Below are 288,358 nucleotides of genomic sequence, written 5' to 3' on the forward strand. Positions count from 1 at the left end.
TACCCAAAGATGCACCATTTGAAGCCAGAAAACTGACAAATAGCCACACCAGAATTAGGATCATGATGTCCTCATTTCTCTTCAATTTGGTACTATCACCTAGACTAGCATTCCAAGACAGATGAAGCTCTTGCCTGCTCTTAGGCTAGAAATGCCAGGCAACAAGGAGCAGAAAAAGTGAGTGGAAAGATGTAGGACAAATGTGTGGCAATGAGAAATAAGGAACTTTATCCATAGATTAATCAGAAAGAGGGGGGGGGAGGATTTCAGATTTAGCTCACCCATTTCAATAGCAGTTCAAAGTGACTTAGGGTACAGTAAGCATTCCCAGAGCCCCAGAAAATTGCACTTGTTACAATGAAAGGCTAAGCGAATTGCCCAAAATCACAAACATAGCAACCAACTCTGTGGGTATTGTAGGTACTTGAGCACCCACAATGTTAAACAAATTCCTTGGCTGTGGCCAGGGAGATTGGTTTAGAACCCCCAATGATTTCAAAAACGTTGGCACCTATGATCACAAATGAGGGGTTACAGTAAGATTTGAACCCTGGCTTCCCTAGTTCTCAACCCACCGATCTACCCATTAGGCTACTCCTCGTCTAAGTACAGTCAGCCAAATGGGATGAGGCCATGACCCAACACTGAAGAGGGGAAGTTGCTCCTAACCCCACCCCTGCCCCTGCGATAAAGTGAGACTAGCGTAGAGAGAGCACAGACCAGACTCCCTCCCTCCCTCCCTAACCAGCCGAAGCAGGCTTATCCGTATGATACGCAATAGCAGCTGGGGAGACATGGCACCTACCATAGCAGCGACAGAGTCCTCTGGTCAGGCCTCTAGGCTGAGCCAGCGCTCGGGCTGAAATCGATCTACAGGAACAGCAGCAGCTCCTTCTTGTCAGACTTTTGGACTCGGGTTAGAGGGAGGCCTGCCAAAAGGAGTAACAGAGACACCAAGTCACAGCATTTGACTGTCTCGCGCACAACCAGGGACCTCCCCCCCTCCCACGTCAGCATATCTCCTCCCCCCCCCCCCCCACATCCTACCTTTAAAAAACGTATTTGAGTCGCCCGCGACCGGCCCCACTCCTTCTCCGGCGCCCCGCCCCTTCTTTTCCTCAGCAGTCTCGCCCTGCCGGAAACAGGAAGCTATATGAAAGGGGGGCGGGACGCCGGCGAGGAAGGCCCGCCCCCTCACAAACTGCGGCTCTGAACAGCACAGGCTTCTCCTTCGGGATTTCCAAGGCCGGGTTCTGCGCTCTCCCCCCCCCCCCCCCCGGAAAACCGCAACGAGGCCAAAGCCGCTCCAAGGTAGCAAGCGCGGTGAGAGCCGAACTGGAAGAAACAACAACTCACGCGCAATCCCCTCCCCCGTCTGGTCAACTCTTGCAATCAACTGCAAGCCTCCCAGCTTCAGCATCGCTCCCTCTCAAACTCCGTGTTTTGAGATCGACGGGCCTCAAACGTCCTTGCAGCTTTTGCTTCTCCGGCGCTCAGCCCCCTCTAACAACCTTTTCGTTTAGTAAAGGGCACCACGGGATTGTAGACTTTTGTATCGCACGTTTAACTTCTGCACACACTCAACTGCTTTTGAAGCTGACCTTTCTTTGCCCTGTGGCTTTCTGTTATAACCACTCTGAATACAATGTTTGCGGCTCGGTGTCTTCCATGCTAGTTCGTCATGCACGCTTGCCTTCCCATTTTTGCCAAATCGTGTATGTTAAACCGTGCTTTGTAATACTGTTTGACGTATGCTCGCCATGCTATGTCTCACCCTACTATGTTTTGGCCTATTATGTTTACCATGCTTTTAACTGTTTTTCCTATCTGTCAGGCAATGATTGCCATACTATCTTCTACCATACTATGTCTGAGAGTGTGGCAAGTTACGTGGTCCCACATTGCCCCAGGTATATTAGATAGATTGTGAGCCTGCCAGGACAGACAGGGAAAAGTGCTTGAGTACTGATTAAATCCATGTACTGTAAACTGGTCTGAGCTCCCCTAAGAAAATGGTATAGAAAATTAAATAAATGTAAAACATTTAAGAGGCATGTTCTACCGTAAATGTGGAAATGGATTTTATAAAATCGTGTGGATGTCTGTGTAAGTACACTGCCACTAGGATTGTGTGTGCTTTTAAAAGTTCTGTCTGTACATGTTTGAGGTCTGCATTTAGATAGAGCTGTTTACTTATTTTATACAAAATAAGCATATACCAGCATTAGAGTACAAACTAGCGAATGACCATACAGTACTACTAATTATTTCTATAGGAACTCAATTTCCCTGTCCTTGCCTCATTTCTTTCTGTAAGCTCTGCCTTAAGGCCCCAATTCTGCAATGTGCGTCCCAATTGTAGACAGCTGTAGGCATCCTACATTTTCTAAAAAAAATGCTCCCCAGGCAGGTTGCTGTAGCCTTAGGCGAACCTAGGCGGCCCTACACATCTCCCTAGTAGAGCGGGAGACACTTACCATGTAGGCCAGCAAAATGCAGGGATCTCCCTGCCATGATTAGTATAGCAGCTGCGGCTACAGCTGCCAGTCTCCCCCCGACGATCGCGGCAGGAGGGTGCCCAACTTCTCCTGCCCACAGGCCCCAACCCCTCGGTCTTACCCGCAAGTTGGCTGGACGGGTCCTCGCACTGTCTGGCCAGCGGGCCCACCCCTCCCCTGCCCAACGGTTATAAAATTGGATTTAGTTTTGGCAGGTTCTGTTCTGATTCTGTATAGGGCGCCGGGTCTAACTGCACAAGCCTCAAACACTTATGATTTTAAAGTGTTGGAGGCTTGTGCAGATGAGGATGGAGCTTAAGAACTCGGGGGATGGGACAGGAAAATGAGTTCCGACGGGGAAAAATTTGTCCCCTTGTCATTCTCTAGCACAAACCAGTCCAGCCAGAACAGTCAACAATCCAACACTGCCACAACAATTCATGGTGCAGCTACTCATAATAGTAAGATCATATAAAGCACAGTTACTAACCATAACGGGTGTTATCCAGGGACAACAGGCAGATATTCTCACATGCATCCATGGAGCCCCGATGTGGGCAGCTGCAAAAGCATTTTTGCTTGAAGAACTATTGTTTTCTGTCTTTCAACCAGTTCTTATTTCATAATAGGACATTACCTCCTATCCTAAGAAGTCTGTTGTGGTTTGATTTGAAATCTGAACAGCTTCCTTGTTCTGTTAATCTGAAATAGAGAGAATCTCTGAAAATTGAATTTTCATACAAGGTACTGAGAATTCTTTTGGATTACTCTCTTACATTTCAAGATCAAATCATTTAATGAAGAAGTGCTTTTTTAGTTTACGAATGCTAAAAAAAAGTTAGGCATTATTTCTTCAACAACATTTCACAGTATTAGTGTAGGCTATTATCCTAGCATAATTGGATTATTGCAATTCTGTTTATGTAAGCCTAAGTAAGGGAAGCTTAAAACGGCAAAACTGATATTCAGAAAGAGAAAATTTGACCATGTATCTCCATTGCTGAGACTTCATTGGCTTCCTGTTTACTTTAGGATACAATTTAAATATGTTTGTATAGTATTCAAAATCTTACATGGTATATTTGCATTCCTATTACCTCTGGCTTTGAATGCACAATGATCTCTTGACTCAAGGAACATTCAAAAATACAAAATTTTTTCCATCTTTTAAGGGAATAAAATCAACTGATAAGATATTCGGTCTTATATATAGAGATTTACAGAGATCTGGAATGAAATTCCATCTTCTATTAGAACTCTTATTTCCCTTCTGAGTTTTCGTAAATCTATGAAAACATTACTATTCTAACAGTATTTAAATAACTGTTTCAGGGAAAACAATTTTGTTCATTAGTCGACAGGGAATCTTATTCAACAGATGACAGGAAATCTTTAATAATTTTAGTTTATTCATTACAAATATCTGTTGTTTGATATTGTTATTTTGTTAACCAAATTGAGCTCCTTTTTAGGAAATAATACAGTATATAAATCTAAGTCTGAGATTAGTTTTCATGAGGTACTTTGTCAAATGCCTTTTAATCCGAATACACAATATCAACTGGCTCACCTTTATCCACATTTTCATTCACCCCTTCAAAGAGATGCAGTAGATTTGTGAGGCAAGATTTCCCCTGATTAAATCCATTATACTTGATAAAAGCAAATCTCTTATTCCTTGGATGAAAATTGGTCATTAGGAGCTGATAGGTGTTCTAGATGTAGAGAGTTGTTTAGAGGCTGAAGAGGAGACAAAACAATTTCCAACCTGGATCTGATTGGATTATTAGATGATTTCTGGTTTCCAAGATACTCCTTTGATTTTGATTTTGTAGGGGGTCTGTCCCAAAGGCTGTGGTAAACAGTTCTGGCTCTAGCTATTATGACTTGAATAAACACAACCTTTATATATCATTCTGGAAGTTTTTTTCCCCCCCAAATCCCAGATTCTGCAAGGGCTGGTTCAATTTATTCAAGAGTAATTGTTCCAAAACAATAAGTACATGTTGCCACAACTACCCACTTATTACATCAGTGAAGTGAGTAAGGGGACTTTCCTGCTGACATTGCAGACCTTGGCAAATACTGTCAAAGTTCATGCGGAATTAAGGCTTCCTCTGAATTATGGCTTGCAAGAGGTATAACAACAAGCTCTGTAAGCTATAGGCAGCAGAACACTTTTTTCTTTTTTATGGGGGGGGGGCAAAAGCGCCATCCCAGAACCCACCCCATAATAGTACTAATTATGCCATTTTTTTCCATTCAATTTTCATGTAGACACACAATATAATATTATTAACAATACATAATGGTTAACCACAAAATAAACTACACTGTATGCTTCTCAACATTCATTCCTACCAGAACACCTGGCCTTGGTCACACATGCAGAACACAGATAACCCCTATGCAAACACGCCGGCTGTGATGGAATTCTATGAGCGTGGGATGTTACCACCACAGCTGGTGCTAAAAAGAGCACTAAGGTTTTGTAAAAAGGGAGGTAAAAGAACCAATATACACAAACGAAACCCTAAGATGCCAGACTCTACATGCATTATAACACCAGAGAAATAGAAAATAATTAATTTCTTCCTGAACAGTGCAAAATATAATTCTCAAAACTGACACATTTCAATCACTAAATTGAAAATAAAATCATATTCCCTACCCTTTTGTTTGGTGATTTTATTATTCTCAGCAAGAAGAGAAGATCCGAGTTTCCACAGGAGAAAAACGCCAATCAAACAAACGAAACTGTGGAAAAATAATGTTCGTAATGCTTCTTTTATTCAGTTAATTCTTTAAAATACAATGTCCACATTTGTTATTGAAGGACCCAACACGGGCCATGTTTCGGCAAAACCCACCTTCCTCAGGGAGCTTCAAAATATTCATATTTCATATCACATTTTCCTGAAATTAATATCACAGGATCCCATGTTGAGTCCTTCAGTGACAAATGTGGACATTGTATTTTAAAGGATTAACTGAAGCATCAAGAACATTGTTTTTCCACAGTTTCATTTGTTTGGATATTATTTTTCTATCATCTTTTCCCAGTCTCTGGTTGCACTTCCTTCTGTCTGTGCTTCCAGTGCCTTATCCAGTTGCGGATTTTCTCTCCTTCACTTTGCCCTACACATCCATCTTTGGCATTAATCTTTAACATTCAACTTTCTTCCATTTTTCTGCTTTCTTCTCAAAATCTACTTTCCTATGTCTTCCCATCTATCCATGTGTACCATCTTCTCTCTCTTTCTTCACTCCCATTCCCATCTATCCATAAAAAGCATTTCTTCTATCTCTTCCGTGCCATGCCCATTACCTGCTTCCTCTCTCCCTTTCCCCTCCATCCCTGTACACCATCTCCTTCCTCTCCTATGGTCTGACATGTCTGTCTTCCCTGCTCCTATGGTTTGGCATCTCTTCTTCCCCCACCCCCCTCTTCCCATGGTCTAACATCCCTTTTCTCTTCCCGCAGTCTGGCATATCTCTCTCCTCTTCCCTCCTTCCTGCAATCTGGCATCTCTCTCCTTCCCCTTCCAGTGGTCTGACAACTCTCTCTCCTTCCATTACCCTTCTCCAGAATCAAACATCTCGCCCTTCTTTAAGTCCTCTCCTCCCTCCCAGTTTAACCATTTCTCCCTCTCCACCACTATCATGTCTGACAAGTCTCCCTCTTTCTTCCTTTCCCCATGTATATATCATCTTTCCCTCCTATTCCATGCACCTATGTCCAACAATTCTTTTTCTCTTCCCTCCCCCACTGGCAGCATCTCTTTCCTTCGCTTCCAAACACCCCATCCATGCAGCATCTGTTCTTTCCAACCCCCCAGCCCATGTACCATCTGTCTTTCCCAACTCCTCCCAGCCCATTCACCATCTGTCCTTCCCTGCCTCCCCCCCAGCCTGTGCAGAATCTGTCCTCCCAATCCCTAGCCTGTGCCATGTAGTGTATGTTCTCCTCCTCTTCCCCCCCTCCCCGCAGGACCCTGCGGCACATCTCGGCTCCCGACTCTTACACAACTCTCCAGTCACTTATTTTAAATTTTCAGGCATCTGCAGCATCAGTGAGTTCAGCCTTCTGCCTGCCCCAGAAGTCTTCATTCAGCAGTGACTTCCTGTTTCCACCTAGGCAGGCTGCTGCTTCCTGTTTCCGGGGCAGGCAGAAGGCTGAACTCATTGACGCTGTGGCTGCCCAAAGATTTAAAATAACAGTGGTGGGGGAGACGAGAGCTGAAGAGAGATGTCATGCCGCAGGGTCCTGCTGGGGGGGAGGGGGAAGGAAAGAGCAACACATCACACCCTGAAAATTTAAAATTAGAGCAGCTAAAAGAGGAGGTAGGTGGGGGAGCAGAACCATCACCAATTTTTGGGGAGGCTATGGCTCCATCCCGACACCTATGGGCAAGGGTCTTGCTGCTATGAGGAAAGGGTCTCTCGGGGTTTGTTTTTGTAGTGGGGGAAGAGGGTTGACTCAGCTATTCTATTCCTTCCCTTAGGAAGGCTCTCAAGGAACACTTTCCACTAGCTGAGGGAAAAAGCTGAGGTACAAACTCAACTGCAAACAGGTGGCAGGGGCCTGGAAACACTGGAGGGTGTGTCCCAGGGCATTGGAAATCAAGAAGTATGTCCTCTTCACTTTCTTTTTTTAGGGGGGAGGGGGGTCAGTCATCCACAAAAAAGGAATTCTCCCTTCTTTTATTCTAATATGGAGCTAAACAAATGGCTGAACAAGCATGTACCTACAATCTGCTGAAGAGTCTGAGAAATACTGGCTGATTTGGGGCTGCATAGCACCTCATAGAGTGACATCACTTAATAGTTTTCAGTATCTGCATCTGCACATAGGAGGGCATATTACCCACTTGTCAGGAATGGTCTGGAGAGAGACAGAAGGAGCAGTATGCCATCCTGCAAACAAATGACTAAGCAAATAGTTGGAGTGAAGGGAATGCTTTCTGTAGGCTAGCACATGTTTCAGGACATAAGCTTTGAGAACTACTAAGAAAACTGGTGCCTGCAGCAAGCCACAGATGGGACTGGGCTTCTGCATGCTTAGTTCATATGTGGGACCTGAGCATTTCAGGGTGTCAGCCTTAGCATCTCAATATTCTACTGCCGAGTACCATGGTATAGTGGATTTCTTCAGTTGGCATGGATTAAGGATTCTTTCCAGCTATGGTATTAATTTAATTTTGGTAGGCATGGTAGAGGGAGGAAGAGGAAATGGGCTGCCTGGTACTCACCCATACTAGTGGCCACTGTTTCCTCTAAGCTGAGCAGGAGTCCTTCAGGTTTATAGCCTCGGAGTGATACTAGATGACCACCTATCCCTCTTGGCCCATATTTCTCAGATGGTCTCCACTTCTTACTACTACCTTCGCCAGCTCCAAAAAATTAAACCCTACCTCTTAAAATCAGATCTAGCCCAGTTCCTCTATGCTTATGTGTTCTCGAGGATGGACTACTGCAACGCTATCTTCAACAGATTCACCACGAAAGACTTAAAATGCCTACAACGCATACAGAACCAACAATCCGCCTCTTGTACAACCTCAACATCTGTGACCCCATCACCCCAGCGCTCCTCAATGCGCACTGGCTACCAGTCAAGAAATGTTGCACCTTCAAAGCCTTAGCAATAGCACATAAAAGATTCCACAACAAAACCCCAACCTACATAGCAACCAAGTTACAACCATACTTTCCCAGTTGCTCCCTCCATTCTGACTCTGAGAGACTCTGCATCCCCTTCAGGAAGATCTCTCAAACGAATCAGCAAGCAAACATTCATATAGCCACTTTATCCCTCGCCTGTGGAACCAACTGCCTACCCAGATCAGGTCACTGGACTTGCTAATGGCCTTTCGGAGAGCAACATAGAGTGGAAGAGCGTCACCAGTGGGGTGCCGCAGGGCTCAGTGCTTGGACCCGTGCTCTTCAACATCTTTATAAACGATCTGGACCTTGGTACGACAAGTGAAGTGATTAAATTTGCTGATGATACCAAGTTATTCAGAGTAGTGAAGACACAGGAGGATTGTGAAGATCTGCAAGGTGACATAATCAAGCTTGAGAAATGGGCATCGACATGGCAAATGAGGTTCAACGTGGATAAGTGTAAAGTGATACATGTCGGGAACAAAAATCTCATGCACGAATACAGGATAACCGGGGTGGTACTTTGAGAGACCTCCCAGGAAAGAGACTTGGGAGTTCTGATCGACAAGTTGATGAAGCCGTCTGCACAATGTGCTGCGGCGGCAAAAAGGGCGAACAGAATGCTAGGAATGATTAAGAAGAGGATCACGAACAGATCGGAGAGGGTCATCATGCCGCTGTACCGGGCCATGATACGCCCTCACCTGGAATACTGTGTCCAGCACTGGTCGCTGTACATGAATAAGGACAAGGTACTACTCGAAAGGGTCCAGAGAAGAGCGACTAAAATGGTTAAGGGGCTGGGGGAGTTGCCGTACAGTGAAAGATTGGAGAAACTGGGCTTCTTCCTTGAAAAGAGGGAACCTGATTGAAACGTTCAAAATACTGAAGGGAATACTTAGTAGAAAAAGACAGACTGTTCACCCTCTCCAAGGTAGGGAGAAAGAGAGGGCACTCTCTAAAGTTGAAAGGGGATAGATTCCGTACAAATGTAAGGAAATTCTTCTTCACCCAGAGAGTGGCTGAAAGCTGGAATGCTCTTCCGGAGTCTGTTATAGGGGAAAACACCCTCCAGGGTTTCAAGACAAAGTTGGACAAGTTCCTGCTAAACTGGAACGTACGCAGGTGAGGCTGGACTCATTTAGAGCAGTAGTCTTTGACCTGAGGGCCGCCGCGTGAGCGGACTGCTGGGCAGGATGGACCACTGGTCTGACCCAGCAGAGGCTTTTCTTATGTTTTTCTTTTTTGCCAGTTACTGAATGAAGTTAAGTTTATTTTCAAGTTTCAAGTTTATTTTGAACTTATTGAATCGCTTAATTTAATTTGCTAAGCGATTTACAGATAAAAAAATAGATATATCAGATTAATTATAAAAGGATGCATAAGTTTGACACATTATCATACAAAATAATAAATAAAGTCATACAAACTAACAGATACACAGGGAAAGAAAGGTTAGAACTACAATCGTATATATAAAAGAAAACATAAATGGTAAAAACAACAGGTAGGGGAGATAACGGGGAAATAAAAAGATAAAAAAGGAAAAATTTGATAATAATCCTTAATTAAGCTTATAAATTAAATGCATCTTTTAAAAGGAAACTCTTTAAACTGCTTTTAAACTGTTTCAGATCATTTTCTTCTCTAAGATACTGGGGCAAGCTGTTCCATAATTGTGGGGCTATTACAGAAAAAATATCAGGGCGACGAGTTCCAATGACTTTTAGTGATGGAACTGTTAGGAGTTTTTGATTGGTGGATCTTAAAGAACGTGACGTACTATGTGGAATAAGTAATCTATTAATAAATTGGGGTTCATTTGTAGTCAATGTTTTAAAAACTAAAAGTAAGATTTTAAAAGTAATACGACGGGCAATAAGAAACTGACCCCTTCGAAAGTTACATTCTTTAACCTCTTGTCCCTATATAGTTAGGAAACTATCCCCTTGTATGCTTCTATCAGTATCCTCTCATCCTTTTTTAGGCTTTTGTCCTTTGTAGTCCCTGTCTTTAGCATCATGTCCTCTCTCTATGCTGTGAATGTCCTTTTGTAACCCGTTCTGAGCTGTTGGGAGGATGGGATAGAAATATAAATAAATGAATACATTCCTGCTAGTGGAGGATGCTGTTTCACCATCACATTTTCAATAGGGAGACAGACAAGTTTTGTAGGACTCCAGGGACCCTGCCTATCCCTAGTGATTGAAAACACAATATTGAAGCACCATCCCCCACTAGTAGCAATGCAGTTGGAGGACTACTACTCAGAACAGTGGTGTTGGCTCCTCCCCCCACAATCAGCTTAAAACAGCATCCTTACTAGAGAATGACACAGTGATAAAATTCATCACCGTTCCCGTCCCCGTGGGAAACCATCTTCATGTCATTCTTTAAGGAGAGAGGAAAGAATCAGAGTATAATTGGGCACAACCACTGACCCGCAAGCTTTGCTTTGAAGAATGCTGGTGTAGAAGGACCGAGGTTGAAATAGACACTAGAAAATGACATGGAATTATTTTCCGCAGTTATCCGCGGGGATGGGGACGGTGATGAATTTTGTCACCGTGTCATTCTCTAATCCTTACTTAGTTGTGTTGTTCCTTTTTATCTAATCAAAGCAGCATTAAACTTTTTTCCCTGTTTTTGTGATATATGTGTGTTAATCTATAAAACTCAGGTCATTTAATTTGCTTAATTCAGCACTGCCACTGATAATCCTTAATTTCTCAACCCATGGAGGCAGCATTCACAACTGTCCCGTGGTGGAGTGGTAAGGCAGATAAGGAAACTGCAACACCCATAGGCCAAGTTCAGCATGCATACACAGTAATCCCTAGAACAGGGGTGAGCAACCTTCATACAAAGACGGCTGCATTTATGTCAGTACTATCGTGGGCAAGCAGCATTATTACATAATAAACCTGTGATAAGTAAGTAAAAAAGGAGGATGGATTGAGATAGCCAGGTTTTTCTTCCATTGAAAGCAATGCTAGTAAAACCAGGATGTTTCACTCCATCCTTTTTCTGGAACCATATGGTAACCCTACTCTGAAAAAATATTTGCAAAATACAGTATTTTATTTGTTTATTGGGATTTATTAACTGCCTTTATGAAGAGATTAAAATCCCCAGAACTCTGGTTAATTATTTTTTCTGTGTATACTTTCCATCTCTCACAGGCCACATAAAATTCAATGGTGGGTTGTATTCAGCCTGTGGGCTGCAGGTTGCCCACCTCTGGTCTAGAATGTGACTATATCTGAAGACTCATGGTGCTGTAACCTCATAAGAGGTAGGTCTAATTAGACTGGAAGCCTCAAAACAGCAGGAAGAAGCTACCAGCTAAAAATGATTGATACATTAAAAACTTAAGTCCTAGTTAAAATTATATAGAAGAAAAAAAAAACCCACATCAGCAGGATCCTTTTATTTTTCCAAGAAAGTTACTTTTCTCCGTTTATACAAAAGCTGATGGCATCCAGGAAGTTACTTTGTCCAGGAGCTATTTAGAACTGCTGCAGGTTTTGGGAACATTTTGTGTGGAGATAAGGTAGCTTCAAACAATCAGTTTGGAAAACGAGCTGGTAGTTTTTCAGAACACCCCTGCCTCACCACACAATCTCCTGATGGTGGTGGGGGAAGGGGAGAGAATGTTAAATCCTGGCTGCTGGGTCTGGGAACAGCTCTTGCAACTAACTGATTGTCAAAGGTTAGGTTAGGTTGGTCAAAGGATTTGTTGGTGCTGCCTCCGGTGCTTCAAAATCTCTGTTGATGTGAATATAAAGTCTTTGTCACAGATGCCACAATAATAAGGCCTTTGCAATGACAATACGGAAGCACTTCTGGTCGTCTGCTCTGCAGGATCTGTCAATAAAGAAGCCAAAACAATGATTTTTAACACTGGTATCAAGACTCATAAAATTGCATGTCTGCCCCTTTCTGATTTCTCCCATTTCGAATACATCATACTGAATGTTTTCAGATCTTTAAACAAAATGTAGTATTAGACAAAGGAAAGCTGAGCAAAAACACAACACTATTTTTACATTATTAAATTATTTAAGGGACAAAGTTATCCAATACTTGTTGTACCACCTTTAGCAGCAATAATTGCAAACAAATGCTTCCTATAATTTAGGGATCTCAAAGTCCCTCCTTGAGGGCCGCAATCCAGTCGGGTTTTCAGGATTTCCCCAATGAATATGCATTGAAAGCAATGCATGCACATAGATCTCATGCATATTCATTGGGGAAATCTTAGATTGCGGCTAGAGAATGACACGGTGACGGTTTACCCGCGGCCACCGCATTTAAGCCGCGGGTCACCGCCGAAAACGGGGAAGAAAACTAGCAGTCGCTGCGGTGACGGGGACAAGGCCATTCACCGACCGCGGAAACGGTGAACAGGTTTGTCCCCGCGGGCCAATGTACCCCCTTCTAGGAACCGCTATTTACCTGTGTTTCACCGTGCTCCTCATTTGTCAGATCAACCCTTCCTGCCAATCGCAGCAGAAGGGTACCCAACCCCTCCTGCCGGTCCTCCCAATGGCCTCCCCTAAGATCGCCGGCAGGAGGGTACCCAACCCCTCCTGCTGGACCCCCCCCCAACGAACCCTCCCACCCCGGAACCCCCTTAGTCTTACTTTCCAAGTTGGACCGGACAGCTCCTCGCTCGTCTGGCCAGCAGGCCTGCCTCCGTCCAAATGAGGCGGGCCCGCCCCTCCCCTCCCCTCCCCTGCCTCCCAATGGCCTCCCCTAAGATCGCCGGCAGGAGGGTACCCAACCCCTCCTGCTGGACCCCCCCCAACGAACCCTCCCACCCCGGAACCCCCTTAGTCTTACTTTCCAAGTTGGACCGGACAGCTCCTCGCTCGTCTGGCCAGCAGGCCTGCCTCCGTCCAAATGAGGCGGGCCCGCCCCTCCCCTCCCCTGCCTAACCCACAGGATCCTAGGGCCTGATTGGCCCAAGCACCTAAGGCCCCTCCTATAGCGGGAGTGGCTTTAGGTGCCTAGACCAATCAGGCCCTAGGATCCTGTGGGTTGGGCAGGGTAGGGGCGGGCCCGCCTCATTTGGACGGAGGCAAGCCTGCTGGCCATACGTGTGAGGAGCCGTCCGGTCCAACTTGGAAAGTAAGACTAAGGGGGTTCCGGGGTGGGAGGGTTCGTTGGGGGGGGGTCCAGCAGGAGGGGTTGGGTACCCTCCTGCCGGCGATCTTAGGGGAGGCCATTGGGAGGACCGGCAGGAGGGGTTGGGTACCCTTCTGCTGCGATTGTCGGGAGGGCCGTTGGGGGGGTCTACAGGAGGGGTTGGGTGCCCTCCTGCCGTGATCGCTGGGGGGAGGGGAGACTTGCAGCCGTAGCCGCGGTCACTATGCTAATCACGGCAGCATTTAAAGTACATGTCGTGTTTGTTTTTGCATTGCTAGCCCCAGGGGTGGTGGAAGATTAGTGATTGAAAAACTGTATGAAAAATAACTATTTTAAATTTAGTGATCAAAATGTGTCAGTTTTGAGAATTTTTATTAATTAATTTTTTCTCTGCGTGTTTTGTTTTTGTATAGTTATTAACTAATATTTAACTAAGTTTTAAAGTTTTAAAGAATGTTTCCTTTATACGTAAATAAAGAAAAGTGAATGGGATTGCAGTGGCGGTGACGGGGCGGTGAATGGGGTGGCAGTGGCGGTGACGGGGCGGTGAAGAGGATGGTGAGACGGGGACGGGGCGGTGACGGGGATGGTGAGACGGGGACGGGGCGGTGACGGGGATGGTGAGACGGGGACGGGGCGGTGACGGGGACCAATTTTTTCACCGTGTCATTCTCTAATTGCGGCCCTAAAGGAAGGACTTTGAGATCCCTGCTATAATTTGATATCAGTCTTTTTCATCAACATTGAGGAATCTTCGCCCACTCTTCTTTGCAGAACTGCTTAAATTCAGACACATTTGTAGATTTTCAATCATGAACAGCTCATTTCAGATCCTGCCACAGCATCTTTAATGGGTTCAAGTCAGGACTGTCTTCTAGGCCAATTCAAAACTTTAATGTTGTTTTGCTTCAACCATTCAGATATAGATTTGCTTTTGTGTTTTGGATCATTGCCTTGTTGCACAACCCAATTGCACTTCAACTTCAGCTCAGACAAATAACCAGACACATCTTAAGAATTTTCTGGTACAGTGAAGAATTCATGGTTCCTTTAATAACGTCAAGTTTTCCAGGTCATGAGGTTGCAAAGCATCTCTACACCGTTACACTATCATTACCTTGTTGGGCTTTTTTAAATTTATGTTATATTTAAAGTATCATAAAGCAATACAACTGTTGAAAAAGATAAACAACCAAAAACCATCTTTGCAGGTGTACAGGTTTCTGCAATGCACCCGCCCACTATAATTTACACACACATAACCGTTAAACCCCAGCTCCCTACAAACTCCACCCCTCCTTGTCCCTTCCAATTCACTGAACCTCCATACAAGAGTCCTTAGGCATCATAATATATCAGTCTTCAAGGGTGATTTTGTGAACAGCTTTGAAAGAGCTACCATCTGCACTCAAACAGTCCCATGTGACGGCGTTGGAAGGCCGCTAATTTATACATCTCATATCAACTGTCCAACTTGGCCACAACCAACTTCCAGTTGGAAGTTGTTGTCTCCATCTAGATGCTAATACTATACAGGGTGCAGTTAAACCCAGCTGACAAAGTCTGTCCCCCAGTTCATCAAGGCCCCCTACAAGTTGATTAAATAGTGCCATGTCCACAAAGGAGTCCAATATTTGGAACACCACACAAAATACTCTATCCCAGAACCCACAAGTTATCCTTCAATCCCACTACATATGAAGGTATGTTCCCCTTTCCCCACTATATCCAGTTGCAATGGGGAGCAGACTCTTATCAAATCGCCTCCCAGCTTGCACTCTCCAGCTGATGCCCTTGGACTATTCAAATGATTATAGATTTGGAAGGTTGCCCCTTTTTACACTGTAGGACCCAACAGTTTTTCAAAAGCAGTATTCCCCCTGGTCACCTCCCCCAACAACCAGAAGCTTTTAATATAGTGCTTGACCGGAAAAAAAACAAACCAAAACTGTTGTAACTTCACTGAAAATGTCCAGTTAGCTCTTTTGTAATCCACCTTGAACTGCAAGGTATAGGCGGAATAGAAGTCCCTAATGTAATGTAATGTAATGTAATTGACCTGCAAATAAGGAAATTGATCCCATCACAACATGGCCACACACACACCAGTATCCTCTGTTCCCGTTTATTGAACACCTCTTAATGGTCAATCTCAGGAATAAACATTGGGGGGTGGTAAACTAGTATTATCCCAGGACAAGCAGGCAGCCTATTCTCACAAATGGATGACATCATCGACGGAGCCCGGATGCGAAGCCTCACAAGCAGACTTGCTTCTAGAAACTAGAAGTTTCGAGTCGACCACACCGCGCATGCATGAGTGCCTTCCTGCCCAGAGTAGGGCGCATCTCCTCAGTTCTCAGTTTTCTGCGGAGCCGAGAAGTCCGTCTTTGACTCTCTGAGTTTAACTTCGTTACTTTGTGCCTTCTCTGAACCGCGGTTTGTATTTTTTTCTTCACGAATCGCTGTTCTTGTTTTATTTATTTTATTTCTAGTTTTAAAAAAATAAATAAATTTCAATCTTCCGTCCGTCTGCCGGAGCAGGCCGCTCAGCCGCAGCCCAAGGGCTTCGATCTTGCGGCGACTATTTTTCCTTCTATGTCCCGGCTTGTCACGGGCTTCTAGAAGTGTAGCCAGTGCCAGCGTGCGATTTCCCTTATGGACCCACACCATCGGTGCCTCAAGTGCATTGGGCCGGAACATCACCCGAAGTCGTGCGAGCGCTGTGCTACTCTTCAACCTTGAGCCCTTAAACGTTATCATCTTTTGGTGGAGAAGCTGTTCAGGATGGATTCTTCCTCCAATTCTTCGACACTGAAGGCGCCCTCGGCCTCACCTTCAACCGAGACTCCTCCTGCTTCTACTGCTTCCACCTCGACCCTCATCAGACCTTCGTCGTTTGCAGCGGCTCTCTCTTCGACGACACCTGCTGTATCTTCCCTTGTTTCCTCAGGTCAGATAGCTCAGCAGAAAGTTCCAGCGGTGATGCTTAAAATGCCTAAGACTTCTAAGTCAAAGCACATTTATACTGCCTCGGTGGAACCTCCAGCCAAAGCAGGTGGTCCAGTTTCAGACGCGAATCCATCCTTGCCGGCTTCTTTCCAGACCATGTTGGAGAAGCAATTCATTCAGTTCCTTACTAATATGGGACCAAAGCTTCTTCCTCTCATCCAGCCTGGGCATTCAGCAAACTCCCGCGAGGTTGAGCCGCTTCCATTGCCTCAGTCTGAGCTTACACACTCTTTGCAGGGAGCAGAGTCTCTGCGAGTGTCTGGTCTGGCATCCAAGCATGTGAAGCAAGGAGCAGAATCTTTGCAAGTGCCTCGGCAGGAATCCTCACACTATACAAGGAGCAGAGTCTTTGGGAGTGCATCGAGGTTCCTCCATCAAACCTCTGGAGCTTCGCTCTACAGCCTCCAGTCCTATCAATTCTTTGGTGGCATCGGCTGCTTCGGTCTCCGAGGCGAAGTCTCCTCGCTCTTCGAGATCTGCTTCCAAGCATCGTTCTCACCGACGATCGAGGCCTACATCGAGGCATACTTCCAGGCATAGTTCTTCTTCTAAAGAATGTCCCTCTTCAACTAAGCCTCCTTACAATCGCCCTCCTCTTAAAAAACAGCAGCCTCAGAAGCAACAAAAACCTCAACCTTCTGCTGCACCTAAGGCTACTTAGCCTTTTTGACTGTTTAAAACAGAGCATAACCTCCACCGTTCTGACTCTGCCTTCTTTTCCCCTTATCCGAGGTCGTCTCCATCTTTTTTACCATCGATGGAGGTCAATTACATCCAAGCTCGGTACTAACCATCATCAGGGAAGGATACTCATTTCACTCAGGTTCCACCAGAGCTTCCTCCAAGAGAGTATCCTTCCCAGACCGCCCTTCTTCTTCAGGAAGCTGAAGCTCTGCTTCATCTCCATGCCATCGAACCAGTTCCTCTGGACCAGTAGAACAGGGGGGTTTTACTCCCATTACTTCCTTGTTCCGAAGAAGACAGGCGATCTATGGCCCATTCTGGATCTCAGGGCTCTCAACAAATTTCGAATGTTGTCCCTGGCATCTCTTTATCCCCTTCTAAAGCAGAACGACTGGTTATGCTCTCTGGATCTCAAGGAGGCCTATACTCGCATTCCCATTCATCCGGCCTCCCATCAATACCTCAGATTTTGGGTGAGGAATCTGCATTATCAATACAGAGTGCTGCCCTTCGGCCTGGCTTCCTCTCCCAGAGTATTCACCAAGTGCCTGATTGTGGTTGTGGTAGCAGCAGCTCTAAGGAACCATGGTCTTCAGATGTTTCCCTACCTCGATGAATGGCTCATCAAAGATTCAACATCCCAGGGGGTTATTGTAGCGACCCAACGGACTGCCTGGTTCCTACAAAGTTTGGGATTCGAAATCAACTTTCCCAAATCCCATCTTCAGCCCTCACAGAATCTACAATTCATCGGAGCTGTTCTGGATACTCAGAGCATTCCTTCCACAACAATGTCTGGAAGGTCTTCTTCAACTCTGTCACACAGTGTCTTCCCGCTCTTCCATCTCAGCGAGACACATGATGGTACTTCTGGGTCACATGGCCTCCACAGTACACGTGACTCCTATTGCCAGACTTCAACTCAGAATTCCTCAGTGGACCCTGGCATCTCAATGGACGAAGGTTTGCAACCCTCTTTCTCGACACATAACAGTCACTCCTTCACTGAAGCAGTCTCTCCGTTGGTGGATGCTCGCTTCCAATCTCTCCAGAGGCTTGCTTTTTCAAACGCCTCCCCATCAGAAGGTCCTCACAACAGATTCTTCGACCTACGCTTGGGGCGCTCATCTCGATGGTCTCTGTACCCAAGGCCACTGGACCAGTACGGATCATCGGTTTCATATCAATCTATTGGAACTCAGAGCGATCCTCAAAGCTCTCAACGCTTTCCAACATCTTCTTCACGACCAGGTAGTCCTCATTCGGACAGTATTATATCAACAAACAGGGAGGGACAGGATCTGCCTCCCTTTGTCAAGAAGCTCTGAAGGTTTGGGACTGGGTAATCTGCCACAACACCTTCCTCAAAGCTGTCTATATCCAAGGGGAACAATTGCTTGGCGGACAACTTGAGTCGTCTTCCGCAACCTCACAAATGGACACTCCATTCCTCCCCTCTTCATCACATTTTTTCACAGTGGGAACACCTCAGATAGACCTCTTTGCAGCTCCCCACAACTACAAACTGCCTCAGTTCTGCTCCAGGATATACTCTCCTCATCGCCTCGAAGCAGATGCTTTTTTTCTGGAATGGACGAATCTCTTCTATGCATTCCCTCCATTCCCTCTCATTCTCAAGAATCTGGTCAAGTTAAATAACTATCATGCCACCATGATTCTGATTGCTCCTCGGTGGCCGAGATAACCTTGGTACTCCCTTCTACTTCAACTCAGCAGCAGGGAGCCATACCTTCTACCAGTTTTTCCATCTCTGCTTACACAGAGTCAGGGATCTCTGCTTCATCCCAACCTGCAATCTCTACACCCGACAGCTTGGTACCTCTCAACATGACTCCTCTGCAGTTTTCTCAACCTGTCAGAGACATTTTAGAGGCTTCTAGGAAACCTACCACTAGACAATGCTATCATCAAAAATGGACTAGATTTTCTACATGGTGTTTTTCTCATGATAAGGAGCCCCAACATTCCTCCTTATCTTCTGTTTTGGATTACCTTTTGCACTTATCGACTTCTGGCCTAAAGTCTACATCGATCCGAGTCCATCTCAGTGCAATTGCTGCATTCCATCAGCCTATCGAAGGGAAACCTCTCTCTGCTCATCCGGTGGTTTCCAGATTCTTGAAAGGACTTTTCAATGTCAAGCCTCCTCTCAAACCGCCTCTTATGATTTGGGACCTCAATGTTGTCCTTGCTCAACTGATGAAGCCTCCATTTGAACCAATTGACAAGGCTCATCTGAAGTATCTCACTTGGAAAGTAGTATTTCTCATCGCCCTCACTTCTGCTCAACGAGTCAGTAAGCTGCAAGCTTTAGTTGCTGATCCACCTTTCACGGTGTTTCATCATGACAAGGTAGTCCTCCGTACTCATCCAAAATTCCTTCCTAAAGTGGTATCGGAATTTCATCTCAATCAATCTATTGTTCTTCCAGTGTTCTTTCCGAAGCCTAATTCTTATCCTGGAGAAGTAGCTCTTCATACTCTGGACTGTAAACGTGCTTTGGCCTTCTATTTGGAACGCACCAAACCACACAGAACTGCTCCTCAACTTTTTGTCTCCTTTGATCCAAACAAGTTGGGGCATCCTATCTCTAAGCATACCATGTCCATTTGGATGGCTGCTTGTATCTCATTCTGCTATGCCCAGGCTAGATTGCACCTCCACAGTAGAGTCACAGCCCATAAAGTCAGAGCAATGGCAGCTTCCGTAGCTTTCCTCAGATCTACTCCCATTGAGGAAATTTGCAAAGCTGCTACTTGGTCCTCGGTTCATACTTTCACATCTCACTATTGTCTGGATACTTTTTCCAGACGGGATGGACAGTTTGGCCAAACAGTATTACAAAATTTATTCTCCTAAATTGCCAACACTCCCACCATCCTATTCTGGTTAGCTTGGAGGTCACCCATATGTGAGATTAGGCTGCCTGCTTGTCCTGGGATAAAGCAGTTACTTACCATAACAGGTGTTATCCAGAGACAGCAGGCAGCTATTCTCACAACCCACCCACTTCCCCTGGTTGGCTTCTCTGCTAGCTATCTGAACTGAGGAGACGCGCCCTACACTGGGCGGGAAGACACTCGCGCATGTGCGGTGCTGTCGACTCGAAACTTCTAGTGTCTATAAGCATGTCTGCTTGCGAGGTTTCGCATCTGGGCTTCGTCGATGACGTCACCCATATGTGAAAATAGCTGCCTGCTGTCCCTGGATAATACCTGTTACGGTAAGTAACTGTGCTGTATCTGCATCTCTCAAGAAACCATGCTATTATATGATTCCATACTTCATGTTTAGACTAAGACAGACGTCCCCACCCCCTCCCCTCTTCCCAGAGAGCTAAGGCAAATGCATCAGGGGGGACACTGAACACCTCCTGTTCAAGATCCACCCATTGTTTACACTCCTGAGTCTGCCATTCCAACAGTGCAAGTAAATGTGCATTACTGTTACACTGCATCCAACTACATGTTACATGTTTATCTTCTTAGTCAGACTGGATAGATCATACAAGCCTTTATCTGCCGTCATCTACTATATATCTCATGCACATTCAGGCCCGGATTCTGTATGGGGGGTGTTAGCTTGGGGGATTCTGGAGTGGGGGCGACCTTCCGGCAGGAGGGGTTGAGCACCCTCCTACCGGCGATCAGGAATGTCGGGGGGGGGGAGGGGGATGGCGTTCCGGCAGGAGGGGTTGGGCATCCTCCTGCGGGCGACCGAACAGGCGGCCACTATTCTTATCGCGGCAGGGAGATCCCTTGCAACGATAAGTATAGTGGCCGCGTCTACTTACAATGTAGGCCAGCATTTTGCTGGCCTACACTGTAAGCGTCTCTTCCTCTACTAGGGAGACGTGTAGGGCCGCCTAGGTTCGCCTAAGGCCCTTAGGTGAGTTTAGGCGGTCTTGCGGGCCTCCCTAGGCTCCCGGAGGCGCCTTCAATATAGGCGGCCTGCCTGGGGAGCATTTTTTTTAAAAAAAACATGCATCCTGATTGGCTGATTAGACAGCTGTAGGACACCTACAGCTGCCTAAAATCGCGACGCACTTTGCAGAATCAGGGCCTCAGTGTGAGTATTCTGAAAAGCTGACTGGCTGGGCATGCCCCTAAGGACTTGGTTGAGAAGCAGTTGTAAAGGACTGCAAATAGAGACAAACTTCCACAAGAAAAAAAACCTCCAAAAAACATTCCCTCAGCAAAATGCATTTTAAATACCGTAGAAAAAGCATCCATTGCACCTCACCAAGCAGGCATGACGGTAAACTTGACAACCATATGCATATTGTCCCTGTCTTTGGGCCCGTGCAAATTTGAGAGGAAGAATTAGAAGGCCTTGAGCATGCGCAGATGCATGCTCAAGGCCCAGCAGAGGCAGGAAGTTCTTCAAGCGTCACCAGCACATCCTGTGGGCTGCGTGCCGGTGCCAAATGGCAGGGGTAAGTTTCAAGTTGTTTGGGGGGGTGCCGGTTCGAGCTGGGGGGGGAGTGATGCCGGTTCTCGGGGGGTGCTCGCAAATCGAGTCAACACTCGGTTTGCGAGACAAGTTTTGCAAGAATGTTTTGCTCGTCTTGCAAAACACTCGCAAACCAGGTTACTCGCAAACCGAGGTTTGACTGTATATGTTTATTGGCAAAACAGAACGCAGTACCATAAGAGCTAGGCCATTTGGTCTTAAACTACCATCATGTTTCTTTGTTTCTATGAACATAAGCACCTATGTTGCCTTTACAAAATATCCATCCAGCGGCACCAAAGTCTGCAGTGACCTGTTCCTGGCCAGATTTAAGGGCCTTCATTTGAACTTTATTCTTCTTGATCTGTCTGCTGCCTTTGATATTGTTGATCACTGCTTATTCCTTGATATGTTGTTCTCACTTGGATTCCGTAAATCTGTCCTCTCCTAGTTTGCCTCCTACCTCTCCCGTAGTATGTGTACTGTATGTGCTAGTGGATCCTTTTCTGTTGCTATCCTGCTAGCAGTTGGCAAACCCCAGGGTTCTGTCTTAGGACCTCTTCTTTTCTCTCTCTACATCTCTTCCCTCGGTGCTCTGATTTCTTCCCATGCTTTTCAGTATCACCTATATGCTGATTCCCAGATCTGCCTCTCTTATGCCTAAAATTTCACCTAAAGTCCATGAAAAAGTATCAACCTATTTGGCTGACATTGCTGGCTGGATGTCTCACCGCCATCAGAAACTAAACAGATCTAAGACTGAGCTGCTCCTCACCCTCCATCTCTGTAAATCAGGAGTACCCACACTTTTTGGGCTTGCGAATTACTTTTAAAATGACCAAGTCAAAATGATCTACCAACAATAAAATTTAAAAAAAACACAAAACACACTGTACGCAGAGAAAATGTTAATTATCATTTATATTCCTGGGTTTTTTCAAAGAGGTCAAGGCAGATGACTCTATGCACTGTCACCTCAGTAACAACCATACAAAAATAGACAAATATACCCCCTCCCTTTTTACTAAACCGCGATAGCAGTTTTTAGCGCTGGGAGCTGCGCTAAATGCCCCACACTGCTCTCAACCCTCATAGATTCCCTGCGCTAAAAACCGCTATTGCGGTTTAGTAAAAGGGGGCCATAGTGCAAAATATAGACAGCAGATATAAATTCTCAAAATGGACACATTTTGATCACTAAATTGAAAATAAAATTATTTTTCCTACCTTTGTTGTTTGGTGATTTCATGAGTCCTGGTTGCACTTTTCTTCTTCTGACTGTGCATCCAATATTTCTTCCCTTCTTTCAGCCTGTATGCTTCCTCTCCTCCGACCTCATTCCCTCCCCCAACTTTTTCTTCCTCTCTCCCTGCCCTTTCTTTCTCCCACCTTCCCTTTCTTTCTTTCTCTCTTCATGCCTCCTTTCCTTCCTACTCAACCCCAAGGCCTGGCATCTCTCTTTTCCTTCTCTTCTATCTCTTCCTCCCCTGCCATGCTCTGGCATCTTTTCTTCTTCCTTTCTCTCTGGTCTGGCATCTGTCTCCTTAATTTCCCTTCCCTCCCCCCATGCCCTGGCATCTTTCTGCTCTCCTTCTCTTCTATCTCTCCCTCCCTCCCTCCATTATCTGGCATTTTCTCTCCTTCCTTGCCCCTGGTCTGGTATCTGTCTCCTTCCCTTCTCTAGGAAGCCCGTGGCATTTACTGCACTTCTGCTGCCATCTCCGTATTTGGTAGCCAGGCTGGAGGTAAAGGGCGGCATCATCCCACACGTTACAAAGTCCAGTTTGGACCTCTCAGACTTGCTGGCTAGTGACCAAGGATAACTTGCCCTGCCTTCTGGAGAAGCCCCAGTGAAGGAACGGGACGCAGCCACTTGCCTTCTCTGGCTCTGGGGATGCTGGAGTGGGAGAGGGTGACAGAAAAGTTGGTGGGGAGAGCAGCACTCACCCATTTATGTTCGGTGGTGCTCTCCTCAGGGGCGGACACGAACGGAAACTTTCCACAGGGAGGGAAGGCGACGCTCAGAGCAGGGCTGCCACGTCCTGCCCCTGCTCCTTCGGCAGTCCAGAGACGTGCCGCTGTGGCCGCGTGGGACACGTCTGCAGCCAGCTACCAAGTGTCACGCCCCGAGGCCGAGCTTGCTAGGTGCGTCATTCCTGTTTCAGAGCACGCAGTGTTAGAGGAACTGAACCCAGGTCGGGAAGGGGGGGGGGCTCTAACACTGCGTGCGCCGGCTTCCGTTCTCTTCTGAAACAGGAATGACATAACTTCCTGTTTTGGAGAAGGGAAGCCAGAGCACGCAGTGTTAGAGCCCCGCAGCCTGAGCTCAGTTCGTTTGTGGGCAAGAAGGCAGTGAGGGAGTGGAAGGGAGGGAAGCTGTCTTCACCAGGCAATCGGGGAGAGGAAGGCTGATCGGCCGGTAGATTGTGAAGGCAATGCGAGTGTATCATGGAGCCCAGGATGGGCTCTGCGATCGACTCACTTTGCCTTGGCGATCTACCGGTCGATCGCGATCGACCTTTTGGGCACCCCTGCTGTAAGTAATATCCTCTGTTCACAACTTTGGAGTCGTCTTCAACTCTTACCTCTCATTTTCTACGCATATCCAACAGACAGCTAAAGCCTGATGCTTTATCTCTGCCAACATCACCAAAATTTGCCCCTTCCTCTCTGGGCACATTACCCCAGACCCTTGTCCACACTCTCGTAACTTCATGTATGTACTACTGCAATTTACTTCAAACAGATCACTCATTGAACCACCTCTTCTTCCCCTTGCAATCAGTGCAAAACTTAGCTGCAAGACTTATCTATATTCACCTTACCCCTTTCCTCAAATCACTTCACTGGTTCTCTATCCACCTCTACATACAGTTCAAACTCCTATTACTAACCTAAAGTGTGTTCAAGCTGCAGCCCCTCAGTATAACTCCTCTCTTATCTCTCCTTATATGCCTCCCTGAGAACTCAGATAAGCTGCTTTTATCTGTACCCTTCTCCTCCACTGCCAATTCCAAACTTCATTCTTTTCATCTAGCTGCCCTGCTGCCTGGAAAAATCTGCCTGAGTTTGTCATTCCTGTTCTGACCCCATGTTATGTGGGCATTTGCTCAGTTTCTTATATAAGAACTAGTTAAATGTTTGTAATAGATTTATAAGTAATGTGCTCTGTGGAATTAAATTCCCAGAGGGCTTTGCTTTCCATATTGCAGAGCACATGCCTAGATGAGAACCTGAGTGTAGTATTGTTATCTCACCAGGTTTTTTCACCCTTTAGTTCTAACAATCTAACACAGCTTAGATTTCTTTCTTTCTTTCTTTCTTTTTTTTTTTAATCCTTTATTTCTAAGTCTGGAGAACGGTGTCCTCTCCAGAAGGTGGACACTTCCAGCTTAACTCTGATATGCTGGTACAGTAAGAAGATATATACAGTCAAACCTTGGTTTGCGAGCATAATTTGTTCCAGATGCATGCTTGTAATCCAAAGCACGCGTATATCAAAGCGAATTTCCCCATAGAAAATAATGGAAACTCAGACGATTCGTTCCACAACCCAAAAACTTTAATACAAAATACTATACGAACTTGTATTGCACAATCTCGCTCATTTAGAACAGTCACTACACTCCTGGAGCGTCAGAGAGAGAAAAACCATCGGCTCAGTTGTGATGATGTGACGCATGTATACCGTACGTACTCGTATTGCAAGACCTCGCTCGTTTAGAACAGTCACTAAACTCCTGCAGCGTCATAGAGAGAAGTACCATCGGCTCAGTTGTGATGATGTGACACATGTATACTGTACGTACTCGTATTGCAAGACCTCGCTCGTTTAGAACAGTCACTAAACTCCTGCAGCGTCATAGAGAGAAGTACCATCGGCTCAGTTGTGATGATGTGACACATGTATACTGTATGTACTCGAATTGCAAGACTTTGCTTGTTTAGAACAGTCACTACACTCCCGCAGCGTCAGAGAGAAGAATCATCGGCTAAGTTGTAATGTGTATATACTGTACGTACTTGTATTGCAAGACATTGCTTGTATATCAAAGTTAAAATTTAATCAAATGTTTTGCTTGTCTTTCAAAACACTTGCAAACCAAGTTACTTACAATCCAAGGTTTTACTGTAACAGGTTTGAACTGCATTGAATCCATCTTACTGTAAGTTTATGTTTAATAATATTTGATATCCCGCTGCAGCATATCACAAGTCTAAGTGGTTTCAGACAAAATTAGGTACTATCTGTCCCGAAGGCTCACAATCCAGTACCTGAGTAACAGAAGGGTACAGTTTATATTATACAAAAGAAAAATTAAAAGAATAAAATTAAAATAAATAAAAAACCTCAAAGTCCCAATACAGAATAGCAGGACAGTTATTTGCTTCATTTATTAAAGAAACGGTTCAATCAATTTAGAGTCTGGCTGGTGACACCAAGATTACAGAATTAGGGGTTGGCTGAATAAGGAACCTCTTACAGTGGCCAATATAACTCAGAGGAGTCCTTGCTTTCAGCACTAAAACCTGAGATAGAGGTATAGTATGATTTGGTCAGCATAGTGAAAAAACCTGTCTTGATGACCCAGAGAAAAAAGACCTGTTGGACTCTTGACTTGGTGGCAGGGAGTGAAGGGACTGCTAGGGGTGTTGCTGCTTGTATTTCAACTGCATTTAAAACTGTCTTATAACTGCTGATAAAGTTATACATCAAACTATAAGCACCAAAGCTAAAGGCTGTATGAATACTTCATAAGGCAAGGAGAGGGTTGCCTACACCTCAGTGAAAAGTATCAAATTGTATCAGGTGGTTGTCATAGAGACTGCCTAGGCTCAAAGGAGCAAAAATAAAAAAGGCACCTTGCAGAACTGTTTGTAAAAGAGGGTTTATCTAAGTATTATGGCAGAAGAAACAACAGAAACCAGCATGACACAAACATACCTTGCAAGGGAAGAAGGCACAGAAACAAGGGTGCATAACAGAAAGGGCTCAGGAGCATTATGCGACAGAAATACCTCAGGTCAATAGAGAGCTTATGGGCCAAAGTCAGACAGAACATAAATGAGAAAAACCCAGTCAGTCAAATAGAAGCTGCCTATCAGAAATATGAAAGCACAGCAGCAGAGTTTTATGCATACCTAGAAAGAAAGCACACTCAAGATAGTATGGCCCAGTCTGAGAGCTAAAGGGCCATGGACCAGGTACAGCAGGCCATAGTAAAGGATGCTCTTAAAAAGGCAGAGCTGCCTACAGAGGCCCCCAGATAATTCACTGAATCCTAATACAGTGGTACCTCGGTTTACGAGTGCACCAGTTTGCGAGTGTTTTGCAAGACGAGCAAAACATTCGCAAAATCGGCGCCTCAGAAACTGAGCGTGCCTCAATTTACGAGCATCCCTCCACCCCTGCGATCCGGCACCCTCTGCTCACGTCGTCTGCCCCCCGGAGAGAATGGGAACCCGAAGGCCTTGAGCATGCGCAGATGCTCAAGGCCCAGCGCGAAGAAGAAGGCATATCTTCGGGCACCGGCATGTCCTGTGCATTGGTGCCGATGCCAAATGGGGGTAAGGAATGTGATCGGATGGGTGGGTGGGTGCCTGGGGCATGCCGGATCTCAGCGGGGAGGGGTGCGAAGCGAGCGGGGGGTGTGTGGATCGTGGGGGGGGCATCACGAGCGGGGGAATGGTGGATCACGTGGGGGGTGTGAAACGAGCGGGGGGGGGCCTTCATGAGCGGGGGGAGCAATGCCAGTTCTTGGGGGGGTAGAGCACGCCACTGGCCTCGGGGGATGGGGGTGGGTGGGAACGAATCAAACGAGTTTCTCTTAGTTCCTATGGGGAAACTCGCTTTGATATATGAGTATTTTGGTTTACGAGCATGCTTCTGGAACAAATTATGCTCGTAAACCAAGGTTCCACTGTACTCAGGCAGTTCTAAACACTCCAGAAAGAGTTCAAGAACCAATAGAACATCTAGAACACACAAACTAGGCCACTCAAGCCACTCCAGTAGATCATCCACCGTCTCCATGTCAATTAAACTGAGAATGGAGGCAGAAGCTGCAAAAACAAAAGCTCTCTATAGCCAGAAAGAAGCATAGAAACACAGAAACTAGAACTAGAAGAACACAAGGAGAGAGTAGAGGCTGAGGCCGCGGCGTCCAGGAAAGCTGAAGAAGCCACCACAGCACGCAGAAAGGTGGAGCTTGATATTGCCTTGAAGGTGCTATAGCAACAGAAGGAAGTGGCTGCCACTGAGGCGCAACTGAAGGTGTTGGAGGAAGCCAGAAGAGCTGACGGCAGGGAGAGTCAGTTGAGCCATATCAAATGGGAAGATCTCACACAGCGTACATTAGAGTACGTCAGAGCAAGAAAGCAAACAATCACAATCTGACTCAGAGGAGTCACTTGGTGAAGGGAAAGCAGCAGCGGAGTCAAGATCACCTGAGAGAAGCAAGCTGAAGGTGGAGCACGCCACGGAGACAAAACGCCATTACAGTGGTCCATATGCAAGCATTCACATGGATGAACTGCCACTGGCTCTCGCTCCAGAAAGGCTCCCCGAGAAGAACGCTTCATCTCAAGTGAAGATTCTGACACCATACAGGAACCTGGCTCCAGTGAAGACTGATCAGCCACATTTCCCTCAGCACATTGTGATTAAGGAAGAGGCACCTGACACGCCTTACTCCATACCTGTTTACAGGCCGCGAGCAGCAAGTAGTCGGCCACAGCTACCCACTGCCAGCTCTATATGGATCTCAGAAAGAGAAGACCTAGCAGCATACATGGTACGCAAGAAAATAGTGAACATGGGACTCATCCAATTTAATGATCGCCCAGAGAGGTACCATGGGTGGAAAGCTGATTTTCAAGATGCCATATCATCTCATAAAGCCAAATCCCAGGCAAGAGATGAATCTGATGATCAGGTGGCTGGGGCCTAAATCATCCGAAGCGATAAGACACCTAAAAGATGCATTCCAATATGATGATGTTCGGGGCCTGAAGGAGATGTGGGAGAAGCTCGAGCAGCAGTACAGCAACCCAGAAGCCATCCAGCAAACATTAATGAGGAGAACAGAGAACTTTCCAAGACTTACTAGCAAAGATCATGACAACCTGCTAGGTTTGGGAGAACTCCTCCAAGAACTGGAAGCACTTACGGCCAATCCAAGTCTTCTAGGCCTGAGCTACCTGGACACATCCTGTGGCATAAAGAAGTTCACATCAAAGCTGCCATATGATGTCAAAGAAAAATGGTCAGCTCTAGGTATGCAATATAAGGAGGAGAATCAAGGGAGGTTCCCCCTATTCACAGTCTTCACAGACTTCATTAGAAAACTGGCAAAAAGAAGGAATGATCCCAGTTTCCAGGATGATATGCCTGATCAGGTGAAGACAGGCTACCTCCAAAATGAGAAGCCAGTCAAGAGGTATGGCAACTCTGCTAGGAAGTCTGTAGCAGTACACAAGACAGACGTGCTACCCGCAACAGCTCAACCAACAGACTGTCCTCCTACTGTAGAAACAATAGAGGACCCAGAAAGATAATGTCCAATACATAAAAAACCACACCTGAAATATTGAGGTTTCAAGAAAAAAACCTTGAGAGAGCGAAAAGAGCTGCTGAAGAAATATCAAATCTGCTATATGCGTTGCTCCTCAACCAAATACATGGCTAAAGACTGTAAAGCAGTCATTAAGTGCACAGTAAGTGATAGTGACCAATACGTCAGTTCCTTAAATCCTGGCATAAGTAGACCAACCTCTCCGAGGACCCCAGCCCCAGAGTCAGGCTAAGACGGGGAGAAGAGGACAGAACAAAAACATCACAGAACATCACTGCAAACTGCACAGAGGTATGCGGAGAAGGCCTTAGTGGCAGGTCATGCACCAAGATATGTGTAGCAAAAAGTATACCCTAAAGAGCAACCAGAAAAGGCAGTGAAGATGTACGTTGTCATTGATCAACAAAGTAACCAGTCCCTGGCAAGAACATATTTCATGTTTATTAAAACTTGATGCAAACGCTTATAATATTAATTTCAAAGCAGATTCCTTATATTAAAAATCAGGGGTAACAAAAAAACATAGAATTATACGTACAAAGACAAATTCTGAGGATAAGCATACAGAAACAGAAGGAAAAAGGGTAGAACAATATTTTAGAAAAGGCGACATTAAAGGGTAACATAATGGGTCGAGGAAGAAAGAAAAGAGTAGAACTTTTAAAATAAATAAATGGAAAGGAGATCTGCAGTAATGTTATCAATTAAAAAAGAATTAATTTTCTTAGGCATCTTTGTAAAGAAAGGTGTTTAATGAACTTTTAAACCTGTCTAGTATAGATTCTTCTCTAATATATCCAGGGAGTAAGTTCCATAACTGTGATGCAACGACCGATAATCTTTAGGGAAGATACAGAAAGAAGATTTTGATCGGATGAACGCAGGGATCTGGAAAGAGTATGTGGTATCAATAGTCTATCTAGGAAAGTGGGAAGATTAGACTGGCAGATCTTGAAAGATAATAATGCAATTTTGTACGATATACAGTGGGATATTGGCAGCTAGTGTGCGTTTTTTTAGAAGCGGTGTTAAATTATCATATTTTTTTGAGTTTGTAATGATTTTTATTGCGGTATTTTGGATTAACTGTAGTCTCTAATTATTTTTGAGCAACGCCCTTTAATAAAGAATTACAGTAATTGAGTTTTGAAATAATGAGGGAGTGAATAAGAATGTTAAGGGCCGGTGGATCCAACACCTTTGCTAACGATCTAATCATGAACAATTTATAGAAGCAGTTTTTTACTATTTGGCTTATATGATCTTGATATGCTAGTTTGTGATCTAGTATTACCGCAGAGTTCTTTGATATGTTTAACATTCAGCAAAACCGCTACCCCTACCACCTTAGAACCTGTTCAGGGAAGACCAGAAAGATGGGGAGAAAAGCAAGTGGTTACACCATAGAAGCACTGGATGGCAGCATCAAGCGAGATTTACCAACTCTAATTGAGTGCAACCAACTACCAAACATTAGGGAAGAAATTCCTACATCTGAAGTTGCACAACAGTACTCTCATCTGCAACCAATAGCAGAACACCTGCAGTCAGTGGATCCAAAAGCCAAGATCCTGCTCTTACTTGGAAGAGACACACCATGCCTGGTCAGAGCTCTCGAGTGGCACCAGCTGATGCTCCATATGCTTATCGACTCGCCCTCGGATGGGTAAAAGTAGGTGATGTCTGCCTCAATGGACTGAGGAAACCAAGAGTAGATGTGTTCAAGACATGTGTCTTGGCCAATGGGCGCACCACCTTCTTCAAGCCTTGTCAGAATCATCTACAAGTAAAAGAAGTCTACAGTTGAAAAGAATTAGAACCTAGTTCAGTCATCTACCAGAAGACTTCACCATCAGACCCAGAAGATCATCTGGGCGATGCAGTGTTCCAGGTCACCAAGGATGATGACAAGCCAACTCTTTCTGTAGAAGACAGAGCTCCTCAAAATCATGGACCAGGAATCCTCTAAAGATGAGTCCAACAGTTGCCTTTCGGACACTCAGAATACAACTTCCAAATAATAGAAAGCAAGCTCAATCTCGACTAACTTCACTGCAGGGAATCTTAAGGATGAAACCAGAGACAAAAAAGTACTTTATAACATTCATGCAGAACATGCTGGACAATGACCATGCAGAAGCAGCTCCACCATTGAAAGAGAATGAGGAGTGCTGGTATTTACCTACCTTTGGCATATACCATCAACAAAAGCCAGGCCAGATCAGGATTGTATATGACTCCAATGCTCAATACCAAGGAGTCTCCCTCAACAATGTGCTGCTTTCTGGGCCTGATATTATCAATAGCTTAATAGGAGTCCTGATTCACTTCAGAAAGGAACCTATCACCATAACAGTAGATATCCAGCAAATATTCTACTGTTTCTTAGTATATCCAGACTATTTAAGATTCCTGTGGTATCGCAATCATGACCTCAATCAGTAGGCTGAAGAATACAGAATGAAAGTGCATGTCTTTGGCAATAGTCCATCACCTGAAGTAGCAACATATGGGCTTAGAAGGGCAGCCCAAGATGGAGAGAAAAAGTATGGCACAGATGTCAGACATTTCATTGTAAATGACTTTTATGTAAATGACGGCTTGAAATCCTTGCCCACAGCCAGAGAGGCAATTGATCTGCTAAAAAGAACACAAACAATGTTAGCAGAAGCTAACTTCAGCCTTCACAAAATCGCTTCTAACAGTCCAGAAGTAATGGCAACATTTCCTCCAGAGAATCATGCCAAATACCTAAAGGATCTAAATCTTAGAGTAGACACCCCAACACTTCAGAGAAGTCTGCATTAGGTCTTAAAAAAGAGATATTTTTACATTTCAAGTGTCTACACAAGAAAGGCCATATACACACAGAGGTATCTTATCTACAGTTAATAGCCTGTATGATCCACTGGGGTTTGTAGCTCCAGTAACCATCCAAGGGAGATCCCTGTTAAGGAAGCTCTCTCAAAGCGCCAATGAGTGGGATGTTCCACTGCCACAAGACATGTGACAAGAGTGGGAAAGATAGAAAGATTCCTTAAAGACTCTTGAACAATTGCAAATCCCACATACTTACATTTCTACAGCTATCAGTACTACCTGTCAAAGAAATGTGCATATTCTCAGACGCTTTGGAAAAGGCCATTGCAGCTGTGGATTACTTGAAAAATACAGATGCAGATGGGATATCCCAAGTGGGGTTCATCTTTGGTAAAGCTAAGTTAGCGCCTCAGCCAAATCACACCATTCCACGCTTAGAGTTGTATGTAGCAGTACTAGCTGTGGAAGTAGCAGAAGTGATACTTAAAGTTAACTAGACATTCAAGTGAATGAAATCAAATTCTACACTGACAGCAAAGTTGTCCTGGGATATATATACAAGCCCAGGAGATTTTACGCGTATATCAGTAACAGAGTTAAAGCGTATAAGGAAGTCAACTCGATCAGATCAGAAGCCTGCAGATTGTGCCACCAGAGCCAAAACAGCATCAAAGCTGATGGAAACAACCTGGCTGACAGGACCAGAATTTCTCCTAGAATCTGGTCACATGCTTCCATCCAAAGAGAATGCCTTTCAGCTCAAAGATCCTGACTCTGACAATGAAATTTGTCCAGAAATGATTGTTCTTGCTACAAAGGTGGTAATGGCCAACACCTTGGGAGTTCATCGCTTCTCTCACTTCTCAAATTGGTCAGCGCTCCGGAGAGCCATAGCGCGCTTGAGCCACATTGCAACTTCATTCCAGCAATCAGCTGATAAAGAATCTGACATTTGTCAGCCATTGGGCCTCATCAACAAAACCTTCCCTAGTGAGGATGGGAAAGTTCATAAGCTAGAAGTTAAGACTGTGAACCAAGGAACAGCGAAGACCTTCATTTGACCAGTCACAGAAATGATCTTCCTGCATCATGAAGGAACCTGAGACGAGGACATCATGGACCGTTGTCCATCCTAGAGAGTGAAAGTCTCTCTCTTTTTCTCTCTTTATGTTGTAAGTCTCTTGTTACAGCTCCTGCAAGATGACCAGAGAGAGTTCATCCACATTGGAGATGACAAGACAAGCCAGAAGTTATCAAGTCAAGCTTCAATGGCTTATGGACTTTGAGAGAACTGTGTGGTATCATTAAGTAAATAGTAATAGTAGTATCTAGGGATACCATACAGGGAGTGTTCTGCCCCCATGTTATGTGGGCATTTTCTCACTTTCTTATATAAGAACTAGTTAAGTGTTTGTAATAGATGTATAAGTAATGTGCTCTGTGGACTTAAATTCCCAGAGGGCTTTGCTTTCCCTGAAATCTGGGCTGTTTCCTCGGAGCATAAGCCCGCCTCCTTCTCCAGTCTGAGAGACAGCAGTAGCCATATTACAGAGTACGTGCCTAGATGAGAACCTGAGTGTAGTATTGTTCTCCCACTAGGTTTTTTTCACCCTTTAGTTCTAATGATCTAACATAGCTTAGATTTATTTCTAAGTCTGGAGAACTGTGTCATCTCTACAAGGTGGACACTCCCAGCTTAACTCCGAGATGCTGGTAGAGTAAGAAGATATGTAACAGGCTTGACGGAATATAAATAAAGCTATTATTATTGAATCCATCTGGCTGAAAGTTGTTTGCTTCATTTGTTAAAGAAATGGTTCAATCAATTCAGAGTCTAGCTGGTGACTCCAAGATCATAGAATTAGGGGTTGGCTGAATAAGGAACCTCTTACGAGTCCTTGCTTTCAGTACTAAAACCTGAGATAGAGACTATGCAGTGAGCTGTAGCTGTATAATATGATTTGGTCAGCAAAATACCCCTTCCCTTCCCTTATTTAAAAGCAGAGTGAAAACCCAGCTTTTTGATATAGCCTTCAATCCATAACCCTACTCCCCACTGCTCATCATCCTATCCAGCAGATTAACCATCCTCCCTAACTGTATCCCCCCCCCCCCAGGCATCCTGTTCGTTTAGATTGTAAGCTCTTTCGAGCGGGGACTGTCTCCTTCGTGACTGTACAGCGCTGTGTACATCTGGTAGCGTTCTAGTAATGTATTATATACCATCCAAACTCAGAAAAAAAAAGAGAGAGATAAGTTAGAATCAAAAATAAACCTTCAGACAAAAAACAAATCACCAAAATGAGGAAGGTGACACTCCTGTTGACTGTTAGAGGGGGGATATTTTTCTAATTCAGATCACAAACCTGGGATGATCAAAGACTTTGTAAAATCCAGAAGTGCTCTTAACATGGACCTAGATTTTCTCACATTTTACCAGCTCTAATCTTCCTGCAGTTGTACATTTAATGTTTATCTCTCACTTCTCTACAAACACATCACCCCTCCTCTTCCTTGTACTTTGCTGCTTTAAAAAACACAGGATGGTAATGCAATATCATCCTTCTGCACTGACCTGATAAAGGAAGTAGAGCTCCCAAATGCTAGTCAACAAGTGGATTCAATACCCCCTCCCCCTTTTTTTATCAAGCTGCATTAGAGGTTTTTAGTGCAGGCCGACGAGGTAAGTGCTCTGATGCTCATAGGAAATCTATCTTTACAATAGCACAACACACACTTTTCACAAGGGATGCATGAGGGTATACCAAGGTAGTAGAAGGTTTGCTATCTTTGGAAGAATAAGTCATAGGAAATCTATGACACATTTCGATCACTAAACTGAAAATAAAATCATTTTTCTACCATTGTTGTCTGGTGATTTCATGAATCTCTGGTTGCACTTCCTTCTGACTGTGTATTCAATATTTGTTTCTTTCTGCCTCTTGCATGCTTCCTCTCCTCTGGACCTCATGCCCTTCCCCAACCAACATCTTTCTCTGTCCCTCCATGAGTCCAACTTTTCTTCCTCTCTCCTCCACCCCACTTGGCAACATGTCTCCCTCTCTCACTGTCCATCTGTCTTGAGAGACCAGGCTTTTCTCCCACACCCTCTTCTGCCACATCCAACATTTCTCCATCTCTAATCCCCCGGATCATGCACATTTTTCACCCCTCTCCAGCACAATGCCACATCTCTCCCCCTATCACTATGTCCAATATTCCTTTCCCTTCCATCTCCTTCAATCTGTCCCCTCTCCATCACCATATCCAACATTCCTCCCTCTCATCCTTCTATTCCCCATGCATCTCTACCTCATTCCTCTCTCTTTGCCCAATTTTCCCTTCATCCTTTCCCCACGTGCACCATCTCTTTCCTTCTTACTCACACACTCATGCCAACAATTCTCCCTTTCTATTCTCTCCTTCCTATAACCCAAATTAGTGCCCCCTTCCTCCCTCCATTCTGTGACCCATGCTCATGCCCTCTGTCTTCCTTCTGTGTTCCGAGTTCATGCCCCCCTTCCCTGTCTTTGTCCCAAAATCATGTTCCTCCAATGTCCCAACGCGCTCCTCCCCCCTCCTCTCTCCCAGATTATGTCCCCTCTCTCCCTTACTTGTTTGAACCAAACTTACTTCTTTTGCCTTCAGCAGCTCTTGTTGCAGGGATGCATAGACAGCGATTCACACGCTGAACATGGCTGACCCACAAAGCCTTCCTTCTGACATCAACTCTAACATTGGAGAGAAGTTTTCCAGGTCAGTTACGTGGAGTGTGTGAACCGCAGCCTGCGCTGCAACGAGACCCGCTGAAGGCAGAAGGAGGTAACTGGGACCCCTTCTAACATCAGATGGAAGCCCTCTAGGTTGGCTTCGGTGGAGGGGTGTGGGCAGGAAGTAGAGATCCCCAGCAGCGGCTTTGACAGAGGGTCGAAGGCAGGAAGGAGGGATCCCTGGTGGTGGTTTCGGCGGGCAGGCAAGAAATATCCTTGGCAGCGGCCAGTGCCACGTACCCCCAACTAGCAGCTCGCACACCGCGTGTTGAGAAACACTGCCATAGACAGGTTGAAGCACATTGGAACCCATGATGCTGCACTAAGGTGGTTCTCCTCCTAAGTGAAAGATCTCAGAAAGTACAATTAGGCCAGACCACATCGCAACCAAAACTACTTAACTAGGGAGTACTACAGGGGGCCTTACTATCTCTGCTATTTTTCAATATATATGTCAGACCAGTAATTTACATTGCAGAAAAACACATTCAAATCCATTCATTCATCAATGATATCCAACTCTACCTCCCCCCGGGCCCAAATCGAAACGAGCAAATCAAGAAACTACAGTGCTGTTTATCCAAAACAAAGGATTGGACGACCATAAACAAACTACAGCTAAATGCATCGAAAACAGAGCTCCTCTGGTTCATAAAGAAAACTGCACGTATCCTCATCCCCACCTTTCTTGGGGAAATAATACCCTCACAATCCCTAGGAGTATTTACTGGGCTCAAATCTATCTCTTACAGACCACATTTCCCAAACAGTGTCAACCTCCTTTTACTATCTTCGCTAGCTGAGGAGCATCTGAACACACTTCTCAGAACCTGAATTTGCCCAGTTACTATACGCTTTCATGCTGTCCCGTATGGACTACTGTAATGCATTACTAGTAGGCCTATCTGTCAAAAACCTATCTTGCCTCCAATGTGTCCAAAATGCTACAGTCTGCCTATTAGAAAACTTGAGCATCCGTGACCATGTCACATTGGCTCTAGCATCAGTTCATTGGCTGCCTATCAAGAAGCGCTGAATCTTCAAAGCCCTAGTCCTGGCATTCAAAACCTTCAAGAAACTGGTACCAAGCTATATAATTCTCAAGCTATCAATCTATAACCCAAGCTAATCGCTTAGATCCCAGAAAGAAAAACAACGATCCATATCCCATGGACGCGCCCTGAAAACTGAATCAGCCCGTAGGCATGCCTACTCGCACTTTATGCCCAAACTATGGGACCTCATTCCCCCATCCATCAGAGAGCTGGACGACCTATGGAAATTTAGGAAGCCCATGAAAACCTTCCTCTTTACAAACTCAGCTCCATGAAAAGACCAAGCCTATATGATCTTGGATAAACTCACCATGAAAAAAAACAAGCCCAAATGATCTCGGATAAACTCATCAACTAGGCCATAGCACTAAGTTCCTCACCAAAGCATGTATAGTTAATTAGAAGTATCTCAGAAGTTTATATCTGTAGCGGCTTAGTGCATCTCAGGTATTATATCTACTATAGCACGTATAGTTAAATAATTGTATCTTGGCTGTTAATTCTACTTTAGCATGTATAGTGTATCTCAGATGTTCTCTATTTACCATAAATTAGTCATTGTACCACTAGCTTTCCAAACATGTCTTGTCTTGACTATGCTGTTTAGGTACTCCTGTAACTTGTTCTGGGCTCTTGTGGGAGGACAGACTATATAAATAAATGAATCAATAAATAAAGGCAGGCACCCTTACCCACTGTTCCTTGATCCACTGCCACTTCCTCTGGTTTACAGCTGGCCTCATGGCTCATACGCTCAATGGGGGTGAAGGGCATATATAAACCACAATGAGGGCAAGTCCAAAAGGTACGTAAGCACTCACTGTAGAAATCCATATTGCTCTATGGGCAGAAAAAAAAATAAAGTCATCAAAATAAGAGAACAAGATTGGTTATTATTTGTATTTGCAATGGTGTGCATATATGGACAGAGTTTGGGAAGGGCTCTAGCTTAAAAAACTGTAGGTTGCATGGGTATCTGCAGCACTTTGTCACTAACACTTAAACCAACTCTATAACTGACTTAAGAGAATGTGATGCAGTGGTTAAAGCTACAACTACCCTGAAGTTGTGGGTTCAAACTCAAGCTGCTCCTTGTGACCCTAGGCAAGTCACTTAATCCTCCCATTGCCCCAGATACATTAGATAGATTGTGCGACCACTAGGAAAGACAGGGAAAAATGCTTGAGCACCTGAATAAATTCATATAAACCATTCTAAGCTCCCCTGGGAGAACTATTTAGAAAATTGAATAAATAAAATAAATATTGAGAAGGCACAAGTGCAAACTGTTCATCAATAATCTAATATTTTTTTGTTTCAATAGTTATGGGAGTGCATTGTTGAGCACTGTTGAAGATAGCTACCTGATTGTTTGACAATCACAGTATTTTCATTTTTTTTTTTTAATTATTATCTTTATTAGCAATTGCAAAGGGCACACACAGCCAGTATTAAAAAAGCGCAGAAGAAATACAACAGCCAGATAAACCCACAAGTGAAAACCATAACAGCAGGTGATTCATAGCACAGAAACTCTATGGCTGGATGTCCAACACAATTGACAATTTTAAGTAGCAAAAACCCCCAAACAAACACACACAACCCCATACATCTGACTCCAAGTCTCAACAGGCATACAACAGGCACCCCCGCATTCATACCCCCAAACAACCTAACACACAAGTGCAACCACACAAGTGCAACCACCCAAGTGCAACCAACCAGGTGGCAAAAAAAAAAACCCTAAAACAATCACAGTCTTTTCAAGACTCTATTAGAGCAGCAACGTGCAAACTTACCGTATTTTCACGCATATAACGCGCGCGTTATACGCGTTTTTACCTACCGCGCATACCCCTCGCGCGTTATATGCGTGAGCGCGGTATACAAAAGTTTTAAAACATAGTTCCCACCCCGCCCGACGCCCGATTCACCCCCCCCAGCAGGACCGCTCGCACCCCCACCCCGAACGACCGCTCGCACGTGCTCCCACCCGCACCCGCATCCACGATCGGAGCAAGAGGGAGCCCAAGCCCTCTTGCCCGGCCGACTCCCCGACGTCCGATACATCCCCCCCCCCCGGCAGGACCACTCGCACCCCCACCCCGAACGACCGCTCGCACGCGCTCCCACCCGCATCCACGATCGGAGCAAGAGGGAGCCCAAGCCCTCTTGCCCGGCCGACTCCCCGACGTCCGATACATCCCCCCCCCCCCCCGGCAGGACCACTCGCACCCCCACCCCGAACGACCGCTCGCACGCGCTCCCACCCGCACCCGCATCCACGATCGGAGCAAGAGGGAGCCCAAGCCCTCTTGCCCGGCCGCCTCCCCGACGTCCGATACACCCCCCCCCCCGGCAGGACCACTCGCACCCCCACCCCGAAGGACCGCCGACTTCCCGACAATATCGGGCCAGAAGGGAGCCCAAACCCTCCTGGCCACGGCAACCCCCTAACCCCACCCCGCACTACATTACGGGCAGGAGGGATCCCAGGCCCTCCTGCCCTCGACGCAAACCCCCCTCCCCCCCAACGACCGCCCCCCCCCAAGAACCTCCGACCGCCCCCCAGCCGACCCGCGATCCCCCTGGCGACCCCCACGACCCCCCCACCCCCCTTCCCCGTACCTTTGGTAGTTGGCCGGACAGACGGGAGCCAAACCCGCCTGTCCGGCAGGCAGCCAACGAAGGAATGAGGCCGGATTGGCCCATCCATCCTAAAGCTCCGCCTACTGGTGGGGCCTAAGGCGCGTGGGCCAATCAGAATAGGCCCCGGAGCCTTAGGTCCCACCTGGGGGCGCGGCCTGAGGCACATGGGCCTCAGGCCGCGCCCCCAGGTGGGACCTAAGGCTCCAGGGCCTATTCTGATTGGCCCATGCGCCTTAGGCCCCACCAGTAGGCGGAGCTTTAGGATGGATGGGCCAATCCGGCCTCATTCCTTCGTTGGCTGCCTGCCGGACAGGCGGGTTTGGCTCCCGTCTGTCCGGCCAACTACCAAAGGTACGGGGAAGGGGGGTGGGGGGGTCGTGGGGGTCGCCAGGGGGGTCGCGGGTCGGCTGGGGGAGCGGTCGGAGGTTCTTGGGGGGGGCGGTCGTTGGGGGGGAGGGGGGTTTGCGTCGAGGGCAGGAGGGCCTGGGATCCCTCCTGCCCGTAATGTAGTGCGGGGTGGGGTTAGGGGGTCGCCGTGGCCAGGAGGGTTTGGGCTCCCTTCTGGCCCAACTACCAAAGGTACGGGGAAGGGGGGTGGGGGGGTCGTGGGGGTCGCCAGGGGGGGTCGCGGGTCGGCTGGGGGGGCGGTCGGAGGTTCTTGGGGGGGGGCAATCGTTGGGGGGAGGGGGGTTTGCGTCGAGGGCAGGAGGGCCTGGGATCCCTCCTGCCCGTAATGTAGTGCGGGGTGGGGTTAGGGGGTCGCCGTGGCCAGGAGGATTTGGGCTCCCTCCTGGCCCGATATTGTTGGGGAGTCGGCGGTCCTTCGGGGGGAGGGATGTATCGGACGTCGGGGGGGGGGCATCAGGCTTTCAGGATGGGGACAGACCTTCAAGGGGGGACAGTGCACGGAAGTCAGGGGGGGTGAACGGAGAGTCGGAAAGTCAGGGCGGGCGAAAGGAGCGTCGGGCAGCATGCGCGGTATACCCGTGAGCGCGGTATACCAAAGTTTTTGTACATATCATCGTGATTTCTGCACGCTATACCCGTGTGCGCGTTTTATACGGGTGCGCGTTATTTGCGTGAAAATACGGTATATCTCCTAGGACATGGCAAATAAATCCAGGAAGTGGATTGGATATAGCAAATGTTGCACACCTGTAACAGGTGTTCTCCATGGATATCAGGATACAAGAGCCACACATATGGGCGATGTCACAGCTGACAGCGCCAAGTGGCCCTTGTCAAATAGCTCAGATTAACCTTTAGAAAGGTTTCTGAGCATGCATAGTAGATTCCCGCCTGAATATATCCATTCAAACTTTCCAACCCTGTCAGTTAATATGTACAGAGCTATAGCCATTGAAAAGTTAACTTCAATCAAGGGATGGGTAGGGCAGGATTGTGTGGCTGTTGTATCCTGCGGTCCATGGAGAACACCTGTTATAAGGGTGCAACATTCGCTTTCTCCATGGACAAGCAGGATAGACAACAGCCACACACATGGAGATTCCAAAGCTGAGGGTTGCTGAATCTTGACTAGGAGCAACCCGATACCTAAGGAGGAGGCAGGTTGAAGTTCTGTAAATTACTTCTTGGGTAGTAACAGTTGATAAAGAATCAGCATGGAACTGTTGATCAACATAATGATACCAGAAAATGTGTGAGGAGAGCTCCAGGTAGCTGCCTTACAAATATTAATGAAAGGTAGAGAATGTAAATATGTAAGAGAAAAGTGAAATACAGGCAGTCCCCAGGTTAAGAATGGGTTCTGTTTTTCAAATCATTTTTTATTTGAATTTGTATGCAACTCGGATCCTGTACAGTACAGTCTATAAAAACATTAAAGAAACAGACTTCTTCCTCCCAGAACTCATGGAAAAGCTACCAGATTGGTTATGGTTGGAATGGCAGCTCATGTTTCCCATTAGGCTTCGTCATCTTCTCAGTATTAAAATGCCTAGGATACGTAAAAGCAATAGAATATTAATGGACACATGGAAAACTTTATGATATATTAATAATTTAACACCTCTTCCAATTCAAAAATCTACATATCAAAATATATGGCTAAACTTGGGGGCGTGGCTTGGAGCGCGCAAGATGGTGGCATAACCGCGGAGCTTCTCAAGCCCAGGCATCTAATTGAAGGAATAGTCTTTTATAATCGTTGCCCCTTGTTAAAAGTGTTTGTAAACCATGTCGGGAATGGCAGCAATGCAGCAGAGAAAGTAGGAGAAGCCGTGCACATCGGGTGTAACAGCGAAAAGATCGAAATTTACCCAGCTGTTGCTGACGAAAGTACCAATCCCGCTGAAAAAGCTAATATTATGGCGGAGTTGTTTAAAATCAAACTAATGTTGCAAGATAATGCAAATAAAATATTGGAGGTAAAGGAGGAAGTAGTGAGCCTAAAGCAGCAGATTCAGATTGAGAGTCAGAGGATGTCGCTGATTGAAGAGAGAGTCGAACGGGTGGAAGTGATCACACAAAAGTGAAGCTGAAATGCAATCTGTGGAGCTGCTAAAGAACCAACTTGTGGATATGGAGAATCGGGAAAAGAGGAAGAATATAAGACTTCTTGGTATGGCTGAAAATCTGGAAGGAGGAGACGCTATACAGTTTTTGGAAAATCTACTGCCCAAGCTGTTACAGTTAAACTCGAAGTGGCTGTTGGAAATAGAACGGGCACACAGAATCCCTTCAAAGCGTTCAGCAAACCAGGTTGGCCCAAGACCCTTGATTTTCAAAGTTTTACGTTTTCAGCAAGCTTTGGAAATTTTAAAATTGGCAAAAGCTAATAAAAATTTAAATTATAAGGGCTCTAAATTGATGCTGGTTCCGGATTTTGCAAAACCAACTGCAAATATAAGAAAACAGTTCCTTATGCTGAGACAGCAGCTGAAAGAGAAGGGATTCACTTATGGCTTATACTATCCATCAACAATGAGAGTGTCTAATGGAAATAAGTCCTTATATTTTCAGGATCCTATAAAACTAAAAGAGTTTCTTTCACAGAAAGAACCAATGTCTACATGAAGGGCTATGTTGGTAGGAAGAAAAGAAGAAAGAGAAAACTCACTTTTTAGATATTATGGAGTGGAGTTTATAAACAAGATTTTGGGAAAATAAATTAATGAATGAATTTCACTTTTGCAAATAGACTATATTAGTAAAAAGGATTTAATTTATTGAGGAAAAGTTTTAGTCTATGAAATTTTTATCTAGCCTTTGTGATCAAAAATGCAGTTTTTCTGTTCAAATCTATATATTTAAAATGTTTTATGGGATTAGTGGTAGTGGGTCATTATATCTTTAATGAATTTTTAAATGTTTTTACAATGTATTTTTCCTGAATTAATGAAATTTTTAGTATATACATTAATATGAAATTTTAAAGGTCATATATTGGATTAATATATAATTATATTGATAGATATGATATTTTTCAGATTAAAAGATATTGATTATTGGGAAATATGGATTATAGTGATGAATTTGGGGAGGAAAGATGTTTTTGGTGATATATTAAAATCTATAGGGGAATTATTTTTTTAGGAGTTTTATTATCATTATACATTTTGCAGATATTAACTGCTATGATTGGTAATAATTATTACATATATAGAATAGTTTTTAATAGGAAAGTCGTATGTTATTTTAATTTTGGATTAAGTGGTGGGATTATGAAATGAAGGGAATTGGGGTATAAGTGGGTATGATGATTAAGGAATGAGATATTTTTGGGGTAAATAATTATTTTTATGAATATATTTATTTGATGGTTTTATTCACAAATATTCTTATATTTACAATACTACCTTGGTTTATGAGTGTTTTGCAAGACAAGCAAAACATTTGCAAAATCGGTGCCTCAGAAACCAAGTGTGGCTCGATTTACGAGCGCCCCCCCGGCGATCCGGCACCCCCCCCCTTCTTACAGTCATCTGGGCACCGGCATGTCCTGTGCTTGGTGCCGGTGCCCGAAGATCGTCCTCCTCCTCTGCTGGGCCTTGAGCATCTGCACATGCTCAAGGCCTGCGAGTTCACGTTCTCGTGGGGGGGGGGGGAATGTATCAAAGTGAGTTTCCATTATTTCCTATGGGGAAACTCGCTTTGATAAACAAGCATTTTGGATTACGAGCATGCTCCTGGAACGGATTATGCTCATAATCCAAGGTACCACTGTATTTGTATTTGGATGATATTTAGGTTAGGAAATAGAAAATGAATATATTAATATTAATATCAATATATATTAATTGAAAGATTTGGATTTATATTATAAATTGAATAAGTAATGATTACTTAGGTATATGAGATGGTATTGAAGAATGATTTCATAACTATTTGATAATTTTTCATGAATTTTTTAGGATATGTTAAAATAATAAAGAGGAATAATAGTTGCCTGGGAGAGGGGGGTTTAGGGTTTGCTATTCCAATGTGTGTTCTGGGCCAGTCATTGTGTGTGGGGGGTTGGGGAGGGAGAGGGGAGGGTGGCATATGTTTGGAGGTGCAAGGGGGAGATAAATATATTGTTTTGAGGGGGGTTGGGTTGGGGGGAAGGGTGGGATTGGGAGGGTTAAAATGGGTTTTTTATTGGGATCATGGGAGTTTTTTAAGGAAAATGGTGTTTACTATGGAATTTTATAATTCTTTTACGTATTTGATTTTGAAGAATATTTTTGGGTTTTATATCTTTTATGATGTCTTTAAAAATTTTTTTACTTAATGCTAATGGCCTTAATCACCAGATCAAAAAGAAGAAAGTGTTGTCCTTTTTGTAAAAAACAGAATGCTGACGTGTATTATATACAAGAGACCCATCTAAACTTTGCGGAATCAAGAAAACTGGAAGGGGGATGGGTGAAGCAATGTTTTTTTGCTCCTGCAGTTGGTAAAAAAGCAGGGGTGGCTATACTTGTTAACAAAAAATGTAATGCCAATTTTCATTTAGTAAGAGCAGATCCTATGGGTAGGTGGTTGCAAGTGGATACGAGTATGGGAAATAATACCCTGACTTTGTTTAATGTGTACGCTCCTAATTCGAATCAGCAGGAATTTTTTTAAAACATTGCAGAAATCATTACTCCCATTGGCTGCTTCTAAATTAGTGGTGGCTGGAGATTTTAACGCTGTTATGGATCCTTTATTGGATAAAAAACCTTGTAAAAATATAAAATCCTTAGGGTTAGATAATTTGGTTAATTCATGTGATTTAAAAGATATTTGGCGTATTCTTCATTTTAATGAACAGGATTTTTCCTTTTGTTCATAGGTTCATAAATCTTTTTCTAGAATAGATTATATTTTTGTTTCAACTCAAATAGTTCATCAAGTGATTAAAGCTTCCATAGATTCAATCATTATATCTGATCATGTGGGTATATGGATTGAATTTCAAATGGATCAACAGGAATATTGTAGACCTGTTTGGAGATTTGCTAATACATTGTTGATGGATACAAAATTTCTTGAGGATTGTAAAACACAAATTAGTGAATTCTTTCACTTTAACTGCTCAGATGATAGTTCTATGGAAAATTTATGGGATGCCTTTAAGGCTACCATGAGAGGTTCTATTATTTCATATTCTGCTTATATTAGAAAACAATTTAAAAAGCAATATTATGAGTTTGGAAAAAGAAATAAAAATATTAGAATCTAAATTGATTAATAAATGGGAGCATAATACTTTAAAGGCTCTTTTAAAAGCAAAAGGTAAATATAATGAACTATCTTCAAAATTAATTAGGAAAGATTTGTTTTCCAAACAAACATTGTATTATGGAAATTCTAATAAGGCGGGAAGATTATTGGCAAATTATCTTAAAGCAAAGAAAAGAAGGAGTAATATTATGGAATTAAAGATGAGAAAGGAATTACACATAATCAGATTGAAAAGATATTAAATCAATTTCTAACTTTCTATAAAGACCTTTATTCTTCTGAGCCTTATTTAGATAGGGAAAAAGATGGTTTAGAATTTTTAAACTTAATTATTGGTCCTAAGGTTCCTGTTCATATAAAAAGAAGTTTAGAAGAACCTATATCTCTAAAAGAATTAGAAACAGCATTGAAGTCTCTTAGAGTTGGATCCGCTCCAGGTGGGGATGGTTTCACAGTAGAGTTTTATAAAGCATTTCAAATTATTATTTTATCTCATTTGTTAAATTTATATCAGTCACAACTTACTAATAATGGCTGTATTACAGGTACTGTGGCTGAATCATTAACTATTGTTTTGCCTAAGCCAAATAGAGATCCTACTTTGTTTTCAAACTACAGGCCTATTTTTTAAATAAACGTGGATGCTAAACTTTTGGCTAAGTTATTGGCTTTGCGCTTAGCTAAGGCTCTCCCTTATATTATTGATATGCACCAAACTGGATTTGTTGCTAAAAGGCATTCATCTAACAATTCTAGATTAGCGTTTCATATGTTAAATTTAACCCAAAAAATGAATGATCCGGCTTTTTCTGTATCTTTGGATGCAGAGAAAGCTTTTGATAGGGTTGAATGGAAATTTATGTATCAAGCATTAGATTAGTTTGGCATAGGGCCTGATTTATACAAATGGTTAAAACGTTGTATAGCTCCCCGTCTGCAAGATTGAATATTAATAATAATTTATCTGAGAGATTTAATTTGCAGAGGGGGGTTAGACAAGGTTGTCCTCTATCTCCTTTGCTGTTTGATGTTGTTTTAGAATCCTTATTATTAGCCATTCAACAAGCAAAGGGGATTCAGGATATTCCTCATTCTGACTGGGAATATAAAGTCTCAGCTTATGCAAATGATATTCTGCTTTATTTAAGAAATCTGGAAACTACCATTCCATGTTTGTTGGAATTGATTGATACTTTTGGAAAATTTTCAGGATACAAAATAAATTGGAGTAAGTCTGAAATTCTTCCTTTGAATGTGCATTGTTCTAAAGGATTGTTTGAACCTTTCCATTCATTTGGAAAGAAGATGGATTAAAATATTTAGGTATTAAGATTAAAAATAATTTGGATGACACAGTTAAAGAGAATGAAAAACTTTTATTAAAAAGAGTTACAGAGTTGTGTGAACAATGGAATCCTTTACACATTTCTTGATGGGGGAGAATTAAACTATTAAAATGATGATATTGCCTGTGGTTTGCTATCAAATGAGTATGATACCAATTTTTTTTCATGGGTCCTTTTATAAAAAGCTTAATGGTATCCTTACGAAATTTATTTGGCTGAGTAAAATGCCTAGAATTGCCTTAGTATCTCTTCAAAGACCAATTGAGGAGGGTGGGGTAAATTTTCCTAATTTTTATAGGTATCATCAAGCCTATATTTTACGTCAGGGTATGTATTGGATCCTCCCAGAACTCAAGGAGAATGCCCCGGATTGGTTATATTTAGAATGGCGTCTCTTGTTTCCATTAAACTTGGTTCATGTTCCTAGTATTACATTGCCTAGAATACATAAGGAAAACAGAATTTTATCAGACACATGGAAAACATTGAGACATATTAATAATTTAACACCTATTCCAATAAGTAAATCTACAAATCAATCTTTATGAATAAACTCCAAGATTCAAATTGGCGGATCTAAAATCTTATGGAAAAACTGGATAATTGCAATCATTCGAACTCTGAAGGATGTTATTTCTGATGGTAAACTGCTTGAATTTTCACAGTTGCAGCATAGATTTGGTCTTAATAAATCACAAAGTTTTAAATGGTTGCAGCTGAAGCAGGCTATTCAGGTGAGGTTCCCTGAATGGAAAAATCTGAATAATCAATATAGTTTGGAGTTCCTTTGCTTTCAAGCAGATTTGCTGGGACATCAAGCCGCAATATGGTATAAATTACTTTCTGGATATGTGAATAAAAAACCAAAAAATGGTCTTAGAGACATTTGGAGCATTGAGATCAAGCAGCAAATTTCTGCATCTCAGTGACCACGAATTTGGTCTTTGAGAATGAGATGTACAGTGTCAGCATCTATGAGACAAACTTGGTTCTTTTTGTTGCATAGAGCGTTTTGGACCCCTGTTCGTTTACAAAAATTAGATAGCTCTAAGTCTAATAAATGCTGGCACTGTAATCTGGAAGCAGGGACATTAGATAATTTGCTTTATTATTGTCCCTGTATTAAAAATTTTTGGAATTCAATTTGGACTCAAGTAAATAGTTTATTAGAAAACCATGTTGCATTATCCTATGATACTATTCTGTTCGGTATGTCTATGAGGAAAAAAGTCAAATTTCATCACATAATAACAAACTTTTATTAATAATGACAGGGGTTGCAATCCAGCATATTACTAATAATTGGAAAAATTATTCTAATCTTAATTATTCTTTTTGGTGGAATTCACTTTGTCATATTTATAAAATGGAAAGAGCAATCGCTTTGCAGAAAGGAAACTATGATAATTTTAAGAAGATTTGGGGGCCATTAGAAAGTTATTGTAATGAGTGAACATCATTTTCCTTTGTTAGGTATATATATTTATTGGGGGGGGGTTTTAGGGAAGAAATATTTTATTTATTTTAATATGATATGTTTCTACTTGAAATATGTTTATTTGTAGTATTTGAGGGTGGTAAAATTTTATATTTTATGATTATATGAGAAAGATTTTCAAGTGTGATATGTTTGTTATGTACTGTTATAATTTTGTACACTTGTTGATAGATTTAAAATGAATAAAGAATTAAAAAAAAATATATATATATGGCTAAACTCCAGGATTCAAATAGGCGGTTTCAAGATTGTCTAGAAGGATTGGATTAAAGTAGGTATAAGAACCTTAGATGATGTTATATCTAATGGTAAACTGATTGATTTTTCACAGTTGCAACATAAATTTGGCCTTAATAAAAAACAGGTTATTCAGGCAGGGTTCCCTGAATGGAAATCTCTTAATAATCAATTTAGTTTAGAATTCTTATGCTTTCAGGCAGACTTCTTGGGGCACCAGGCCGCACAGTGGTATAAATTATTATCTGGCTATTTGAATAAGAAACCAAAAACTGGACTTAGATATTTGGAGCATTGAGATTAAGCATCAAATTAATGCGTCTCAATGGCCACGTATTTGGTCCTGGAGAATGAAGTGTACAATGTCTGCATCTATGAGGCAAACATGGTTTTTCCTGTTGCATAGAGCACTCTGGACCCCTGTTCGTTTACAAAAATTGGATTGCTCTAAGTCTAATAGATGTTGGCATTGTCATCTCGAGGCTGGAACTTTAGATTATTTATTGTTTTATTGTCCATTTTTGGCAGTCGATTTGGGATCAAATAAATTGTATGCTAGAAAATCATGTAGCGTTGTCATATGACACAATTTTATTTGGTATGTCTATGAAAGCTAAAAATCAATTATCCTCTAATAATAATAAACTTTTAATGATTTTAACAGGAGTTGCCATTCAACAAATAACATATAATTGTAAAAATTGTAAAAATTAAATTATTGTTTTTGGTGGAACTCGGTGTGTCACATGTATAAAATGGAAAGAGTGTTAGCAGTTCAAAAAGGATGTTTTAATAAATTTAAGGATGTGTGAGGGCCATTAATAAGTTTGAATAATCAGCATGTTTCCCTACTTACTATATATATTGTTGGAGGGTGGGGGGTGGGTTTTTGAATTTCACTATTAATTTATAGATCAATTGGTATAAGTTATTATATGTATGTGGCATGTATTTGTTGAATACAATTTTGGGGGGTGGGTTGGGGTTATATCTTCATTTTGAGGAAATTGTAGAGTTTCAAGTGAGGTTGTATTTTTCTGTACACTTGTTGTAAAATCTAAAATGAATAAAGATTTATAAAAAAAAAAAAAAAGAAGAAACAGTCTTAAAAATAAAGTACTATAGTTTAAATAGAAAGTAAAGATAGGATGTTTACACTTACTTTCATTCTTCATCCATCCCACTGTTCCCTCTCCACCACCACATCCAACATTTCTCCCTCTCATCTCTTCCCCATGCATCTGTACTTCACGACTCTCTCACCACCATGTCCAATATTTCTCTCTCCTTCCTTATGCCCAACAATTCACCTCTTTCATTTCCCCTTGAGCACCATCTCTCCCTTTTACTGACACCCATGCCCAACAAGTCTCCCTTTCTATTCCCTCAGTTCCTCCATTCTATGAACATAAGAACAAGTTCATGCTCCCTCAATTCTGTGTCCTAAGTTCAAACACCCTCCCTCCTTTCTTCCATCCTTTGTCCGAAGCTGTGCTCCCTCCCTTCCTTCTGTTCCCAACGTGTTGCTGCTCAGAGTGAATGGTGCTTGTGAGAAAGTGCCATTGGTACATAAGGGGAGCCTCTTTCAGCATATCATCATGCCTGCATCTCACGGGGATCATCCTTCTATCATTGTGCCTAGGATCAACCTAAGGTAAATGAAATCCTGGGAATACTGAAAGATAACTAACTGATAGCAATGTAGAGGAAATAGTGTAAAACTTTAATTAGGCTGGTTGTAGTGATAAGTGTCCTCTTATACCTAGGATAGCATAAAAGGTAAAATAAATCTAATTTAATCATATAAGGTATAAATAAAATTTTCATCTAGCTGCCGCCTATGCCTGGAATAAATTACCCTGGAAAAGCGGAGGCTTAGAGGGGACATTATAGAGCCTTACAAGATCACGAAGGGCATAGAGAAAGTGGAAAGGGACAGATTCTTCAAACTTTCAAAAACTAAAAGAATGAGAGGGCATTCAGAAAAATTAAGAGGGGACAGATTCAGAACCAATACTAGGAAGTTCTTCTTCACCCAAAGGGTGGTGAACATCTGGAACGCGCTTCCAGAGGGTGTGATAGGACAGAGTACAGTATTGGGGTTCAAGAAGGGATTGGATGATTTCCTGAAGGAAAAGGGGATAGAAGGGTATAGATAGAGGATTACTATACAGGTCCTGGACCCGATGAGCCACCGCGTGAGCGGACTGTTGGGCATGATGGACCTCTGGTCTGACACAGCAGAGGCACTTCTTATGTTCTTATGACCCTGCTTCCCCCTTCCTATGCCAACACACCCATTCTTCCTCCCTTCCTATCCCAACGTGACCCTCCAACTCCCTTCTGTGTTCCATCTTTCCCTCCCATTCTGCATCCCAAATCCATGCTTCCTTCCCTCCCGTAGGTGTTTACCTCCGCTGGCCAGCTGCCTCCACCCAGCTAAGCCAATATGGCTTTTAAGTACACTTCCACCCAACAAAATAACAATTGGGCCTCCAATTTTAACTGAGCATTCTTGGTACCCCTTTTTCTGTTACATATGCTACCACTGTGGCATTGTCTGAGAAAACCCCAACTGCTTTGCCTTCAGGATTAGCCGAATGGCTCTCAGTTCCAATCTGTTGATGGACCAGTTCTTCTGAAAGGGTAACCAATGGCCCTGAGCTGGGTGCCACTTACAATGACCTCTCCAGCCATACAGACTGGCATCTGTCATTCATATCACCCAAGAGGAAATGTGGAGAGGTAATCTCTTGGATAGCATCTCAGCCCGGAGCCACCAGCACACTTTGACATGCTTCCACAGTCCAGGGCAACTGCATCTGGAGCGGATCTGTTTGCAGAGACTAGCTGGATAGTAGCACACTCTGAAAAGGATGTAGATGAGATTTTGTCCAAGGCACCATGTCTATGATTACAACCATGGACCTAGCAACTGCAAGTAGTGCCAAGGATTGCCTGGCTTTGCCAGGATCTCCAAAATATAGTGTCTTAGCTTCAGTTTGTGAGCTTCTGGAAGGAAACACGGCCAGTCTTTATATCATTGCGAGGGTCATTCAGTACAGGGGCATTCATTGCCCTCACAGAGGGCATGGTCTATCAACAGATAAGAGTTGATAGCCATTTGGTTGGCCCTCCAGTTTCTTCCAGATGAGGCTGAAGGGCAAAGCAGTCAGGGTCTTCTCCGACAATGCCACAGCCGTGGTGTACGTCAGCAGACAAGGGGGAACAAAGATTGTTCCAAGGTGGAAGCCCATTTGCCGTTTCACTGGACGGAGGCCCATTGGCAGGCCTTTAGAGAGGCTCATGGAGCGGGCGTGAACAATGTCCAGGCTGATTATTTTAGACGGGAAATGGTCCTTATCCCAGAGAGCATTTCAATGCATTGAGAATCCTCAGGTACTCCATAGATTGGACCGGGCCCAGGTGACTTCCAGAAACTGATAATCCATTCCAGGTCCTGCACGGAGCTGGACAACATGTGCCACTGCCTGACGACTTTTAGCTTTAGATGGGGCTTTGATCGGCCAATCATCCAAGTATGGATGAACCTGAATCCCTGCTTTGCGCAAGTGTGCTGCAGCTACCACCATCACCTTTGTAAAGGTATGAGGTGCTGTTGCCCAAAAGGGAACATCAAAAACTGGAAATGCCTCTCCAGTACATGGAACCTGAGAATCTTTCTGTGTTCCGGGAATATATAAGTAAGCCTCTCTCAAATCTAGCGTTGCTAGGAATTCCCCCAGTGCCACTGAGGCTATGATCGAACGCACGGTCTCCATTCAGAATTTGGACACCTTCATTGCCGCATTGACAGACTTCAGATCCAGGATGGGCCTCCAATCATCTCTTTCTTGAGCAAGATAAACTATATAGAGTATCTGCCGGCGCCTGATTCCAACACCCAGTACTGACTCCATGGCTTGGATTTCCAGAAGCTGGGTTACTGTCACTCTGACTGCTTTCTCCGGGCTTCCTGTCGCAGAGTCTATAAAAAATTTGAGCTTGTAGTCCTCTGAAAAGATCTTCATCCAGGCCTCCTTGTACTCAGAGTTTTCCTCCTATTTGGAGAAGCTTGGGCTCTTGCCTGGCATCATTGGGATTTTTTTGGTACTAGCTGCAGAGTAGGAGGTGGGGATCTGAGGTCATCAGGAACCCCTGAACTTCTGTCTCTGAGCAGAAGAACTTGTCACTGAATGGCAAGACCGCCTGTAGCCACAAAAGGAATGATTTGACCCCCCCTGGGCACATGGTCTACTTTCTGGCAATGACTTAAGATGATGATCTGCCCCACTGGCCATAAGATCGTCCAACCCTTTGCCAAAGAGCATTTGTCCTTTAAAAGGGAGCCTGCTCAAAGTAGCTTTAGAAGCAGAATCTCCTGCAGAATCTCCCGTCTGATCCAGAGCATTTTTCGGATGGAGATCAAATAGACAGACACCTTACTCATGACCCTAAAAACGTAATATAGGGCATCTGCTACATAATCCATCCCTGACAGGTAACACCTGGAAGCATGCATTCTCCTCCACGGACAGAGTCCAGCGCAGTATCTTATGGCAAGCCTACACCACGAAGGAAGCCATAGCTGCCACTGTCTTTTCAGAACCAAGTTCACCCTGCGATCCTGTGCACCCTTTAAGATCACTCTTCCCTCACTAAGGAGCGAAGAAAGTGTAGTTACCTGTGCTACTAACGAATCCACCTTGGGTGTGGTAAAAAGCTGCTGGAGCTCAGGAGCCATCAGGTACAATTATGTCATAACCTTAGTAATCCTCAGATGGCCCTCTGGCGCATCCCAGTGCTCTGACAGCATCATGGTGATCTCTGGAAGCAAAAGAAAAAATGTGGACTGAGCCTTAGTACTGCTCAACAGTGAAATTTGCACTGTGGAAGTCTGCAGGAGTTCCAGATTTAATTCCCAGAAAGATACTGTAAAGACTTCCATCAAGTCCACTGGTTTGAAAAGTCTGCACACCATCAGGTCCTCTCCCTGGTCCCAGGCTGCCACAGTCTCTGGGCTGTGCTCACCCAACTGAGACCTGGAATCCTCTAAACCTGTGGATTCACTTTGAGGGAGCATAGGCATTGGTCCTGACCCTCCCTCCCTCCAGTCATTCTAAGTTGAAACTCCAGACTGTGCAGATACTTCACATAAGCTTCAAACCTTAAACTGATAAAATCAGAGTCAAATCCCTGCCCTGGATCACCTGAAGATTTATGCAGGGGAACTTCTTGTGCCCTCAAGGATTCAGAGGTGTCTCCCCATTTGCACTTCACTGCTGATGCTGGGTTACTATTTGAGGGCTCCCGCCTCCCCTCTCACATGCCCCACAGCACATGAAGCATGGATGCTCCTCAGCCAACTATCCAGCACAAAGCTGGCATGATATAGGGGTAGAAAGGCCTGGCAGTCCACAGAAATCGATTATTAGCCAAATCAAGACATTTTGAGGCAAGTAGAGGCTTTTAAAATGAAAATTGGGAAATCCAAGATGGCAAATGTGGCACTTATTTAGCACCAAACACGCCCTGGAAGAGTGTAATTAAAGTTCCAAAAATTCAGGGAAGGGATTTTTGGAGGTGGAGGACCATATAGGAAGCCCTAGATACCCTTAAAATTTCAAGACCCTCCTCCGATGTCTCCATAGACAGCAATGCACTGTACTCAAAGATCTGTAAGGTGCTCTGCCTGCATCAGATCTCATTACAGCTGGACTACAGAGACGATTTGTGCCTCAAACAAGCTTGTAGATTTCTCCAGAGGCTTGTCTCTGGACGGTCTTTTAGTCAAATCCTAAGGGACTGAATTCCTTGACTCCGATGGCTCCTTGCGCATCTTTAGGGGGGGGGAGGCGGCACACATAGCCGGCACCCGCTACAGTCCTCTGGACCAATACGGAGCCACTCAGCCTGCGCTCACAGGCGGGCTGAGCTTCCAGGAGAACACTCTGTGAGCTGTGGAAAAGTTAGTGCAAGCCAAGTAGGTTCCTTGTAAAATGGCTGTCCTCCCAAACAGAGACTATCTTTTCCTAGAATCTTGGAACCTTTACAGCACCAGGAAGCCTCAAAAATTGGATAAAACCTCATAAAGAATAAATCAGATGCAGAGCAGAAAAAAAGAACTTTTCTTCTTGCTTTCAAAAGGAAAAATTGAGGAGATGAGGCACTGCTCAGTGACACAAAAAGACGGAGCTGCAGGAGAAAGGAACAAAGCCACATGTCAAGCCTACTATACCCTTTGCACTAGAACAAGTTTTTTGACACAATGATTGGTTTGGTTATAGATTTTAATCTTTCTCATTAGAACGATCATACAGAATTATTAATGTAAGAATGGTGGAGTGGGCAATATCTTATGCAGAACTATGAGGTTGCAGCTGCCTTAAAAAGGAGAAATTTGGCTCCTCTATTGAAAATATGGATACCACTGGACAATTTTTGTAAATACTTGTGATTGTCAATAATACCTGGATATGACTGCATTTATTCTCATATATGATTTACTAGGCTTAGATATACAATAGGCTCAGATATATGATTAATACAATCTTTAATCCTTAGTCAACTATTGCAATGTACTATATACAGAAATCAATTACTGCAATGTACTATATACAGATTGCTCTAAATATTTGGTAAGAAAATTACAGTCCCTATAAAATATGGCTCTGTGGCAAAAAGATTCAATAGAGTTTTGCCTTTATACATGAAGTCTCACTGGTTGTCTCTTCAGGCTAAGATTATTTTTAAAATAAGCACTTTTGTGTTTAAAATTTTAATGGGATCAATTCCTCAATGTGCAATATCACTGATAATGTGTTCTCTTCAGGGCTTTCTACATTCAAAAGATAGATTGCTTTTACATTTTCTTGATATTAAGGGTATAAAAGGATTTGTACCACCAATTTTACTTGTAATGCAGTTAAGATATGGACTGGATAGTATTCAAATTGTAACAGATCACAAATTTTTTAGATGACTTCTGAAAACTTAGTTGTTTAATTTTTTTATTATTATTGTGAATTGTGTTGTAAATTGTGACCTTGAATAATGTAATTATTCTTCTGGGAATTCCTAGATTTTAAGTTTGATTTTATAATTGCAAGCCACATTGAACTATTAGTGGCATTAGTGGGTTACAAGAATATAATTAGTATTAGCCTATTTGCTTTTGTATAATACTCTTATTATATTGTTATGTCTGTTATAACTTTTTTATTTTCAATTAAAAGTCAGAACAGAAAGTGTTGCAATAGTCTTGCTCTAGTACTTACAGTTAGACAGTTATAGGTCAAGAAGCTGGTGACTGCATAGCCTCCCTTGATGTGGTCAGGTTTCATCATGGTGCTGGGAAACACTCCTGGAAGACAGGCATTATCGGGTACAGTTTGTGGTCCTATGTAAAGGTTCTCCATCTCTACTCCAGCCAGCCTGCGAATACTATACTCTGCCTTTTTAAAGAGACAATGGCACACAAGGGTTAATGACATGGACCCTAACCCTTTAACTTATTGAATAACTTCAGTCTAGGATAGGCAGAGCTGAAAACTGGACTCGTGTCTTAGTTTTGGTCAACATAATTACAAAAGAGGCACTATGAGTCTTGCATGTTTAAACAAGGATCAAGTTAGAAAAGGGTAGAATGAATGTTTATCCATAGATATGAGAAAGACTCAGGAGATACCCAACTTAAAATAAATAGAAACAGATTATTACAGAAGCCAGGGACCATTCAGGTCATCTAAATTGCCTAACACAAAACTACAGATCCCAGCTGTTTGCTGGCTTTCTTTCCTCTAAAGCACGTTTGGTTGTTGTGTTTGATTTGCACCTTGGAAGCATTTGAATATTTTTGTAATATTCATCTCTCTCTATCTGCCTTCAGTGAATACATTTTTAGGTTCTTAAGGTATTTATTGTAGACAGGTCATAAAGAAGAAATGCTTCTTCAGCCTTCACATGCTAAGGAAAGTCAGACCCTATTTTCACCAAAAACACTTTGCAGTCTTAGTACAATCCATCATCCTCTCCAGATTGGATTATTGCAATTCTATCTACCTCAGCCTAACCAAGAAAAGCTTCCACAGACTTCAGCGGATTCAGAACGCCGCAGCTAAGCTTGTTTTTGCGAAAAGCAAATTTGATCACGTCTCACCACTCCTGTCTAAGCTCCATTGGCTCCCAGTAATCCCCAGGATCCACTTCAAATGTGCGTGTCTGGCCTACAAGATCCTACATGGCATCCTTCCTGCCGTTATCCCTCTATCCTGGAACTCCCCAACCCCTACTTCCTCCAGATCCTCCCAAATTTTTAAACTATCCTTCCCTTCCATAAAAGGTATTTCCCATGCAGGCAAACTTGGGTCATCCCTCCCCTTTAGAATCACTGAGATCTGGAATAACCTCACCTCCCCACTCCGAACCTCAAGCTCCCTCCAACTCTTCCGCAAACACCTAAAAACCTGGCTATTCTCAAAACTGTAACACTTCCCCCCTCTTAGGCCTCTCACCTTCCCCCTTTACACCTAACTCTTTAATCTCTCCACTGTAGTTCCTCTCTCATCTTTCTTCCTGTAAACCGTGCCGAGCTCCGCATTCGTGGAGATGGTGCGGTATATAAACCCAAGGTTTAGTTTAGATAGTAATTGAGACATCTTGGTCACATGTGCTCAAATCTCCGTTTTTTGTTGTGATTTTTTTTTTTTAAACCAAAGGCTCTGCCTTATGTGAAGCTGCTTGTAAAATATATATATACACCTGTGCAGGTGTATGTGTTTATTTGCTGACATTTTACAAATATGCATATGCATAAAGAGAGCAACATTAACTTTCCTCTTTCTTCATATAACTGCTAACACTTACAGGTGGACGTGATGATTCTTCAACATCCATATGTAAATGCTGGGACAGTATTTATAAATGCTTAGTTTAGCTGGGTTTATTAAAAAAATGGTCTGGACAAGTTCCTGGAGAAAATGTCCAGAGTCTGCTACTGAGACAAAAATAGAGGAAGCCACTGCTTGCCATGGGATCAGTAGCATGGAAATATTGCTACTATTTTGGTTTCTGCTAGATATGTTACCTGTATTGGCCACTGTGAAACAGGATACTGAGCTAGATGGACCACCAGTCTGACCAAGTATACAGAAAAAAAAAAATTGTTGCAAATTAAGCAGTGAAGCTGCAGCTTTTTTGTGGGGAGCTTTCTGTTAGAGGTGGAAATAGCACACTTACCTGTAACGGGTGTTATCCGAGGATAGCAGGTACATTCTCACAAGTGGGTGATATCATCCATGGAGCTTGAAACAGACAGTGCAAAAGTGTACTGTCACATTAAAAGACTGAAAAGTCTCAAGACCACCCATACTGCGCATGTGCTGGTGCCTTCCCACCCGACACTGGCTTGTGAGACCAGTAAAGAAGCTAGGCAGCCAACTAGGGGAGGTGGGAGGGTTGTGCTTTATCCTAGGACAAGCAGGCAGCATATTCTCACATGCGGAACTACCTAGTTGCCAGGATCATGCTTTATTGAAGAATGTATTGGTTTTCTCATGAGCCTGGCAAAACTAAAAGGGATGGTAGGGAAGTTGACGTTTAAATGGAGAACAAATTTTGTAAGAATTAACCGTCCTTTCTGGAGTAATTTTGTAAGCAGTAATAGGATGTAAAGGTATGAATGGAGGACCAGATGGCTGCTTTACAGATCTCCTCAATGGGGGTGCAATGTAGATGAGCTACTAAAGTCGTTATTGCTCGAACATTATGAGCATTGATGCAGCCTTCCAGCGTCAGCCCAATCTGAGCATAGAAAAAGGAGATACAGACAGACTGTCAGCCCTGTAGAGATGATTCTCTTGGTGACAGCAGCTCCAAGTCTGTTTGGATCAAATGACAGGAACAGCCAAGTGGAAGTTCAGTGGGGTTTGGTTTGTTCCAAGTAATAAAGCAAGAAGCCTATGGCCTGGCTGCCTTGGGTAAGCCCAATCTTGCTATCTGGCTAGTACCTGGATGGGTAACCACTGGGAAATGGCAGGTGCTGTTGGGTGCAGGGCCCTATGTTGGGCAGTGACAGCATAGTGGAGCCACACACTGTGCGGAATTCCTCACTGTGCATGCAACCATGGGTCATTGGTTGACTCGAAGGCATACACACAATAAAGCAAGAGCACGTTTACTGTCCAATTTGTGGAGTACAGCCTCACCAGATTGAGAATGTGGTCTTGGAAAGAAGACAGGAAGAACTGTAGATTAGTTCAGATGAAATTCTGAGATGACTTTCAGGAGGAACTTAGGATAGAACCACCCAATCATTGTAGAATGCTGTATAAGGTGGATCTAATAACAGTGCTTGAAATTCATTGACTCGGCATGCAGAAGTGATGGAGATGAGAAATACTACTTTCCAAGTGAGATGACTGTGAGATGCAGACAAGTGGTTCAAAAGGAGGTTTCATCAGTGGAAGCAATTGGAGGAGACTTGATTGGTGGTTTTGTATGAAAAAGGCCCTTTTTAGATCTGGAAACTAGAGGATGTAGTGATAATGGCTTTTTAGCCAAAGGTGTATGAAAGACTGTGATAGCACAGAAGTGAACTCTTACTGACAGTTTTAAGGAAAGAAGATAGACCAGAACCGATGAGAGAGGAAAAGTGATTGGACCCAGCGAGTGAAGGTTACACCAGACTGTGAAGTGAGTCAAGTTTCAAGTTTATTAGCATTTGATGAATCGCTTATATAAAATTTCTAAGCGATGTACAGTTTAAAAGCCACCAGGTGGTGGTCTCACATACAATTTGAACGAATTAATCGTAAGACAAACAACATAAATCAATTGGCATTATAACAATTGAAATAGAGACAAACATGATTAGGTAGGAAAGGAGGGGAAAGTTACAATATCATTGTCTGTTAAAGTTTACATAAAAGGGAAAACACAATAGGGAGCAAAGGGGATTGGTGAGTTTAATGGTCACGACAAAATGTAAAAATTAAGGTGTGCCATGTTACGTATCAAATGCGTCTTGAAATAAAAACGTTTTTAAAATTTTCTTAAAAGATAAAAGATCTTTTTCATTTCTAATATAGTTTGGTAAGGAATTCCATAATGTAGGGGCCATAACGGAAAATATATCATTTCTTCTTGTGCCGATAATTTTCAAGGAGGGAATTGATAGTAAGTTTGAGGAGGATGATCGTAGAGAGCGTGAGGCATTGTATGGAATAATCATTTTTGAAATAAATTGTGGTTCATTGAAGATTAGTGTTTTATATACCAAAAATATAATTTTAAAGGTAATTCGGTGGGAAATGGGAAGCCAATGTGATTTAATCATTAATGGTGTGACGTGATCATATTTTTTCGCTTTATGGATTAATTTTATTGCAGTATTTTGAATTATCTGAAGTCGTCTTTTTTCTTTCTGAGTTATATTGATTAAGAGAGAATTACAATAATCAATTTTGGATATGATCAGAGAGTGGACCAGAATATTGATCGATTTAGAGTCTAGGAAAGTTGAAATTGAACGGATAAGATGTAGTCTATGAAAGCATGATTTAACTATTTCACTAATATGACTGTGGAATGATAAGTCTACGTCAACTATTACTCCAAGGATTTTCAGTTTAGGTACAGATTCTAGGGGGGTGTTGTCTAGAATAAATGGTGAAATTGGTGTTAAGTTTCCTTTCCAGGTAAAAAACATAGTTTTAGATTTTTGAATGTTCAATGCCAGCTTGTTCCCAATATAAACAACTGGGTATAATTCAAAAAGGAATGTTCCTAAAGGGCCTTGACAACAAAGTAACACATAAAGGAACAATGTATACTTCAAACGTCTTTTGTCATACAGTGGTGCTCAGATTCCACGATGGAAGGATAAAGAACTCTAAAAAGGCAGAAGCCTTATAGAGACTTAAATGGTATCGATCATTGCACCGGGTTGTAAAAGATGTTATGAAGTGCTGCTAAATTGGTTTATAAAGTTCAAAAGTCCAAAAAAGGTAAATCCAATTTGTAAGTAACTTTAAATAGTTAAAGCTTCAAAGAAGTAAGCAACTTAGCTGAAATATAGAGAATGCATAGGTGTAACTGGGTCCTGACGCGTTTCGCCTCACCGGCTTCTTCAGAGAACCCACTCGCAGACTGTATATTCACTGCTTGTATTGTATATAAGTCCTGCAACATCAAAGAAACAAAGTGCATGGAAGTATCAGAATTCAGTAATAAGTATCAAAGCCTTAGCCAAAAAACTTTACCAAACTCTTGACGCTGATGGCGGGGCACCTACTGTTGATTCTGTAATCTTTCGGTTTCCTGTGACGTAAGTGCTCAGCTGAGCACCCGACATTTATACATTGAAGAAGATGTCAATCATTTAGTGGAGGAACGCCCACCACTCCACTTCTTTATTCAAACCAGAGGGAGATACCGTCTGCCAGTAGTAAATCCAACTTTGCTCGCGTTTCCATAGCCATGCTTGAGAATTGCCTCCTCTTATACCTCGGGCCACCTCTAATACCACAAATTGTAGATCTTGAAGCTGGTGCGAAGTGGCCTGCCAATGTTGAACTAAGGGGGCATTGATATCCCCCCTTCTGATTTTACTTAAATGTTCTGTGATTCGTGTTTTGATGCTTCTGGTAGTGTGTCCAATATATAACAAACTGCATGGGCACCGGATGAGGTAAACAACCCCTTGGGTATCACAATCCGAGAAATGCTGTAACACATGTTGCTTAGGTAACGTAGGGTGGTGGATTCTAGTAGTCTCTAAGGCATGCATGCATATAGTACAATTGCCACATTTAAAATGTCCTTTAGGCTCGGGTATCAAAATGTCACCTGGTGGACTAACAAAATGAGACGTGGATACATAATCCCGAAGGTTTTTCCCCCTAGAATACGCAAAAAGGGGTTGTTGCCCCAAACATTGATGTACCTGAAGAAGGTGCCAGTGTGTGTTTATGATTTTTTTGATATGGAATGCTTGATATGAGTAGGGCAGTGTACACACCAATCGAGATTCGCATTGATCAGAGGATGGTTGCAATAAGTACTCCCGGTGGGCATATAAAGCCCGTTTGTAAGCTTTTTTGATAATGCTGTGGGGGTACCCACGTTCACTGAAACGTTGCCACATATCTCCTGCCCGGAGCTTGAATTCCTCTCTGGTGCTACACAAGCGCCTTAATCTTAAGAATTGGCCCACTGGTAAATTGTTCCTCAGATGACGAGGGTGATAGCTTTCATAATGCAGCAACGTATTTCTATCAGTGGGCTTGCGATGAATGGTAGTGGAAAAAGCCCCTTGATTGATAGTGATGTGAATGTCCAAAAAAGCTATATGGGTGTATGAAGTACATGCAGTGAATTGCAAATGTGAGTTGCATGTATTAAGCCACTGAAAAAATTGGTGGAATAAATCAATGGTGTTAGTCCAGATCAAAAAAACATCATCTATATATCGTTTCCACGTGTACACTTCTGAAAAATATATAGATGGATACAGGAAGATATCCTCAAAGTCTGTAACATAAAGACATGCCAGAGACGGGGCCATAGTGGCCCCCATTGCAGTTCCCTGTATTTGTTGATAAAAATCAGCATCAAACATAAAGTAGTTCTGTTGAAGAGCGATGCTAGCTATGGAGACTAGAAAATCTACTCTGGCTTTAGATAATTGAAGGGTGTCAAGATATTTACGCACCACCTCAATTGCACTGCGTTGAGGAATATTAGTGTATAAAGCCTGAATGTCAAGCGTGACTAGCAGCGCTCCTGGAGGAATGCAATGTGGCTCCTGGAGCCAAACTAACATGGATGTAGTATCTTTTACATAGGACACATAGTATACATTGTTCCTTTATGTGTTACTTTGTTGTCAATGCCAGCTTGTTACAACTTAACCAGTCTTTTATTAGTTCTAGTTTTTCATTGTTGGCTTTTATTTCTTCATCTTTTTCTGGGTTGAAGGGATGTAAGAGTTGAATATCGTCTGCATAGGAAAAAGATGTAAAGCCTAGTGATTGCGAGATGGTAAGTAGAGGTGATAAAAAAATGTTAAATAAAAGAGGTGACAGTATTGACCCTTGCGGCACCCCGTAGGTTGAGGAGTAATTTGAAGAATAGACGTCATTGAATTTGACTCGGGAAGAATGGTCTGATAGGAAGGAAGTTAACCACTTTAGAACTTGGCCACCTATGCCTAATGATTTCATCCGATTTAATAAGAGTTCGTGGTCAATTGTATCGAATGCGGCAGATAAATCTAATGAGAAAAGGGCTACGGATTTGTGATGGTCAAGGTAGTAATGGATATTTGTTACAAGACCGATCATCGAGTATTCTGTACTGTGATGTTTTCGAAAACCTGTTTGGTTAGGGTGAAGGGCGTTTGAAGATTCAATAAAATCTGAGAGTTGTTCGAAGACTAGTCCACTTGAAACAACAGCAGCGCTGTGTGGAAGGTTCTCTAGAAGCTTCAATGGTGGTTGAGACTAGTGCAGATAGTTGCAAAGTATCTAACTGTTCAGAGAAAGATACCACACTAAGCTAAGCAATGTAGATGGGATGGAGAAGTGAGGCTTCGTTCTGTGTCAGCAACATTAGAAAAATTGGAAGTATTATAGTATCTCGTACACTGAATTGTAGAAGAGGAAACCACAGTTGATGGGGCCCACTGAGGCGCTATGAGAATCAAGATGGTTTGTTCTTGTCAAAGTTTGAACAAAGTCTTTCTGATTAGAGGTAGTGGAGTGAAAGCAAAAAGAAACTTGTCCTGCCAATCAAGGAGGAAAGAATCTGACTCCAGACAACTGGGAGGGTAGATTCTGGAACAAAAGACTGGAAGTTTGTAATTGTGGGGGGAAGCAAAGAGATCCACTTCTGGAGTTCCCCAGTCATTAAATATCTGATGTAATACAGTTGAGTTGAGCAACCACTCATGAGATTGTAGGAGTCTTCATCTGTCCATTAAAATATTCTGTTTCCCTGCAAGATAACCGCTTTGAAAAATATGTTGTGAGGAATCACCCAGGACCAAATTCTTATCACCTCTTGGGTGAAATCCTGTGCCTTCTTGCTTGTTCACGTAGTACATGGCTACTTGGTTGTCTGTTTGAATGAGAACTACCTGATTGAGAAGGTGATCTTGGAATGTGCATAGAGCACTGCAGATTGCTCAGAGTTCAAGGAGATTTATGTGGAGCTTTTTCTCTTGAGGATTCCAGGTGCCTTGAATATGGAAGCCATCAAGATGGACTCCCCAACCAAGTATGGAGGCATCCATTGTTAAAATCTTTTGATGCGGTGAAAGGTGGAAGAGAAGGCCCTTGGACAGATTGGCCAAGGATAGCCAACACTGAAGTGATTGACAAAGTGCTGAGATTACTTGCAATCATTGGGATAGCAGATTGATGGCTTGAGACTATTGGGGAAACAGTGACCACTGAGGTTCTCTGAGATGTAGACAGGCAAATGGAGTTACATGAACTTTAGATGCCACATGACCTAGAAGATGCATCATTTGACATGAAGTGATGGTTTGAAGAGAGTTTCTGGCAGATTTGAATTAGAGAGCTTCTGTTGTGGTAGAAAGGCACAAGTTTGAGTTGAGTCCAGAAGCGCCCCAATGAACTCCAGAGTTTGAGTGATTTATAGATGGGATTTCTGGCAGCTGACTGCAAATCCCAGGAGCTCTAATAGATGGACTGTTACATTTATGACCTGGTGAGCTTGTTGAGTTGTTGGAGCCTTGATCAACCAGTTGAATTGTTCAAGCCAGGCTGTAAGACTTGAACATCAAAGCCAAAAGAATTACCAGAATGGATTCTCTCTCCCACATAGCTGGGTTAGAGACTCCGTTCTGTGAATTCAAATAACAGACGAGGAAAAGCCATATAATAATCAAATAGGTTTTATTGCGAGTGCGCTCATTGTCTGGGAAAAGCAAGCCATCAGAATTTCAGTGCTCTTCAAAGAGAGAAAACAAGGCAAAGATTTATACCCTATGTGACATCATTTGTAATAATTATCATGCTTTATAATACAATGGCACAGTTGATCACATGACTTCCTTTCCAAAAATGCCTTACATCAATGAAATCCTTAATTTTAATATTAAGTTCATTCTGTTAAGTTTTTAAACCCAGCACATGGCAGTGTTTCACTTTTTCTTTCTAAATCACTTTTGATCTCAGACCTTTCCAAATATCAATCATGTCAGTAAAAAGCCCTACTTCCTGCAGATTCATCTTAACTTCTGTATGACCTTCCAATGCTAGAAGCCTGAGAAATAAAATGGGGGAGTTGGAGACACTAGCAAGACGCGAAGAAATAGATATCATTGGCAAAACAGAAACATGGTGGAACGAGGAAAATGAATGGGATACAGTACTGCAGGGATACAAGCTTTACAGAAGAGACAGAACAGGGCAGAAAGGGGAGGCATTGCCCTATATGTCCAGGAAAGAGTAGAATCTACTGGAGTAGGGAAGGCGGAGGAGAAAAAGAAACTGGACTCCCTCTGGGTAAAGATCCCCAGACAGAACAGAGTAGACACAAAAATAGGTCTCTACTATCGACCTCCAGGTCAGACGGAAGAAACAGACTCTGAGATAATAGAAGAAATAAGACATGAATGTAGGACGGGCAATGTAACTATCATGGGAGACTTCAATTTCCCAGGAATAGACTGGAACCTAGTAACCTCAAGCTGCGGCAAAGAAATAAAGTTCCTGGAAATGATGGGTGACTGCTTCCTAGAACAAATGGTAGGAGAACCAATAAGAGGAAACGCCACCTTGGACTTGGTCCTAAATGGCATAACTGGGAAAACAAAAGAAGTAGAAGTCACGGTCCCGCTGGGGACGAGCGATCACAGTATGATCTACTTTAAACTTGACATCGGAAAGGGGAAGCGAACCAAGACTCTAACCACGACCTTTAACTTTAAAAAAGGAAGATACAACATGAGAGCCATGGTAAGAAAATGGATCAAGAAAAGGATAGCTGAAATCGAAACGGTAGAGCAAGCATGGTCCCTACTAAAAAATACTATCACCGAAGCACAGAATCTATACATTCCGCAGATAACCAAAGGAAGGAAAACTAAAGCCAAAAGAGAACCAGCTTGGCTAACCAAAGAGGTGAAGGATGCAGTTAGGGAAAAGAAGGACTCATTTAAAAAATGGAAATGCGAGAATACAACTGAGGCTTGGAACAGTCACAAAGATGACCAGAAAAAGTGTCACAAGGCGGTGAGATAAGCCAAAAGGGCCTATGAGGAAAAGATAGCCCAAGAGGCCAAAAACTTCAAACCCTTTTTTAGACATGTTAAAGGGAAGAAACCTGCAAAGGAGACAGTGGGCCCTCTCGATGACCAAGGAAGAAAAGGATACATCAAAGAAGACAAACAGATTGCAGACAGATTAAATTCCTTCTTTGCTTCTGTCTTTACCAAGGAAGACACCACATCAATACCCGAAACAGTGAAAGTTTTCAAGGGGGAAATAGAGGAGAGCCTCACCACAGTGAAGATGGATCTGGACCAGATATACTATCAGATTGACAAACTAAAAAGTGACAAATCCCCTGGCCCAGATGGAATTCACCTGAAAGTATTAAAGGAACTAAAGGTGGAAATCGGAAAACTACTGCAATCCCTCGCTAACATGTCAATTAGAACCGGACGGATACCAGAAGACTGGAAGATAGCGAACGTCATCTCAATCCATACCTATTGGAGAGGGTGCAGAGGCGAGCGACGAAGCTAGTAAAAGGTATGGAGAACTTTAGCTACAAAGATCGCCTCAGAAAACTGGGATTATTCACCCTTGGGAAGAGAAGACTGAGAGGGGATCTGATAGAGACTTTTAAATTGCTAAAAGGAATCGACAAAATGGAGCAAGCTCACTCACCAGCAGGGGGAAAGGATGGAGAGCAAGAAACAGCGTTATTCACATTGGCGAATGTGACCCAGACTCGGACCAGAGGTCATGACCTGAAGCTGAGAGGGGACACGGCCAGGACAAATGTCAGAAAGTTCTGCTTCACACAGCGAGTGGTGAACGCCTGGAACTCTCTCCCGAAAGAGATGGTGAAGGAAACTATCATTCTAGAATTTAAGGGAAAATTGGGCGCACCTCTTCTTGCAGGACACATTGAGGGACACGAGTGACTAATGTATGCACCAGGGTACGCCTGGCTGAGCCTCCGCGTGTGCGGATCACCGGACTGGATGGACCCCAGGTCTGATCCGGTGCAGGCATTTCTTATGTTCTTATGAAACAGATTCTCTGTAAAACACCAAAATTTCCTGCTCCTCTGAGAACCTTATCCCCATGGATGTATATGAAAAATGGTACATAAATCTATGCCTCTTAAGAGTCACAAAATCAACCTTCTGAACTTACTAGCATTAGCTGAAATGTAGAATCAGCAATTTACACCTTTCACTCTTTGAAAGTGTTCTTCAACCTTTTTACACCTATGGACCGGCGGAAATAAAATAATTATTTCGTGGACCGGCAAACTAATAAGACTGAAATTTTTAAAAACCCCATTGCCACCCCATCCCCGCGAGCTCGGTCCCGTTAACCATCTGTTCCCATCCGCACAAGCCTCAAATAGTTATGATTTTATATTGAACATATTTTATTAAAGTATAAAAAGAAACAATATTCTGTATAATTGTCATTTTATAAATATAAATAATACAGGACAAGGATCAACAAAACCCCCGTCTCCCCTCCCCTTCACATATATCCCCTCTACTCTCAAGAAAATTGAATAAGCCAAATTATTACAGAATGCTACACAAATATCATGCTAACAGAATACCACAGTCACACATGGCAGGAATGGTGTTAGGGGAGTGGAACTAGGGCAACTGCCTCCTGGTCAGAGAGAGCCCTAAGCCAGCTGGAAGCTAAAGACGCACTGCCTGGGCTTTGCACTCCCCAGTTATGTCTAACATCAGCTCTAGCAGGATACATATTTTAAATCTGATATATTCTAATCACAAGATAGAAATAAAATAATTTTTTTCTACCTTTTGTCGTCTCTAGTTTCTGCTTTCATCTTCTTTTCACTCTCTTCCATCCAGCGTCTGCCCTCTGTCTCTTCAATCCAGCATCTGCCTCTTCCATCCACTGTCTGCCCTCTACCCCTCCCCCTTCCATATGGTATCTGCGTTCTTTCTATGCCCCTCTCTCCTACACCAGATCTAGCATCTTTGTCCCTCTTTCCTTATTTTTCATCTGACCCCCCTTCCCAGCATCAATCTCTTTCTACTTTGTCATTCCTCTGTTTCTCCCCTTTCTCTCATCTGATCTCTCCATTCCATTCTGACTCCTTCCCCTCCTCTAATCTCCCTGCCAGCTGTTTCCTTCCAATGTTCCTCCTCCCCTGTCCAGCAGTACCTTCTCCCTTTCTTCCTCCCCTTATCCAACAGTAATTCTCATCCCTTCCCTTTCCCTTCTCCCCTGTCAGCAGTAACCTCTTCCCCTCCCTTGTCCAGGAGTACCCCTTCTCCCTTTCCTCCTCCCCTTATCCAACAGTAATTCTCGTCCCTTCCCTTTCCCTTCTCCCCTATCAGCAGTAGCCCCTTCCCCTCCCTTGTCCAGGAGTACCCCTTCTCCCTTTTCTCCTCCCCTTATCCAACAGTAATTCTCGTCCCTTCCTTTTCCCTTCTCCCCTGTCAGCAGTAGCCCCTTCCCCTCCCTTGTCCAGGAGCACCCCTACTCCCTTCCCTTCTTCCCTCTCCAGCAAATGTTTCCTCTATGTAGGCTAGCAGCAGCTCTGTGTACTTTTAACTTCAGCACACAGCTGCCCCTAAGCTGTATTTTAGCCGCAGTTTCATGAGGCAGCCTTGGGGCCTTTGGTAGGCCGGCCCACATCGCATCATCGAAACGAGCCGGCCTACCAAAGGCCCCGAGGTTGCCTCATGAAACCGCAGCTAAAATACTGCTTAGGGGCAGCTGTGTGCCGAAGTTAAAAGCACACAGAGCTGCCCTTGCTTGTCTGGGGGTGTGGAGACACGCGGCAGGAGTAGGAGGTGGAAGGCAGGAGTGCCGGCATAGCGACGGCAATAGGAAGTTGCACGTCAGCTGACGCCGGCACTTTTTGCTGTGGCGGGGACCCGAATCCTTCGCAGACCGGCAACATTTTTTTGCGGACCGGCACCGGTCCGCAGACTGGCAGTTGAAGAACTGTGGTCTAGAACATCCATTAATTCTGCTCTTGGTTTTGTCTCTGACTCCATTTAATAGGCAGAGCTTTTTCCCATCTGCCTAACAAATTTTGTGAAAGATAACCTTTCAGTTGATGACCGTCTGCGAGGAGGTGGAGGAGACAGGTCCAATAGTATCCCATAAGATTCTTCCACAAAGAGCTCTGGATAGTCAGAATAGGAACGCTGAGTAAAGTCTCAATCATATTGCCTCGGAAATGGAGAACATTGAGTCAGACGTCGAGGTGAAGCTCAAGGAGAGCGTCGAGGTTATCATCGATGGTATTGATGAGTGAGGGGAATGTGATTAATGTTTTGAATGGGATGAAGAACTATGTTCTCTTGGAGATGCAGGTCTTTTTGACATCAAGTGTCAATGGTTTGGCATCTGAGATCGACTCCTGGATGTTACTTTGGGGCAGGTACTTGCACCTTGTGCTTCTGCAGCATCCCAGCCAACTCTCTATTACCAGCTCTCTTAGCTGGTCTTGTAAAGAAAGTGCCATTACCCATGTTGCACATGTTATAGAAGGCACGATTTGAGTCCGGTGTTGAGGCACTGGTGACCTCGATGCCAAGGCACACCTCAGAGGAGACACCAGCTGCAGCAATGATGATCTTGACTCAATGCACTGATGCTTTGAATGCATCGATGGAGTGAATGCTTGAGACGATGCAGATGCATGCCTGGAGGGGGGGAAGTGTGTTCTGTGTTTCTTAGCCTTTTTACATGACCTTCGCTGCTCCCGATGATCCAAAAAGCTCTTCAGATTGTAGCTGTCTGGCCTTGAGCAACCTTTTCTGTAGTTTAGAACAGCAATGGGCAAAAGTTAGGGCAGTGTTTGGGACCGAGGCACTGGACACACCAGTTATGTGGGTCAGTAGCCAAAATGGTTCGGTTACATCAGCCTTGGACATCAAAGGGAACACAGCTGACACAAGGTCAAAGGACTTAATAGTCCGGGGTCGAGTAGATTGTCAGCTAAAAAAAACTCAATGCATCCGGCTTGAAAACAGGTTGGGATGAGCCTGAAGGCCCAAAACAAAAAACTGATTAAAAATCAAAAACATTTAACCAGAAGAAAGATAAAAGAAAATATGAAATTATGAAAAAAATAAATTAAAAAAAAAATGGATGGGAAGGCACTTAAAAATCACAATGTTTTGAACATTTGGAGAGACTTCAAAACCACAGTTTCTCAGCTCCATGGGAAACCGAGAACTGATGGTCCCGTGAACTAATGTCGGGTGGGAAAGCACCGGCGTATGCGCAGTACGGGTGGTCTCGAGACTTTTCAGTCTTTTAAAGTGATAGTACACTTTTTACACAGTTCGTATCAGGCTCCATGGATGGCGTCACCCACACGTGAGAAAATGCTGCCTCCTTAATCCATCATATCAAGCCTGAGTAAAACAAACACGCTTTTAAAATCTCTGCGTGACACTGACTTGGCACAAAACCCAAAAGGGATTTTTTTTTTAAACACAGATATGCACTACTAATGCAAAATGGGGAATACACCGGTAGAGATTTGGCCTATCTCAAGTCTCACTACCCCTTGAAATCTCTGTGTCCTGGTGATCTCAATGTGTAAACAGCTTTATGAAATCACCATTTACATGTACATATGATCTATAAATGTAAATACTGCTATTTACATAGGGAAATGCTTTTAAAATAAAGACCTAAGTCTAATATCATACAGTTTTAGATGTCGAACTTTCACCATTTGAAAATATCTCCAGACCACCCAAACTGAATACATTATTTTAGTTGACAGGTCACTAATGTTCATTAGTATATCTCTTTTCCCTCTGGTTAATTCTCCCTATGCACCCTACCAGTGACGTAGCAAGAGAAGGAGGCGCTCGGGGTGATGGCGCCGTGTAGTGTGTCCTTCCACACTCTTTCCCGCCATGCGTGTCCCCTTCCCCACCTCCACGTACCTCTTGAAATCTTGGCTGGCAGCGAGTAGCAATGACTCCTTGCTACTCGTGCCGGTCTCGGCTTTCTCTCTGATGTCACTTCCTAGTCCCACAACCAAGAAGTGACTTCAGAAGGGCAGAGGCCGGCACAAGCAGCAGAGAGGAAGTGCTTCCTGCAGCCGGAGAAGATTTCAAGAAGTTGGTGGACAGAGAGGTCAAGAGGTGCCGGTGCCCGGAGCTGTCCACTCCCTGCCCCCCTTACTATACTGCTGCACCCTAACATCCTTTTAGTTCTGTAATCACTGCTTATCATAGTATATAGGAACCATCCTGACATCCAGCATCCTACCTCAGACAGTGGCATTTAATAGAACCAGATGGGAATATCAACTCCTTGTTGCTTTGTCCCAGAAATAACAAATGGCAGTCTCCAGATCTACTTGGCTAAAAAATGTTAATGCATCTCTCCTCCAGAATCTTATCAAAACCTTTTTTCAGTGTCTGTTGCCTTGAGGCAATAGATACAAGCAAACTGAATTCTCTCTCCTGGTGGCACACATCAGTTTTTCACTATCATTCCTTCCCACCCTACTATCAACAGTGTACTGCTTCCTTGGATTTTGGTTGCCAAATGCACTGTCCTGCACCAAATCTTAACTGTCATGTACTCAAGCTCTTTAGATTAATTTCCTTCTGTCTACACTCTTGTGCGCGCCAGTTCTGTTGCAACTATTCATGTCATCTCAGAAAGGTGAGGTTTTTCCTTCAGCAGTATCACTCACAAAATTATTGAACTGAACCAGCATTCCACTAATTGCTGCTCTCTCCTTATTTTGGTTTTATAATGGAATAAGCTTTTGTGTTATACTCTTCTTACGCTATAATATATGTTGCTATTCCAAACCAGTCCACCGCTCATGAAATCACAGGAGAATTTGATCACTGTGGACTTAACAGGAGCCTTCACAGTCTTAGAACTGGCTGAACTAGAGCCATAGGGCAGATTTACTTTGAAGTTTCCAAGTTTATTTAATCTTTGATATACCGTTTATCAAAAACATACCTAAACGGTTTATAATTAACAGAAAATTGTTAAACTAAAATGCAAGCTTAAGCGTAAAAAGTGAGGGGGCGACAATACAAATAGACTTACTGGAATAAAAGGAAAAATGGGAAATGTTAAGAGCGTAAATACAATGAAAAAATAAAATCTTAAAAGGGAGGGAAGAAACGGAAGGGCTTTAGCACACTAGGGTAGGGGTCGCTTCAAAAGAAGCGTTTCAGTTTGGTACTGCCGACTACATAGCTGCTGTTAGGGCTTTAAGTGAATGGAATCAAACTGAGAAGGCGTCTTTGAAAAGGAATGTTTTTAATTTACATTTAAATTTTTCAAGAGATGTTTCTTGTCTAAGATCTGACAGAAGGGAGTTCCATAACGTGGGGGCAGTGACTGAGAAAACAGTTTTGCGGGTAGAATCGAGAAATAGTTTCTTGCGTCTATTCTTCAATCATCCAATTTGCATTTTGAAACACTAATGCACGTTGTGGGTATCGGTCAACCAGAATTCAGGATTTCCATTCCTTATATCATTTAGGAAGCATACTCCTCAAACAAAATTCTACACCCCTATCAATGTACCTTGGATTTTATGTAGTCAAGCAGTCTCCAAGCCAGGGCTGAGATTTTCTTCCTTTCTCTCCCCTTCTCTTTGTCCACACTGGATTGCTTTGCTAGCTGCAAGCTGAGTGCTTCTTCCCATGCTGCCCGGAGCTGAACTGCCATAGAGAATAGCTTCAGCGCAGTCTCACTCTCAACAACATGGATCTCTATCCATCCATCCACCACTATGCGGCTGCAATCTGCATTCGTATCCAGGGACCGTGACAGCATCAGTAATGCCTGACAGGATGCAGAAAGCACAAAGTGAGAAGAGAGATTTTACATTATCCATTGCATAACGATTTGAATCATTTCAGATTTTACTGTGAATTTACTATGAACTTAATTAGCCATCCGTTGTGAGACAGACACCTTTAATACACCTCTGTACAGGAAAGATACCCTTGACTCATAGGTGGGAACAACTATAGCTCTTTTCCTGGCCCCCAGAAGCTTTGAATGGAGAAGTGGCTACTTCTCATCCCCTTCCCTCTGATTGTTCTGGGGAAGCAGCAGGAGTTGAGGATGGCCATCATGATACTTGGGAGACCCTACCACAGGTAGGACCCTCCCATTTGCCCAGCATAGTGCATCACTCAGTCTGACACTCAGAAAAACTCTTTTCCCAATGTTGCATAGGCAGACTTAAAACCTCAGATGAACCTAATTAAACAGAAAATAAAACTCAGAATAGCATAACTGTCCATACAGTAGTAGTCAAATTATTGTTTAGGACAGAAGAAAAAAATCAGAGGCTAGGAGTCAAAAACAACATACGTATTTGTTTGAAGACTATATGAGGTCTACCATGGAGGGACAGGTTCACAGTTTGCTTTAGCAAAGAACCATTATATTGCTTTTAATATAAAGGGGGAAAACAAGAACTAACAACACAGGTTCATGAATATCCAACACAAATACTACTACTCATTATTTCTGTAACAGTGTTGTATAAATACATATAGAAACCATCCCTGCTTCATGGAACTTACAATACAACATGGATACACATTGCATTTGGTTTCACAAAGTGGGGAGGCCTACCTGTAAGGCTGGGATCCGGACACAGTTCACTAGGTATGGCTTATTGGTTTCTAGCAAAGACACAAATGCCAGCAGCTGATGGTGACTGCTCACATTTTTCATGGAATCTGCAGAACAAAGCTATATTTTAGAATTAAGAAGAATTTAGAATGCACAAAAATCTAAATGTGTAGCGGTACAACACATATAACACCCCAAATACACACAGAACAAGCAAAGCACAGAAATCAGTGCTGGCTTCCTTCACATACGATGTCTAGGAGGTGACAACTTTAAGGGCTCAATATAAAGAGTAACTTTACAACAGACTAAAGTGCCACAGCCCTTGAGAAGTTTTCTTTGAATCTAGGTGCCAGCCTAAAGCTTTAGTTGCTGGCTGCCCATTCCCCACTAAAAAAATAGTTACACAACAGCTCCTTTAAGGCCTGATCTATTAAGACTGCATTTCCATTGTGTATATGAGAAAACTTTAATGAATCAGGTCCTTAATGTGCCATTGCACATTCCCAACAGGAGATCGTGGTCCCTCTCCCCCTCTTATAACAAGCACACTCTCAGTGGAATATTTGATGAACCCTTCTTGCTGCACCTGAGGCAACTGCTTTTTTTTGCTTCATGTATCACCATGGCATGGTGCTATGTGAAGCAAAAAGTTACTTTTTTTTTCCTCTCTCATATCCCTGCACCCTGCCCTCCCCCGGTCTCTCTCTCATGTCCCCATCTTGCACTCTGCTCGCATTCCCCCAACATCCTGCCCTTCCCGGTCTCTCTCTCATGTCCCCATCTTGCACTCTGCTCGCATTCCCCCAACATCCTGCCCTCACCCAGTCTCTCTCCACAATAGTCCTTACCTCCCTGCCCCCCATCTGTGGGACAGCCATTCTTCATGCCCCACCCCCCAAGGCACGTTCTCAATTGGTCAGCCACCCCTTATCCTCCTTCTCCAAGGCACTTCCTTAGTCATCAGACTCTCAGCCAGATAACAAAATAACAAGTACTTTTCATACTGCTGCCTGCTATTGCCACTGCTTTAACTCTGCATGTGCTGTCCTTATTAGGTTGAAGCCATATGATGCAAAAGGAACATTGATGCAAGTGCTGCAATCTCAAATCTTACAAAATTTGCACTGGAGTTCCTTTTTACACCAGGAAGCTTAAATCTAATAAGAGTCATGTGCTTAGTTACAGCAGTGCTTGTTTCTTTACTCACAGCAGTAGCAGCTGATTCAAGGGCACAGAATCCCAGGCACCCCGTTACACCAGTTTTCAAAGAGACATACTTTTGCTTTGAAAATTACTCCCATGGGAAGTTCATACAGATATTATTTCTTTGGCATGCACAACTACTGTAATGCTGACAGTTACCACCCAAGAGAGTTTAGCTTCCAACTGCAAGGCCACAGCCATAGTTAGATGAATTCAAGATATTCCCCCCACTTTCATAGTGGAAGCATATCTGGCTCCTTTCTTTCACCATCCTACCTTTCCCAGCTCTGTTGCAATCATCCTGGATTTCATCTACTTGTAGCAGCTCAGGGTTGCTAGAGAACACGCTAGTGGGATGAAGAACCACTCCAGCTTTGTTTTTTGTGTGAAAAATCTGCAACATCCGAAAAGGTTTCAAATTTATAAACATTCCAAAAATATTAATAGGCTATCTTCCATTATATGGCATTTTCTCTTTTCTTCACGGATCAATATTCCAAAGCATGCATCCGAGATAGCAGCACCTACTATCCAGATAAGTGATCCTGACCAGAATATTCAGCAGCACTATTCAGACAGTGCCTCTAAATATCCATAATGACCACCTCTGCACTATGCAGACAGTGCCAAGGCAGAGTATGGGTGGAGCCAAGGCATCCCAGAACTTATCCAGATAGTAGCAATATTCAGTCTGCTATCTGGATAACTTAGGGGAGAAAGAAAACTGTCCTAGTTATCCAAATAGCAGACTGAATAATGCCACAGTCTAAGTAAGTTCCAGGGCTGATCCAAATATTCAGCACAGACAGTCTAGATCAGTGGTCTCAAACTCATACCCTTTGTAGGGCGACATTTTGGATTTGTAGGCACTTGGAGGGCTGTAGAAAAAATAGTTAATGTCTTATTAAAGAAATGACAATTTTGCATGAGGTAAAACTCTTTATAATTTATAAATCTTCCCCCTCCCCCCCACTGAAGGCCTGCATGTTCCCCCCTTCTTTGCAGCATCCTCCAGTTTCCCCCTGGCCTCCTGGTCCTAGTTTCAGCTAATTAACGCAGCCTGCAGAGAGGATCGCCGGTGCTGCAGCATTCCTTGCAGGCTGCCATCGGCCTCCGCAGCACGTTCCCTCTGCCGCGGTCCCACCCCTCCTCTGATGTCAGGAGCAGGATCGCAGCAGAGGGAACGTGTTGCTGAGGACAATGGCAGCCTGTAGGATCGCTACAACTCCAGCAATCCTCTCTGCAGGCTGCGGTAATTACCTGAAGGTAACAGTGGGAGGCCGGGGGGGAAGCTGGAGGACACTGCAAAGAGCGGGCAGCACTAGTACAGACCGCGGGCTGCAAAGTAGTACCTGGCAGGCTGCATGTGGCCCCCGGGCCACGAGTTTGAGACCACTGGTCTAGATAGTGGTGCTGAATATCTAAATATTTTTTGACCACAATACCTGATTATTGACCAGAGAATTTTTCTATTCTTTTCTTACTCAGGTCTAAGCCTCGGGGCTGCTGGCACCTCTATTCCTTCTGTTTGTTACCCATTCTTAATGGTTAGCTAATAGGAGCTCACATCTCATCATAGAGCAGGAAGTAAACGGCTACCAGTCAAATCTCTCTCAAGGAGAGAATATAAAAAACAAAACAAAAAAACCCGTACTTTCTCGTCCCGCGAGAACTGACAGGCAGCCATTCAGAGTGCAGCGAGGGACCAAGCAAGCACGCAAAAAGCACGTGCCTGCTTCGTGCACCGCTGTGCCACTGCCACTGCTGGAAGAGAGCAGGGGAACCGAAGCAGGAGCGCGGAAAGCGCGCTGGACCACCGGGAGGGGAAAAAAAAGATACCTGGGGTAGGGGGTGCTGCCTGCCTTTGCCTTAGGGCTGGCTGGCTTGGGGTTGGCTGGCTGACTTGGAACTGGCTGGCTGCCCCTACACATGCCTACCATTAGATGTACCCAACACTAGACGTGCCCTGTACCCTGTCCCAGTCTACCACTAGACCACCAGAGGGAGGGATAGGGTACAGGGCACACCATTTGGTTCAGAATATTTTTTTCTTGGTTTTTCCTCCTCTACAAGTGGGTGCATCTTATAGTCAGGTGCGTCTTATGGAGTGAAAAATAAAGTAACTACAATAAAGACATGGACATAACAGACTTGTACGTGAGGGAAGTGGGGAGTACAATAAGTATAGTAAAGAAAACCTGAAAGGTAAGAACAATGAGACGGTAGGAATTTGAAAAATAAAAATAAATAAGCAAAAAGGAAATTAAAAGTATTTTAATTTCTCAAGTCCTGTAACAAAGAAATCAGAGATTTATGCAATGTGTGAGGTCAAAAGATAATCCGGCGAGGATTATGTCTCAAAGGCATCCTTATACAGCCAGCATTTTAATAGTCCTTTAAATTTACTGCTGCGACTGCTGCGCGGCAACAGCCCTGAAGCCCTTTAAATCTCTATGGGTTTCGAGGCCACTAGCGCAGCTTTCTAAAAGAGGCCCTTAGTGATTTTTCTTCCTTAATAAATAATAGGAATAGCTGGGACATCTGTTTTAAAGAAGGGTATCACCTACAGCAGGGATGGGCAACCTGTGGCTCAAGGGCCAAATGCAGCCTGCCATTGGATTTTATATGGCCTGCAAGACTATGGGAGGTTTACCTAGAGAACGTCATTAATTAGAGTTTTGATGATTTCAAATGCTGTAGTTTTGCAAATTTTTTTCAGATTATCCACTCTAGCAGTTTGTTTTTATCGTTTTCAGTTAAATATTTACTAATTTATCTATCACACAGAAGCCCTATAGAATGCTATGTATTTCTAGTTCTGACATTACAGAACTAGAAATTGCAGCCCACCCAGCCTAGTGCTGACTTTCATGTGGCTGTGTATAAAGGTTGCCCACCCCTGACCTACAGAAATGTGTACAAGGTTGAATGCTACATGTCTGATGCAGACTTCAGAGCATGCAGTATGTGTGATACATGCACAGATTTCTGCAGATATTAGCGAGCATAATTTGAATGCTGTACTATCTTTGAAATTATTAAAGAAAATAGAAGGAAAAATCTGGAAATAAAACAATTTTTTTTTTTTTGCCTCCATAGAGCTTCTCACCTTGCTTTTCTTTCCTGCCGCTGCTCTCAAGAACAACTCACCTGCACTATTGAGGCTCAATATACAGAGAAGAAAGCTATGAATGCTCCCACAAAAAATGCCAGGAAACACCCCAAGCCACTCCAATGGAAATTTGAGAGATTACGATCATGTAAAACTAAGCCACTGCTCCCAAAAGATGAGATACAAAACAGATTCCTCTTTCCCTACCTGATCTGAATCCTTACGGCTGGCGTTAAACTCATCAGGGAGAGCAAGCTGGGGGTACAGCCCCCTGCATACTATCAACTTCAGCAGGGTGATGTGCTGTCCAGATGGGTCCCAGGACTCACTAGATGAGGCCTGTAGTTCTTCCACGTTATGGCGCAGCTTAAACTTTATATCCTGTGGGCAGCGAAGGAAAAAAGAGATGTGGATAGTCGGGCGTTACCATGTGAGAAGGATTTCAGCACCAAAGGAAAACAATGCTTTCATAAATTTGGGGCCGGCCCAAGGATATCTGACCACTTATGTAAACCTTCAGCCACAGATCACCCCAGTCCCAAGGGCAGCTCAGTGTCCCATCTCTCTAGGGCTGCCCTGAACACTAAGTGGACCAAGCATCTCCCTAGGGCAGCACTATTTAAGGGTGGCAATCACATGTTTCCTGGAGTCTCTTTAAAAGAGAGTGATAGACACAATACCTCTTGGGCGGGAGGTAGGGAAAGAGAGCTGCTGGAAACCTCAGAAGAGGGGGAAGGAGAGTTATTGGACACCCTGAGAGAAGGGTAAGTGAGGTCCTTGAATCTTGAGACACCCCTTGGTATGGTAGGGGTATGGCTCAAGGTTTGCCCTTCCCATACATTCTCTCTCACTCTGGGATATTAAGATAAACTCTTTGGAATGGTTTATCCTTAGTTCAAGTATATTACGTAGGAGCCCTAGGCAAATCTTCAGCCTTACGCCCCTCCCAATTAACTTCAAAAACTCCTAGACATCCCCATATACTCGGTAGTCATAACAACATCAGTGTTGTCCCTCCCACAACAATCCTGTAAAAATGCAAAATTGGACATCACACATTTAAATATTAAATTTTACTGTGTACATACTTAATGAGGGCAATTTCCAAAGGCCATTTACCTGGGTAAATGGACTATTTGGAAATTTCCATTTTCCCAGAACATAAAAGTGCAAGCTCAGAATTCTTTTATGTGGCTCTCAAGGCTATTACTTTGGTTTGACTGTAGTTGTTCATTCAATTCAATTTTCTATTCCGTTCTCCCAACGGTATATAGTACTCCCCTGAAATTCACGGGGGTTACGTTCCAGGAACCCCTGCGAATTTCAAAAAACCGTGAATACAGTTTTTAGGCAGGGGAGACAGGAGAGGGCAGCCAGAGTGCCGGCAAGTAAAGGAAATCACTCGCTGTATGATCCAACCGCCTCTTCCTGTACTAAAGTCAGGCCTCACCAATCAAGAGCTGCTTTGACATGCAGCTTCTGATTGGTAAGGCCCGACTTTCATACAGGAAGAGGTGGTCTTTAAAAAATTTTTATTTGTGATGGTAAATTACAAATTTTTCCTGATACGGCACGTTCTACTCAACAGTGCCCCAAGGCTTTTCTTCAATTAAAGTCACATGTTCTTTCAGTAGAGGCTACATTTTTTTGTAAAGTTCCCCTATAAAGGTCTGGTCAATTTTTCTGATAAAAATTATATTTTGTTAGATCAAATTCAATTGGAACAACCTTTGCTGGCGAGGGAAGCAAAGGGATAAGTTATTGTGTCCCTTTTTCCTTTCACTCCTTAACTGGGGAGGAAATTTGGTTTAGAATTTGGCACAGAAATTAGAAATGATATATTATTTCCTTTTATTGCTTGATTTGTTTTCCTAGATTTTCTTCTCTTTCTCCATTGATTTGCACTATGATTTTGCCTGTACTTTTTGAATTTATGATGTACTGAAATAAATAAAAAAAAAAATCTCTAGAACTTCAGCGGCACCCAGAGTAATCCTCTTTATAATCAACCAGGCATTACTATAAGGAGAAATTAGGTTCTTACCTGCTAATTTACTTTCTTTTAGCTTCTCCAGACCAGTAGAGGTTAACTTTACGATTGGGTATATATCTAATCATGACCAGCAGGTGGAGACTGAAAACAAAACTTTGGGACAGTATATCCTAGCCCCTCCTCTCTATTTCCCTCAGTCTGCCGAATAGCCAAGCAGAACCAAGAACTGGAAACAACAGAGAGAAAAAACAATACTCCGAAAGGAGTAACCAATAACATACCCAAAAAATGCTGTTGGAAAATGCAGAGGAGAAATTCCCGAAGGAAGAAGGTCCCCACAGCTCGCCAGCTAAGCCAGCCGAGCCACAGCCGCTGTTCTTCAATTCTCCCCGGCCCTAGAAAAATACTAGAACCCGCAGCAAAAACCAAAAACTGCCCGCGCAACAGCCCCAACAACAACAACAACAGACAGGGTGGGGACCTCTACTGGTCTGGAGAAGCGAAAAGAAAGTAAATTAGCAGGTAAGAACCTAATTTCTCCTTCTTTAGCACTCTCCAGACCAGTAGAGGTTAACTTTACGATTGGGACGTACCAAAGCAGTCCCTCTCACGGGCGGGACCCCCGAAGGGCCGATACCAGAACACGCTCACCGAACACCGCGTCCCGACGCGCCTGAACATCTACCCGATAATGCCGAACAAATGAATGCAAGGAGGACCAAACCGCAGCCTTACAAATATCCACCGGAGGCACGAGCGACGACTCAGCCCAAGAAGCCGCCTGACCCCTAGTGGAATGAGCCTTGAGAAACTCCGGAACCGGCTTCTGACTCAGAAGATAAGCGGAAGCGATCGTCTCCTTGATCCAGCGCGCAATAGTAGCCTTAGAAGCGCCAGCCCCCCGACGAGGACCCGCCAGAAGCACAAAGAGATGATCGGAGCTCCGAAAATCCCGGGTCCGCTGCACATAAGCATGGAGGACCCGACCGACATCCAACTTGCGCAGCTGTCGTTGCTCAGAAGAACCCTCCCGACTACCCAAGACCGGGAGGACCACCGATTGATTGACATGAAAAGGAGAAACTACCTTCGGCAGAAAGGAAGGAACAGGCCGCAAAACAACCCGCTCCTTTGAAAACTCCAGGAAGGGAGCCCTACAAGAGAAAGCCTGTAGCTCCGACACCCGTCTAGCGGAAGTAATGGCCACCAAAAAGACCGACTTCAGCGTAAGGTCCTTCAACGAACAGCCATCCAACGGCTCGAAAGGAGGGCGCACTAGAACAGAGAGAACCAGATTGAGATCCCAAGAGGGAATCGAGGGCCTTATGGGAGGCCTGAGCAACTTGGCCGCCCTAAGAAAGCGAATCACATCAGGAATGGCTGACAAACGCTGACCTGTCACCAGCCCCCGAAAAGCCGACAGGGCCGCCAGATGAACCCGAAGAGAAGACCAGGCCAGGCCCCTATCCAGGCCATCCTGCAAAAACTCTAGAATGTTAGGCAGAGAAGCGCGAAAGGAGACCACTCCCCGCGCTCGGCACCATTCCTCAAACAGACGCCAAACCCGTACATAAGCCCGAGAGGTAGAAAGCCTCCGGGACCCCAAAAGTGTAGAGATCACCTTGTCGGAATATCCCTTCTTACTCAGGCGGCCCCTTTCAAGAGCCAAGCCGTAAGACAAAAGGGAGACGGGTCGAACATGGGAATGGGACCCTGCGTCAGAAGATCGCACTCGAGAGGCAGAGGAAGAGGATCCGCCACCAGATGCCTCACCAGATCCGCATACCACGGACGACGAGGCCAATCCGGAGCCACCAAGACCACCAGCCCCGGATGGCGAACAATGCGAAGCAGTACTCTGCCTACTAATGGCCAAGGAGGGAACACATACAACAGCCCCTCCGTTGGCCACGGTTGGACCAGAGCATCCAGACCCTCGGCCAGACCGTCCCTGCGACGACTGAAGAAGCGGGGTACTTTGGCGTTGCCACTTGTAGCCATCAGATCCATCAGGGGCTGCCCCCAAGCACGCACTAGCAACTGAAACGCCTCGGCGCCGAGACACCACTCTCCCGGATCCAAGAAGTGACGACTGAGGAAGTCCGCCTGAACGTTTTCTACCCCGGCAATGTGAGAGGCCGAGAGGTCCAGAAGATGCGACTCCGCCCAAACCATGAGCCGAGCCGCCTCCTGCGCCACCAGAGTGCTCTTGGTGCCCCCCTGACGATTGACATAAGCCACTGCCGTGGCATTGTCCGACAGGACTCTGACCGACTTGCCCAACAAAAGGGAGTGGAAAGCCAACAGCGCCAGCCGGACCGCCCTGGTCTCCAACACGTTGATCGACCAGGAGGCCTCCTCCGTGGACCAGGTTCCCTGAGCAGAGTGACCCAGACACTGGGCCCCCCAACCCAGGAGACTCGCATCCGTAAGGAGCACCGTCCACTGCGGAAGATCCAGACCCACCCCCTGAACTAGGTGAGGGGTCCGGAGCCACCAACGCAGACTGCAGCGCGCCAAGCCTCGCAGGGGAACCGGAACATCCATCCCGTGCCTCTGGGGAGACCACCTCCGGAGCAGAGCATACTGAAGAGGACGCATGTGGGCCCGCGCCCACCTCACCACGTCCAGGGACGCCGCCATCGACCCCAGGACCTGGAGGAAATCTCGCGCCCGAGGACACCGGGACGCCAAAAGCAGGCGAATCTGAGACTGCAATTTGCTCACCCGGGCCTCTGGGAGGAAGACCTTCCCCAAGGAGGTGTCGAACAGCACCCCGAGGTACTCCAGACGCTGAGCCGGAACCAACCGACTCTTGGAAAGGTTGACCACCCAGCCCAGCGACCGGAGAAACTCCACCACCCGAGCCGTAACCCGGTAGCTTTCCTGCAACGACTTGGCCCGAATTAACCAGTCGTCCAGGTAGGGGTGTACCAGAATGCCCTCCGACCGCAAGGCTGCCGCGACGACCACCATCACCTTGGTGAACGTCCGGGGAGCCGTGGCCAGCCCAAAGGGAAGCGCACAGAACTGATAGTGCCGACCCAAGATCGCAAAGCGCAGGAAACGCTGATGAGAGGTCCGAATAGGAACATGCAAGTAGGCCTCCGTCAGATCGAGAGAAGTGAGAAACTCCCCCGGCTGAACCGCCAGAATGACCGACCGCAGCGTTTCCATACGGAAAGAGGGAACCTTGAGAGCCCTGTTGACCCCTTTCAAATCGAGGATGGGCCGAAAAGTCCCCTCCTTCTTGGGCACCACAAAGTAAATGGAGTACCTGCCCGTGCCCCACTCCGGGGGGGGCACCGGAACTACTGCCCTGAGATCTAGCAAGCGCTGAAGGGTCTGGCGAAAAGCCTGCTTCTTCCCCGGAGTCTGACACGGAGAAGCGAGGAAAAAATCCGGCAGAGAGCGGGCGAACTCCAGGGCATAACCGTCCCGCACCACCTCCAGGACCCACTGATCGGACGTGATCTCGGCCCATTTGGGAAAAAAGTCGCGCAGCCGGGCCCCCACCGGAACCAAGGGGGGCGCCGGCAAGGCGTCATTGTGCAGGACGGGAAGCGGGGGAACCGGCGGAGGGGTTCCCTGCCCCCCGACGGGCCCCCCGAAAGGGCTGCATGCGCTGGAAGAACCGACCCCGGGAAAACCCCGGAGACTGGAAAGAAGCAGCCCCACGCCCAGGGCGATACTTGCGAAATTCCCGCAAACGCCCCCGGGCCGCACCCCCCCGAGACGCCGGGCGGGCACGGTCCTCCGGCAAACGGGGAACTTTCGAGTCCGACAGAGTCTGAATTAACTTATCCAAGTCCTCTCCAAATAAAAACGACCCCCGAAAGGGAAATTTAGTAAGCTTAGCTTTGGACGCAGCATCCGCCGCCCAAGCGCGCAGCCACAACACACGCCTTGCGGCCACGCCAAAAGCCATGGACTTAGCCGAGATCCGCACCAAGTCATACAGAGCATCCGAGAGGAATGAGGCAGCCATCTCAATCTTTGCTACCTCCTGATCCACCAGAGACCAGTCGTCAGACTCTCGATCCAAGACCCGCTCCGCCCACCGAAACACGGCGCGAGCGACCAGTCCCCCACAAATAGCCGCCTGGACCCCAAAAGCAGAGACTTGAAAATTTTGCTTAAGGATGTTCTCCAATTTGCGCTCCTCAGAGTCCCGCAAGGCAGAACCGCCCTCAACAGGCACGGTATGCCGCTTGGAAATAGCCGAGACCACCGCATCCACGACTGGCGAAGCTAACGTAGCCCGATCCCCTTCAGGAATGGGATACAGGCGAGCCATGCTGCGCGCCAGCCGAAACGGCGTCTCCGGCGTTTTCCACTGCTCAAGAATAATATCCCGAATATCCTGATGCATAGGAAAAGAGCGGGAAACGGAACGGATCCCTCGTAACAGAGGGTCCCCCACACGCGGAGTCTCCGGCGGCGCGTCCTCAAAACGCAAAGCCGAAGAAACCTGTTGAATAAGGTCAGGCAGCTCATCTCTCTGAAAAAGGCGCACCACGGACGCCTCGTCACTGGAGAACGGGAAACCCGACAACCCGCCGCCAGCTTCCGTCCCCTCCAGAGGGTCCTGGAATTCCTCAGAAGGGTCCAGGTCCTCCTCCATACCGACACGTTCCTCCGACCACAAATCCTCGTCCCACGACACCCGCGGACGCTTGGACAAGAGAGGCGGCGGAGGGGACGTCACGTCAGACGAGAGAGGCAAAGCCGCAGGGAGCGCGGAGGAAACCCCACCCCCCGAGACCCCCTGGGCGCAACCGGGACCCCCAGCCGCCTGAAAATAGGCTTTGCATAATGAAAAGAAAAAATCAGGGGAAAAACCCCCCGAGGGTCCCAAGGGACTCCCTGCCACAGCAGGGGACCCAGCAGAAACCTGCCCCTGCTTAGACAAAACAGGGGGAAGGTCACCTGAGGTGGAAGACAAAATGGAGGGGCCAGACAGAGAAGATGGCGTCTTTCCCGCCAAAACAGCTCCCTCCACAGCCTGAAGCGGCTGAGAGACCTGAATAGTCTCAGCCGCTAAAACAGGCAAGCCGGCATCAGCTGTCAAAATATCAGCTGAGAGGGAATCCTCTAAAACCCGACCGACGGCGGCTCGGGGAATCCCTCCGTGGGCGGACGGAGAAGACCGGGCTTCTCCACCGTTCCCTGCCGACTCGCGAGGCACCATCGGCGGGGAGCTCTGGGCGCCTGCAGCCGCTGCCGACGGAGCTCCTCCACCGCACCGGCCTGAACACCGCTTGCACAGGCCGGCCGCGAGTGCCTCGCGTCTGGAGCACAATGAGCACTTTTTCCCTTTAGAAGTGCTCATTGCTCCATACGCGACCTAGCTGTAAAAAAGTGCCGGTTAGTTGAAAAAATACAGTAAAATACAGTTTTCTTAAAGGGATACAACCCTCCAGACCAGCACTACCTCAGGATTTTTTTTTTTTTTTTTTTTACAGAACAGACTCCACAGGCTCTCGAAGCAATATGCCTTGCTTGATTTAGGGGGCAAGGCTTACTGCTGAGGCTCCTCTAAAAAAATATGGGGAGGTGGAGGAAGTGGGGGGAGGGACCCTGCTCGTGACCCGCCGGGTTTGACACCCCCGAGGTCGGACGAACCCCCAAACAGAGTCCGTCCAAGCTCCGTCCGGCTAAAAACAGGGACAATAAACCTCTAAACAAATTCCAACAGCCCTACCAAGGGAGATGGGTACAGATCACTCAACACCTGCTGGAGACTGAAAGAAGACTGAGGGAAATAGAGAGGAGGGGCTAGGATATACTGTCCCAAAGTTTTGTTTTCAGTCTCCACCTGCTGGTCATGATTAGATATATACCCAATCGTAAAGTTAACCTCTACTGGTCTGGAGAGTGCTAAAGAAAAGAGGTTTTATTAGACCTGAATGGTACTGGTCTTAGGAACAAGACGGGTAAAGGAGATGGGACTTTGTGTGTGGTTACAATGACAGCGGTTTACATATTTTAGATAGGTATTTATTTTGTACCTGGTGCAAAAGTGTTAAGTAACATTCCCCGGAGTCACAAGAAGCTGAAGTGGGGACTGAACTAACAACCTCAGGGTGCTGAGGCAACTGCTCTAACTACTAGGCCACTTCTCCACTATTCATTATTATGACTTAAGACCTATCTACTGTAGTATAATGATCCCTTCTGTGAAATAAACTCAGTTCTCATTCCCCCAAAATATGAATATGATATATGAAATATGAATATCTTATGGTCATGTGCTCAGTTCTAATCTCTGCGGAATTACAATTCATCTGCACCTGAATATCCACACTGTTGGCTTTTCCCACCCCCGACACCTCAGCAGCTCCTCCTTCGTCACTGGATGAACCCACAGTATCTTCATCCTGCAGCTTCAGGACTTTGCGCTTGCGACCCTTTGTCTCCTCGTGCTGGCGCTTCAGCTGGTACAACTGTTTCCGTTCCCTACGTGCCTTCTGCCGACTATAGCTATCACTGGGACCAGAGACTGGGTCTTCCAGCAGGCCATGGTCTTTCAGTAGCTCCTGCCAAGATAAGATTTTTTATTTGCATGCTACTGTTATCTACGTACACTTTACAGTCATCAGATATACTACTACTAGTACTATTTATTATTTCTATAGCGCTACCAGACACATGCAGCCCTCTATATCAAACACACAAGAGACAAAAATGGACAAAAATTGGACAAAAATGGTGAATTGATATGTGCTGCTCATGTAGGGAGCTATAAAAGCAGAAGAGGTAGAGAGGGAAGGGGCTACAGAGGGAATGACAGATGTGGTGCTTTGCAAATTGGTAGGGTTAAGACCTAAATGCAGTTTCGAAAAAGTGGGCCTTCAGCTTAGATCTGAATACCACCACAGATGGAACCCGACATAACGAGTCAGGCAGGTTGTTCCAGGCATATGGCGCAGCAAGGCAGAAGGATTGGCATCAGGAGTTGGCCATAGAGGAGAAGGGGACATACCTGACGGAGTTCCTGGGGCGGAGTGTAGAGAGAGATAAGAGAGGAGAGAGACTGAGGAGCCGCAGAGTGAATGCACTTGTAGTTCAGTAAGAATAGTTTGAACTGTTTGTGGAAGCGGACAGGGAGCCAAATGAAGCGACCTGAGGAGGGGGGGGGTTAAAGTGAGCATAATGACCTTGCCAGAATACACAACTCTCTCTCTCTACCTGCTGATGTTTCTTGGTACTGAGCATCAAGGTAAACAAGAACCTAAGAAAAGCAATGTTCAGTCACACCATCGAACCCAGCATCCTGCTTCCAACAGTAGCCAGAGCATGTCACAAGCATCCAGCAGACCCCCAAAAGTAGATGCATTTCCTATTGCTCATTTCCAGGGTTAAACAATGGCTTTCCCCAAGTCTAGCTAGATAATGGACTTTTCATTCAGAAACTCATCCAAACTTCTTTTTAACTCCATTATGTTCATCACCTTGATCACATCCTCTAGTAAGAGAACAATGCTATTCAGCTTTATGGAGAAGAAATAACTCAATTATAGATCTGCAAATCAAATAGTATACTGCACATAAAATCAGTGGATATGATTCATTACGCTAACTAGAATCAGTTTTGTGACCAGAACCTATGGAACTAGAGTCTCCTCATCACCATCACATTTTAAAATTTGTTTAGAGGGGACATCTTTTATTCAAAATGGACTAATGTTATTACTTGGAAACTTGGACAAAATTAGAACTAAAACACAGAGAAAGAAAGTGAACCATCTTGGGGTCAGAGACAGAGTGGGTGGCAGGAGCAAGACTAGAACCAAGAGTCGACTTTGAGAAACAATTTACAAAAGACAAGTTATAGTTCAGTGCAGCAAAAGCCTGTGCACTTTTCAATCCCTGCCCACTAACCTTGAATTGGCGCCTCAGATTTGCCATCTCATATAGCCGTTGCTCCTCCAGTCCCCGTCTCCGGCTCCACTTCCTGGAGTTGGCACTCTTGCTGGATTTAATCTGTGACAAAATATAAATGGATCCATAAACTTACTCTCAGAATAGATGAAAATTGACTTGTCCATAGGAGGGCGACGAAAATGATAGGAGGCTTGCGCCAGAAGACGTATGAGGAGAGACTGGAAGCCCTGAATATGTATACCCTAGAGGAAAGGAAAGACAGGGGAGATATGATTCAGACGTTCAAATACTTGAAGGGTATTAACGTAGAACAAAATCTTTTTCAGACAAAGGAAAATGGTAAAACCAGAGGACATAATTTGAGGTTGAGGGATGGTAGATTCAAGAGCAATGTTAGGAAATTCTACTTTACGGAGAGGGTGGTGGATGCCTGGAATGCGCTCCCGAGAGAGGTGGTGGAGAGTAAAACTGTGACTGAGTTCAAAGAAGCGTGGGATGAACACAAAGGGTCTAGAATCAGAAAATAAGATTAAACTAAGGCCAGTACTGGGCAGACTTGCACGGTTTGTGTCTGTATATGGCCGTTTGGTGGAGGATGGGCTGGGGAGGGCTTCAATGGCTGGGAGGGTTTAGATGGGCTGGAGTAAGTCTTAACAGAGATTTCGGCAGTTGGAACCCAAGAAATAGCTAAGAAGAAAAAATTAAAAAATTTAAATTGAATCAGGTAGGGCAGACTGGATGGACCATTCGGGTCTTTATCTGCCGTCATCTACTATGTTACTATATTACATTTTTATTCCATGCAGTCAGTATACACAACCATGAGGGACGGTCCAGGGAAGGATGGAGATGATAAGTATGTAAGGTAGGGTCTCTCACCTGAACCCATTCATTGAAGACATTGAGCAATGTGAAAGGGTCTCCATGCTCACTTTCCAGTGGCTTCCTAGCAGTGCTGCAGTCAGGGTCATTCTGAGCCCTGCGAAGGAATGGTGACTGAACACTCAGACCTGCAGCAATAGTAAGGATCGGCTCCACCAAACCGAAGAGGGATCCAAGTATCAGTATTTTCCCTAGAGAGAGAAAAAGACATGGCAAAAGACAGAGGAAGAGAAACCCTGAATTAACTGTGTAGTAGTGGCTCCCAAATTGGGTTCATCAAGACAGGCCTCATTATTAGGGTATCCAAGAGTCATATTTTCATACAGTTACTGGAAAGGTTAGGCTATATCACTATGGTTGCCCTGAAAAGTAGATCTATTCTGGGAATGCCATAATTCGGCGTCTGGAATCATTGGCCTAGATGAAGTAGCAGCTTAGTTTTGGGAAAATATCTCTTAAATTTGTTTTATTTTTAATTTTTTATCTTCTTTTATTATTCCTATTTTCTATCTCTTTGATTCTGGAAATGTATTATATGTTGTTATTACATATTTTTAGTTTATCAGGTACTTTAGCTAGATTGTGAGCCTTCGGGACAGATAGGGTAGTTTTTCTTAAGTACCTAATTTCATTTTAGTTTGATACATTATAAACCGCTTAGGTCAGTAAAATTCAGGAGCGGTATATCAAATCTTAAATAAACATAAACAAACATCAGAGTCCTAGGACCACTATCTGGAACAGTCTACCTGCATATCTGCAACAACTCCCTACACACTGCCTTTTCAGGAAAAGATTAAAGACATATCTCTTTTCCTAGTAGACTCAACTCTTTCCATCCTCTTCATCCTGTAGACTGCCACCCTAAAACTAACCTGGCAATGTTAAACTCACTTATCTCTAACACTATATCACAAATGTAACTCATCTTGTTGTAAGTCACAATGATTCCCTGTTGAAAATTGTGGGATATAAGAAATTGTATAGTATTGTGTAACCATATTTTCTGAGTACATATGACTGCAGCAAAACCACTCATTTGAAACTTCATCCGAAATCCTTGTTCTCTCACCTATCACAACATCAACTGGGAGTTTCGCCAGCAAGCTTCCGATGGATGTGAGGTGCTCTGCACTATCCAGAGCGCCCTGATCCTTCAAATATAGAATGGCTGTCTCAAGGCTAGATGTCAGGGGACTCTCGATGAAGGGGAAAGTGCGAGGATCTCCCAAATTCATGCTCTTCATCTGACCCCAGGAGAGAGAGAGATAGGAGAAGTACATCACCATATGAGTGATGGAGGTCTTTTGGTTTGCAAACCAAATCTGTAGCCCTACATCAGATCTGACCCTCCAGACCTTGTGTGCTAGCACATACTTTCCCTTCATCTAAATTAAAAATCAGAACCAGCACCTCAACTGCACAGACATTTACAGTATTCCCCCGCAAATTCAAGGTTCATGAATCGCTGACTCACTAATCCGCGGTATTCTTCTGTCTCTTCCTGTACTAAATTCAGGCTACACCAAACAGGAGCTGTGTGTCAAAACAGCTCCTGATTGGTGTAGCCTGACTTTAATAATAGGAAGAGGTGGTTGGAGCATACCACGAGTGATTTTGCATCCGCCGCTGCCCCAGCTGCCCTCTCCTGCTTCAAGCGATTTTGCACCCACCGGCGCCTCAGTGGCCTCTCCTGCCTTTTAACCGTATTTGCGGTTTTTTCAAAATTTGCTGCAAATTTCGGGGGAGTACTGTACTAACATTTCACACATACTAAAAAAACAATCCATTTATTTTATTGAGTAACACATTCAGAGGGAATCCCACACAGGACAATTCTCCTCTAAGATTTAGTTTCTCATGCCTCACCTGCAGCACCAAAGCATCCAAGGCAACCCTCTGAATCTCGGGCACAGGATATGGAGCAAAGGCATCATAGTCAGATTCAGCATATAGCCGATAGCAGACGCCAGGTCCTGTGCGGCCTGCTCGGCCCTTACGCTGTTCTGCACTTGCCCGGCTGATCCAAAACTCCTGAAGGCGCTGCATCTTGGCTTTGGGGTCAAAACTCATTTCTTTCACTTTACCTTACATAAAAAACCCAAATATAATTGCATTACATTATGGTATTTATCAATCTAAGTAATGAGGCCCTCTGGATGGGGTACAACAAACATAATACAATCTTACAAAACATACAAAAAACATCAATAGGATATCACAAATAAAACAATTACAAATGACAATAACGTACCATAAAAATACATGTGCGTTAAAGTTATAGAAAAACAAATAACATTTTACCCATTTAACTCTATGTATGTATGTTCCAGGCTTTCATTTTTGTAAGTTGTGGCACTATTTCTTACATCAATTAACGAATCATCTAAAGATGACAATGCTCATGAATCCCCAGACCGTTACATCTCAGAAATGCATTCACTTGTATTCATAAGCTCATATGCTACGAATGTGTACAGAATCCAGCTTTCATAATCTTAAGTATTTTCGTTTTTGTTCACATTCTTATTTTTTTTTTGTTTTATATACACACACACAGCAGCAGCAGTTTTACTAAAATCCACAAGCTTCCTTCAAATACACATTTACACCAGGTACAGTGCAGCCAGATACTGCAAGCTATTCCTACACACTGCCCCTAATAGAACAAGATCAGTAAAGGCAGTAGGAATACAAGCTTTACACATATACTGCCCAATCACACAATTGTTAAAATTGACCTATCTTTAATTGAAGTCCTCACTCCACCTGTCTTATCACTAACTGGACCACCGCCAGTTAAAAAAGGTACTTGGGGGGTGGGGGAGGGGACGGTGTATTCGCTCCATAAGGTCCCGCGAGTCTCACAAGAACTGGCGGCAGCCATTCTGCTAGTGACGCAGGACCGCACGGGAGCTCAAGAAGCTCGCTTTTGCGTGCCTGTGCGCTGCGAGCCCCGATTGGCGAGTCGAAGGAGTTGCGCAGGGCAGGAGTGCGGTCCTGACCATACACCGCTGGACCACCAGGGATAACTAAAAAATACCGGGGGGGAGGGGAGGGGGTTAGTAGAAAAGGTATGCGGGGGGAGGGGGGTAAAAAAAATGATTTGCATCAGCCGGGCCGGGACAGGAGGGATCTCTCCTATCCCAGCTTATTAGAGGCCTGCATCAAGTTGGGAAGGGGGGTCGGATGATGACCCGAATATAGGACGAGACCCCCCATTTTTGGGCCATTTTTTTGGCCCAAAAATCTCATCCTATATTCGAGTATATATAGTAAATTATGATTTAATAATGTATGCACGTCTGTGCTCCACCCAAACTCTGCCCAGGTGAACAGCCACCTGGAAAGTATATACAATTGCATCTTGGTCCAGACTTACAGACTGGCGTGTAACTGAAAAATGGTCATTTGCATAATTTCTCCCCCCCCCCCCATGTGCTTACCAGAGTCTAGCACGAACCTCACTCCATCTATAGTGACTGAAGTTTCAGCAATGTTTGTGGAAACAATGCATTTTCGAACACCAGGTGGGACCATATCAAATATCTGCAGATCAGAAAGAAAGATGGACATGAAGATCTGAAGAAGCAGAGGGAGAGACTATGCAGAAAATAAAATTGCAAATTCTCTTGTCTCTTGCAGCTTTTAATGAATTCAGTTGCTAGATTGGTAATAGGCATTCCTAGGATTTCCCATATCACTACAGTTCTAAAATCTTTACACTGGCTACCTATTCACCAGCGGATATGTTACAAAGTACTGTCAGTTGTTCACCAAACATTGTATTCCTCTCCTCCCACTTGTTTTCATAACTTGTGGGAAGTTTATCAACCCGCAAGAAGGTTGAAATCTGCTGGAGGAATGTTACTAACTAATTTAAAGGAAGATAGTATTCGTTCTAGGATTCAAGGGCAAGTTGGATGCACACCTTCTTGCAAAACACATTGAGGGATATGGTTAAATAAGGTCTTCAACATGGATTGGCCTCCGCGTGTGCGGACCTGGGGTCTGATCCGGTGAAGGCATTTCTTATGTTCTTATGTTATGTGAAATCTAAAATATCTATCTTTTCCACTGCTGGTAAAAACCTCTGGAATTCCATCCCGGAAACAAAGAGATTATGCAAAGATCATATGTCATTGAAGAAATTACTAAAAGCACAACTATTCGTAGACGCCTTTTTCTAAACTCAGTGGCCTTTGCTTTTTCTAGATTTCAGTAAATTTTGGTATTAAGGGGAAATTGGAACAATTAAGTTGATTCAATTGTACTATTTTATGATGTTTGGTCTGTGTTTATAATTTGTGTATGTATGATCTTTGTACACAGCTTAGATTTAAGCGGTTTATAAATTTTGAAAATAAATAAATAAATTTCAGTCACCATATAGTCGTTCAGGACCAGGACTGCTTCAATACCCCCTCCCACTTCATTAATATACCTTGTCCTTGTTTATTTTTGTTACATAGAGTGTTTTGGACCCCTGTAAGTTTGCAAAAATTAGATAGTTCTAAGTCCAATAGATGCTGGCATTGTAATCTGGAGCCTGGGACATTAGATCATTTACTTTATTATTGTCCCTATATTAAGATATTTTGGAATTCAATATGGCCTCAAATAAACGTATTATTGGAAAATCATGTGGCACTCTCTTATGACACAGTGCTATTTGGCATGATGAGGAGGAAAAAAAAGTCAAATATCATCAGAGAATAATAAGCTTTTATTAGCCATGCAACATATAACCAACAATTGGAAGAATCACAGAAACCTTAGTTATACATTTTGGTGGAATACATTATGTCATATATTTAAAATGGAACGAGCAATTGCAATACAAAGAGGGACTTATACTAAATTTATAAAAATATGGGGGCCATTGGCAAAATATTGTAGTGAATAGTCATCACTTCTTCTCTTCTTCTTTTGGCCCACCAAAGGGGGGAGGGTGTTGGGAACAATCTTACATAATATGTTATAATATGTTCTATAATATGTGTATATTCTGATTGAAAATAAGATGAAGGTTGGGAGGTAGGGGGGGTTAAATGTATCATTAGATTTTTATGTAGTAGATATCAAAGCGCTATTGTGTAATAACTTGTTGAATTATATTATTTTGTGCACTTGTTGCCAAAATTTGAAAATGAATAAAGAATTATTGAAAAAATATATATATACCTTGTCCTGTTCAGCCACAGAAAGTGTGCTATGCAGTGGCAAAGCGATCCACCGCTTGGTGTGAGTAGCATAGGTCTGCGCTGCTTCTAGCACTGCTGTGATTTCTGCCACTCCGCTGAGGAAGATAAGCAGGTCGCCACGCTCCTCCGGTGGGTAACGGTGATCAATGGCTTGCATGACCCGTAGATAAGGCCTTACATCCAGCTTCTCCAACTTCGAATTCATCTCTTCCTGGGGGATCGGCTGAAAAATCACCTAATGATACACAACAACCAAATCACATTCTTCTGTGTGATTTACAGCAAGCCCTCTGTCACTGTATCTAAGTTCAAGTGATTCCGCTCTTAATAGGATAAAATGAAATATATTAAACAAACTGTTCTCTCTCTCCTATTTGGGAGCTTTCATGTGATCCTGCCAGACCATACAGCCTGAGGTGATAGCATATTTCCAGTTAATAACTTTACTTCGTGATTTAACATCGTATATACAAAATATCTGATATAATTAGGACTTCTGATTTTAGAATTTAACTGCTATAAACACCTCTCATTCAAAAAACTAAGAAGTGTAGCCTAATGGTTAGTGCAGTGAGCTTAGATCAATGGTCTCAAACCCGCGGCCCGGGGGCCACATGCGGCCCGCCAGGTACTATTTTGAGGCCCTCGGTATGTTTATCATAATCACAAAAGTAAAATAAAATAGTTTCTTGATCATATGTCTTTTTAGCTATAAATGACAATATTATTATTAAGACTTAGCCAAAAGGAAAGATTTATCAACTATAAAGAGTTTTACCTCATGTAAAATTATCATTTCTTTAATAAGACATTAACTATTTTTTTTTCTGAGGCCCTCCATGGACCTACAAATCCAAAATGTGGCCCTGCAAAGGGTTTGAGTTTGAGACCACTGGCTTAGATCCCGGGGAACTGGGTTCAGATTCCCACTGCAGCTTCTTGTGACCCTGGGCAAGTCACTTCTTAACCCTCCATTTCCCCAGGTAAAAACACCACCTTAGATTGTGAGTCCATTAGGAATAGAGAAAGCACCTGCATATAATGTGTACAACACTGTGTATATCTAGTAGCGCTATAGAATTAATAAGTAGGAGCAAGCTACGATAAAAATAAGCCTTAGCATGCCTTTACCCGGGTCTTTCCAACACACTAAGGTCATTTTTACTGCAACTGTAAAACCCCCAATTTTCTATTTTTATTTCCATAAATGGACGTGTTAATGCTGGAATCAGTGCACAGTGGTGGTAAGGGCTTGTCATGCCACTGAGACTTGCATGCATCTGAGAAACTGAAAGCTATGCCATTGGTAGTTTCTAAGGTCATGCAAAGGGCTCCTTTTACTAAGCCAAGGAATAGCGCGTACTACATTGCTACACGCGCTAGACCTTAACGCCAGCATCGAGCTGGCGTTAGTTCTAGAAGCGTAGCACGCGGTAATTTCCTGCGTGCACTAAAAACACTAGCGCACCTTAGTAAAAGGAGCCAAAAGCACATTTTATAAACTTTGACATATATTCTATTTGTAATTTACTCAATGTATTAATTCATTCGTTAGTAATTCAGTCGTTTGGATTATTGTAATTCTCTTTATCAAGGTATTAAGATTAAGGATTGCAAATGTCAACTTGTTCACAATACTATCAAACTTATTACTGGTCATTATAAATTTGATCATGTAACTCCTTTATTAAAAGCCGCTCACTGATTGCCTGTTTCTCATAGAATAATTTATAAAATTCTACTTTTGGGTTTTAAAATTCGGGCTGCAGAAACTCCTTTATACTTAAGCAGACATCTGACACCTTTATTATCCACCCCGAACCTTAAGATCTATTAATGAAAATCATCTATTTGTTCCTTCTTTCCGACTAATTATATCCGATACTTATCGTTGTTATATTTTCTGTGTACAAGGGCCTGAACTTTGAAACCTTTTGCCAATTCATTTAAGACTTTAAAAATCTCTGTCACATATATACAAAATGGAACTCACAGTCCCTCTGAGAGCCAACCGCCCGACATAGTTTTGTATCATCCGCAAACTTGATTATATTACAAGTTGTTTCCTCTTCCAGGTCATTTATAAAAATATTAAACAAAATGGGACCAAGAACCGAGCCCTGGGGCACGCCGCTGGTCACCATTCCGAGAATTTCCCATTTATGGTTACCGTCTGCGTTCTGTTCTCTAACCAATTTCCGATCCATCCGTGCACTTCTGCTTTTGACAGTAGACCATGAGATTTTATTAAATTGCCTGGATTCAACTGGAATCTCAGGAAACGTGTGGAAATTAATTTTTTTATTTTATTTCTTCCATTTGTGCGTCGCACACCTATACAAGCTCTAGGCGACATTACAGAGGAAAGGGTTAGAAGAGGGTAGGGAGGACTATGGAGGGCAGGAAGGAGTGGAGAGGAGAGAAGCATGTCAAATATTTCATAGAAATTGCTAACTTTACAGATAGGAGTACCATGTATGTAAATGATCTCGAAATGAATTAAAGGAATATGTTAAAAGGAATAGAAGGGAGGAACCATTAAACAATAGAATTCAGTTAATAAAATAAAAACAATAGGGGTAAAACCAATGGAATAAAAATTGAAAACCAAAATCAAATAAGTCTGGCAGAAGTCCAATTTCCTGAAGCAGCTCTGTTGCCTCAGCATATTTTAAATACTCCCAACGGCAAAAGTCCAGACGGGACAGATATCAGCTCGGGCTTTCCAGCTGCTGCAGCCCCGACTCATCGCTTTCAGGCAGAAGATACACAGAGATAGAACAATCCAGTGCCGGGCCGCATTGCTCTCAGTGGGCGGCGGATGCTCATGGGCAGTTTCCAAAGAATACAGCACTCTGCCTCCATCGGACAACCGGGAGGAGGAGTCCACAGCACGGTCCTATGCCACGGATCCGGAGACACCACCAGCTCCTCCCCAATGAGAGAGCAGACACCGCTCAATCCTAGGCAACAACCAGCAGTGATCTACCATGCCTCCACCGGTCCCGCCTCCAGCAACTCCCCGCAGCGATCTCCAGTCACTTGTTCACAATACTATCAAACTTATTACTGGTCATTATAAATTTGATCATGTAACTCCTTTATTAAAAGCCGCTCACTGATTGCCTGTTTCTCATAGAATAATTTATAAAATTCTACTTTTGGGTTTTAAAATTCGGGCTGCAGAAACTCCTTTATACTTAAGCAGACATCTGACACCTTTATTATCCACCCCGAACCTTAAGATCTATTAATGAAAATCATCTATTTGTTCCTTCTTTCCGACTAATTATATCCGATACTTATCGTTGTTATATTTTCTGTGTACAAGGGCCTGAACTTTGAAACCTTTTGCCAATTCATTTAAGACTTTAAAAATCTCTGTCACATATATACAAAATGGAACTCACAATAGCAACGCAAAAAGGTTATATTAGTAAATTTCAGAAAATCTGGGGACCATTAACAGACTTTTGTAATGAATGATTAACTTTTCCCATGATAAGATATTTGATTAGGGGGGAAAAGGGGTGGGTATTACTTGTTGTTATTTATAATACATGAGTATTTGAATAGTTTTCACAGTAAGGATGATTTTATGTATTATTGAATAGGGAGGGAGGGGTGAGGGATTATTATATTCAATAAGAATGATATAAATTTTAGATTTCTTACATAATATTTAAAATTTTATAAAATATTAATTTGTAATGAAATGTTTAACTTTACAAAACTCTCCAACAGAGTAGAAACTGTTGAGGAATGCAAAGAATTACAGAGCGACCTGAACAAACTGTGTGAATGGGCAAAAAGATGGCAGATGAGCTTCAACGTGGAGAAATGTAAGGTTTTGCACATGGGGAAAGGGAACCCCATGTACAGCTATACGATGGGAGGAAGGGTGCTGGGGAAAAGCACCCTAGAAAAAGACCTGGGGGTATTGGTGGATACAACAATGAAGCCAGCGGCGCAATGTACAGCGGCCTCAAAGAAAGCGAACAGAATGCTGGGCATTATCAAAAAAGGTATCACTACCAGAACGAAGGAAGTTATCCTGCCATTGTATCGAGCAATGGTGCGACCACATCTGGAATACTGTGTCCAATACTGGTCACCGTACCTTAAGAAAGACATGGCGATGCTTGAGAGGGTCCAGAGGAGAGCAACTAGGATGATAAAAGGAATGGAGAACCTTTCATATTCCGAAAGGTTAGACAAACTGGGACTCTTTACCCTGGAAAAGCGGAGACTGAGAGGAGACATGATACAGACGTATAAAATCATGAAAGGCATAGAGAAGGTGGAGAGGGGCAGATTCTTCAGACTAGCAGGGACAAGAGGTCATTCAGAAAAACTGAGAGGGGACAGATTCAAAACGAATGCAAGGAAGTTTTTCTTCACTCAGAGGGTGGTGGACACCTGGAACACGCTTCCAAATGAGGTAATAGGACAGAGTACAATACTGGGTTTCAAAATGGGGCTGGATGACTTCCTGGAAGCGAAGGGGATTACAGGGTATAGATAGAAGGTTACTCTACAGGTCATAAGCGAAAAGCATATGACAGTTTTAGGGTATGAGCACTATCAGGTCTTGGACCTGAGGGGCCGACATGTGAGTGGACTGCCGGGCACGATGGTCCTCCGGTCTGACCCGACAGGAGCATTTCTTATGTTCTTATGTTCTTACGCTTATATGAGAGTTAATCAAGTGTGTATCTTTAAGTTCATATGAGATTAATTGATGCACTTGTTGTAACATACAAAAATGAATAAAGAATTTAAAAACAAAAAATCTCTGTCACAATTTACAAAGAATCTTTCACTTTGAAATCCCAATTTTTTTTTAATGGATTGATTCTTTATTGAAAGAAGTGTTTGTTTATGAAGGAAATAGGTCAAATCCTGGTTACTCCTATTGTAAAAAAAATCCTAAAGAGTCCATTACCTGTAATTCAAACTTTAGACCTATTGCCACTATCCCGCTATTTATAAAGCTTATGGAAGGATTACTAAATGTTGAATTAGTAAATTATCTGCCTAAATTTGAAGTCCTCCATAGTTTTCAATCAAGTTTCCATTCAGGATTTAGTACAGAAACTGTATTGGCCTCATTGATTGATCACCTTCATGGCCTATTTAGTTTGGGGACCAGTGCATTGACTCTTTCATTACATTACATTAGTGATTTCTATTCCGCCATTACCTTGCGGTTCAAGGCGGATTACATATTAAGTTATCTGGACATTTCCAGAGGTAATACAGAGTGGAACAGGTTTCTACAGGGGATTGAGATGATTCTTGTAGTGTTAGTATGTCTTTAAGAATTTCTTGAATAACATGGTTTTTATTTCTTTTCTGAAAGTTTTGTAGTCTGGGGTCGTGATCCGTAAATTGGAGAGTTGGTAGTCTAGTTTTGCTGCTTGTGTGGCTAGAAGGCCATCGAACAGTTTTTTTCGTTTGACATCTCTGAAAGGAGGGTGCGTGAATGGTGTGTAGGTTCTCCTATGTCTGGTAGGGGTAGTTTGGATTAGGCGGTTGTTCAAATAGGCTGGGCTGTCTCCATTAATGGTTTTAAATAGTAGATAGTAGAATTTGAATAGTATTCTTGCTTGAATTGGGAGCCAGTGTGATTCGAGGTATGCTGCTGTGATGTGGTCGTGTTTCCTCAGATAGATAAGAACAGAAGAACAGAAGAAATGCCTTCACCGGATCAGACCAAGGTCCATCTAGTCCGGCGATCCGCACACGCGGAGGCCCATTTAGGTGCTCCTTTTTGGAGACCCGGTTTTCCCGTATCCCTCAATATGATCTGCAAGAAGGTGTGCATCCAACTTGCGTTTGAAACCCAGCACAGTATTTTCTGCCACCACCTCCTCCAGGAGAGCATTCCAAGCGCCCACCACTCTTTGTGTGAAACAGAACTTCCTGACATTTGTCCTGAATCTGCTGCCATTCAGTTTTAGGCTATAACATCTTGTCCGCATCACATCTGAAAATGTCAGTAATGCTGCTTCCTGGTCAATTTGATCAAATCCCTTTAATATTTTAAAAGTCTCTATTAGATCCCCACGCAGTCTTCTCTTTTCGAGGGTGAACAGTCCCAGTTTTCCGAGGCGTTCCATGTAGCTTAAATTCTCCATGCCTTTGACTAGTTTCGTGGCTCGCCTCTGTACCCTCTCCAACAGAATTTTATCCTTCTTAAGGTATGGGGACCAGTGTTGGACACAGTATTCTAAGTGTGGTCTGACCATTGTTCTCTAAAGTGGCATTATAACATCTTCCGACCTACTCGTGATCCCCTTCTTAATCATGCCTAACATCCTATTTGCTTTCTTCGCCGCCGCCGCACATTGAGACGATGGTTTTAGGGTTCTGTCTATCAGCACCCCCAAATCCCTTTCTTGTTCGCATTTGGCTAATGTCACCCCCGACATCTTGTATTCATGTTCTTTGTTTTTCTTTCCCAGATGCATGACAGAAGGGCTCCGAGGAAGAATAACATTATTCGCCGATGATGCCAAGCTAAGCAGTGTAGTGAACAAGAGCACAACAGACAATAATTCAATGGCAGATGATATGATGCATGACCTACTTCTACTGGAGCACTGGTCTAGGTCCTGGCAACTCAATTTCAATGCCAAAAAATGCAAAGTCATGCACCTGGGAAGCCGAAATCCATGCAAGATTTATACCCTAAATGGCGAGATCTTGACAAAAACTGAAGCCGAAATCCATGCAAGATTTACACCCTAAATGGCGAGATCTTGACAAAAACTGAAGCAGAAAGAGACTTAGGGGTGATTGTCAGGGAAGACATGAAGTCTGCAAATCAAGTTGAGCAAGCTTCATCCAAAGCAAGGCAAATCATAGGTTGCATACGCAGGAGTTTCGTCAGCCGTAAACCTGAAGTCATTATGCCACTGTATAGATCCATGGTGAGACCGCACCTGGAGTACTGTGTGCAATTTTGGAAGCCGCATTACCGCAAGGATGTGCTGAGACTGGAATCGGTCCAGAGAATGGCCACCAGGATGGTCTCGGGACTCAAGGAGCTCCCATACGAGGAGCGGTTAGGGAAGTTGCAGCTCTACTCACTCGAGGAACGTAGAGAGAGGGGAGATATGATCGAGACATTCAAGTATCTCACAGGTCGCATCGAGGTGGAAGAGGATATCTTCTTTTTCAAGGGTCCCGCGGCAACAAGGGGGCATCAGTGGAAAATCAGGGGCGGGAAACTGCACGGTGACACTAGGAAGTTCTTCTTCACCGAAAGGGTGGTTGATCGCTGGAATAGTCTTCCACTTCAGGTTATTGAGGCCAGAAGCGTGCCAGATTTAAGCGTCCCAGATGCAAGGTCCCCATACCTTGCATTTGTCTATGTTAAAACTCATCTGCCACTTTATCGCCCACATTTCCAGCTGATTTAGATCTTTCTGAAGATCCTCACAGTCCCTCTGAGAGCCAACCGCCCGACATAGTTTTGTATCATCCGCAAACTTGATTATATTACAAGTTGTTTCCTCTTCCAGGTCATTTATAAAAATATTAAACAAAATGGGACCAAGAACCGAGCCCTGGGGCACGCCGCTGGTCACCATTCCGAGAATTTCCCATTTATGGTTACCGTCTGCGTTCTGTTCTCTAACCAATTTCCGATCCATCCGTGCACTTCTGCTTTTGACAGTAGACCATGAGATTTTATTAAATTGCCTGGATTCAACTGGAATCTCAGGAAACGTGTGGAAATTAATTTTTTTATTTTATTTCTTCCATTTGTGCGTCGCACACCTATACAAGCTCTAGGCGACATTACAGAGGAAAGGGTTAGAAGAGGGTAGGGAGGACTATGGAGGGCAGGAAGGAGTGGAGAGGAGAGAAGCATGTCAAATATTTCATAGAAATTGCTAACTTTACAGATAGGAGTACCATGTATGTAAATGATCTCGAAATGAATTAAAGGAATATGTTAAAAGGAATAGAAGGGAGGAACCATTAAACAATAGAATTCAGTTAATAAAATAAAAACAATAGGGGTAAAACCAATGGAATAAAAATTGAAAACCAAAATCAAATAAGTCTGGCAGAAGTCCAATTTCCTGAAGCAGCTCTGTTGCCTCAGCATATTTTAAATACTCCCAACGGCAAAAGTCCAGACGGGACAGATATCAGCTCGGGCTTTCCAGCTGCTGCAGCCCCGACTCATCGCTTTCAGGCAGAAGATACACAGAGATAGAACAATCCAGTGCCGGGCCGCATTGCTCTCAGTGGGCGGCGGATGCTCATGGGCAGTTTCCAAAGAATACAGCACTCTGCCTCCATCGGACAACCGGGAGGAGGAGTCCACAGCACGGTCCTATGCCACGGATCCGGAGACACCACCAGCTCCTCCCCAATGAGAGAGCAGACACCGCTCAATCCTAGGCAACAACCAGCAGTGATCTACCATGCCTCCACCGGTCCCGCCTCCAGCAACTCCCCGCAGCGATCTCCAGTCACCACACGCAGGTAGGAAGGGCCTCTACTGAAAATGAACCGTTCCAGGCCTTTAGGTTAGTAGACAGTTATGCTGGGATTCTATAACTGTCAAACTCCTCCTATCCAAGATGGTTTCTGATTCGCCCGAGTGAAAATTAAAAGAAAAAAGTACAGAACCCTGTAAAACTATGAATAAGGTAGATGAAAGGAACAAAATAAAGTAGAAACCAACTAAATTGCCACACGCGCTAGACCTTAATGCCAGCATTGAGCTGGCATTATTCTAGAAGTGAACAGCGCGGTTTAGCGCTAAAAATGCTAGCGCACCTTAGTAAAAGGAGCCCTAAATAGAACTAAAAACTTAAAAATACAAGAGAGAGACACTGAAACCCATGTCTTACTCAGGCAACATTCCTGAACATGCTGAAATGGTTCCAAGGTTTTTTGAAAAATAGATCTTATCAAGTATTTAGTGCTGGCAAATATTCATCTTTGTGGAGTAACCCGTGTGGTGTTCCACAAGGTTCACCACTTTCGCCAACACTATTTAATATCTATCTAGTGTCATTGGGAAATCTATTACATAGTTTGCAGGTAAAATTTTACATCTATGCCGATATAACTATACTTATTCCTTTCACATCATTTACGACTGAAGTAAAAAAATCAGATCTCATTTATTTTGGCACAAATAGTACAATGGACCATTAAATTTAAACTGAAGCTTAATTCAGAAAAAAACAAAGTTCTTGCTAGTCCTAATGATAAAATCAATGAACATGTACTTCATTTAAACAGTCAAAACTACTCAATAGCCACTACGATCAAAATTTTAGGCATTACGTTAGATCGCTTGTTATCTTTTAACAACCATACTGATCTGCTGATTAAAAAATGCTTTTCAGTACTATGGAAACTTCGTACTATTAAAAAATATTTTGCTTCAATGTCTTTTAGGTTACTGGTTCAGTCATCAATTTTGTCCATATTGGACTACTATAATATTGTTTATCTGGGATCTCATAAAAAAAATTCTTAATAGACTCAGAATAATACAGAATACAGCAGTTAGCCTGATTTGGTCTTATAAAACATGATCATGTAAGCCATGGGTGCCCAAATGGTCGAAAGCGATCGACCAATAGATCGCAAAGGCAACGCAAGTCGATCGCGTTGCCTTTGCGATCTTTTTCTCCCTGCTGCTTCCCCAAGCCAGGCCTGATGCGTACAAGCGCCGGACTTACAAAACTTCAGAATTGACGTCGGAGAGGAAGTTCTGAGCCAGCCAATCGCTGCCTGGCTGGCCTGGAACTTCCTCCTCGACGTTAGAATTGATGTCGGAAGTGAAGTCTTGTGGGCCCGGCGCTTGCACGCGCCAGGCCTAGCTCGGGGAAGCAGCAGGGAGAAATCGCGTTAGTGGCTTGGGGGTGGGGGTAGGGAAAGAATCGGAGAAGTGGAGAAATCGGCACGATGGCTTGGGGAGGGGGCAAGGGGAGAGAGAAAGAAAGGCATAAAGAAAGAAATATTGGCTTTACAGAAGGAAGTGCAACCAGAGACTCATGAAATCACCAGACAAAAAGGTAAGAAAAATGATTTTTTCAATTTAGTGATCAAAATGTGTCCATTTTGAGAATTTATATCTGCTGTCTATACTTTGCACTATGGCCCCCTTTTACTAAACCGCGATAGTGGTTTTTAGCGCAGGGAGCCTATGAGCGTCGGAAGCTGCGAGGGGCATTCTGCGCAGCTCCTTGTGATAAAAACCGCTAGCGCAGTTTAGTAAAAGGGGAGGGGGTATATTTGTCTATTTTTGTATAGTTGTTACTGAGGTGACAGTGCATATTTTAAAGTCATCTGCCTTGACCTCTGATAAAAACCCTGAATACAAATAATAATTAACATTTTCTCTGTGTACAGTGTGCTTTGTGTTTATTAAAATTTTATTGTTGGTAGATCATTTTGCCTTGGTCATTTTAAAAGTAGCTCGCAAGCCAAAAAAGTGTGGACACCCCTGATGTAAGCCCTTATTATTTAAAGCTCCATTGGTTGCCATTTGAGGTTAGTTTTGTTTAAATTTGGCTGTATCTGTTTTAAAGTTTTATTTGGATTGACTCCAACCTACCTCTCTTCCCACTTTGAATTTTTAAATTCAAATAAGAATACACAAAAAACTTAGGGCTCCTTTTATCAAGCCACGCTAGCGGTTTAACGCGCAAAATAGCGCGTACTAAACCACGGGACGCGCTAGTCGCTACCGCCTCCTCTTGAGCAGGCGGTAGTTTTTGGCCAGCGCGGGGGTTAACGTGTGATGAAAAGTCACGCACATTAACTCCACTAGCGCGGCTTGATAAAAGGAGCCCTTACTGGTTTACGTTTCCATCTGTAAAAGCATGTCATTATAAGAGATTCTTAGGAAAAACTCTTGCATTTCAGGCAAGTGCAATGAATTCATGTTGGAATACGCTTATTCCCCAAGCTCAGTCTTATTTATTTAGAAAAATTCTTAAAACTTATGTTTGATAAATATGTGACTTAATTGTCATTTTGTATTTTCTGAGAAATTTTGATACGCTTATATAAGTAATTCACTGTTTGTGTAGTTATTTCTTGAACTAATGGTTTGGTGGTATAGAAGAATAACTTATTATTATTATTAAAACATATCTTTTTGCAGATGCTTTTACATAACTCATTAATTTAGTTATTTGCAGGACACAGCTAAATAGTTTGGATGACAAATACCTCATGTTTTTCCCTTCCCAACTTTACTTTTTAAAATGAAGTTCCTTTCCCCACTTATCACAGTTTTTGTTTTATCTCATTTCTATCTCATTTTTATTTTATTTTTTTTAATTTTTATTTATAAAATTTTCATTCTTACAATAAATGAATAGCATAATATTTATTTTATAATAATTATAGTTGTATGTACAATATCATATCATATATATTGAATCCCTTTCCCCTGTTATTTGTTTTTTCATTTTTCCCCATATTAATTTCTATATTTCCCTCCCTATCCGTATATTATTATTATCAATGTGTTAAGATATCTGATCTTTAGAATATTTTGTCAATGGATCCCATATTTTCTTAAAATTTTTTATATTTCCTTGTTGTAATGCCAATATTTTCTCCATTTTGTAAATGTGACACACCGAGTTCCACCAGAATGTATAATTTAGCTTAGTATAATCCTTCCAATTTTGTGTGATTTGCTGCATGGCAACTCCTGTCAATATTAAAAGCAATTTGTTATTGTTTGCTGATATTGGACTTTGTGTTCTCATTGCAGTACCAAATAATATGGTATCATATGAGAGACCAATATGATTTTCTAGTAATATGTTATTTTGGGGCCAAATTAAATTCCAAAAGGCTTTTATGCAAGGACAAAAAAAAATTAAATGATCTAATGTCCCTACTTCTATTTTACAATGCCAGCATCTATTAGATCTAGTATTATCTATTTTTTGCAAGCGCGTCGGGGTCCATAACACTCTATGTAATAAAAATATCCATGTTTGACTCATAGATGCTGACTTTGTTAATCTTAATCTCCAGGACCAGAATCTTGGCCATTGAGATGCAGAAATTGTCTGTCCAATCTCAATGCTCCAAATATCCCTAAGTCCAGTTTTCTTTTTTTTATTTAGAAATCCATATATTAATTTATACCATTTTGCGGCTTGGTGTCCCAAGAAATCCGCTTGGAAACATAAAGCTTGCAAACTATATTGGGTATTAAGATCTTTCCATTCAGGGAACCCTACCTGAATGGCTTGCTTCAATTGCATCCATTTAAAATATTGTGTTTTATTTAGTCCAAATTTATTTTGCAATTGTGAAAAACTAAGCAAGGAACCTTCTGATATGACATCATTCAATGTTCTTATTCCTGCATTTATCCATTGTTTCCAGACGATTTTAAATCCGCCAATTCTGATCCTGGAGTTTACCCATATTGATTGATTTAGAGATTTAGCTATTGGTTCTGGTGATAGGTTACTTATGTATCTCAATGTTTTCCAAGTATCTAAAAAGATTCTGTTATCTTTATATCTCCTAGGCATTGTTATGGTAATTAGATGTTCTGGATATAAAGGGAACAGGAGCTGCCATTCTAAATACAGCCAATCTGGTACATTTTCCATGAGATCTGGGAGGATCCAATACATACCCTGTCTTAAAATATAGGCTTGATGATACCTATAAAAATTTGGAAAATTTACCCCCCCTTCCACAATTGGTCTTTGTAATGATACTAAAGCGATTCTTGGTCTTTTCCCAAACCAAACAAATTTTGTAAGAATATTGTTAAGTTTTTTATAAAATGACCCCTGAAAAAATATTGGTATCATACTCATTTGATAACAAACCACAGGCAATACCATCATTTTAATTGTTTCAATTCTTCCCCACCAAGAAAGATGTAATGGATTCCATTGCTCACACATTTCTGTTATTTTTTTCAATAAAAGTTTTTCATTCTCTTTGACTGTGTCTTCAATTGTATTTTTGATCATAATTCCTAAGTATTTTATTCCATCTTCTTTCCAAATAAATGAATATGGGTCAAATAGTCCTTTCGTACAATGAACATTAATTGGGAGGACTTCAGATTTGCTCCAATTAATTTTATATCCAGAAAAAGTGCCGAATTTCTCTAATAAATTAAGTATACATGGAATAGTATTATCCGGTTCTCTTAAATATAATAAAATATCATCTGCATATGCAGAAAGTTTAAATTCCCAGTTGGAAAACGTGATTCCCTTTATCTCCTTAGTCTTATTTATTGCAATTAATAAAGGTTCTAGGACAATATCAAAAAGTAATGGAGACAAAGGGCATCCTTGTCTAACTCCCCTATGCAAATTAAATCTAGTTGATAAATTATTATTAATATATAATCTTGCACCAGGAGAGCTATACAATGTCTGGATCATTTTAATAAAACCGGAGCCTATACCAAACCATTGTAAAGCTTGATACATAAAATTCCATTCCACTCTATCAAAAGCTTTTTCTGCATCTAAAGATACTAGAAAAGCTGGATCATTTATATTTTTTGCTAAATTTAATGAGTGGAATGCTAGTCTAGTATTATTTGATGAATGTCTTTTAGCAATAAATCCTGTTTGATGTACATCTATAATGAAAGGAAGAGCTTTTGCCAATCTAAGTGCTAATACTTTAGCCATTAACTTATTATCCACATTTAATAACGAAATAGGCCTGTAATTTGAAACCAGAGTAGGATCTTTGTTTGGTTTTGGTAAGACTATAATTATCGATTCTGCCATAGTACCTGAAATATTTTCATTCTTTATTTGATATTGATATAAATTTAACAGATGTGGTAAAATGATATTTTGAAATGATTTATAAAATTCAACAGTATACCCATCTCCACCTGGAGCGGATCCAACTCTAAGAAACTTCAATGCTGTTTCTATTTCTTTTAAAGATATAGGATCTTCTAAACTTCCTTTTATATGATCCGGAATATTAGGTCCAAGAAAGGAATTTAAGAATGTTAATCCTTCTTGTTCTTTATTTTTATAAGAATTAGAAGTGTATAATTCTTTATAAAAATCAAGAAATTGTGTTATAATATCTTTTGTGCTGGTATGTGTGTTACCTTGTATATCTTTTATTGCAATAATCTTAGATTTTCTTTTCTTTGCTTTAAGAAAATTTGCTAATAATTTTCCCGCTTTATTTGAATTGCCATAATATTGTACTTGTTTATTGAAAATGTCTTTTCTCACATATTGAGAAGAAATCTCATTATATTTAACTTTTACTTTTAACAACTCTTGTAATGTATTGTTTTCCCATTTTTTAATTAATTTATTTTCTAATAATTTAATTTGTTTTTCCATATCTTCATATTGTTTTTTAAGTTGTTTTTTAATAAAAGCTGAATAAGAAATAATATTTCCTCTCATTGTTGCTTTAAAAGCATCCCATAAAATTCCTATATTAATGTCATCTGAAGAATTAAGTTGAAAGAATTCTTGCATTTTTACTTTAAGATCTTCTAAGAATTTCGAATCTGCTAATAAATCATTATTAAATCTCCATATTGAATTAAATTGATCAATATTATAATTCTTAAGGTTAATCCACACACCAGCATGATCTGAAATTATAATTGGATCTATAACTGCTTTTGATACACGCTGCGCTATGTTATTAGTTACAAATATATAATCAATTCTTGAAAAAGATTTATGGACCTGAGAACAAAAAGAATATTCTCGATCATTAAAATGAAGGATACGCCATATATCTATTAAATTACAAGATTGTATTAAATTATCTAGTCCTAAAGATTTTATGATTTTACTTGGTTTCTTGTCCACAATTGGATCCATTACAGCATTGAAATCTCCAGCTACTACTAAGTTAGAAGTAGCCAGTGGTAGTAATATCTGTTGAATTTGATTAAAAAACTCCATTTGGTTCGAATTAGGAGCATAAAGATTAAATAAATCCAGGGTTGTATTTCCCAGATCCATTTTAATATGTATCCATCTTCCTGAAGAGTCAGAATTTATTAATTTAAAATCAGCTTTGCATTTCTTATTTATTATTATCGCTACCCCTGCTTTCTTCCCTATTGCCGGTGAATAAAAACATTTTGATATCCATCCTTCTGTTAGCTTCCTAGATTCAGTGTCCGAAAGGTGTGTCTCTTGTAGGAAATAAATATCTGCGTTTTGCTTATGGAGAAAACCTAATAATTTTTTTCTTTTTATAGGATGATTTAAGCCATTGACATTAATTGAAAAAATTTTAATATCCATTTACTTTTGTAATTAAAATTTGACATGAAATCATATGATTATTATTTTCAGATATCCACACATTGTAATAATATATTTTCCCCATTCTCTTTCTTCCCCTCTTCCCTCCCTCCCCTCCCTTCCCCCCCAATATTAATTGTGTATGCTTGGCAACACGCATCTTAGGTCAGGTATCAAAACACTCCACAAAAGTCCATTTCCTGTTAAGATTCAGATATAAGTCACAAATATATCAAATATTACTAAATAACATTAACAATCCATATAATATTTAAACATTTTGCCTTTTTTTTTTTCCCAATGTTAAATTTAATCTTTTCAAATATTATTTTCTGTATCATTTTCATATTTTATAACTATTAGTATGTCTTATTAATTCAAATAATATGAAAAATATTGTAAATTTTTTTTTTAATTCATATATATCACCTTTATATTTTCTAATTCTATTTCTTTATAATATTTTTAAATAATATATAAGTTTATGAATATATTCTAGATCCTTATATTTCTTTTAAACTTATATATTATTTTAATGAGATGTTTCATTTCTTTGGAAAATAAACAATGTTTCACATATGTGTGCTACTTGTACTATGTGATTTTTTTTTTTTTCCCGTTCCAGAGCTTCCTTCCTTCATTCTATAGAGTCATACCTCATTCATATAACATACTTCCTAGTTTCATTTTTAAGATATATCAAAGTTAAAGATGTGTCATTCCATTATCTTTATTCATCCAAGTAAATATTATTTTTTCTTCCTTTCTTCTTCTTCGTATTTTTTATATCCAGAGTATTATTCATTTCTTTTCAATAGTTTGTTAATTCCAAATAAGTTCCGGTTCCAGCGACGATCTAATTTTAGTTTATTTTGTGATCTTTCATCCGATGTAATCCTTTATCCTTTATTATCAAGTCTAGTAGTTTATTTATTCATATTTGTTCATAGTTCATCCGGTTTTTAGAGTTATTCTTTACATGCATTTCCTTTTGCAAGGACTTCTGGGATTTGTAGTTCCATTGAATCCGAGAAAGGATTTTTAATAGGTTTATTCTTCCTGTATTGTCTTCTGAGAAGTGGGTTATATATACATACATCTTCATTCATTCTTACATACATTCCATAGGAAGAAAGCTCTGGACCATGATTCAATCACATAATAGTATTTAGGATCTGCTCATTACAGCATCTGTTAGTATTAATATCAATAGTTAATTTATTTATTAACTTTCTAAAACCAATTAAGGGCTTATATCTCATTTTTATATTTAAGTTCTTATTTATTATCTAATAAATATTATATTCTTCCTTGTTTAAAAACTATATTACTTTTATCTAAGATCTTGTATACTTATATGTTAATTTATCATTTGAAGAATCATTCCATTCTAGAATATATAATCTATCCATATTTCTAGTAAAAAGATCGTTGAAGGAATTTTTTGAACAGAGTCAAAAACATTCTATACCGTTTTTCATCTGTTAAATACTTATTATATTCAATCAATAATTTCAAAAAATACAAGGTGATATTAGCTCTTCTTAATACAATGAAAAACATATCATTTCCCCTACCTGTTTATATTATAAGACATTCAAACTTGACATTCAAATTTTTTGAATTATAATAAAATAAAGAAAATTAAGATGACATTGGCATTTCCTGGTTTAGTATATATTTTTGTAGCTCTTCAGCATTATCAAAGGTTAAAGTTTTGTTTGCTATGGTTACTTTCATATTTGCTGGGTATACAAGACCAAATTTTGCTCCCAGTTCACGTAGTTGTGGTCTCAAATCCAGCAGTTTCTTTCTTTTAATTGCTGTGCTTTTTGCAAAATCCGGGACAAAGTGAATACGGGCATCTTGATATTGTAAACCTTTATTCTGTTTTGCAAGATGAAAAATTTCCATAACCTGTTGGTGGCGTAGTAGTTTAAATATCAGTGGCCTCGGTCCTTGATGCTTTTCTGACCTCTTTGTTGGCACTCTATGTGCTCTTTCAATCTCTATGGGATATTTAGTTTGTAGAGGAAGTAGTTTTGGTAATAAGTTTTCTATAAAGGTCACCGGATTCCCCTTTTCTGCTCCTTCCGGTAAACCTATCAGACGAACATTGCTTCTTCTCTCACGATTCGAGTAATCCTCCAGTTCTTTAGTAAGTGTTTCAATTTTCTTTTTTTCAGTTTTTGTGTTGAGAATTTCCTCTTCCACAGTTATCATTCTTTCTTCTAAATCGTTAGATTTTAATTCAATTAGATCCATCTTTTTATTTAATGTTGAAACATCATCTGTTAATTCTGTAACTTTTTTTGTGAGAATTGAAAGCATTTGTTTGATTTCTTTAAGTTCTTTCATTACTTCTGGATCTGCGGTTTTGGATCCTGTCTCTTGTTCGGGCTTTGCTCTCTTGCTGCTTCCAGAGACTGCGAAGTCGTTTTTATTTTGCTTTCCTGACACCATCGAGTTTATTTTTATCATAAATTTAATCTTAATTCTTCAAATTTTTGCGACTTTTTTATTCTTTCAAGGACTTTTTATACGGAGCTCTTCTGTTAACCGACCTCCTTCATGCGTGTCCAAGCCACGCCCCCTCTATCTCATTTTTAAATTGTAAGCCGCCTAGACATATTTTGAGAGGCGGGATATCAAAATTGGAATAAACTTGTAAGCTTGTAAACTACCAAGGCGAACAGGTTTCAGCAGAGATGTCAGACTAATGATATACCACCCATCTGGGCACTAGCAGATGGGCAATGTTGGAGGTGGAGAATCATGTCTGATGCGACAACGGCGATATCATCAAATTTATACTGCGAAGAAGAAAGGCCCGGCAATCTACTTCTACATTCTGTCATGAAAACTTGATAATGTTCATCAAGTTGCTAGGACTCAAACACAAGTTATTAAGGGCTCCTGAATTATCTGTATGCTAGCCTGTTAGTACAGTAACAACAAAGAGGCACAACCAGTCACAACAGGGTTTGGATGGGGGACGCCCAGGGAAAGCTACAATCCTAGCCTACAAACTCCACTTGAGAATTAAAGGGCGCTCTCAGTGTGAACCATCAGCAATGGGAGCAGAAGCTCCGATACTTCACTTCTGGGTTGAGGCGGGAAGCCTCCACCACCACACCATCATTGAGCCCCCTATGTGTATATAATGAAAAACACCTGCAATAAGGCCCTAAATAAATAATACAATCTAAGCAACCCCGTGAGCAAATCAAACTCAAACGGTGGGATTATAACCTGAGCGACCCCCACACAAACCCTGCCAGCCGAAGCCCGCCAAGCTAGAAATAAAGCAATAAAGAACAATATCAACAAATGCTCAAATACAATCACAAATAATACTTATCTAAACCAAACTACCACGAATGAAAACGCCAGGAGCCAAAGTTCAACCACGCTGGTTTCGGGGAGGAGCCCTTCTTCAGGAACCTAGCCCCCGACCACAAACCAAAAACAAAGAAAAAATGCAAAAACGCGAAGCGGGACGGCTGGGATAGACACGTGGGATCTATTCACAGAGAAAGGTAGGGGAGGGTCATTAGGGTGGGCAGACTAGATGGACTGTGGCCCTTATCTTCCGTCTATTTCTATGTTTCTATGTTTCTATGGTACTGCAGATAACTAACTGATTAGAGCAGGAATGCCCACTCTCTGTCCCTGACACGCCCCTAAAAATTTTTTTTTTAAATTATTTCATATGCTCACATTCAAAAACTATGTGATGTTGTAATGCTCCATGCAGTAGTCCATATTTTGCTGCATTAGGTGCACATTAGCATTTAGGGCCTGTTTTACAAAGCCGCAGTAACAGCCCCGAAGCCCATAGAGATTTAAAGAGCTTTGGGGCTGTAAAACAGGCCCTTAATGCAGTTTTAGTACAAGAGTCCTAAATTAGATAATTCCCCCAGGATTCTCTCACCTCTCCCCTTGCCTAAATCCTTCATCCAGTTTTTTTTTGCACCAAATGACACAAACATATACCAGAACAGATACCCAGCAATTGTAACTGTGGCACAAAAACCTCCACTGTCTAAAATCTAAAACACTTCGTCCTATGTTTTCTCATACAATGTTCTTCCACACTGTCATACTATTTGCCATCTTTGCCTTACTAAACGTCATATTTACCATGATTTCTCTCCATGTGTATGTGCTCACAATTCAGGTTTAGATGGAAAATAAAATTCTGTACTTGCATTTTATGTATTAAATTAAAAATCTTTGAGCAATCTTTAAATGTGCCAAATTATAAGCCTTTTGGTGAACAGTTACTGTATATACTCAAATATAAGTTGATCCGAATATAAGTTGACACCCCCATTTTTCCCTCCCAAAAAGGAGGAAAAATGGTTGACTCGAATATAAGTCGGAGAATTTAATATTCAAGTGCCCTGCCAAGATCTGCATCCAGCATCCCCTCCCTCCCCTGTCAGGCTCTGCACCCAGCTCCCTTCCCTCCCTCCTCTGTAAGGCTCTGCACCCAGCTCTCTCCTCTGTCAGGCTCTGCACCCCTTTTCTCCCTCCTGTCAGGCTCTGCACCCAGCCACCTTCCCTCCCTCCTGTCAGACTCTGTACCCAGCCCCCTCCCTGCCAGGCACTCCACACAGCCTCCCTCCTTCCCTCCCTGCCTTCTTCTTGTTTCCCTCCCTGCCCATCGTACCTCCTCTGCCACTGGAATTCCTGGTGGTCCAGAGGTGTAGTGGGCAGAACTGAGTTTTCCATGTTCCTGCCCCACTGATAACCTGGTAAGTCACTGCTGTGAGTTCCAGCTTCAGCCGCTGAGCGATACTGAGAGGATCGTGCTTTGGAGCTGCTGCTCAGTGGTAAGCAGCTTCATGAATGGCTCCTGCTCAGTACCACTCAGCGGCTGAAGCTGTAACTCGACCGACTGAGTTAGCAGCGGGGCAGGGAGGGGGGACAGGGTGCAGAGCCTGGTGGCCCGGTTTATATTTGAGTGTGGCCAGACATAGAACAAGCCCCATGAACTTAGTTTTTTTGGACCACCCTAGGGGATATGCTACTTGCTAGGTATGTAACAAGTTGCTAAGTACATAAGGTCAGGGGATTGGGATCCCTACTCCTCTTCTTATTTTATTACAGAACTTCAGCCTAAGAGGCATAAAAGAGAGGATGACTATTAAAAAAGAGTAAGAGATTCTAGTTGAATTGAAGATAGGAGGGGGACTTTCCATAAATTTGAGACTGAAGAAGCAATAAGGTCATGTGGATCTTAAAGAATGGAGAGGAGATGAATGGTCTCTGATCAGTAAGAAAAAACTGAGGCCAAAAGTCTGTTCATTCACAAAGGGAAGAGTAATAAGAAAGGTGATCAGAGTGGGATTCAAAATTAAAATCAAAATTAAAGTTATATTGTGGTTCTAATTACAATAATTATATCTTAAAAAGTATTTGGTATTTAGATAGTTGTTGCACAGCTAACTGACCCCCCCTTTTACAAAACTGTAGTACGTTTTTTAGCGCTGGCCACGGCGATAACAGCTCCAGCGCTCATAGGAATTCTATGAGCATCAGAGTTGTTACCTCCATGGCTGGCGCTAAAAACCGTGCTATAGTTTTGTAAAAGTGGGGGGGGGGGGGGGGGCGAGGTTCAAAGATAATTGATAATGTTTGATAGCACAGTGGTTGAAACTTATGATTAATGCTTGGACTCCACTAAGGATGGTTAATGTGAAATATACTGACATCCTGGAGTTTTGATGTTTCAGTTTAAAAAGCTGTTATATATAGTGGTGCATGGGTCATTAGCAGCCAGCTTTAAGTAAATATTTTCTTTTCTTTTTTTATTGGTCTCGTCAATGTTTACTGTCCTGTTTATATATTTCTGCAAAATTGTTTTAAGCCAAGAAAAAATTTCAATAAAATTTGTAAAAGTATCCAACCATTTAATAGCACTAGTTACCAATACCTTACAGGGCAAAATTTAAAACTCTTAGGGCCCCTTTTACAAAGCCACGATAGCGATTCCCACGCAGCAAATGAGATGAAGCCCATTCAGTTCCTATAGGTTGCATCATATTTGCCACACCAGAACTCACTACCATGGCTTTGTAAAAGGGGCCCTAAGTTTGATTTTCAAGGCCCTCAGACAAAATGGGCCAGAGTATTTAAATAATAAGTTGGCCCTTTACATACCTTTGAGACCTTTAAGGCTCTCTCAAAGAGCATCATTATTTGTACCTTCATCAAAAGGAATTTTATGAAGTGACTGAAGGACATGAAGGCTGCCAATCAAGTGGAGCAAGCTTCTTCCAAGGCAAGACAAATCATAGGTTGCATACGCAGGGGTTTCATCAGCCGTAAGCCTGAAGTCATTATGCCTCTGTATAGATCCGTGGTGATACCCCACCTGGAATACTGTGTGCAATTCTGGAGGCCGCATTACCGTAAGGATGTGCTGAGGCTGGAGTCGGTCCAGAGAATGGCCACCCGGATGGTCTCGGGACTGAAGGATCTCCCGTACGAAGAACGGTTAGATAAATTACAGCTATATCGCTCGAGGAGCGCAGAGAGAGGGGAGACATGATCGAGACGTTCAAGTATCTCACGGGCCGCATCGATGCAGAGGAGGATATCTTCTTTTTCAAGGGTCCCACGGCAACAAGAGGACATCCGTGGAAAATCAGAGGCGGGAAACTGCGTTGTGACACCAGGAAATTCTTTTTCACCGAAAGGGTGGTTGATCGCTGGAATGGTCTTCCACTTCAGGTGATTGAGGCCAGCAGCGTGCCTGATTTTAAGGCCAAATGGGATCGACACATGGGATCTATTCGCAAAGTAAAGGCAGGGGAGGGTCATTAGGGTGGGAAGACTGGATGGACCTTGGCCCTTATCTGCCGTCAATTTCTATGTTTCTATGACTAGTGTTTAAGCCTGTTACATTAACAGGTGCTAGAGTAGAAGTCTGTCTGGGGTTTTTATCTTTGTCTCTCTCTCCTTGGACGCTGTCTGTCTGTCATTCTTTCTGTCTGTGTCTCTTCCTGGCCCCGTCTGTCTGTCTTTCTTTCTGTCTCTCTCTCTCTGGTCCCCTGCCAGCCTGTATTTCTCTGTTGCACCATGTCTGCCTGTCTCTCAGTGGCCCCCTTCCTATGTCCATAATGTCCCATCCTATGTCCTTAGCACCCTCAGTGCCTCCTTCCTATGTCCTTAGTGTCCCCAGTGCCGCCTTCCTATGTCCTTAGTGTCCCATCCTATGTCCTTAGTGCCCTCAGTGCCTCCTTCCTATGTCCTTAGTGCCCTCAGTGCCTCCTATGTCCTTAGTGCCCTTTCCTATGCCCTTAGTGCCTCCTTCCTATGTCCTTAGTGCCCTCAGTGCCTCCTTCCTATGTCCTTAGTGCCCTCAGTGCCTCCTATGTCCTTAGTGCCCTTTCCTGTCCTCAGTGCCTCCTTCCTATGTCCTTAGTTCCCTCAGTGCCTCCTATGTCCTTAGTGCCCTTTCCTATGTCCTCAGTGCCTCCTTCCTATGTCCTTAGTGCCCTCAGTGCCTCCGTCCTGTGTCCTTAGTGCCCCCAGTGCCTCCATCCTGTGTCCTTAGTGCCCCTAGTGCCTCCTTCCCATGTCCTTAGTGCCCCCAGTGCCTCCTTCCTGTGTCCTTAGTGCTCCCAATACCTCCTTCCTATGTTCCCCTCACTGCCTTCCAGACTTTGTCCCACCCCCACCCCCCCCCGAAGCCAGCCTGCCTGCCTGCCTCCCTCCCATCCCCCTGTGCAGTAGAACAGTTGAGCAGCATGTTTCTCTCTCCCCCCCCCTCCCCGCCACTACTGCCGCCGTGCAGCCGACCCTACTGACCCTCCCATCCGACCCTCCCACCGCGAGACGAACTACAAACCTCTCGGCTCCAGCAGCGTCCGCAGCACTCTAAACATGCTGCTTCGCGGCCTTCTACTGCCCTGATTTCCTCTGTCGCATCCCTGATGATATCATCAGAGACAGAGACGCGGCAGAAGAAATCAGGGCAGTAGAAGGCCGCGAAGCAGTGTGTTTAGAGTGCTACAGACGCTGCTGGAGCTGGGAGGTTTGTGGTTGTCTCGCAGTGGGAGGGTCAGATGGGAGGGTCAACGGGGGTTCGGGTGCGCCGGGGGGGGGCAACGACGACGAACTGCCTTACAGTGAGTGAGGTGGAGAGTCGAAGCGCACATGCGCACTCCTACCTGACACGGACATATGAATCACGGAGCACGCAGATAGGAGTGCACGTGTGCACTTAGGGTTTTGTTATTATAGATAACTGCCAGTGAGCCCCTCTCAGGTGTAACTCCTATATTCTGGAATTTACTCCCAGAGGGGCTATATGTCTAACTCGACTACCTCTGCTTCAGCAGGTGAAAGCCTGGCTCTTCTCCCAAGCTTTTAATATATACGATGACTGACTAGGCATCATTCTGCACTTGGACTAGCTTGCTACACACACTAACTTATACCAGTTCCTTATATCTTGTTTAACTATACAAAGAATTTGCCTTGAGTTTAGCCACGCATTTAATTATCCCAACTTAACTCTGTGCCACTCATCTTGTTCTCATCTATTATATCTGCACTTAACCCCTCAACTACATATTGTGTTTCCCTGAAAATAAGACCTAACCTGAAAATAACACCTAGCATGATTTTCGGGATAGGTCTTAATATAAGCCCTACCCCCAAAAATAAGACCTAATCGCCAGAATCAGCAGCAGCGTTCCTCTCCCCACCCGACCCATCTCTCCAGTCATGGTTCCACTGGGAACGAGTGATCACAATGTAATCAACTTTAAACTTGACATCGGGAAAGGGAAACATGCCAAAACCTTAACCACCACCTTGAACTTTAAAAAGGGTAAATACGATCGCATGAGAGCCATGGTAGAAAAACGACTCGAGAAGATGGTGGACAAACTTGAAACGGTAGATCAGGCATGGTCCCTACTGAAAAATACTATCACAGAAGCACAAGATCTCTACATTCCGAGGATTTCCAAAGATCGGAGAACAAAGAGCAAAAGAGAACCGGCATGGCTTACCATACAGGTGAAGGAAGCCATAAAAGAAAAGAAGGACTCTTTCAAAAAATGGAAATGCATAAAGACAACCGAAGCCTAGAACAAACATAAAGATGATCAGAAGAAATGTCACAAGGCGGTGAGGGATGCAAAACAGGAATATGAGGAAAAAATAGCCCAGGAGGCCAAAAACTTCAAGCCCTTCTTTAGATACGTGAAAGGGAAAAAACCTGCAAAAGAGGCAGTGGGACCCCTGGACGACCAGGGAAGAAAAGGGTACATCAAGGAAGATAAACAAATCGCAGAAAAATAAATTCCTTCTTTGCGTTCGTCTTTACGAAGGAGGACACCTCAACAATACCTGAAGCGGAGAAAGTGTTTGCAGGAGAAATAGAAGACAGCCTCACCACAGTTGAAGTGGACTTAGACCAGATATACTATCAGATCGACAAACTTAAAAGTGACAAATCCCCTGGACCGGATGGAATTCACCCGAGAGTCTTAAAGGAATTGAAGGTTGAAATCGGAGAGTTATTGCAAAAACTTGCAAACCTGACAATCAGAACTGGACAGATACCGGATGACTGGAGGATAGCGAACGTCACCCCAATTTTCAAAAAAGGATCAAGAGGGGAACCAGGCAACTATAGACCTGTGAGTCTTACGTCTGTCCCCGGCAAGATGGTTGAAGCACTGATCAAGGATAGCATAGTCCGGCACTTGGACGCACACGACTTGATGAAACCCAGTCAACATGGATTCAGGAAAGGGAAATCATGTTTGACGAATTTACTCCAATTTTTTGAGACCGTGAACGAGCAAATTGATAGTGGGAAGCCGGTGGACATAATATACTTGGACTTCCAGAAAGCGTTCGACAAAGTTCCACACGAAAGACTTCTCAGGAAACTACAAAGCCATGGCATAGAGGGGGATATACAAAGATGGATAGGCAAATGGCTGGAAAACCGAAAGCAGAGAATGGGCATAAATGGGAAGTTCTCCGACTGGGAGAAAGTGACTAGTGGTGTACCCCAGGGCTCGGTACTTGGGCCGATCCTTTTTAATATTTATATCAATGACCTGGAGGAAGGAACATCCAGTGAGATCATCAAGTTTGCAGACGATACAAAACTATGCCGGGCAATCAGATCGCAGGAGGATAGAGAGAAACTCCAGAGCGACTTGTGTCGGTTAGAAACATGGGCGGAGAAATGGCAGATGAAGTTCAATGTGGAGAAATGCAAGGTAATGCATTTAGGCAATAAGAATAAGGAATACGAGTATGTCAGGTGCAACTCTGGGGAAGAGTGAACAAGAAAAGGACCTGGGTGTACTGATAGATAGGAGCCTGAAGCCGTCGGCACAATGCGCGGCAGCGGCAAAGAAGACAAATAGAATGTTGGGCATGATAAAGAAAGGAATCTCGAGTAGATCGGAGAAAGTTATAATGCCGCTTTATAGGGCAATGGTCAGACCACACTTGGAATACTGCGTCCAACATTGGTCTCCCTACCTAAAGAAGGATATAAAACTGCTGGAGAGGGTGCAGAGACGAGCAACAAAACTGGTGAAGGGTATGGAGAAACTGGAATACGAGGACAGACTTATAACACTAGGATTGTTCTCCCTTGAGAAAAGGAGACTGCGTGGGGATATGATCGAGACCTTCAAAATACTGAAAGGAATCGACAAAATAGAGCAGAGAAGATTATTTACATTGTCCAATTTGACACGGACTAGAGGACATGTAATGAAGCTAAGGGGGGATAGGTTCAGGACTAATGTCAGGAAGTTCTGTTTCACTCAGACAGTGGTTGTCACCTGGAATGCCCTCCCAGAGGAGATTATTGCGGAATCGACCGTCCTAGGCTTCAAGAGCAAACTAGATGCATATCTCCTTAAGAGAGGCATATAAGGATATGGTGGACTATAAATTAAGCCAGGTGTACACCTGGCAGGGCCTCCGCGTGTGCGGATCGCCGGACTTGATGAACCGAAGGTCTGATCCGGAGATGGCAGTTCTTATGTTCCCTCCCTTCTGAACCGCGAGACCAAAATAAAAACCTTATAACAATCCGGCAGAAATCTAGACAGGCTGCTTCGCGGCCTTCTATCGCCCGGGCATTCCTCTGCCACGTTGCTGATGCCACTCGTTCAGACACCAACTCATCCCCCCCCCCCACTAAACTAAAGAGACACACTTAACCGTAACTGTTTCAACTAAGTGCCATAAACAAAGATGCCTGAATCTGCAAATGAAAGGAAAAGGAAATGTGTTAGTGTGTCTTGCTGTAAGTAGGCACTTTTCAAATTCTTGGTTTTTGTTTTTGTTCCACAATGTAAACATTTACCTGTATAGGGTAAAGCCGTCCCGGAACCTGTATGACTGGTGCATGGTGAAAATACTCGGAGAAGAGCTTGATATTAATTGTAGCCGACATGAGGATAACCTTCAGGTCACGGCGGAGTGACAAGAGCTGACGGAGTACTCCCAGCAGGAAATCACTGTGGAGATGTCGCTCGTGAACTTCATCCACTATCAGGACCTGGTATTTTGGCAGCTCTGGCTCCTGTTGGATCTGACGAAGCAGCAAGCCTTCAGTGAGAAACACAATCTTTGTGGCAGGAGACCGTGTACTCTCGAAGCGAATTTGGTACCCAACCTAATGTATGAAAAAGGAAGAAAAGAATGGCTTGGTAGGTATAAATACTGCCTCTTCAGCATCCTTGGACAATCCAAAGATCAGAAATCTGGCCAAAAACCAGACAGGTCTACTACATGGCCTTGCTTGCTACCAACCCATCATGCAAGCCGGACTACTATCTTTGTAACACTGTCTGTATAAACATGGCCAGAGGTTATACAAATGGATCTACTACTTGTAAATCATCATTTTTCAGTTTCTATGAATCGTGCTGTCCCCTGAAGGAAGACACGATGCCAGTAAGGGATACAACTAAAATCACAGATGATGGATACTAATTTCTTGGACTCATGGTCTAGAAAATGATTGGTTCATGCTGTATGTGCATTATTTGGGGAACCCATTTAAACGTGGTCACTCCTTTCAGGCTGTAGAGAAATCAACTGAAAAAATGACCTAAAAATAAAATACTTAATATACAATGAATTATTTGCTAAATTCTAAAAATGGACTACAAGCTAAGATAGGATTCCCAGTAATGATTGATTTTCTGGAATCCACATGAACCAGATAATTGGTAATGGTGAAATATAAGCAATATTAGTTTACAATACTATATTATAGGCATTGAGCTACTCTCTCTGTCCCGAACAGGCTCACAGTCCAATTAAGCATACAAGAGAAGACATCGCTAATATTACAGAGATTATATAATAGGACGGAAAAGAAAGTACCCCTGGAAAAGTAAAGAACTTTGAAGGCAAAAAAAAAAAGAAAAGAAAAATAACCCCCTCAAGATCCAAGAAAATGAGTATTGTAGTCACATTATAATCCTCCTGGGTGCTTTTTTTTTATTCTCTTCATAGATCTGTGTGGATATTTTAGTATCATGCATTCCTGAGAATACACTATAATACAAATACCTATGTCAGTGTTGTCCCCAGAAATTTTTTCCAGCCAGGTGGCATGAAAAAGTAGCCGGGTGGGGCGGGGCGGGGCGGGGAAATTTGGTGGTGGGGAAAATTAAGGGCTCCTTTTACTAAGCTGCAATAGCGTTTTTAACGCGTGCAAAATTGCCGCTCTACACGGCTAGAACTAACGCCAGCTCAATGCTGGCATTAGCATCTAGCACGTGCGTCAATTCTGTGCAAGCTAAGCGCGTGGTAAAACCGCTAGCACAGCTTAGTAAAAGGAGCCCTAAATGTGTACTATTTGTATTAGTTAATTATTATTAGTTATTTTCCAATGCTCAATATGGCAGCCTTTCTTAAGGTTTGACAATTGTTCCATAATTTTTTATTAAATTTAAGAAGTATCCAATTCTAGAAGTGAATAATTAGATATTTGCCCTCTTTCAAATGGTATAGAGCAGCGTCTCTCAAACTTTTTTAACTCCAGCACACTAAACGGAGCAAATGTTTTTTGTGGCACACTAAATGCAGCAAATAGTTTTCATGGCTGGAAAAAATTTCTGGGGAGAACACTGTTGCCGTTAGTTTTCAAGGTCCAATCACGTCAAAGACTGATGCTTATCTGGGCAGTTGTATAATAAAAAGAATGGATAAGTTAACATGAGAAGTGAAATTGTCATGAATCAGAGGGATACATACCCTGTAGGTACTAAATTAAGGCTTGTAGATTAGATATAAACTATGAAGGCAGTGGTGTACATAGCATATGTGACACCCGAGGCCCATCATTTTTTTACACATCCCCATCTGTATGAAAAACATGATTTTTACAACAATCCACACAACACAAGAGTGTACCTAAGAAAAGGCAGCATCTTACATACTGCAGTGAGCAGTACAACATCAATACACCCATTGTAAAACTAAACAAGCCAGTCTAGTACAAATCAATCCTACACAGTCAATCCTAACTGAAAACCATGTCTTTCGAACACACAGAAAACACCTTCGCCTAGTATGGAATATGTAATCACAAACTAACCCCTCTCCCTTTTACAAAACTATAATGTGGTTCTTAGCCATGGTGGTAACAGCTCAGACTCTCATAGAATTCTGAGCAATTACCACCATGGCCGGTGCTAAAAAAACGCTCTACAGTTCTGTAAAAGGGGGGATAAAATAGAAAAACGTAGACAAAGGTTAAATTGAACCACCAAGAAGCTGGACTCTGTATACAATGCAACACAACAGAAACAGCGATGCGTCTCCCCTAAAGCAAAAAAATAAATATAATTTTTTTCTACATTGTCTTCTCTGGTTTCTTCTTTCCTCATAGTCTTGTCACTCTCTTCCTTTCATCCACTGTCTATCCTCTCTCTGCCCCTTCTATATGGCATCTTCTCTCCTTGTATTCCCCTTCCATCTCTCCCTTCACACCTATTATTCTGGCATCCATCTTCTTCCCTTCCCTCCTCCAATGGTCTGGCATCTCTCTCTTGTTCTTCCCTTCCCTCTCCCACACGCCCATGGTCTGGCATTTCACTCTCTCCTCTCCCTTCCCCCCACTTCCATCAGCATCTGCCCCCTTTCTTTCCTTCCAACCCAATTCCATCTAATATCCTTCCCCCTTATATCTCTCTCTCCTTTCCCTGCACATCAATTCCATCAACATCTGCCCCCTTTCTCTCCCTCCACCACCATTCCATACCACCCTGACCCCCTTTTTCTCCCTCTACCACCCTTCTATGCTCCTCTCTCCCTCCAAACCAGCAAAGTCCCATGATGACTGCTTCTTTGCCTCTGCCTCTGGAAGATGTAAGTGATGTTGGAGGGTGTGGGCTGGCAGACGCAGGGAGTTGTGGCAAGGTTCCGCAATGACTGCAGCTGCCAGTCCACCCCTTTCAACGCCACTTACGTCTTCCGGAGACAGAGGCGGCAAATGCAGTCATCGCAGGACCTTCCTGCACTTCAGTGTGGCTGCCGACTCTGCTTCGGAATAAGTACGGCAGCCGCGCTGAGGTGCAGGTGTCATTTAGAGCAGCTCGGAAGGTTCTGGATTCAGCCGGCTGTGTACCCCCTAAGGCTGGCACCCGGGGCGGTCTGCCACTGTATGAGGGGACAAAAAACAATAAAAAGAATGGCTAACTTGACCGATTTAGACGTCATACAATTATAACCACAAAAATATGTCATAAAATGTAATTCTAAACTCAAAAGACTCCAGACGAAAAGCAGACTATAGAAAGGAAACCAGAAAAGACCAGGTAGATGAAAAGTGAAACCTGGGTAAGATCTAAATTATTGTTCAAAAGATCTTCTATTAAAACCAAAGAATAAAACCACAACACTTGGGAAAGTAAAAAAGGGAGAGTAAAATGAACTTAACGAAAAGGTCTCTGCACTGATGAGATAAACTCGTACGCAGAATAAATGTAAACACGCGACAGTGGGGCTATGATATTTGATCTGTTGAAAGAGGCGCCAAAAAAGTGTCGGCAGTGGATTGAATGCACACTGATAGGGGAGGGGCATTGGGCTGTTAAAAAAGGCTGCTTTAATAAATAAATGAAAATACTGGTGAAAAACTAAATAAAAAACCAAAACCATGATAAAATGCCAAACCTGACTGCAAGTGGTAGTGAAAGTAGCATAAGGCACCCGTAGTACTGTTAGTGCCAGAGCTGCTTAGAATAAAGAACCGTGCTGTACATGAGGAGAAAAAAAGAAAGAATGAGGTGATAAGATGTAAAGTGCTGGCCCCTCACTACACCACTTGATAAAACTAAGGAGCAATGTTCTAGAGCAGGGGTGCCCACACTTTTTGGGCTTGCGAGCTACTTTTAAAATGACCAAGTCAAAATGATCTACCAACAATAAAATTTAAAAAAAAAAACACAAAGCACACTGTACACATAGAAAATGTTAATTATCATTCCTATTCCAGGGTTTTTCAAAGAGGTCAAAGCAGATGACTATGCACTGTCACCTCAGTAACAACCATACAAAAATAGACAAATATACCCCCCTCCCTTTTTACTAAACCACGATAGCAGTTTTTAGCGCAGGGAGCTGCGCTGAATGCCCAGCGCTGCTCTCGACGCTCATAGGCTCCTTGCACTAAAAACCTCTATTGCGGTTTAGTAAAAGGGGACCTTAGTGTAAAATATAGACAGCAGATATAAATTCAGACACTAAATTGAAAATAAAATCATTTTTCCTACCTTGTCTGGTGATTTCATGAGTCTCTGGTTGCACTTTCTTCTTCTGACTGTGCATCCAATCTTTCTTCCCTTCTTTTAGCCTGTATGCTTCCTCTCCTCCAGACCTCATTCCCTCCCCCAACTTTTTCTTCCTCTCTCCCTGCCCTTTCTTTCTCTCTGCCTCCCTTTCTTTTTTTTCTGTTTCTCTTCTTTCCTTCTGTCTCCCTGCCTGCCCTTTTTCTTTCTTTCTCCCTGCCCTCCCCCAAGCCACTGCCACTGTCATCGGGGAACAGGACTCAAACCGCCACCAATAACAGGCCCCAAACCGCCACCAATAACAGGCCTGAAAGCCAACGCCGCCCCAAGCTCTCCCTGCTTCGGCCGACCAGCATTCCTCTCCCCGACGTCAATTCTGCCGTCAGGGAGAGGAAGGCTGATGGCCCAAGATCGCGATCGACCTATTGGGGGAAATGCTGCCGGGTCCTACCTTCGCGGAAACAGAAAGTAGGCAGGACCCGGCAGCAAGAAGAGCAAATGCTTCACTAACCTGTCTCCCGCCTTAGCCCGTAGCGAACGCTTGCTTCAGGGCTCTCAACATATGCGTGCCGGCTTCCCTTCTCTCCCCCCCCCCCGGAAATAACTTCCGGTTTCGGAGGGAAGAGAAGGGAAGCCGGCACGCACACGTTAGAGCCCCGGAGCATAAGTTCACTACGGGCTGAAATCTCAAAGCTGGGTTTTTTTTCGGGGGGGGGGGGGGGGGTTTAATGTTCAGCAGCGGCGGCAGCAGCAGATGATAGCCAGGCGCTCTTCTAAATTAGCTAGGCGGACCGCCCAGCTAAAAGGCCCTAGGGAGAACACTGTATATCAAGCAGTATATCAAATGCAATAAATCCAATCCAATCCAAGCTAAGGAGTTGTAATAGTCCAGCTCTGAGAATAAGCATTTGGACCAATATGGCAATGTGGCGTTCATAAAACAAGGGCCTGATCAAATGAAGTTGTTTCATGTTATAGATTTTTTTTCTAGAGCTTTGACATTTGTGGAGCGTAAGAAAGAGTAGAGTCCACGACTACTTGAGTATTTTGATGAGTTTTGAACAGTGAGAGGCAGATTCTGTAAAGTGCATCTAACTTTAGGCGTCCATAATGTAGACATCCACCGACTTAGGCATCCAAATAAAGTGGATAATAAGCCCAATTAATGACTTTATCAAGCAATAATTGAAAGTTAGATGTCCAAAGGCTGGACATGATTCACAAAATAGGTGTCCACAATTTCATGGACACCCATTGGAAAAAAGATGCGCCTAATGGGATAGGGGTGGGCTTGGCTTCGATATAGGTATCCATTTACAGAATCATATGACGCTCATCGTCCTAACGCATCTACCTAATGCCTAAAATGTAGGCATTCCAAAAGCAGGTCTACTTTGAGCGTGAGTTGGGCACTAGGTAGGCACGAGTTAGGCATCACTTAGACGTGCTGGAGACATCCATATATAGATGGAGCTTCTATTTTTGGGGGTATAGAGGACTCCTCTTTGATAATAATAGAAAAAGACATTTAATAATGTATTACTCAAGCAAAGCGCAGAGAACATGAAAGCAGATGAAAACAATGAAGGTGACTGATTGGTGTTCAATCTTGTTTATTGAAAAAGACTTGACACAATCGTGTTTCAGCCTCAGACACTGAAAAATTAGGACAATAAAATATGTAGAAGTGGAGATTCAAGAACTGATCCTCCTATTCTGATTTTACCGAGTTTCAACAACAGGTGGATATGGTCCACAGAGTCAAAGACTGCTGAGATGTCGAATTGTAGACGGATTGTTGGCTTTCCTTTGTATAGTGATTGCTTGATATTAGTTATTAATGTGAGAGGTAGTAAATCAGTGCTATATTGGGCTCTGAATCCACATTCAGTTGGGTGTAGGCAGGAGTGTTGTTCAATGTATTTGTTCAGTTGTTTGCAGACTACAGTTTCCAGTAATTTGATTAATTTAAGGATTCCTGTGATTGGTCTGTAGTTGGAAGGAATGGAAATGTCTGCATTCTGGGTTTTGGGGATAGGAGTTAGGGCTATATGGTAGAGAATGACACGGTGACGGTTTACCCGCGGCCACCGCATTTAAGCCGCGGGTCACCGCCGAAAACGGGGAAGAAAACTAGCAGTCGCTGCGGTGACGGGGACAAGGCCATTCACCGACCGCGGAAACGGTGAACAGGTTTGTCCCCGCGGGCCAATGTACCCCCTTCTAGGAACCGCTATTTACCGCCCGATTCACCCCCCCAGCAGGACCGCTCGCACCCCCACCCCGAACGACCGCTCGCACGCGCTCCCACCCGCACCCGCGATCGGAGCAAGAGGGAGCCCAAGCCCTCTTGCCCGGCCGACTCCCCGACGTCCGATACATCCCCCCCCCCGGCAGGACCACTCGCACCCCCACCCCGAAGGACCGCCGACTTCCCGACAATATCGGGCCAGAAGGGAGCCCAAACCCTCCTGGCCACGGCGACCCCCTAACCCCACCCCGCACTACATTACGGGCAGGAGGGATCCCAGGCCCTCCTGCCCTCGACGCAAACCCCCCTCCCCCCCAACGACCGCCCCCCCCCCAAGAACCGCCGACCGCCCCCCCAGCCGACCCGCGACCCCCCTGGCGACCCCCACGACCCCCCCACCCCCCTTCCCCGTACCTTTGGTAGTTGGCCGGACAGACGGGATCCAAACCCGCCTGTCCGGCAGGCAGCCAACGAAGGAATGAGGCCGGATTGGCCCATCCATCCTAAAGCTCCGCCTACTGGTGGGGCCTAAGGCGCGTGGGCCAATCAGAATAGGCCCTGGAGCCTTAGGTCCCACCTGGGGGCGCGGCCTGAGGCACATGGGCCCAACCCGACCATGTGCCTTAGGCCGCGCCCCCAGGTGGGACCTAAGGCTCCAGGGCCTATTCTGATTGGCCCACGCGCCTTAGGCCCCACCAGTAGGCGGAGCTTTAGGATGGATGGGCCAATCCGGCCTCATTCCTTCGTTGGCTGCCTGCCGGACAGGCGGTTTTGGCTCCCGTCTGTCCGGCCAACTACCAAAGGTACGGGGAAGGGGGGTGGGGGGGTCGTGGGGGTCGCCAGGGGGGTCGCGGGTCGGCTGGGGGGGGCGGTCGTTGGGGGGAGGGGGGTTTGCGTCGAGGGCAGGAGGGCTGCAGTGCAGAACATAAGCCTTTCATTAAGACAATCCTGGTTCGCTTTTCCAAGTTAAAACAATTAGAAAAATATTTCTGGAGTGCTTTAATAAATTAAAATTAATAGTGCTCAGAACCCCCAAGGTAACTTCAGGCATCATTTTGAAGCTGGGGGGGGCGGTCGTTGGGGGGAGGGGGGTTTGCGTCGAGGGCAGGAGGGCTGCAGTGCAGAACATAAGCCTTTCATTAAGACAATCCTGGTTCGCTTTTCCAAGTTAAAACAATTAGAAAAATATTTCTGGAGTGCTGTAATAAATTAAAATTAATAGTGCTCAGAACCCCCAAGGTAACTTCAGGCATCATTTTGAAGCTGGGGGGGGCGGTCGTTGGGGGGAGGGGGGTTTGCGTCGAGGGCAGGAGGGCCTGGGATCCCTCCTGCCCGTAATGTAGTGCGGGGTGGGGTTAGGGGGTCGCCGTGGCCAGGAGGATTTGGGCTAACTCCTGGCCCGATATTGTTGGGGAGTCGGCGGTCCTTCGGGGGGAGGGATGTATCGGACGTCGGGGGGGGGGCATCAGGCTTTCAGGATGGGGACAGACCTTCAAGGGGGGACAGTGCAGGGAAGTCAGGGAATTTATATTAATTAATTTTTTCTCTGCGTGTTTTGTTTTTGTATAGTTATTAACTAATATTTAACTAAGTTTTAAAGTTTTAAAGAATGTTTCCTTTATACGTAAATAAAGAAAAGTGAATGGGATTGCAGTGGCGGTGACGGGGCGGTGAATGGGGTGGCAGTGGCGGTGACGGGGCGGTGAAGAGGATGGTGAGACGGGGACGGGGCGGTGACGGGGATGGTGAGACGGGGACGGGGCGGTGACGGGGATGGTGAGACGGGGACGGGGCGGTGACGGGGACCAATTTTTTCACCGTGTCATTCTCTACTATATGGCCCATTTGGTATGATAGGATCCCATTATTTACATGTCCTCCCTGAAACTACTCCAACTATCCCCCCTTGAAACTCTTTACACTTACGCTGATGACATCCTCGTCCTCCTTGAGACCGACTCGAACCTCACTAACCTCTCCACGAACATATCCTCATGCATAAAGAACCTCTAATCCTGGGCATTCACAATGCATATGAAACTAAATGAGTCCAAAACAAAACTCCTTTGGCTCGGCCCAAAATTAGACCATCTACCTTCCTCCATCCCATTGTCCTCCGGCCCCCCATTACAGCTCGAGTTCTCAAGCAAAGTTCTGGGTGTCACCTTAGACTCTTCTCTATCCTTCAACGAACATCTCCAATCCCTGGTGAAGAAATGCTTCTTCAGCCTTCACATGCTAAGGAAAGTCAGACCCTATTTTCACCAAAAACACTTTGCAGTCCTAGTACAATCCATCATCCTCTCCAGATTGGATTATTGCAATTCTATCTACCTCAGCCTAACCAAGAAAAGCCTCCACAGACTTCAGCGGATTCAGAACGCCGCAGCTAAGCTTGTTTTCGCGAAAAGCAAATTTGATCACATCTCACCACTCCTGTCTAAGCTCCATTGGCTCCCAGTAATCCCCAGGATCCACTTCAAATGTGCGTGTCTGGCCTACAAGATCCTACATGGCATCCTTCCTGCCGTTATCCCTCTATCCTGGAACTCCCCAACCCCTACTTCCTCCAGATCCTCCCAAATTTTTAAACTATCCTTCCCTTCCATAAAAGGTATTTCCCATGCAGGCAAACTTGGGTCATCCCTACCCTTTAGAATCACTGAGATCTGGAATAACCTCACCTCCCCACTCCGAACCTCAAGCTCCCTCCAACTCTTCCGCAAACACCTAAAAACCTGGCTATTCTCAAAACTGTAACACTTCCCCCCTCTTAGGCCTCTCACCTTCCCCCTTTACACCTAACTCTTTAATCTCTCCACTGTAGTTCCTCTCTCATCCTTCTTCCTGTAAACCGTGCCGAGCTCTGCATTCGTGGAGATGGTGCGGTATATAAACCCAAGGTTTAGTTTAGTTTAGTTTAGATTATGGAGTAGGGAATTGAGAAATCTGGTTATCCATTGATTATAGCATTTGGTACAGTTACAAATAATTTATTGAGGAATATGACAAGGGTACTGCTGCATGTGGATAGTTTAGCGAGGAGTGTGGTGACTTCATTTATGGTTATAGGGGCAAAGTTGTACCAGATTGTGTCTGCAGGACAGTAATCATCTATAATTGGTTTGTAACGTAAGCACATCATGGAGATGCTGGCCGTCTACTCTATAGCTTCTTGAATTTTCCTTATTTTATCTAAATAATCAGCTAATTATTGAGCATCGGGTTGGGATGTGGTTTTAGACAGGCCTGATGCAGGGGGTGTAGTTAGCATGCGCATTATATGGGAAAAGAGCCTGGGCCAATCAGACCTTAGATTAAGTGGGGATGGGCGGACCCGCTATGCCTAAGGCCTGATTGGTCCAGGCTTCTAGAGCCTGGGCCAATCAGGCCTTAGGCTTCGGAAGGATGGGCCGGGAAGGGACGGGCCCGCCTCATTTCGACGAGACGGACCTGTGGCTGGACGGGCAAGTCCCGTCTGGCCAACAAGGAAAGGTTAGTTTGGTTGGGGGGAGGTTTGAGGGCTGTTAGCGTGGGGAGTGGGTGCGTCTTCCGGCAGGAGGGATTGGGCACCCTCCTGCCAGCGATCGGTAGTGTCGGGGGGGGGGGGTCGGTAGTGTCGGGGGGGGATCTTCTGGCAGGAGGGATTGGGCACCCTCCTGCCAGCGATCGGTAGTGTCGGGGGGGGGCGGTCGGTAGTGTTGGAGGGGGCATCTTCTGGTAGGAGGGATTGGGCACCCTCCTGCCAGCGATCGGTAGTGTCGGGGGGAGCGGTCGGTAGTGTTGGGGGTATCTTCTGGCAGGAGGGTTTGGGCACCCTCCTGCCAGCAATTGGACAGGCGGCCGCGGCCCGCTATACTTATAGCAGCAGAGAGATCCCTTGCCACAATAAGTATAGCGGCCGCGTCTACTTACAATGTAGACCAGCATTTTGTTGGCCTACATTGTAAGCGTCTCTTCCTCTACTAGGGAGACGCGTAGGGCCGCCTAGGTTCGCCTAAGGCCCACAGGCGAGCTTAAGTGTCTTGCGGGCCTCGCCTTCAATATAGGCGGCCTGCCTGGGGAGCATTTGTTTAAAAAACGTGCATCCCGATTGGCTGATTAGACCGCTGCAGGACGCCTACAGCTGCCTAAAATCGGGACGCACTTTGTAGAATCAGGGCCTTTATGTTCTTATTTAGGTCCCATGAATATTATATATTTTTTTAAAAACACAGTTTTTTTCAGACAGCAGATAAATGAATACAACATAATTTTCTCTGCCAGTAACTGAATTCCCCTTTTTTTCAAGGCTGTAAAGCAATCCTTGCAGACCTGAAAGAGCCCAGGGCCTGTAAGTCTAAGAACAGCATTGCATAGTTTCATGACTTGTTTTTCTTTTTTGACCATTGCTGTAGCTGACTCATCGCTCTAGCCAGCTCCAGTTGAGTTTTTATCAGTAATGCCTGCTGAAACCTGGTAGTGTCTGTTGGTTGTTATACAGACAGAACAGATGACTTGGTAGATGACTTGTTTTTGCACGTGTGCTATCTTGTGTGTGTTTGAAAGGTAAAAATTGCATTTGAATACTATAAACGAAGCCCCTCAGCGTTGTTATGCTTGTAGTTCATTTGTGAACACGCGTACTGCCCATGAGAGGTGGAGGATGCAGGCACAGGCACCCATGGTGAAGTATTATTTCTTTTCTTTGTAAATAAATACTATACTCATTCTTAAAAAGGAAGCTAGTGTGTGTTATCTTGTTTTATAATAAAAATTAGTGGGTCAAATTGTTATAGCACTAGCCTGTTATGACAGGTACAGCTAGGCAAAACAAAGACACAGAGTAAATCACAATATATTACATTTATGCCATTACTAGGCTGCTTACCTGAGAGCCATACTGGTTGAGACTTTCAAAACCAACACGCTTTGCTAGAGAGATGCAAGCAATTCTGCGTGGTTGGGTACAGGCAATGCGATTAAATCCTGCAGCCAGCAAATATTGAGGAACTTGGGTGGATTTGCCACAGCCCGTGTCCCCAGCCACTACCACTACATGGTGCTCCCTCACCATTTCCACTATCTTGTCCCGATACTGGGCAATGGGTAGTCCAGATCTTTCCCTTTGCAGTTTGGCCAACTTAGCAAAGCCCTGCTTCTGAGTGAAATCCAAGAAATGTAACATGGCCATTCGAAACTCAGCCACTTTTTCTCCAGGGATACGCTCACTTCCACTACTCTGATGGCTGTGTTTCTGGCGTCCTGTCCTCTTCTGGCCTTGCCCCAAAATGCGCATTTCCATGTCCTTGCTTAGAACTGACATATTGATTCTGTACCTCGGATCATAATCCTTAGGCAGATCTGCCAGTCCAGGATGTGCACCTTTCCCTGTTTTCCTCTCCTTCTCCTCCTCTCTTCGTTCAGTCTTCTGGATGCTTTGAAACCTCTGGAATCGGTCAAAGAAATTCCAGAAGTCCCGGCTTTCCTCAGTGCCACTCTGTATATAATCTTGATCCCTAAAAAAGGCATCCTCCAACTTCTTTCGAGTCTCCAGACAATTCCAGTCCCACTTGTTGCTTACTGTTCTCTTTGTAGAGGACATCTTTGGCAGGTGAATCTTACAACTTTCTTGCCACTGGCTTCACTACAGCCTTAAATGCACCTTGTGCTCTCTGAATTTCACAACTACGGTTTTTCATCTATTTAAACACTTATAATTTAATTTTCCTGGTTCCAAAACTGTCCTGATAGACAACAAAATAAGATAAAATATACAAACTGTAAATAATAATGGAGCAAGTTTTAAAGCAAGAACTGCATTCACTGGCCAATAGATAATATTGGACTGTTTACTAAATGGCCCAATACTATTTATATAAAGAGGGGCAAAATAAGTGGAAAAAATATTCATCTACTATCCAAATAAATTATACAGTGTGTTTAGTTTAGACCTGCTTAATAGTGCCACTATGGAGCAGAGACTAGTTAAAACAGTGGCTAGTGTTTAACCTAATCCTGTCACTCCACTGGCTGAAAATTGATCCCTAAAATTAAATACTATTCACATCCCAACCTCTCCTACCTATTTCCTTAATCATAAAAATACCTGAGAACTGCATAAACCATAAACAAATACCCCTTTCCCAACATCCACTATTTGTTTTATTTTCTTTTGTGAATAAATCCAATTTCCCATCTGACTGGAATCCTTTTCTGTTTCTAAGATTTTAGATTGTTAACTTCTTAAATATGGGGGTCAGACAAAGTGATCTAGAAATTAGAAATATATGAAATAGTTAGGTTTTCAACGTCCTTGGAGATGTTCTATATTCTTGCTCTAGCTTTAACTCCTCTGGACACTAATCACCAAAACCAGAAGTGTAGCCACAACCAACTTTTATTTTGAACGTGGTGTGATTGTGAGGGAATACTAGGGACTCCACTCCTCTGACTCCCCTTTCCCGCCCCCCCTAAGTAAAATCCCAAATACCTTAAATAGAGGGAAGCCCCACCAACTAAAGATATTTTCCGCCCATCCCCCAACTTGACACCTAAAGTGCAGCTGTCAGTGTTGCCAGTTCGGCGGGTTTTCCGCCAAATCGGGCTAGTTTTAGAGTCCGGAGGCAAGAAATTTTTGGCGTTGAAAGGCTGCAAGTTCTGGGGTTATTTTCTTTCAGCGTGTGCGGTTTTGGGGGGCCCAAGAGTGTTCCAAACCTTCACTCTTGCTGCTCCAACTATCTCAGTCTGTGAATTATACGCCTCATTCTGGTGCACCAATATCTTCTCACTTTATTTCAAGCCTCATTCTAAGGCTCCAATGGCATCCCTCATGGTATTTCAAGCCTCATTCTGGGGCTCCAATGGCTTCCCACATGCGTTCCAGGTCTCATTCTAGCGTTGCAATCTACTCCTCATCCCGCAGGGGGATCGCTCTCCGTTGACAATGTGATTGGGCTGCAAAGTGGAATTTGAAAACAAGAGAGCTTTAGAATAAAGCTGGTTGCTCTCTTCTCCTGTTTCCTTCCCCATATTCTCGCTGCTGTTTTTCTCTCTCCATCATCTGCTCCCACATGTACTCTAAACATTTAATCACTGTAAAATGATTTGCCGCTGCTCCTCGCAGCCCTGCCCAAAAAAAAAAAAAAAATCAGAATACTTATGTTCATATTCGGTAGAGATCCCCGAACACGATCCGCAGAGGAATTACATAGCCCACCACTCAGCTCACATAAGAAAATAAGAATTGCCATTCTGGGACAGATCAAAGGTTCATCAAGTCCAGTATCTTGTTTCCAACAGTGGTCAACTCAGGTCCCAAGTACCTAGCTAGATCCCAAGTAGTAAAACAGATTTTATGTTGCTTGTCTTAGGAATAAACAATGGATTTCCCCAAGCCATCTCAATAATGGCCTATGGACTTCTGTTTTAGGGATTTGTCCAAGCCTTTTTAAAACCCCGCTAAGCTAACTGATTTCACCACATTTTACAGCAACACATTCCCAAGTTTAATTACATGTGTGAAGAAATATTTTCTCCGGTTTGTTTTAAATCTACTACTTAGTAGCTTCATCGCATGCCCCTAGTCCTAGTATTTTTGGAAAGAATGAAGAAGTGTTTCACATTTACCCTTTCCATTCCACTCAGTATTTTATAGACCTCTTATCATATCACCTCTTAGCTGTCTCTTCTCCAAGCTGAGAGTCCTAGCCACTTTAGCCTCTCCTCATAGAGAAGTTGTCCCAAACCTTTTATTATTTTCATTGCCCTTCTCTGTACCTTTTCTAATTCTGCTATAACTTTTTTGAGATATGGTGGCTAGAACTGCACACAGTATTCCATTTGCAACCGTAACATAGAGTGATACAAGGGCATTATAACATTTTCACCTTTGTTTTCCATTCTTTTCCTGATAATTCCTAACATTCTTTTGTTTTCTTAGCCACCGCTGCACATTGAGATAAGGATTTTAATGTATCCTTAACAATGGCACCTAGATCCTTTTCCTGAACATAGAACCCAACATCACGATTAAACAACTTTGTGTCATCAGCAAATTTAATTAGCTCGCTAGTTATTCCCATCTCTAAATCACTGATAAATATGTTAAAAAGCAGCAGTTCCAGCACAGACCCCTGGGGAACCCCACTATTTAGCCAAAAAAGCTATGAACCACTGTGAAAATGATGCAGAGAACTTTCATCAAACTACTTATAGGAGGAAATGCATCAGAACCCTGTTAGGGAAGGAATCCTTCTCTAACTAGAGAAGGGAGATGACTTCATCAGCACAAAAACCTCCTTGCAATGCAAGCTGTTGTTAAAATTATTTGAAAACAGTTTTAACAGTCCTACATTTAGTAGCAATTACAAGCCGTTAGTAGTAATTTCAACAGTCTTACAGTTAGTAGCACTTACGAGCCATTAGTAGTATAAACAATGGATTTATCTTCAATGTGTTCAAACACAGGCTCCTGTCCCAGCCTTGACGATGGCCAAGCGTTTCGCCTCTTGTCTACTTCAGGGAGGGTTTTGTAAAAGGGGGAGAAAATGCATTGTTTCTGCAGACTTTTCCTGTACTTCAGAAATAAAAAAACATGCAATGTATGCACACCAAAAAATGTTGTTTGTAAAGGGAATGCAATATGTATTTAATAAAATTAAGATACTTCAACGTGCCATTTGAAGAAACTGATTCAGGTTATTATCTTTTCCCATATTTCTATTGTCAATTAAAATTAACCCCCCCCCCCCTCCTTTTACAAAACCATAGTGCAGTTTTTAGTGCCAGCAGCAGCGGTAACAGCTCTGACACTCATAGAATTCCTATGAGCGTCAGATCTGTTACCGCTGCAGCCGGCGCTAAAAACACACTATGGTATTGTAAAAGGGGGAGGGGGTTACTTAGCTGGAAAACAAATTTTCAATATCTTTGCAAACTATTCCCGTAAGATGGTTATTTTAGTGGAGAAAATAACTGAAGAATTTTGTCAGCACAAAAATTCAAAATGTTTATTTTGCCTTGTGGCCTTGATTAACATATTTACTGCCACAGCTCCATATACCATGGAAACTGGAATTAATTTTCATATAGTTATCAAATTCATTTTAATGAAATTTTCACATTCCAATTCATCTGATCAATATAGAAATCTGATTTCATGTTAAAGATGTTTGAAACTTTCCAAGACCCTCAATTAAAAGATTTTTTTTAAAAAATACAGTCTGGTGCTTAACCTTTACTGCAGTAGTGTATCAAACTTGGCCAAAGGCAGAATCACCAGGGCCCTTGCTAAGACAGTGCCCACAGCAATTGCCCCCCTCCCTTTCTATGCTATTGGGCCCCATCTCTCTTCCCTCTGGGACCTTCTCACCCATTTTTCACAATCCTCTTATAATTTAACAACTTTGTGTCGTAGGCATAGTCGCCTTTACAGTTTAAATGAGATTCCCAAATATAAATAGTTGCAATGATCTAGAGAAGACAAAATCACCATTTGTACCATAAGAATGTTCCTGACTTCTACCCCTCACTCTTCACCCTCCGCTGGAGTAGCTACAATAAATAGCACTATTCAGATGATGAATTACAGGGTCTGCCTGAGAGTCCCTCGCAATTGCGGATGATGGCCTTCGTGGACGACGTGCTTTTGACCCTTGGCGATTCTCAGCATTCTTTATCTAGAACTTTGGAATTACTGGATGGTACTGAACAAACAGAAATCAAAGGTTCTGCCCTTGTCTCCAGATATTCCGGGAACTTGGAGGGGGGATTTTCCCTTAATTTAGGCCCAGGATTCCTTGACTTATTTGGGTATTAAAATTTCTCCAAATCTTACACAGCTCTATACTCTGAATGTTGGGCCACTGTTGACTCTTACTAAACAGAAACTGCAGAATTGGCACGTTTTTCCTTTGTCATTGATGGGGATGATTGCACTGTATAACATGGTATTGGTGCCACAGTGGCTATATGTTTATCAAATGATTCCTGTTTTATTGACAGCTAAGCATGATAGGGAACTTAACAAAAGTTTAAGGCACTATTTGTGGAATGGAAAGAGGGCCAGACTGTCCTTGTCAGCATTGATGCGACCAAAGGATAGGGGTGGCTTGGGACTGCAGAGTTTGAAGTTATTGTCCCAGGCATGTCAAATGAGACATTTAAATGATTAGTTCCAGAATACTAGACACTTCTCAGCCACCCCTCAAGAATTGAATTTGTGTGCTCCTTATCATTTCAATTATTTGCTCCACACTAAACATCTGCCTCTGAAAACTTCATCATTCAGGAACCTTTTGCTCTTGCCTTTGTGTTGGCTGTGGAGGATTTTGTGCAAGAATCTTCATGTTTCTTCTACAGTGCCACCTTTCCTGCCTTTTTTGGGCAATGGAGACTTTGCACTTGGACTGTCTTCTTCCTCTTCCGCAGTTTGGAATGTCCCGAACACACAATATGTCTTTCAGGTGGTTCATTCTACAGGAGTCCTGAAACCCTTGGCTGACCTGGTGGGGGATCTACAGTGGCAAGATCAAGATTGGTTCTCTTATACACAGATAGCTACTTACCTTAGATCTTTACCTCCGGATTGCCTTACCAACCGACGTATGGATCTTATTTCTGAGGCATTATGCCTCTCAGCGCAGGTGCAGATTCCATTGAGATAAGCTCCACAGTCCTAGATTGGTTCTCAAAATTCCTACGCTTCCGCTCCTACACCGTTAACACAAACGGTACCTCTTCCCCCCCCCTGGAAGCCGAAATGTGGAGTCCCGCAAGGCTCACCCCTCTCCCCTATCCTTTTCAACATCTACATGTCCTCTTTGAAACTCCTCCATTCTATCCCCCCTAGAAACTCTCTACTCCTACGCTGATGACATCCTCATCCTCCTCGAGACCGACTCGAACCTCTCTAACCTTGCTGAGAACATATCCACATGTATAACGAATCTCCAAACCTGGGCCCAATCTGTACAAATGAAACTGAATGAGTCCAAAACAAAACTACTTTGGCTCGGCCCAATTTTAGATCATTTACCCACCTCCATCCCACTACCGTCCGGCCCCACTCTTCAGCTTGAGTTTTCAAGCAAAGTCCTAGGCATCGTCATAGACTCCTCTCTCTCCTTCAATGATCACCTCAACTCCTTGGTAAAAAAATGCTTCTTCAGCCTTCATATGCTGAGGAGAGTGAGATCCTGCTTTCATCATTCTCACTTCGCCGTCCTCGTTCAATCTACCATCCTCTCTAGACTGGACTACTGTAACTCCATCTATATAAGCCTAACTAAGAAAAACCTCCATAGACTTCAGCTAATTCAGAACGCCGCGGCCAAGCTTATTTTCGCAAAAGGCAAGTTCGATCACGTCTCCCCACTCCTCTCCAAGCTTCACTGGCTCCCAGTATACTCCAGAGTCCTCTATAAATGTTCCTGCTTAGCCTTCAAGATCCTACATGGCGTCCTTCCTCCCGTTATCCCACTCTTTTGGAACTCCTCAAACCCACACCCCACTAGACCCTCCCAAAAACTGAAACTTTCTTTCCCCTCTATAAAAGGTATATCACGCGCAGGAAAACTTGGAACATCCCTCCCCTTTAGAACCACAGAACTCTGGAACAACCTCTCATCCCCGCTCAGAAATTCAAGCTCCTTCCAATCCTTCCGCAAACACTTGAAAACTTGGCTCTTTTCAAAAATCTAATCACCTCCCTGTTCTCTAGCACCCGGTCCCTCTCTATCTTCTTAGGCCCTCTCCTATATCCCTTCATTGTAGTTCCTTTCCTCTTAACTTCTGTAAACTGTGCCGAGCTCTGCGCTTGCAGAGATGGCGCGGTATACAAACCTATGGTTTAGTTTAGTTTAGTATCACCATCGTCATCTTCAGGAAGGCCTGGGTGAACTGCAGTATGAGCACTACGCAGAGAAATGGACTGCAGATTTACCTTGTGATGTTACTGTCCACATGATCAAAAGAGGGCTGCATCGGATGGCTCAGGTTACTTCAAAAGTTCTCCTGATTGAAATAAATTTTAAGTTCATATTACACCTTTTCAGGTCCCCGTCTTATCAATATAAAGCAAAGATGTGCGCGTCGGATCAGTGTCTTAAGTGTGCATATTCTCCGGCTACCTTGGGACATCAGTTCTGAACCTGTTCTAAGGTGATCATGTTTTGGAGGCAGATGCATCAACACATTGTTGATATGTTGCACTATCCTTTTGTATTTGGAGCGGAACTGTTGTTTACTTTGGATACTTTGCCACGTTTGTCTTCTAAGAATTTTCGAGGCTTTATGGATCATGCGGTCCTGTTGGGAAAGAAAGTGATTCTGCATTGCTGGATTTCTGCAGATGTCCCTACTCTTGCTCATTGGCGCATGCTTTTGATACAGTGAGCATCAATGGAAAGACTGTTGTTGACTTCCTTGGACACTCCGCCTGGACGAAGTCATTTGTTAAATGTCTGATTATTTTGAGTTGTGACACACTGAAGCTAGATTGCATTTTTGGCTCATGATTGTAGGGGGTGGAAGGGGTGCAGGGCGGTGGGGGTGGGGAGGGTGGTGGGATGCGTGTGTGGGTCTGGTGGGATTTGATTGTTGTGGTATAAATTGGCCTTTTTTTCTGTGTGGCGCTTTTTGTATTGTTATTGAAATTTAATAAAACACACTTTGAAAAAAAATAAATAAATAGCACTGTTCAGAGACTTGGATAGTTCCTTCTTCTTGGAGCTAAGAGTCCAGTCAAGACAGTCATACTGTACAACAGAAAGTAAGAGCCCTTGTGGTAAAAGCTGCAAAACCATGAATGAGAAACTTTTTAATAAAGAAGATCTTTATAAGAGGGAATATACTTAAGATTTTAATTCAGGATCCTAAACTATCATATTTAGAGAATTCTGGTCACATGTGATTTAATAATCCATCTTTATAGATAGTCTGCAAGCACTGAGAAGAACTCTCAATCTAGAGTCCAGCTAGCTGAATAGCTCATCAGAACAGAAATAATTAAAATTTGCATATTAAATACATAGGAAATGTTAAGGTGTAACAGTGAAATAAGATGGGTGAATTCAAAGCTGTGGCACAAAAGGATGATGTCGACATCATCGTCATCAAGGAAACATGGTGGACTGATGAAAATGTCTGGGACACGGTGCTACCGGGATACAAACTATACCGCAGAGACAGAGTGGCTCAAAAAGGAGGAGGCACTGCCATATACGTCAAAGAGGCAATTGAAAATTAAGAGGATGATAAACACTATAAAGATGCTGGAACACACTTGGTCTCTTTTTAAGGATACGGTCACTGAAGTGCAAAATCTATATATATCATGTATCAACAAGGGATCAAAGAGGAAAAAGAATAAAGAGCCAGTGTGGCTGAGGTTAAGGAAGCAATTAAAGACAAAAAAACTTTGTTTAAGGAATGGAAAAGATCCAAAACATATGAAGACTGGAATAAACACAAACAACATCAATGCAGGTGCCATAAAGCGGTAAAAGTAGCAAAAAGAGACTACGAGGAAAAAATAGCCAAGGAGGCGAAAAACTTCAAGACGTTCTTTCAATATATTAAAGGGAAACGACCCGCGAAGGAAGCGGTGGGACTGTTGGATGACTAAGGAATAAAGGGAGCGCTAAAGGAGGACAATGCAATCACCAACAGACTGAACACATTTTTTGCATCTGTATTTACCAAAGAGGATATACACAGCATACCGGAACCTATCAGGCTATATGCTGGAAGTGAAAACGGTCTACGGGTCAGTCTAGAAGAGGTATTCAGGCAGATCGATAGGCTTAAGAGCAATAAATCCCCGGGACCGGATGGCATCCATCCGAGGGTCATCAAGGAACTGAAAGGGACCATAGCTGAACTACTTCAGCTAATAGCCAATCTTTCAATCAAAACAGGACAGATTCCGGAGGACTGGAAGGTGGTGAATGTTACACCGATCTTCAAAAAAGGTTTGAGGGAAGACCTGGAAAACTACAGACCGGTGAGTCTGACCTTGGTACCGGGAAAGATGATAGAGGCGCTGATAAAGGACCACATCATTGATCACCTCAACGGACACGGCATGATGAGGACCAGCCAGCATGGTTTCAGCAAAGGCAGATCTTGTTTGTCAAACTTGCTGCACTTCTTTGAGGGAGTATACAAGCAGATACACAAGGGCGGCCCGGTCGACATTGTATATCTGGACTTTCAGAAGGCTTTTGACAAGGTTCTGCATGAATGACTACTTTGGAAAATTGCGAACCATGGAATCGAGGGTGAAATACTCACGTGGATTAAGAATTGGCTAGAGCATAGGAAACAGAGAGTGGGGGTAAATGGGCAATACTTGGACTGGAAGAGCGTCACCAGTGGGGTATCACAGGGCTCGGTGCTTGGACCTGTACTCTTCAACATCTTTATAAATGATCTGGACATAGGTACGATGAGCGAGGTAATTAAATTTGCAGACGACACGAAATTATTCAGAGTAGTGAAGATGCAGGGGGATTGCGAAGATCTACAATGTGACATAATCAGGCTCGAGGAATGGGCATCGACAAGGCAGATGAGGTTCAACGTGGATAAGTGTAAAGTGATGCATGTCAGTATCAAAAATCTCAAGCACGAGTATAGGATGTCCGGGGCAGTACTTGGAGAGACCTCCCAGGAAAGGGACTTGGGAGTTCTGATAGACAAGTCGATGAAGCCATCTACACAATGTGCGGCACCAGCGAAAAGGGCGAACAGAATGCTAGGAATGATAAAGAAGGGGATCACAAACAGATCGGAGAAGGTTATCATGCCGCTGTACCGGGCCATGGTGTGTCCTCACCTGGAGTACTGCGTTCGGCACTGGTCGCCGTATATGAAGAAAGACTCGGTACTACTCGAGAGGGTCCAGAGAAGGGCGACTAAGATGGTTAAGATTTGTATGGAATCTATCCCCTTTTAACTTTAGAGAGTGCCCTCTCGTTCTCCCTACCTTGGAGAGGGTGAACAATCTGTCCTTATCTACTAAGTCTATCCCCTTCAGTACCTTGAATGTTTCGATCATGTCCCCTCTTAATCTCCTCTGTTCGAGGGAAAAGAGGTCCAGTTTCTCTAATCTTTCGCTGTACGGCAGCTCCTCCAACCCCTTAACCATCTTAGTTGCTCTTCTCTGGACCCTTTCAAGTAGTACCATGTCCTTCTTCATGTACGGCGACCAATGCTGTACGCAGTACTCCAGGTGAGGGCGCACCATGGTCCGGTACAGCGGCATGATAACCTTCTCTGATCTGTTCGTGATCCACTTCTTTATCATTCCTAGCATTCTGTTCGCCCTTTTTGCTGCCGCTGCACATTGTGCAGATGGCTTCATCGACTTGTCAATCAGAACTTCCAAGTCCCTTATGTTCTTATGAAGCCGCTTAGGCCTTAAGTGGTGTAGCAATTTTTAAAATAAATAAATGATTGGTAGGAGTTAAGCCAGATGTGGAACATATATTGTTAAGCTCAATGTTGGTTATCCATTAGAAGTTAGAATCTAAGGAAGAGTATAAAGTATTCTGGAAGGATGGGCTGATAGGAAAAGAGCAGTAAATGGCATTGTTGAGGCTCCCAAGCCAAAACTGCCTTCCTCTTTCTCAAAACCAGCTTTCTTACTATGGTGAAGGAATCGCTTATCAGGAAGCGACAATCACATACATACTGCTATTGACCTGAGTATATGACAAAAGCACTCCAACCAAATACCTCCAATATGATGTGAACACTTCTCTATTGGCCCTGATCCAAGAATAAGCCAGTCTTAATCTAATCGAATGCCTCCAAGTCATTGTAAATATTCGCCTATAACTTGTTAAAATCTAAACCCAAAGCCCCCCAGCTTAGAGTGAATATATCTGCTAATCTCATCCCTTCTCCCCAATAGTCAGTGAATATACCCTGATGCTTTGCTCCAATTTACTGTGAATGCTCCTCTATCCCCTTACCTCCCTTCATTATATTGTGAATGTACCCTTATTCCTGTACCTCCAAACACTGTGTATATATTGCTAACCCATTCTGGGCTCCTGGGTAGAACAGGATATAAAACTGAATTAATAAATAAACCAATTAGGAAAAAATACAGAGAACTTTAAAGGAAACAAATGGGCAAACAAATGGCAAATGCGCTTTAACGTGGAAAAATGCAAGGTCATGCATATAGGAAAAAAGAACCCGTTGTTCAACTACAAATTGGGGGGGGCATTGTTGGGAGACAGCAGACTTGAGAGAGACTTGGGTGTGCTGGTGGATGCATCACTGAAGCCATCTGCACAGTGCGCAGCAGCCTCGAAAAAAGCCAACAGGATGCTGGGCATCATAAAGAGGGGCATAACAACCAGGACGCGGGAAGTCATCATGCCATTGTATCGAGCGATGGTGCGTCCACATCTGGAATACTGCGTTCAGTATTGGTCGCCACACCTCAAGAAGGACATGGCGGTACTTGAGAGAGTCCAAAGGAGAGCAACGAAACTGGTAAGAGGGCTGGAACACTGCCCATACGCCGAGAGGTTGGATAGGCTGGGGCTCTTCTCTCTGGAAAAGAGGAGGCTCAGGGGAGATATGATAGAGACCTTCAAGATCATGAGGGGCATAGAGAGGGTGGATAGGGACAGATTCTTCAGACTGAAGGGGACAACAAGTACGAGGGGGCATTCGGAGAAACTGAAGAGAGACAGGTTCAAAACAAATGCAAGGAAGTTTTTTTTCACCCAAAGGGTCGTGGACACTTGGAATGCGCTACCGGAGGAAGTGATCAGGCAGAGTACAGTACAGGGATTCAAACAGGGATTGGACGGATTCCTGAGGGATAAAGGGATCGTGGGATACTGAGAGAGGTGCTGGGATGTAATACAAGTATAGAAAACTAATCAGGTAATAAGTATGGAAACCCAACCAAGTCGTGAATGTGCAAGACCGGAGGATTAGGACTTCGATGGGAAGATAGGACTTCAATGGGAAACCAAGGTGGCAAGGGGGCCCCTTCTGGTTATTCAGACAGGTCGTGACCTGTTTGGGCCGCCGCGAGAGCGGACTGCTGGGCAGGATGGACCTATGGTCTGACCCGGCGGAGGCACTGCTTATGTTCTTATGTTCTTAAGATTAAAACTAGTACAATTTCTGCTCAGCTAGAAAATTCAGTATATGCATGCTTAAGACTCCCAGTGACATGCACCATCTCTGCCTTACCTTCCACTTCAGCTGTTTTTGTCTCCATTTTGAGGGGGGCTGTACATTTGTTTGGGACATGAAGTTCTATTTTTATATATTTATTGCACAAAATTAATTTGAAAAGAGATTGGTAGCACGCAGGGGAACAATAGGCATCAGAAGCTTGCATTATTTGAAATTTTCAGCAGAGGGCAGAAGCAATGTATGATATTCACTTAGGGGGTCTTTTACTAAGGCACGCTAGCTGATGTAGCATGCGCTAAATGCTAACACGCCCATTATATTCTATGAATGCATTAGCAGTTAGCGCACTAAATCGGCTAGCACGTCTTAGTAAAAGACCCCCTTAGTTGTAGTGGCCAGTTTTTGTCAAGTCAAACTGAAAAATACCTTTCTTGAAACAAATATTGAGTGATGGGAAAGATTTTAATGTAGGAAATTTTTTTCAAAAATGTAATTTTGCACAATAATTTTTATAATTCTGTAGACTGTTTAAATAAATACAAATGGTATAATCGCTGAGTAGTAACCTTTTATTTTTTGTATTACATTATATATTACTCAGAGATGCCTAACTTTAATTGTTTGTGCAGAATTTTCCCATTCCTCTGGTTTTCTGTTGCTGTATTCATATACCCCCTCTTTTAAGAACGCAGAGCGGGTTTTAGTGCCAGCAGTGGCGGTAACTGCTCCAACGCTCACTATGAGCGTCAGTATGTATTACAATTGTATTACGCACAATACAATTACAGTCACTGTGTATTATAATTGTATTATGTATTATATTACGCACTATGCTTTTACGAATGCATAGCGTGGGTTTTAGCACTGGCAGCGGCAGTAACTGCTCCGACGCTCATAGTGAGCAGCAAGTTCTTTTCCTGTCCCTGTCCCATTCCTGCAAGCTCTGTCCTCATCTACACAAGCCTCAAACACTTTAAAATCATGTGTCCAAGGCTTCTGTGGTTAAGGCAGAGCTTGCACTGGGACAGGGACAGCGACAAAACTCGTGGGGCCAGGATTGGGAAATTGAGCTCCTGCTGTGCGGGGACATATTTGTCCCCGTGTCATTGTCTAGTCCAAATATCTATTGCCTAAAAATGATACCTGTATTTACACTGTCCTCCAGTTCTTGAATTCCCCAAGAGCTGTTGCCCACCAATTTTGGTTTTCTTCTTTCTCCATACTCATCATCCATCTTCCATCTCTGGACCTTCCCTTCCACTGCCATATCCAACATTTCTGTTTCTTTTCTACTGTCTACCATCTCTCTCTTTCTCTATCCCTGCCTTGTGCCCAGGGTCCAACCTGTCTATTCTCCTCCATGAAGCATCTCTCCCATTATCATGTGCAACATTTCTTTCTCTCTCCCTTTGCACCATCTCTCCATGCCCTCCACCTTATGTCCAACATTTCTCCTTCTCTCTTCTCCATGTATGTCTCCCTGCCCTCCACTATATGCAGTATTTCTCCTTATCACCCCTTTCCACCTCTTTATTACATCTCCCTTCCTCTTCTCCAGCCCATGTCCAGCAATTCTTCTTCTCTCCTCTCTCCCCCCATGTGCAATAGCTCCCTTCTATCCCCCTGTGAAGCACCTACGGAACCCGATCAACACCCCTACCCAATCACACCATGAAATTTTTTATGGCCTGCTCCGCCAGGGTTTCTCTCTGCCGCTTCATCAGTGATGTTATTTGGCAGAAGAAAGGCCCCAGCGGGCCATAAGAAGTGTTCTCTCATTGTCGGCAGCCTTAACTTGTTGCTCTGCCAGAGTCAGGCTTTTCTCCTGCTTCCAGAAAGGCAGCACCTAACAGAGAGGAAGGCCCAACGCTGGCAGAACAGTGATATTCCCAGACTATGATGTCAAACCTGGAAGCACTCCCTTATGGTATGCATCCGGGGCAGACTGTCCCTACCTCCCCCCCCCCCTTGGTATGCCACTGGGTTAATCAAATTATTATCTGTGAAATAAGAAATTTAAGCATTATATTTGCATGACATACAATTTAAGAGAATGAGGGCAAGTTAGCAGCTAAAAGTAGATTTTTATCTGCTTGTTCATTCACATTTGTGCATTTACATCAACCTGGACTCCTGAGGAAGGCGTGTCCACCGAAACACGGACCATGTTGGGTCCTATTACACCGCAACTTATGTGGATTTGTACATTTATTGTCTTGGAATAATACACCAGTAAAGTAGCTTACATAAATATGCCCGGTTAGTTATTTGGGTACTGAACTGAATATTAGCAGTACCCAGGTAACTTTTCAGAGTCACCAAGTGCTGAGATATTTAGTGCTGGAGCCTTGATAGTGGCCTGCTTTCCTTTATGGAATACTAGTGTAACAAGTCAGATGTACACTAGAATTTAGGCATGAGCTATAAAGCTGTGTGTTTGTGTCCATCGATGAGAAATACATGTGTCACTTATATGCCCATCTGTCAAATATGCAACATATACAGAGTAGCGCTGAAGCAGAATTTTGGCATGCACATGTGTATGTGTACACATATGTGAGTATATGCTCTTATTCTAAACATTTATGCATGTAATCAACATGTACACATTAGTGCCTTCTTTACTGATTTCCCTCCTCAACGGGCTAGGGGGACCCGCAAAGAAGGCGGTAGTACTAGCGCCACTAGGAAACAGCGATCACAACATGATCCAGTACAAACTAAAAATAGGAACATCAAAGGTGAAAAGAACCACAACGACAGCACTCAATTTCAGAAAAGGAAATTACGAGGCCATGAGGAAAATGGTGGGAAAGAAGCTCAGCAACAGCTCAGGGAAGATGGAGACCGTAAAGGAAGCCTGGGCCCTACTCAAGGGCACGGTGCACGAAGCACAAAACCTGAACGTCCCCAGGTTTAGGAAAAGGTGCAAAAAGAATCGAACAAAAAACCCGGCATGGATAACAAATGCAGTGAAAAAGGCGATAAGGGACAAGAAAACATTTTTCAGAAAATGGAAAAAGGACCAAACTAAGGACAACCAGAAGGAGCACAAAAGGCACCAAAAAGACTGTCACCGAGTGGTTAGGAAAGCAAAAAGAGAATATGAGGAGAGACTGGCGGGGGAAGCAAGAAACTTCAAACCATTCTTCAGGTATGTGAAGGGGAAACAACCAGCCAGGGAGGAAGTGGGACCATTGGATGATGGAGACAGGAAGGGAGTGGTTAAGGAGGAAAAAGAGATAGCTGACAGGTTACACAAGTTCTTCTCGTCAGTCTTCACGAGAGAGGACACATCCAATATCCCAGAACCCGAGGAGATCGTAAACAGAGACCATGACGAAAAGCTGGTCCAACTAGAGGTAAGCCGAGAGGATGTCATCCGACAGATAGACAGACTGAAGAGCGACAAATCACCAGGACCAGACGGCATCCACCTAAGGGTACTAAAAGAACTGAGAAACGAAATAGCGGAAACACTACACCAAATATGTAATCTATCCTTAAAAACTGGGGAGATCCCAGAGCACTAGAAAATAGCAAATGTCACGCCCATCTTTAAGAAGGGATCAAGGGGTGACCTGGGAAACTACAGGCCGGTGAGCTTGACCTCGGTCCCGGGAAAGATGATGGAAGCACTGGTTAAGGACACAATCTGCAAACACATAGAAAACAATGGACAACTGAAGGCAAGCCAGCACGGCTTCTGCAAGGGAAGGTCGTGCCTCACGAACTTACTGTACTTCTTTGAGGGAATAAGCAGCCAGATGGATAAAGGGGAACCCATAGACATCATTTACCTTGACTTCCAAAAAGCCTTTGAAAAGGTACCTCACGAACGACTACTTAAGAAGCTGTGGAACCACGGGGTGCAAGGGGATGTCCACCGATGGATCAAATACTGGCTGGCAGGCAGGAAACAGAGGGTTGGAGTAAAGGACCATTACTCAGACTGGCAATGGGTCACGAGCGGAGTTCCACAGGGATCGGTGATGGGACCGCTCCTGTTCAATATATTTATTAACGACTTGGAGACGGGGACGAAATGTGAGGTTATTAAATTTGCTGATGACACCAAACTCTACAGCAAGGTTAGAACCACGGAAGACTGTGAAGACCTGCAAAGGGACCTGACGAGACTGGAAGAGTGGGCAAAAAAGTGGCAAATGTGTTTTAACATAGAGAAATGCAAGGTCATGCATGTAGGGAAAAATAACCCGATGTTCAGCTACAAAATGGGGGGATCATTGCTAGGGATGAGCAACCTTGAAAAAGACCTGGGGGTGATGGTGGACACAACATTGAAAGCATCGGCACAGTGTGCGACAGCCTCAAAGAAAGCAAACAGAATGTTGGGCATCATTAAAAAGGGTATCACAACCAGGACGAAGGAAGTCATCATGCCGCTGTATCGTGCAATGGTGCGCCCACACCTGGAGTACTGTGTCCAGTACTGGTCGCCGTACCTCAAGAAATACATGGCAGTACTTGAGGGGTCCAGAGAAGAGTGACTAAACTGATAAAAGGTATGGAAAATTTTTCATACGCTGACAGGTTGAAAATGCTGGGGCTGTTCTCCCTAGAGAAGCGGAGACTTAGAGGAGACATGATAGCCTTCAAAATCCTGAAGGGCATAGAGAAGGTAGATAGGGACAGATTCTTCAGACTGTGGGGAACCACAAATACTAGGGGTCACTTGGAGAAATTGAAAGGGGACAGGTTTAGAACAAATACTAGGAAGTTCTTTTTTACCCAGAGGGTGGTAGACACATGGAACGCGCTTCCGGAGGTTGTGATAGGCCAGAGCACAGTACAGGGGTTCAAGGAAGGTTTAGATAGGTTCCTAAAGGACAAGGGGATTGAGGGGTACAGATAGAAGCAGAGGTAGGTTATAGAAATGGTTAGGAACCACTTCACAGGTCATAGACCTGATGGGCCGCCGCGGGAGCGGACCACTGGGCGCGATGGACCTCTGGTCTGACCCAGTGGAGGCAACTTCTTATGTTCTTATGTTCTCAAACTGGGGTATGTTTGTATTTTATAAATCTTTATTAAGTTTTCAAAAGTACACAACAATATACATACATATATTAATAATCATAATAAGCACTTATAAACAATCAATAGTATTACAGAAAAAATAAAACTGCTCTCCCATCTAACATATTCATCAAGGAATAAAACCAGACAAAAGAAATAACCCCCCCACCACCACTCCCCCACACCTTCCTTGGATGTGTGTATACTAAAACACCGGAAAATAAAAAATACAACTATAACGAAGCCACAAAAGATGTCAATGGACCCCAAACTAATTTAAATAACTTATTATGCCCCAGCATGTCAGCATTCATCTTCTCATACTTGTAACATAAGCATAAGTTCTCCCACCAAAAAGTATAACTAAGGCGATCCCAATTTTTCCAATTATGAGTCACCATTTGCATGGCTATCCCAATCATAATTAGGAAAAGCCGGCCTTTATAGCGGTCCATGGGGGGGTTTAACATGCAGTATTGTTCCACATATGACTACCTCATATGTCAATGGAATTGTTGATTCCAGTATGATATTAATCTGTCCCCATATTGACTTCCAAAAGTTGAGTATCAATGGACAATAGAACAACAGATGATCCAATGTCCCTATGTCCAGATGGCAGTGCCAGCATCTATTAGAATTAGAACAGTTTAATTTGTGTAAACGAGCAGGAGTCCAAAAAGATCTATGTAAAAAAATCCTATGTTTGTCTCATAAATGCTGATGCTGTACATCTCATCCTCCAAGTCCAAATTTGTGGCCATCGAGACGCAGAAATATACTGCTTTACCTCAATGCTCCAAATATCTCTAAGACTATTTTTTTGTTTTTTTATTCAAGAATTCAGGAATTAATTTATACCACCGCCAATCAGGGAACTCACTCTGAATGGCTGCAACCACCTATAATTTTGAGACTTTGAAATGCCAAATGATTGTTGCAGTCGTGAAAAATCAAGCATTTTCCCATTTGATATAACATCATCTAGTGTACGAATGCCTGCCTGCATCCAATGCTTCCAGAAGATCTCAGACTCGCCAATTTGAATCTTGGAGTTTAGCCACAAGGATTGATAAGTACATTTCTCTACTGGAATATCTGTTAATTTATTAATAAATTTCAAGGTTTTCCAAGTGTCAAATATAATACTATTGTCCTTAATATATCTAGGTAACTTGATGCTTAACACATGAAACAACCATAATGGAGACATAATTTGCCACTCTAAGTACAGCCAATCAGGAAGATGTTCTATGAGCTCAGGAAAGATCCAATACATACCCTGACGCAAAATAAATGCTTGATGGTATCTATAAAAGTTTGGAAAATTTACCCTACCCGCTGCATTTGTTTTTTGCAAAGATACTAAAGCAATTCTAGCAGTTTTACCCAGCCAAATAAATTTAGTAAGAATTCCATTTAATTTTTTATAAAAGGAACTTTGAAAATAAACTGGTAACATACTCATTTGATAGCAAACTACAGGCAAAATCATAATTTTGACAGTTTGGACTCTCCCCCACCAAGAAAGATGCAATGGGTTCCAATGCTCACGCATTTCTTTGACTTTCAACAATAAAGATTTTTCATTTACTGTCATTGTATCTTCCAAAGTTATTTGAATTATAATGCCTAAGTATTTTATACCCTCTTCCTTCCAAAGGAAAGGGAATGAATCAAATAATCCTTTTGTACAATACACGTTTAACGGAAGAACCTCCGATTTACTCCAATTTATTATGTATCCCGAGAATTTACCAAAACTATCAATCAATTCCAGTAAATGCGAGTAATATAATGGGTACACCTCATGTCAAAATGATTGACAGCTGTCAGAGATAAGGATTGACCAATCAGCGTTCACTTCTGGGTTAAGCCCCACCCACACCATGCCCCCACCCGCCCATTGCCCTGCCCCGCTCTCCGCCCATGCCCCGCCCCTCCCATAGGAATGAATGTTGGTATGAGCCCATTCAAACTCCAGAGGATACTTTGTGCTAAGAGGCAATATCCTTGGTAAAAATCCTTCCAAAAAGGCAATCAGATCACACCCTTCAATCCCTTCACACAAACCTGAGATTCTCACATTGTTTCTTCTCGCCCTGTTACTACAATCTTCCAAATCCCTAGTCAGGGCTTGAATTGTTTTTCAATCCGACATACACTGAAGTATTTCCACTTCAGTAACTTCTACTCTCTTCTCCAGCTGATCCACCTTGAGGTTAGCCAGTTGCATCTGTTTTGTGAGATTAGCAAGCTCTTCTTTAACCTCCTTCAGCTTTTGAGAGTTATCCAGTAATAACTCTCTTATACTACGAAGTTCAGCCAGCACTTCAATATTCTCCGAGGGATCTTTAGGCAGAGGAATTTTTGAAGTGGTGGGCGAGTCGAGTTTTTATATCTTTTTGCGTTGCCTGTAGCTGTCGCAAAAGCAGAATCAATTCTTGTTTGCCTGCCGGTAGCCATTCTGAAACAGATCCACTTGTTATTGGGAAAAAAAGTTTGCTGAGTAACTGATAATACCAACAATGCCTGTTAGTGAGGAGCTCTACATTCACCCGTCCATTTTGATGCGCTGCCAAGACACGCCTCCCAAACTGGGGTCTTAAAGTATGGTTATATTTTACTTTTCAGAAGAGGTGCAAATCTTGCAGATGAAACCTGCAGATCTGACTTCAGAAGGTACAGTTTTGAAAATTGAACCCTAAAATGAACATAATTTTTTCTATGTTGAGCAATAGGAAAGATTTGACATTACTACATTACGGGTTTTCTGAAGCAGCAGCCGCGAAACGCATCAGAACCTGAAGTTGACATCTTAACAACTCTCAGATAAGTTTTTTTGAACTTTTTTACGTGCTATAGAAAACAAAAAACATGTGCAATGATTGATGAGTAAATTCACAGATGCTTTGAACATTTGGACTTTCACCCGGTATTCACCCACTGCTTTTGAAATGTACCAGATGCTGATTATGTTTATTATAAGAGTTTAAGTGCCACTTCGATTTTTGTGTATTTTATGCTTCAGCTGATTTTTGATGTTGGCAGTTTATTGTAACATTTTCCCTGATTGTGTGGAATTCGAGCAATAAAAGGGAACATCCTAGTTCAGGCTATCAAGCTGTTTCAAAGATACTTTCAACCAATGCAGTGTGGAGTTCTTTCAATTTCTAAATTTATTTTCTTTTATTGCGATCTACCCCCTCCCCAAACAAAATCAGAGATGACACATTCAAACACTGTGAATATAATTTCTGAAACATTTGTATTACGTATGTAAAGAAATATACCAACATACATAATGCAAATGTTTAAGAAATTATGTTCACAGTGTTTGAATGTCATCTCTGATTTTGTTTGGGTAGATCGCAATAAAAAAAAAAAAAAAGAAAGTTAGAAATGAAAAGAACCTTACATTGCATTAGTTGACGGTATCTTTGAAATAGCTTGCTAGTCTTAACTAGGATGTTCCTTCTTACTGTTCAACATACAAAAAAAACTGTTATCACCTCAGAAACAGTGGCATAAACTTCCTCTGTTAGCAGATAATTTGTGAGCTTATCAGCGCAGGCAAAGGTATCAGCACAGACAAGGGTATCACTGATGGTAATCTTGGTGCACTGCTCAATAGTCTAAAATACAGCAAGCGTGGCTACCATCCAAAAATAAACAACTCTTTTCTTATACAGATTTATTGTATAGATGTCCAGTTGGCCACGTTTCTCTTGTGCTTCATCAAAGACTCTTGCATTAAATAATATTATCCTACCAAAGAGTACCGGTAGTTCTTTTTGGCATGCACCTGCACCTGTTGATCTTTTCCTGAGGGAATTTGTACAAAATCACTCAACATACATCAGAGATACCACTCATTTTTTAAACATTCTGCAGGGAGTAGGATGGTGATGTTAGACATATCTTCACTGTACACGTTGTCACAGTGTCACCCCTGTTCCTGTGAAGGAAACCCTGCAGTGCCCAAGAAGCGGGGATGGAGGTATGAACTGTACTGTGAGAGATACAATACCTGTCCCTAGAGTTAGGTCCAGAGCACTCCAGGATCAACAGATTCCTTTACACACCAGTTCTAAAACTGGCAAGTTACTTATAAAGCCTGTTCTAATTTCCCTAAGCAACAAACAACAGGGAAAGGTCAGGATCTACCAGTCCCAGCATACCCCAGGGTGGGAGCAAGGCAAACCAGGGCTGGAGTGGTTAGACCAATTAGCCCAGGTGTAATAAGCAGTAATCAGCTCAGAGCAACCCAGAAGTTAGCTGGCTTGAGACAAAAGAGCTCAGTCACAATGTAACTGAAAAGGGAGTGGCTGGAAAGAGAGAGGAGAAGCTCACACCATCTCCCAACTGCAGATGGACTGAACTGGAATGTAGACTACTCTTGCACAAGGCTGGAAAGCAGCAAGCAGGTAAAGACCTCTAATACTAAACTGAATTCTAGTTATAAGGATATTGTAATGGAGCCAGATGCTTTAGATCAGTGGTCTCAAATTCACAGCCCATGGGCCGCATGCGACCCCCCGGCTGCTATTATGCATACAGCGGTCTAGTACCCGAACTTGCAACTGCCTGCTGCCGTCGCATATGCCAGGATTCCTGCTTTCGCATATCTGCTGGATACGCGAAAGCAGGACTCCCAGCATATGCGACGACAGCAAGCAATTGCAAGTCAGCTGACGCCGGTGCGATCTCAAACACTGGGCAGGAAGAGAAGTGTTGGCGTCGACGTCAACTGACTTGCAGCTTCCGCAGCCATATCATATGTCGGGACTCCTGCCAGGAGTCCCAGCATATGCGACAGCTGCAGGATGTTGCAAGTCAGCTGACGCCAATGCCGGAGCTTCTCTTCCTGCCCAGTGTGCACCAGGTATTGCTGGACAAGGGAAGGAGGGGAAGAAGGAAGGGAGAAAGGATACTGCTGGACAAGGGGAGGAAAGGAAGAAGGAAGGGAGAAGGGGTACTGCTGGACAAGGGGAGGAGGGGAAGAAGGAAGGGAGAAAAGGTACTGCTGGACAAGGGGAGGAGGGGAAGAAGGAAGGGAGAAGGGGTACTACTGGACAAGGGGAGGAGGGGAAGAAGGAAGGGAGAAGGGGTACTGTTGGACAAGGGGGAGGTAAAAGGAAGGGAGAAGAGATGATGCTGGACATAGCAGAAAGGGAGGGAAAGGAAAGGTGCTACACACTGGAGGGGAGGGTGAGATGGTGAATGGGAAGAAAGCATGTTGGGTTAGGGGGTGCGAAGGAGAAATATCACTGAGGGAAGAGGCAAGGACAGAGAGAGAAAGCGATACAAAATATGATCATGTCACTCCTTTTCTGATTAAATCTCATTGGCTCCCAATTAACTATCATATTACTTATAAAATTTTACTCTTAGTATTTAAAACCCTTTCCACTAATGAACCTCAATTCATTAATAAAATACTTATCCCTTATAGCACGTCACGTTCTCTCCGGTCCACTAATCAAAACCTCATAGTAGTCCCCTCTTTGAAAGTTATTGGAACTCACCGACATGATATGTTTTCAGTGATGGCTCCGCAACTTTGGAACACTTTGCCTCAGCATGTAAGAGAGGAAAATGATTTGAGTCATTTTAAAAGTAACTTAAAGAGTTTCCTTTTTAAAGATGCTTTTAATCTTTAAATTATGCTTCAATTTTATATTAGTTTCTTCTTGGTTTCCACTCTTCCCTCCCTAATGTTCTTTCCATTTATGGTTCTCCTCTGTACTTTAAAGCATTGAATTGTAGTTCTGTCCCTTTAACCTTGTGTATTGATTGGTCTGTAAGTCTATTTGTCTAACCCATTATTTTAAATTTTAAATGGTATGTCTAAATATATGTTTATAATATTTATTAATGAATCTCGCTTAGTAAAACTAAATAAGTGATTCATCAAATTAAAATAAAACTTGAAACTTGAAAACTTGACTCATGGAGAAGGCAAGATGGATGGGGGAGACAGAAATGAGGCAAGGAGAAATGTTACACTGGGGAAGGGGGAGAGGGCAGAGAGTGAAAAGTTGGACTCATGGAGGGAGAAAGAGAGAGATGTTGTTTGGTTGATGGAAGGAGGATCAGAGGAGAAGCATGCATAACGTGACCATCCATCCTGTTTTGAATGGGACTGTCCCATTTTTAGATCCCCTGTCCCGTTGTCCCCACGCACAGCTTTGGGACGCCAAAATGTCCCGTTTTAAGGGACAGCGTCCCAAAGATGTGTGTGGGGATAACAGGACAGGCGATTGCTTCCCCTCCCTCCCTGCCGCACCAAAGCTAGCCTTGCCTGCCTCCCTCCCTCCAGCACCGAAGCCTGCCCCTCCCCAGACCGGCCCCCGCTGTTGTTACCAGGACCTCACCAGATGCCAGCCCTATGGGGGTGCACAGCCGGCCGGCTGGGTCTGGAACCTCCCGCGCTGCTGTAATCGGTACCTGCACCTCAGCGCGGCTACCGTACTTTTAACAAAGGAGAATCGGCAGGCACGAAGTGCAGCAAGGTCCTGAGATGACTCTCATCTGTCGCCTCTAATCTGGAAGACGTAAGTGATGTCGGAGGGGTGGACGGACAGCCACAGTCATCACAGGACCTTGCCGCAATTCCCTGCATCTGCCGGCCCACCCCCTCCGACGTCATTTACCTCTTCCAGAGCAGAGGCAACAGAAGCAGTTATCACGGGAACTTGCTGGTTTGTAGGGAGAAAGGAGCAAAGAAGGGTGGTGGAGGGAAAGAAAGAGAGTCAGGGTGGTATGGAAGGGTGGTGGAGAGAGAGAAAGAGGGTCAGGGTGGTGGAAGGAGAGCAAGGGGCAGATGCTTATGGAATTGGTGTGCAGGGAAAGGAGAGAGACATAAAGGGAAAGAATACTGGATGGAATTGGGTTGGAGGGAAAGACAGGGGGCAGATGCTGATGGAAGTGGGAGGAAGGGAGAGCAGAGAGTGAAATGCCAGACCATGGGGGTGTGGGAGAGGGAAGGGAAGAAGAGGAGAAGTGCCAGACCATTGGAGGAGGGAAGGGAAGAAGATGGATGCCAGACCAATCGCTGCCTGGCTGGCCCGGAACTTCCTCTCCGACGTCAGAATTGACGTCGGGAAGAAGGTTTGTAGGCCGGTGCCTGGACCTTCTTTTTCTTTAGTTGCGGTAGGCAGCAGCAGCAGCAGTGGACCGGGGGTGTGTGTGTGTATTGAAGCGGCAGTAGGCCAGGCTTCGGTGAGTAGGTAGCAGCAGCGGGGGGCCGGTCCGGGGGAGGCAGGCTTCGTTGCTGGAGTGAGGGAGGTAGGCAGGCTGGCTTTAGTGCGGTAGGGAGGGAGGGAGGTAGCCTGGCTGGCTTAGGGGGAGGGGGTGGGACAAAGGCTGGAAGGCAGTGAGGGGGACATAGGAAGGAGCACTGGGGGCACTAAGGACATGGGAAGGGGCACTAAGGACATAGGAAGGAGGCACTGGGGGGCACTAAGGACATAGGAGGGAAGTAGGGAGGGAATAGAAAGGGACAATTGTTGGGCCTGAGTAAAGAAAGAAATGAAAGAAAGGATGCACAATCAGAAGGAAATGAAACCAGAGACTCATGAAATCACCAGACAGCAAAGGTAGAAAAAATGATTTTATTTTCAATTTAGTGATCAAAATGTTTCAGTTTTGAGAATTTATATCTGCTCTCTATATGTTGCATTATATTTGTCTATTTTTCTATAGTTACTGAGGTGACATTGCATATTTTAAAGTCATCTGCCTTGACATCTTTGAAAAAAACCCAAATATAAATGATAATTAACATTTTCTCTGCGTATAGTGTGCTTTGTGGGTTTTTTTATTTTATGGTTACCATTATGAATTAATAAGATATGTGTACATGAAAAATGAATGGAAGAAATTGGGGGCGGGATTGGGGCAGGACTAAATATTAATAGATGTCCCGTTTTGATGAAAAAAATAAATGGTCACCTTAAGCATGCAGGAGGAAGAGAGAAAAAAATGTTGGACTAGTGAAAAGGAGGGAGAAATGTTGGACTGAGAGGGGGGGCCAGAAAGTAGGAAGGGAAGGAAGATGGGCTGCAGGGGGCAGAAAGGAGGAAGGGAAAGCGAAATGTTACACTGGGAGGGAAGGAGAGAGATGTCAGACCATGGAAATCGGGAGGGAAGGAGAGAGAGATATGAAGGGAAGGTGAGACATGGAAAGGTGCTTGAATTTTAATCATACACATTGCATGGAGCAAGGATTCTTGCTTCTACTGAAGTGGTAAATGTTATGGCTCTACAAAAGTTGTTTAACAGTAGACCACTTATCTGAAAAGGTCAGTTCACGGCCAGGGCAGGATTAACCAATAGGCCAAGTAGGCACGTGCATAGAGCCCGAAATGGTCAGGGGGGCCCAATGAAGGAGGGCAACAACATTATTTTTTCCAAACGGCTATGGGCCCCTCCAGCATCAATCATCAACATGGGTCCCTCCCCCCCGATCGGCAACGCGCCCCCCCCCCCCATTGACGGAAAGTAAGACAAGCAAGCAACACGGGTAAGAAAGACAATGGGAACTGTAATTGTGCAAGCGGTACTGCTTGCCCAAAGCTTCCCTCTGACGCAGCTTCCTGTTTCCACCTGGGTGCATGGTGGGGTGGGGCGGGGAAGGGGGGCCCAGTGTGCTTGTGTGCCTAGGGGCCCTCGACGAATTAATCCTGCCTTGTTCACGGCTCATGTGAACTGACCTTTTCAGATAAGTGGTCTACTGTTAAACAACTTTTGTAGAGCCATAACATTTGCCACGTCAGTAGAAGCAAGAATCCTTGCTCCATGCAATGTGTTATGATTAAAATTCAAGCACCTTTCCAGCGACATTATACTGCTGCTGTGGCGCCTTGCTGAAGAGCTTATGAGCACATTTTTTTGTGCTATGGGGTTTTTTTGTGTTATGTTTTATTTTGAAAGATGGATGCAAGGCAGAACGTGAAGACAGAGAAAAAAATAGTCAAAGGACAAGAAGGCCCTGGAAACATAGTTAAAAGCACAGAAAAATGAAGTCTCCAGACAACAAAGATAGGGAAAATGATTTTATTTTCAATACAGTGATTGAAATGTGTCAGTTCTGAGAAAAGAAAGATGTTAAACTTTAACTGTGAGGGCCGCAGAAAAAATAGGGTATTTGGAGGCCTGCAGAAAAATAGTTAATGTCGTATTAAAGAAATGACAATTTTGCATGAGGTAAATCTCTTTATAGTTTATAAATCTTTCCTTTAATTGTTAAAGGAAAGATTTATAAACTATATAGAGTTTTCCCTCACGCAAAATTATCATTTCTTTAATACGACATTAACTATTTTTTCTGCGGCCCTCCAAGTACCTATAAATCCAGAATGTGGCCCTGCAAAGGGTTTGAGTTTGAGACCACTGCTTTAGATGAAACAGATACCCGGAGCATGTAAACTGCAGAGTGTGGGGGTGGGGCTGATCCTGAAGTTATGCAGCTGAACTAGAAGCTGCCATACTTTAATTAAGGCTTGCTGATTAAGAAGAATAGTTTTGGGATTGTGAAGATTGTTTCATCTTCTGCTGGAATTGACTGTAAAGACTGAATAAGTCCCAGATATTGTTTTGAACTGTGTTTTCTTTTGCCTGTATGAAACCTGTAAGGCAGCCAGTTTTATTTTTACTGGTGATTTCAGTGGGTGGGGATCCTAGAATTCTGGCTCCTTTATGAGAGGTGAAATCCCAAGCTTGGGGAAGAGTTTTCCTTATTTTCCCCCCAAGCAGTTGCAGGATTAACCAACAGGCCAAGGCCTAGGGCCCGAAATGGTCAGTGGGGGCCCGATGAAGGAGGGCATCAACATTGTTTTTTCCAAACGGCAATGGGCCCCTCCAGCATTGATCGCCAACACGCCCACCCCCTCCCGATTGGCAACACGGGCTCCACCCCGATCGGCAATGCGGGCCCCCCCCCATCGACGGAAAGTAAGACAAGCAAGCAACACGGGTAAGAAAGGCAACGGGAACTGTAACTGTGCAAGCGGTGCTGCTTGTCCAAAGCTTCCCTCTGACGCAGCTTCCTGTTTCCGCCTGGGTGCATGGTGGGGTGGGGCGGGGCAGGGGGGCCCAGTGTACTTGGGTGCCTAGGGGCCCTCGATGAATTAATCCTGCCCTGCCCCCAAGCACTGGCAATTAAACCCTGGGCCCCGAAGTTGAGCTTCAAGCAACTTATGTTTTGTTTTTTTTCTGAATGTTTATGACTTACCTGGTTTACATTATGTGGTAAAGCCAGAAGCAGCAGAAGGAAAAGATGGATTGAACTGTGTCTGATGTGTTTGTTCTTGTTTTGCACCATTATTGAAATCTTGTGAAGCTATGACAAGTGCTGAACTATTTATGCAAATAAAGCACATTTTCTTTTTTCACCTTGTGTGTTGTACTGCCTTTTCCTCTACTCCACACACTCCAAGCCTCGCCTTACCACTCAGCCGCAGCCTGTGCACCAGGCAAGTCCCTAGCTGCGGCCACGCCTGGTCACAACATCCATACCGCAAGATGAAGCATTAGTGGTACTGTATGAATATAGAAGAACACCAGATTCATCTGGTGTGATATAACATTAGCTGAGCTGATGTCACCGGCTGGTAATATTTATTGAATGATGGTGTGGGTAAAATGGGAGGGGGGACAGAGGGAGAGGGGAATATATGAGGTGTTATCAAGGGTCTGTAGAATAAGGATTGACAATTTTATAAGAGGAGGTAAGAAAGGGTTAATAGACAGAGCTTCTAAGAAAGAAAAATGATTAGGGAGGTTTTTTAAGGTGATGGGGTGGAGCAGTCACGTGATTGGTTGGATGTTGTGGCAGTCTGGAGTGAACTCTGTGAGGAAAGGGGAGCAGTAGAGTAGTATCTTTAGGAAAAGATTATCCCTCCCTCCCATTTGTGCTGGTGTTATGTTTTGTGTCAGTGGGGTGGGGTGGGGTGGGGGGTGTACATGTTATATGTCGACTTGGGTGGGTTTGGTGGAGCTTATGGGGTTGGGGGGAGGTGGTCGCACCTTTGGGTGGGGTGGAAAATGGGGTTTGGCCCAGTTGGATCTGGGAGATGAGCAGTTAATAAATAAATAAATGTAACACTCGTATGCGATACCGCTGCGAGGGGAAGCATGACCTTGCGTCACCGTGGATCATGTTTGGGGGAGGGGAAGCATGGCCTTGTGTCACCGTGGGTCATGTTTGGGGGGAGGGGAGGGGAAGCATGGCCTTGCGTCACCGTGGGCCATGTTTGGGGGAATGTTATAAATTTAAAGACTTAACGGGAGCTAGTTTCGACACTGAATAGCTCCCTGGGGGGTGGGTGAAATATGCATTGGGGGTTTGTTGGTTTTTGGACACAGATTGTATTGTAAGTGAAGATAATATTCAGATAGATAATAAAGCTGCGGCCAAATATTTATTCCAATAAAACTGAGTTGTGTGATTATTGATTGATGGTGATTAGCTTTCAGTTGCAGGTGACGGGAATGCGAATGCTGTTATTAGAAGAACGAGTGAGACCACATAGTGCACCAATGGAATTATTATGCACTTGGCCAGATTAGTTATGAAGGAGAATTTTTTTCTTCTTTATAAACAAGCTGTATTTACTAATTTCAGGGAACTCACCATTTAATAAGAAGATTAGAACATTCAGATTCATTGATGATGATTTTATGCTCTGGGACAGAAACATATTTATATTCTATGGGTGCGTTTGCATTTAGCATGCGCTAAAACAGCTAGCACGCCTTAGTAAAAGACCCCTTTAACATCTTGCTTTGGAGCAGGCGCTATTTTTATTTACTATATGTGGAGTAATAATAATAATAATAATAATAATTTTATTTCTTATATACCGCTTTTCCCTTAAGTTCGAAGCGGTTTACAGTGGAGTCGTGTCTAGAGAGAGTACAGTGTTAACAGTAGGATACAGGGTGATACAAAGTGAGCAGGTACTGGGTGATTACAGTAAGGTACGAGATATTAACACGAAAAAACAGTTACAGTATGATTACAATGAGGTACAGGGTACTGGGGTGTTTACAATAAGATACCGGAAGTACCAAGTAAGGTGCGAGATATTAGCACGAGAAAACAGTTACAGTAAGTTTACAATGGGGTAGAGGGTACTGGGGTGTTTACCATAAGGTACAAGATATCAACAAGAGAACAGTTACAGGATGAGTAGTGGCTCATCATTCACAAAGTCAGATAGTGCCTGAGACAGGCAAAAGAGATAGGGTAAAAAATTTTCAAAAAATAGTTAAATAAGGTTGTCATATTATTTAATAGTTATAGAAGAACAATAGAAATAACATATATGAAACATTTTTCTGCTGCACCGACATAGCCAATGTAAATTTATCTGTTTTAATTTGTTGTTTTCTTTACACTTTAGATCAGGGGTGTCCAACCTGCGGCCCCGTGAAGTATTTTGTGCGGCCCCGGTCGAGGGGGATGCAGTGTTTTCCTCTGTTGCCCCCGGGTGTTTACCATCTTGCCAGCTCCCTCCTCTCTCTTGCTGCAGCGTTTGCGCATTTGTGTGGCCCCAGAAACATTTTTTTCATCCAATGCGGCCCAGGGAAGCCAAAAGGTTGGACACCCCTGCTTTAGATCAACACGCTGACTTTTTGAGCAGTCATAGCATTTGGACACTGGTTAAGCACTTCCCCTGATGAAGCCATTTTGAAGTGAAACAGACAGGCCAGGATTCCGTTGGGAACAAGCTAAGTGCTTTTTCTAAATTTATTTTTGATGCTTAAAAGTGGTTGATACTACAAAGCAGTTAGTGAACCCATTATTACAAAACTCCCAGCTATTATCTGCACTAATCAAGTTTATTTTAAAAAAAATTATACCACTCAATCAAACTTCTGAGCGGTGTACAAATAAGTACTAATAAGGAACGGACAATACCAACTTACATAAATGAACCTCATGATAAGTTAACAAGACAAGTAATACATAAACTTTAGACGAACAGGAACAATAGGAAGAAAAGAGGGAGGAACTACAATAGTTAAAGTAAAGTAAAGAACATAAAAGGTAAGGTACGATAGGAAGGAGATTTTAAAAAATAAAACAAAATAAAATTTAGCCCTAATCAGGGCAGTTAGGTGTCAAAAGCATCTTGGAATAAGAATGTTTTTAACTTAATTTTAAATTGCGGAAGAGATACTTCTGAACGGAGATGGTTAGGGGTGGAATTCCAAAGAGAAGGGGCGGTTACCACGAAATGATTGGATCTAATGGTATTGATGTGCTTTAAAGAACGGATCGTTAAGAGATTTTGAGATGTAGAATGAAGGGCTTTAGATGGACAGTAAGGTATGATTACACTGTTGATAAATTCGGGTTGGTTACTTAAACGGGTTTAAAAATTCAATAAAAGAATTTTATAATTTATTCTGTGCTCAACAGGGAGCCAATGAGCTTTTTGAAGAAGGGGTGATATGTGATTGTATTTTTGGCATTGAATATGATTTTTTACAGCAGTGTTTGTATGATTTGTAATCATCTGATGAGTGTTTAGTGTTTGAGGACACATGTATAAATACACGATTGAGTTAAAAATAAAAAATATATAAAGCAATAAAAACAGGGTTTTCTTGACCAATGATGATGTTCATAGCCCTATTTAAAGTATTTGCATTAAGCACTTCAACACTTGGGTGTTCGAGGTCTTTCTCCATATTTTTACATTAAACAGATGTAACTATATCCACCACCTTATTGCCTTGGAGTGGGGAGTGTGTGGTGCAGTGGTTAAAGCTACAGCCTTAGCACCCTGAGGTTGTGGGTTCAAACCCACACTGCTCCTTGTGACCCTGGGCAAGTCACTTAACCCCCCCCCTTGCCCCAGGTACATTAGGTAGATTATGAGCCCGCTGGGACAGACAGGGAAAAATGCTTGAGTACCTGAATAAATTCATGTAAACCGTTCTGAGCTCCCCTGGGAGAACAGTATAGAAAAATTGAATAAATAAATAAATAAAATACAGTAAATTTTCGTTTGTTTATGTTTTCTCTGGTGAAACCTTTCGCCATGTTCGTCGCTGACTGCACTAAGATTTACGGGAAAGATGTCCAAGTGTGAATGTAGAAAGTGCATCTTCAGTGACATGTTGCACTTCATGGGTTTGTTTGTTCTAAGAAATTTGTCAACCAGTTGAATTATCCCCCTCTCCCTTTTACTAAACTTTTAGCGGTTATTTGCGCAGAATGCTCCGCGCTGCTTCCGATGCTCATAGGAACTCTATGAGTGTCGGGAGCAGTGCGGAGCATTCAGCAGGGAAAAGTGTAGAGCCTCGCTGTGGGTATGATAGCATTAATATATTTTGTGAGTGAGCATGGGGACTATGCAGCACATGCATTGGAGAAGCTTAATGGGTACAGTTCGAAAAAGAAACTCAGTCCTAGATTTCTGCAACCTTATCCTGGTACATGATGGGACCTGAATTGCTGATTTCAATTGGTGGTATCAGAGACTATAAATATCACACTGAATTTGGATATAAGTTCAAATACAGTATTGACCAAAAAGTCTCCCTCCTGGAGCTGGGTAACTTGGCAACTCCCCCCTCAAATCAGATCACAGAACACATTGATGACCTTCCGAAGAGCAATGAAGACCTTTCTCTTCAACTAAAGGTCCAACTGCAAACAATTTCCTCTGATCTCTCTCTGCCAACAACCACCAGCTGATGACCCCTTGGTTCAATATTCTGTAATGACCTCCAGAAATTCCATATGAATGTCCTCAAGTTACTATACTGCTCTTTTGTGACTATATTGTATTGTATTGTATTGGCAAATATACTGTCCAATGTAACTTCTGTGAATGTTGGCTTGTAACCCGTTCTGAGCTCCTGGGAAGATGGGATAGAAATCAAATCTAAATAAATAAATCATGTTTCTGTGTTTCTATTAATCTAAGGAAATACCTTTTTACAGAAAGGGTGGTAGATGCTTAAAACAGTCTCTCGATAGAGGTGGTGGAGACAAAGACTGTCTGAATTCAAGAAAGCATGGGACAAGCGCATGGGATCTCTTAGGGAGAAGAAAAGATAATGGATACCATAGATGAGTAGACTAGATGGGCCATTTGGCCTTTATCTGCTGCCATGCTTCTCTGTTTCTCTTAAGTCATTTTCACTCCCCATTGCTTCTGGTACAAGCCAGAGATTCTGAGGATGGAGTACTCAAGAGTGAGATTTAAGGGCAATGTGTACAAGATATACATTTGCACAGTTTTACAAGTAAAAAAAGGTTCACAAATGAAAAAAGCAAAATAAATATTTAGGGGTTTTTTTCTGAAAGGATATAGGTAGAGCGGAAGCAGTATTAGAGCTGTGTTCAAGGAATTTGCCTAGGTAATTTAGTTAAGGAATGGAAAAGGTCAATAAGAGACGAAAACTGGAAAAAGCACAAATAACATTAAAGCAGGTGCCATAAGGCGGTAAGAGGGGCCAAAAGAGTCTATGAAGAAAAAATAGGCAAGGAGGCAAAAAAGTTCAAGCTGTTCTTTCGATATATTAAGGGGAAACGACCTGCGAAGAAAATGGTGGGGCCGTTGGATGACCATGGAATAAAGGGAGTGCTAAAGGAGGACAAAGCCATCGCCGACAAACTGGACACATTTTTTGCATCTGTATTTACCAAAGAGGATATATGCAACATACCAGAAGCCGACAGGCTATACGGAGGAAACAAAGAAGGGAAACTGTGACAGGGTTGATGGTCAGTCTAGTAGAGGTATGCAGGTAGATTGATAGGCTTAAAATCGATAAATTCTTGAGACCGGATGGCATCCATCCGAGGGTAATCAAGGAACTGAAAGGGGCTATAGCTGAACTGCTCCAACTAATAGCCAATCTGTCGATCAAATCGGGAAGGATTCTGGAAGCCTGGAAAGTGGTAAATGTTACGCAGATCTTCAAGAAATGTTCGAGGGGAGAACCGGGAAACTACAGACTGGTAAGTCTGACCTTGGTACTGGGAAAGATGGTAGAGGCACTGATAAAGTACAGCATCATTGATCACCTTAATGGATATAATCTGATGAGGACCAGTCAGCACGGCTTCAGCAAAGGAAGATCTTGCTTGACAAACTTGCTGCACTTCTTTGAGGGAGTAAAGAGGCAGATAGACAAGGGTGACCCGGTCGACATTGTATATCTGGATTTTCAAAAGGCATTCGACAAGTTCCCGCATGAACAACTACTTCGAAAAATTGCGAGCCATGGAATCGAGGGTGAAATACTCACGTGGATTAAAAATTGGCTGGTGGATAGGAAACAGAGAATGGGGGGTAAATGGACAATACTCGAACTGGAAAAGCGTCACAAGTGGAGTGCCACAGGGTTCGGTGCTTGGATCCATGCTTTTCAACATATTTATAAACGGCCTGGAAATTGGTATGACAAACGAGGTGATTAAATTTGCAGACGATACGAAGTTATTCAGAATAGTGAAGACACAGAAGGATTGCAAAGACCTGCAACATGACATAAACACGCTCGAGAAATGAACTGCGACATGGCAAATGAGGTTTAATGTGGATAAGTGTAAGGTGATGCATGTCGGTAACAAAAATCTTATAAACGAATACAGGATGTCCGGTGCAGTACTCGGAGAGACCCCCCAAGAAAGAGACTTGGGAGTACTGGTCGACAAGTTAATGAAGCCATCCACGCAATGCATGGTGGTGGTGAAAAGGGCAAACAGAATGCTAGGAATGATTAAGAAGGGGATCACGAACAGATCGGAGAAGGTTATCATGCAGCTGTTCCGGGCCACTACCTGGAATACTGCATCCAGCACTGGTCGCCATACATGAAGAAGGACACAGTACTACTCGAAAGGGTCCAGGAGTTGAGCCAGCGGCAGAGAGCAGTGTGAGTGAAGGAGAAGCAAGGGGGAGCGAAGGAGAAGCGAGAAAGAGAGAAGGAGAGGAAGGGGAGAGCCAAGGAGAGCAGAAGGAAGCAGGAGTAGGTGAAAATACTATCGGGGCAGCGGCGAGAGTGGCTCCGCCCACCCCCACCGCGTCATCGAAGATCGACCGGGCTCCTCCATAACAGGAGTCGAGCCAATGGTGCACAGCCGTTCGGCGTGCCTTTGCAAAGGGCCTCAAGAAGGGCCAAGTCTTTCACACAAGGTTACTGAGGAGGCGTCAAGCAGGCAGAGAGAGAGAGAGGGGACTCCAGCAGCAGGCAGAGAGAGTTAGAGAGGACACCAGCAGCAGGCAGAGAGAGTAAGAGAGGACACCAGCAGCAGGCAGAGAGAGCGAGAGAAGACACCAGCAGCAAGCAGAGAGATAGAGAGACAGAGGACACCAGCAGCAGGCAGAGAGAGAGAGAGGACCCCAGCAGCAGGTAGAGAGAGAGAGGACACCAATGGAAACAGAGGGAAACCAGAAGATGAGCTTTCCAGTGTTCTGCACGGACTGTCATATGTATGACTACCTCCCCTCGGGGAGACAGTCATATGTATGCGGTCGGTGTCAGGAGCTGAAAAGCTTGAAGAAGGAAGTCAAGCGACTAGAGGACAAGATACAGGAGCTAGAAGGACTTTACACCACGGAGGACCCAATCAAGACAGCTGAAGTCTTCATGAGAGAGAGACACATTGAGGAGGAAGTCAGGGAACTCGAGAAAATCATTGAGGAAGCATACAGGAAGAGGGTGGAAGAGAACGAACTTCGTATGAAAGAAGAAGTTACCCCGACACCAACATGGAAGGGAGAACAAGAAGCAGATGACCTCAAAGAAGACATCCACAGAGGGATACCGCATGAAGGGGAGAAATTGGCTAGTCGAGGCCCAGAAGAAGAAAGAGCGAAGCACACCAAGGACATCGACCTGAGACCGAAGCGAAAATTGAAGAAGGGAAAATCAGCGATCCTAGTGGGAGACTCGATCCTGAGGCATGTGGACAGCCACATAGCAGGAGGGAGAGAGGATCGACTGGTGACCTGCCTCCCAGGAGCAAGAACCAAGGACATCGTGGACAACATTGGAAAGATCCTGGACGGAGAGGAGACGGAAGAGACCACAGTAATGATCCACATCGGGATGAACAATGTCAGCAAGAGAGACTACAGAAGAAGCACGCTGATAGAACAGTTCAAGATTCTGGGAAGGAAGCTGAAGATGAGGACCCAGAAGATATTATTTTCAGAGATCCTACCAGTACCGAGGGCAGATGTGAAAAGGCAGGGAGAACTACAATCAATGAAGTATTCCACTTCGTGAGGAACTGGACAACGTTCTGGGGCAAGAGCAAGCTCTACAGGAGAGATGGACTGCACCTGAGCATGGCAGGAACTAGACTTCTAGCAAACAACGTCAGGAGAGGAATAGAACAGGCTTTAACCTAACAAGAAGGGGAAAGCCGACAGTCGACCAAGCGTCGACGATTCGGAAGAAGGTATCCCGTGAAGATACTGAGGGGAAAAAAGGCCGGGAAGAAGCAAGGGACAAATTGCAAGAGTCGACTAACCCAGAAGAGGAGGTTAGAAAGATTGTAGCAAAAGAGAAGAAAATAAAGACCGAAGCACAGGGAATGGAAATGAAGACAACAAAATACCAGGATCTAAATTGCATATATACCAATGCAAGGAGCCTGAGAAACAAAATGGGGGAACTAGAAGCCATGGCCAATGCAGAAGACATAGACATCATTGGAATCTCTGAAACATGGTAGAATGAGGAAAACAAATGGGATACAGCACTGTCAGGGTACAAACTCTATCGCCAGGACAGATCAGGACAGAAGGGAGGTGGAGTAGCCCTATACATAAAAGAAAGCATACGATCGACAAAAATGGACACAGCAGAGACGGCCAACAAGCTAGAATCGCTATGGGTTAAAATACCAGGAAGGAAAGGGCCTGAAATAAAGATAGGCCTATACTATCGTCCACCTGGACAAACCGGAGATATTGATGAAGAAATGGAAACCGAGATGAAGCGAGAATGCAAAAGCGGTAACACAGTTATTATGGGAGACTTCAACTACCCTGGGATAGACTGGAGTCTTGGAAACTCAAAATGCGCTAGAGAGACAGAATTCCTGGAAGCTACACAGGATTGCTTCATGGAGCAGCTTGTTAGAGAACCGACAAGAGGAAATGCCACTCTGGATCTAATCCTAAATGGGTTAAGGGGATCTGCAAAGGAAGTAGAAGTAGTGGGACCGTTGGGAAACAGTGATCATAATATGATCAAGTTCAAGGTTGAGGTAGGAATATCGAAAGGGAAGAGAACCATAGCGACAACTTTTAACTTCAGGAAAGGAAACTACGAGGCAATGAGGGATATGGTAAGGAAGAAACTTAGGAACACTTCCAAAAAATAGCAAACGGTACAACATGCCTGGTCTTTTTTCAAGGGCATGGTGAGCGAGGCGCAAAATATATATATCCCCAGGTTCAGAAAGGGGTGCACAAAGAGTCGAACAAAAGACCCGGCGTGGATAACCAAAATAGTGAAGGAAGCAATAGGGAATAAGAAAAATTCATTCAGGAAGTGAAAAAAGGACAAAACTGAGGAGAACTGGAAAGAGCACAGGAAAAATCAAAAAGAATGTCACCGTGTGGTTCGAAAAGCCAAAAGAGAGTACGAAGAGAGGCACCTGGAATGCGCTTCCAGAGGACGTAATAGGGCAGAGTACGGTAATGGGGTTTAAGAAAGGATGGACAATTACCTACTGGAAAAGGGGATAGAGGGGTATAGATAGAGGATTACTGCACAGGTCCTGGACCTGTTGAGCCGCCACGAGAGCAGACTGCTGGGCACGATGGACCTCAGGTCTGACCCAGCAGAGGCATTGCTTATGTTCTTATGTTCTTATGTCCAGAGAAGAGCGACTAAAATGGTCAAGGGGCTGGAGGAGTTGCTGTACAGTGAAAGATTAGAGAAACTGGGCCTCTTCTCCCTTGAAAAGAGGAGACTGAGAGAGGACATGATCAAAATATTCAAGATAATGAAGGGAATAGACTTAGTAGATAAAGACAGGTTGTTCACCCTCTCCAAAATAGAGGGAACGAGAGGGCACTCTCTAAAGTTAAAAGAGGATAGATTTCGTACAAATGTAAGGAAGTTCTTCTTCACCCAGAGAGTGATAGAAAACTGGAACACTCTTCCGGAGGCTGTTATAGGGGGAAACACCCTCCAGGGATTCAAGACAAAGTTAGACAAGTTCCTGCTGAACCAGAACGTACGCAGATAAGGCTAGTCTCAGTTAAGGCACTGGTCTTTGACCTAAGGGCCACCACGGGAGTGGACTTCTGGGCGTGATGGGCCACTGGTCTGACCCAGAAGCGGCAGTTCTTGTGTTCTTCCCTCCACTTAGTATATGCAGTGCTGTAGCCTTCATGGACTTCCCCATTTCTCTGTCAGGAGGAAAGAAAGGAGCCAGCATTCTTAATGGGTTTTTTTTGGTGCAAATCAGCAATAAAAACACTGGTGTTCCACCCCCACAAAGCGTCTTCTATGTGTGATGTCATCCGCACATATTCAGAGGCCCTCCAGATACAGCTAGAGATTGTTAGCGCTTTCCAAAACCTGGAAAAATGCTGGGTTTCAGAAAGTCCATCCAGGAGTCCAGACAGTCCTCTAAAAAGAGGATATGTCCAGGTTTTCCCGGAAGTCTGGTAATCCTAGGTGGGGGAGAATTTATTTATTTATTTAAAAAGCTTATTTCCTGCTTAAACCTCAGTGGGTTATAAATATACATAAACATTTATAACATAAAAATCATTCAAAATTCTAAAATAATACAGTCCTTCAAATACTATACTGGAGGAAGCACTGTGTCAAAACCATTGCCTCCATCAGGAAGGTGCTGGAATTTGCTACCGGTAGATAAATCAAGATCAGCAGGTGCAATGCTGAAGATTGATTAGGGTGCTCAGAACCCTCTCACCAACCCTGCCTCAATTTGGAGAAGAGAAGGATAAAATCTGGGACAAAGCACACACTGAATCCTTGCTGGTGAGAAATGAGGGGTAGAGTCTGAGCTGATATAGAGACTCCTCCATGGTAGGGGAGCTGAAAGAGATAAATGATAAACAAACTGCAGGTTGTGCAAAATGCAGTTGTATGGGGATACGTTTGCAGAGGCATCAAGTCCTTATCCTTAGGAAACCACACTACTTGCTGATTAAATCATGTATGAAGTTCAAGATTACTCATATCACTAGGGTCTTGAAAGAGAAGGGTCTGGGCTAGCTTAACCATTAAGCAAGACTACGTGGTTATTAGCAACTCAAAATAGATTCAGGTCATAGAATATATAACTTATAACATCCAACTTCTCATGTTTCTATTAGAGAGATGAGGAGATAGTGGATTCTGCAGATGGGCAGACTGGATGGGTCATTTGGCCTTTATCATGTTTCTATATGACATATTTTTTTGTGTTCAGATGGTGCAGTGTGCCTTAAAACCACAAATGTCAATGTGGGTGGTAACGTTTTCATTCATTGCACACAGTAAGGAAAGAATGTTTATCAATGTTCTGATTTAAATAATCAAATATGTTCATTAATGTTCTGATTAAATATTTGATTCTCCCGACATTCATTGAACTGTTGAAGACTAGGTGGTTACTCAGGGCGACACCATCCAAGGGGCAGCAAAGAGCAGATTTAGCCAGGGCCAAGCAATAAGTTTCAAGTTTTATTAAAATCTGATATACCGCCTAGTCGGGCTTCAAGGTGGTTTACAAAGATAAAATAGGGGAACATAAAATAATGCATAAACAAAAGGACAAGAGATGAGTAATAATAGACTACAACAAATCACAGACAGAACTGAAACGGTAGGATAAAAGGAAGAACTACAATATTTATAAAAAGGGGAGAATCAGGGTAGAATGAAAGGGAGGGAAAATAAAACGTAATGCAAGATTTAAATGCATCTAAAACACCTACAGAAACTCAAAAAAGCCATAATACATTCTTTTATCTGCAGAGAGAGTGGGTGACTTTCAAATAGCCCATTTACAAATATAGACTCGACCTTTGCTAATCCAATTATCCAGCATATCTGACAGATCCCATCCCCAGTTGACATCATCACATTACCGTTAAGTGTGAGTTCTCTTTTTGCTTTCCAATTTCAGATGCTGCAAGGAAGCCATGGTGGGAGGGGGTGGGTTTGGCTGAGATCATGCTTTTCTAGTAAATGCAGCAATTTTTGAATCTGGGGTGGGGCTGAGGGTGTAGTGGGGGGGGTTGGGCTGGGGGGGTGGAACGGGGCAATCACGTGTACTCTTTTTTACAAAAAACATTTGGTAACCCTACTGTTACCGACAGCCTGCCCCGGAAGTCACCTCTCTGCAGCAACTTCCTGTTCCCATGTAGGCGGGGCATGCAGAGAAGCGGCTTTTTTAAAGTGTTTGAGGCTTGTGTAAATGAGGCCAGAGCTTGCAGGGATGGGGCAAGGAAAGGGACAGAACTCACAGGGACGGTAATGAAGATAGATCCCATGGGGATAGGGACAAATTTGTCCCTGTGTCATTCTCTATTTTGCAGCAAGGGTACCATGTAACATCATATATTCACTTATATCCTCTCATTTTTTATTCTTAAAGTACTACTTCTGAAAGGTCACTTGGACACACAAAGTCAGAGGCGTGAAGAAAGTACAAGAGGTTTATTTACAGCATACCGGACTCTAGTGCAGTTAATAGCCTGCCTACTAGAATGTCAGAAACAGGAAATACACGGACTTTTATGCCCTTTTCGCAAACTAATATATGCAAAAACTAGAATTTTCATTTGTTACTTCTATAACTTTTCTACAATTATTATTGGTCCTAAGCTCACACTAGCAGGTCACTTAACTAACTCTTACAGTTCTAAATGTTAAATGTACAGAAGGGCAGGGTACATCATGGCTCAAACTCTTATCTATTTAGCTTACAATGTGGTAAGGTGGGGACATACATTTCAGGCAGATGAGGTCAATAGATTGTACACTGTTTTCAGCTATGTAGTCCAGAGCAATATTTTAAACAACAGTTAACCATTTCATGACCCTACACTTCATCTTTTTTATTCCTTTTAAAGCTTTTTATCTTTTTATTTTTAATCTTATCCACGACTCACTACTATACCGTCACCCTGAAATATCACACAAACTGTTTTACACATTAAGATAAGTGTGAATAAAGCATGTGATATGTGTAAAAATTTAAAAAATAACTATGAAATATCAAATAGGGGAGAGGTTTTTTCTAGGATCAGTGACAGAAACGTGGAACCGTGTCAGTCTAGGGGGCGAAGGTTCGTTCCTATTAACCAAGCAGGTTTCTGAGATCCTTTTCCTCTCTGAATCACGCTTTGTATATTTTTTGGCACAGTAGTTAAAGCTACAGCCTCAGCACCCTGGGGTTGTGGGTTCAAACTCACGCTGCTCCTTGTGACCCTGGGCAAATCACTTAATCCCCCCCATTGCCCCAGGTACATTAGATAGATTCTGAGCCCGCTGAGACAGACAGGGAAAAATGCTTGAGTACCTGAATAAACTCATGTAAACTGTTCTCAGCTCTCCTGGGAGAACGGTATAGAAAATTGAATAAGTAAATAAAATCATCTTAACTCTTTGCCCAACCCGGCACCACTGCCATGGACTATGCTGAGAGGCTGGATAAACTGGGGCTGTTCTCTCTGGAAAAGAGGAGGCTCAGGGGGGATATGATAGAGACCTCAAAATACTTAGGGGCATAGAGAGGGTGGACAGGGACAGGTTCTTCAGACTAAAAGGGACGACAGGTACGAGGGGGCACTCAGAGAAACTGAAGGGAGATAGGTTCAAATCAAATGCAAGGAAGTTTTTCTTCACCCAAAGGGTCGTGGACAAATGGAATGCGCTCCCGGAGGAAGTGATCCGGCAGAGTACAGTACAGGGATTCAAACAGGGATTGGACAGATTCCTGAGGGAAAAGGGGATCGTGGGGTACTGAGGGAGGTGCTGGGGTGTTGCATAAGTATAGACAGCTCACCAGGTCGTGCAGGTGCAAGGCCGGAGGGTTAGGACATTGATGGGAGGATGGGACTTCGATGAGAAACCTAGGGGGCAAAGGGGCCCCTTCTGGTGATTAAGGCAGGTCATGACCTGTTGGGCCGCCGCGGGGGCGGACTGCTGGGCGGGATGGACCTCTGGTCTGACCCGGCAGAGGCACTGCTTATGTTCTTATGTTTATGTTAATGTTCCCTAAGAGCAAAGGCAAGATGCCTCTCTATTTCTCTATTTCTCAGATTTTCTTTCCTTCCTCATTTCCAAGCATTAGTTCACTGCCTCTTCTACTCCTTCCTTCACCCAGCAACCACTGTTACCTCTTCCCCATCTTTCCTCAAGATCTGCTTCAGCTGGTTCATAGACAAGTCGGCGAAAGACAAAGGCGCGCGCCAACAACTGAGCGCAAGATGGAGGCGCGCGCCGAAGAAAATTACAGTTTTCAGGGGCTCTGATGGGGGTTTTTGTTGGGGAGCCCCCCCCCCCATTTTACTTAATGGAGATCGTGCCGGCGTTGTGGGGGGGGTTTGGGGGGTTATAACCCTCCACATTTTACTGTAAACTTAACTTTTTCCCTAAAAACAGGGAAAAAGTGAAGTTTTCAGTAAAATGTGGGGGGTTACAACCCCCACACCCCCCACAACGCCCCCACAATGCGGCACGATCTCCATTAAGTAAACTGGGGGGTTCCCCCCCACGCCCCCCCGTCGGAGCCGTAAAAACAGTAATTTTGTGCGGCGCGCGCCTCCGCACTGCGCTCAATTGTCTGAGCGCACCTTTGTCCCGGCGCGCTTTTAATCTGACACTGCTTCAGCCCCATCGCCCTAACATCCACCTATTGCCTTTCCTCACATCCTCTCTTCTTTTGGGGATCCCTATCAGCCATGCTGCATTACTCACTGGCACCGCTGTTTTCCTCCCAAATGTTGGCACTCTAGTCAACTGGATAGTTTGCCTAGTCCTATTTCAATGCATTGAATAGATTGTAAGCTCTTCATAGCAAGAACTTTCTTATATGTACAGCACTGCAAGCCAAACCAACAAAATATTAAATTTGAGTTATTTATTTAAGTTCCTTAAATTATATATGAGTAATTGTAACAATGGTGAAACTAAAGTAGATAGAATAGAATTGCTAATCAATGCAATGGGTGTGCTTGTTTTTGAGTGCAAATTAACTCAAAGCACAGCTCAATAGTCAACAAGCAAACATGCATTTCATTATCCACCATCTGCAGTTGTTCTCTTTTTTCAATTTAATTTTTGTCAGAGCTGAAAGTCCAAGTTTGCAAAGATAAGAAGATCCAAACGATAAAGCCTCGATTGCTTTGTTCAATAAAACCAAAATTACTTGTCTTTAGTTTTCAAGGATCAATCAGGTTAAAGAATGATGCTTGTCTAGGCGGTTGTATCCTTACACAAACACACACTCATAACATTGATAGACTCTTGCGTATGTGACATACGTCTCATCTATTCCTCTTCGGAGCACACCACTGTGCCTTGGCACACTGTTTGAGAGACACTGCTCTTGCATTTTGTTCTAGAAATCCTCCATCACATCTGCCAACATCTGCCAATCTGACCAGTTCCAGAAAAGAAAATGTAGGTTAGTCTATCATTTCTGACAACCTCATCCTGATAGGACCTACAGTACCTAAATTGCACTGGCAGAATCAGAGACTACAAATATTTTGGTATGTTCTTTTTTTTGCACATCTGTAAATTTTGCGATAAAAAAGCTGAAATTTAAACCAGATGTTCTAAATTCCCCTTCTTTAATCCTGCATCTCTTCTACCAACCCATAAAGCTGTGCCCCCTATCTAAGCAAACCTGCATTAAGTCATTGCAAGCTGATCTGCATCTCATCAGAACAGCATACATGAGAACGATTTGAATACTGCTTCCACTGTATGCAAAATCTTTGCCAATTAATTGTGGATATCCTGAAAACTCAATCAGCTGGGTGTATTTTGAGGAGTGAAGTTAAGAATCCTCGAGAAAGACCACGCATCAGAACAAAGGTAAGGAATTTCTCTTGTTAAGAAGAAGAACAAATTTTAGATTAATTTGAAAAGTATTTAGAGTACAGATACAAGCCATAGGGTTGAATTTAAAATCCCATAAATGTATACTTCAGATTCCAAAGGGACAGGACTTGTTTGATCAGTGGGAAGGTGTTTTTACTGAGGGATTGTTCTTAGAAACGGGAGGAATTCTTATTTCATTACCACGAGTGTACTTTCAAATTTAGAAAAAACATATGTTGATTGCTTCCTTAAGGATGGAATTGGGCAGGACAAAAACAGTAACAGAATTTGGATTTAAGATGCTATACACAGATATAATGTGTGCATGGTTGTACCATACCAGTGTTTCTTTACTAAGATGTGCTAACTGCAAAATGAATGTGTTTGTTTTTTGGCAGATTTAATGCATTAATACAAGGGGCCACTGAAAAGTTCTCAGCCCAACCAACAAAGTCGGTTAATGATATTTTCTCTCTAGACTTCTCACCAGTGGTATATCAAGGGGTATATCTAGTCCAGCGATTTTCCACTTTTTTCATTCCATATTTTTCTGATGGAATGAAAAAAGTGGAAAGTCAACGGACTTAATGCATGGCCTTTGATGAAGACTGCCCCAATTTTGTAGGTTGGGCTGAGAACTTTTCAGCGGCCCCTCGTAATGCCTGCAAGATCCTAAAAAGGAAAGCCCTTAAAAACAAATGTAATTAACATGTCTTAGAACAATAAGGGCTCCTTTTACTAAGCTGCGATAGCGTTTTTAGTACACGCAGAATTGTAGCGCGTACTAAACCCGTGCTACGCGGCTAGAACTAACGCCAGCTCAATGCTCAACACGCGCTAAAACCGCTATCACAGCTTAGTAAAAGGAGCCCTAAATATAGGCTTTCTATACCAGCTTATTTTTACACAGACATTAAAGTTGTGTACATTTTATTTTATATGACAGGCTGTTGAAAAGTTCTCAGCCCAACCAACAAAGCTGGGGCAGTCTCCATCGAGAGCTATACACTTAGTCCAGTGATTTTCCACTTTTTTCATTCCATCGGAAAAATATGGAACTAAAAAAGCCCTCGATGGAGACTGCCCCAACTTTGTTGGTTGGGCTGAGAACTTTTTAGTGGCCGCTCATACACATGTCAACAAACAATGGAAAAATAATAACAATAAGAATAATAACAATTTATTTATATACCGCAAAACCGTGAAGTTCTATGCGGTTTACAGCATTTATAAAGGCATCGTTTAAAATACGATAGAATTGAAGAGAATTAAAAAGTTAAAACCAATGAGTAAAAAACCCTAAAAGATCTGATTATTACATAATAAAAATTTTACAAATTAACTACCTAAATATTTTTAAAACAGATGTGTTTTTAAATGTTTTCTAAATTCCCCATAAATTTCAGTAAGCATAAGCAGTTGATCTAACTCTTTACCCCATGCTGCTGCCTGGTATGAAAGAAGATGCTGATGTTTTGTAAGTTTACATCCTTTAACAAGCAGGGGAACAAAATTCACATGTGAGATTCTTTTATGTCTATAGTTGTAAAAGAAAAAAGCTCATTTATATATTTAGGAATCAAACCAAATAGAGCCTTAAAACAAAAGCAACCGAGTTTGAATTTCACACGTGCCTCCACTAGTAATCAATGCAACACCTGGTAAAGGGGTGTCATGTGGTCATTTTTCTGTAACCCCACAATCAGCTTGACCGCTGTATTTTGCACCATCAGCAATCGTTGCATGTTCTTCTGAGAAATTGTTGAGTAGGCAACATTGCAGTAGTCAAGTTGGCTTAATATAAGATATTGCACCAAAACTCTAAATGATGAAACATCAAAATACGCCTTAATGGACCGGAGCTTCCAGAGAGTAAAAAAACCTTTTTTTAACCAAAGAATCCACTTGGTCCTTCATTGTCAGTCCCTGGTCCAATATTATTCCCAAAATTTTAATAGTGGATTGAATAGGATGGCTAAATGTATTGATAATCCAACTGAGAATTGGCTAACACTCTTAATCCCTTGGGGGAAATCTTTGAAAAACAAAATTACTTTAAATAAAGGACATCAGTATGAGCCCTTCAAGTACAAACGAGTGATTTGGGTTCGGGCAGTAACTCATAGGTGACCAGCACCAGACATAAGTCAAATAAGAACTGCCCCATACATAATTTAGTCCTGTTTTATATATGTATAAGTTAAATAATGTTCAAACATTCACACCAGGGAAAAAGGAAAAATGAAAAAATAACAAAGATGTGTATGATAAAAATAAGTGAACTCCCAAAACGTCACAGTGTTTAAAGTTCTTAAAGTGCAAAGGCAAATGCTGACAAAAAAATTCATGCTATGATAATTCTATAAGACCATAACATTCTTCCCTGTATTTCAGTGAAATTTCATAATAGTTCATAGTATACTACGTGCATAAAAATACATAAAAATATTTAATAAAAATTCATGCAAAAATTCATATTGAAAAGTTGATACCAAAAATCCAATTTCATGTCCATGTACTCAATGAATAAATATGCAGTTCATACATTTAATCGTAGACAATATTTATCCTATGCAAAGTTCATATTCCCTTATGGCAGTTCGTATCGCCAGTCAGTTTATAAAAAAACTTCATCTGGGACTATTGTGCACAAAGGAAAACTTGATTGAATCCTATAAGAAATAAATACTGTATGTGGAAATTTGATATCATCATGTAAAGTTCATATTCCCTTGTGGTAATTCGTAACATCACTTAATGTCTGAAAAAATTCATCCAGGACTATTATACAGGAAGAAATACTTAGCTGAATCCTGAAAGAAAGAAATACTGCCTGTAGAAATAGATATCACCACTCGACAAAGCTCCGTTTGGCCACCTTCATCAGGAGCGGAGATCGCTAAAGAATACAATGCTTTAGAAAGGCGATAGGATCTAATCAAATCCGTCAGCACGGTCCACTCCAGCGGGAAAATAATCCAAAAATCGCTTAAGAGGATTGAAATAATAATGGTGTCTAGGGAGTTTAAGAACGCCAAGTAGAACCCACATGAACAGCGCACATGACCTGACAAAATGACGTCAGAAAAGTGTAAAGACGCAAAACGTCTGAAAATAAATCAGAATGCCTGAAAAAAATATATGTAAAAAAACAAAAAAGAAAATCTGAGAACTAAAAACTAAGAGCTAAATGCCAAGTATCACAAATAGGCTTTTCAAAAAATGGGATGAAATCCTAAACATATTAAATGAAAAAAGTAATAATGACTAGTAGATAAAGCATCTGTCTACATTTTCATTGAGTCCCATAGGGGGATATGATTTCAAATGGAAAATCCAAAAGTTCTCTCATTTGAGGAGATAAGTGTTTCTGTCACCATTACAATTCATGTGGATTTGTTCCAAAACACACCATTTAAGCTGGGAAAAATCATGATGGTAAGTATTATTGTGAGTCACCATGGGAGCAGCAAGTTTCCTCGTTCTCAAACAACTCCTATATCCATTGATAACACTCCAATTGAATCAGTCAGTATGGTCAAAATCCTGGGCGATATCATTGATAGTAAATTAAATTATTGTTCACAAATTGGCACAGTAGTTAAAAGTTGTTTCTATAAACTCAGAATGATTAGGTCTTTAGCAAGCATCTTGGATCCTCAATCTCTAAACATATTGATTCACTCTCTCATTATATCAAAAATTGATTACTGCAACTCATTATACAATTTATGTCAGAAAGAAATTAGACACCTCCAGGTAATTCAAAACACAGCCATTAAAATCATCACTAAGTCGGTCGACACTTCTGGTTACCTTTGTTTTTCACCAGGACAAAAAGTCACTCCTTAGGCTCTTTTTTTTGGCTGGAGGAAAACGGTTTTTAGAAATGAGACAATTTGTGATTGCTTTGGAAGCTAAATTTCAATTAAGAAACCCATGTAAATGTATGATCTATTTTGATCAAACATCTTATATTTTTTATGAACCCTCCCAATCGAGATATTTTCTTGAAGGAAAAGGAGTAGTAATGTCCGCCCCTTCTGACGAATAGCTAAAATGATTAACTCTGAGTATAAGGTTGTTGAATTAATGGAAGATGTAACACTACAATATATTATGTATTTTTTTTTCTCTTTGTTTTCAAAGTAGTTCACTCTCTCTGATATGTGAATTGTCTCTTCCTCATGAGGACTGTTATGAGTCAGTACATTGTTTAAATTTTGAATAGTATCTTTCTTTTTGTTATAAAATTTGTGGTAAAGACTCTGATTATACATATATAAATTTCTTTGAGATGTATCTAATATAATAAAATGGTAAGCCGCGCATGCGCACTTCCTAAGTGTGTGCCGGTTTTCCGTGAGCTGTAACGACACATAGGAAGTACGCATGCGTGGCTTACGATTCTTTGAAAGACGCGGTGGTGGCTACTCTCACGAACCCCGCCTGCGTCGGACTTCCGACACAGGTGGGGATCATGAGAGGAGCCACCACCGCGTCTTTCAACTAAAAAAAAAAACAAACCAAGGCAGATGTTGGCCCGATGGCTGGAGTTCACTGCTGAGTCCGGTGAGGAGTGCTTCCCTCAACAGGAACCATCGAGTCTAATTCAAATACTCCCGGCAGGTCGGGAGGGGGTGGAGCAGGCTCGCACGCCTGGCAGGGACCGGACAGGAATTAGACTCCCTGCAGGAGCCAGCCTGATGGCTGGAGATCACCGGACTGGACAGGGGGAGAAGGTAAGGGGGTGCTGCAGTACAGGAGGAGCAAGGAAGAGGTGATTCTGGACAGGGGGGGAGGTAACAGGAAGGGAGGCCTACTGCTGGATAGGGGAAGCAGGGAAGAGGTGCTGCTAGATGGGGGGGGGGAGGTAAATGGAAGGGAGAAAGGCTCCTGCAAAGGAGAAGAGCTACTGCTGGATATGGGGAGCTGGAAATGGGGTGATGCTGAACAAGGGGAGATAAAAGGAGAAGGGCTACTGCTATATAGGGGGAGCAGGGAATGGGTGGGGGTGCTGCTGGACAGGGAGGAGGTAAAAGTAAGGGAGAAGGGCTGCTAGCACCCGTTAATGTAATGGGCTAAACAACTAGTATATATATATATATATAAATGATATAAATAAATAAAAAAATCATCACTAACTGTAAGAAATATGATTATGTTACTCCTCTTTTAAAGAAGGCTCATTGGCTTCCGATACCACACAGAATAACTTATAAAATCGTCATGCTAATATTCAAAACTCAAACATCCAAGAAACCTGCCTATATTGATAGATTTCTTATCCCATACGATCCTCCCAGAACCCTTAGATCTACCACCCAACATCTATTCCATGTTCCCTCATTAAAGATTATTAGCCTTCGTTGGGCTACAACTTTCTCGGTAACTGCCCCCATGATCTGGAACTCATTGCCAACTAATATTAGAGAAGAGCAAAATCTAGATAAATTCAAAGGTAGATTAAAATGTTTCCTTTTTAAAGATGCCTTCGAATATTGACCTTTTCTTTTCAGATTTTGTTTTTTCCTTCATTGTGAGCTTTACTATAACTTATTGTAGTTCTCCCCTCTTTCCTCTCATTTAATTATACGTCAGTATTATATCTTGATTTTATTAGTGCACTGTTTTAATTTTGTCCCCCCTTTTTATTATTGTAAAATTCCTAGCATTTTGGATGGTGTTCACTCAAATTTTAAATAAACTTGTAATATATATTCTATGTCTCATTAAGAACATAAGAACATAAGAAGTTGCCTCCGCTGAGGCAGACCAGAGGTCCATCTCGCCCAGCGGTCCGCTCCCGCGGCGGCCCATCAGGCCCATTGCCTGAGCAATGGTCCCAGACTATCCCTATAACCTACCGCTACTCTTATCTGTACCCTTCAATTCCTTTATCCTCTAGGAACCTATCCAAACCTTCTTTGAAGCCTTGTAACGTGCTCCGGCCTATCACAGCCTCCGGAAGCGCGTTCCATGTGTCCACCACCCTCTGGGTGAAAAAGAACTTTCTGGCATTTGTTTTAAACCTGTCTCCTTTTAATTTTTCCGAGTGCCCCCTTGTACTTGTGGTTCCCCGTAATCTGAAAAATCTGTCCCTGTCTACTTTTTCTATACCCTTCAGGATCTTGAAGGTTTCTATCATGTCTCCTCTAAGTCTCCGCTTTTCCAGGGAGAACAGCCCCAGCTTTTTCAGTCTGTCAGTATATGAGAGGTTTTCCATACCTCTTATCAGTTTAGTTGCTCTTCTCTGGACTCCCTCAAGTACCGCCATGTCCTTTTTGAGGTACGGCGACCAATATTGGACACAGTACTCCAGATGCGGTCGCACCATTGCACGATACAGTGGCAGGATGACCTCCTTTGTCCTGGTCGTGATACCCTTCTCAATGATACCCAACATTTTGTTTGCTTTTCTTGAGGCTGTGGCGCACTGTGCCGACGCCTTTAAAGACTTGTCCACCATCACTCCCAGGTCTCTTTCAAGGTTACTTACCCCTAGCAGTGATCCTCCCATTTTGTAGCTGAACATCGGGTTCTTTTTCCCTACATGCATGACCTTGCATTTCCCTACATTAAAGTTCATTTGCCATTTTTTGGCCCATTTTTCTAGCGTCGTTAGGTCCCTTTGCAGATCTTCGCAGTCTTCCATGGTTTCAACCCTGCGGTAGAGTTTGGTGTCATCCGCAAATTTAATAACTTCGCAATTTGTTCCCGCCTCCAGGTCATTAATAAATATATTGAACAGGAGCGGTCCCAGCACCGACCCCTGCGGAACTCCGCTCGTGACCCCATGCCAGTCTGAGTAATGGCCCTTCACTCCAACCCTCTGTTTCCTGTCTGCCAGCCAGTTTTTGATCCATCGGTGGACCTCCCCTTGCACCCCGTGTCTCCACAGCTTTTTAAGCAGTCTTTCGTGCGGTACCTTGTCAAAGGCTTTTTGAAAGTCAAGGTAAATGATGTCAATGGATTCCCCTTTATCCACCTGTCTGTTTACCCCCTCAAAGAAGTACAATAAGTTTGTGAGGCATGACCTACCCTTGCAGAAGCCGTGCTGGCTCGACTTTAGCTGTCCATTGTTTTCTATGTGTTCACAGATACTGTCCTTAATCAGTGCTTCCATCATTTTTCCCGGGACCGAGGTCAAGCTCACCGGCCTGTAGTTCCCTGGGTCCCCCCTTGAACCCTTCTTGAAGATGGGTGTGACATTTGCAATTTTCCAATCCTCCGGGATCTCTCCAGTTTTTAAGGATAGGTTACATATTTGGCGAAGTGGCTCTGCTATTACGTTCCTTAGTTCCTTGAGTACCCTTGGGTGAATGCCGTCCGGACCTGGCGATTTGTCGCTCTTTAGTCTGTCTATCTGCCTGAGGACATCCTCTTGGCTTACCTCTAGTTGGACCAGCTTTTCATCCCGATCCCCATTTACGATGTCCTCCGGTTCCGGAATATTGGATGTATCCTCCCTCGTGAAGACTGACGTGAAGAACTTATTTAACCTGTCTGCTATCTCTTTTTCCTCTTTTACCACTCCTTTTTTGTCTCCATCATCCAATGGCCCCACTTCTTCCCTTGCCGGTTGCTTCCCCTTCACATATCTGAAGAACGATTTGAAGTTTGTTGCTTCCCCTGCCAGTCTCTCCTCATATTCCCTTTTAGCTTTTTTAACCACACGGTGACACTCCCTTTGGTGTTCTTTGTGTTCCTTTTGGTTGTCCTTTGTTTGGTCCTTTTTCCATTTTTTGAACGATGCTTTCTTGTCACTTATCGCCTTTTTCACTGCAGTTGTTATCCACGCTGGGTTTTTTGTTCGGTTTTTTTTGCACCCCTTCCTGAATCTGGGGATGCACAGGTTCTGTGCCTCTTGCACTGTGCCCTTGAGTAGGGACCAGGCTTTTTCTACAGACTCCATCTTCCTTTCGCTACCATTGAGTTTCTTTCCCACCAGTTTCCTCATGCCATCATAATTCCCTTTTTTGTAGTTGAGTGCTGTCGCTGTGGATCTTTTCACCTTTGATGGTCCAATTTCCAGCTTGCACTGGATTATGTTGTGATCGCTGTTTCCTAGGGGTTCTAGCACCGCCACCTCCTTTGCAGGTCCCCCTAGCCCATTGAGGATTAGGTCGAGAGTTGCATCCCCCCGTGTTGGTTCCGTGACCAGCTGTTCCATGAAACAGTCCCTCGTGGTTTCCAGGAATTTGGTCTCCCTTGTGCAGTTTGAGTGTCCAATACTCCAGTCTATCCCAGGGTAGTTGAAGACTCCCATCACCATCACGCTTCCGCTTTTGCATATCTGCCTCAGCTCAGCCTCCAGGTCCTGGTCGAGTGCTTCCGTTTGTCCAGGTGGGCGATAGTACAGGCCCAATTTTATGTCTGCTCCAGCTCCTCCAGGTAGCTTAATCCATAGTGATTCCAAGTCGTCCGCCCTTACTGTTGTTTCTATCCTGGTTGAAGGTATGGAGTCCTTTATATAAAGCGCTATTCCTCCACCCTTCTTGTGTGTCCTGTCCCTCCTGTAGAGTTTGTACCCTGGTATGGCCACATCCCATTTGTTGTCGTCAGTCCACCACGTTTCTGTGACTCCTATTATGTCCAGGTCCTTTGTACTGGCTATGACTTCTAGTTCTCCCATTTTGGCTCTTAGGCTCCTAGCATTAGTGTATAGGCAATTTAAGTCCTGGTTGTTTGCCTTCTCCGCTGGTTTTCCTCGTGGTTTGGCGCCCCTGCCAACCTCCTCATTGGTTGCCAGCCCCGGAGCTTTGTTGTGTTCATCCCCATCCTGCGGTGTGTCTATGTTGTCCTCAGCCTGCTCCCCCATGTTTGGATGACCCTCTGGCTCCTGTTGCTCTCTCTTAATTCTGCTTGTTAGGTTCGTTTGTGCATTGGCTCCCTGCATTGCGTCCTTGTGTCCTTTTCCCAAAAGTTCCCTCTCAGTCCCGAGCCCTCTTTTACAAATTTCTGGTTCAGTATCCTTGTTTGATACTTTGGTCCGATGTGTCGAGGTCAGGTCGACTGTCGGCTTTCCCCTTCTCCTCAGTTTAAAGCCAAGTCTATGCTGCTCTGGACGTTGCGTGCCAGCAACCTCGTCCCAGCCGTGCTCAGGTGCAGTCCGTCCCTCCTGTAGAGCTTGTTCTTCCCCCAAAAAGTTGTCCAGTTCCGTACAAAGTGGAAACCCTCCTCTTCGCACCATCTCCTCAGCCAACCGTTTACTGCTTGCAGCTCGGTCTGTCTCTTAGCATCTGCCCTCGGTACTGGCAGGATCTCCGAGAAGGCTATCCTCCCTGTCCTCAGCTTCAGTTTCCTCCCCAGGATCCTGAACTGCTCAGTTAGTGTAGTCCTGTTGTAGCTCCTCCTGCTGATGTCGTTGGTTCCAACGTGGATTATCACCGCTGTCTCCTCTGTTTCAGCTCCGTCCAGGATTCTCTCTATTCTGTCAATGACGTCCTTCGTTCTCGCCCCCGGGAGACATGTCACTAGTCGGTCCTCTCTCCCTCCTGCTATGTGACTGTCCACTTCTCTCAGGATTGAGTCTCCCACTACAATTGCAGACTTCCCCTTCCTTGGTTGTCTCTCTGGTCTCAGGTCCGTGTCGCGATCCGTTAGAATTTCCTCTGGGTTCGGTTGGGTCACTATCTCCTCTGTCTGTCCAGCTCCTCCGCAAGGTCCTACTCTCATGGCGTCTGGTGATTGTATTCAATAAACTCGCTTTTATCTAAGGTTGATGTGTACATTAGATGATTACATGTGTACATTAGATGATTGTATTCAATAAACTCGCTTTTATCTAAGGTTGATGTGTACAAACCTTTCCCCCACTTTTTTTCTTTGCTATATTTATCATGGGATGATTGCCTTGTTTTTTGGATTACATTACATTACATTACATTAGTGATTTCTATTCCGCCATAACCTTGCGGTTCAAGGCGGATTACATCCAAACTAAAACAAGAATTACATTCAAAATTTGAAGGAATAGAATAAGCGATGACATAAAATTTTTAAGGTAATAAAACGTTGGGTAAAGAGTTACCAATGGAAAGTAGAGGTCTTTAGGAGATAATAATAGGGTGAATTATGGGGTTTTAGATAACGTTTGGTAGATAGAAGAATATTAGAGAGTACTAAGGGTATAGAGAATGTTGGATGTTAGGTTGGGATTGGTCGTGCTGGATAGGCTTTATGTGTTTTTTGAAGAATATGGTTTTAATATCTCTCTTGAAGGTTTTGTAGTTTGTAGTTGAAGATAACAGAGTGGTGATTTGTCTGTCCAGTTTAGCTGCTTTGGAGGCTATTAGATTGTCATAAAGTTTTTTTCGTTTGACATTTTTGGATGATGGGTGAGAGAATAGTGAGTGGGTTCTTCTGTGTCTGGTTGAGGAGGATTGATTTAGTCAGTTATTCCAGTAGGTTGGACTTTCTCCATTGACAGCCTTGTAAAGTAAGCAGTAGAATTTGAAGTGCACTCTCGCTTCTATTGGAAGCCAGTGCGAGTCATGGTATGCCTCTGTGATATGGTCATATTTTTTTAGTGAATAGACAAGTCTTAGGGCTGTATTCTGCATTGTCTGCAATTGCTTCATCATAGTCGCGGGACATGGTAGGTATAGTATGTTGCAGTAGTCTATCATCCCAAGGATAAGAGATTGTACCAATAGTAGGAATTGCTTCTTTTCGAAGAATGTTCGTATTTTTCTTAGATTTCTCATGGTCATGTACGATGCCTTTATTATTTTGTTAATTTGGGGTTGCATGGTGCAGCCTCTGTCAATTGTGACTCCTAACAATTTTAGTGTAGGTTGTATTGGGTATGAGAACGAATTTATTACAAGATTAGTTAATGTTGGAGTTTTGTTGTTTTCTAGTAGGATGAAATTTGTTTTGTCAGGGTTAAGTTTTAATTTGTGCTCAGTCATCCAAATTGCAACTGATTCGAGGGTTTTGTGTATTGTGCTTGTCATGATGGGTTCTGGTTGGTCGAAGGGTAGGAGAATAGTGATGTCATCTGCGTAGCTGTATGAAATTATGCCAAGATTATCTAGGTAGTAGCTGAGGGAGGCTATGTATATATTGAATAGTGTAGGTGATAGGGGTGATCCTTGGGGAACTCCGTAGGGGTTGGACCATGGTTCTGATTTTTCTTGCATTGGATTGCGATTATACATGCATAACTGCCATTATTCTAAACATGTACACATGAAATAAGCACTTATTTAATAGAATTACCCCCATATTTTGCAGCTCTGCTATTGCTTCTCCTAGAACACAACTCTGCAATGCCCTCTCATGGTACAGGTAAAATTAGGCATGCTCTTGTCAACAAATGTTCTTGTATTCATCCATGCAATTTTACATGCAAGAAATGCTTTATAAAATTACCCTCTCTGTGGCTATCCCACATATGCTTAAATTCTGATACTAATAGAGGCATTTTTGAAACATTAAGACATCTAAAAAACAGCATAAATTGGCACTTGGACGTCCTAATTGCCAGGGCGTCCAAGTGTCGATTTTAAAAACTGTCTTTCTGGATGTCTTATGAGGCATTCTAGCCGCTTGTTTCCAAAACTAAAGGGGGGCATGTTGGACGCGTGTTCTGGGCTGGCTTTGGCTGTGCTTAGACTTGGATGTCTTGTGACAATAATTAATCAAACTTTTCCCTAGGTGTCCTGGGCGGGAACTTAGATGTTCTGAGATAGACCTGTTTTAAAAGAATCTAAGTGCCAAAAAGGTACCCAAACTGGCCAGATGACCACTAGAGGGATTAAGTAATGGCCCTTCTACACTCACCCAGTGGTCACTTACCCCTTCCAACCCCCAAAAATCTGAATGAAACAGTACATACCTGTCTCTAGAATAGCAGCACCTGGTATGGGAAAACTTAGTAGAACATCACACAGGTGTTTTAAGAGGCCTGGTAGGTGGGCTAGTGAGCCGTAGAGAGGAGGTCCCAGGCCCCATAAGCATTCTAGCCACTACATTTATGGTGGAAAGTGTTAGGTCACCAAAATCCTACTATACTGCCATATAGGTGCCACCTGTAGCCATAAGGACTATTGGGGTGGAAGACGGGTAGGAATAGTATGTTTTGGAGGGCATACCATATCTTATAAGGGGGTTCTGATGAGATGTACACCTGGCACCCTTTATGTAAAGTTCACAGCAGTGCCCTCTAAGGTGACCCACTGCTCTGTTAGAATATCTGTGTGCCAGTCCATTGAAATGCTGGCCCTTTCCACATCTAAATGGTCTGGATTTGGTCGTTTTGAGCTTGGACATTTCTGTGGTCGAAAATAGCAAACAAAGAGGTCTAGGATTGGGGGGAGGGGAGAAATTTGGATGTCTAGCAGTTTTGAAAATTGATGTTTCACCACCTCAACTTTTAAACATCCTGTGAGAAACGTCCAAAGTTGGATTTAGACATTCTATCGAAAATGGCCCTACATATGAGATGTACGGCGTCAGCATCTATGAGACAAACTTGGGTTTTTTTGTTGCATAGAAGTTTTTGGACCCCTGTTAGATTACAAAAGTTAGATAGGTCAAAATCTAATAGATGCTGGCACTGTCATCTTGATATAGGGACACTGGATCATCTGCTGTTCTTTTGTCCTTTGATACTCAACTTTTGGAAGTCAATATGGGGACAGATTAATACCATACTGGAGTCATTGATTCCATTGACATATGATGTTGTCATATATGGGATGATATTGCATTTTAAACCCTCATTGGACAGATATAAATGTCAACTTTTCCTTATTATGACCGGGATAGCCATGCAAATGATTACTCGTAATTGGAAAAATTGGGATCACCTTAGTTTTACTTTTTGGTGTTTGTATTTATACTTAAGTTATAAGTATGAGAAAATGAATGCTGATATGCTAGGGTATGCTAAGGGGTCCTTTTATCAAGCTGCGGTAGGGGTTTAATGCGCGTAATACTGTGCGTTAAACCGCCTGCCACGCTAGCCGCTAACGCCTGCATTGAGCAGGCGTTAGTTTTGTAGCCGGCCGCAGGGGTTAGCACCTGATGAAATGTCCGACGCACTAACCCCACTAGTGCAGCTTGACAAAAGGACCCCCTAAGATATTCAAATTAGTTTGAGGTTCATTGACGTCTTTTGTGGATTCGTTATAGTTGTCTTTTATCTTTATTTTCCATTGTTTTAGCGCCCACACATCCAGGGGAGGGTGAGAGTGTGGGTATATCTTTTGTTTGGTATTATTCCCTGATGAAAAATGTTGGATGGGAGAGGGTTTTTTATTTTTTTTGTATTGATACTGACTTATTATAAGTGCTTATTATGATTATTAATATCTGTATGTATATTGTTTTGCACTTTTTGTTAGCTTTGAAAACTTAATAAAGATTAAAAAAAGATAATGGCCCTACATGTTCTTAATTCCTGTGGTGGAACTCTGTCCCAGGGCTTACCACCTTATTAGTAAAAATGTATTGTCTTAAATTCTTGCACTTCCTTTCAGATATGATGGCCCCCCTTGTCTTTGAGCTTCTCAAGCCATTGAAAATTCTACTTTCTTTGTTGAAGCTGGCAAAATGTCCATGGAACTTCAGTTTTATATTGGGGATGACAATTTGTTTAATTTCTTCCTTCTAGGTAACTTCACAAACTGGCCAAAAAATGAATATGGATGATGAAGAATATAATAGTATGTATACTTTTGATGAGAATGATACCTCTTCCTTCACCATTGCATCTGCCTCATCCTATGCTATCAACTTACCTCTACAGATATTGGCAAGTCTCGTTCTCTACACTTTAGTTTTTCTTCTTGGAGTTCCTGGAAATCTGCTAGTCATTTGGATAACAGGCTTTGAAATGAAGAAGACTGTGAACACCACCTGGTTTCTGCATCTCTCCATCGCCGACCTGCTTTGCTGCCTGTCCTTGCCCTTCCTGGCCATGCAGGTGATTCTGGACCAACACTGGCCACTAGGCATTCTCGCTTGCAAGATGATCCCCCCCTTGACCCTGCTCAATATGTACATGAGCGTTCTCCTCCTGGCCGCCATTAGCGCTGATCGCTGTGCCCTAGTCATGATGCCTGTTTGGTGTCAGAACAACAGAACTGTTCTTAAGGCTACGACTGTGTGCATCAGCCTGTGGTTCCTGGCTCTCCTGATGACTACACCTTCTTTCTTTTTCCAAAGTGTTTACAGTCCTCCACTAACAGACAAAAAGATGTGTATCGTGGATTATACCAAGCTAAACCATCACCAAAGTACAGTGAAAATCTCTGTAGTCACCCACAGATTTGTGCTGGGTTTCATTGTGCCATTCTTTACGATCACAATTTGCTATGGACTACTGATCTTCAAGATCAAGAGCAGTCGTTTCTCACAGTCCAACAAGACCTTAAAGATTATTCTGATAGTCATCATTGGTTTCTTTGTGTGTTGGTTCCCCTATCATGTGACTGCAATAATACTAGCCACCCAGCCACCTACTTCAAGCCTTTTGGAGTCAACCCGTCGAGCAAACCCCATAGTGGTCAGCTTGGCTTACATCAACAGCTGCATCAATCCCATTATTTATGTTTTCATGGGAAAGGATTTCAAACAGAAATCCAAGAAGAACATCAAAAGCATCCTGAAGAACATGCTGATGGAAGACACAAGCCAATTCACCAGTGAAAGCAAAAAGACACATTCAATGCTGGTGGAAAGGCACACAGAAACAAGCATCTAAGAGGCACTCAAGATCCAAAGCTTCCTCACTGAACGTGCCCAGCTGTTACAGTGGGATAGTTTTCAATATTTTCTGCAAGACATTTGCAGCCAAAATCTCTCTTTTTTTTAATAGTGATATTGAAATCTATTGTTTCCCATAAACAGAGAAAATAAACAGAAATACACCATGTTTTCTGGTTTACAAGAATATAGGAAAATTACAGTGAAGAAATTAAAAACATCTCCTTAAGCCCACATCAAAGAGGAGAAAAGGACAATGAAAGTTTTTTTTAATGTTTTTTAAGCCTCCGAAACAATACTACAGTACTATAACAAACAAATAAGATAATAACAATTGTGATAATTACTGGGCTTTAACAAACTAATTCCTTAGCCAAAATACCACAGCCTATTTAAAAAAATATATTTTGCTTCCCTTGATTTGTGACCAAGCACTTACAAGGAAAGCACAAAAAAATAGCACCTTTAGTTATCACTCGGCTGTTTAAGGCCAAAAAGCCTTTTGTTTACAACTGAGTAGCATGTGAGACATCTGGCAAAGATGTGAATCTTCTTACCACAAAATAATTTTCATTTCTTCTTGAAATATAATCTTAAAATTACTGGTTTGTCTGCTTCATTAAGGAAAGTGGGCAGTAGGATAGATCTAGTTAAGATGGTATCATTTGAGTCTTCCAGGAAGGCTGTTAAATCAACATTATCTGAATGACCTTCTTTGTTCAATCCATTCCACTGGTCACCCACCAAAGTAAGTTTCTTTGATATATATAATTTCTTCAGAATTTGATAAATGAAGAACTTCCTTAAAATATTTGCTAATCAAAATCTCTGCAAATGGGAAACGAGTCACAGGAAAATTTAGGAGCCTAAGGTTCCTATTTCTTAATACATTTTCTAGATCCTCTCTTTTCTGATGTAAATAGAGGCTCTTTAATTGCAGAGAAATTAGTATTTTGAAGAGAGGACATTTTATTATCCAAGGAAGGAACAAACTTGATCAGATCATTTTTCAACCTTTTTGTCCATTTCTTTAAATTTAAGGACAGAGTGTGAGGAAAATTGACAAAGCTGAGGGACCACATCCCTTAGCATAGTCTCAATCCAAGTAAGCACTGTTTAAAAGTCCTTTCAATTATCTATGTATCAGAAATAGGAGATATGATTATTACTTCAGATGGAAAAGTCCCTTCCTGAGGAAAAAACAGCCAGTATCGGGGAAGCACCCCTTATCTTCAGGTTTTGCTTCTTAGGCATCTCAAAATTAATCAATGAGGTCAGCTGAGGTAGAGGAGTGCTGGCCAGGGGACTCAATGAAGCTTGCTGATATGTTTTGTTATATTGATTACAATTTTATAGCTCACTGTCCCCCCATTTTACTAAGCCGCAGTAGAGGTTTCTACTGTGACCCAAAGTGCTAAATGCTTCCATGCTCAGAATTTCTATGAGGGTCAGAGCAGTATCAGAGCATTTAGCGCTCTGGGCCATGCTAGAAATATCTACCGAGGCTTAGTAAGAGAGGGCCTGTGTTTGTGCAGTTTTACTTATTTTGTTATCCACATAGAACTAGAAGGCTTTGCTGAATAAAAATAAAGTGTTGTTATGTTATGTTATGTTATGAAAAAGAACTCCCTGAAACAATCTCTGGGGTAGGGCTAACCACCAAGAGTCTGTACGTGGAACCAACAATTTTAGGTACAGATGCTAATACCACTTCTGATTTAATTATTCTCTTTTCTTCCCCATATTCCTCAACAAAAAGAAATAACAACTGTCTTACCAGATCTTCAAAAGTATGAGTTTTATTTGCATTTTGATATACTGCCCATTAGTGAAGCCACTTGAGTGGTTCACAATGAATTCACAATCTAATCAGGTAGTCTTAAGTATTTTTCCTCTCTGTCCTGGGGGGCTCACAATCTAGCTATGGTACCTGGTGCAATGGAGGGTAAAGTGACTTGCTAGGGCCACAAGAAACGGCACTGGGCTTGAACCCAGACATTCTACGATATTCCTCTGCACTCCTTTGTGCTCCAAGGGGCTCCAAGAGGCCTGGCATGCCCCTTAGGGCACTTCCCATGGGCCACGCCCTGTAACTGTGCTACGCAATGGCTCGATCTTATGGCAATGGACCAGTGACTCCTGATCACAGATGCTGGGGCCTGGGAATTCCCAGAGGGAGAGAACAGATGGCAGCTCCTCCTCATGTGCTACCCACTGGCAAGCCCACTCTTGTCCTTCTCTACAAAAAATTTTTGTCCTGCATTGCTGTTCTAAGCAATGAGAAGAATAAAGTTGCTGTTACTTTCAATCTGCTTTTGACTTAGAATACCATCTCGTCACCTTAGATCAGGAAGGATATAACAATACTTGAAGCATTTGGTTTTCAATGCAATCCTGAAGACACACCCAGCCAATCAGGTTTTCAGGATACCCACAATGAATATGTATGAGATGCAAACAACAGAGGTAGAATGAAACAACTGAAGGAAGAGCATCCTCCCTTCCCCCTTATATGTTCTTCTTTCCTATTATATATTGTATTTCTCTCCCCCCTTCCCTGATTGTTTCTTTAAGTCTTGTTAATGTTCAGATGTTCAGTCCTAATAATGTTTCCCTTAAATTTTAAAATTTTGTAAATATGATTGATGTTAACCACTTAGACAATTTTTTTAGGCGGCATATCAAATTTTAATAAACATGGAAACTTGGAGGATTGGAGGAAAAATATCCAATTCAATAGAAACTCTCTACTGTGCTTAGAGACGATGAAAGAAAAAGCCTCAGTTAGCAGTAAGTCAATTGTAGTCTGACTGTACTGAACGCAACAACCTTGGCATAAAAAACTTTTGTCACTATAATCGCAGGGAAATTTGAAAAAAATACAATTTAATCATTTCTTTCACTGTGGTTTAAATTGACTAGGCCAACGACTATTTCGTGGACTAGCACCACTTCCCCAGGGCCACAACAACTTCGAACATGAACCTAAAAAGAAAAAAAAAGTCTTCTTGAAAGAGCTTCTGTTTAAACCCACTCTGCTAGGAGAATAATAAGAAAAACTGAGGTAGTGCATTCAAATTTATCTCACATAAATTCATTGTGGATATTTTGAAAAAGAGACTAGCTTGATGTGTCCCAGTGATTGTGACGAGAATCACTACTCTAGTGAATCAATTTCTTACTTGCTACTATTTGGATTTTTGCCAGGTATTTGTGACCTGGATTGGCCACTGTAGAAAAAGGATACTTTTAAAACCAATAGGAGGAAATATTTTTTCACTCAGAGAATAGTTAACCTCTGGAACACGTTGCCAGAGGATGTTAAGAGCAGTTAATGTAGCTGGTTTAAAAAAAAGGTTTGGACAAGTTCCTGGAGGAAAAGTCCATAGTCTGCTGTTGAGACAGATATGGGATGGTAGCATGGAATGCTGCTACTATTTGGGTTTTTGCCAGGTACTTGTGACTTGGATTGGCCTCCACGAAAATGAAAACAGGATACTGGGCTAGATGGACCATTAGTCTGACCCAGTACAACTATTCTTATGTTCTTTGGCTTCTCTGATCATCAGGTCACCCAGACTCAGGTAACAAGTTGGCTTGCCCTGTTATTTATGGCTAAACTACTTAAGGAAAATGAGTCTCCTGCACAGGTAAACTCATTGTTCCAAGTCACCAGCAATAAACATACTGGAACTGAAGTCCTGTCTGTATCCATGGGATGAGTGAGGGAGTGCACAGCTACTTTCACTCTGCAAGTCCACCCAATTCTTCTTGTAACTAGCAGGAACTGTATATATTGTTCCATTGTAAATATATAGTATGTTTCCATAATGAGTTGTAATTACAAGAAATAAAAAGAATCGGTCTGGTATTTGGTTCCAAAAGCTTCCTGTTTTCACCATTAACATAATTTTTATTTAAATTGAGGGTAACAATTAATAAGGAGGCCACTACATAAAGATATTCAGATAAGTTATCTGGACATCTTTAAGTGGATTTTCCACTTAAGGGTGGTAGTTGCTAACATACTTTAAGGGAATAGTGCATGATTGTTCCTTAAAAAAATAGGCATTTAGTGGCAAAATTGTGCTGAGAACTGAGTAACACAACTTGCAATGTAACTTCACAAGCAGCATTAGCCCTGGAGAAATAATACCAGTTTCTGTCATTTTTCCTCTCCGATGCTCTCAGGCAGCTATTTAAAAGGATTATCACATAATACAAATCACCTCCCACCTTTTATCTCTCTTGATCCTCCTTTCCCAGAAGTCCCTGCTGGTTCAAGCCCCCTAAATGAAGCTTTCTTTCCGTTCCTAACACTTACTGGGCAATCCCACCTAGTGTGTGTGATGGGGGGAAAAAGCAAAAGGAATTGACCCCAAGATATCCACAGAGAAGAAAATCCAGAGAAAACCAAAAAAACTCTGTGGAGTGACGATGTTCCTAAATGGACTTTATTTGAAAGAGTCAAAGTTCCAAAGGTACACCAAAATCATCCACATAAAAATAAATTCAACCACATAAAAATAGGTTATCTACATAAAAGCCTTAAAGAACCTAGTCCGCTAGGGATACAGGACCCAACACGGTCCGCGTTTCAACAAAAAGTCTTCTTCAGGGGTCCCTGGGGGTCCTATAAAGGTGAATACGTGAGAAACAATTGTGTGGTGAACCGGAAGTGAGACACAAGAGTAAGATGTGTTTTGGATAGTTTGTAGTTGTTTTGTTATGGTTGTAGGGCATGGGAGGTAGAGGATATTACAGTAGTCAAGTAGGCCTAGTATTAAGGACTGAACTATGAGCTGGAATTGAGTTTTCTCGAAGAATTTCCGAACTTGTCTTAAGTTTCTCATGACTAAGAATGACTTTTGTATTGTTTTATTGATTTGCGGTTGCATGGTGCAGCATCTGTCGATAGTTATTCCTAGCAGTTTTAGGGTGGTTTGTATGGGGTAGTTGATTGCGTTGATTTCAATGTTGGTTATGGTTGGTATTTTGTTGTTTTCTAGGAGGATGAATTTAGTTTTATCTGGGTTCAATTTCAGTTTGTGATCTTTCATCCAGGTTGCTATTGATTTTAGTGTTTGGTATATTGTGTTCGTCATGGAGAGTTCAGGTTGATCGAAGGGTATGAGAATGGTAATGTCATCGGCATAGCTGTAGGAGGTTATGCCTTGTTTGTCCAGGTGAGAGCTGAGGGAGGCTGTATAGAGATTGAAGAGAGTCGGGGATAGAGGGGATCCTTGGGGAACTCCGCAGGGGTTTGACTAAGGTTCAGATTTTTGTTTGTCTGATTTTACTCTATAGGTTCTTGATTTAAGGAATCCTTCAAACCATGTGTATACTTTATCTGTGATACCTATTGTATCCAGGATTTGTAGTAGAATGTTATGGTCCACCAAGTCGAATGCAGCGGCAAGGTCTAGTTGTATGAGCGACAAAAAAGGAGGAGAAAACACCAACCAGGAACAAACAAAACGAACTGCAGATGTGTACAAGATGCAGGCGAAATTTATTGTGACAAATATGAATATATATATAAAAACCTTTTTACCAAACAAGGGACCCAACATGGTCCGTGTTTCAGACAAACCTTCGTCAGGGGTCCTAATGAATACAAATATAATACAAAAATTGTTAAAATTATAAAAATAATACAAAAATAAAAATAATATAAAATATTGTGGATAAAATAATGTTATCATGTCATGCTATCAAAGATTTGTGATAATGTGAAGGAAAGACAAGTGTATAGAAACACATGCAATATAGAGAACTGTAAACATAAGAGTGAATGAACGGCCATGATATGAAAAACAAACGTAGATGTCATAATGGGGAAACACAGATAACTTCAGAAAAAGCATAAACGACATTAGGAAAGACATGAACAGATGAATATTAGAAAGACATGAGAAACGTGAACCAAAAGAAAGAAAAAGATGAAATACATACCGTGGTAAAAAAGGATTGAGAAATATGCCACAAAAAATGTAGAATAAACTATCATAAACCTAAAATAGAGGCATATGGTGAATGACAAATATGTTATGGCATATGAGGTATAGCATATCAAGGTTAATAAGACATAAACAAAATACACATCAAAAACAGATAAAAATTGTAAATAGTGACTCAACATAACAATTGATGTTACCACTAGGGGTCAATCTGCCAAGTAAGAAGTATGCATTCAATACTTAGCAGCTTGACCCCCTAATGGTAGTACTGCAAAACATGCTGCATATGAAGGGAGGAGAAGTACTGCACATGAAGGGAAGAGGGGAGACATTTTAAGTGTTTATGTATTGTTTTTTAAAGATTTTACATGGTATCTTGGCTCCTCTTGTTCCTCTGCTATAGAATGTTTATAGATTTTCATATGCGAGAGGCATTCATCGATTTAAACTTTCTCTTCTAGGAAAGGAATTCAAGGAATTAAGAATTTTAGCAGCTCTCTGGCATTTAAATTTCCCCAATTATGGAATGAACTTCCCCTAATTTTGAGGTGTCCCAGTTCCTTCCAACTCTTCTGTAAACTTCTAAAAACTTTTTTATTAGCTAAACATTTTGAAAACTAACTCTTTTGTATTTCAGTTTACTTTATTTTTGTAATTTATTGTTAACCAAGTTGAAGACCTGATATATAAGGTTAAGGTTTAGTTTAGTTTAGTTTATAGGGAAGGGAAGGGAAAAGGTGAGACAAGCTGCATATGAACAGAAGGGAAGAGAGTAGACATACACAAGTAGGGAAGGGAAGAGGGGAGACATCACACATGAAGAAAAGGGAAGGTGGACATATGCTACACATACAGGAAAGGGAAGAGGAAAGACACACTATGCATGAAGGGAAAGGAAGAGAGACATGGTGCACATAAGAGTAAGGGAAAAGGGACGTTAAGCTGCACATGACGGAAAGGGAAGATGGGAGACATGCTGCATATGATGGGAAGGGATGGAAGAGGAGGGATGTGTTGCACATGAAGGAAAGGGAAGGGAAGTAGGGAGAAATGCATATGAAGGGAAGAGAGGAAGTAAACGAGATAGATTTGAGAAGGAGGCAGAAAAATTGAAGAAAGATGAACATGAAAGATGAGTGCCAAACAGGCATAATCCAGGAATTGAAAAACAAAGGAGGTGAGAAAAGAAATAGCAAATGGAAAGGAGACCCTGGAAACAGAGTTAAGAGCAAAGAAAGAGGAAAGCAGAACTAGAGATTGGAATAAAATGATTAGAGAAATAAAATCACCAGATCATAAATGTAGGAAAATGATTTTATTTTCAGGTTTGTGATTGAATTATGTTAGTGTTGAGAATTTACATCTACCAGCTTTCTTTTCCATTGTGCGGGTGTTGCAACTGACATGCAGAGCCTGGTATTTCTGCTCCCCTCTTTCTTCTCAACTTTCCATCACTTTAAAAGACAATGCATGCAGTCCTTTAAAGTGATGGAAAGTTGAGAAGAAAGAGGGGAGCAGTGGATGGTGATTGAGTAATTGTCATAGACAGCAATTTCCTGTCTGATACCCTTCTGTTAGAATCGACGTTCGTTGAACTAAAATCCTTTATTGGATAATTATGACTACACAGAATGCTATTATCAGTTGTTTGAGTGAATGATTGTGTGTGAATGGTGTATGAGTTAGTAGATGGAAGAGAGGTTCACAAATTGAAAATATTGAAAAATTATGTAATATTTATAACTGATTAGTGATATAGGGAGTTTGATGGTGTTTAGGTTATTAAACAAATTAAAAGAAAAAACTTTTTAGTAATAAGTAATAGCTGAGTTCTGTATTTGAGTAATTTAATAGGCAGCTATTTAATTAAATTATATATCCCGAAGCTTTGGTCTTTAGGTCAATGAATATTCATGGTAAACCAAACACTCTCTTGTATGGAACTGCTCTTACTTCTAAATAGCCCCAGTTAATTAAACACACTCTTCTAATAGAATCTATTAGTAAATATGGATATATATTTATACAAATAATGTTTTATTTAAATTTCATAATAATAATAACCATTGCTCTTTCATCAATAAATATCCCCACATATAGACATACTGTATACATAAAAAATCACAACAGGAGCCTCTTCCTACTTCATCTAAACATACTAGCTAATTCACATGTGCAAAATTCACACTCTATTTTCTTATTCTCACAGACATCCCAGTTTCATCTTGTGTAGTTCAAGCTTATTGGAAACCTGAGTCCACTTGATAACATGCCTGTTATCAGTTCTTTTCTTTCTCTATCTTTTTTTGTCGCAAGATTTTCATTGGTTATGTTCCACAGACACCAACTGATCGCCCAGTAGCCCAACACAAGACTGTGTTTCACCCAAAAGTGTCTTCAGGAGCTGAGGTAGTATATGGCTCCCGATGTGTTCTGAAAAACTTTATTTATCATCATAAATGCAACAGCTGGGAGGAAGCAACCGTCAGGCCATCACAGCACACCATTGGCTTCCCACAGGAATTAATATTCCTGAGATACATATGTATACAATGAGGGGCATAATCAAAACTTGCAAATGTCCAAAAACCTTTGTAAGTCAGCAGTTGTACAACCTAATAGTAGGGATGTCCAAGTGCCAATAATCAAAACAAACATTCTGGACATTCAGCAGCACTTCTAAGCTGCTGTGGGTCCAGAGCTCAAAGAGGCATGTTGGGAACATAAGAATTGCCGCTGCTGGGTCAGACCAGTGGTCCATCGTGCCCAGCAGTCCGCTCACGTGGCGGCCCTCTGGTCAATGACCAGCGCCCTAATTGAGACTAGCCCTACCTGCGTACGTTCCGATTCAGCAGGAACTTGTCTTGAATCCCTGGAGGGTGTTTCCCCTATGACAGACTCCAGTAGAGTGTTCCAGTTTTCCACCACTCTCTGGATGAAGACAAACTTCCTTACATTCATACGGAATCTATCCCCTTTCAACTTTAGAGAGTGCCCTCTCATTCTCCCCACCTTGGAGAGGGTGAACAACCTGTCCTTATCTACTAAGTCTATACCCTTCAGTACCTTGAATGTTTCGATCATGTCCCCTCTCAATCTCCTCTGCTCGAGGGAGAAGAGGCCCAGTTTCTTTAGTCTTTGGCTGTACAGCAACTCCTCTAGCCCCTTAACCATCTTAGTTGCTCTTCTTTGGACCCTTTCAAGTAGTACCGTGTCCTTCTTCATGTACGGTGACCAGTGCTAGATGCAGTACTCCAGGTGAGGAAGCACCATGGCCTGCAACAGCGGCATGATAACCTTCTCCGATATGTTCGTGATCCCCTTCTTTATCATTCCTAGCATTCTGTTCGCCCTTTTCGGCTTCATCAACTTATCGATCAGAACTCTCAAGTCTCTTTCCTGGGAGGTCTCTCCAAGTACCGTCCTGGACATTCTGTATTCGTGCATGAGATTTTTGTTACCAACATGCATCACTTTATACTTATCCACATTGAACCCCATCTGCCATGTTAATGCCCATTTCTCGAGCCTGATTATGTCACGTTGCAGATCTTCGCAATCCCCCTGCGTCTTCACTACTCTGAATAACTTCATATCGTCTGCAAATTTAATCACCTTGCTCATCGTACCTATGTCCAAATCTTTTATAAAGATGTTGAAGAGCACAAATCCAAGCACTGAGCCCTGCGGCACCCCACTGGTGACACTCTTCCAGTCCGAGTAATGTCCATTTATCCCTACTCTCTGTTTCCTATGCTCCAGCCAGTTTTTAATCCACGTAAGTATTTCACCCTCGATTCCATGACTCCATTGCCGTGCACTTTAGCCGGCGCACAGAACAGCTGTGCGCCGTTCCCTTCACGAGTTTAAAAACTGTTCCCGGCAGGCCTGGGATGGGCAGAGCAAGTTCTCACACTCGGCGGGGCCAGAGCCGGATCAAGGCTTGGAAGCAGGGCTGAATTGATGGCAGAGGATGGCTGCCCGTGGGTCTCCCCTCCCTGATCAGGCTCCGATGTTGAGCCGATCTCGCGATTGCCAATGAGGTCTGGAGGAGAGGAAGCATGCAGGAGGCAGAAAAAAAAGAAATATTGGATACATTAGGGCGGGAAGGCTGGTGCATGAGTTAAATTCCTTAGCTTTTGCAGCTTGAGACTACCAGGTCGACTCCATCACGGTGACATCACCTTCTAAAGCTGTAAAACAGCAATCAGAGAAGCCAAACTCCGAATGGAGGAAGAGCTAGCACGGAAAATTAAGAAAGGGGATAAATCTTTCTTCAGCTATATTAGTGACAGGAAAAGAAACAAAGATGGGATAGTACGCCTGAAGCAATCGGACGGTAACTTTGCGGAATCAGATTCTGAGAAGGCAGAACTACTAAACAAATACTTCTGTTCAGTGTTCACCCGCGAAGCGCCGGGAGCTGGTCCACAACTGCAGACGGTAGATAACCAGAAAGACCCGTTTCAAGATTTTGAATTTACGCCCAGTAGCGTCTATGATGAACTATCAAGACTCAAAGTAAACAAAGCCATGGGGCCGGATAACCTACACCCCAGAATGCTCAGGGAGTTAAGGGAAGTCCTGGCAGAACCATTATCTGTTCTTTTCAATCTTTCTCTAAGCACAGGAAAGGTCCCCTTGGACTGGAAAACTACCAACGTAATCCCACTCCACAAAAAGGGCTGCAGGACAGAGACAGCAATCTACAGACCAGTGAGTCTCACGTCTATAGTATGTAAACTCATGGAAACACTGATCAAACAGAATCTTTTTTTTTTTATTATTATTTATTTATCAAATTTTTACATGTTATAAATCAAGTATCCACTTGTACAGAAAGTTGAAGAAAAGCAGGAAAATAATACTCAAAAGTAAAATACATGGTAATCAAGTAAAATAAAATAAAATTTTTAGCTTAAATTCAGCTCAAGTCCTCAAAATTAGATCCAAGAAGGATAAGGCGGACTTAGTAACAAATATTAACAACTATCAATTCAAATATTAGGAAAACAAGATCCCTTGGCTGAGGAAGGATATCATTATTCAAATGCACTTCACTTTGATTTTGATTTTCCTTCATCCAGCCGAGTTCCTACCAAAAAGGCTGTCAACTGGAATGGTTCAAAGAATACATATTTCTTCATGTGGATGCCTTTCAAGAGGCTCTGCTCAGACAAATGGTGACGGAACCCACAAGGGAAAAAGCGATATTGGATCTGGTCCTCACAAATGGAGAGAGTATCTCTAATGTTCGAGTGGGTGCTCACCTGGGTAGTAGCGATCATCAAACGGTTTGGTTTGATATAACGGCTAAAGTGGAGAGCGGCCGCACGATACTTAAAGTCCTAGATTTCAAACGTACGGACTTTAATGCAATGGGAAAGTACCTGAAGAAAGAGCTGTTAGGATGGGAGGACATAAGAGAAGTGGAAAGACAGTGGTCTAAGCTGAAAGGAGCGATAAAAATGGCTACGGACCTTTATGTGAAGAAAATCAATAAAAACAAAAGAAAAAGGAAGCCGATATGGTTCTCCAACCTAGTGGCTGAGAAAATAAAGGCGAAAGAGTTGGCGTTCATGAAATATAAAAAAACCCAAGAAGAGGAGAGCAGAAAGGACTACAGGGTGAAACTGAAAGAAGCCAAGAGAGAGATACGTATGGCGAAGGCACAGGCGGAAGAACAAATGGCTAAAAATGTAAAAAAGGGAGATAAAAATTTTTTCAGATATATTAGTGAAAGGAGGAAGATAAAAAATGGAATTGCTAGGCTAAAAGATGCTGGGAACAAATATGTGGAGAGTGATGAGGAGAAAGCAAATGTGCTAAACAAATACTTCTGTTCTGTGTTCACAGAAGAAAATCCTGGAGAAGGACCGAGATTGTCCGGCAAAGTTACACGAGAAAATGGAGTAGATTCTGCGCCGTTCACGGAGGAGGGTGTTTATGAGCAACTTGAAAAACTGAAGGTGGACAAAGCGATGGGACCAGACGGGATCCATCCCAGGATACTAAGGGAACTCAGAGAGGTTCTGGCGAGTCCTATTAAAGACTTGTTCAACAAATCTCTGGAGACGGGAGTGATTCCTGGGGATTGGAGGAGAGCGGATGTGGTCCCTATTCATAAAAGTGGTCACAGGGATGAAGCAGGAAACTACAGGCCGGTGAGCCTCACTTCAGTTGTTGGAAAAATAATGGAAGTGTTGCTGAAAGAAAGGATAGTGTATTTCCTTGAAACTAATGGGTTACAGGATCCGAGGCAACATGGCTTTACAAAAGGTAAATCGTGCCAAACGAACCTGATTGAATTTTTTGATTGGGTGACCAGAGAGCTGGATCGAGGACATATGCTAGATGTAATTTATTTGGATTTCAGCAAAGCCTTTGATACAGTTCCTCATAGGAGGCTGTTGAACAAACTTGAAGGGCTGAAGTTAGGACCCAAAGTGGTGAACTGGGTCAGAAACTGGCTGTCGGACAGACACCAGAGGGTGGTGGTTAATGGAAGTCGCTCGAAGGAAGGAAAGGTGACTAGTGGAGTCCCTCAGGGTTCGGTGCTGGGGCCAATCCTGTTCAATATGTATGTAAGTGACATTGCTGAAGGGTTAGAAGGAAAAGTGTGCCTTTTTGCAGATGATACCAAGATTTGTAACAGAGTAGACACCGAAGAGGGAGTGGAAAATATGAAAAAGGATCTGCAAAAGTTAGAGGAATGGTCTAATGCCTGGCAACTAAAATTCAATGCAAAGAAATGCAGAGTAATGCATTTGGGGATTAATAATAGGAAGGAACCGTATATGCTGGGAGGAGAGAAGCTGATATGCACGGACGGGGAGAGGGACCTTGGGGTGATAGTGTCCGAAGATCTAAAGGCGAAAAAACAGTGTGACAAAGCAGTGGCTGCTGCCAGAAGGATTCTGGGCTGTATAAAGAGAGGCGTAGTCAGTAGAAGGAAGAAGGTGTTGATGCCCCTGTACAGGTCATTGGTGAGGCCCCACTTGGAGTATTGTGTTCAGTTTTGGAGACCGTATCTGGCGAAAGACGTAAGAAGACTTGAGGCGGTCCAGAGGAGGGCGACGAAAATGATAGGAGGCTTGCACCAGAAGACATATGAGGAGAGACTGGAAGCCCTGAATATGTATACCCTAGAGGAAAGGAGAGACAGGGGAGATATGATTCAGACGTTCAAATACTTAAAGGGTATTAACGTAGAACAAAATCTTCTCCAGAGAAAGGAAAATGGTAAAACCAGAGGACATAATTTGAGGTTGAGGGGTGGTAGATTCAGGGGCAATGTTAGGAAATTCTACTTTACGGAGAGGGTGGTGGATGCCTGGAATGCGCTCCCGAGAGAGGTGGTGGAGAGTAAAACTGTGACTGAGTTCAAAGAAGCGTGGGATGAACACAGAAGATTTAGAATCAGAAAATAATATTAAAGATTGAACTAGGCCAGTTACTGGGCAGACTTGTACGGTCTGTGTCTGTGTATGGCCGTTTGGAGGAGGATGGGCAGGGGAGGGCTTCAATGGCTGGGAGGGTGTAGATGGGCTGGAGTAAGTCTTAACAGAGATTTCGGCAGTTGGAACCCAAGCACAGTACCGGGTAAAGCTTTGGATTCTCGCCCAGAAATAGCTAAGAAGAAAAAAAAAAAAAAAAAAATTTTTTAAATTGAATCAGGTTGGGCAGACTGGATGGACCATTCGGGTCTTTATCTGTCGTCATCTACTATGTTACTATGTTACATATGGTATTGTATTACACATTTACAAGGGTGTCGAAGAAAAAAAGTCCCACCAAGAGATATAACTCCTGGTTTCAACAAAAGAAACTCTCGTCTTCTTCTCTGGGTTTCCCGTGCCAAGTCTGGAAACATTAATATTTTTTGTCCAAGAAATTCTTTCATTTTGTTTCTAAAGAACAATCTAAGCAACCAGTTTTTATCTGGGGCAAGAGCCACAGTAAGAAGCAATGTTGCCGGAGATGCAAGCTCTCTATCCGAAAGTTCCAAAATTGCTGAAACATTAATTGGTTGATTATTCTCCTGTTGTTTAGATGGTGATTTAATAGGTTTCGTTGGTAGGTAATATACTTGAGTAAGTGGTGGTAATGTATCCTCTGGAATACCCAAAATCTCCAACATATAACGTTTCAACATATCCCTAGGCATCACCGAGGGTATCTTAGGAAAGTTAATCAGTCGGAGATTATTATTACGCGAGAAATTCTCCAAAGTTTCCAATTTTCTACGCATATTTGTATTATCTTTTATTATTGCTTCATTAAGCTGTTTTGATGCTTTTAATTCCTGTTGTATATTCTCAATAGAATTCTTAGATTCACCAATTTCAACTTTTATATTTTTTATCTCAGTTTCTTGAAGAATAATTTTATTTTCCAGCTGCAAAAGCTGGGGCTTGATAGACTTGGCTAGGTCAGCCACCAAATCCCAAATTGAATCCAGTGTTACTTCTCTGTATTTTTCAATAGCATATGAAGAATTAAAAGTTTGAATAGTCTCACCAGTTTTCAGCTGTTCCTGGTAATCCTTCTGCTGGCCTGAAGTAGTCCCTGATGTTTCCAATTCCTCAATATTCTTTGGACTCACCTGAAAACTCAGGGAGTCCATCTCCACGCTCCCCTCACTGTTCTCCCTGGCCTCCAAGGGTAGATGCCTGCCTTCTACCGGCAGCTCCTCCTCTCGTGGGGAGCTGGTAACCTGAGGAGGTGGGGGAGGTGCCCTAGCGTCGGGGCTCAGCGTAGTCTCCAGCCCCAAGGAGATCGCCTCATTCCCGCCCCTCTGAGGCGTCTCCAGCAGGGGCACCGACGCTGCCGGGACATCCTGCATCCGACGCAGGAGTTCTTCTATGTTGCCGAATGAGGGGACCGCCGAACGCCGCGAGGCTCCAGCGGCGCTGCGGCCTCTCCTCTTCGGCATTCTGAGTAAGTAACTCTTTCCAAAGAAAAGTTTTCAGGAAATCTCCGACGTGCTGCTCAGCATCCGGGACCGTCGGCCATCTTGGATCCCCCACAATTCGATCAAACAGAATCTTGACACAATCCTAGACGAAGAAAAACTGCGTGATCCACACCAACACGGGTTTACCCAGGGTAGATCCTGCCAATCTAATCTGATTAGCTTTTTTGATTGGGTTACTAGACAACTGGACGCCGGAGAGTCACTGGATGTGGTATATTTGGACTTCAGTAAAGCATTTGATAGCGTCCCTCATCGAAGATTACTGAACAAGCTGAAATCGATAGGATTAGGAGACACTCTAACTACATGGGTTGGGGATTGGCTGAGCGGTAGAATTCAGAAGGTGGTGGTGAACAGTACCCCATCCGAAGCATCGGACGTGATCAGTGGAGTGCCGCAGGGCTCGGTCCTGGGCCCGATTCTATTTAACTTATTCATAAGAGATATGACACAAGGACTTAGAGGAAGGGTATCACTGTTCGCCGACGACGCTAAACTTTGCAACATAGTAGGCAAAAGCTTATTACCTGATAATATGGCACACGACCTACTGCTGCTGGAACAATGGTCAACTACTTGGCAGCTAGGCTTCAATGCTAAAAAATGCAAGATAATGCACCTGGGTAAGAGAAACCCACGTAGAACTTATGTACTAAATGGTGAGACCTTGGTTAGGACCACGGCGGAACGTGACCTAGGGGTGATCATTAGTGAGGACATGAAGGTTGCCAATCAAGTGGAGAAGGCTTCCTCCAGGGCAAGACAAATGATGGGGTGTATCCGCAGAGGTTTCGTCAGCAGGAGACCTGAAGTTATGATGCCTTTGTACAGAGCCATGGTGAGGCCTCACTTGGAGTACTGTGTTCAGTTTTGGAGACCACACTACCGAAAGGACGTGCTGAGGATCGAGTCGGTTCAGCGAACGGCCACCAGGATGGTCTCGGGGCTCAAGGATCTCACGTATGAAGAAAGACTAAAAAAATTGCAGCTGTACTCACTTGAGGAAAGAAGAGAACGGGGAGATATGATTGAAACATATAAGTACATCACGGGACGCATCGAGTCAGAAGATGATATCTTCTGGCTCATGGGACCCTCGACCACCAGAGGGCATCCGCTGAAAATCAGGGGAGGGAAGTTTCATGGCGACTCCAGGAAGTACTTCTTCACCGAAAGAGTGGTGGATCATTGGAACAGACTCCCACTCCAGGTGATAAAGGCCAACAGCATGACGGATTTCAAGAAAAAATGGGATACTCACGTGGGATCTTTAAGGGAGTAAATTCAGGGGAGGGGATACTTGGAATGGGAAGACTTGGTGGGCTATAGCCCTTTTCTGCCGCTTTTTTCTATGTTTCTATGTTTCTTGTGTGGCTGTAAGGATCTCTGTCCAGGGAGAAGGGAGAAATATTGGACTCAGATGAGGGAAGGAGGGAGAGATGTGAGGAATGGAGTAAGGGAGGGAGGGAATGATGTCAGATGTGTGAGGGACAGAAAGAGATGGATTTGGGGATGGCAGAGGGGGTAGAAGGAGGTCAGGGAGAGGTGGCAGAGGGGGCCAGAAGAGGGACAATAAGAGATGGATTTGGAGGACAGAGGGAGTAAGAGAGGGAGAGATGGGCCTGAGGGAAGGCAGAGGGGGGACATGAGGATTATGGATGGACTGGGGAAACGGGCATATCAAAATAAGATGCTCTCTGGAAAAATATTCATCTATCAATCACACAGTACATCTACGCTAGTCTGGAAGACTTGAGAAAATTGGTGGAGACCCTACCTGCTCCGTCGCAGAAAGCCTTCAATCACAACTTAGCAAATTTTGAAAAATGTTCAATGAATCTCATTCAAGCGGCTATTTATGTGTTTGACACTGCTATGAGGGGGGCAGCAACAGCCATTTGCACCAGCAGGCTAGCCTGGTTACAATGCTCAAAGCTGGGCACTGATATACATGAAAAAGTAGTGGACGCCCCTTGCTTGGGGGGACTGCTTGTTCAGAGACAAGGTGAAGGATCTCATAGAAGGTCTCAAAGAGGACTGCACAACACTGGATACACTTGAAGAAAACACTGCTCATCATTCCAAACAGCCGTTCAAGAAGCAGCAATATTACCAGAAGCAGAAGAATTACTTCAATAAAAGACCTTATTCTTCTTCCAGTCATTATAATCCTCAGAAGCCTTATGGGCCATTTAAACAGCAATCTTCGGCAAGAACATCCAGAGACCAGAAATCTCAGAAGCCTACCCAACCAGCTGGCCAGAAATCCCAGCAATCATTTTGACAACCTTCCACTCCCCTCCATTCCAGTGGGAGGCCGTTTACGTTTCTTCTACAATGCTGTAGACAATTACATCAGACACGTGAGTGCTCTGGATAGTGCAGCACTTCCCCTCCATGTGTGTCTGCCATCATACCAGATGGTTCAACTGACATATCTTCTTCCGTTACAACAGGAAATGTCTCATCTACTAGACATACAAGCGGTGGAACCGGTTCCAGAAGATCAATGGGGTGAGGGGTTCTACTCCAGATATTTCCTAATTCCAAAGAAAATAGGAGGAGTCCGTCCCATTTTGGACTTATGCAATCTGAACAAGTACATATTGAGGGAAAAATTCCGAATGCTTATGGTATCCTCAATCACCCCACTACTACAGGAGGGAGCTTGGCTCACATCCATAGACCTACAGGATGCCTACCTTCATATCTCCATTCACCAATCTCACAGGAAATACCTCAGATATGTGTTCCTGAATCGCCACTACCAATACAGGGTACTTCCATTTGGCCTTTCATCAGCTCCATGAGTTTTTACAAAATGTGTTATCCCCATAGTAGCACATCTTTGCAAGATGGGGCTGTTAATATTCCCTTATCTGGACGACTGTCTTATTTCCGCTGCAACTCCAAGCCTAAACTGCCAAGCATTGAGTCAGACAGTAAACCTTGTGCTGCGATTGGGTTTCCTCATCAATTTTCCAAAGTCTAACTTATTCTCCTTCTCTCTAAACTATTATTTTATCCAAATAACTTCAGTATCTTTCCCCTTCATCCCATCAAGACATATTAGAACCTAAGACTATTATTAATTATTTCCCCTATATACAATGCCATTAATTAAATAATTCCAAAGACATATTTCTAGTGCAAATAAACCAATTTATACTCTGCCTATAATGTATAAAAACAGCATACTGTATTGTTCAAAGCAGCACTTCAGGAGACACATTCTACATACTTAAAGCTAGCAGCTTTAATTTTCCTTGCATTGTACATCACTTGTACCCTTAACTATCCGTCTTAAATATGATTTAAGCAAACTACATAGAAGGGGATGTTATAATACAAAGATAGATATTAAAGAACAATACTAGCACTTCTTGATGCCCTCTAATACTCATTCTTCATCCAGAATACCCAGGGCTCTTCCAATATATCTACTTCTGAAAAAGTCTTTTAGTCATGACCAAGACACTCCCTTCTTATGGCAACTAAATAAAAAGACCTGAAAGGATATACAAAGCCTTCTGGAGGATCTCTCTTCTACTTGTAATCTGCAAACCTTCTCTGAAGCTCTTTGGGAAATGTACTGTTCTGATTCTCTATTTGAAGCTTATTTCTCTGCCCGGACCCATGCTCCTTCCGGGTGTAGCGGCGGGTACGCGGCGGACTCAGGCCCCACTCGCTGCAGTGAGCGCAGGACTTGGCCTTGCTGGCAGGATGTTAATTTGTTTGAACATATGTCACACTTATTGTAAGTTTGAAAATGAATAAAGAATTAAAAAAAAAAAAAAAAATTTTCCAAAGTCTCATCTTTATCCAACTCAAACACTCCAATTTATAGGTGCAATATTCAGGATGCAGAATGCAGCATTCTTTTTACCACCCGCAAGGGGTCAGATGCTACAGGACCAAATGTGCACCTGATACCCAGGATTATGGGTGACAGCAAGATCAATAATCACCCTGCTTGGTCATATGGTAGCTATGGTGCAAGTACTGCAGTTAGCGCGACTCTAGATGACACCATTCTCATAACCACTTTCAAAGAAGATGCGGTTGACGCATCAGGTTCTTCAAGACATGCAGTAGTAGCTTCACAGGAGCCATCTGTCTCAAGGCATCCCATTTCATCCCCCTCAACCTACAATCACCATCACTACAGATGCATCCAAAAAAGGTTGGGGGGCTCATCTGCAATCCTGGTCCAAGCAAGGAACATGGTCTCCAGCGCTTGCATGTCACAGTTTAAACTTTCTAGAGCTCCATGCTATTTGATTAGTCATGAAAGTTTTTCAGCCGTATCTGCACAATCATATCATCTGGATTCGCACAATCAATTAGCCATGTTTTATGTAAACAAGCAAGGGGGTATGGATTCACGTCACCTTTCACAGGAAGCTATAGCCATCTGGAACCTGGCCCATCAGCTTCATTCAACTCTACAAGCAATTTACCTTGCCAACAAGCTAAGCAGACAACTCAGCTCTCACGAGTAGTCACTGCAGAACACAGTTACGCAAGAGATTTTCACCAGGTGGGGAATCCCTCGTATAGATCTCTGTGCATCCCGGACAAATACCAAATGTCACAAATATTGCTCCAGGTACGGTGAGCAGGATTGTCTGGCGGATGATGCATTTCAGATTAGCTGGTCCACCCATCTTCTTTATGAGTTTCCTCCTATTCCTCTCATAGGCAAAGCCATTCAGAAGGTGATAACCAACAATGCTAAGATAATTCTCATCACACTGTATTGGCCCAGGCAAGCTTGGTTCTCAGTGCTTCTCAACAAAGCATCTCAACTCCAATGGTTTCTTCCAAAACGACCGGATCTTCTCACGCAGCAGGAGGGAAAACTGCTTCATCTGAATCTGCAGTCTCTCAATTTAGCAGCATAGCTGCTTCTTCCTCAATAAAGGGGGATCATCACTTTACACCTGAAGTCCTTTAGATCCTGCTGGCTTCCAGAGCAAACTCAACTAAATACTCGTACGCATCAAAATGGAGCAGATATGAAAAATGGTGTTCTATATGGCACTATGACCCTATCTCAGCAACTATTTTTCAGGTTTTACAGCATCTTACTTCTTTGAAATCAGCTGGACTGGCTTATAATTCTATACACACTCAGTTGCGATTTCTGTTTTTCATGATCATGTGGATGCATTGTCTCTGGTGTGACATCCAGTTGTCAAACAATACTTCAAGGGGTTATTACATCTCCATCCACCTCTCCTGTCTCCCGTGTCAATCTAGGATCTCAATGTAGTTCTACAGGCTCTTATGCAATCGCCATTTGAACCTCTCTCTACAGTATCTATTAAATATGTTTCGTGGAAAACTTTATTCTTAGTAGCTATCACGTCAGCACGCAGAATTGGGGAACTTCGTTCTTTGGTGCATTATAGCTCCTACAACCAGTTTCTGCATAATAAAGTATTATTACGGACACATCCAAAGTTTCTGCCGAAGGTGGTTTCTAATTTTCACTTGAACCAACCAATTTTGCTTCCAACTTTCTGTTCGCCACCTCATGCTTCTCAGGAGAAACAGTGGTTGCATTCTCTGGATTGCTCCAGAGCGCTGAAGATCTATTTAGACAGAACTCGAGGGGCTAACAGGCCATCTCAGCTTTTTCTCTCGATAGCACCAAGATCTTCGCCTAAACCAGTTACAAAATTGACATTGTCTCACTGGATTTCCAGGCTGATTTCATATTCATAGACACGTGGTGAGTGGGCGAGCAGGCGGGAGGGAGGAGGAATAGATGCAGGCGAAGGGACACGGCAGAGCGTGCCAACCAGCAGGCATGCTGGCTGGTAGCAAGGTGCAGCTGCCAGCCTCACAAGAATTGGGTTCCCCCCCCCCAGGATCACCCACAGGACGGGCAATTTTTGGGGAGGCCATGGCCCCTGTGGACCCCCCGTTCTGACACCTATGAGTCAGTCTATCATTTCTGAAAATCCCATCCTGATATCCATCCTAAATTGCACTGGCAGAATCAGAGAATACAAATATTTTGGTATGTTCTTTTTTTCTTTTTTTTTTTTGCATATTTACAAATTTTGCAATATAAAAGCAGATGCTCTTATTTCCCGTTCTTTAACCCTGCGGTCTCTTGTTTCATCCAATAAAGCTGTGCCCCTTCAGTCTTCCAGTCCCAACCCACCTCCTTCCTGTTAAGACAGCCCGAGACCACAAGCCAAATCATCCAGGTCCTGTCCTTGCTTAATTCTGGGTTCTGCGTCTCATCAGAACAACATACACGATTTGAATATTGCCTCCACTGCATGCAAATCTTATGCCTGTTAATTTTGGATATCCTAAAAACTCGAACAGTTGGGTGTGTTTTGAGGACTGAGTTAAGAATCCTTGAGCAAGATCATACATAAGAACGAAGGTGAGGGATTTCTCTTGTTAAAAAGAAAAACAAATTTTAGGTTAATCTGAGAAGTGTTTAGGGCACAGATATAAACCAGAGGGCTGAATTAAAAACCCTATAAATGTATATTTCAGAATCTATTCTTGGACAGGCTTTACTTTTCTTATGAGTTCTTATATTGGGATTTTAATTCAGTGTCTTGTTGAGCCTGGGTGGTTGGTTGTTTGGGGGGGGGGTTGAGTTTGTTTTCTTTTCCTTCATTTTCTTGGGTTTAGGAAGAAACTAAATACATTTTTATTTCAACAGGCTTTTAAACTTTTTAGAAGGCAAAAGTGGGAGTATTTTGAGAATGCGGTGTTGACAAGAGCAATGATATATATATTTATGATATATTTCATGTGTAGCAGTATAATACCTTGGTGAGACAAGTGATAAATTGTTTGCTTTAACTATTTTAGAAACTTTTATTGTTTTATGTATTTTAAATATATGTATATGTATTTTGGAATCCACATAGAATTTTAGATATGCAGGCTAGAAATATTTTAAATAAATAGATAAATAAAATGTGAACTAGACAATATAGAGTAAAAGCACAGTTACACAAAAACTTCCAAAATTTGGTTTTTGTTTCTGAGACAGAGACTCTTCTTGTATTTAGGTATATCATTACGAAATCTCAGCCCCTTTATCCCTGTCCCTACCCCTCATCACCACCAATCCCATCACTTCCTTCCCACACTCTCTAACCCTCACTTAACCCTATCCTAACCCACAATCCAGCTCATGCATGCTCGGCCAAGTTTATCATGCCCGTGGCCAAGCACATGAGCAACCCATAGAGGGGTATCAATACCCTATGCACCCAAATATCTTTCTAGCTTCTGCCGTTGCCTTTTCAACTTGTTTGGCCCTCTTAAGATTATCACATACAATCACACCGAAGTCCTGCTCCTCTTTCATGCCCAGAAGTTCTTCACTGCCTAAACTGTACCAATTCCCTCGGGTTTTTGCAGCCCAAATGTATGACCTTGCCTTTCTTAACATTGAATCTAATCTGCCAAATTTCGGACCATTCCTCAAACTTTACTATTTCCTCCCTCATGTTGTCCATACCAGATTTTGGTATCATCTGCAAAAAGGCAAATTTTACCAGACAGCCCTTCAATAATATCACTTACAAAAATGCTGAAAAGAACAGGACCAAGAACACACCACTGGTAGCATCCATTTCATCAGAGCAATCTCCATTGACTACTACCCTCTGTAAACTTCCACTCAACCAGTTCCTGACCCAGTCTGTCACTCTGGGGCCAACACCGAGGGCTCTCAGTTTATTTATCAAATGCCTGTGTGGAACACTGTCAAAAGCTTTGCTAAACTCTAAATAAACCACATCTAGCACTCTGCCTCTATCCAATTCTCTGGTTACCCAGTCAAAGAAATTGATCAGATTTGTCTGACAAGACTTGCCTCTAGTGAATGCATGCTGCCTCAAGTCCTGTAATCTACTGGATTCCAGAAATGTAACTATTCTCTGATTTTTTTTTTTCTTATTTTCTTTTCTCTATACCACAGAAAAGCACAACAGTATACTTTCAAATTTGGAAAGACATATGTTAATGGTTTGATTGAGGATGGAGGGACAGGAGGATGGAACTGGGCACTGCTCAAGATAAAAATACTGCATTAACAGAATCAAATTTAAGATGTATTTGCTGCACACAGCTATAATGCATGCATAAGTGTGCTATACCAATGTATTTATATTACGATGCACTAATTGCAAAATTAATGTATTTGGTTTTAAGGCTTTTTCTTTTTAGTTTTTTTCAGGTTTCATGCGCCTGCAAGAACTTAAAACAATTCTGTTTTGAATTGATGTGTCTTAGAACAGTAAACTGGCCCATGACATTATAACTTGAATTCTATAAATGGCACATTGAGTTGTGTGTGCAAATTTAGGTGTGCACCCAATATGCATGTACAACTTAATTGAATGATGAGCCAATTAGCGCTAATTGGCTTATTAACAAACAATTACTAGTGTTAATTGCTTTTAATTTAAATTTATGTGCATAAATTTAGACTTGCGATCCATACCTAAAATTTTACACAACATCAAAAAGGGGGCATGGAAATGAGGAGGGTCATGAGTGGATTAGGGGTGTTCCTCAAAGTTACACATGTAATTATACAATAAGGGCATCCACACTTAATTTTAGGTGCAATGTTTTTCCATTCAATGAATAGCGCTTAGATGGGGTTTTTTAAGCATTCGACACAATTGTGTTTCGGCCCAAGAGGGCCTGCCTCAGGAGTCTAAACAAATAATCATGTATAAAAATAATTATAGATAAAAAAGACATGAGCATACATATGAATGACATCAATAAAACATGAATATCATGAAATCCAAAACAGTAATATTAATAACTATAATGAATCTACTAAATATAATAAAAGTAATCAATAATAATAAATGGTGTAAACAAAGATTATTATGGACCAGATAGTCCTGCCATTTCACATCCTATATATAAGCTGGACAAGAAAATGAACATATTATGCAATAAAATCATAATAAATATCTATGCATCAGATACTAAATTAACAATAAAAATTAAAAACATCAACATAGGCAAAATAATATCATCAACCAGCTTGAAAACATATAATAAAACAGGACTGTTATACATATCGTACTAAAAAATAAGACATAAATATGGACCATGTCATAGTTAAAAAATAAAAATGCACATATCGTACTTAAAAAATAAGACAATAATAATGAGGTAAGTATATAAGAACATAAGAATTGCCGATGCTGGGTCAGACCAGTGGTCCTTCGTGCCCTGCAGTCCGCTCACACGGCGGCCCCTAGGTCAAAGACTAGTGCCTTAACTAAGACTAGCCCTACATGCGTACATTAAGGTATAGCAGGAACTTATCTAACTTTGTCTTGAATCCCTGGAGGATGTTTTCTCCTATAACAGCCTCAGGAAAAGCGTTCCAGCTTTCCACTACTCTCTGGGTGAAGAAGAACTTCCTTACGTTTGTAGAGAATCTATCCCCTTTTAACTTTAGAGAGTCCCCTCTCATTCTCTCTACCTTGGAGAGAGTGAACATCCTGTCTTTATCTACTAAGTCTTCCCTTCATTATCTTGAATGTTTCAATCATGTCCCCTCTCAGGCTCCTCTTTTCAAGGGAGAAGAGGCCCAGTTTCTCTAATCTCTCACTGTACGGCAGCTCCTCCAGCCCCTTAACCATTTTAGTCGCTCTTCTCTGGACCCTTTTGAGTAGTACTGTGTCCGTCTTAATGTACTGCGACCCGTTCTGGACACAGTATTCCAGGTGAGGGCTTACCACGTATAGTACAGCAGCGTGATAACCTTCTCCGATCTGTTCGTGATCTCCTTGTTAATCATTCCTAGCATTCTGTTCACCCTTTTCGCTGCCACTGCACATTGCGCGGACGGCTTCATCAGCTTGTCGACCAGTACTCCCAAGTCTCTTTCTTGGGTGGTCTCTCCAAATACTGCACTGGACATCCATGTGTAGGATTTTTGTTACCGACATGCATCACCTTACACTTATCCACGTTAAACCTCATTTGCCATGTCGCGGCTCATTTCTCGAGCGTGTTTATGTCACGTTGTAGGTCTTCACAATCCCCTGTGTCTTTACTACTCTGAATAACTTTGTATCATCTGCAAATTTAATCACCTCACTCGTCGTACCAATTTCCAGGTCATTTATAAATATGTTGAAGAGCACTGGTCCAAGCACCAAACCCTGTGGCACTCCACTCATGATGTTTTTCCAGTCCGAGTATTGTCCATTCACCCCCACTCTCTGTTTCCTACCCGCCAGCCAGTTTTTAATCCACGTGAGTATTTCACCCTCGATTCCATGGCTCACAATTTTTCGAAGTAGTCGTTCATGCAGAACCTTGTCAAATGCCTTCTGAAAATTCAAATATACAATGTCGACCGGGTCACCCTTGTCTATCTGCCTGTTTACTCCCTCACAGAAGTGCAGCAAGTTTGTCAAGCAAGATCTTCCTTTGCTGAAGCCGTGCTGGCTGGTCCTCATCAGATTGTGTCCGTCAAAGTGATCAATGATGCAGTCTTTTATCAGCGCCTTTACCATCTTTCTGGGTACCGAGGTCAGACTTACTGGTCTGTAGTTTCCTAGATCTCCCCTCGAACCTTTCTTGAAGATCGGTGTAACATTCGCCACCTTCCAGTCTTCTGTAATCCTTCCCGATTTGATCGACAGATTGGCTATTAGTTGAAGCAATTCAGCTATAGTCCCTTTCAGTTCCTTGATGACCCTCGGATAGATGCCATCCGGTCCCAGGGATTTATCATTTTTAAGCCTATCAATCTGCCTGCATACTTCTTCTAGACTGAACATCAACCCCGTCAGTTTCCCATCTTCGTTTCCCACTAAAAGTCTGTTGGCTTCCGGTATGTTGGGTATATGCTGTTTTGTAAATACAGACGCAAAAAATGTGTTCAGTTTGTCAGCGATGGTTTAGTCATCCTTTAGCACTCCCTTTATTCCATGGTCATCCAACAGCCCCACTGCTTCATTCGTGGGACGTTTCCCCTTGATATATCGAAAGAACGGCTTGAAGTTTTTCGTCTCCTTGGCTATTTTTTCCTCGTAGTCTCTTTTGGCCCCTCTTACCGCCTTATGGCACCTGCTTTGATGTTATTTGTGCTTTTTTCTGCTTTTGTCCGTTTTTGACCTTTTCCATTCCCTAAACGAAGTCTTCTTGTCTCTGATCATATGTAAACTATTGTAACTGGGAAGAAACTTGTGATATGAAATGAAAAGTATCCAACAAAAGTGTGGAATGACTTGTAAGTTTCATGGCTCCACACCATTCTCTGCTTATATGGGCTGAGAACTTTTCAGCAGCCCATTGTACAAGTGGCCCTGTTATGTGAATTAAAAAAAATGCTAAGTATTAATGGCATTTTCTCTCCAGTCATGTTCAGATTCATATCTTTACTATGTAGTTAACAGAAAAGTAGTACTCAGGTGGAACAGACACTAATAACAGTTTGAGAAGGCTTCCTCGGACTCCAAATCCTCCCGGAGTCCCACAATTGTAATATTCCTTAGTATAGTAAGAGGCTCATTTTCAAAGCACTTAGACACACAAAGTGGCAGTTTGTGTATCTATGCACTTTGAAAATGAGCCCCTAAATTATTACAGCAGTTTTACAATGTTGGAAGAAACCAAAAAGTTATTAGTGCAGACATATAGTAGGAGTTAACTTTTCAAACTGATCGGAATTGCTAAATCCAATAGAAATTATCCCTCCCTAGACAGAGTCAATGGGTTTGCTCAATATACAGCACCCACAGAAGGACCACTTGGCTCACACCATTAACACCTGAGTTATTGTACTGGCATTACTCCCACTTAGTCTTCTGAAACTCTGTTCCTCATAAAAGGGCAACTATGTAAAAAATTTTAAACAAGTCTAGTTCATAACACATAGAGAGGAGAGATGTCAGGACCTGGCTTGTACTAAAAGTGAAAATCATTGATACAGCATAAAGCAAAATATGACTCATGTCGGATAATAGTCTACATGCCAACTCAAAAAGATGAATATTGAGATAAAACTTGAGAAGAGTAATAATAACAGTAAAAACAAGAAAATATATACAGTATTAAAAAAATAGAATAAAGTGTTGGTTACAAACTGGACCAATGACAACGACAGTGTGTAAATCTCTATAAAGGTGCTATATTGTAAGCAGCGTGAGAAAGCGAATGAATGAAATTTAGTTGTTAAGGCACTTCCCCCGTCCTGAGGAAGATACGAAACGCGTTGGTGGGGCACAGTGTAACAGCGACATTGCACTAACAAAGCTAAGTTATCTAGGGGATAAGAAATGTTCAGTATATTACTTGAAAATGAATCAGAAAGAATGATAAATTATTGAAATGAATGAAATGACTAAGAAAACATATGGAAGAGATAAAAATCCAATGAATTGAGATTTTGGAAATGACTTTAAAGATATTAGCATATTTATTTATTTATTAAAGAGCACAGAAACAGTATGAAAAATTAGAATTAGAAACAGTGTGAAGAATATAAAAAAAGAAAAAAAGAGATTAGAATAGAATAGAGGACACATTTGGGTGAGCCAGTGACGAATGCTGCCACATTGTACTGCAGGAACCAACAAGCAGACAAGTGGCATTCTGAGATTCCCCTTGTGTCTTTTAAAAAGTATTATAAGCTGCTTCATATAGCCTAAGAGAGACACTTCTGAAGATCTGATGATTCCATTCAATAAAAATGTTGCTTACAGAGAGGGAGAAGATATATCTGCAGGTATCTGATTTTGTCCTGGAATTGTGTCTTTCTATTTTGACAATAGTTTATAAAAATGAATTCTATAAAAAAAAGTGCTAAAACTTGCATGCATAAGTTTGGGTATGCCCCCAGTTAGCCAATTAGCAACAATATTTGAGATCTTAATGAGCAATTATTGGAGTAAATTGATTTTATGGTCAAATCTGTTTTTATTGTGCGTGAAGACAGGAAATATAACCAACAGAAGAATCCAGAATAAACAAGTAGTCAACAAGTCACAACTGTGCAAAGAAAATGCAACCATCCATGCCCACCCAAGCCCGCCCTGTCAAAGCAACACCCCCCTCCCCCTCATGAGAGTAATATTAAGGCAACCAAAAAGTCTCAGACACACCAGAGGCCTGGACTGTTGTGGCCCCTGGGTCATCTAAAAGGTTTGCCTCAAAAAAAACCACACCTGAAAGAAAAATGAAGGTCATTGCAGTATCTAGTCTCAAGCTAGCGCTCAGTATCCCACAGACTTCCTAAGAAATAGTATTCAAAATGAGTCTGCGCCCTTCCAGGGATAAAGAATTTAAATAAGCACCCCAAATGAGCAAAAAGTGACTACATCTGCGCGGGTGGCCCATCGCCTCGCTGGCCTCCCACAAGGCCAAATTATGCACCAAAGATCTCCATCCCCAAAAGGACGGCGGTTCGGTCACAGACCATGATTGTATTATACATTTGCGAGCAAGAAGACACGCCTTATGATACCAGAGGGGATCCCCTTTAGGTAAACCTCAGAAAGCTCCCAGGAAGTCCAAGACCAATTGCTCCACTGTTCCCGAGAGGATGCAAGGAACATAAGAACATAAGAATTGCTGCTGCTGGATATAATTCGTTATAGACGCCCAAAAGGAACACGTAGTCCAACAATCCCAAAAAGAGTGAACAAAAGTATTAGGTTACCTGCCACACTTCAAACATAGAGGGGAAGAAACGCCCCCAATTTTATGTAATAAGCTTTATAAAGCACTCGAGCATAACACTCGTGAAATACCGCTCCCGTTATCAACCAAGGGATCTCGCTCATGGCACCTAAAATGTTCCACCAACTAAGGTCTTTATATAGTCTTTGCTTGTAGCCTCTGGAAGTCTTTAGGGTGTTCAAACTGACAGAGGGCCTTTTATAATGCCTACACCGATGTGTGAGAGCCTGCCACCCCTACAAAGAAAACCTGAAGACTCTTCCCTATAGATTGCGCAATCCTCTCCAAAGGGAGAGAAAGAATGTAATGTTTAGCCTGACAATAGGCAAAAGTATCCCCCCAACAGCAGCCCAGCTGATCACCAAACTCAGTGAGAGGTTTCAGACGGCCCTCCGGAGTCAGCAAATGTTTCATTGTGTGCATCCCGCGTCGAGCCCAGTCTAAGAAAGTGGGGTTATCTCACCCTAAGAGAAAGGCCAAATTCCCTCTCAAAAAGATCTGATTAGTGACCTTGGGGTCCCCGCCTAACTTACAGATGAAACTCGCCCACATCATCCTCATAGATTTCAAGAGGACACTCAACCGGAACATAGTCAGGACATCTTTAGTACATAAATGCATAGACAGTGGAATGCTTTTTTTGGGAGGGCCCACAAGCTCCACCCCAGACCCCACCTAATCTCCGCCCCCAGACCCCGCCCCCAAATTAGTATTAATTGTAATACCACTTTTTCCATTCATTTTTCATATATACACACACAATATAATCTTATTAACAATACATAATGGTTTACCACAAAATTACACTACACAAAGTACACTATACGTATGCTTCTCAACAATCATTCCTAACAGAACACATATAACCTCTATGCAAATACGAGTCCACAAATTAACAGTACTAATATATATATAAACAAAACCCTAAGATTCAAAACTCTGCATGCAGTACAACCCCAGAGATATAGAAGCAAATGCATTTCTTCCTTAACAGTGCAAAATATAGACAGCAGATGTAATTTCTCAAAACTGACAATTCAGTCACTAAATTGAATATAAAATCATTTCCCCTACCTTTGTTGTCTGGTGATTTTGGTTTTCAAACAATCTTTCCCACTCTCTGGCTGCACTTCCTTTGGTCTGTGCTCTTAACTGTGTATCCATAGCCACCTTATCCATTTGCTGGTTTTCTCTCCTTCACTTTCTGCCATACATCCATCTTTAGCATTAACTTTTAACATTCAACGTTCTTCCATTTTTCTGCTTTCTTCTCAAAATCAACTTTTCCATGCCTTACCTTCCTATCTATCCATGTGTACCATCTCCTCCCTCTTTCTTCTCTCCTACTCCCCCCATCAGACTTTGCACCCAGCCCCCTTCCCTCACTACCCCTGTAATGCTCTACACCCAGCCCCTTCCCTCCCTTCCTGTCAAGCACTGCTCTATGCCCGCTCCCCCTCCCTCTCCTTGTCAGACTCTGCACCCAGCCCCCTTCCCTCCCCCCTCTGTCAGGCCATGCACCCAGCCCCTTTCCTGGCTCTACACCCAGCCCCCTTCCCTCACTACCTCTGTCAGACTCTACACCCAGCCCCTTCCCTCCCCCCCTGTCAAGCACTGCACTGTGCCCAGCCCCCCTCTCCCTCCCTGTCAGACTCTGCACCTAGCCCCCTTCCCTCCCCCCTGTCAGGCTCTGCACCCAGCCCCCTTCCCTCCCCCCTCTGTCAGGCTCTGCACCCAGCCCCCTTCCTGACTCTACACCCAGCCCCCTTCCCTCACTACCCCCCCTGTCAGGCTTTACACCCAGAATTTGCAGGAGCCAGTCAAAAAGCCGCTCAGCACTGAGCAGGAGCACCAAGCGCGTTCGTGCTCGTTGCCACTGATCAGCAGAAGAAAACGCATCTCGTGGCTGCTGCCACCCACCAAGTTAGCAACAGACACGAGCGCGGAAAGCTTGTTCCTGCCCGCTACACCTCTGGACCCCCAAGGGCTAATTGTATGGGGAGGCCACAGCCCCTGTGGTCACCCCCGTTCCAACACCTATGGGTAAATGTAAAAGAGTACGGAAAGAATGAGGGGCATAAAAAGCTGATTCAAAATCTAGATAATAACTGAGCCAAATGATTAAGATCCTTTTTTAGCAAGCGTTTGCATAACATATAACCAATGGGGTAAAATCACCATCCGGACCAAAGCAAGGACAAAGGAAAATATCCCCATGTCTCTAGCTGAATTTGGTAGCTGCGAGAAGTTTAAAACTATGGTCCCTTATCTGAACTCCTGTGATATTCAGGTTAGAATAAACATCTCTAATGAGCGGATCAAGAGTCAACAGTGGTGACAATGGGCACCCTTGCCTCACTCCCCTATGAATCTCAAAGAGTGGGGACCTGCAATTATTGACCCAATAGTCGCCTGTGGGGTAGCATAGAGCGCCTTAATAGCTGAAAGAAAGCGACACTCAAAGCCATATTTAGACAGAGAGCTAATTGACTTTAATGAAATTTGATGTGTGAATCAAAAAAGAGAGTGCATAAATGGGAGGATGGTGGGCAAATCAGGAGCATTCCTTGAATTTATTTGTGTTGTTATAGAATAAGGGGGGATCAACACCTAATTTAGGCGTGAGGATTTACGCCACATTTACACAGTTGATGTAAATGGCCACACCTATGAGGGGGTGCTGAAAAGTTCTCAGCCCAACCAACCAACTTCCTAAATTCTGAGCATTATTTTGCCACTGGAGCCACAAAGAGTGCTATTTTATTTCCTTAAGTGCCAATTTGTTTTGACATTGTTTCCGATCATTGATTGAACCGTATCCACGTCATTCTCTTCTTGGCTGGGTTGAGATCTTTTCAGCACTTCTTCACAAAGCTAGGCACAGTTTCCAGTGCTAAATGCTATTCTTTAAGCAGTGCCAACTTTGAGCGTCATTTATAAAACAGCTCTGTTACTTTTTTCAGTACCAATTTATAAAAATTCAGTCCCATATGTGCATGTGCTTTTATGAAAAGAATGGACGCCAGTAGCGCACAAATGATCCAGCGCAAAATTATACTTTCTGTGAGGCAAGTGAAGCTTTCTGGGTGTACTTTGTGGCTCATGAGGGGCTCTTTTCTTCCTGTCATTGCTTATCTATGAAGTTTTGCAGTTCCTTTTCTCTCCTTTCTTTTACTTCCTTTTTCTCTCTAGCTAAACTATTTTGGTTAATCTTATGCAAGGCAGTATACTAAATGTCAATAAACTAAACTACATTTTGGCACCTCCCCCCCCCCACCCCTCCCCCCCCGATTCTATAAAGGATGCCCAAATTTTGTGTGTGATCCTCAGTGGTGTGAGCAACTAAATTAGATATGGAGACTCTCAATCATTAATTGGCAGTAATTTGGAGGTGTGTACGCAACTCGCTATGTGCACACTTCTAGAAAAAGCCACACCTAAATTCTCTCTTGTGCACTCCATAAGGGGGCAGGTCATGGGCATTCCCAAAGGTTTCACACATTGTTACAGAACTGGGGGGCTACGTGCCCAGTTTATATGTGAAGATATGTTAAAGGGAAAAAAAGAAGAAGAATCAGATTAGTTGGAAAAGTCCTTTAACATAAGAACATAAGCAATGCCTCCGCTGGGTCAGACCTGAGGTCCATCGCACCTAGCAGCCCACTCATGCGGCGGCCCAACAGGTCTAGGACCTGTGCAGTAATCCTCTATCTATACCAGTGGTTCCCAAACTTGTCCTGGGGGACCCCCAGCCAGTCAGGTTTTCAAGATATCCCTAATGAATATGCATGAGAGAGATTTGCATATAACCCAGTACCGTACTCTGCCCTATTATGTCCTCTGGAAGTGCATTCCAGGTGTCCACCACACATTGGGTAAAGAAGAACTTCCTAGCATTCATTTTGAATCTGTCCCCTTTCAACTTTTCCAAATGCCCTCTTGTTTTTTTTTATTTTTTGAAAGTTTGAAGAATCTGGCCTTCATGATCTTGTAAGGAACAACACTTAAAATCAACAGTAGTCTGACTTGGCCATGTTTTGTCCCTCAAAAAAGGGTACAGTCGTAAAAAAGTCAACAAAAATAGTCACAGTACGTACTGTTGTTAGTTTACCAGAAAAACTCATTCACACTCAATCAACAGACAGAAAATCAAAATAATAATAAAAGATATCAAAAAAGGGCCTCATCCACGAGTGACCGGGACTCAACAGTACCCTAAGTCACTCGTTTCATCACTGGTCCGAAAAAACTCCGTACAAATATATTATAGCAATCAAACTCTCATTTCATAAATTATTTCTCCAAATTTCTTCTTCTGTCAAATCTCTCAAATACGTGTGAATATATGTTTTGTCCCTTCCAGGGGCTATAACAGACTTGGGCAAACTACGGCCCGCGTGCCATATCTGGCCTATATAGTTTTTTAATCCGGCTACAGCTGCAGGAAGGGACTGGCCTGTGTCGGCGCTCGTCAGCCAGTGTGTGAGGCCCACAGAGAGACTGTGGGAAAGAGAGCAAGGCCCCGCAGGAGGGAGAGAGCGAAGTCAGCCTTCCTTGGCTCTGCCTGTTGGACCCTCTGCCATCCTGGGCTGCACGCTGAGTGCCGAGGACAAGGCGGCCAAGTTGAGGAGCTAGATGATCGACCAGAGCCTGCACGAGGATGGCGAGAAAGCGGCCCGCAAGGTCAAGCTCCTGCTGCTGGGTAAGAGACGTCTGCCTTGGTGCTCTCAATGACTTCTCCCTCCCTCATGAGGGCGACGACGACGCTCTCCTCGCGCCTCTGCTACTGACGGTGACACAGGAAGTGCGGCTCTTTGTGCGCCCTTTCGCTTGCTCCCACAGTGCCAGAAAGTTTGCCGAAGCCCCCGACTCACCCCTTCCTTCCGGCCGGCCCTGGCTAGCAAACGGGCCCTTGGCTGCTTCCTCTTTTACGCTTTCCTGCTCCATCTTCTGCTGCCCAGACATTCCCTGTGCAGCTCTTCTCTGCTTCTTTCGAAGCTCTCCCCCCACCCCCCGTTCGTCACGTCCCTATGCACTTGAGCTCACTTGCTTCACCTAACGCCGTAACATCTAATATCATCCTGCTTTTATCGTTGCAACAATGCCTTGCGTGTCTCTTTTTTAACTTCAAGAAAATTAGTTGGATTTTAATAGTATACAGTATTTAAAAACAAAATTGGAGAAAATATTTTTTCACTCCATGCATAGTTATACTCTGAAACTCTTTGCCAGAGGATTTGATAAAGAAAGTAAGCATAGCTGGGTTTCTAAAAAAAATAGATTTGGACAAACTCCTTGAGGAACAGTCCATAAACTGTTGTAAACCAGAATGGAATCTTCCAGCGTTAGCCATGCCCACAGCGACATTATGCAGCCTATAGCACCTATGGAGGCGTGATTCCAGTGCTGGTTTTTTAGATGCCTTGAAATTCAGTTAAAAATGTCATTTCAACAGCATTTTATATTGAGTTTGGATGCCTACCAGTACCAAAAATTCCGACGCTGTTTAGAAAATACAATACAATCTTTATTTATATACCACAATACCTCCATGAAGTTCATAGTGGTTTACATAAATAATTATGCAGATACAAATTATTAAATAGTATTACAATATTTTGGCGTTATTAATAACAAATTCTTGAAACAGATAGGACTTTAGGTCTTTTTTTAAAATCTTAGCCCCTCTTCTATGAAACTGCGATAGCAGTTTCTAGCGCGGGGAGCCATTCTGAATGGCCTGCGCTGCTCCCGACACTCATAGGAACTCAATGAGCATCGGGAGCAGCGCAGGCCATTCAGCACGGTTCTCTGCGCTAAAAACAGCTAGCGCGGTTTCGTAGAAGAGGGAGTTAAAATAAGTTAATATTAGTCGATAAAGTTTTCCAAAGTTTTGCTGCTTGATAAGCCCATATGGAGTTAAAAGATCTATTGTATCTTAAATTCTTAATGACTGTATACCAAAAAGTGTCATTATTTCTCAGATTCAAATATGGATTATTAGAAAAATGAAAGAGTTGAGGCATATAAACTGGAGTTTCTCCAAAACGTGTTTTAATTTATTTAAACCTATTTAGAATTTATAAAGTATTCTCTCTTCTATAGGTAGCCAGTGCAGTTCACCAGGCCTTGGTGTATTAATATGATATCACCTCTAAAAACACAGAAACATGATGCCAGATAAAGGCCAAATGGCCCATCCAGTCTGTCCATCCGCAGTAACCATTATCTCTTCCTCTCTCTAAGAGATCCCACGTGACTATCCCACATAGAAACATAGAAATAGATGGCAGATAAGGGCCCACGGCCCATCTAGTCTGCCCACCTTAATGTCCCTCCCCTACCTTTGCCCTGTGAATAGATCCCATGTGCCGATCCCATTTTGCCTTAAAATCAGGCACGCTGCTGGCCTCAATCACCTGTAGTGGAAGACTATTCCAGCGATCAACCACTCTTTCAGTGAAAAAGAATTTCCTGGTGTCACCTCGTAGTTTCCCGCCCCTGATTTTCAACGGATGCCCTCTTGTTGTCGTGGGACCCTTGAAAAAGAAGATATCTTCCTCCGCCTCGATGCGGCCCGTAAGATACTTGAACGTCTCGATCATGTCCCCCCTCTCTCTGCGCTCCTCGAGCGAGTATAGCTGTAATTTGTCAAGCCGTTTTTCGTATGGTAAATCCTTGAGTCCCGAGACCATCCGGGTGGCCATTCTTTGCACCGACTCCAGTCTCAGCACATCCTTGCGATAATGCGGCCTCCAGAATTGCACACAGTATTCCAGGTGGGGCCTCACCATGGATCTATATAATGGCATAATGACTTCCGCCTTACGACTGACGAAACCCCTTCGTAATAGAAACATGCGAACGGAACATTTGAACGGAACGAGCCTGCCAGGCTCATAACATAATGTTCAAGCTACAAATAAGGGAAGATGTAAATATAAGAACAGTCTTGCTATGTGTCAGGATATACACCTGGCATTAGCGTCTAGCGCGTGCGGAAATTTAGAGCGCGCTAAGCATGCGCTAAAACCGCTATCGCAGCTTAGTAAAAGGAGCCCCTGGTTTCAGCAGGTGTAAGTCCTGGTGCCTAATTTTAGTCATGAGAGTCAGCACTATGTGCTATTCTATAAAGGGAGCTCATCGCAGAGCTTCCAAGTTTTGCTACTACTGCCAGCTATTTATCATATCTGTAGTGCTGAAAGGCTTACGCAGCACTCTACATTTAACATGCAATAGATCAGCGGTCTCAAACACGCGGCCCACAGGCCGCATGTGGCTCTCCAGGTTTTATTTGCGGCCCGCAATCTGGACGTGATCAACAGCATTTCTCTTCCCCTTTCCATTCCTTTTGGAGCAGCAGCGTGTCTGGCCGGCTTGTTCCATTCAAAGCCGCGGGTTGGCAGCTCCTCGCGCTATCCACTCCTGCATCGGAAGCCTCTCTGATGTCACAACATCAGAGAGGCTTGAACGGAACAAGCCGGCCAGACACACTGCTGCTCCACAAGGAAGAGAACGAAAGGGAAGGGGAAAGAGAAATGCTTCTGCTACATAGGAAAGGGGGACCCTAGGGAAATGCTGCTGCTGTACAGGGAAAGGGAGAGGGAGGGAAAGGGGAAGAGAAATGTGTCTCCTGCACAGGAAAGGGGAAAGGGAAATGCTGCTTTTGTTGCTGCTGCTCCCAATTGGGGAAAGAGAGGGAAGGAAGGAGAAGGGAGAGGAGAGGAACAAGAGAAGAAGCCAAGTTCATGGGAGGGAGGGAAGGAAAGGAGATATCAGACCATGGAGGGGGAGGGAGAGATGCCAGGGCATGGGGTTAGGGAAGGAGACAGATGCCAGGCCAGGGGAAAGGAAGGAAGGAGGGAGGGAGAGAAAGGAAGGAAAGAGATGCCAGACCATGGAAATAGGACGGAAGAAGAGAGAGATAGGAAGGGAAGGTAAGACATGGAAACGTAGATTTTGAAAAGAAAGCAGAAAAATTGAACATTAAGTTAATGCCAAAGATGGATGCAAGGCAGAAAGTGAAGACGGAGAGAAAAACAGTCAAAGGACAAGAAGGCTTTGGAAACATAGTTAAAAGCACAGAAAAATAAAGTCACCAGACAACAAAGGTAGGGAAAATGATTTTATTTTCAATATAGTGATTGAAATGTGCCAGTTTTGAGAAAGAAAAGATATTAAACTTTAAATGTGAGGGCTGCAGAAAAAATAGTTAATGCCTTATTAAAGAAATGACAATTTTGCATGAGGTAAAACTCTTTATAGTTTATATATCTTTCCTTTTAACTGTTAAAGGAATTTTTATAAACTATAAAGAGTTTTACCTCATGCAAAATTGTCATTTCTTTAATAAGACATTAACTATTTTTTCTGCGGCCCTCCAAGTACCTACAAATCCAAAATGTGGCCCCGCAAAGGGTTTGAGTTTGAGACCACTGCAATAGATGGTCCCGGTTCAAAAGAGCTTACAATCTAATTTGGGCAGAAAGAGTTTCTCACAGATTGCACATAGGATGCACATAGGTAAGTACCTTATGGTGAGTGGGAGTTAGGAGTTTTATATGTATTTGATATATTGCCCTTTGATGAAGCCATTGGAGTGGTTCATAATCAATTCAGGTACTCTTGAGTATTTTCCCTATCTATCCCAGTGGGTTCAGTCTAGCTATGGCACATGGGATAAATAGTGGCACTGGGCTTGAACCCACAATGTCAGGGGGGCTGTTGGTAACGCTATCCACTAGGCCACTCCTCCACTACCCTTATAGGTTAGAGCTGAGCACCAATTTTCCCTGACACCCAAATTTGGGTGACATTTACTGAATATAGGCCCTAGAGAAGTGTCCTGCAAACTTTTCGACTGGCAGCACACTAAATCTGGTACCCCAGCCAGAAGGCACCCAGAAGTGCGCAGACATCAATGGGATGACATCGCGCGCATGTGAGGACATCATCATGATGTCCTCACATGCACAGAGGCCCTCCAGCTGCGACCCTGAAGCTGTCACTTTGGTGGGGGATCCTGGAGGAGGGGAGGTGTGGGGAGAGGAGGAGAGATGCCAGTGAGAAGGAGAGTCATCGGCACCAGCTGACTGCTTACAGGACACGCCTCTCGCCATGAGAGGCACATCCTATAAGCAGTCAGCTCCTCCTTACCAGATCTAATAAAAGAGTGTTCATTGTCCCTTCCAACCGTATCTGCCTGGGAATTTGTGTGTGAGTGTGCACAGGAGTCTAGGAAAACCCTGGCTGGATCTGTCACAAGCTGGTTAAGCACACATATTCACCGGCTAAGTTTAGCAGTCAAAATAGGCTGCCTAAATAGCAGAGCTAAATACTTAGCAGGTTAGTAATGAATATTGGCTTAACCCAGCTAAAGTTGCTGTGGCAAAAAAGTGAAACCAGATATTCAATGCTGGTCACTGGAAACTACCCGACATTGAATATCTGTAAATATTTTCACCTCAATGTCCCTACCATGTGTACGGCCCCCTTGCAAATATATGCTATGTAAATTAAGCAGGTATTTACAGAATAGCACTTAGGTGGACTTTGGACACTTACGCACATACATACATAAATACCATCATGCTAAACTTTACACATGTAATAGGTATGTTAGCACTTATTTTATAGAATTAACCCCATACTTTGCAGCTCTGCCATTGCTCCTCCTAGACCACATCTCTGCAATGCCGACTCATGGTGCAGGTGAAATTATGCATGCTCTTGTCAACAGATGTACTTGTAATCACTCATAGCACCAAAAATTGATGGTTTCAATCGAAAATTTCTTCAGAACATCAATAGTAAATCATTGACACACCAAATTCAGCCCGGGATATATCAGCTCTATTTATTTGGCCTCAGACCCACCACTCCACCACATCAGAAAACCTTTTAGCAGGGAGAATTACGTGGCTCTTCATCATCGGCCCGATATTCTATGTTTGAAACTCTCTCTATTTTAGTTATAGCAAATTGTAGCAATTATAATAATTTATATTAGCAGCTCAAGTTCTCGATAACAGCTCAACCATTTTATAAAACTTATTGAATTTCATTGGTTTTGTTCACCAAATAAGTAAATTAATTAGACTTAACTTTAGTAAATACAGCCCGAGAAGATTTGACCCGACATGTTTCGCACTAATGTGCTTTATCAAGGGTCCCCCACGGCCGCTAATGTCACCAGACTCCTATGCGGTTCAAAGAGTAATTAATGTATTCAAAGTCTAATTAATTAATTTATTTGTTTGTTGAACAAATTTATTTATTTGGTCATCAGACATTTCATCCTCCAAGTCCAAATTCGTGCCCATTGAGATGCAGAAATATACTGCTTTATCTCAATGCTCCAAATGTCTCTTAAGACATAAGAACATAAGAATTGCCACTGCTGAGTCAGACCAGTGGTCCGCTCACGCGGCGACCCTCTGGTCTAAGATCAGCACCCTAACTGAGACTAGCCCTACCAGCGCACGTTCTTGTTCAGCAGAAATTGTCTAACTTTGTCTTGAATCCTTGGAGGGTGTTTCCCCCTATAACAGCCTCTGGAAGAGCGTTCCAGCTCTCTACCACTCTCTGGGTGAAGAAGAACTTTCTTACGTTTGTACAGAATCTATCCCCTTTCAACTTTAGAGAGTGCTCTCTTGTTCTCCCTACCTTGGAGAGGGTGAACAACCTGTCCTTATCTACTAAGTCTATCCCCTTCAGCCTTGAATGTTTCGATCATGTCCTCTCTCAATCTCCTCTGTTCAAGAGAGAAGAGGCCCAGTTTCTCTAATCATATTTTGGTTTCATATTCAAGAATTCAGAAATTAATTTATACCACCGGGCAGCCTGATGCCCCTGCAAATCTGTCTGTAAGCATAGGACCTGCAAGCTATAATGATTTTTGAGATTCTGCCAATCAGGGAACCCACTCTGAATCTGAAGTGGGACTTAGCTTTTAATTTGATGTGTAGCTTGTAGTTTATAGTTGTACAATTTATAGTTGTACAAGAGGATACGAATTGTACAACTATAAACTACAAGCTACACATCAAATTAAAAGCTAAGTCCCACTTCAGATTCAGTTGTGTTGATGGGAAATATATTTATTATGAAGTATTTATTTATTTATTTATTGAAATAATTAGAAATTGAATAAGAGAAATATAAGTTGCAAAAAGTAAAAAAGAAAATAATAATAATAGTGAAGAACTATAAATGCCAGGTTGGGAGTAATGAGGATTTCTGCCACTACAAGTTATAGTACTGAGGTGGATGTCTGAATATCCCTATAATGCCTGAGCATTAAGTATGAAATAATTTATCTGGAAAATTAGCATATTCATCCTCCTTAGGGAAGTTTGTGTGTGATTAAGCTGAATCGGGCATAATTATTCCTGGTTATGAAGATCCTACTTTATTACTGTGGCATCAAAGAATAATTAGTGCATAAATTATTTTTAATGACAATCAGTACTGTAAAGCAGTAGGAAGTGCCAGAAACAGAAGAAGATCATGCTTTGAGAAATGGTTAGTCTGGCTGGATCTTCAGGCTTTGGGTTTGGTAATCACAGTAAACGGAATGCCATGCTGGTTGAGTCGTTCAATCAATTTAGTTTTAGAAAATTCAGCTCCAGCAGTATATACCCCACCTTTTATAGGCAGAGAACTTCTTTCCTTTAAAAGCGTAACTGCTGCCTGTACCATAGCTATTGGAGTAGGAATATAGCCAGCCTCTGGTCCTTTCACCTGGGTACAGATTTTTACATTAGGTTTCCCTTGCTGTGGATCTTGGCCTTCACCATATCCCTCACCAAAGATAATCATTGTAAAAGATAAGTCATTCATCTGCGTTTGTGGTGGTGGCAAGTTAATTAGGTAACTGCCCAGCCTCTTGGCCTGCTCGATGAGGACTCCTTCCTGCACCAGCTCCTCATGTGTCTCTGTCACCTTGGAGTCACTGACGGCGGTGACAGGCCCGGTCTCCAGGCCCAGCCAACTGCCCGGCCCTTGCAGCAACCTAGCACTGCTCTTCAGACTCCCCTTCACGCGCTGCCATCGTCAAAGTTGTCTTTGCCGAGGTCGCGGGCAGGGAGAGAGCTTGCCTGGCTTCCAGGGTGAGTGAGGGCGGGAGGAGGGGAGTGATCATTGGCCGGGTTCTAAAATGGAACACAGCCACGGATCACACACCACGGCGGCAGTAATCACGCTTTTTTAAAAGCGCATGCGCCGCTAACCTTTTATTATATAGGACTAGATCTCATTGCATTAAAAGCGACCAAGTTAGTGATAAAACAACACATCTTAATGGTAACCCACACTGATAACTCCAATGACATGGTGACAGAATTCATCCCTGTCCCTGTGGTTAACCATGGGAGATCATCCCCATGTCATTCTTTAAGGAGAGAGGGAAGAATCAGAGTATGAATGGGCAAAGCCACTGACCCTCAAAGCTTGCACTGAAGAATGCTGGTTTAGAAGGACTGAGGTTGAGATAGACTCTAAAGAATGACACCGGACGGTTTCCCCGCAGGGATGGGAATGGTGATGACTTTTGTCACTGCAGAACTCTTCACGCCGAGGACAAAGAACCTCAACCATTAAGCAATTCTGAAAGGAGAGTTTTCATTCTTTTAGAAAGCTGTATCTCTTCCTACGCATCGCTCAATATGGGGTGGATTCATGGGCTTCTGTCCCTCAGGTCCTTAATTGAGGGCCTCTTTTGCAAGGACATGGTAGCGATGCTGTCGCAGTAAATGCACTGAAGCCCATTCAATTCCTATGGGCTTTGGTGCATTTACCGAAGAAGCATCACTACCGCGGCTTTGTTAAAAAAAAAAACAACCCTGAGCATAAAGAGGCAACAATTCTGTAAAGTGGCACCAGCTCGTAGGCACTTACAACAAAGTAACCATTGGTATTATAATCATTTCTGCAGGTAATTATCCCCTTATGCACATAAAAAAACCTTTTATAAAAAACATACCTGCATAAAAGGGTGTGCGCTATCCATAAGGAACATGCTTTGATGCTGAGCATGTGCATGGATGGTGGAGTCTGGGAAGAGCATAGGTGAAGCATACGAGTAAACCCCTGCATTATAAAACATTACATTACATTAATAATAATAACAACAGCTTATATACCACAATACCGTGAAGTTCTATGCGGTTTACAAAGATTAAGCAAAGGTACAAATTGATTGATTTTAAGAGGGGAGGAAGAAAGAGGGTTAATAGGACAGGAAATCCATTTTTGAGGAGAGAGTGATCAATTTATTCTGCCAATACCTTTCGGTTGTAGGCAGATTACAAAAGAATTGGTCTGGGCATACCCAGTGAGATTACAAGTGAATTAGAAGATTACAAAATAGATAATTAGAAGAAGCATTAGGGACCGTGGATATTTTGAGAAGGTTATTTTGACTTGACAAATTTCCTGAATAACTTGGTTTTTAATTCTCTTGAATGTTTTGTAGTTAGTTGTTGTAATCAGTAAGTTGAAGATGTGGTGGTCTAGTTTCGCTGTTCACTTTTAGGCTTGGAAGGCCCAAGTAATTGTGCCTCAAAGAAAGTTTTGAGTTTTCAAGTTTTATTTAAAATTTGATATACTGCTTAAAAACGTTGTCTAAGCAGTGTGTACAAAGCTAGAATATAAAATATTAAAATCTATTGGGGGTCAAAACTAAGATGTAAACAATACAAATGCTGTGGTGCAGGCAGTAGTCATTTTGAAATTAGACTACTGCAACGCCTTTTATCTTGGGATTACGACCATACATAGTAACATAGTAACATACAATGCAAAGCTGTGCAGATGATTCAAAACGCTGCTGCATGGGTGATTTGTGGACTGAGAAAGTTCGACCATATAATTCCGTAGTTAAAAAAAACTTCATCAGCTGCCTGTACGATCACGTATTGTTTTCAAGGCAATAGTGTTAGTGTTTAAGGTCATCCACCAAGAGATTCCATATTATTTGTCACAGGCTATGGCACCTTATAGGCCACTCAGAGCATTGTGATCTGAGGGGGCAGTATGGTTATCGCTTACAGGTTTTTCAGCAGCGCACTATGAGAGTACTAGGTCCTCCACTATCTCTTTCATGGGAGTGACGCTGTGGAATAAGTTGACTGGACCACTAAGAGCTCTTGTAGATTTTCAGAAGTTTAAGAAACTTCTGAAAACTACATTATTTGTAGAAGCATTTCAATAAATGTTTTTTTCCAGGATTATGAATTTTTCTGCACTGATACGCTGTCAAGTGCTGTAAAATAAGGCTGATATGAAGGTCCTGTTATTTGTATAATATGTGTTGTATGTCTTTTATTTGATTTGATTGTCTTTTGTTATAGGCGGTTAAGAAATCTTTTAAATAAATAAATGCAAGTGGAAAAGGGGGGAAGAATACATTTTGTAATAGGATAGAAATACATTTTGTAAAAGGCTAGCACAATGGGGGGTGGGATGGGGGGAATATGCTCTTCCTTCGTTGATTATCTGTCTCTAATGGAAGTTACAGATCGTAGTCATCCTTAAGAATGTTTTTAGATTTGTTTTAAATTTCTCGGTGTGGGTCTCTTTGCGTAGATACAGTGGGAGAGAGTTCCAAAGCACACTTTTGGCCAGTAACATCAGTATATCAGAGAGAAAGTAGACACGGTCTGTGTCTGTGTATGGCCGTTTGGTGGGGGATGGGCTGGGGAGGGCTTCAGTGGCTGGGAGGGTGTAGATGGGCTGGAGTAGGTTTTAACGGAGATTTCGGCAGTTGGAACCAAGCACAGTACAGGGTAAAGCTGTGAAATAGCTTTACCCAGAAATAGCTAAGAAGAAAAAATTAAAAAAATTTAAATTGAATCAGGTTGGGCAGACTGGATGGACCATTCGGGTCTTTATCTGCCGTCATCTACTATGTTACTATGTTTATTGTTGTTATTAGCAGATGAGGAGGAGGCGGCGGTTTACTTCCACAATCTGCCGTGCGGACCAGATGTACCTAAGATCGCACATGCCCGCACCCCCTTCCCCCACAGAACGATGACTTGTAATATCCCAAGCAGAGAAGAGGGAAGGTGGGAGGGAACCTGGAAGTGATCCTTCTCCAATTATAAGAACATAAGCAATGCCTCTGCTGGCTCACGCGGCGGCCCAACAGGTCCAGGACCTGTGCAGTAATCCTCTATCTATACCCCTCTATCCCCTTTTCCATTGGGAAATTTTCCAATCCTTTCTTGAACCCCAGTACCGTACTCTGCCCTATTATGCTCTCTGGAAGCGCATTCCAGGTATCCACCACACATTGGGTAAAGAAGAACTTCCTAGCATTCGTTTTGAATCTGTCCCCTTTCATCTTTTCTGAATGCTCTTTTGTTCTTTTATTGTTCAAAAGTTTGAAGAATCTGTCCCTCTCTACTCTCTCTATGCCCTTCATGATCTTATAAGTCTATCATATCCCCTCTAAGTCTCCTCTTCTCCAGGAAAAGAGACCCAGTTTCTCCAATCTCTCAGCGTATGATAGGTTTTCCATCCCCTTTATCAGACACATCGCTCTCCTCTGAACCCTCTCGAGTAACACCATGTCCTTCTTAAGGTACGGCGACCAATATTGGACGCAGTACTCCAGATGCGGACGCACCATCGTCCGATACAATGCCAGGATAACTTCTTTCGTTCTGGTTGTAATACCCTTCTTGATTATGCCTAGCATTCTGTTTGCCTTCTTAGCGGCCACTGCGCACTGTGCCGTCGGCTTCATTGTCATGTCCACCATTGACAATGAAGCCAATGGCACAGTGAGCACTAGAAGATCAAAGAGGGAGGTTCTTACTGAAGAAAGCTTCGTTCCTATCGGTAGGAGCATACCCGTTTCCACCTTCTCTTGGATTAGGCCTTATCTATCAATAGGTTTTCTAACTAGTGAATCCTGTGCAATGTGAGAAAGTGCAATGGCTGAATATTTTTTGATTTCATGTTTGCTCATTTCACCAGAACCTACCTGTCCAGGTTAATAAGCTGGCCCTCCCCAGGCTTATTTAAGGAACAGAACATCTTAACCGAGTAATCATGTAGTAAGAGAACCTTGGCAATGTACTGTCTGATTATGTAGTCATGTTATATTTAATTACGATTGTATTTTGTAAACCGCTTAGGTCTAAGCGGGTGAGAAATTTTTTAAACAAATATTAGGGATGACAATTTGTTTAATTTCTTCATTTTAGGTAACTTCACAAACTGGCCAAAAAGTGAATATGGATGAGGATGATCACAAGCTCTTTAATTTATCTGATGAAGACGATATGTATAGTAGTATGTATACTTTTGATGAAAATGAAACCTATCCCTTTTCCATTGCACCTCCTTCGAACTATACTATCACCTTACCTCCACAGATATTGGCAAGTCTCATTCTCTACGCTTTAGTTTTTCTTCTTGGAGTTCCTGGAAATCTGCTAGTCATTTGGATAACAGGCTTTGAAATGAAGAAGACTGTGAACACCACCTGGTTTCTGCATCTCTCCATCGCCGACCTGCTTTGCTGCCTGTCCTTACCCTTCCTGGCCATGCAGGTGATTCTGGATCATCACTGGCCACTGGGCAGTGTCACTTGTAAGCTGATACCCTCCTTGACCCTGCTCAATATGTACATGAGCATTCTCCTCCTGACCGCCATTAGCGCTGATCGCTGTGCCCTGGTCATGATGCCTGTTTGGTGTCAGAACAACAGAACTGTTCTTAAGGCTACGATTGTGTGCATCAGCCTGTGGTTCCTGGCTCTCCTGATGACTACACCTTCTTTCTTTTTCCAAAGTGTTTACAGTCCTCCACTAACAGACAAAAAGATGTGTATCGTGGATTATACCAAGCTAAACCATCACCAAAGTACAGTGAAAATCTCTGTAGTCACCTACAGATTTGTGCTGGGTTTCATTGTGCCATTCTTCATGATCACAATTTGCTATGGACTACTGATCTACAAGGTCAAGAGCAGCCGATTCTTCCAATCTAGCAAGACCTTAAAGATTATTCTGACTGTCATCATTGGTTTCTTTGTGTGTTGGTTCCCCTATCATGTGACCGCAATAATACTAGCCACCCAGCCACCTACTTCAAGTCTTTTGGAGTCAACCCAGCGAGCAGACCCCATAGTTATCAGCCTGGCTTTCATCAACAGCTGCATCAATCCCATTATTTATGTCTTCATGGGGCAGGATTTCAAACAGAAATTCAAGAAGAATGTCAAAAGCATCCTGAAGAAAGTGCTAATGGAAGACACAAGCCAATTCACCAGTGAAAGCAAAAAGACACGTTCAACGCTGGAGGAAAAGCATACAGATACAAATGTCTGAGAGGCCCTCGGGATCCACACATCCTTACTGAGTGTTCAAAAATGTTACAGTGGGGCTGTTTTTCAACCTTTCCTGTCAGTGCTTTGCAACCAAAAGCTTTTGTTCTGCATTGCTCTTCTGAGCAATGAGAAAAATAAGTTTGCTGTGACCTTCAATCTTCACCTCAGATCAACACTTCAAACATAGTTTTTCAATTCAGTCCTCGAAACACACCCAGGCAATCAGGTTTTCAGGATAATCACAATGAATAGATATGAGATGTATGGTGACCCGTCAAATGCATGCAGGACATTGTCGCGACGACAATTCAGCCTTGACATTTGCGTGCAGGACACATGCGTGTCGCCCTATTCCTTCCCTTTTCCGTTTTTGAGGGGGGGGAAATCCCCCACCTGTTGTTCAGGGGAGGCTTGGCGCTCTCATTAGAACTCCATTACAACTCGCGCTCTCACTCTGACGAGGGTGTGTGGAGGGGAACCTTTTATAATTACGCGCTCTTGCGCTCTTAGGGGGAGTGCTCAATGCTGATGCGCTCTAAATTAAAAGATAGCCACAAACCCCCCTCCCCCCCCACTACACTTACAATTGCGCCCCAAGAATTCCGTTCCCTTTATGCGCGCACTTGACTGAGCGGAATTGTTGGCACGCCAATGTCCTGCGTGCTAAGGTCAGTGTACCGAGATGTATACAACAGAGGTGGTGCATGCAAAAGTATCTCATACATATTCATGATGGATATTTTGAAAACCAGGCTGGCTTCTGTCTTGACGACTGTGTTGACAACCACTAGTCTCGTGAATCAATTTCTCACTTGTTATTGGTGCATGTTTCCATGATCATATCTCAGATAATGTGTTGGTTTGCTCTGTTATTTATGATTAACCTAGCTGAGGAAAAGGAGTCTCCTGCACAGGTAAACTCATCATTCCAAATTACCTGTCTGTATCTATGGCATGGGTGAGGGAGTGCACAACTACTTTCACTCTGCAAGTCCACCCAACACTTCTTGCAACTAGCAGGAACTGTATATATTGTTCCATTGATACTCTTCCTTAATGAATTGTAATTACAAGAAATAAAAAGAACCTGTCTGGTGTATGGTTCCATAAGCTTCCTGTTTTCATCACCAACATAATTCTAATTTAAACTGAGGGCAATATTTAATAAGCTGGCCACTGCATAAAGATATCAAGATAAGTTATCTGGATATCTGTAAGTGGATTTATCATTTACCCACTTAAGGGTAAATGCTTTACCCTTTTATTTACCCACTTAAGGGTAATATGCTTTAAGAGAATAGTGCATGACTTTTGTAAGAAAAGAAAAGAAAAAAGGGCATTGTTTGAGGAAAAATAACAGAAGTTGGTATTATTTTTCCAGGAATAATGCAGCTTGTGAAGTTACATTGCAAGCTGTATTATTCTGTTTTCACTTAATGCCTCTTTTTTAACTAAGTTATGCACTATTCCTGGAAAAATAATACCAACTTCTGTTATTTTTTTCTCTCATGGAACATGAGCCTGTTGGTGCCTGGTCTGATGCTGCCAGGCATCTATTTAAAGCTCAATATTAAATGGCAATAATTTTCAAATCCAGTCTGTTCATTCAACTTCTATAATAATATCAATAGGTGCTGGATTTATTAAGTATTAATGCATTTTTCTGATTCAAAAAGACGCCTCAGCCCCACCACTCCACCACTGCAATAATTTTATGCTGTGGGAAGCATGTTGTGGCGCTTCATCATTGGCTGTCAATTTGATTTCTTTTTTGTTCATTAGTTTTTCATTTTGTGCTATTAATGAATATACTTTTTTTGTAATAAATACGTGTAAAATTTGTTTAATACTTATCTCAGCCAAACCCCGGAGTCAGACCCGACATGTTTCGCACAAAAAGGTGCTTTATCAAGGGTCTCCCTGTGTAAGAACAGAAAAGCTTAAAAGTATTAACACTTACCAAGGCACTTACTTTTAAGCTTTATGGTGAATGTATATCAAAAAAGTTTTTCAAGAAAAGGGCAAAGCACAATTGTATGGTACAGCTTCTTTTCTGTTGTTACACAGGGAGACCCTTGATAAAGCACCTTTTTGTGCGAAACATGTCGGGTAAGTGTTAATACTTACCAAGGGTAAGTGTTAATACTTTTAAAATGTCGGGTAAGTGTTAATACTTACCAAGGGTAAGTGTTAATACTTTTAAGCTTTATGGTGAATGTATATCAAAAAAGTTTTTCAAGAAAAGGGCAAAGCACAATTGTATGGTACAGCTTCTTTTCTGTTGTTACACAGGGAGACCCTTGATAAAGCACCTTTTTGTGCGAAACATGTCGGGTAAGTGTTAATACTTACCAAGGGTAAGTGTTAATACTTTTAAAATGTCGGGTAAGTGTTAATACTTACCAAGGGTAAGTGTTAATACTTTTAAGCTTTATGGTGAATGTATATCAAAAAAGTTTTTCAAGAAAAGGGCAAAGCACAATTGTATGGTACAGCTTCTTTTCTGTTGTTACACAGGGAGACCCTTGATAAAGCACCTTTTTGTGCGAAACATGTCGGGTAAGTGTTAATACTTACCAAGGGTAATTGTTAATACTTTTAAAATGTCGGGTAAGTGTTAATACTTACCAAGGGTAAGTGTTAATACTTTTAAGCTTTATGGTGAATGTATATCAAAAAAGTTTTTCAAGAAAAGGGCAAAGCACAATTGTATGGTACAGCTTCTTTTCTGTTGTTACACAGGGAGACCCTTGATAAAGCACCTTTTTGTGCGAAACATGTCGGGTAAGTGTTAATACTTACCAAGGGTAAGTGTTAATACTTTTAAAATGTCGGGTAAGTGTTAATACTTACCAAGGGTAAGTGTTAATACTTTTAAGCTTTATGGTGAATGTATATCAAAAAAGTTTTTCAAGAAAAGGGCAAAGCACAATTGTATGGTACAGCTTCTTTTCTGTTGTTACACAGGGAGACCCTTGATAAAGCACCTTTTTGTGCGAAACATGTCGGGTAAGTGTTAATACTTACCAAGGGTAAGTGTTAATACTTTTAAAATGTCGGGTAAGTGTTAATACTTACCAAGGGTAAGTGTTAATACTTTTAAGCTTTATGGTGAATGTATATCAAAAAAGTTTTTCAAGAAAAGGGCAAAGCACAATTGTATGGTACAGCTTCTTTTCTGTTGTTACACAGGGAGACCCTTGATAAAGCGCCTTTTTGTGCGAAACATGTCGGGTCTGACTCCCGGGTTTGGCTGAGATAAGTATTAAACAAATTTTACACGTATTTATTACAAAAAAAGTATATTCATTAATAGCACAAAATGAAAAACTAATGAACAAAAAAGAAATCAAATTGACAGCCAATGATGAAGCGCCACAACATGCTTCCCACAGCATAAAATTATTGCAGTGGTGGAGTGGTGGGGCTGAGGCGTCTTTTTGAATCAGAAAAAATGCATTAATACTTAATAAATCCAGCACCTATTGATATTATTATAGGCATTTATTTAAAGCAGTGGTTCCCAAACCTGTCCTGGGGGACCCCCAGCCAGTCAGGTTTTTAAGATATCCCTAATGAATATGCATGAGAGAGATTTGCATACCTGTCACTTCCATTATATGCAAATCTCTCTCATGCATATTCATTAGGGATATCTTGAAAACCTGACTGGCTGGGAGTCCCCCAGGACAGGTTTGGGAACCACTGGTTTAAAGGGTCTGTCACATAATACAAATCACTTCCCACCTCTGATCTCCCCTAATTCAGAAGTCCCTGCTGGTTTAAGCCCCCCAATTCAAGCTTCCCTTGCATAGGAGTAGGGGAGTTTCAGTCTTTCTTACCCACTAGGCTGCTGGCATCAAAACAGTGCCAGTTCAAAATACTACCACTAGAAGTCAATCTGTCAAATAAGAAGTGTGCATTCCAACTTGAATCCCTAATAGTGGTACTGCAAGACAATCGGTTGGGGTTGACTGGTGCTGTTTTAATGCTGGCATCCTAAGGGACGGAAGCAACTAGGGATCACTCCTGTGTCCTCCTCTCCCTCTCCCAAACACCTGGGATAGCCCAGTAAATGCCATGAGGTCTTGAACTGAGAGGGAGCAGGCTTCTGCTGGGATAAGGACTTGAATGGTAAGAGAATCTGCCATCAGGGTGGGTTTTGATTTGCATTATGCACTCATCCCTTTAAATAGCTGCCTGGGAGTCTTTGGCTGTCTATTAATGGCTTGATAGGCCCACGGAGGAAAAATAATGGCCCTTATGAAGTTGAATGCAAGTTGTATTATTCAATTACTGTAGGATTCACTAACCTGCTGTACCAAGTTGCTGCTTTTACTGAAGCTTAGTAACTACGCTCCCCTCCTCCCCAAGTGTGATTTCCAATCACTTAGATGAGATCCTAATGTTAAAACATTTGAGATAAGATTACTACTTGCGCAGTCTTACTTAAACAGATAAAGATAAGTGGATAGTGCTGAATATTGACCATACTCTTCAAGAAAACTCTGAAAAAAGAAATAATACCGCAAGTCTCAAACTCCACCTCTCACTAAAGCCAACTACCCCAAACAAATAACCTTACCCATTTCTCACTCTTTTTGAAAATGACCAATTTTTTTTTTTTTTTTTGTAAGTTCTTGTTGTAATACATCTTGGATAATTCTTTTGTAATCCGCCTTGAACTGCAAGGTAATGGCGGAATAGAAATCCCTAATGTAATGTAATGTAATTGAGACAATCCACTATGGGCTCAATTCACTGAATTTATGGGCGGGATCACTGTTGGCCGATTCTCTGGCCAATTTTTGCCTACCAACTGATACACAACCAAGTTTACATGCAAATGATCTGATCAAACGCACGCCCTACAGCAGGGATATCAAAGTCCCTCCTTGAGGGCCGCAATCCAGTCGGGTTTTCAGGATTTCCCTAATGAATATGCATTGAAAGCAGTGCGTGCACATCGATCTCATGCATATTCATTGGGGAAATCCTGAAAACCCGACTGGATTGCGGCCCTCAAGGAGGGACTTTGAGACCCCTGCCCTACAGCGATCCGATGGATCGCTGTAAGAGCAATCGAAACGCATGTGCAGAATATTCTTGTTGGTTCTTGATGCAATGTACGCATGCACTTGTGCTTCACCCTTTACTACACAGCTCATGGGTGTGGTTTATTCGCGCACGTCATGCAGTTTACTAGTGCTGGCCCTACTACTTGGTAATTTTTAAAAAGGAAAGATTTGTGACTGCCGCTGTACCTTATATTTTTTGTGTACGCAGACTACAGGCATATATCGAACACACTTTGCACATGCGCTTTAAATGCACGTGCTCGCAATGCGCACGTGATACAGCATATAACACACAAATGAGTTCTTGTGCATATCTATAGTTATTTTATAGTTATTTTTAATAGTTGTTTTATGCGGGATTGTAACTTTGATACTGATTTTTCAGGGCAGAAGAGTTCGCAAGGATAGTGAGCGACTGGTCCTTAGCAATCGCTCTTTTTTGGATCGGCAAACCTGGTTTGTGATTCGATCGCTGCCTACTTTTGCATGGCATTTCCTTACGAATCCCCTCATTAGCATGCTCAGATCAGAGATTGGGTGAGTGCTCAGAGAAACACATCGGACAGCAGTTTTGTGAATCAGGTTGAGAAACACGAATGATCGCAAAACCAGTCAAACCGGTTTAGCAACGATCATTACAGGATCGGTAAGTTGAATGAATCGGGCCCTTTTTATCTGTTAGCCCCACCACCAGAGCAACTCCCAGAATGCTTCCTTCTAAACTATTCTGACATGCTGCCCATTGGCAAAACCATCTGAGTAGCTCACAATATAATCAGCTACTCTACGTATTTTTCCCTATCTGTCCTAACAAGCTCACAATCTAACTATAGCACCTTGGGCAATTGGAGGGTTAAGTGACTTGCCAATCCATGATACACACAAGGAGCAGCAGAGAACTTGAACCTGCAACCTCAGGGTGCTGAGGCAGCAGCTCTAACCACTAGGCCACTCCTCCACTTCATTATTTTGTAATGATTACTTTAATACACACAAAGTAGTGCTCAATCCAGTGTCCTATAAGCTGAATACAGCATACACTGTAAAATACATAAGTTAAAATATAACATACAATAAAGAACATATCAGCTTGCAAAAGTGTAAAATTATGATACAAAAATCCTGTTTATTATTATTATTATATACAGCCTTATCATACAACCTCCTGCCAAGCTGGTCTTAAACAGCCATCCAAAACAAATATATCCTATTAATTTTGAACCAATCAGGCCTTAGGCCCCTCCCACTGCATCCCAAGATGCATTGGGAGGGAGAAGGCCCGTCATTCACAGCACGCAGCCCTGTAGGTAGGAGAACATAGGCTTTCCTCCCGCCAATCTGTCATCGGCAAATACGGGGTGGGGGGTCAGGGATGTGGGAGGGGACTCCAGCAATGTTAGGAAATATGGGGGGATGTCAGGGGAATCCAGCAATGTTGGAGGATGTGAGGGGATGTGGGGATGTCGGGGGTAGGGTATAGGGCTCCATAGCTCAGCTGATCCGGGCAGGGGGAATCCTCAGCTGAGTTGGCAGGAATCCCTGAAACCAGTTCAGCTGATGGGGATTCCTCTGCTGCCATCAGACAAAGGTAGTTGGGTACGCCTACAAAACTTGCTTTTGTGCATTTGTCATGTAGACGTTTTTATTTTTGAAAATGGCCAAAAAAATAGACTTCTAAGCAGTGGCGTACCAAGGGGGGGGGCGGTGCGCCCCGGGTGCCAGCCCTAAGGGGGTGTTCCCGGCCTTGCCGTTCAGTCCCCCGCCACCCCCGAAGGACCGCTCGCCCCACTGACCTTCCTGCACCACCTGTGAAGCAGCCCGCAGCAGGATCGCGAAGTCAGCGTCAGCGATCCCTGCGCTGCTTCCTGCGCCGCGATCCCGCCCCTTCTCTGACGTCAGAGGAGGGGCGGGACCGTGGCGCAGGAAGCAGCGCAGGGATCGCTGACGCTGACTTCGCGATCCTGCTGCGGCTGCTTCATAGGTGGTGCGGGGAGGCCAGGGGGGCGAGCGGTCCTTCGGGGTGGGTCGGGGCATCAGGCGTTCGGGTGGGGCGGGCGGGCAGGCAAGCAGGCTTTCAAGGGGGAGGGGGTGACAGGCAGGCAGGCCTTCAAGGGGGGACAGGCCTTCGGGGGGGGGGGCAGACCTTCAAGGGGTGCAGGCCTTCAAGGGGGGCAGGCAGGCCTTCAGGGGGGGTGCAGGCCTTCGGGGGGGGTGTAGGCCTTTGGGGGGGTGCAGACCTTCAAGGGGGTGCAGGCCTTCAAGGGGGGAAAGGCAGGCAGGCCTTCAAGGGGGGGGGACAGGCCTACAAGGGGGGGACAGGCCTACAAGGGGGTGGGACAGGCCTTCAAGGGGGGGACAGGCTTCGGGGGGGTGCAGACCTTCAAGGGAGTGCAGGCCTTCGGGGGGGGGGGGTGCAGGCCTTCAAGGGGGTGCAGGCCTTCAAGGGGGGCAGGCAGGCCTTCAGGGGGGGTGCAGGCCTTCGGGGGGGGTGTAGGCCTTTGGGGGGGTGCAGACCTTCAAGGGGGTGCAGGCCTTCAAGGGGGGGAACAGGCCTTCAAGGGGGGAAAGGCAGGCAGGCCTTCAAGGGGGGGACAGGCCTACAAGGGGGGGACAGGCCTACAAGGGGGTGGGACAGGCCTTCAAGGGGGGGTGCAGGCCTTCAAGGGGGGGTGCAGGCCTTCAAGGGGGAGACAGGCCTTCAAGGGGGGGAAAGGCAGGCAGGCAGGCCTTAAAGGGGGGACAGGCCTACAAGGGGGGGACAGGCCTACAAGGGGGGGGGACAGGCCTTCAAGTGGGGGACAGGCCTTCGGGGGGAGGGTGCAGACCTTCAAGGGAGTGCAGGCCTTCGAGGGGGGGGGTGCAGGCCTTCAAGGGGGGGGAAAGGCAGGCAGGCAGGCCTTCAAGGGGGGACAGGCCTACAAGGGGGGGAGAAGCTACAAGGGGGTGGGACAGGCCTTCAAGTGGGGGACAGGCCTTCGGGGGGGGTGCAGGCCTTCGGGGGGGGCAGACCTTCAAGGGGGGGACAGGCAGGCAGGCCTTCAAGGGGGGGGACAGGCCTACAAGGGGTTGGGACAGGCCTTCAAGGGGGGTGCAGGCCTTCAAGGGGGGACAGGCAGACCTTTAAGGGGGGACAGGCCTTTGGGGGGGACCATGATTTAGAAGTACACGGAGAGAAGAGGGTGTTCAAAGAGACGTGCATATGCCAAACTTTGGGGGGGGGAAGAAATAATGGGTCTGAAAATAGAGGAGAGGGACCATGGGATTTAGGGAGGGAAGGAACAGAAAGGGAGAGAAATTGGACACAAGGGATGGTGTGGAGGAGGGATAGAGATACTGGATAGGAGGGTAATTAGGAAAAGAAAGGGAGAGATGGTGGACTCTGGGATGGTGGGGAAGGAGGGAGAGATGCCGGATGAAAGGGTATTTAAGAAAAGGTGGATCTGTGGAGGGAGATGAAAAAAAGGAAAGATACCAGACTTCCTGGGAAGGGAAGGGAAATGGAAAGGGAGGACAGAGTTGGCAGATGGATGGTTAGCATGCAGAAAGAAGGAGACCCTGGCAAGCAAGTTATCAGAAGTAAACCAGAGCCTTGGACCAACAAGATTTGAAATATAACCAGACAACAAAAGGTAGAAAAATTAATTTTATTTTCTGTTTTGTGATTATAATATGTCAGATTTGAAATGTGTATCCTGCCAGAACTGGTGTTGGACTGCAAACGTGAGCTAGGATTTAACAAAAGGAGGAAAAGTCCTTTTTGTTTCTTTATTTTATTTACACCACAGCGCCAGTGTGGTTAGGAGAAGCCAAAGGGGGTGAAAAAGCTATAAAACCCACCAGGAGTTTTGAAAAAAATCACCCAACTGGGCAGGAAAATCAAATTGAAAAACCAATTCAATAGGGCTGAATCGAATCAAAATTTTTTTTCCTGTATCTGGCAGCATTAGTTTGCGCTACTGTCTTAGACTTTAGGACCTGGGATTGGGGAGAGATGGCATCCTCAGTACTTTATAATGCAAGTGAAACGAGGATTTGGTCAGACTTTTAAAGGGTCTGCAGAAAAAAAATATTGTATAGGCCGGGGACATGAGACAGCAGGAAATGGGAACTTTTCTTCCTTCTATTTTTGTGAATGGAAAGGCTGAGGATGTCAGAGAGTTCAGTTAAAATGTGTGCTTTATAAGAAAATATAATAATGCGTTTTATAAAATTTATAGCAAAGCTGGCCTACCCAGTGAGGTGTTCCTAGTGGTGATGGTGGCAGCGTGTCAATGTGTTGAGAGGAAGAGGTGGTCTGGGAAATTCTGCTGAGCAAACTCCGGGCCCATTTCCACCCCCCAGTTAGTCCACTCCACTCAACTGGTTCACACACTGAGTGGGTCTTTGGGTGTTGTTTTGGGATCTCTTCCAGTGGTTTATCTCCTTCTGGTCCAAGGAAGGAAACTTTGTTATCCTTAGCATTGACCTACAGAATATGTTTGTAACAGCGCTGCTTGTGTGGCATTAGGCTATGTAGTGATCGAAAGAAAAAAAACAGACCTTTGCACATTTTTGCACTATATGGTGGGTGTATGAGGAGATTCATATTTCCTGCACAGCTAAGTCCATGTAAAGTTACCTTGTGCTGTATTTGACATCTAGCAAGATCTCTGTTTGAAAGGAAAGATCTAAACTTAAAAATGAAGTGGCCAGAAGTTATGGTAAAAGCAGATAGTGTAGCTGGTTTTAAGAAAGATTTGGACAAATTCCTGGAGGAAAAGTCCATAATCAGTTATTAAGACATGGGGGAAGTGTCTGCTTGCCCTGGATCGGTAGCATGGAATGTTGCTACTCTTTGGGTTTTGAACAGGTATTAGTGTCCTGGATTGGCTACCATGAGAATGGGCTACTGGGCATGATGGACCATTGGTCTGACCCAGTTAGGCTATTCTTATGTTATGTTCTCATCTGTAGGGGCCTTTGTTTTCACTTCTTATTTTAATGTATTTTTTTTCTGGGAACTTATCAGTGTTTTTTATAATGGGAACAAAAATGGAAGAGAATTAATGTGTGTGGGATGAGGGGGTAACTAATTTCTTCAGCTAAATAATTCAATCCACTTCAAACAGACATAGGAGAACTCACGCACCATTCACACACCCTCCAACCAAAAACGTCAAAAGAAAAAAACTGTTCGACAACCTCCTAGCCATTCGAGCTGCAACACTCGACCCCCAACTCTACAACCAATTGACCACGACCACAGACTGCAAAACCTTCAAAAAGAAATAAAAACCCTTCTATTAAAAAAACACATAAAACCGAACTAACACAATCAGAACTGTCTCAAGCATCACCTGCAACTACTCCATATGTACTTCTGATGTCATGACAATTCAGACATAATTTATGTTATGTTATGTTTGGAATATAAGAAAATTTTCACTGCCTGTTTCTATTCTGACCATTTATTCTGTTTCATGGTCATTACAAAAAATATTTTTTTACATGGGGGGGGGGGTGTCAAAAAATGATGGGCCCCGGGTGCCACATACCCTAGGTACGCCACTGCTTCTAAGGCCCAAAATGTATAAATGGGTCATTTATCAAAAATAAAAGATAGACGACTGGCAGTTTTGAGAATGGACATTTTTTCTGCTGGGTTTGTGGACATCTTGCCCAAAACATCCAACCTCAAACTTAGATGTCTTATCAAAAATGCCCCTCCACAAGGATAATATTTTAGTGGATCAAAATTGGAATGATTTTCTTCCTATAACTGCTGAAGAAGCTTCTTCATTTTCGTTAAAAGTTTCTTATTCTCACTGTGCTTTAGATGTTTGCCTTGCTCATTTATTTCAGTCAGCATTTTTGGTACAGTAATTATTATTTGAAATCAATTTTTATTGAACAGAGAAATGAGAAAACATAGCAAAGAAGGTACATGTTTTGCAAGAAATGCACAACAAATCCCCCAACTTCCACCCCCTCCCCCACTCCCAATCCCCTCATCTCACCCCCCATCCAAAATCCACAGTTCCACTGTCCCCGACATGACAATAGCAATATAAACAGGTGTAAAGAGCAGAGATCACCCCAAAAGCTACATGAGAGACAAAAGCATATGAAGGGAACTAAGCCAGCAATCAAAAGTAAGGAACAACAGTAATTATTAATTGGATAACTTGTAAATGATTTGCTGAAGTTTAGCTTTCTCACATCTGATATGGGGTAGATTATATTGGCATTTATACCAAACATATGTGGTCTTGATTATCATTATTATCAAGTTTTTGTCCCATCGCAAGTATTCCACTATTTACAAAGCTGACTGAGACTTATGAGAGAATTTGCTGCATATTTGTATAAGTTTTCCTGTTTATATTTATCCCAGTTTGGGTTTAGACTCACTCAGAGTATGGAAACTTTGTTATTGCCACAATCTTCTCATATCAAAAAACAATTATGTGTAGGTAAAAAAAATGGTTCTACTTCGGTTTGACAATATCAGCCACTTTTGATGCAATCGCACATGCTCTGATGAATGAGATTGGGATCGGAGATCCTCTGTTAAGTTGGTTTCAAAATTTTTTTAACTGTGTTCAAAAGAACCATTCTATCTCCCAGTTTTAGAGGTTGTGATGTGCCCCAGAGCTCCCCACTCTCTCCTTTGCTTTTTAATTTTTTTTATGTCTATCTTAAGTACTATTAATTTATACACTTCCCCCTCCGCATTCGCAGTGATAGGGGAATAACAAGTCAGTGAATACAGAAAAACCGCGAATAACTTTTTGTATGTTATTCGCAGTTTTCTGTTACAGAACCCTGGAGAATAAAATAAAACCACGAAAAACTGACCCGTTCCTTTGAAGAAAGATCAGCGATTTTCTCTGTACAACGCTGCTCCCAGCGATTTTCTGTGATGTAATTTGGGGGGGCGGATCCTGCAAACAAAAAACATGAATAACCGAAACCACGATTGGTGAAAATGCGAATGCGGAGGGGGAAATGTATACTGATGAGATACTACTTTCTTATGTAATGTAATGTAATGTAATGTAATTTATTTCTTATATACCGCTACATCCGTTAGGTTCTAAGCGGTTTACAGAAAATATACATTAAGATTAGAAATAAGAAAGGTACTTGAAAAATTCCCTTACTGTCCCGAAGGCTCACAATCTAACTAAAGTACCTGGAGGGTAATAGAGAAGTGAAAAGTAGAGTTAGAGGAAAAATAAAAATAAAATAAACATTTTAACAAGACAGCATTGATCTAAATACTTTGGAAGGTAGAAGAGAGGATAGAAAGGAATAGAAGCAGAAGGGGGAGCCGTTGAACAGTAGAATTCTGGAGAAATTTAAATGATAGAAATAGAACAAAACAAAGACAAAAGGCAAAACAATAGATAAGATTAAAGATAAATCATAAGCTGGAAAGAAAAATAAAATAAAACTTTGTCTTCAATCCACGGTTTCAGCGTCAGTGATGAAGTGGAGCAAGTAAGTTTAGGAGGAGCGATTGACGTTTCCAGAAAGGGCTTCTTCAGGGAAGAGACTTGGCAGACAGTCCCAGGATGCCTATGTCTCCTCCCCTGCGATGTTCTCCCATCCATGCATTCCCTCCCAGACACACTGCCCGTGCCCCAGCCGCTCCAAGGAGGCTGCCCCAGATGAGGCCCATGGTGAATGCAGGATTCTCTCCTCTGCGGGAAAGCCGCCCGGAGCCGACAGTCGATCTTCTTAGCGGATTGCATGGGGGGGAAGAGTTCACACTCTTGGTAGGATCGGGTCTGTGTGCTCTCGGTGGTTGTGGCTGGTCTCGTTGCTGCTTAGGTGTAAAAGCAGTTGATCTCCACTGCTGCTGATATTTAAAGCAGGTAGATTGATCTCTCCAATGGACTGCAGGGGGAGGAGTTCACACTCCTGGCAGGATCGGGTCTGTGGGCTCTTGGTGGTTGCGGTAGGTCTCGCTGCTGCTTGTATGTAAAAGCAGTTGTTTTTCTACTGCTGCTGATATTTAAAGCAGGTAGATTGATCTCTTAAACGGGATATAGGGGGAGGAGCTCACATGCCTGGTTGGATCGGGGCAAGGGCTCCTATTATAGGCTGCTTAGGTGTAAAAGCAGTTGATCTCCTACATCTGATAATATTTAAAAGCAAGCATATTGATTTTTCCAACGGAATGCTGGGGGAAGAGCTTACTTGTTTGGCTGGATATGTCTATGATATTCTGATGTTTGTACCTGAATTCAAGGATCTAGGTGATACAATGAACAGATTGTCTTCTTGTGCTATTGATCGAATTTAACATTGGGCATTGACTAATATGTTGAAGTTAAATACTAGCAAAACGAAAATTCTCTGGTTTGGGAATCCAGCTTTTAAGGTCCTCAATACCATTTTCTCTCTTCTACTACTAGAAGAGATTTTCCAGAAGAGAGAAAATGGTGTTGAGGATCTTAATAGCTGGATTCTTCTACTAGAAGACAAATCTAGAGATTTATGAGTTACTTTAGGTTCATTGATGACTCTAGAAGCTCAAGTGAACTCTTTTTAGCAAAAAAAAATAAAATAAAATAAATAATTTTTTTTATTAAGATAATTATGGCTAAACAGGTCATATTTTGAGCAAACTTTTACTCTACTTGATCAAATGTTAATTTTACATAATTTAGATTACTGTAATGTTCTTTACCTAGGTCTGACTTCTGCATTGTTAAACAAGATGCAACTTATTCAGAATGCCTCAGCTCGATTGATATTTGGGATGAGAAAATTTGTGAATATTTCCCCCGTTTTAGCTAAACTACAATTAGCATGTCTGGTGTATCAAACATTCTATAGGTTGTATGTTTTCATAGGCTTCCACAGCTGATGACTGGTTCAGTTGTCTAGGTCTCACCACATCTGGATAAATAGAATTGATGTTTCAGCCAACATTCTGTGGCTTTCTTCAGAGTGTGCTATGAGGTATGCAGTTTGTCTTATAATATAGTGGGTCCTCAAACCTGATTGACTGGAACTTGAGATGACTGAGGCAGGAAAGTTCATTGATCATGAATTTGAATTTTGGCAGGAAAATTCATTGGTCACAAATTTTAATTTTGGCAGGCAAGTCTATTGGTCACAATTTTAAATTCTGGCAGGAAAGAGGCTGGAGACTTTAAGAGGGAGGGAGACTTTAGTCCTCAGTCCTTTTTGCACTAAATATCTTTTGGATGAGCAATTGCCATGCTTTGTTTATGGAGATTCCTTTATCTTCATTGAAATTATTGGGATGTCTTGCTACCTCTATTGCCTCTTTAATTCTTCTCAGCCACCAACAGTCATCTTTCTCCAAGACTTTTGTGTTCTCAAATCTAACCCTATGACTAGTTGCCTTGGCATGGAGGGCTACAGTTGATTTTTCTGTGTTGCACAACTTGAGTGTCTCTTGTGCTCTTGCAGCCTTTCCTCTATAGTGCATCCAGTTCCACCAAAGTACAATTGGCTGCAACTGCATGGGATTTCGTATATTGCAGAGGTTTGGAGCAGAGGTAACTGGTCTTTCACATGTGTGAATTTGGATGCAAGTTTCTGCAGTGGACTATAGGCTGTTTTGATGTATATATATCTTTAGCAGTGTTCTTATGAGATCTATTACTCTTTGGACATAAGAGAACACTACCATTTTTTGTTTGGTCGCAGTGTTGCCCTCTAATGGTTGTTGGCAGTTGTTGATTTAATGGGTTGGATTATCCATAATTTTTAGGGCTTGAGAAGTTACCCTTCTCTGTAGCTATATGCAAGAAATATGTCTTAGAGTGTGTCCTTTTCTTTCTGAAGACTGCCTAGGTCACAAATTCTTAGTGCTTTTTATATGGTGCCTTAAGTTGTGCGTGCACCCAACTTGTGTGCACAACTTACATGTTTAATAAGTCTAATCAATGCTGATAATTGGCAAGTAACACCTCATAATTGATGCTAATTGTTACTAATTAGAAGTCGCGTGCATAGTTTGGCAGGCACATTCTATAAAGGGCTGCACATCAGTTCTGGTGCGTGAATCTAAAAAGGAAGCATGGCCAGGGGTGGATCATGGGTGTTCCTAAAATTAATGTGCACTGTTATAGAATATACCCAACGCAAGCACAAGTTAGGCACAGGAATGCAGGCCTGGTTTTCCTTGGCCTTAATGAACGCATCTAAAAGTTATGCCACGCACTGGCACTTAGCACAGTTTTATAAGATGTGCCTACCCTTTGTAGAATTGCGCTGTTGTTTTAGTTGGTGCCAATTTTTGGGGGCTCCTTATATAAAAATATGGTCCACTGAGGGCAATTCTAAAAGCAGTTGCCTAGTTTTAGGTTGCGGGAATGTTCATATGTAGCATGATATGGTTGATTTTTGCTGGGTCTAGCATTTTTTTTAAACATTGCCTGAACTAAAGAGTATTTTCTGACTTGGCCATTAAGAGACTCTAGCTAGCACTATTGTAAGCCTTAAAAAAATAAGGTTAAGTACCCATTCAGTGGATAACAAAGGATGGCAGGGAGCAGCAGCAGTCTCACCTCAGAATTTTACTCTTCAAGATATGCACCATAAAAGCAGGTGTAGCAGTGTTAAACTGAACTCTATTTGCCAAGTTATGAACAATTTTGTTTTATTTTATTTGATATACCGCTCATTGAAGCCTAAGCAGTTACCATAAAAATTGTATAAAAATGTAAAATGGACAAGGTTTGATAAAAACAATGAACAGATATACTTGACACAAAAGGGGAAAATGATTTATGGATACATCATAAAAATAAAAGGAGAGGGGAAAGGAACAAACCAAAAGGGTAAGTGGCAGGAGATTGAAAAAGAAAAGAGTAGAGAGAGCGGAAGTGAAGTGAGATAAAGAACCAAGAGAAGAAAAGAAAAAAAAAACCCAGACAATAAAGGTAGAAAAAAAAAAATTATATTTCTTTTCTTTTTTTGCTTTAGGATAAAGTAGTATATTAGTTGTGTTGATAAACCTTTATAAACAAAGCCCTGCCAGCTGAAGATCTCTTTCTCTAGTTCTGCAGCCAGAACTTTGATTTATGAAATGACAATTGTACAGAATATTGTTTCTTTTTATACTTTAATAAAACATCTGTCAAAATAGTGACGCTTCTACTCAAAATCATTATTAAAATTGATGAAGGCTACTGCTGAAACTTGGCCAAATTGGGTCCTTCTTCAATAAAATATTGTGTATGAATCATTGACTGTACCTTCTTCTTTGGATCACCTTTGCTGTTTTAGGTTCACCTGTTAGTTTTGCAGAGGTTACACGCCTGTCTTTCTGCTTTTTGGATTCAAACCCATGATTCAGAGTTCAAAGAAACATGAGCTCCAGTGGTAGAAAGAACTATCCCTCCCTCACCCTACCCCACAGAAACCCATTAGGCCAGCAAGATAATTGTAGTCATGTACAGTATAAGAAGAACCTTATTGAAACAACAATTCTCTGTGGGCCAGCTCTTTTTCATTATCCTGCTCCTCTTTATGACCGTGTAGAGAGTTCTTTCTACTGCTTTGAGACTGGTTCCTGTTTCTTGCCTAGTTTCTGCTTTATACCCAGTTCCTACTCCATACCTTGTTCCTGCTTCTTGACTGCACTCCTTTACCCTGCCTTGGGCTTAGCTGCTTAATCAATGCTCTTTCCCAGAGGAAGCCCTGGCAACAACCTATGATAATTTGAATTAGGCATTGAGAGCTCCCATTATGGGTATTGCTGCCAAGAGATACAAATGGTTGTACACCTTAGACCAAAAATATGATGTGCAGGAAAAGCTTGTTGGCATGCCATGCTATGGAGAGAATAGCTTTGGAGATAGGAGATAAGGTTCAAAAGGTTGCTTCTTTCATCAAACAGCCTTAAGACCCTCTCCAAGATCACTTCTGAACCATCCTCCAAAAGGATGTATCAGAGTGGAGGGCAAAGGATAACCTATTACTCTTAAAGGTGTAGGCACCCCTACCTCTTTTCACAATCACTAAAGAGACCTTGTGACAAACTGTAGGAAGGCCTTAGAAAATTGGAAGATTCAGTGTCCAAATGGGAGATGAAATTTAATGTGGACAAATGCAAAGTGATTTACATTGAGAATAATAATCCAAATCATAGTCTCTTGATGCTAGGGTCCACCTTGGAAGTCAGCACTCAAGAAAAAGATCTGGGTGTCATCGTGGACAATACGCTGAAACTTTCCACCCAATGTGGGGTGGTGGCCAAAAAAGCAAACAAGATGCTAGGAATTATTAGAAAAGGGATGGTAAACAAGACTAAGAATGTTATAATGCCTCTGTATCACTCAATGGTGCGACCTTACCTTGAGTATTGCATTCCGTTCTGGTCTTTTTAACTCAAAAAGATATAGTGGCACTAGAAAATGTTCAAAGAAGAGCGACCAAGATGATAAAGGGGATGGAACTCCTCTTGTATGAGGAAAGACTGAAGAGGTTGAGTCTCTTAGGCCTGGAAAAGAAACAGCTGAGGGTAGATATGACTGAAGTCTACAAAATCCTAAGTGGTGTAGAATGGGTGCAAATGGATCGATTTTTTACGCATCAAGATTTACAAAGACACGTGATGAAGTTACAGAGTAATATTTTTAAAACCAATAGGAAGAAATATTTTTTCACTCGGAGAATAGTTAAGCTCTGGAATTCATTGTCAGAGGATGTGGTAAGAGTGGTTAATGTAGCTGGTTTAAAAAAAAGGTTTGGACAAGTCCCTGGAGGAAAAGTCCATAGTCTGCTTTTGAGACAGACATGGGAGAAGCCACTGCTGGATGGGTGGCATGGAATGCTGCTACTATTTGGGGTTTTGCCAGGTACTGTGACTTGGATTGGCCTCTGTTATGACCATTGGTCTGACCCCGTAAGGCTATTTTTATGTTCAGAGATAGCAAAGAGCCTGAAAATCTCAACCTGCTCTGCAGCCAAAACCTGGGATGGGATTTTGATTGCGTTTTTGAGAAAATAAACTAAGTTTCAGTATCTGTACAGGACAATATTCCGATAGGAGGAAGGCTCAGGTTTTATGTAAACCACCGGCCCCTTCATACCTATGACTGATGGAATCTAAAAATAGTCCATCTAGGACAGGGTAGGCAAGTCCAGTCCTCGAGAGCTGGAGGCAGTTCAGGTTTTCAGGATATCCACAATAAATATGCATGAGATAGATTTGCATCTCAAGGAGGCAGTGCATGCAGATCCATCTCAAACATATTCATTGTGGATATCCTGAAAACCTGACCTGGCTCCGGCTCTTGAGGACCTGAATTGCCTACCCCTGAGCTAGGATAATCCATTCAATGTTCAAAATTGTTCTCCAAGAAGATCATCAGAATCAAGCTTTCCAAATCAGGAAATAATAACATAAAAACCTCTCTTCCTTCTTAGAGGCCAGTGCAGTTGATTCTTTTCCACTAGGGAAAAGAGGATAGGAATTTTACTTCAAGTATTATCACAAAGAAGAAGAGAGGATTGCATCCCATCCTAGACCTGAGGTCCTGAATAAGCATCTTGTTCGAGACAAGTTTAGAATGTTTTTTCTAGACATTCTCACTGCCTTCAAAAAAAAAAAAAAAAAAGAGTCTGACTATATTCTCTGGTCTTAAAGGATGCTTCATTTCAGCAAGCCAAATAAGTGAGCTCCGGGTTCTAGTAATGAATCCACTATGCACACTCATCTTAAGTTCCTAACTAAGGTATTGTCAGATTTTTACTTTAATCAGTGATTGTTCTACCAATATTTTTCTCAAGGAATCATATGCTTAAGGTGAAAGTGTACTTCATACATTGGATTGCAGTAGTCATAACCTTCTACCTGAAGGAAACTACTACTACTACTACTACTATTATTTCTATAGCGCTACCAGACGCACGCAGTGTTGTACAGAGTCACAAAGAGTAAGAAAACAGTCCCTGCTCGAAAGAGCTTACAATCTAAACAGCCAAGACAGACAAACAGGATATCATGGATACAGTTAAGAGGAACGGTTACTCTGCTGGCTGGGTTGGTGGGCAGAGGGAGTACAGGACAATCTAGCCATTGTGACATCACTGATGAGGTTGGCTCTTATTGGTGGAATGAGGCATTATGACATCACAATCTCAGCTCTGCTTCCCAAAGACAAACAGGATGTCATGGATACAGTTAAGGGGAACGGTTAATCAGCGGGCTGGGGTGGAGGGCAGAGGAGTAATGTTAAGGTTTGAAGGCTATATCAAAAAGGTGGGTTTTCAGTCTGCTTTTAAACAAGGGAAGGGGTTTGACGGACAAACTCGGGTAATTTATTCCAGACACAGGGGGCAGCTAGATGAAAGGAACGAAGTCTGGAATTGGCAATGGAAGACAAGGGTAACATTAAGAGTGACTTATCTGAGGAACGGAGTTCTCTGGGAGGTGTATAAGGAGAGAGAAGCGAGGAGAGATATTGAGGGACAGCAGTTTAAAAAAAGGAAAATGGGTTGTTCCACAGTGGAGCCATCACTATTTGAATGGAACAGACATTGCTTCACTGCTGGTAAGAGGAATTTTGGTCCCACGTAGGAATATTTAAATAATTTCAAACCAGGCATAATAACAGAGCTCTTTATCACCTAAAGGATCTGTCTGCTGCACTTCCCTTCAGAAAGGCTGAACACTGAAGGCTTTGGCAACCTACAAACCATATCAAGCAAACACTGAACCTTTTTTTTTTCCCCAAAATGCAAACAAAGATGGAAACTGGCCTGGCCCAGTTACTGAAAAATCTAGCTGCCTAAAAACTCAGAACCCTGGCTTCATCTGTCGTGAACCGTTCATCCCTGAAAATAAGACTTGACTGATTCAGACGGCTTAAAAGACTTTTCATAGCATTTCAATAAACACTGAACATAGAAACAGTAAAAAAATAAATAAATAAATAACATAAGAACATAAGCAATGCCTCCATTGGGTCAGACCTGAGGTCCATCGTGCCCAGCAGTCCGCTCACGCGGCGGCCCAACAGGTCCAGGACCTGTGCAGTAATCCTCTATATATACCCCTCTATCCCCTTTTCCAACAGGAAATTGTCCAATCCTTTCATGAACCCCAATACCGTACTCTGCCCTATTACGCCCTCTGGAAGCGCATTCCAGGTGTCCACCACACGTTGAGTAAAGAAGAACTTCCTAGCATTAGTTTTGAATCTGTCCCCTTTCAACTTTTCTGAATGACCTCTTGTTCTTTTATTTTCCGAAAGTTTGAAGAATCTGTCCCTCTCTACTCTTTCTATGCCCTTCATGATCTTGTAAGTCTCTATCATATCCCCTCTAAGTCTCCTCTTCTCCAGGAAAAAGAGTCCCAGTTTTTCCAATCTCTCAGCGTATGAAAGGTTTTCCAAACCTTTTATCAAACGTGTCGCTCTCCTCTGAACCCTCTCGAGTATCGCCATATCCTTCTTAAGGTACAGCGACCAATATTGGACGCAGTACTCCAGATGCAGACGCACCATCACCCGAAACAACGGCAGGATAACTTCTGCCCCCCTAGAAAAGGGGGACCAGGGAAGAATAGAGCTCTGGAGGGCAGGGTTTTGTCAGGGGCAGGGCTTTTGGCGTTGGGTTTGTCACCAGGCAGTCAGGGTAGAGCTCAGAAGAAGGGGGGTGGCTGGCTGAGTACTGTTTCAGCTCGTGACAGCATGCTGCGCTATTGCACTACCAGTAGCACAGCTACCGTATTTTCACGCATATAACGCGCATACATGTATAACATGCATATGCGTATAGCGCGCGGGAACAAAGCATTTCTGTAAAAAAATTTCTATATAGCACGCACACGCGTATACCGCGCATGCTGCTAAAACCTCCTCCCACCACCCCCACTTACTCCCTCTTCTGGCCCGCGAACCGGCATCCTCCCCCCCGCTCACATCACCCCCCTTCCCCAACGATCCTACATCCCCCCCAGCACCGCAAAGACATCGCTTACCCGATTGGGCACCGGCACCAGCACCAATGCACAGGACGTGCCAGTGCCAGTGCCCGAAGATCCTCCCTCGCCTGGACTGGGCTGGGCTGGGCTGGGCAGTGCGAGGGAGATCCTCCCTCTTCCCTGGGCTGGGCTGGGCTGGGCTTTGAGCATTTGCGCATGCTCAAAGCATTCTGGTCTCGCTCTCTCCGAGATTCTCAGATTCAGAATCTCGAAGAGAGCATGACCAGAAGGCTTTGAGCATGTGCAAATGCTCAAAGCCCAGACCAGCCCAGCCCAGGGAAGAGGGAGGATCTCCCTCGCACCGCCCAGCCCAGCCCAGCCCAGCCCAGCCCAGGCGAGGGAGGATCTTCGGGCACTGGCACTGGCACGTCCTGTGCATTGGTGCTGGTGCCGGTGCTCAATCGGGTAAGCGATATCTTTGCGGTGCTGGGGGGGATGTAGGATCGTGGGTGAGGAGGGGTGACGCGAGTGGGGGGGGAGGATGCCGGTTCGCAGGGGGGATGCCGGATCGCAATGAAAAAAAAATTGTATAACGCGCTCACACATATAACACGCATGGTTATGCTTGGTTTGTAAAATCGTGTATAACGCGCGCGTTATATATGTGAAAATACGGTACATTTACTGCCTCCTCTTGAGGTAACAGTTAAAGTTCTGCTAAGTTATCGGCAGTTATGATGTACTGTATACTAACTGTCGCACCACCATCCACTCGTATCATACCTATCCCTGCTCACTTCTGCATTAGGCAGCTAACACAGTGTTTTTACTGTAAGTTGCTTTTTTAATGCAGTAGATGGCATGAACCCACACTGTCTACCACACCGTAATAGATCCCCTTGGTTTCTTAATGGTTTCATATTGGCAATCCAGTGGAATATTTGTTTGTAGTAGGACCATAACATGTTGGTGTAAGATAAGATCAATATACTTTCATATATACAGTATACACACACACAAGGGTGGTTTGAAGTTTGGTAAAAAAACAAAACAAAAAAAACTTCCTGAAAGCAATGCAACACAATGGCATATTGGATATTTTTATTTTTTTTTGCCATTTCCCTAGCCTGTTAAACCCTGGCCTAGGTTGCAGAGCCTAATTCAACATTCTGCTTGTACCTAGACACTAGATTTTCTAGTGCACTTCATGAATTCCAGTGGATTTCAGGGGGCTGCAGTGATGGGCAGGGAGAACAGCGTTCTTTAAAGCCATTAGAAAGGCCACCTCCATTTTGTTACCTAAATAGAACATACCATCAATAAACATACCATTTCCAATTAGTTACATAAGAGCACAAGAATAGCCATACTGGGTCAGACCAATGGTCAATTTAGCCCAGTTTTCTGTTTCCAACAGTGGTCAATCCAGGTCATGGTACCCGACAGAAACCCAAATAGCAGCAACATTCCATGCTACCAATCCAGGGCAAGGTGTGGCTTCCCCCATGTCTGTCTCAATAGCAGACTATGGACTTTTCCTCCAGGAACTTGTCCAAACCTTTCTTAAACCTAGCTATGCTAACCACTGAAACCACATCCTCTGAGAATGAGTTCCATAGCTTAACTATTCTTTGAGTGAAAAAATATTTCCACCTATTTGTTTTAAAAGTTGGCAGATTACATTTCCTTCACTTATGCCCAGGCAAGCTTGACTCTGAGGAATATATCATGGTTCATGATATCAGAAATATGGCTGCATTGATAACTTCAGTCTCCATGGAGATTTTGCAAGGCTGCAATATGGATATCTGTCTATACATTCACATGCTACTACTGTCTAGAAAGATATTCCAGTCCCCAGAATCTCTATGGGAAACAGAAGCCAACTCCTTCCTCCCTAAGTCCATTTCTTATAATTTTCAGGCTACCTTCCTCAGAAATAAACAGTTGAGGCAGGTATTTTCTATGGATAACAGGATACATGTCCTCACATACCCATTCACTTTCCCAAGGAGTTGTATTCTATTCTCGCTTATTATTAGATAAAGGTGGTCTCAGAAAACAGGGGCAGGCAAGAAGTGGCTTGCATATGTTGTGAGACTACTTAAAGGTTTCAAGTGATCAAAGCTGGAGTAGTGTTCCCCTACTAAATTCCATTGGTAACATCATCCATGATGTGAGGATTTGTATCCTGCTGTCCATGGAGACATGAGTATCTAGAAGTACCGGTAAGTAACTTGGTAATATTAAACATAACAAAAAACAAACAACGAAAAATGGAACTGATAAAGCTAACACATAAATTGCAACAGTTCCAAAACATCTATATTACTCAAATAAGTTTGCAAATACAATGAAGGAAGTGGATGAGTTGCTGAGGTCTTCAAGCCTGTTCTCATACCTCTTTTTGCACATACCCTATACGATTTTTGTTATGTTCTTCCGAACATAAAAATAGCCTTACTGGGTCAGACCAATGGTCCATCAAGCCCAGTAGCCCGTTCTCATGGTGGCCAATCCAGGTCACTAGTACCTGACCAAAACCCAAAGAGTAGCAACATTCCAGCATCTCAAAGAATAGCAAGATTTTGGAACTCCAATGAGAGCAACATTCCAGAGCTAAGATTATGATGTCATAATGCCTCATTCCACAGTGCCTCAAAGCCAACCTCATCAGTAATGTCACAATGGCTTAATTGTCCTATGCTTGGCTCATATAGGAGCATAAGACTAGTCTTACTGGGTCAGACCAAAGGTCCATCAAGCCCAGTGGCCCGTTCTCATGGTGGACAATTCATGTCACTAGTACTTGATCAAAACCCAAGCAGTAGCAACATTCCATGCTACCGATCCAGGGCAAGCAGTGGCTTCCCCCATGTCTTTCTCAATAACAGACTATGGACGATGGAGTATTTCCCTGTAACTTCATCTGTTGCAAATCTTTGTGTCATCCACAAAAAGGCAAACTTCTTTCTAACTCTTTGGCATTGTTACTCACTGAAGAGAATCAGCCCCGATACCGATCCTTGGGGCATGCCATTATTCACCTTTATTTCCTCTGAGTGAATTCTATTCACCACCATCCTCTGACATCTGTCAGTCAACCAGTCTGCTACTACTACTACTGCTTTTCTTGGCTCTGTCTCAATCAAGACCGCACTTGCCACTCCTGCAGCCTATCAGTTTGGAAGTTCAGCTAAGTTGCATTCCGATATAAAAGCAGTCTTTCTATTGTGTGGTCGTTATACATGCATTGTACTGCATGATTCATTGTGCTGCCAGGGAGATTTGTTTTTTTGTTTTGTTTTCTGAATACTGTAAAACTATTTCTGCAACAGCCTGATACAAATGCCTAGCACAGGATATTACAGTACACTATAGGATATGACATTCTTCTTCAGTGTTGCTTCAGAAGCTTGAAACCACAGTATACGGAAAGATATCTTTCCCCAATTTTAATTCTGCTTGTAAACAAAAAACATAGAAAGCACAAAGCAGTGGCTCTGGAAAGAGCTGCTGCTCCTATGAGTTCAGGGGACCACCTGTTGAAAAGAAGAGATTTCATGGTTTCTCTAATGGAGCAAAACCAAACAGCAAAGGGAAAGGTATGCTGTCAATAGTGCGTAGGACATTGGCACGCCGACAATTCCACCCTGACATCTGCACACAGGACAAATGTGCACCGCCCTATTCCCTTAGTTTCGGGCCAAAATTATAAGTGGATTGGAGAGTCGCTGCAATGTTGTGCGTTGACATCCCCCTTATTGTAGTGGGGGGTGGGGCCCCCCACACACACCCCATCAGAGCAAAAACGGGAAGGCAAAAGGTAAGGGAATAGGGCGGCATGCATTTATCCTGCACGCCAATGTTGTGGTGCCAATTCCCGGCGCGCTTTTGATGGGTCACCAAGGGAAAAGTATCTTTCCTGATTAAGCAAATGAGCTAAAGAAAGGGCAAGTATAATGTCCAATACAACCAAAACAAGCTTTATTTTCTAACCCCCTCTTTTATGAACACATAGCACGGGTTTTAGTGCCAGTAACTGCTCCGACGTACATAGAATTCCTATGAACGTCGGAGCAGTTACCGCTGCTGCTGACGCTAAAACCCACACCATGCGTTCGTAAAAGAGGGGGTGAGTATGATAAGAACATAAGAACATAAGCAGTGCCTCTGCCGGGTCAGACCACAGGTCCATCCTGCCCAGCAGTCCGCTCCTGCGGCGGCCAAAAACAGGTCAAGGCCTGTCTGAATCATCAGAAGGGGCTCCCCTGCCACCTTGGTTTCCCATTTAAGTTCTGCCCTCCTATCGAAGTCCTAGCCCTCCGGTCTTGCACATGCACGACCAGGTTGGTTTACTCAGTACCCCACGATCCCTCTATCCCTCAGGAATCCATCCAATCCCTGCTTGAATCCCTGTACCGTACTCTGCCTGATCACTTCCTCTGGTAGCGCATTCCAAGTGTCCATGACCCTTTGGGTGAAAAAAAACTTCCTTGCATTTGTTCTGAACCTGTCTCCCTTCAGTTTCTCAGAATGCCCCCTCGTATTTGCTGTCCCCTTCAGTCTGAAGAATCTGTCCCTATCCATCCTCTCTATGCCCCTCATGATCTTGAAGGTCTCTATCATATCTCCCCTGAGTCTCCTTTTCTCCAGAGAGAAGAGCCCCAGCCTATCCAGCCTCTCAGCGTATGAGCAGTGTTCCAGCCCTTTTACTATTTTTGTTGCTCTCCTTTGGACTCTCTCAAGTACCGCCATGATCATATTTTTTTTTTTTTTTAGATATATTTATTGAGAATGGCAAATGGCCCAGACACGGAAACAGATCCAGGTTTTGGCAGTATGAACTGCCTTCTTCAGGGGACAAAACAACTAAAAATTAAGAACATAAAAATATAACCATAATGCCGTGAAAACATAATCAAGCATAATAATAAGAAAATAACATAATGCATACAAGAAATTTATATAAATAATTCATTTAATAGAAACATGATAGAGGGGCGGGTGTGACTGTGGTGAATAACTGGAGTGTGCATGTCTGTTTGTATGGGTTGTGTTGCATGGTATGCCTATTTTACCCTCCTGTCGATGTAGGGGGGAGGGGGGGCATGCCATGTTGTCAAAACAAAAAAATTGTGGAGCCGACGTGAGACAGACTGTTTTTGATTTTTGGACAAAGTCCTGTAGTTTCTTGATGTATTATGTTTCCTTGGTGATGACTGTTGTTTTCTTCCTCTGACTGTCATTGTTTGCCTATTTTTACCCTGTGTTCTGCTTGTTTCTCTTGTTGACTCTAATAAAAATGATTTAAAAAAAAAAAAGAAACATGATAGAGATACAGAATAATAAAACTAAAATCATACCCAATGATGGAATTCAAAGAGTCATACTAAAAACATTAATACATAAAACCTAAAAACAGTTGTCAGATTTGGAAAAAGAAACACTTAAAATTAACAAGCTGATAAAAAAACGCAAGTGTAACGCACTTATTTGAAAAGGAAAACTCAATAGTACATACAGTGATTTCTTATAGAACAGCCCAATAATATAATATTATCATCGCATAGGTGAAGCCATGTGATAGAGTAGAAAGAGCCAAAAGGCATAACGAGAAACCGTGTTAGAAAAAAAACAACAAGCCAAAGCATGTCAGGCATAATAAAACAAGACTCTGGGAGCACTATGTATAAAGAAGAGAGTAAGCACATATAAAATTTTGAACACACAAAAACTGCTATGTAGAATGTTAACACCAATGCGTGTGACACAAGGACGCCAAAGAAAGTGAAAGTGCAGCACTAAAATCGGAGAGCTTTGAACGTTGCGTACCTGTGAGATACAAAATGTCCGATTGAATCCAGCTGAAATACAGTAGTAAAATATAACTACAAAAAAAAAAGGTAACAACAATTTTCAAAACCATAACCGCATGCAAAGTAGAGATTTGCATGGGGACTGAAATCAAACCCATTTCACGCTAGAATCAAACCATCCCCACTAAGATCCATTTTGTCCCCTCAAGTAATTTCATCCATCCTCACCCATCCCCCATAAACTTCAGAAGTAGTTATTTCATTTAATTATGCTATTGAAGTACATTAGAGGCTCTGGTAGAGTCCCATGTACAAATAAGCAGACACTTTATTAATTTGGAAATATTAATTGGGAAGAATACATACTTTGTAAATAGGTCTCTGCCAGAGCGTCTAATGTACGATGAGGATCTTCAATCTCTGTCAGCTGAAGACTTCCTCCGAAGGTGGCCAAAACTCACTTTTACCAAGCTTGGCAGGCAGCAGCAACATTAGTAAGCCAGCGATGCTGGCACCTCACTGGTTCAAGGATGCTGCCTGCAACTGCCATGCTTGGGAGTAGAAGTGAGTTTCAGCCACCTTTTAGAGGATGTCCTCAGCTGGTGGTGCTTGGGAATCCCCACCAGCTACAGCAAGGGCCAGTGTTGGACATGCTAGTGCCCAGGGTAGAAAATAAAGGCGGGCTCCACTGATCCCCTTTCCTCCAAGCTCCCCACCTTCCATTACTATCACACTGAAAGACTCCCAACTACAGAACAAGAAACAAAAATAAGTAGACAAAAATTTAACTGGGAACCCCAAAACTTAAACTCAGCAAGTACTTCAACACTGGAGAAATAAAAACAAAACCATTCCCTTTTCTATTGGGTTTTTTAAAATTTATTTTAGTACAGTAAAACCATGGGTTGCAAGTAACTTGGCATGCAAGTGTTTTGCAAGACAAGCAAAACATTTTATAAATTTTAACTTGATATACAAGCAAGGTCTTGCAATACAAGTACATACAGTATACATGCGTCACATCATCACAACTGAGCCGATGGCTCATCTCTCTCTGACGCTGCGGGAGTGTAGCGACTGTTCTAAACGAGCGAGGTCTTGCAAAACGAGTACATACAGTATACATGCGTCACATTATCACAACTGAGCCAATGATTCTGACGCTGCGGGAGTGTAGTGACTGTTCTAAACGAGCGAGGTCTTGCAATTCGAGTACATACAGTATTTTGTATTAAAGTTTTTGGGTTGTGGAATGAATAGTCTGAGTTTCCATTATTTCTTAAGGGGAAATTCGCTTTGATATACAAGTGTTTTAAATTACAAGCATGTTTTCGGAACGAATTATGCTCGCAAACCAAGGTTTTACTGTATTTATATACCACTTATAGCCTAAGTGGTTTACATTCAGGTACTCAAGTATTTTTCCCTATCTGTCCCAGTGGACTCACACTGAAGTGTGAGCAATGGGGGATTAAGCAATGGGGGATTAAGTGACTTGCCCAGGGTCACAAGGAGCAGTGTGGGATTTGAACCCATAACCTTAGGGTGCTGAGGCTACAGTTCTAACCACTACACCACACTTCCAACAAAACAATCTACTATAAACATTTCCCAAAGTTAACATATTTCAATCAATAAATTCAAATAAAATGCTTTTTTTACCTTTGTTGTCTGGAGATTTATTTTTTCCTTCAAGTTCTTTCCAGTTTCTCTTTTTTTGCTTACATGTCTTCTGCAAATTCTCCTTCTTCATGTAGCTGCTGTTCGTGTTTTTTCTCCTTTCTCCTGTCTTGTTCCATTCCTTCACTACAATTGCCTCTGACATATTAACTTTTCCATTTAGCTCTTTCCTCACTTTTTTTCTTTTCTACCTCAGTCCACTCAAATTTTACCTTCTTTCTCCCTTCTCGTCTTTACTTTTTAGCTTCCTAACAAATTTCCACATTATTCTCTCATCCACTCTTCCATTCCCTTGCTTCGTCAGTCTATTCCCTAGTACCATATTTTTACCCACTGTAATCATTATCTTCTGCTCATTCATTTCCATATCAAACCCCTTCCCCACCCTGCCTCACCTTTCCTCTCCCACATGGTACCACCATTCCCAGTTTCTCTTTCCCTACACCCTTCCTGCACAGCATCTGCTCCCTCTTTCTCCCCTCCCCACCTTCAAAGCCTGAAATTTCCCTACCCACTCCTACATCCACCCCCCCATCATCCTTCTGTTCCATCTTTCTTTTTCCTGTCCCTCCTACCATAATGGTTAGGTCCAGCTTGTCTCCTTCTCTCTTCTCTCACTCACTCCCATTGTACACAATCCTCATTCCCTTTTGCTCCTGGATCCATCTCCCTCTTTCTCCCTTCCCCCTCCTGTATAGTATTTCTTCTCCTCTTTCTTCATTATTCAGTGCAGCCACACTTGCTATTTTCAAAACGCTGTGGGCAGCAGTTCCTACACCCTGCCGGCAGCTGATCTGGAAACCTTCCATTAGATGCAAAATCCTCTTTAAAAAGTAGGTCTTCAGAGGGGAGGAACCTAACTAAGATGGCATCCTGACTGATCTCAGCGGAACGCTGCTGAACCTTTTTCTAATCCGATGGTCAAAAGGAAATCAAAGACCCGGGTTTTTCCTTTTGAACCCGGGCAAATACCTCATCAATCAGGTCCGATGAATGCTTTCGTTAAGAGGCAGCCTAGAGTGGAACCAGATGAGAAAATGTCCTAAGCTCGAGGTGAGAGTCGGTTAGAGGACTCCTAGGCTTCCTTCGAAGCAGTCAGCCTTTCTCCAAAGGAGCAAGGAGCACCGGTGCAGCCACACCCCCGGCCGTTGGTGTTCAGCACGGCAGGTGAGGGAAGTGAGACAGCGATGTCAACAGGCAGCAGAGAAGGTGAAGAGCTTACTGCACAATGAGCATCAACTGTTTTTCAAGAACAACTCTCACCGCGTGAACTCCTGGAATCGGTGGAAGAACGACAGAATTTATCTTCAATCGTTTCCTCAGCAGGTACTGTGAACTCTAAATTTACTGCGGTAAATTTTGCGTTAGCTCCTTTAAAGAAACCCCCAGTGGTAGACCTGAATTCTGTCTGGGAAGCGATTTCTGAGTTACAGTCCTCATTGGGAACTCAGATGAAGAATTTAACTACTTACTGTTCTGGAATACGATCAGACTCATTGAATACTCAGCAAAGAGTTGAAAAAATTGAAATAAATTTAGCTGAACAAAAACATAAAGTGGAATTCATGGGGATACAGAATCAATTATTGATGAAAGAGAATGGAAATATTAACTTTAAATTAGAAATGTTGGAGAACGCATCAAGAAGAAATAATTTGAGACTAATTAACTATCCAAAATTAATATCTACATCTGCTCTTGATATGTTCAAGAGGTACCTCACTGAGAATTTGAAGATTCCTCAGACTGTGTATCCCCCAGTTTCAAAAATCTACTATCTCCCGGATGGGAAGAAGAAAACACCTGAAGATCAACAAGCTCCAGAAATGGACATGTTGAATTTAACTAATATTTTGGAGAACTCAGATTCTGAGCAGATGAGAGTTGCTACACTCTTTGTCCAGTTAGCACTGGATTCGGACAGAGATTGGCTTTTGAAAATTTTCTTCAAGTATAAAGATAAATTATTCCTAGATCAGAAAGTTAGAATGTATCCGGATGTTTCTAGAGTTACCCAAAAAAAGAGGAAACAATTTCTCCTTTTAAGACCTCAGGTCTTAAAACTTGGGGGTACTTTTATACTTAGGTTTCCATGTAAATGTTGTGTTAAGTTCCAAGGAGTTATTTTATTTTATTTTTTTAGTCATCACAGCTTTCAAGGTTTATAATGGGTAAAGATGTGATTTCTGCAAGTACCCCCGCTAAGTCTCAGGAGGAAAGCTCATGACTTTAGAACTAGGTTACTTATCAGTAATGCTATTCAGTTTTCTTATGAAGATTTGATAATGATTACGATTTATCCGACTTTTTAAAACTATCTCCTCTACATATTGTGGACTAATAATTGACAAATGTAAAGTATTCTGTTTGTTTGGCCCCCACCTACCTCGGGTTTAGAAAATGACTCAAAACTCACCTATTCCATGGACAAGACCCCTAACGCCCCTCTTTAATGAACAGTAACTTCCTCCTTCCCCCTCCACCACACTACCCAGCCTACCTACCCTAACCCTCTCCCCCCTGACCTTCTCGTCCCTTCTCTCTCTAACCTCAACTACTTCGTTGCTTCCAACTTTGTTCAATAGTTGTGAACCACTTGTAATTTTTGATAAACAAATGTGAACCGCCTAGAACTCCCTGGGTATGGCGGTATGCAAAAATAAAGTTATTATTATTATTATTTTGTAAAGATTTAAGATATTGCTTATTTGGAATGATGTTTGTGAACATATAAACAATTGAAATGCAATAAAGAATTTTTTTTTTTTAAAGTAGGTCTTCAATCTTTGCTTAAATGTCCTCAGATCCTATTCTACTTTTAATTGAGTGAGGAGGGCATTCCATATCTGAGAAGCTTGAACTGAGAAAGCTTTATCCCAGTGGCCCATCTTTCTGATAACCTTCTGACTTGAGATAGACAACAAATCTTCTCCCTTAATCAAAGAGGTGAGAAAGAGGGAGATACTGAATGGAAGGGGGACAGAGAAAGAGGGGAAATGCTGGGTGGAGGATGTAGAGAAAAAGAGGAGATGATAGAGTTAGAGAAAAGCTTATTATGTTCTTAAATATAGACAAGGGATAATACTTGAAACAATTTCCAAGAATGAGTGATAAAGAAACGGTTGTTGAAATAAAGAAATCACTCAATGATTATGTTTGTAAATGCGCTGTGCTGATGATATAGATGAGTCTACAAATTTTTATGCTCAGAATCACGGAGGGGGGTGCTGGGGATAAACCCCAGGACCAACCACCTCACTGCCCAATCATCGCATGTGAATAGTAGACAACATGTTATATCATGTAAAAATGTTTTTTTGTTGTGAACGTCTACTAAATTATTAAGAGACTCAGCAAACTTATCTGTGAGCTTGCAGGTCCCGACGCGCGTTTCGCCCCTGCCTCAGGGGACCAACAATGGTATGTGAAAAAACAATCATGCGGTGGACTCAGAGCTTCAAAAAACAGCACTTGCCTCGCGCAATGAAGCGATAGACAAGTGTCACAGCTTATGACACACACTTCGGGTGAATCATTTCGAATCGATCCGTTTTTACAAAAAAAATCTATTCAGCTACCAACTTCAAGTTCTGCAAAGAGCTGGGTTTCGTTTTCTGGTGAACGCATTCGTGAAGCTTGCAGACGTTATCAAGAAATGCACGATCAGATCAGGATAAAAATCTGTCAATAGTAGTAGCATCTCTCAAAAGCTCGCACCATGTCACAAAAGAAGTGACTTTCCTGCCACGTTTAACTGCCCTCCGAGAAACCAGTTCACCCTGCCTCGGCTGAAGTTGCAGTCTTGCACAGTCTGGTAGGGCTTCATCCAGCATAGGCGCTCCCTGGCTAGGGCACCCCAAAAGGGAAAGTCACGGATTCGGGCATATAAGCATGCACATCCCAGGTGGAGCTCTGGCTGGTGACGCCTCTGATGGGCAGCGGTTTGAGCCTGCAAGGCAGAAGCCCGGGCTGCTGGTGCAAGAGCAATTGCAGCAGTTTCCTATAGGCTCCCTCATTTAGCTTTTCTGCCATGTCTCCGTCGCTCTCTGTGTTCTGCTTTTGCCACCCCTTGTCCAGCTGCACTACAGTAAGCAATACTAGTAGTTCCTGGGGGAAAAAAGAACCGCCAGAAAAGAGTTGGGGCTTCCCTCTGTTGGACGTGAAAGATGGGATCTTCTCCTGTTCCTCATGCTGTTTACGGTACACTCAGCATCTGCCACCCGGAGTTCTTTTTTGATTACCTCCTGCAAACAATTATGTATTGTTGAGCTTAACATTGCAAGAGCTGTGGTTGCTCGCTAATTCCTCCTCGAGGAACTTTTGCTAGTAATTGGGATCTGGGCTTTTTTTCTCTCCCTCTTTTCTTTCCTTTCTAGCCGGAAGACCAGAGGGGAATTTGTGTATAACTATATCATGCCTTCCAAAAGGGTTTTATGTGGTCTCACTCTCAAAAGGTTTGAATCTGATTTTTTTAAAGCATTTTTCCTGTTCTGTATCTGGGTGGGGCAGGGGTAGTTTAAGTTCTAGCAAGTTGTACATGACTAAACACGTCATTTGTAAAGCATCCATTTTTCTTTAAATACCAAATACAGCTAGGGAACATCTGAATTTGAAGTCTAAAGACCCAATAGTGGAAGATTATAGACATCCTTGCAATAGGAGTTAAGGTTGCAGGATGAGATTATGAGATGTTAAAGGTTTTGCTGGCTGGTGTCTGAAGGTGCTGATGCTCAATCTTCCTGCTTCTTCTGCTGCTAGATTGTAAGAAAATCAGAAGGCTTTTCCTGCCAATATGGATCAGGTTCCAGACAACTGGTTTGAAATTTAGAAGGAAGGGAGGGAGGGAGAGAAGGGAGGGGGGTTTCAAAGAGATGTGCATATACCATATTGGGGGAGGGGGAAAGAAATAATAGGTCTAAAAACAGAGGAAAGGGAGAGAGATGGTGGACAATGCGATTTAGGGAGGGAAGGAACAGAAAGGGAGAAAAGTTGGAATGATGTGTGTGTGGGGGGATAGAAATACCAGATAGGAGGATAATTGGGAAGAGAAAGGGAGAGCTGATGGACCCTGGGGTGGTGGGGAAGGAGGGAGAGATGCTGGATAAAAGGGTGGTTGAGAAAAGGAGAGATGGTGGATCTGGGCATGGGGATGGTGGGGTCAATCGCTACAGCTGCAGGGATGGAGATGAAAAAAAAAGGAAAGATGCCAGACCTCCGAGGAAGGGAAGGGAAACAGAAGGGGAGGACAGAGATGGAAGATGGATGATTAGCATGAAGAAAGAAGAAAACAACAAATGGGCAGGATACCCTGGCAAGCGAGTTATCAGAAGACAATCAGAGCTTGGGACCAACATGATTTGAATAATGACCAGACAACAAAAAGTAGAAAAAATAATTTTATTTTCTATTTTGTGATTACAATATGTCAGATTTGAAATATGTATCCTGCCAGAGATGGTGTTAGACTGCGAACGTGAGCTAGAATTTAACAGAGAGAAAAAGTTTTTTTTGTTTACACCACAGTGCCAGTGTGGGTAAGAGAGGGCAAAGGGGGTGAAGACACTATAAAAGGGGTTAAGAAGCTATAAAATAAATCCACTAGGATGTTTGATAAAACAAAAAAACCCCACCCAATTGGGCAAGAAAATCAAATCAAAAAATCGATTCAATAGGCTTAATTGAATCGAATTGAATTGAATCAAAAGTTATTTTCCTGAATCGGGCAGCACTAGTTTGCAGTATTCTGCACTGTCTCTTCCTATTGTGTGTTAGAAGTGCATAACTGTCTTGGTTCCAGATAAAATATATTTTAACATTGTAACCTAGACCCCCCTGTTGTATCTGACTGTCCGTTCTTTGGGGGGTTTTGTTTTATTTATTTATTTATTTATTTTCATTTTATTATTAACATACGAATAGCCTTACTGGGTTAGACCAATGGTCCATCAAGCCCAGTATATTCTGTGCTACCGATCCAGGGCAAGCATTTTTTTAAATTGCAGAATATCAAAATAAACTTGGTAGTTGGATCAGCCTGACCAACAGAGAGCTAGTCAGCCACCCCTTATTCATGAATCAGATATAAGAACCATTCAATCCTGCCATCAACCTTAAAGAGTACACCAGACATCCTAGCGGGGATAGGTAAATGCAGCTGAATGGTTTCACACACCAAGCAGGTCATTCACTCTGTGCTTGTTGTCTCATTACTTCAGAGCTTGACAACCAATAAATAAACTACACCAAGACTTATCAAAAACTTTCAGTAGCTTTACCCATTAACTAAATTAAACATCAACTCCAGAAAAGCTAATTACATACTCAGTTCAAATATTTAATCATCCTATATAATAAAACGCTAGCCACGCACTCAGACCTGCGTGATCTGTATCCCTGATCCATGATCTGTAGGTCCATGGCCAGAGTGCGTATGCGGCGGCCAGAGAAAGCGGGAAGAAACACTCTTCAGCTCCTCCAGGCGCGGCTCCTCTCACGATTCTCGAACCGCAGCAGGTGAGGATCGAGAAAGGAGCCGGGGCGTCGGCTTTCAAATAAATGAACATTTCGCCCACAACTCCAGGCGGCTGTCGGCGGAGGGCAGACGCAGGGCTAGGACAGAGAGCAGCTGCATCGCAGGAACCTCCTCGGTGTTACCCAGGCAGCCTGTCGGATGCAGGAATAGGAGCGACCAGGTAAAAAAAAAAAAAAAAAACCAACCAACCAAGCTAGCCGGGCCTGTGAGAAAGCGCTGGAGGCCCGGGCCGGGCTGCGGACGGGGACAGAGCCGGGGTGGTGAGCCTTCCTTGCGGCATCCCGCTGAGGCGAATGCACTGCTTTTAGGCCCAGGCTGCGCTGGGGCGGGGAGGCTGCGGGTGAGGAACGGGTCCTGGTCGCTGCCGGCAAGCAGGAGAGTTCAAAATCACAGGACATAAAATTGCCAGTTAATTTATAAGCTCTGTCTCATAATTGAGCCGGCCACACCGCGGGATGGGAAGGAAAAGGGGCTGCTTTGGGGGAGGGGTGTGCTGCGAGGCACACAGCTTTGCTTGGGGGGAGGAAACAGAAGGGGGGCCACGAACAGAGTCAGGGAGGAACTGGAGGGGGAGAGGGAAAGGGGGCTGCTTTGGGGGAGGGGTATACTGCGAGGCAGACAGCTTTGCTTGGGGAGGGGAGACAGAAGGGGCACACAGAGAGACAGTCAGGGAGGAACTGAAGGGGGAGAGGGAAAGGGGCTGCTTTCTAGCACTCGTTAATGTAACGGGCTTTAACACTAGTCTAATATAATAAAATGCTAGGCCGCGCATGCGCACTAAAAAAACGTGTTCCCTGATCCGTCGCGAAAACACAAGTGCGCATGCGCGCGTTTTACGTCATCACCTACTCTCCACCTCGCGCCACCGATCACTGTCATCACCTGCTCTCCACCTCGCACCACCGATCACTGTTCCTCCTGCACCATGCCACGCCAGGCATGTCCGCCGCCGGCCTCGAGCTCCTGGGGGCCGGCGGCGCTGTGCTGAGGTCCCGCCTCCCACTTCCGCCCTACACGGCGCCGCCAGACCCGGCCCTACACTGAGATCCGCGATCAGGGTTGCCATGGAAACCCCGCCGCAGCCTCGCGGCTAGTTAGGGGGACAACAATCGTGCTTATGTTCAAGCCGCCGCCACGACTCCTCTCTCGAACCGCACCAGGATCGAGAGAGGAGCTGCGGCGGGGGCTTGAGCATAAGCGCCATTGTTGTCCCCCTACCTAGCCGCGAGGCTGCGGCGGCCTTCCTCACCCGGCTCACATTGAATCCAAGTAAACAACCGGGGCTGCCTAAAGAAACAAAGTTTCACGGTGCTTGGCCCGCCAAACAATTCCTGCCGTTGCCGAAATTTGCCCCACCGTTCCTTCCCTTCCTCCATCAGGTACAGTTCAGCTCCGCCTATGTTAAAAGGAGCTGCTTTGAAATTGGAGCCCTGCCGCCACCGTAACACGTTCCCTCTGCCGCGGTCCCATATGTCAGAGAAGGGGCGGGACCAAGGCAGAGGGGAAAGTGCTACGGCAGTGGCAGGCCTCTGATTTCGACGCGGCTCCTTTTAACATTGGTGGAGCTGCACTGCACCTGATGGAGGGAGGGAAGGAAAGGTGGTTGTGCACTGTTGAGCCCCTCTTTGCCCTCAGACCCTCTCCTAACTGCTCCCTCCTGTCTCAGACCACTGGGGGGAGGTGCCTGTCTTCAGCTGCAGGGATGAAGGGAGGGAAGAAGAAAGAAGGGGCCCTGGCAAGCGAGTTATCAAAAGCCAACCATAGCCTGGGACCCCTACATGGTATGAATAATGACCAGACAACAAAAGGTAAGAAAAATAATTTTATTTTCTGTTTTGTGATTACAATATGTCAGATTTGAAATGTGTCTTGAGGGAGGCTGCCGCTGCGGCTTTGGACAGAGGGGCACCATTTTCGTGGGAACTGGCCTTCGGAGAGGCATGGGACGCGGGGATGGATGCGGGAGGGGCTGCCGCTGCGAAGGGCTTTTGTGGGGGAGCCAGCCAGACCGCGAGTGTGGGGACGTTGTAAGCGCAGATTGGTCAAGGAGCTGCCGCTGCCGAGGCTTTGAAATTGCTCTCCCACCGTCACTCCCTCCCGCCCCGGCTCTGCCTCTGCCCCTGCCCAGGTTAAAAAGCAGGAGACATCTAGCACCCGTTAATCTAACAGGCTTAAACACTAGTATATTATATTTCATCACTTTATTAAATACTCCATTTATATGTGAAAAAGATATATGAAAACAAAGGACTCTTTTTACGAAGCTGCGATAGGGCATTAACGCGCGGATTAGCGCGCCCTACATTGCCGCTTGCGCTAGACGCTAACGCCAGCATTGAGCTGGCGTTAGTTCTAGCCGCATAGCGCATGGTATAGCGCGCGGTAATACCCTGCGTGCGCTAAAAACGCCAGCGCACCTCAGTAAGAGGAGCCCAAAGCGATTCCAAAGTCCAAGCAATTTGTTGCTGATCGCTGCTCTACCCGGTTGCATGGGTGAGCATTTCATGAAATTTTTTAACAGAACATTTTAATTGGGTGAATGAACTGGGAAGGCTCTGTGTTTGTGATATTTGTGTGTAGTTAATGTGTATTTAATAAAATGAATTAATGAATAATATAATAAACTAGTCATTAAGCGCGTTACATTAACGGGTGCTAGAATATATGTCTGTCTGTCTTTGTGTCTCTCTCCCTCCCACTATCTCTCTCTCTCCCTGGCCCCCTTTCTCTGTCTTTCTGACCCTCTCCCTTCCCCTCCAGGTCCCTGTGCAGCAGTAGCAGCATTTTCACCCACACCCTTCCCTACTCTTACCAGATGTGGCCTGCTCCTTTTGGTCCCTCCCCCTTCCCTCCAGCGGTCTAGCCTGCTCAAAGGGCCCCCCCTTCCCTTATGGAGTTTCCCCGCAGGCAAGCCAAGCTTCTTACCTTTTTTTTTTCAGTCTGTTTCCCTCCCTCGCATGGCTCGCGGCTGGAGTTTCTTTGGCGCGTCCCTGCCCGGCCCGGGGTCTGGTCTAATCTGTGCAAGTATCGCTGCAGCTCCTCACGATCCCCACCAGCGTTGGAAGCCTTCTCCGACGCTGGTGCGGCTCATGAGAGGAGCCGACACCGCTGGTGTGGCTCATGAGGGAGTCCAACGCTGGCAGCCATTCCTTTCTAGGTAAGTGCTGGGGACCCGCGCATGCGCACTCCTGCGGCCACGGAACTATATCTCACAGATCAGAGATCTTGGAAGCACGCAGTATGAGTGCGCATGCGTGGCTAGCTTTTTATTATATAGGATGAAGGATGATGATAAAATATTTGAATTGCGTATGTAATTAACTTTTCTTGAGTTGATGTTTAAATTACTTCAGAGCTGAGTAAAGCATATATAATATATTATTTTTTTTCTTATAATTGTAATGCTTATAATATAAATTATATAGCACAGGAAAAAGAAAGAATTATACCAGGGGTGTAGCTTTGGGTGGGCCCTGCCTGCCCAATCTCGGCTCAAGCTTACACAGTCTCTCTCACAGTGTGAGCATGTGATGGCACCAGGGCCGGGCTGGAACGCCAGTCCTGCTCACAGTGGCGCCACATGTGCATCCCAGCACGCCACCTCTGAGGAAGAGTGAGTCATCACCTGCTGTAGCCCCCAGTTTCTTAGGTGGGGGCAGGCAGGGCTCGATGGAGCATTCATGCAGTCACACACCTCCACTTTGGGCTTCAGGCAGGCCCATCCACTTTGGGCTCAGGCCCGCTCAAATTGGCTAACTATGCTACTGAATTACACATACAAATATAATACCAAATGCAAAATTGAAATTCGTCAAGTCCACATTTAGATAACTGCAGATTTTTCTACATAATATATTCTTTGCCTTTGTCTTTCACTTCCTGTTCTCTCCTTCTCGTTTCTGAGCTCCCGTGCAAGCATGATGCTTGCTCTAGCATTTATGGAGCTATTTATAAATCTGCAAGGACAGTTATAAATCCAAGTTCAGGGAATATGTTACAATTCGGAAACCAAGTTTTATTCTTTTAAGCTGAATAGGCCTTCTTTCTTCAGATGATACTCATGGAATTCACTGCCCGTATATATAATAATAATAATAATAATTTATTCTTGTATACCGCCATACCCAAGAAGTTCTAGGCGGTTCACATCAGTTAATTAAGATCCGTGATGACACACGGATTTACAACATTTTGTCAAAGTTACAAGCAACAAAGAAGGGTATGAGGGGACGTTTTAACAGAGTTTGTCAGAGTTACCAGCAACGTCAAAGGTTAGGTTGGAAGGTAAGAGAGAGAGAGAGAAAGAAACCAAATAAGGGGAGGGAGGAAGGGGAAGAGCAGTTGGAGGGGGGGGGGAAGGGCGGGGGTTGGGATTATTGCAGGGGGAACGGGGGTTAAAGGTCCTGTTCGCAGAATAGGTGCGTTTTGAGTAACTTTCTGAAGCTGAGGTAGGTAGGAGCCTCGAGCACCATATCAAAGGAGAAATTGCTCTAGATAAATTTAAAAGTTTCTTGAAAACATTTCTTTTCAAAGATACTTTCAAAAATTAAAATTCACTAAACGAACACATCTCTGCAGATTTCCTGTTTTTTAGCTTTCTGTTCCTGCTTTTTAGTCCCCTCTCATTATGTGATCCTTCAACGTTGCCTTTTTCCAAACTTATGTAGTTCTACCCACTATCCCTTCATGGTCTGTAAGTCTGTTTGTTTTGGTAAAGGTATGTGCAAATTGTTTTTGTTACCCCTTTTTTATACTTGTAATTTGCTTTGAAACTATGTTATAATTTTAATAAACATGAAACATAGTAAGAACCAACATAGTAAGAACCAACAGGAGTGTGACCACACGTTCAACATTGTGTGCGATTCTGGTCATCGTATCTCAAAAAAGATAGAGTAGAATTAGAAACGGTTCAAAGAAGGATAACCAGATGATTAAGGGAAAGGAACTCTTTTCATATGAGAAAAGGCTTAAGAGACTTTTCAGCTTCAAAAAGAGGCATCTGAGGGGGGATATGATAGAAGACTACAAAATCTTAAGTGGTGTAAAATGGGTAAAAGTAAACTGATTTTTTACTCTTTCACAAAGAACAAAGACTAAAGGACATTCCATAAAGTTTCATAGTAATATTTTTTTTAAATAAATAGGAGAAAATATTCTTTCACTCAATGAATAGTTAAGCTATGGAATTCATTGCCAGAAGATGTGATGCTATTAGTGTATCTGGGTTTAAAAAGGGTTTGGATGAGTTCTTGGAGGAAAAGTCCATTGCTTATCCCTGGGATCGGTAGCACGAAATCTTGCTACTCTTTGGGATTCTGCCAGATACTTGTGAGTTGTGACCTGGATTAACCACTGTTGGAATCAGAATACTTGTCTAGATGGACCATTGGTCTGACCCAGTACAACTATTCTTACGTTCTTATGTACTATTTCCCTACGAGAGATCAACCAATGGTAAGGTGGCTTTAAGACACATGAGGACATCACAAATGAGCTCTAGTCATCCAAGACAGCCTAGCATTCTGGGATTTGTAGTTCTGCACTGCTGAAAGACAGTCTACAGGGCAATGGAGTTTGAAATCCAGACTGACTCTGAGAGCTGAAGCAATGTTTAAAGTTGCAGCAAGGTTGGAACAGGAGCTACATGCAATGGGCTTAAAAACGGTACTGCGCTTCTTCTCCTGGAAAAAGAAAGAGGTGGAGATGTATATGTTTTCGATGTAACAAAAGAAAGGTCCTTGTCATTATCGTCTTCTGAGTATGAATCGCTGCTGGTGACAAGTTTGAAGATCATTGGAGAGGAGAAGATATTGATCTGAAGTTGCTTTGTAAAGGAAGTACTTCTTCACCGAAAGGGTGGTCAACCGTTGGAATGATCTTCCACTTCAGGTAGTTGAGGCCAGTAACGTGACTGACTTTAAGATCAAATGGGATCAACACGTGGGCTCACTTCAAAGAAGAACTTAGAGGGGAGGGTTATTTGAGTGGGCAGACTTATTGGGCCGTATATCGAGCTATTTTATTTTGCTCAAAAAAATAGAAGATTGTCAGAGGGTATAAATTAATATGTATACAATGATTATCCAGCCCCATAACTAATCATAGTAGAATTGGCCAGAAATAAAAGAGCATCTCCCTTAGCCACAGGTCTTGAAGTCTACCTTCCCTTCTCTGAATGGTCGCAGAAACATGGTTAATAAGTTAGTGACATCCTCCAAATAATACCACTACACAATTGTCCTTGCAATACAAGATTGTTCGAAGATGGCATATATAGTAGAAACAGAGTTGATGGGAGAAGATCACAGAAGAACAAGGGACCACTGGTGAGAGACTGTCAGCAGAGGCATAAATTTAGGTTAGAGCTGAGATTAATGATTTGGTAATTTTATCAAATCACAGAGATGAGAAGTAGCTTTCCCCATGTCTATCTTAATAGCAGATTATTTTTATTTTTTATTTTTCCTCTATCTCTACTTTTCACTTCTCTATTACCCTCCAGGTACTTTAGTTAGATTGTGAGCCTTCAGGACAGTAAGGGAATTTTTCAAGTACCTTTCTTATTTCTAATCTTAATGTATATTTTCTGTAAACCGCTTAGAACCTAACGGATGTAGCGGTATATAAGAAATAAATTACATTACATTACATATTCTATACAGATTCCTGAGGAAGGCTTTACTGGCCAAAATATGGACTTTGTTGGGTCCTATGGTTCAGTACTGTACATCATGACTTGTTTTTGAGAATTTTTATGTGGGGGGGGGTTTAATCATTTTTTCTTGTGTCATCCTTATACTACATAATATCCACTCATTTTGTTTGGGAGGGGAGGGGGGAATAACCACATATTTTCCTGCTGCTTCTTTTCACTTTCAGCTCAGTTGGAACCTGGCACCATAAACCGTCATTTGGAGCTAGCTGAGGACTTCCCCCCTCTTTTACCGCTTCCTCACATCCCCCATAAGCATACCTAGTTTGGTCATTACAGTGATGGCCCTTGATTAGGGGATGCTGAATCCAGCAACTAAGGACCAGATTCTATAAAAGGTGCTTAACGATATATTATTGGGTATATTTGCTTTTAGTGATAATGTTTATTATATATTAACTCTGTAACTTTTGGTTTTCTTCTTGTATTTGAAATGATTTTTGTTTGTATTTAAAATTTAATAAATATGATTTACATTAAAAAAAGGCGCTTAACGGTGCCTAACTTGTAGGTGCCACTCCACATGGTTGTCAATCAACCGCTAAGCATCCTCTATAGAATTAAGCCTAGCAGTGCCTAGGCTTCACCAGGTGTCCTTGTGGTAAGGGCCAGTATATTAATTTACCAGCGCCTAACCACAATGCCTAGTGATGCCTAATTCAACCACACCTACTCTCTGCCCCTAACCCAGAGGGCGCTTTGAATTAGACATCGCTATGTGACGTAAGGATATCTGCACGTAAGCTAAATTGATCTTTTTTAAATTGCCTTTTACTGTAATTTCATTTCATTTTTCTATACGATTCTCCCAAGGGAACTCGGAACGGTTTACATAAATTTATTCAGGTACTCATTTTTCCCTGTCTGTCCTGGCGGACTCACAATCTATCTACTGTATCTGGGGCAATGGGGGGATTAAGTGGCTTGCCCAGGGTCACAAGGAGCAGCATGGATTTGAACCCGCAATCTCAGGGTGCTGAGGTTGTAGCTTTAACCACTGCACCACTCTAGAAATCAAAAAGTAGTATAAGTGAGCCAAATATAGGACAATGACGCCATTATGACATCACTGATGAGGTTGGCTCTTAGGCATTGGTGGAATGAGGCATTCTAATGTCACAAGACCAGCTCTGGCTATCAGAGGCTGAAACTTGTCATACTGTTTATTTATTCAATTTTCTACTGTTCTCCCAGGGGAGCTCAGATTGGTTTATGTGAATTTATTCAGGTACTCAAGCATTTTTCCCTGTTTGTCCATGTGGGCTCACAATCTAATCTAATATACCTGGATCAATGGGGGGGATCAAATGACTTGCCTAGGGTCAGAAGGAGCAGCGTTGGTCCGAACCCACAACCACGCTACTTAACCTATTAACAAGCAATTAGATTGAGTGTGGATTTAAGTTAGGGGGTCACTAGGAATCCGTGATTAGGGTCCCTATTGGCACCTAATCTAGGCATCATTTATAGAATCAGGTCCCCTAAATGTTACTATTAAGCAATGATCATGGTGCCAATATTGAGCCCACAGGAGGGAGGCCGGCTAACTCATGCAGTCGGTGCTAAGTTTGCATATTCAATGCAGCGCCATTTCCAGTAACCAACATTGACTATCCAGTCTATTTTGGGCCTGCTCATATTTAGTCAGCTAAGTCAATTTTAAGTTATATCAGCCAAAGATAGACCCGATGGCTGGGTGGCCCGATTTGGCTACTAAATTTGGCTGGTCAGCATTTAAATAGGCGGAGATGGGCTGGTTTAGGGTGTCTGGATTTTACAATCGTAAAATCTGGCAACCATAAGGACTGTATATATTCCTGCTGCTGCATCCCTAGTCCCAGTTGACCTGGGAAGCAAAAATCCAACTCAGGGATCAAATACTTACTACTAAGTTGGCCTTTCTTTTGTGGTTTTATTGATCCTTCAGTAAACTCAAAATACTGAAGTAGGCCAGTGTTTAGAACAGCAGACTGAGAACCAGTGAATCTAAGATTCAAATCCTGCTTCTCCCATTGATAGCCCAGGTGATGTTGAGCAAGTCACTTCACTGTCCATTAGCTCAGATGCAACTTAAATGGCAAATCCTCTGGAACAAGGAATTACCAACTGTGGCTAATTATAACCAAATCTATATATGTAGGTGGAGGCTGTTACCTGAATGAGAGGAGCTAACGATATGACGTCAGTCAAATGTAAGCAAAAGAGTAAATGTAAAAGTGTAAATTGGGTCAGAGCAGGCAAGATGGATGCTCACTTGGAACAGTCAGAGTAGGCAAGATAGATGCTTACCTGGCGCACCATCAGCAGATGTATGTACCTGAATTTTGCTTTTAGCAGCAAGCTGGCTGCATAATTACATAGAAACATGATGGCAGATAAAGGTCAAATGGCCCATCTAGTCTGCCCATCCGCAGTAACCATTATCACTTCCTCTCTCTAAGAGATCCCATGTGCCTATCACAGGCTTTCTTGAATTCAGACACAGTCTCTGTCTCCACCACCTCTTCCATGAGACTGTTCCACGCATCTACCACCCTTTCTGTAAAAAAGTATTTCCTTAGATTATTCCTAAACCTATCACCTCTTAACTTCATCCTATACCCTCTCATTCCAGAGCCTCCTTTCAAATGAAAGAGATTCAACTCATGCGCATTCACACCACATAGGTATTTAAAGGTCTCTATCATATCTCCCCTCTCCTGCCTTTCCTCTAAAGTATAATATTGAGATCTCTAAGTCTGTCCCCATATGCCTTATGATAAAGACCAGGCACCATTTTAGTAGCCGACTCCATCCTTTTTTTCTATATATATAATTTTTCACATACATTCACAAGAGTACATCTTGTTACATGAAATACAGGGAAAGCAATAAGTTTAAACCAGTGGTCTCAAACTCAAGCCCTTTGTGGGGCCACATTTTGGATTTGTAGGTACTTGGAGGGCCGCAGAAAAAATAGTTAATTTCTTATTAAAGAAATGACAATTTTGCATAAGGTAAAGCACAGTTACTTACCGTAACAGGTGTTATCCAGGGACAGCAGGCAGATATTCTTAACACATGGGTGACGTCACCGACGGAGCCCTCGGTACGGACCTTTTTAACTAGAAGTTTCTAGTTGGCCGCACCGCGCGTGCGCGAGTGCCTTCCCGCCCGACGGAGGAGTGCGTGGTCCCCAGTTAGTATAAGCCAGCTAAGAAGCCAACCCGGGGAGGTGGGTGGGACGTAAGAATATCTGCCTGCTGTCCCTGGATAACACCTGTTACGGTAAGTAACTGTGCTTTATCCCAGGACAAGCAGGCAGCATATTCTTAACACATGGGTGACCTCCAAGCTAACAAAGAGGGAGGTGGGATGGTTGGCCATTAGGAAAATAAATTTTGTAACACAGATTGGCCGAAGTGTCCATCCCGTCTGGAGAACGCATCCAGACAGTAGTGAGTAGTGAATGTGTGAACTGAGGACCAAGTGGCCGCCTTGCAGATTTCCTCGATGGGCGTGGAGCGGAGGAAAGCTACAGAAGCAGCCATAGCTCGGACTCTGTGGGCCGTGACAGTTCCTTCCAGTGAGAGACCGGCCCGAGCATAGCAGAAAGCAATACAGGCAGCAAGCCAATTGGAAAGTGTCCGTTTGGAGACAGGACGACCCAAACGGTTGGGATCGAAAGACAAAAATAACTGAGGGGATGTTCGGTGAGCTCTGGTACGATCAAGATAGTAAGCAAGGGCACGCTTACAATCCAGCGTGTGCAACGCCTGTTCCCCAGGATGCGAGTGAGGCTTAGGGAAGAAGACGGGCAGTACAATGGACTGGTTAAGGTGAAAAGCCGAGACCACCTTGGGAAGGAATTTAGGGTGGGTACGCAGAACAACCTTGTCATGGTGAAAAACAGTGAAAGGTGGGTCGGCAACCAGTGCATGCAGTTCGCTAACCCTCCTGGCAGAGGTGATGGCAATTAGGAAAAGCACCTTCCAGGTAAGAAGCCTGAGCGAAGTTGTGGCAAGAGGCTCAAACGGAGGTTTCATGAGAGCTGAGAGAACCACATTCAGGTCCCAGACGACAGGAGGAGGCTTGAGAGGCGGTTTGATATTGAAGAGCCCTCTCATAAATCTGGAAACCAGAGGATGAGCTGTGAGGGGTTTTCCGAGAATAGGCTCATGAAACGCAGTGATGGCACTGAGGTGGACTCTGATGGAGGTAGTTTTGAGGCCAGCAGTGGACAGTGAGAGCAAATATTCCAAGACAGTTTCCACCGCTAAGGAGGTGGGTTCCTGATGATGCCGGAGACACCACGAGGAGAATCTGGTCCACTTCTGATGGTAACATTGGAGAGTGGCTGGTTTCCTGGAGGCGTCCAAAATGAGGCGGACCGGTTGAGATAGATTCTCCGGAGAGGTCAGCCCGAGAGAAACCAAGCTGTCAGGTGGAGCGAAGACAGATTGGGATGCAGTAGAGACTGATGCTGCTGCGTAAGTAGAGTAGGAAACAGAGGAAGTAGAATGGGTTCCCTGGAGCTGAGTTGGAGCAGGAGTGAGAACCAGTGTTGGCGAGGCCACCGAGGTGCGATAAGAATCATGGTGGCGTGGTCCTTGCGGAGTTTGGACAAGGTCCGCAACATCAGAGGAAGTGGAGGGAAGGCATACAGGAACCGATCCCTCCAATCGAGCAGGAATGCATCCGGAGCCAGACGGTGAGGAGAGAAGAGTCTGGAACAGAATTGGGGCAGCTGATGATTGTGAGGTGCTGCAAAGAGGTCCACCTGCGGAGTGCCCCATCGAGCAAAGATGGATAGCAGAGTCGGAGGGTCCAACGTCCACTCGTGAGGTTGAAGGATGCGGCTGAGATTGTCGGCCAGAGAGTTCTGTTCGCCCTGGATATAGACCGCCCTGAGAAAGAGATTGCGGTCCGTGGCCCAGGTCCAGATGCGCAGAGCCTCCAAACAAAGGGGGCGAGATCCGGTGCCGCCTTGCTTGTTTATGTAGTACATGGCGACTTGATTGTCTGTGCACAGGAGGAGGACTTGAGGACAGAGAAGATGTTGGAAAGCCTTGAGGGCGTAGAACATGACTCTGAGTTCCAGGAAATTGATGTGATGACGACGCTCCTGTGGGGTCCAAAGTCCCTGGGTGCGTAGATCTCCTAGGTGAGCTCCCCACGCGTAGGGGGACGCATCTGTGGTGATGATCATAGAGTGGGGGGGCAGATGAAAAAGTAGACCCCTGGAAAGATTTGAGGAGTTCAACCACCATTGGAGAGATTGCTGAAGAGATGATGTCACAGAGATGGGATGAGAAAGAAGATCCGTAGTCTGTGACCATTGGTTGGCGAGAGTCCACTGAGGCGTACGAAGGTGGAGACGGGCCAGAGGAAGGACATGCACCGTCGAGGCCATGTGACCCAGGAGGACCATCATCTGTCGGGCAGGAATGGAGGGATGCATGAGCACCTGATTGCAGAGATGGAGCAGGGTCCGCTGGCGGTCGGAGGGGAGAAAGGCCCTCATTAGCGTGGTGTCCAGAACTGCTCCAATGAATTGAAGTCGCTGGGTGGGAAGCAGATGCGACTTGGGGTAGTTGATCTCGAACCCCAGGAGGTGGAGGAGAGAGATGGTGTGATGAGTAGCTTGTAGCACGAGTTGAGATGAAGGTGCTTTCACCAACCAATCGTCCAAGTAGGGGAACACCTGGAGGTTGTGAGACCTGAGGAAGGCCGCTACCACTATAAGGCACTTGGTGAAGACCCTGGGGGAGGAAGCGAGGCCGAACGGTAGCACCTTGTACTGATAGTGGTGGTGCAGTACCTGGAACCGCAGGTAGCGGCGAGAACTCTGATTGATGGAGATGTGAGTGTAGGCCTCTTTGAGGTCCAGGGAACATAGCCAGTCGTGTTGAGAAAGAAGAGGGTAAAGCGTGGCAAGGGAGAGCATTCTGAACTTCTCCTTGACCAGACACTTGTTGAGGTCCCTGAGATCGAGAATGGGACGGAGGTCTCCCGTCTTTTTGGGAACCAGGAAGTAGCGGGAGTAGAATCCTTGACCCCTTTGATCTGGAGGTACTTCTTCGATGGCATTGAGAAGGAGGAGGGATTGAACCTCCCTCAGGAGGAGGGGGGTTTGAGATGAGTGTGAAGCAGACTCTACGGGAAGGTTGTCCGGTGGAATAGTCTGGAAGTTGAGAGAGTAGCCGTGGCGGATGATGTTGAGGACCCACTGGTCCGACGTGATGACTTCCCAACGGCTGGAGAAAATGGTGAGACGACCCCCGATGGGCTGTGGAAGAGGTAGCAAGGGTGGATGACTGGCTATGCCCTGGAGAGAAGAGTCAAAAGGGCTGAGATTGTTTAGCAGGCTGAGGAGGCTTAGAGGGTTGAGTGGCCTGAGATCGAGCCTGGGCATGGTGTTGCTGTTGACGGGGTCGCCGAGATTGCTGGGGAGGCGGATTGAGTGGCCTGGCTGAGAACCTCCGCTGATAAGATGATTGAGGCCGATAGGGTCGGGCAGGCGGAGCCTTCTTTTTCGGCTTGATCAGGGTGTCCCACCTGGTCTCATGGGCAGAGAGTTTCTGGGTGGTGGAATCCAGCGACTCTCCAAAAAGTTCATCCCCGAGACAGGGGGCGTTGGCCAGACGATCCTGGTGGTTGATGTCCAGGTCGGAGACTCTGAGCCAGGCTAAGCGACGCATGGCTACGGCCATGGCAGAGGCCCGAGAGGTGAGCTCGAAGGAGTCGTATATCGAGCGGACCATATACTTGCGCATTTGGAGAAGGCCAGAGATGTGTTGTTGGAATAGCGGGACCTTGCGCTCAGGAAGGTACTTCTGGAGGGCAGACAGTTGTTGGACCAAATGTTTCAGATAGAAAGAAAAATGGAAGGAATAGTTGTTTGCCCTGTTGGCAAGCATGGCATTCTGGTAAAGCCTCTTGCCAAACTTGTCCATGGTCTTACCTTCTCTGCCAGGAGGGGTAGAGGCATAGACACTGGAGCCCTGAGTCTTTTTTAAGGTGGATTCAACCAGAAGGGACTCATGGGGCAATTGAGATTTGTCGAATCCAGGAATAGGGATGACACGGTAAAGGTTGTCCAGTTTACGGGGGGCTCCCGGTACCGTGAGGGGACTTTCCAAGTTTTTGTAAAATGTTTCCCGCAGGATGTCATGCACGGGAAGCTTGAGGAACTCCTTAGGAGGTTGCTCAAAGTCTAAAGCCTCTAGAAAGGCTTGAGACTTCTTTGAGTCAGATTCTAGTGGAAGGGATAGGGCAGCAGACATTTCTCTCAGAAATTTAGAAAATGAGGACTGCTCTGGTTTAGAGGTGGCATCGGGTGCCAATGGTTCCTCATCAGATGAGGAGGGATCCTCCTCGGTACCGAGAGGAGTTTCCTCCCATAAGTCAGGGTCCCTGACCTCTGGTGCATGTCGAGACACCGGGGTGGAGGGCGCGGTATGGCGAGTCTTGGACAAAGACTTTCCAGAGCGCACCGAAACGGTACCAGGAGAGGACGACTGGCGTCGATCTCGGTCCCGGGAAGAATGCCGTACCGCCTGGTGCCGAGGAGGATCCAATGTGGCATGGGAATGAACCACCGGATCGACATGGAGTTGTTCGGCCGAAAGGATCGGCATGGAGGTGTTTACCGGTACCGAAGGGGTGGACACCGGGGGCTCGGTACGGGGCTCGGGCCGGTCTGGTACCGGAAGGAGCGGTGCCAGGATAGTGGGCAACAGGTGTTCAAGTTGTTGCTTTAACTGTTCCTGGAGTTGAGCTTTTAAGATGGCCGAGATACGGTCATCCAGGGGTGACATCGGAACCGCTTTCTTTTTCTTCGGTTCCTTGGATGCCGCTCCACGCCCCGGCGATGAGGAGGCCGATGACGAGGCACTCACCGAGATCGGGGCGGAGCGTTTGCGGGACCGGTGCGATGCCGGTAGGGCTGGTGTCGCCACCGTAGCCGGAGGGCGCTCGAGGGAAGAGGAAGGCTTCTTAGCCGGCTTACCTGGCGCCAGCGACGCCGATGTGGGGTCGGTCGGTGTCGAGGTCGACGGTGCCGATTTTTGAGGTACCGCCGTTGAAGATGAGGAGTCCATCGCCGACTCGGTGCCGAAGAGAAGAGTTTGTTGAATTCTTCGGTTTTTAAGGGTTCTCTTTTGAAGAGTGGCACAGCGGGTGCAGGAGTCCGCCCGATGCTCCGGACCCAGACACTGCAAGCACCAATTGTGTGGGTCAGTGATGGAGATCGGGCGTGCACACCGCTGGCACTTCTTAAAACCGACCTGCGGGGGCATGAAGGGGAAGATAGCCTCCGCAAAATCGAAGCCCGAGGCCTGTATACTGGCAACAGGCCCCGCCGGGGCAAAAACGGAAAAAAGGGGAAAAAAGCAAAGTTTTTTTTTTTTGTTTTTTTTTGGCAAATCAAAGTAAAATAAACCCGAAGGTAAAGAAAGAAAAATAAGGAAAAAAAGCGCGAGCGGGAAGGCAAAAAAGTGGTTTCAACGGCCGTTGAAAAAACACACGCGTCTTCTTCGCTCCGCGGAAACGAAGAAACTGGGGACCACGCACTCCTCCGTCGGGCGGGAAGGCACTCGCGCACGCGCAGTGCGGCCAACTAGAAACTTCTAGTTAAAAAGGTCCGTACCGAGGGCTCCGTCGGTGACGTCACCCATGTGTTAAGAATATGCTGCCTGCTTGTCCTGGGATAAAACTCTTTATAGTTTATAAAACTTTCCTTTAACAGTTAAAGGGAAAGATATATAAACTACAGTACAAAGAGTTTTACCTTATGCAAAATTGTCATTTCTTTAATAAGACATTAACTATTTTTTCTGCAGCCCTCACATTTAAAGTTTAATATCTTTTCTTTCTCAAAACTGACACATTTCAATCACTATATTGAAAATAAAATCATTTTCCCTACCTTTGTTGGCTGGTGACTTTATTTTTCTGTGCTTTTAACTATGTTTCCTGGGCCTTCTTGACCTTTGACTGTTTTTCTCTCTGTCTTCACTTTCTGCCTTGCATCCAGCTTTGGCATTAACTTAATATTCAATTTTTCTGCTTTCTTTTCAAAATCTACGTTTCCATGTCTTACCTTCCCTTCCTATCTCTCTCTTCTTCCGTCCTATTTCCATGGTCTGACATCTCTTTCCTTCCTTTCTCTCCCTCCCTCCTTCCTTCCTTTCCCATGCCCTGCCATCTCCCCCTCCCCCTCCATGATCTGGTATCTCCTTTCCTTCCCTCCCTCCCATGAACTTGGCATCTCTTGTTCCTCTCCTATTCCTTGTCTTCCTTCTCCTTCCTTCCCTCTTTTTCCCCAATTGGGTGCAGCAGCAACAGCAGCAGCATTTCCCTTCCCCCTTTCCTGTGCAGCAGAGGCATTTCTCTTCCCCCTTCCCTCCCTTTCCCTGTGCAGCAGCAGTAGCAGCATTTCCCTAGGGTCCCCCTTTCCTATGCAGCAAAGACATTTCTATTTCCCCTCCCCTTCCATTCCCTTCCTTATGGAGCAGCAGCGTGTCTGGCCGGCTCCCTTGCTCAGTCGATCGTTCCGTTCAAAGCCGCGGGTGGCGGCTTCTCGTGAGATCTACGCTTGCGTCGGAAGCCTCTCTGATGTTGTGATGTCAGAGAGGCTTCCGATGCAGGAGTGGATAGCGCGAGGAGCCGCTACCTGCGACTTTGAATGGAACGATCGACTGAGCAAGGGAGCTAGCCAGACACGCTGCTGCTCCACAAGGAAGGGAACGGAAGGGGAGGGGAAAGAGAAATGCTGGTGTGGATGGCGCGAGGAGCCGCTGCTGGCCACAGCTTTGACCGGAACAATCAACTGCAGCAAGGGAGCAGTTGATCATCGCGTTCTGACCGCGGGCCACAAAATAGCACCTGGAGGGCCGCAAGTTTGAGACTGCTGGTTTAAACAGATCATCCTTTTTATAATTAGCAGAGGAAACATCCTGGTGTGCAGTATGTCTGGTGATGGATCTTGGCAGATACTCTGGATAAGAAAAAGGGGCTAGTACTATGGCATCAGCAGGTATAAACAGCTCTGAGGAGCAGTAAGACATATGGGGGTAATGTTATAATTGGACACCTGGATGAAAAGTCCAAAAAGGCACCCAGGGGAGTGTGTGGTGCAGTGGTTAGAGCTACAACCCCAGCACTCTGGGATTGTGGGTTCAAATCCTACACTGCTCCTTGTGACCCTGGGCAAGTCACTTAATCCCGCAGTGCCCCAGGTACATTGGATAGCGTGAGCCCACCAGGACAGGTAGGGAAAAATGCGTTGAGTACCTGAATAATTTGTAATCCGCATAGATATGCAGAATATAAATAAATAAATACTAAGCATATTATATTGAGGATGAAGAGATTCTCCCCAAGGAAGACATGTTATAAAATAAATCAATTAATAAAAACAATAGGCTCAGAAACTGATCTTGCAGAAGTGAAAACGTGTTATTTATTTCTTATGACATATGGAGCAAGAGCTTACCATTATTAGCACAGCCTAGACGCAGTAAAGAACCTGCGTAAAGGGAGGGAGTCACTGTGAAAACTGTGAAACTGTATGCGTCAGCATCTTTAGTATTGTGAAATTAGTGGGTTTTAGATGACTATTATGTACAGAGCAGATTTATGCCTAGCCTAGCTCAATGATTCACATTACAAGGGACCTCACGCTTCACTAGTATTTAAACCTAAAAGGGTAATTATTCATAGTGATTTAGGGGCTCATTCTCAATAGAAAAATATCCAAAAAATGGCATGAAGTGGCATTTGTTTGCTAAAACTTCCACTTTGCCATTTTCAAAACACATTCTTTTCAATTGTATTTGTCTGCAGTGCATCTATATCTCAAGAGGGAGTGTTGGGGGCATGTTATGGTTGGAATTAGGGCGGATGTATGATCTCCACCTATTTCTTTCGACAGAAAAAGAGGAGTCTTCCTTTGCCCAGCCCAGCGAGAAGCAAAACAAAAGAAAGGCAAAGCCGATGTCACAATACAACACTAGGGATTTTATTGAAAGTTCCTATGGGAAGAGATTGGAGAAGCTGGGTCTCTTTTCCCTGGAGAAGAGGAGACTTAGAG

The 288,358-nt window shown here is 43.2% G+C and overlaps 4 protein-coding genes across 9 annotated transcripts in view; 2 read left to right on the top strand and 2 right to left on the bottom strand.

Moving 5' to 3' along the window:
- The window catches only part of AP2S1 (adaptor related protein complex 2 subunit sigma 1), a 19,649-nt gene extending 18,471 nt beyond the window's left edge, over window positions 1–1,178 (bottom strand). Inside the window, exons 1-2 of the mRNA XM_033957374.1 lie at window positions 1,048–1,178; window positions 806–929 (exon numbers count right to left, since the gene is read on the bottom strand). Of these exons, the coding sequence (XP_033813265.1) occupies window positions 806–808 (3 nt within the window). The 5' untranslated portion in view covers window positions 809–929; window positions 1,048–1,178. The remainder of the gene's footprint in view (window positions 1–805; window positions 930–1,047) is intronic.
- A 9,456-nt stretch (window positions 1,179–10,634) lies between these two features.
- On the bottom strand, window positions 10,635–171,025 carry DHX34 (DExH-box helicase 34). Of its 3 annotated transcripts, none has more exons than XM_033954496.1 (16): window positions 131,469–133,395; window positions 119,907–120,218; window positions 93,232–93,486; window positions 91,494–91,596; window positions 89,917–90,134; window positions 89,120–89,294; window positions 88,045–88,238; window positions 87,163–87,264; window positions 85,572–85,817; window positions 77,493–77,666; window positions 74,450–74,567; window positions 72,968–73,074; window positions 71,903–72,163; window positions 55,382–55,558; window positions 37,397–37,544; window positions 10,635–12,032 (listed from the first exon to the last, which is right to left on the bottom strand). In XM_033954496.1, exons 1-16 carry the CDS (start codon window positions 132,180–132,182, stop codon window positions 11,893–11,895), a joined length of 3,444 nt encoding a protein of 1,147 aa, XP_033810387.1. In that variant the 5' UTR covers window positions 132,183–133,395; the 3' UTR covers window positions 10,635–11,892. The 3 variants fall into 3 exon arrangements, with proteins under 3 accessions (XP_033810387.1, XP_033810388.1, XP_033810389.1); XM_033954498.1 differs by lacking the exon at window positions 131,469–133,395 and adding an exon at window positions 170,890–171,025 and having other exon boundaries at window positions 10,636–12,032; XM_033954497.1 differs by lacking the exon at window positions 119,907–120,218 and having other exon boundaries at window positions 131,469–133,394.
- Window positions 169,712–236,610, top strand: LOC117364834 (C5a anaphylatoxin chemotactic receptor 1-like). 4 transcript variants are annotated; one of them, XM_033954500.1, is made up of 2 exons: window positions 169,712–169,795; window positions 234,436–236,610. In XM_033954500.1, exon 2 carries the CDS (start codon window positions 234,466–234,468, stop codon window positions 235,561–235,563), a length of 1,098 nt encoding a protein of 365 aa, XP_033810391.1. In that variant the 5' UTR covers window positions 169,712–169,795; window positions 234,436–234,465; the 3' UTR covers window positions 235,564–236,610. The 4 variants fall into 4 exon arrangements, with proteins under 4 accessions (XP_033810391.1, XP_033810392.1, XP_033810390.1 ...); XM_033954501.1 differs by lacking the exon at window positions 169,712–169,795 and adding an exon at window positions 190,178–190,322; XM_033954499.1 differs by lacking the exon at window positions 169,712–169,795 and adding an exon at window positions 210,763–210,917.
- LOC117364835 (C5a anaphylatoxin chemotactic receptor 1-like) lies at window positions 174,749–189,609 on the top strand. The gene is made up of 2 exons (XM_033954503.1): window positions 174,749–174,850; window positions 188,481–189,609. The coding sequence occupies exon 2, from the start codon at window positions 188,505–188,507 to the stop codon at window positions 189,570–189,572; it is 1,068 nt and encodes a 355-aa protein (XP_033810394.1). The 5' UTR covers window positions 174,749–174,850; window positions 188,481–188,504; the 3' UTR covers window positions 189,573–189,609.
- Window positions 236,611–288,358: the final 51,748 nt, after the last annotated feature.

Source organism: Geotrypetes seraphini, chromosome 8 (assembly GCF_902459505.1).
Source record: "Geotrypetes seraphini chromosome 8, aGeoSer1.1, whole genome shotgun sequence".
Classification (NCBI taxonomy): domain Eukaryota; kingdom Metazoa; phylum Chordata; class Amphibia; order Gymnophiona; family Dermophiidae; genus Geotrypetes; species Geotrypetes seraphini.

Excerpts from the sequence above, each read along its gene's own strand:
- DHX34 (XM_033954496.1), bottom strand. The coding sequence starts at position 132,182 with ATGTCCTCTACAAAGAGAACAGTAAGCAACAAGTGGGACTGGAATTGT. Across the intron at positions 89,295-89,916 it reads TGGATGCTTTGGTGCTGCAG|ATGAAGAGCATGAATTTGGG; the intron begins GTGAGGCATGAG and ends TCCTGGGGTCAG. Across the intron at positions 37,545-55,381 it reads TGACCTATAACTGTCTAACT|AGCAATATGGATTTCTACAG; the intron begins GTAAGTACTAGA and ends TTCTGCCCATAG.
- LOC117364835 (XM_033954503.1), top strand. The coding sequence starts at position 188,505 with ATGAATATGGATGATGAAGAATATAATAGTATGTATACTTTTGATGAG.
- LOC117364834 (XM_033954500.1), top strand. The coding sequence starts at position 234,466 with ATGGATGAGGATGATCACAAGCTCTTTAATTTATCTGATGAAGACGAT.